At 46.2% G+C, this 286,961-nt stretch overlaps 2 protein-coding genes and 3 long non-coding RNA genes across 9 annotated transcripts; 4 read left to right on the top strand and 1 right to left on the bottom strand.

Moving 5' to 3' along the window:
• The first annotated feature begins 20,670 nt into the window (after positions 1–20,670).
• On the top strand, positions 20,671–29,522 carry LOC311586760 (uncharacterized protein). Its single transcript, XM_084762901.1, has 4 exons — positions 20,671–20,769; positions 26,738–26,933; positions 28,842–28,901; positions 29,315–29,522. The coding sequence occupies exons 1-4, from the start codon at positions 20,748–20,750 to the stop codon at positions 29,460–29,462; spliced, it is 426 nt and encodes a 141-aa protein (XP_084619027.1). The 5' UTR covers positions 20,671–20,747; the 3' UTR covers positions 29,463–29,522.
• Positions 29,523–29,664: 142 nt separating this feature from the next.
• Positions 29,665–34,028, top strand: LOC311585971. Its single transcript, XR_014775411.1, has 4 exons — positions 29,665–29,882; positions 30,334–30,706; positions 32,307–32,447; positions 33,609–34,028. It is a non-coding gene; the product is annotated as an uncharacterized lncRNA (long non-coding RNA).
• Positions 34,029–56,620: 22,592 nt separating this feature from the next.
• Positions 56,621–270,407, top strand: MED13L (mediator complex subunit 13L). 5 transcript variants are annotated; one of them, XM_084764816.1, is made up of 31 exons: positions 56,621–57,085; positions 91,655–91,892; positions 170,407–170,491; positions 180,520–180,603; positions 221,590–221,735; positions 224,027–224,221; positions 224,460–224,648; positions 227,703–227,868; positions 229,961–230,065; positions 233,422–234,150; positions 235,111–235,336; positions 236,229–236,334; positions 236,647–236,771; positions 239,104–239,203; positions 243,191–243,408; positions 243,720–243,925; positions 247,227–248,164; positions 250,281–250,460; positions 250,817–251,040; positions 252,841–253,033; positions 253,650–254,064; positions 254,677–254,896; positions 255,920–256,108; positions 256,580–256,803; positions 256,910–257,079; positions 259,509–259,667; positions 260,783–260,959; positions 262,286–262,443; positions 263,846–264,007; positions 266,253–266,365; positions 267,683–270,407. In XM_084764816.1, the coding sequence occupies exons 1-31, from the start codon at positions 57,014–57,016 to the stop codon at positions 267,813–267,815; spliced, it is 6,645 nt and encodes a 2,214-aa protein (XP_084620942.1). In that variant the 5' UTR covers positions 56,621–57,013; the 3' UTR covers positions 267,816–270,407. The 5 variants fall into 5 exon arrangements, with proteins under 5 accessions (XP_084620942.1, XP_084620941.1, XP_084620944.1 ...); XM_084764815.1 differs by having other exon boundaries at positions 56,622–57,085; positions 243,188–243,408; XM_084764818.1 differs by having other exon boundaries at positions 56,624–57,085; positions 256,937–257,079.
• LOC311587712 lies at positions 93,069–132,816 on the bottom strand. Its single transcript, XR_014775949.1, has 2 exons — positions 129,444–132,816; positions 93,069–97,013 (listed from the first exon to the last, which is right to left on the bottom strand). It is a non-coding gene; the product is annotated as an uncharacterized lncRNA (long non-coding RNA).
• On the top strand, positions 201,093–217,427 carry LOC311587710. The gene is made up of 2 exons (XR_014775947.1): positions 201,093–214,229; positions 217,336–217,427. It is a non-coding gene; the product is annotated as an uncharacterized lncRNA (long non-coding RNA).
• Positions 270,408–286,961: the final 16,554 nt, after the last annotated feature.

Raw genomic sequence — 286,961 nt, 5'->3', positions numbered from 1 at the left:
TTTGTGGACCAGGCTGGCCTCAAGCTCACATTGATCCACCTGCCTCCGCCTCCCGAGTGCTCGGGCTGCAGGTGTGCGCCACCATGCCCAGCCCCCATCAGACTCATATGTCTTACATAGGCAAGGCCAGAGATGCTTCATCTCCTTTGCAAGCCCCAGTTGCTGCCCGGGGACTGGCACAGGGACATTCCGCCATGTTGGTGAGTCGCGCATAGGAGCTAGGCTACCGAGAACACTGCAGTTGAATTCTTGGTAAACCCTGGTATAACAGACTATTTTAGTTCTGACTAATGAATCATAATCATTTGCTTAGTAGGTTCTTAGAAAGTAGAACTTCGCCGAGGGAAGGGTTGAAATCCACGGCATCGAGTGTAGTGGCTCCAAGGAGCAGAGGAGGAGCTGTGGCCTTTGGAGACGGGTTTGTGGCTTTCAGAAGGATGGCCTCAGGGCCCCTACCAACAACTGCTCCGTGGGGAGGCAGGAAGCATGGAGACTGGATTCAGGGTTGGGCCTAAGGGTTAGGTAGGTATGGAGCAGGGGCGTGCATTCCAAAATGGGTCTGGACTTTCCCACAGGGTAAATAATGAACACCCTTCAAGTGTTCAGCGCCATTGCGATTGAAAAGACTGAAAAAACTAAAAACAAAAAACCCCACATTCCTTTAAAAGAGTGGAGTAATCCAGGGTGGCTTTTTGTTGACAGGTACCTCTCTCAACCAAGAAATGTCCCATGGTGGAGAACCGGGCTTGGGGTTGAGAAAGGGAGATGAAAGGATGAGGATGGGAAACCTCCCTGCAACAGAGAGGAGGCTCGTGGTCAGAGCCTGTCACAGCTACGGAAGCCCCCGAGGGGCAAACCTAGCAGTGTTAGGAAAGGCCATCAGGGTTCTCCATAATCCTTGACTCCCTGAGGGAATTATGTCGTCAGTGTCAAGGCAAGCACAGAGGATTAGATCTGCACGTGCTAGCTATGTTCCTGGTGCAAGCCATCATGATAGATTTGTAATAGATTGGGTCTGGGATTTTCAAGGTCTTGCTAGATCAGCCGTTGGCTTCAAACTCTGCGCTCCTGCCTCTACTACCCAAGTTCTGGGATTAGGAACATATGCCTATACCTGGGTCTGTAGCATCTTTTTTAAAACTTTTTTTTTTTTTTAAGAGACAAGGTTTCTCTGTGTAGCCTTGACTGTCCTGGACTCTCTTTGTAGACCAGGCTGGCCTTGAACTCAGAGAGAAGCCCCATGTTCGCATTTTACCAGCTTGGTGATACTGTGGAGAAAGGAAAGTGTCTCTCTCTCTCTCTCTCTCTCTCTCTCTCTCTCTCTCTCTCTCTCTCTCTCCACACACACACACACACACACACACACACACACACACACACACACACACGCACACATTAGCTGTTGTTCACGTCTCCCCCCTCCCAGCCCCTTCCTGAGCCCCTCTGAACCAACCAGTCTGTCCCCAGCAGGTCCCAGTCACCCTGTCCCAGCCTTACCACACCACTGCACTTTAAAGGCAGACCCTGAGGTTACATAAACTTACCCAGGGTCATTAGGCTACCTAGCTGCAGAACTGGAGCTGCGTTTTTTTTCCAGGCTCATCAACATTTCGCTGTGCCACCCACTGTCACACTGGACACGCATAGATAAACCTACCACATCTCTGTGTGTGTATGTGTAAAAGCCCATGTACATGTGTGTGAAGGACCAGAGGTAGACATTATATGTCTTCCTCTAGTACGCTCCATCTTATTTATTTATTGTTTATTTTATTTTCTTATTTCTTGCTGAACATGGAGCCCACAGGGTCAGCTAGACTGGCTAGCCAGCAAGCCCCACGCCTATCCCTGCCCCCCATCTTTCTTCAGCCTCCCCTTTGTGAATGAGTGTCTGCCATGAAGATCAGCAGCTAGTTGGGGCTTTAGAACCAGCGGCAGAGGCTGAGACAGAGGAAGGATTCTCTGGGAGCTTGCAGGATTGATTGTTCTGGGGCCTAAGAAGAGAGGGGACATTGGCCCGAGAAAGCGTATACCCAGGACAACCTCAGCTGCAGGGACTCATGACACGAACCCTGGGATAAGTCCACAGGTGCTTGCCACCAGGTCTGTGCGGTCCCACTTTAGGGTCAAATGCCATTGGTGTAAAGTATGATCTGGTAAGAGAACCCTGGGAGGAGGGGGTCAAAGAAGGGCAGCAGAAGACTCGGCTAGGACTTCAAAGAAAACAAAGAGGCTGGGGGTGTGATTCAATTGCTAGAGTGCTTTCCTAGGAAGCACAGAGCCCTGGGCTCCATCCCACTGCACAGCGTAAAACCAGGGATGGAGATGTAAACCACTTATCTAAGCATTCCGGTGGTGGAGGCAGGAGGATCAGGGCTTCAAACTCATCCTTGTCTACATGTTGAGTTCAAGGCCAGCCTGGGCTATGTGAAACTCTAATGCTCTTTAGAGGATTTGCTTGTGGAAAGACAGAAGTGATGTGAGTGCCAGCATTCGGAGACTGATGACCCATCTCGTTGGTCTAGCCTCAGCCGTTTCTTTAGAACCTGCCTGCCTCCTGCCAGGATGACGTTGTAGAACTGAACTGAGAATTGTCCTAGTTGTGGTCAGCGTGCTGAGAGTAAGTGACTGTTGAGTAGCCAGCCCTAAGCAGGACATTGAGGTCACCTACTCCAAGGCTCAGAGAACACTGCAGACAACAGGGTGGAAAGAACATAAGAGGCAGAGGATGGGGAAGAGGGCTGCAGAACGCCCCCTTCTGGACAACACTGGCCATTACAGTCACAAGCACAGGGCATCTGTGGGTACCTGCGTAGGACCTGCCTCCATCTGCCCATCAGCCTTCCATCTCAGACCAGGAAGAGGACCAGGAGGCCCGCCTCTTTCTGAGGAGCAGTTGGCAATTAATGGTTGCCAGGGGACAGGAGCCAGTTTCTTCAGTGGCGTAGACCCTGGTAAGGTGCTCACACTGCAGGGAACAACACTCCCCCTCCGCCACCACCTGTTCATGCAAACAGCCCTCCTTAAACTCAACGTGGAAGAACTAGCTGGGATGCACAGGTTCAGCAGGTGTAGAGGGGACAAGAAAAGGTAACAGGGGTAAAAGGATCATAGCACATTGTGTGCATGTCATAAATACTAAGTGATCAAGATACAATGTATGTATGTATAAAATTGTCAAAGAATAAATAATGTCTTAAGTCCTTTTAATAAAAAAAAAAACAGAATGATGCTGGGTGTGGTGGCACACACCTTTAATCCTAGCACTAGGGAGGCTGAGGCAGGTAGATCTCTGAGTTCAGGGTAATCCTGTTCTACAGACCAAGTTCCAGGACAGCCAAGGCTATACAGAGAAACCCTGTCTTGAAAAACAAAGCAACAACAAACAAAAAGAAAAAAAACAAACAAACAAAAAACAGGCTATCTCAATCTGTTTGTTTAAAATGGGTCTCAGAACGGGCCATGGTGGCACACACCTTTAATCGCAGCACTTGGGAGGCAGAAGCAGGTGGATTGCTGTGAGTTCAAGGCCAGCCTGGTCTACAAATCGAGTCCAGGACAGTCAAGGCCACACAGAGAAACCCTGTTTCAAAAAACAAAAACAACAACAACAACAAAGTATTACTTTCTAAATGGGTTTGGAAGGGATGGAGATGCTGTCCACAGAAAGAGGGGGTAAGCTAGAGAGAGAATAGTCCTTTACAGTCCCATATAGTCATTTACCCAACCGCAAACATTCAGTGAGCAACTGTTATAGGCCAGGCCTGCCCCTGACACAGGGCCACCGTTTGGAACCCTCCCCCAGTGCTGCATGTAGCCAAGTGTAGCTAAGAAACATCCTGAGGGTTTTGTTGCGTTCCGCTAATAACTTGCTTGTGTGAATGTTATAAACAGCAGGTCATGTCCCAATTTCAAAAGGTTGGACACACCCTCTACAGGGTCTTCCTGGTTGGTTCCCATCCCAGCACTGGGCTCAGATCTTCTATTCTTGCTTCCCACTGTGTTAAATGTCTAGATCTACCCAGATTCTCCTCTTTGGAATCCAACTGACAGTATAGACCATCGACCTTGTCCAGTTGGTACCCAACTTGGTTCACAAAAACAACTGACCTGGCTTCCCAACGCAGGGCCATCACGGGGTCGGGGTGACGGTGAGGTGGGGCTCCATACAAAGACAGAAGTTGGGCTCCATGTTGACAGAGCCACTTGATGTCATGGGCCTTGGGAAATCAGTGTATCACTCACACCGTTGATGGAGTTCCCTGTTCCCAGATAATGAAGATGCTCTTCCACAGCATGGTCCCCAGTCCCTGCCCAGTCTCACAGGTAGGGAAAAACAGTTCAGAACCTCCAAATGCAGGTGATTATGATACAAATTATTGCTGAGAATTTTTGGTGGTGGCTTTTTTGCTTTGTTTCTTTTCTTTTCTTTCTTTCTTTTTTTTTCAAGACATAGTTTCTCTTTGTAGCCTTGGCTGTCCTGGACTCACTCTATCTACCAGGCTGTCCTCAAACTCACAGTGATCCACCTGCCTCTGCCTCCTGAGTGCTGGGATTACAGGCATGTGCCACCACCACCCAGCTTTTTTGTTTTTTTCAAGACAGGATTTCTCTGTGTGGCCTGTCGTGGACTCGCTCTGTAGACCAGGTTGGCCTTGAACTCTCAGAGATCCACCTGCCTCTGCCTCCTGAGTGCTGGCATTAAAGTTGTGCACCATGACCAGCCAGCATGGTCTTAGATTTTTGAGTCTAATGCAGCCTGATGCAACCCAGGCTGACTTTGAATTCATAACTTTTCCTTCTCTGGAGCTCAGTGCTGGGATTACAGGTGTGTGCCACCACATCTGATTTGAAGAATGTTTTTTAACCACTGCATTTGCATGAAGCCAACTGACTACTGAGCAGCTTATGGTTTGAAACAGTTCCCATCTCTGGGGTAAGGAGACAAGCCTAAGTGAAGACTAGTCATTTCTGAGGAGAGGCACGGAGCAGCAGAGAAAGTGGGGAGCTGGGAAGTCACCTCCGAGCCCACCTTTCAGAACTATTTGACAATAGGCATTGAACATTAAAACATCACAGCCCAGGCTGGTGAGACAGCTCTTTGGGTGATGGTGCCCGTAGCCAAGCGGAAGACCTTGGTCCTCAGGACCCATGTGGTGAAAGGAAAGTGCCGCATGTGCTACAGCAAGCTCAGATGCACATGTATGTGCATGCACACATACAAAGTTAATTACTTAATTAAAAAACCTCAGCAATTCCTTTGAACCAAAGATTCCAACAATTCATCTTAAGGCCATCACCAAAGATAGATGGAAAAAATGACCCTTCATTCAGGAGAAAAATCAGAAGCAACCTAAGGGTCTAACCACTGGGGATCAGCTGTAAACACGATGGCACATCCGTATGACTCACTGCTGTCCCCACTCCCAAATAACACACACACAGAAATGTTCTTTCAGGAGAACACAAGCATTTCAGAAAAACAAAACAAAACACAAAAAGGTATTCCAGGACAGGGGAAGTGGTGTGTTACTAGGTAGACTGTGGAACATGGAGATACATTTTTATTAGGCTAATTTTGGAATTTCAAAAAATATTTTTATTTGTTTCTTTGTTCAGTTGTGTGTGTGTGTGTGTGTGTGTGTGTGTGTGTGTGTGTGTGTGTGCACGCGCACATGTGCCAACACAAGGAATATGGAAGTGAGAAGGCAACTTTCAGGAGTCGGTTCTCACCTCTCTCCTCAGCACCCAGGGTTAGGCATCAGGTCATAGGGTTTGCTCAGCAAGCATTTTTTACCAGGTGAACCATCTCGAGGGCCCAAAATATTTTGTCTATGTAAATATATGTGTTGATGTGTACATGTGTGCTCATGTGCTCTGTGTGTGTGCGCGCGAGCTTGTGTAAGTGTGTACATGCTTACAGGGGCCTAAGGTTGATATCAGGAAGATTCTTGGTACCTTATACAGAAAGGCACAGACTCTTACTTAAACCTAGAGCTCAGCTGGGTGTGGTGGCGCATGCCTTTAATCCCAGCACTCGGGAGGCAGAGGCAGGCGGATCACTGTGAGTTCGAGGCCAGCCTGGTCTACAAAGTGAGTCTAGGACAGCCAAGGCAACACAGAGAAACTCTGTCTCAGAAAACTTAAAAAAACAAACAAACAAACCTAGAGCTCAAAGACAAGCCCAGTCTCCTCAGCCAGCTTGTCCTTTGGGCGGGGGATGGGGGGTGGTGGGGAGGGTGGGGGGTGGTGGTGAGAAATGGTCCCCTGTGTCTGTCTCTCGAGTGCCAGGATTACAGGTAACATTTACATGTGTCTGGGGAATGAACCTCATCCTCACTCTGTGAGCTCACGGCCACTGAGCCATCCTCCAGCCCCACTTTTGGAAATCTGTTAGTGAGAATCAGAAGAATGCTAGGCTGGGGGAGGGGGGGGGGAATGTGAGCTCAGAGTAGGGAGGAGGTGGTTCCGCCCTGAGAGTTCATCAACTAGGTCCCAGGTCTACCATGTGTAGTCTCCCCTCTGACATGCCTGGAGCCTGGACTGAGTCTTACATGCTCTGAACTAGGGTGGCAGGCAACTCGGGGGTGTGGGCGGAGGGTCTTCCTGAGTTAGGCAAGTATTGCTTTCCCTACTAGGAACAAACTCATTATCATAAAAATCAGAAAAGGCAGATGGGTTTAGGGAGCTACCCCGAGAGTGTTGCTCAACGTGAGAAGTGTCAGAGGACAGAGAGAGGGTGGCCACCAGAGTGCTAATTTGCTGTCTGTCTGTTTCGAATCACCCTGTGGCATTTTTGGTTCCTCTTTTTCTTAAGGACTAGTTCTAAGAAGTAAAAAAAAAAAGAATTGAAGAAACCATAAAGTTTCAGGCCACATGGGTGAGTACTACTTGCAGAAAATGATTCCCAAAGTGTCGTAGCTGACACATGCCATGGTTGAAACCTCAGCCATCTAAGCAAATAGCATGCTTGTGAGCCACCCACCCCCAGCCCTGTTAGTAGCCCTGCACTCCCTGGAAATTGCTTTGAGAGACAGAGTCAGGAATACTCATGGGGCAGCCCTGCCCTGTCTCTCTCTACAACTCAACTGCTATCAGAGGTTTCTTTGGAAAACTGTCTTCTTCTATGTAGAACCAAGTGAGGCTGTCCATGTCTAAGGGGACAGATGTGACCCAGCCTGGACTAATATGAGGGCTGCGATATTTTGGTCACCAGAATTGGCTCAGGATAGACATGTGGATGTGACCCATGCTGAGTTATCAGGACCCACAAAGCTTAGCTCTCAGACCAGTGTCAGGTGTCAGAACTATTGAGAAGTAAGTAGGCTGTCTTCAAAAGACAGACTCAAAAGCAAGATGGCTGAAAGCACCTCCGTGACACCATTTAGACTGCTTGAGAAGGGACCAAACTTGAAGGAAGAAAAGCTAAAGAAGTAAAAAATTCCTACTAATACCCCTTTTTAAAAAAGATTTAATATTTTTTACAATTAAGTAGGTTTTTTTGTTGTTGTTTTGTTTGTTTGTTTGTTGAGACAGGGTTTCTCTGTGTGTAGCCCTGGCTGTCTTGGTACTTGCTTTGTAAACCAGGTTGGCCTTGAACTCACATCGATCCGACTGCCTCTGCCTCCTGAGTGCTGGGATTAGCCCGGCAGTAGCAGAGTCATTCATCCTGCTGCGTGCTGGAGCATCAGCGTGTCTGCAGAATTTCACACGCTAAGAATTCATTGACCGTTTCTTCAGCAGGGCACATTCAAGAAGGGCTCTGGGGACCTCATAGAGTCCTCTTGTAATTAGCTCATGAGAGGGACCCGGGCAGAGTCGTTGTCAACCTGCTTGAAGATGGTCAGCCACTGTGGGTAAACCTCCCTCCCAGCTGTGCCACTCGGAGAGGTTGTTTGTTTGTTTGTTTGTTTGTTTTTGTTTTTTCAGTTAGGACAGATAAAACCTGGCATCTAGAGCTTTCCCTGTGATGTTTCACTTTGTATGTGTAAGCTTTCCATGCCAACAAAACACAATAGTAAAGACAAAACTTTGCCCAAGAAGTGTGACGTTAGAGACAGAGAGGGCCCACGTACTGTTATATTTCATGTATGATATTTGATCAGCCTATTCCACTCGTGTTTAGCAAGCCATACATCTCTCCTAGCACCTGGCTGGTTTATTTATTTATTTTTAGATAAATCTGTGAGAATGGCTGGGGATGTAGTTCGCTCAATAGAGTGCTTGTCTAGTTCCCATGAAGCCCTGGGTTGGATTTCTGACACCATATGCCAGGTGTGCTGAGACACACTTGTAATGTCGGCGCCTGGGTAGTGAGGGCTGGAGGGTTTTTTGTTGTTGTTGTTTTGTTTTTGTTTTTGTTGTTTTGAGACAGGGTTTCTCTGTGAAGCCCTGGCTGTCCCGGAACTCTCTCTGTAGACCAGGCTTGCCTCGAACTCACAGAGATCCGCCTGCTTCTGCCTCCTGAGTGCTGGGACTAAAGGCTTGCGCCACCACATCCAGCTAGAGGGCTGGAGGATTTAAGTAGAGGTTGAAGGTCATCCTCTGCTACAGGGCAAGTTCCAGGCCAGCCTGGGCCCCAAGAGAGACCCTGCCTCAAAACTACAATGACAAAACAAAGCCCCAACCCTCTAAGAGGTTTATCCACATTAGGACAACTCTTGACTGGATGTCCAGGCTACACACACAGAACAAGGTCTAAGAAGCCGGGAGGACCAGAGACCCTGATCCAAGCCTCTGGCTCTGGTTGTGGTGACAGGAATGTTGCTGGGCGCAGTGGCCTCACACTCCTGTATTTAAGTCGAGTCTGTCTACGTTCTTCCTCTTTCTAGCTAACCTTTGATCTCTGTGCCTCAGTTTCCTCATCTGTGAAGTAGAGGTGGTCATGATAGCACCTCCCTGATAGGCACACTGTGAGGCTTAAAGAAATCGCTGGAAGCCGGGTGTGGTGGTGCACGCCTTTCAGCTCAGCACTAGGGAAGCAGAGGCAGGCGGATCGTTGTGAGTTCGAAGCCAGCCTGGTCTACAAAGCGAGTCCAGGACAGCCAAGGCTAATACAGAGAAACACTGTATAAAAAACAAAAAAACAAAAAAACCCCCAAAAAAACAAAAACAAAAAACAAACAAGCAAAAAGACAAAAAAAAAAAGAAAAAGAAAAGAAAAAGAAATCAGCAGATGCATGCCACAGAACAATGTTACTGCTGCCTTCCTTGTTTTTAAAATGTTATTATTTTCTGTGTATCGGTATTACTCCTCCATGTGTATCTGTGTGCCATGTCTGTGCCTGGTGCCCTCAGAGGCCAGAAGAAGGTGTCAGATCCCCCTGGATTTGGACTTACAGATGGCTGTGAGCTGCCATATGAGTGCTGGGAATCGAACCTCGGCCCTCTGGAAGCGCAGCCAATACTCGTATCCACGGAGCCATCTCTCCAGACCTCAAATAATCTGTTTTGACAGTTCACTAATGCGCATTTTGGCAGCTTCTGTTTTGTAGTTTGGGAGAGAAATACAATTTAGAGTGTGTATATACATCCCGTAGTTCCGTATCCTTGCTGGATGGGATGGAGTAGCCAACATAGTTGGTCTTTTTTGGGCCAGGAAAATAGTTTAGAATAAAGGCTTATTATTCAATTAGACTTGTTTCCCACTAGTAAATTATAGGTACTAGTTACTGTGTGCGGGTTGTTCATATTTTCTATTGAAAAGCAATTCAACTTGGCAGCCGTGGCAGCTGTGGACTCATTGCCTAGCTGTGTAAGACAGGGCAAGTGACTTCACCTCTCTGAGGCTCAGAGTGTCCTTGGGAGGAGGCAGATGAGACAGTCAGGTCTTCAGGTGAAGCGAAAGTGGGCGTGGCTAACATGTTGGAGAAGCACCTGCCCTTCAGGTAGGGCATATAGGGTATTATTCAGAGAATCAAGCTCTGAGTTGAAGTACCGAGGAGGAGTCAGACCACAGGAGGGAATCTGCAGCTGCCTGGGTGATCTAACACCATCTCTGCAGTGGCTCTCCAGGAAGGAGAATTTGGCCCCACAGAGGGCGTTTGGCAATGCTAGGCTCACTTCTACTCGACAGCTAGGGTTAGGGTTGCTACTGGCGCCCAATGGGCAGAAACCCTATTACTATTTGCTGTCATCTTGATGTCAAATGTCACCCTCAAGGCTCCTGTGTTCAAAGGCTTTGTCCCCAGCTGGTGGATCCACTCCCTCCCTGAGAAGTGACTGGATCATGAGGGCTCTCTTTATCCATGGACAGCCCCTCAATTGAATAGGCTAATTTTAGGGGGAGGGGGTTGTGGGAACTGTGACAGGCAGGATCTGACAGGAGAAGTAGGCCACTGGGGGTGGGCCTTTTGAAGGTCTGTCTTGTCCCCAACTCTTCCCTGTATTAGTCACTCAGCCTCCAGGCCGCCATGATGTGAACGGCCTCTTCCCCCATCAATGCTTACCTCTTCAGGCCCAAAGCCACAGAGCCAGCTGTGTATGTCTGAAACTGTGATTAAAAGTTAACTGCCCCTACTTTCTTTCTCTCAGGGATTTTGTCACAGTGATTAACAGCTGACTGACACACCACGGGAGCATCCTCCAAACACACGGCGGGACCCATCAACAAAGCACCGCCCAGCCTGAAGTGCCAATCATGTGAGAGTTGGAAAGCTCTGCTCTAAAGTCACTGTGAAATCTGCAGGGACAAGTGATGCTGTCAGGTTGCATTCTGTTGTCACCCAGTTTAGGGATATAGCGTGTGTGAGAGCATCAGCGTGAGGTCTGTCAGGGAGCGAGCGGGCTGCTCATAAATGTCTGTGCGTTTGAAGTTAAGTCTTTCGGGATAAGGCCCACCATGTCTGCTTTGCTTTTGATGGTGGCAGAGGGGAGCCACCTGTTTCCTGTCTTTCTAAGTTGCCACTTTCCGTTTCGCCCTTTTTTGTCAGCAACAGATCTTCCAGGGGAGAGGCGGGGGCGGGGTGATGATGTTCTAAAGAGTCAACCCCAAATTCAGATGTGATACTGCCATTCATCAGCATCCACGCCTACCAACACAGTTTTATGGGACTGGGATGAGTCCTTGCCTAGTGTTCACAAAGCCCTAGGCTTGCTACCCAGACAGGCATACCTGTCATCCCAGCATCTGAGAGTTGTAGACAGGAGGGTCAGCTCAAGTAATCTTGTTCAAAATCAGGGCCAGTGAGCCAGGCAGTGGTGGTGCACGCCTTTAATCCCAGTACTCAGGACGCAGAGACAGGCAGAGCTCTGAGTTCAAGGCTAGCTTGATCTACACAGTGACAGCTGGGACTACAAAGAGAAACCCTGTCTAGAAAAAGCAAACCAACCAACCAGACAGGCAAACAAGTAAATATTAACTAATTACCAAATCAGAGTTCAGTGGGTGAAGGTGGCTTTCCTAAAAGCCTAGTGACTTGGAATTCACTTAAAGGCATGAGAGAAGCATGTGCACACACTCATGATAAACACATATAATGACAACAAATTAAAATGTATTTTTTTAAAAAGAAGGCTGTTGGAATGGCGCCAAGCCTGACAAGTGAATTCAAAGCCAGCAACCCACATAGAGGAAGGAAGAACAGACTCCCCCAGTGTGTCCTCTGACCTCCGCACATGCACTGTGACATGAGTTCCTAGATACACAGATCCAAACAATGAAAGAAGGGGAAATTTAAGGTCATCTTTAGTTACATATTGAGTTCAAGGCCTTCCTGAGACGCATGAGACCCTGTCAATGAATGAATGATAAAATTAATGACTTTTAATCTTAGGTACAAAAACCTTCCTTGTGGTCACATGATTTGATTTGATTTTAAAATGTTTACTATTTTATTTTCTGTGCAGGGGGTGGTTGCCTGCATGTATGTCTGTGTGCCACATGTGTGCCTGGTGGGTGTCCTCAGAGACCAGAGAGGATATAGGGTCCCCTGAAACTGGGCCTACAAAGGGTTGTGAGCTGCCATGTGTGTGCTGGGAATTGAACCCAGGCTCTCTGAAAAAGCGGCCCATGCTCTGACTCACTGAGCCTTCTCTTCAGCCCCAGATACACGGTTTTAAGTAAAGGGGTTCTCTCTGTGTGTCCTTTACACACACAGACTCCATTGTCCTGTAATGAGCTAGCTCTGCAGCCTGGGTTCAAGACTGCTGGCACTTATAACCTAGGAAATGCTCAAGGACCACAAAGGCCAGGAAGTTACTGCTCAGTGAAAGAGGCATTTCTGCTTCATTCCAGGCCCTAATGTCTCTCGTTGTTCTCCAACCGTTCCTGCGCCAACTGAAAGACTTGAATTCAAATAACTCTGAACTCCATTCAAATGTAAGCTGTTTCCTTAGCCATTATGTCCATTATTTCTGACGTAAAGACTAATACTATATGATCAAAGTCTTTGTGCGTGTTTTAATTTAAGACTTTTCTTTTGTGCGTGGCTGGTCCCTGACATTTCCTTGATCATTTTGTTTTGTTTTGTTTTGTTTTCCAAGACACAGTCTCTCTGTGTAGCCTTGGCCATCCTGGACTTGCTTTGTAGACCAGGCTGTCCTCGAACTCACAGCGATCTGCCTGCCTCTGCTTCCTGAGTGCTGGCCTTAAAGGCGTGCACCATCAGCCCCGGCCACTTCCTTGATCTATGTTACTTACTCAGCTGTGTCTTAAAGACCTTATTTATTTAGTTATTATTTATTTTTACTATTTTTGAATTTTCCATCCATTTAAATATTGTGGCCCACTAGCAGATTAAACAATGATGAATGAATATTCGGGCTGAAGTCTTATGAAAAGACCTTTTGATGCCAGGGGGTGGGGGTGGGGTAGGGATGTTATTTTTGGCAATATCTGTGTCACAGAAACAGACAATATTGGAAGGTCACCAATAGAAGGGACATAACATGTTCTGGTCATACTGACCTAGAGAGGAAGTTACACACAGAGAGACAAAAGAGAAGTAATACCCTAACGGTGTGTTTCTGTTCTTTGTCTGTCTCAAGTGTGTGTGTGTGTGTGTGTGTGTGTGTGTGTGTGTGTGTGTGTACATGTGTGTATATGTGTGTGTATGAGCCTATGTGTGCATGTGTGGTGTAGCACATGAGTGCACAGGTGCATACACCATGTGTGTGCACTTAGAGGCCAGAGCAGAACATTGACTGTACTCCTCTGTTGCTCGCTGTCCTAATGCTTTGAGACTGGGTCTCTCATTGAACCAGAAGTGTTCACTAACATGACTGGCCTTGGAGCTCTCCAGATCTGTCCCCAGTGCTGACATTACACTCAGGGAACAACATTCTTACCTAATGAGCCATCTGCTCAGCATCTCAGGAGCCTTCTGGACCTGGAGCACTGACTTGTTACATCTGTATGAATGGAAAGAGCCATTTCATCCAGATAGTGCAGAACATTCTGTCATGTTGTCTTTTTTCCTAGATGAGAAGTCTGTTCAAAGATCCAGGAGTGACCAATCCATGCTTAACCTAACCTGTCCCCACACACCCCTGCACAAAGCAGACATTACTAGTCGATGTTTCTTCTCTGTAGGTAGAGCATAGGCACAGCTTCACAATCTTCATTAAAAATCCTTCATGTATGCCTGTAATGTCAGCTTGTGGGAGGTACACGCAGGAAGATCAGGAGTTCAAGGTCATCCTTGGCCAAGCAAGTTCAAGGACAACATGACTTCCATGAGACCCTGTCTAAAAACACAAACCAATGCTGCATATAGCCACCACCAATTGATGTCACAGTGGTCATATAGAATAAAAATTACTTTCTATTTCTCATAGGCAGAGGATATACTTAAAAGGGCAGGTGTGTGTGTGTGTGTGTGTGTGTGTGTGTGTGTGTGTGTGTGATTGTCTGTATCTGTGTGCATCTGTGTAATCATGTGTGGTATGAAGCTTACACATGCCAGGGCTTTGTACATGCCAGGCAAATGTGTCTCACTGAGCTACAACCACAGCCCTTAAAACAGAACCAAGGAGCTGGGCGTGGTGGCACACATCTGTAATCCCAGCACTCAGAGGCAGAGGCAGGCAGATCGCTGTGAGTTCGAGGCCAGCCTGGTCTACAAAATGAGTCTAGGACAGACAGGGCTGCACAGAGAAACCTTGTCCCGAAAAACCAAACCAAACCAAACCAAAAAATAAACAAACAAACAAACAAAAAACTAGAACCAAGGGTTGGCAAATGGGCAAGGGTGACTGCTACCAAGCTTGATGATGTGGAGGTGGGGGGCCCATGCCCCCAGAACCCATATGATGAAAGAAGAGAATCCATTCCCATAAATTGACCTTTGACCCTTCCTCCCCACCCCCCACCCCCACATTTTTTTAAAAAACAGGTATCAAAAGTTCACTGTCGCCTTATTGTTTTCCAGAAAGCATTTCTGCCTTCTGATTCCTAGTGGGTCTTCCCAGCAAGTGAGGATCCATCTGTCCTTTTCTCAAAGGTTCTAGAAAAAAAAACAGAGCAACCAGCTCCTACCTGGCCATTTGCTTTGAAATCGTGTCCCTGGGTTGCCAAATGTGTGGAAACAAGAAATCAAGTGAGTTGAATTCACTGAGTGAAAATGAAGGCATGGGCTGCTCCAGGGTATGGTTGAGGAGGATTTTATTATATATCTGAGGGAGAGTTCATCCAGAGGCATCTGGAAGGGTCTAGACTGAACTGGACCATGAGAGGAGAGAGAGGTGGGGCGGGGAAGAGAGGAAGAGAGAGAGAGGAGAGAAGAGAGGGCAAGTGGACCAAGAGAGGAGCTGAGGACCAAGAGCCAAGAGAGTCCATGACTGAAGTGGATTAAATAGGCATAAGAACCTGGGGTGTAAGTGAAGCCGGAGAGGTCTAGGGAAAGAGGTGAGGTGGGAAGTGCTGGGAGGAGCCCCAGGTATTGAGTGAGTCTTGTCCTGGCTTTGCTTGTTTGTTTGTTCGTTCGTTTGTCTTTTGGTTTTTCCAGACAGGGTTTCTCTTAGTAGCCACTGCTGTCCTGGACTCTCTTTGTAGACCAGGCTGGCCTTGAACTCACAGAGATGTACTTGCTTCTGCCTCCCTGAATGGTGGGATTACAGGCTTGTCCCACCACGCCAAGCCTAGTCCAAACATTCCTTCCTTCCTTCCTTCCTTCCTTCCTTCCTTTCTTTTCTTTTCTTTTCTTTTTTTTCTTTTTCAAGACAGGGTTTCTCTGTGTAGCCCTGGCTGTCCTGGACTCACTTTGTAGACCAGGCTGGCCTTGAACTCACCAGAGATCCACCTGCCTCTGCCTCTGCCTCCTGAGTGCTGGGATTAAAGGCGTGCACCACCACCACCCAGCTTGGTCCTAACATTTCTTAAAAGTCCCACCCCACCTTGGGCTGGGGAGGATGAGGCAGAAGCTGGGAGAATCCGGAGATCAAGATCACCCTTTGCTACAGGAGAGCCCCACAGAACAGTCCCACCTCCCAGCGGTGAGGTACCACATGGTGGCAATTGAATTTCCATACTGGAGCCTCACTCCTCCCAACAGAACAAGTGGAGCAACAGCTCCCACAGCTGCTGTTTTGGGGTTTGGTTTTCTCCTTGAATTCCCAGTGTACTTGATTAATGGATTTGTTGTTGTGGTAGTGGTGGTGGTGGTGGTTGTGGTTGTCATTATTTTTCCAACTTAGGACTTGGTACTTTATCTGCAAGGCTGCCATCTGAGGCCAAGTTAAAAAAAAATCTAGAAATTTAATTTTGTTATTTTATGATTTTCCCAGTAAAATATGTGGGGGTATACACTCTCCAAATACTCTCTATGCTAAAAAGTGGTAGGGTTTTCTTTCTCTTTTCCTTCCCTGCAGCCCCCTCTCTTTTAAGCAAATGTAGTCCTTTGGATATTGTAAGATGTTTTAGTCACTGGAGACATTTAAGAAAAAGATCTCGAGTGAGAATCTCTCATTTTTTTTCTCCTGAAAAGGAATATTTGCTCTAGAAAATGCTGCATTTAGAAGAATGATGCCTTAGTAACAACCGGCCCACTGAGAGCTGCTGGGGTTTGTGGGGGAGTGAGGCGGAGTGAGGCAGGGGGATGGAGGCCATGTGGGGAGACTGGCAGCATCCTACTTACACACCAGCCAAACATAATGCTTATTTATTCATTCATTTGCTCACTCACTCTCTCATTCACTCAACCAACAAACATTCTGAGAATCTGGCATATATACAGGGCTGTACCAAGCAGGCAACAGCAGTGGCGTCAGCAGCAGTATGCCTTTAAAAACAAAATGAGGTCGCATGTAGCCCAGGCCAGCCCTTGACTCACTATGTAGCTAAGCCTGGCTTTGAACTCCTAGTCCTCTTGTCTCCATCTCCCAAGTGCTAGGATTATGCCATCCCCATATTTATGCAGGGCTAGGCATAAACCCCAGAGTTTCACGCATGCTTGACAAGTGCTCAACTCCCTGACTGCCATCCCTGGCCTGGCTCTATATGTCCATGGTTTCCTGAGTCCTTCTCAACCCTGTGCTGACAGAAAAGACATTCTAATGCTTTAGGGCAAGAAATGTTAACAGGGTCTGAGGTTGCACTCCAGGGGATTTGGACAGGGCGCGGAGACTTTTTGTGGGCATCACGTCTGAGAGATGGAGCTGCTTTAGCCACAGAGACACTGATGATAGCACCTGCACGGAACAGCCTGCCACCAGCTGAGCTGGTCAGCCCAAAGGTCTGAAGGCTTGATAGCCTCGCCCCAAGGTATCTGGGGGCACACGAAGAGCTCCCCACTGAAGCATATTTGGAGTCAGCATTGTCCCCAGGAAAGCTGAGAAAATAGTGGCTCAATTTTTTTCCCCCTTTTCTGCCCAGCTTTCTCCTTTGGTACAGTCCCGACTGAGAAAGGAGGCAGCCATTGCTACCCTGAGTAAGTGGCAGTCATTCTTGGCACCTACAGCACCTAGGAGGTTGTTACAGTCCCAGGCCCTGCTGCAGACCTGCTGAATCCGAACTTGAATTTGAACATGAGTCCCTGGGGATCCATGCACACATTACATGGTGTGAGAAAGTGCTGGTCTCATCTGACACGAAGCAGAAGTTTTAAGTGACAATTTTGATAAATGCTAACATGGAATCTAGTCCCAGGGGTCAGGGAAGGCTTCCATGAAAAATCATCCTGAAAACGGAGCTCTTGGTGAGTAATGGAAAGTAGCCAGAAGGTCCTTCCAGAGGGAACAGAATAAACAAAGCCTCAGAGGCAAACTTGGGGGTGGGGTGGGGGTCGGGGCACACAGCTCAAGAGGTAAACTGCTCGATGGGCAAGTATGAAGGACCAGAGTCCAATATCCAGCGATTGTGCACCCTTGTACTCACAGTATTCAGGCGGCACAATCAGGTAGAGTCCTGGGACGTGCTGGCTGCACAGTCTGGCTTTCTAGGTAAGTTCAAGACCACTGAGAGACCAGGTCTCAAAAAAAAAAAAAAAAAAAAAAAAAAAAAAAAAAAAAAGAAAAGAAAAGAAAAGAAAAGAAAAAACCATGATGGGTAGCCAGATAGTGGTAGCACACGCCTTTAATCCCAGCACTCAGAAGGCAGAGGCAGGTGGATCTCTCTGAGTTCGAGGCCAGCCCGGTCTACAGAGAGAGTCCAAGAAAAGCCAAGGCTACACAGAGAAAACCTGTCCCGAAAAAACAAACAAGCAAGCAAACAAACAGGATGGTGGCACCAGAGAAATGACAGGTGACGTGTGTGTGTACACAGAGACACACACAGATACACACAGAGATACATACACCGATACACACACACACACACACACACACACACACACACTTCACACTTAGGCTCAGGCTTAACTTCTGAGACAGGAGGGAACCTGCCCAACTGGAGAACCCATAAAAGAGGTTTTGCCCCATGAGTGAGAAATAACCGGAGGTGAAAATGACCAGAAGATCCCACACACACACTCGGGATGGGGCTCTGGTGCCAGCTGGAATGTTCCTGCTCTAGCCCACACCCCCCCTGCCACCACCCCTCCCCCTTCCCCCCGGAAAGAGAGGCCACTGGACAAGGCAAGTCAGCTTTCTTAGCAATTTAACCATGATCCAAGATCCATGATCAGCAAAACTGGTCTAACGGGGTCACAATCCCAGGACTGGTAATTGTCCCAAGAGGCCCTAGGGAGCCATGCTAGTGGGGACAGTTCATAACCCCCACCCCCACCCCCTTTAACTTCCAGCTATACAGAGCCATTTGTGTCAATATATTTTTCTACAAATTTTGTAGTTTATGACACATCCTGGCAGCGCTTTGGAATTACAGAGACTCAGAGAGTCGATTACAAGGAGCCAGAGTGGGACCTGTAAACGTACAGTTGGAAAAGCTGTTAGGTTCTGCCTGTTCCAACTTCACTGTTCCCGGCCTCAAGACACAGACAACAAAGATCTCTCTCTCTCTCTCTTTCTCTCTCTCTCTCTCTCTCTCTCTCTCTCTCTCTCTCTCTCTCTCTCTGTGTGTGTGTGTGTGTGTGTGTGTGTGTGTGTGTGTCTTTCTTCCTAACCAGCAACTTCTGGTTTTTTTTGTTGGCCTTTGGGCCAGAAGACTCCAGTCGGAATACCTTAAAAGCAAGAATTGACCCCACACTGATTACCGGGGGGTCTTTTGGGCTGTCTGGTTGGAGTGGCTCAAGCCATTGATGACTGGGCATTGAGTCACTTTGTTCTCATTGTCCCTTAGCTCACAGCTGGCCTGCAGGGCCAAGCAGGGACTCAGAAGTCCTTTTTTTTTTTTTTTTATCATACAGGCAATGACTGCTTGGCTGTCTGTGTCTCCGTCTCCCCCAACAGATTACGAATCTCACAAACCATCTATTATCCACTCGGCAACTGGCAACCGTGAACTTGGCCAACAGCGAGGCAGAGTGCTGAGATCCAAGTTAGAAGAAGTGAGAGAAAGAGAGAAAACGCCGAGATGAGCCAGACAGCTCCCCAACCTGTAAAAACATGTTGTATTTACCAGGTCTGGTACGGAAGCCAAACTCAGGGCTCGGTGTTTGTCTTGGGCCCTGGGCCTGGGTTATGTCTGGTGCTCTCAGAACAGTGCCCCCCACCTCCCCCTCCTCACTCACAGCTGATGATTGGCGTATTGTTTAGAGACCAAGAGGGACGATCCTGGGCTCCGGAGGAAGCTGGCAAGAAAGTTCAATTCTATAAAAAGAAGCGCGCGGTCAGGGTTCGGTTTCCTATTCTGACTGAAGGCAAAGAAGAGACTCAAAAATTCCAACCCAGAGGGTGAGGATGGGCTCCAGGGCCTGTTCCCTCAGCTCCTGCCTCCTCCCTGTTCCTGCGACTGGCCAGCTGGGATTACACAACGCACACTAATTTTATTCCACACGCGCGGCTGTTTCTCATTAGGAACCAAGAATTTTTTTTAACCTCCTGGTGCCATCTCTCTCTCTCTCTCTCTCTCTCTCTCTCTCTCTCTCTCTCTCTCTCTCTCTCACACACACACACACACACACACACACTCAGATCCAGGTGAGTAATTCCACTTCAGAACAGGAACATCCTATTTGCACTCCAGGCTGGAGACACGACTCGTTGTCCAAGCATAGACATCCATTTCTTTGTTCCTGGTGCCAAGATCCAGTTTTCTCCTCTGAGTTCCTAACATCACCAGTCCCATGGGTTCTATTCCACTAGGGAGGAGGGAAAAGAGAACATTCGAGTCAACCCTTACAATGTTTTTAGATACCCAGTACCTAACAACTGCTCCCAGAGGGTTCGTCATCTCTCCCTGATCCTGCTGGTTTTTTTTTTTTGGGGGGGGGGGCTTTTTTTATTTCTAAAGCTGAATTCACCAGATGTTCTGAATGTGTCTAAAACCTAGCTTTCCTGTCTTCCACACGCATTAAGTTGGATCCAAATCACGGGCCCGTGTCCTCAGTGGTCCTGGAGAACAGCGTGAGGATGGAGTGAGGCTTCTCTCTGGGCATCGGAAACCATCAGACCTCGGCGCTGGCACTCGGGGCCTTGGGATGTGTCTGGACCAAACCTACATTCATAAACAGTAATGCGCCCTCCTAGTGTTATCCTCGCCCGCTTCCTTGTATTTTCCTGGCCGTGTACCAGAAGCGGCAGAGCTCTAACTCCCCAAACTCTCTGGGAGGATGAAGTGCAGAAACGGCTTACACGTGACTTTGCTGAGGCTGAAGGGTTGGGGCCAGGGATGGTGTCGAGTGCTCACTTGGTTATGTGCAAAACCCTGGCTTTGATTCCCCAACACCACCAAAATAGAAAAACAAAGAAAGCATTCCAGCCACATCTGGAGAGAGCTGGGTAAGCAACTGCCCTCCTGTCTTTGGGAGCCCAGCCTAAGGGAGGGGAACTCCCCCATCCCTCCAAAGCTGCCTCTGCCTGGTGCTCTGCATAAAACAAGGCTGAGCACACCATGGCACCTTGCTAGTCTTCGCCAAAATCCAAGAACAGCGCAGAGTGCACGTTAACCAGATGGAATGCAACATGCATGTAAAGAAATAAGAGCCGTGCCAGGCAAATTGGCAGGGTTTCTGGAATGCTTTAAACAGTGTGTGTGTGGGTAGAAAGAGTGAGCCCCGAGTCGGCCAGGCGGCCTCCCTTCTAAGAGCTGTTTCCTTTACAGTCATAGCCTGTTTTACCAGTCAAAATAAATACGGTGTTAAATGCCCCCACCACCACCCCTTTTACTGGCTCCTGGTTCGGAGCAGTTTGGCGAGGCAGCTTGAAATATGACCAGGGCTCACTGAGGGAAAATGTCCTTTTAACTGAGTGGAATGGATGTGCCCCTTCTTGGAGGTAAGTAGGAGGGTCATCGTGCCAATGTTCTGAGCAAAGACTCACTAGAAGAAAGAACAGCTTGGGGGTGGGTGGGTGGGAGGGGGTACTTACTGCTGGTTTGAAAGTCACTGCTTCTAGATGGTTTCATGCAGGTCCAGTGCAATGCTTAGGAGCCTGGGGCTGACTTTTAAGGCTTCCTGTCCCCTCTGGCTTCTGGAGGAACAATAAGACCGATTCTCGGAGCAGTTGGTTGTTTCTAAGGGCACCAAGGTAGAGAGAGCCAGGCCTTTGCCTCACCTGTTTTTATCTGTGTGAGGTATGTACGTGTGTGTGTGTGTGTGTGTGTGTGTGTGTGTGTGTGTGTGTATGTGTATGTGTAACGCTATGTAGATATGCATGTAACACTATATAGTAATGGGGTAGCACAGGATCTCATTGTGTAGACCAGGCTGGCCTAGATCCACCTGCCTCTCTTTGCCTACTGAGTCTGGGGATCAAAGGTGCGCAGTGCCACATATCAGGACTGCTCCTCTCGATGAAGCTGTAACTCACTGAATACATTAGAGTGGAGGACCAGAAAGTGCCAAGGGGGGACCATTCTGTCCCTACCTTCCCAGTGCTAGGATTGCAGCATGCACTACCAACGCCCAGCTTTGGGGATTGAACTTGGGTCCACTGAGCCACCTAACCTCCGCCCCCTCTCACCCTCTCATCCCTCCCCACCCCCACCCCACCCCTACCCCAGGGGCCTTTGTTTTATCAAGAAAAGCCAAGTGCTAAAAAGACAGGGCCACAGTTCAATCCACACCGGCCGTTTAGGTTCTCAGATCCCCATAAACACCCCCTAACCATAGGCAGCAGCTTGCCACGGCCAGGCAGGAAGGGACTGGACAGACTCTTAAGCAACCCTGCGTACTGGGGATGGCAGATGTGGTCCCTGAAGCATCCTGCTATCTCCTGGGGGAGGTCTGGGAGGTCCGGGGCTGTCTTTGTTCTTCTACATGGAGAAGCTGAGGCTCACAGACGTTGAGTCATTTATCCTATCCAGACTCTCTCAGCTTCAGGAGTAGACGGCCTTAGTGGTGTGTGTCTAACCCAAACAGCCCCAAGGGCAAACAGCGAGGAACCAGCTCCATCCTCGGGGCACCTCTGGCTCAGTGCCAGGTTGTTATATTCCCCCACTGGGTAGGTCATGGGGTGAATTGGCCTCCTGGGCTTCGGGCAAACAAATCATGCGAGCAGAGCGCCTTACAACAACAGAAGGTGCCCTGCTACCATTTTGGAGGGCAGGAGATTGAAATCAAGGTGTCAGCAAGCGCACACTGCCGCCACTTGCAAGGAAATAGAGATAAAGCAAAGAGGAGCATGGCTGACTCGTTCGCTGATTCATTCATGCATCTCCCAAAGGCTTCAGGAACTCTTCCTTGTCTTCTTCCAATGGCTTCTGTCTGTCTTGACAGTGGCTGCAGGCTTCTAACCTTCTCTGTCTTCCTGTCTCCTCCTCTTGTGTGTCTCTTGTCCTTTGGGTCCCTACAAGGACACATGTGGTTGGATTAGAAAGCCACACTAATCAATAATCTCATCCCAAGATCTTTAACTTCTTATACCTGCAAAACCCCTCTTTCTGATGAAACGCTAATGTTTCCGGGCTGGGCTATGGCTCAGCAGATAGGTGCTTGCCGACACCTGGTGACCTGAGTTTGGTGCCTAGAACCCACATGGTGGGGGGAAAACTGACTGACACCCTCCCCGCTTCCCTCTCCCGCCCCCTCACCCCGCCAACACACAGGTTGACCTCTGACCTCCACATGTGCACCATGGCTTGTGCAAGCCCACTCACATACCCACATACACATGATATAAATAGCTGAAAATAAGATCACATCCCTGGATTCCAGGGGTTTGACCTTGTGTTTCTCGAAAGCCATTCTTCTGCCTGTGACAAGGAGAAGTCAGTGACAGAAGGATTTGTCCAGTGAGAGTCCTTCTGACTTACGAGGTCTACAAGTAGATAATTTTTTTTTCTGACTGTTTTCCCATCCCGTTTCCTTCCTTGATTTGTTTTGTTGTTGCTGTTCTTAGTTATGGGGGGGGGGGGGAAGGGGCACCACACCTGGAAAGCTGCCTCCTCTTTCAAAAAACCACAGTGGGCTTACCTGAGCCTGGAGCTGCACACCTGCGCTCCCAGCTTTTGAGAGGTAGAGTGCAGGGTCGCAAGTTTGATGGGGAAGGAGCAGGAGTGACAGATCCTAAGAAAAGCCATCGATATCTGCCCCAGCCCCAGCCCCAGCCCCAGCCCCAGCCCCAGGCCTGGGGCAGACCCCTTGCCTCTTTAATGGGAGCTCAAAGAGACAAGGCCCTGACCATTGGCTCTGGGGTTTGCTATTCAACTGAGAAAAAGAAATCCTCAAGTGAAGAAGACCTGCGCCTCTATGATACTGCTGGTAACTATTTCCAAAATCCAGGGGACTTAGGAAAACAAACCAAACCAATCAACCAAACAAACAAAAGCCAACAAACACTGTCCAGGCGGATTTTGCTTTCTAGACACATAGCAAAGCAATGTTTACAGGGACCTGGAAGGCCTGGCCTTGTCGTCTCTATCTGGGGCTAAGTGAGATGGCTTTCCTGTTCTGGATTCCCAGTGCTCTGGCTGGGGCAGAAGAGCTCCTCTTCCTTCTCTTCAGGGTGGCCATTTTCCAACTCTGCAAACCCCACGGGAACCTTCGTCGCCCCCGCCTTGTTCCTTTCCTTTTTTTGTTCCCCCAATCAGCCCCTGCAGGGGAACTGGTTCCAGCCGGCTTGGAGATCCTCATAATCACAGCCGTGCTTTCCACTTTCAGCCTTATGTGCTGACAATGTCACCTGAGGTATCTCACTGATCTGTCCCCCAGGACCACCCGTGTGGGCTCAACCTGCAGAATGAGCTCCATGCTGCCTCCCTGGGCCAGGCTCCCATCATCCTTCCCCTGCCTCACTGTGGTCCCTCCCTGCTGGGCAGCACATGCTTTCCCTGTCTGGGTCTATTTTCAACTCAGCAGACCGTGTGGTGCCTTTGATGTGAGAGTCAGGCGAGGGCACAAACCTCCACGGGTTTGCCCATATTGTTGAACGTCAAATCTGAATCCCATTTTATTTTTCCCACTCACATTGTGGTCCAGGTCCTTCCGGTACAGGCAACATTCCTGCCTCAGGCCTTTGCGTTCTCCACTCCTCCTCTCCCTAGCTGTGCAGTGATTTCTCCCTCCCTTCCTTCAAGAGTATTCAAATCCGCTTCCTGGATTCAAGCCTTCCTTTGGTCCCTTGTTACATCTTTATTTCCTTCAAAGACCCGTGTCATCCAGGAATGGAGGCTCCAGCCTGTAGTCCCAGCAACTGGGAGTCTCAGGCCAGCTGTACATTCTCAAAACAAAGCAAAATAAAAACAAAGACAAAAACAAAAATACCTTTTATCCCAGCACCCAGAAGGCAGAGGCAGGTGGATCTCTGTCGTTATTTGAAGCCAGCTGGTTTTCACCTCAAGTCCCAGGTCTTCCAAAGGTACAATAATGAGACCCTGTTCAAACAAAACAACAGAGCAAACAAGAACAACTCAGCAACTAACTATTCTTTTAATTATTTGTTGAGTTTATTGCTCATCTCACCTCAAAATGATAAGACTTCTGGTCTCAGGTCTGAAACAGAATGTAGCATGACACATGTAAATAGTGTTTATTAGTTGGGTAGATGGATGGATGGACTAATGAGTGGATGGATAGATAGATGGACTGATGGACTGATGAGTGGACGGATGGATGCGTGGACTGACTGACAAATGGGTGAACTTATAGATGAGTGGGCAGATGAATGGACTGACAGATCCATGGACATTCTATGAACTGTACCCTAAAATCAGTCCTGTATAATAGGAGAAAACTGAGTAGGGCTGGCTAGGTACCTTTTTCAAGGTAAATTAGTTTAGATAATGGCAAAGTTGAAACATCAACTCAGGTATCCCAGTCCCCAAACAATTTAACTACTAAATTTACTGATAATTAGTTAAGCCCATAGTAAAATATGCTAGTCCTCACAGTCTATGGCTCAGCCAAATCCCATCTCAGGAAGCAGCACCTGGTCTGCACTTGACCCATCAGGATTACTACTTATTGTGGTAGGATTAGTCAGAATGGGGAAACTCTCACGAGTGCAGAGATGGGGAGACCTCCATGAGAAATCGGCCTTAATCACTTAATTAATATGTTTCGAATACAGTTTCCCAAGTGCTCATGCCTTAAAAATATTTGAAATATTCTAAATGAGTGAATCTCGACAGATGATTTTTAAAGCACAGATAAGAAAGTTGCTTAGCAATTTCAACCTAAAAGTGAAAGGCCTCCACCTGAGGGGCCAAAGAGATGCATAGATGTGTTTTTTCCCCACTCACAGGAGAGCTGGAAGTCCAGCCTTCTGACACGTAAGAGAGCAAATCTTAGCTGAGTGTGGTGGCACATGCCTGCTATCCTAGCATTGGGGGAGGCTGAGGCAGGAGGATTTCAAGTTCAAGGACAGCCTGGGTTATATAAGGAGTGTGGGACTCTTTCTGTGCTATATGGTAAGACCCCATGTAGACGCAATTATCTACAAGTTGGCAGTTGATAAAGTGCTTGTCATGTATGCACAACGGCTTGAGTTCATCACTATAAAAAGCCAGGTATGATGGCATCTGTGATCCCAGCTTCTGGGAGGTGGAGACAACAGATCCCTCTGCCAGTCCCAGCCCCCCCCCCCCCCAGCTCACTGGCCAGCCAGCCTCGCCTATTGCTACATCAGGGCACTCTTTCCATTCCAGAGCTGACCAGTGAAGTGCGTCCTTTTTAGCTGGTAGCTTAGCACCCAGCCCCTTTGTGTCAGATCCCTATCCATCCACCAACATCTCAGCTTTGCAAGCCAGGCTCCGAGGACGAACTGTTCACATATTCTCCTGTACTCGTGGGAGTTTTTCTGTGGGAGATTCTGAGAAGTGAAATTGCTGGGTTCACATTCAAATGTTTTCTGTTCTGGGACATTTTCACAGCATATCACTATGGGACACAAGTGTATATTGTCTCTGGCCTTAGGACAAAGAGAGAGAGATGGAGAAAGGGAGGGAGAGAGAGAGAGAGGAAGAAGGAGAGAGAGAGAGAGAGAGAGAGAGAGAGAGAGAGAGAGAGAGAGAGAGAGAGAGAGAATTGAGATTTTTTGTGTTGGCCTTTTGTGTAGCTGTGCCCCCCACCCCACCCCAACCTGCATGGCTCCAACTATTTTCATTCGTTTTATAAGTTCGCTGTCGCCAGATCAACTCCAGCAGAGGGAAAAGACATCAGCCCCTTCTGTGTCATTCTTCAAACATTTAGGGGAAATTGATTTTCCACATGGGCTGTGGCCAAGCAAGAGATGCACTGGCCCAGAGTTCCCAAGACAGCCTGTTACCACAAGCACTTGCTGAGACCAGACTGAGCCTAACTCCAGCTATGTCATTAGTGGGTCTAATTCCTTGTCAGGCCAAATTGGTGACGGCCAGAAGTAGTAGTGATTCTAAAATAGGATTTCCTTCCTAACCTCTCTCTCTTTTTGGGGGTGGGGTAGTGGTTTTCTTGTTTTGTTTTTGTTTTTGTTTTGAGACAGGGTTTCTCTGTGTAGCCTTGGCTGTCTGGGACTCACTTTGTAGACCAGGCTGGCCTCGAACTCACAGAGATCCACCTGCCTCTGTCTCTTGAGTGCTTGGGATTAAAGGTGTGTGCCACCACCCAGCAATTTGTTTTGTTTTCTTTTGTTTTGTTTTATGACTTGTATGCTCTCTGGCCCATCAAAGTCACCATTTGGGACACCTTGCCTCCTTCCTAATCTTTTAAAAAGCAGAGAGCTTGTAGTGCCTTGAAGTGTCTGGAGAAGGGAAGGCTCTATTCTCCAAGGAAAAAGAGGCACAGCTGGCCCGAGCTCACTGCTAACAACTGTTCTTTTCTTCCAGTGGGGCTGGCGATTGAACCTCTGGGTCTGCCACCCTCTGCTCTAGCCTTGCCATCCATGCTTTCTCCTGCTATCACCTGGAACACTGATGAAGACAAACAGACCGAAATGAAGGTTCCAGACAGCTTCAACAATGGTCAATGGGCCCGCCGGGCATGGTGGCACATGCCTTTAAGCCCAGCACTCTGGAGGCAGAGGTAGGCGGATCGATGTGAGTCCAGGACATCCAAGGCTAACACAGAGAGACTCTGCCTTAAAAAAAACCTGAAACAAACAAACAAACAAACAACAACAACAAAACCCCAAACAACAACAACAACCAACCAACCAAAAAAACCCAAAACAATGGTCAATGCGAATGTTCCTTAAGTCCACATGCCTAGAGGCAAGTCGAGTTTAGGGCTGGTTGACTTGGCACTCAACAACGGCACTGAGTGGAGTGTCTGTCTGTCCCCACATGGTTGTATTAGTTTTAGAGCCACACACGTGGAGACTGAATCTCAAGCTCCCTCGGACTAGCTGAGTGACTTTGGACAGATTACTCCCCGTCTCTGTACCTCCGTGTTTTCATGTATGAAAAAGAGAGCAGAAATGATAGCCCGGAAGACACAAGCCTGGAGCCCAGCATAGGAGGCTGATGCTGGTGCTCCAGTCCAAGGCAGCCTGGGTAACTCGGTGAGACCATGTCTCAAAGTGAAAAGTGGAAGGAGGCACATAGCAGCCATGCATGAAGCCCTGAGCTCAACCTCCAGGATCAAACCTACAAGAACAAAAGCAGTGCAGCAAACTAAGGGAAGCTGGCTCAGTGAGGGGAGTCCAAGGAAGGGCGCGTGCCTGAGGACCTGAGGTCAGAGCCCAGCTCCTAGAATAACCTGGGCAGGGTGCGCGCATCTTTGATCCCATAGCTAGGAAAGAGGAGGCCAGGGACTTATTCCTGGGGCAGTCTAGCTTCAGGCTCACCGAGAGTCCAAACTCTATGAAAGAGAGAGAGAGAGAGAGAGAGAGAGAGAGAGAGAGAGAGAGAGAGAGAGAGAGAATGAGCAATCTTTCCAGATTAAGGGCTAGAGAGTAAATATTTTCAGTTTCTAAGTCATATATTCTCAAGGTGTGTGTGTGTGTGTGTGTGTGTGTGTGTGTGTGTGTGTGTGTGTGTTCCAGAGGACTCAAGTTAAATTCCCAGTACCCACATGTAGCCCACAACTGTTCATAACTTTAGTTTCAGAGGATCAGACACCCTCACACAGATGCAGCAACAATGCACAGAAGGGGAAAAAAAGAGAAATAAAACATGTTTTTTAAAGACTTATTTTTGCCAGGCCATGGTGGTGCACCCCTTCAATCCCAGCACTCAGGAAGCAGAGGCAGGCAGATCTCTGTGAGTTCGAGGCCAGCCTGGTCTACAGAGTTAGTCCAGGACAGTCAGAGCTACACGGGGAAACTCTGTCTTGAAAAGTTGGGAAGAGAGAGACAGAGACAGAGAGACAGAGAGGCAGAGACAGAGACACAGAATCTGGAACCCATTGAAAATAGTACTTAGTGAGTCCTTTCACTTGTTTGTGAAAAGCTCTCATGTAACCTAGGCTGACACTAGTGCTGAACCCTGGGATTACACACTTGTCCCAAGACACCTGGCTCTTATACAGTGCTGTTGAATCCATCTCATGGTTTTGAGTACACTTGCCAAGGACACAACTAGCTAAGCAGCATCCCCAGCTGGGCCGGGACACTCTAAGGCTGAGCGTGGCTGCTGTCGGTGCGATTAACTACACCCTGGCCTCTCTGTGCACTTGGTGGCCCACACTGGCTTCCCTTCTGTCAGTAAGATGGAGTGGCACCTGGAAATGCTCTGTGGCAGGCAGCAGGGCTTTTCCTAGCTCACCAGATGCCACCTGTCTCATTGGCTAAAATGGGTCACATGCTGCTAGTGAGGAGCTGGGATTGACCAATCAGAAACATTTCTGAGCTGTACCCAAACTAGGTGCGGTGCCTTGAATCACGCTGGAGGAGGAGGAAGGGACCACGAGGTAGGCATAGCCACTCTCTCATATCCTCGGGACCTTTTCTTGAGCTGCTCACTGATTCAGTTTATGTGTGTCACCTTGTAGGAAGAGCCAGCCTTGTGAAGATGGGGGGTCTGCTGACCTTCACTGTGCCCCTCATGAATGGTAAGAGTCCAACACAAAACAACTTTATAACACCTCGGGGGCCACTTTACACAATCCTGTCTCATCTCACCAGCCTTCCCAGGTCTCAGAAACGGGCAAGATGAGAAGCAGCTGGTCCAAGGACGGTAATTAAGCCCTGGATTTCCCCTCCTTCCTTCCCATTTTCCCCCAAAGAGGAGCCCATATATCTCAAACTGGCCTCGAATTTGCTTTATAAGGCAGGCTGGCCTTGAACTTCTGATCTTCCTGCCTCCACCTCCCAAGAGTAGGGATGACAGGTGTGTGCCCCCTTGCCTGGCTTGGGCCAAGCTGGGGATGGGACCCAGAACATCACGAATGCTAGGAAAATACTCAACCAAGTAACTGAGCTACATCCTTCAACCAAAGCCCACAATTTCTGATCTCCGTTCTAGGCCCTGTTCTCCCAGGCCTCCAGGCTACAATGAAGTGACAATGTCAGCAGAGTCATGGGAATTGTCAGTGGCTGAGAAGACACAGGCGACAAGGGAACCAAAGAGATTTTGCCGAGAGCGAACACAACCTAAGGGTGGCCACATCTGAGTGAAGTGTCTGGTTTTCATTAGGGTATCCACAATTTTCATATGCAGTTGTGTGCTTCAGACGATGCCAAGGGATAGATAGATGGTGGCACACCCTGCCCTGTCTAGCTGTGTCGCAGGTTTGTGAAGTCGCTCTGTGACATTCACTCCGTGACAGCATCAGCCTGCGACACATTCTCCAGAGCACCCCTCATCATGGGCGATGCTTGACTCTGCTGTGAACTCTCCATAAACGATGGAATAATAGGAATACTTATTGTAATGAGGCACAGGTGTGCCCTTTTGCGCTTAGGAGGAAAAGAGTCTCCCAGAATGCCTTTCTGCTGAAGCTTTAGGAGGGCAACTCTTTGCATTGCACTCTGGCTTCTGCCGTGCAAAGGAAGAAAAGGCTCACATGAGAAAGCAGGATCAAGTGAACTAAGTGAGTCTGGGTCCATTTCTTTTCTCATTTCGGTGACCTACCAAGAGCGACTTAAAGAAGGGGGAGTCTGGGGCCAGGCAGTGGTGGCGCACGCCTTTAATCCCAGCCCTTGGGAGGCAGAGGCAGGTGGATCGCTGTGAGTTCAAGGCTAGCCTGGTCTACAAAGCGAGTCCAGGACAGCCAATTCTACACAGAGAAACCCTGTCTTGAAAAACCAAAAAGAAGAAGAAAAAGAAGAGGAGGGAGGAGGGGGAGGAGGAGGAGGAGGAGGAGGAGGAGAAGGGGGCAGGGTCTGTTTTGTCTCACAGTTTGAGAGTCCACAGTCCATCATGGTGAAGAAATCACGGTTGCAGGAGTGTGAGGCAGCTGGTCACGTGGCACCCACAGTCAGGAAGCAGAGTGAAATGAATGCTGATGCCCAGCTCACTTTTCTTCTTTTGCTTCTGTCCAGGATCCCAGCCCATGGGAAGGTACTGCCACGTTCAGAGTGGATCTTCCTTGTTCTGGAAACATCCACACAGACACGCCCAGCGTTTCTACGGTGATGCTAAGTCCAAGAGAGCTGACAGTGAAGATGACCCTTCATGGTGCACAAGCAAAGACCTGGCTTCTATGCCTATGGGCAGTGCTGGATGCTTACATATGAGAACACATTTGATACAATGTTTGGGGGATACAAGGAAGATAATTATACATGAAAACCACTACAAAACTGTTTCAAGGACCACAGCGACACAGAGTAGCAGTAAAGAAGCCACAACGCTCACTAACCAAGCTGCCTCTAGGTAGCTGGGTCAACATGAGGCCTTCTCCGATGTCATTGTGTATGTATTTTTCCATACTTCCTACTCTTTCTATACAGCTTTTTGTTTTGCTTTGCTTTGCTTTTTGTTGTTGTCTTTTAAAGAGTAGTTTCTTATAGCCCAGGCTAACCTCGAACTCACTACACATACCCTGAGAATGATCCTGAACTTCTGAACCTCTTGCCCCTACTTCCAGAGTGCTGGGATTTCAAGTAGGCACCACCTACTTGATGCTGAGGATGGAGCTCAGGGCCTCCAGCATCCCAGGCAAGCACTCTACCAACCTAACCACATCCCCAAACCCAAGTACTGTTTGTTTTTTAATGTGTGTGGGGGGAGGGGAGAGCATAAAATGCAACGAAGGGAGGGCTGGCCATAGTGGCGCACGCCTTTAATCCCAGCACTAGGGAGGCAGAGGCAGGAGGGTCCCTGTGAGTTCAAGGCCAGCCTGGACTACACTTTGAGTTCCAGAAATCCCAGGATACACAGCAAGACTCGGTCTCAACAAAACAAAACGAGAATGCAGTGAGATGAGAGTTGGACCTTCTGGCAGGAGACAGTCTAGTGAAAGGGCGTCAGAAAGGCAGAGCAAGAGGTTTGCAAAGCAAAAAGAGGGAAATCACATTAGAATGTTCATTATTACGTGTGTGTGTGTGTGTGTGCGTGTGTGTGTGTGTGTGTGTGTGTGGCGCAAAAATGCTCATGAGTGCCTCAGAACAAGCATCTACAGAGATTTATGGCCTCCATTCTCTCTTTGTGCTGTGTGCATGCTGGGGACTGAATTCAGGTCAACAGTCCTTGTGGTAGGCACCTTTATCCACTGAGCCATCTATCAGGCAGCAAATCTGTGTGGAGAGGCTATTGTCAGTGGGTGGGGGGGGGGGGAAGGAGGGGTTGGAGAGGTAGCCCAGCTGACAGAGTGCTTGCCCAGCATGCATTGGTGCTGGAATCGACCTCACCACCACCTATAGTCAGTGTGGCAACCCACATCTGCAATTCCTAGCACTCAGAAGGTGGAGGCAGGAGGCTTGGGAGTTTAAAGCTAGCTGAGCTACATGAGACCCTGTCTGGACTCTACTCGACCACCACCAAAAAAGAAAGACTACAAGAACCATGTCCATCCATGGTCTTCCTTAGTAGTGGGCTCAGAAGGGAAATCTAATTACTTAATAAAGGAGTAGAAAAATGCAAAGTCCCTGGGGTAGATAAAAAGACAGTGAAGTGGGGGGCTTCTGTGCCCGAAACTCAGTGCTTAGGTGGAGATTACACCTGGGACTGGATGGGGGCGGCACGGGGAACGGGGTGTGGGCAGTTGGGGGAGCAAGCCTTGCAAGCCAGGGCCAGGAACTCTGATTTCATGCTAAATTCAGTGTGAAGCCACTTGCAGGGGGTGGGGGTGGGGGTCAGCTGTAAGACAGCATGATCTGATTTTGAGTTTTATGTCTTAAAAAGGCCACTCCGGCTGCTGGGCAGAGAATGGATGGCAGGCCTGTGAGAGCCGATCGATTCACAAAAGCATTTAGCACCAGGGCTGGCGCGAAGCAAGTGTCTTAATAAGTAGTAACTGTTTCTCATTATGACGCTGTCATCCTTATTATTGCCCGTCTGCCTTTGTCTACAGAGAGCCAGTTTGCGATCCATGGACGTCCGGCTCCACGTGGGTTTGACGGAGCAGTCTGACCGTCTGGGGGAAATCTTTCACATTGGTTTTCTCTGTACTTTCGCATCCTTGGAGGAGTGATGGGGTAAATGCCATGCACAGGTTGGTACCCACAGCCAGGCAAGCATCCTGCAGCAAGCACATTCCTAAAGCCAGCCAGCCCTGTTCCATCCTTCCCGTGAACTGTGGTTATTCTATAGCGCTGAGGAACGCCCCTGGGTCTTGATTAGAGGTTTCACTCTCCACTGAAATATTGGCTCGGCACAGGCACCGTGGTGAAATCCAATGTATTTGGACATATTTTTAAATCTCTAGCTGGGCCTTGTGGTACAGGCTCATAATCCCAGCTAACCTAAAGACAGGCAGGGGAAGATTGCTAGTCACACTGCCTGGGGTGGCGAACTCAAAGCTAGGCCAGACAACTTAGTGAGATTCCCGTCTCAAATAAAAGATTAAAAACAAAAACAAACAAACAAAGAGCTAAAGACGGAGGCTGGGGATCTGGAGCAATGGGTGAGTCCCCTTCAGTGGCCCCCTAGGACAGCAGAAACAAGTAAATCTTGAGCCGGGCGTGGTGGTGCACACCTTTAATCTCAGCACTTGGGAGGCAGAGGCGGGCAGATCGCTGTGAGTTCGAGGCCAGCTTGGTCTACAAAGTGAGTCCAGGACGGCCAAGGCTAACACAGAGAGACCCTGTCTCGAAAAACAAAACACAAACAAACAAAACAAAAACAAAAACAAAAAAAAGAAGTAAATCTCTTTCTTCTGGTAGCCATCCTTTCTTCCATCCTCAGGAATGACAAGTTTCCCTTGAAACCCTGGGGATGCAGTTCAGCAAGGCTCTGCTCTCTACTCTGGGCTCCTGAGGACAGCAGCCTGACTGGTGACCTCTTCCCTAGCAGATTCTGGCTTCTGTGAAACTTGACTGCCCAGGGCAGTGTCCCTTTGTGTGTGCCTATTTGAATCTGTTTGGTACTGAGTGTCTCTCAGTTGTCAGGATGCTCACACAGCATGCATGATGTCCTGGGTTGGATGCTTAGTGCCACAGAAGAGCAGGTGTGACAGTGTAAGCTGGAAGTCAAAGGTGCCAACTGTGTGGCTTGTTGGTTGTGTCTTTACTCTGCAAGTCTTCACAAATAGGCTACCAGTGGGCTCCATGTTGGCAGTGAGGGTTGGGACTGGGTGAGTCACCGCAGAACATTTTGAACATCCCTATAGAGATAGGCAGAATTCATGTTATTTTCATTATTTTTGGACTTGCAGTGCAGATGGGAGAAATGAGAAGCTCTGAGTTCGAATCCACTGCAAGTCTTACTTGATGGATGATATTGCTGAGCTGGCGGTCTGTGCTCATCTCACATAATCTGGCCAGAGGACATGTGAAGTTAGTGAACACTTATGATAGTTTTTAATCAGAACTGAATACATCATCAATCAACCCCTGGCAAAGGTTAGCCCTCTTCTGATCTCTGGGGGTGCCCACACACATGTGGCGCACACACACATATACACACACTATTAAAAATTCTGGATATGGGGGCTGGAGAGATGGCTCAGTGGTTGAGAGCACTGACTGCTCTTCCAGAGGACCTGGGTTCAATTCCCAGCACCCACATGGTGGCTCACATCTATCTCTAACTCCAAGATCTGGCACCTCACACAGACACAGACAGAACACCTATGCGCATAAAATAAATAAAATTTTAAAAACTGTCATCATAACACGGCCATTGCACCCATGAACATACATACAGTAGCTGTGGTTACCGCAAGGATGAGTCCATTGACATTACAGCAATGATGGGGGTGGGGGGTGGGGGGCTCAGAGGGGCCCCTCCTCCCTGGGATGGCTAGTGGCTTCTGGAAGAGAGGAAATCACTTTCTTCAGTGGTACAGCCACGGTAAGTTGCCCACACTCATGAAGCAACCTTACTTCAACACATGACTGGTGCGGTGGCTCACACTTTTAATGCCAGCACTGATGAGGCAGAGGCAGGCAGATTTCTGTGCCAGCTCTGCAGAGTAAGACACTGTCACCCGGCATGGTGGCACACACCTGTAATCCCAGCACTCAGGAGGCAGAGGCAGGTGGATCGCTGTTGAGTGAGTTCGAGGCTAGCCTGGTCTATAAAGTGAGTCTAGGACAGCCAAGGCTACACAGAGAAGCTCTGTCTTGAACCCTCCCCCCCCCCCAAAAAAAAAAAGAAAAGAAAAAGAAAAGACACTGTCTCAAACAGACACAAAAACTGACCTAAAAGAGACAGCAAAGTGTGAGTGTAGGGACGGGGCGGGGTGGGGGTGGGGAGAGGGACAGTCCAGTGGGAGTAAGAGGAGGAGAAAAAGTAGTGGGGGGTACAGATATATTGAGATACATCCCATATAACTGAGGCTCTCAAAAATTAAACCAAGAGCCTGTACTTGCTGAGCACTTACTTCGCACCAGGCATCAAGTCGAGTGTTAATATACTTAGTAACATTGTTACCAAGCCCGTTTCACTGAGGAGGAAACAGACTCAGAGCGGTAATTGGCCAAGGAAGGCTGCCATCTCAGGCTTGGTAATGATACCGATGTAGGCTTGCTGGTGATGGGAACCTGTTTCTAGAAGTGTCTTGACCCTCCCATTATGAGGTTGGGATGGACCCCTCCGCTGAGGACCACTGGGAAGGGCATTGTGCGCTCATGTGCACACACCTGCGAGAAGCAAACCCCCTTCTCAGCTTTCTTCTCTGTTCCCAGAAAGACTTTTGACCCGGGCTTCTTGCATTCTTTTCTTTCGCCATCCATACCAGGGTGGTGGCCCCTCTCGTGTGCCCACCCCTCCCCACCTCCCCACGCGCACTGCGGGGGCTATAGCCAGCCTGGAGACAAGGGCGCCTTTCTTCAAAGTGCTTAGCCCTCCTCTCATAAATTCTCAGGCTCGGCTAGATTGGCTGCGAGGAAAGAGGGGGGGTGGGCGGGGAGGGGCCCTGCCTGGCTCCCCTGATACAAAGTGAGTTTGTGTGCCTCCTGCCCACGTGAGCAATCACAGAGGCCTGAGCCCCTCAGGTCCCAAGGGACCAAATGCCAGAGAACCCTGTGTCCGAGGAATCTTCTACGGCAGGACAAGAGAAAGCAGATAGCCAGGAAGCCAGGGCAAGGGAAGCCTACCACCCCTGGCTTCTAACCTGGGGCCTATGGGACATTTAACACCTTGCCCCATAACCCTGAGCTTCCAGCCAAGTCAGGGCCCCCAGATCCCACCCCCCGCCCCCTGCCACCCCGACCCTGGCGCTTCTCTGAACCGCTTCAAGAACCCATATTTCCCCACCAGGCCTTATTCCCAGTGTTTCCAATTTTTCGGCACTAAAATTAGTCCAACTGTGCCTTCTAATTCTGTAGACACAACCCAGCTTGTGCAAATGTCCCCTCTTCCATTTCTGGGTGGATTTTTGCATATTACAGACTGCCAACTTTGGCGGGTGTTCTTGGCGGTGGGGGTGGGGGTTGGGGTGGGGAGAAGAGCTTGAAGACTCAACTCGCTGCTTACTGCGCAACAAATGCAATGGAGCCCAAAGTTCTGATGCAGGGACAGAGCTGTGCTCGCTGCCTAGGGGTGCTGGTGGTGAGGGTGGGGGCAGTCAGAAAAGGTTCCACAGATCCCTCAGGAGTATTGCAGGGGCCTGAACCTGACAGACCCAGCCCTTGTTGCAGCAGGAGTGTTTCCCTGGCTTTTCTCTGGGTGGAGGTTTTTTTTTTTTTTCTCCCTGCTGTACCACCCCTCCCCCACCTCCCCGGACAAAATGTTAATTTTCATTTTATAGATGGGGAAAGCTCCTGAGAAATTCAATAACCTGTCCAACAAGGCCACTAATGGGAGAGTGGGTTGACATTTGAACTCAGACCATTGAAGGCTAGAAAGCTGAGGCTCTATTTATTATCTTCGTGGACTACAAGGCAGTACTGCAAAGATGGGGAAGGGTTTGCAACCTGTACCTAACTGCAAAATGCTGGCGACGGGACTTAGACGTGGTCCTGATGCTGTCTTAGAAGAGAGATTGATAGTGAGTGAGTGGACCAGAAAGGGAAAATAGAAACTCCTCAGACAAGATGCTGTGTGTGTGTGTGTGTGTGTGTGTGTGTGTGTGTGTTTCAGCTCCCTGCTCTTCACCGGTGCTTGCTCGCTTTCCCGCTGTTCTTCATGGAGCGTGCATACCTGTTGCCATTAGGGAAGAAGTGTGGGACAGGGACTGGGGAATCTGTGGGCAGAATGCTGGCCCAGCATGTGCCTGGCTTCCAACCCCAGCACCACAGAAGCCAGGCAAAGAGAGATATGAGTTACACATGGTATGTGGCAGTATAGGCCTATAATTCCACCACAGGAGGCTGAGGCAGGAGGATTGCCAAGTTTGAAGCCAGCCTCATCTACTTAGACTCAGTTTCAAAACATAAAAACAAGTACATAAATGGAATGTATGTGTGTTGATTATTTTATTTACTGTGTGTGCACCGGGTGTCATTACTATGTTTTTGTGCAGCAGAAGTTGTACATGTGTAATGCATATTGAACGCCATGTGTGCTATGTCTTCTGTGTCATGTGTTTTGCATATGGCATGCATACTGTCACATGCACCATGTATATTGTTTTTTATATGTGGTGTGTTTTACATATATGTCATGTGTATCATGTATGCCACGTATGCTGTGGACTGTGTTATATATGTCATGTGTGTTTTGCACGTGTTTTGCATTTAGATTGTATGTACTGTGTCTCGTATGCTATGTGTGTTGTGTGTGCTGTGCATATGGCATGTATGTGCCACGTATTATGCTTCAGGGTGAGCATGTGTGCCTTAAAACACGAAAGAACAGAGAGTTTGGCAAACGAGGCCAAAGGAAGCTGGAATCTCAGTTATTTAAATCCTGACCATAACTGCAATTTGGGAACTTCAAAGCCAACCCAGGCCTTGCTGCATCCAAAGCCGGCAGCCATCTGTCCTCTTCACCAGCAAGTGACTAGAGTGATGGGGCTGAGTCCCTGTGAGCCTTGCCCTGGAGGGTGTAGCTTAGGTAGAAAACCTTGCTGGGGAAGGTAGACACCTCCAGGGAGCCAAGCCTCCTTCACTCAGCCTCCTTCCCCTGTGCACAGGGCTCCTATTCAGCAGCTTCAACTTTGTCAGAAACCTCTAAGCAATTGGGGAGATGGGTCGGAAAGCTTCCGTCCTCCACCCCCCCCATCCCCCAGACAAACCCCTATGTGCCTGGCAAGAGGCGGCCTCGCTGATTCCAGGCCTATATTTTTCATTTCTTGTTTTAACAGTCATAAACGCCTTCTGATGCCAAAGAAGAGCAAGCCTTAAATCCAGATAAAATAAAATTCCCAAACCCTGAAAACTAAATGGAGATTTACAGGCCAATTTAAAAAGAGAGAGTGCCTACATAGACTCCAAGAAGGGCACATTCCACATAGCCAGGCTTGGGCACAGCCCAAAGTGTAGCCTCCTAGGGAAGAGGTCTCTGGTCACGCCACTGGGGGCTTCAAAACCCTTGGCGGAGGGAGCTCAGGCAGAGGCTGGGTTCTCAGGGGTCTCTTGCTTCCCAGAGCTCTGATCTGTTCCAGCTCTGCCTCTCGCCTCCCCCTCCATCACCCCCCCACCCCACCCCCCAGCTGCTGCAGAAAACCACAGTCAACCTCTCCGTGCTCCCAGCAGCCAAGTCTCCTCTGAGTAAACACAGAATGGAGGAGGCCAGCTCCGTTCCATTGCCAGCACTGTGGGGTGGGTCGATGCTGGCCTGGAACCAAACCCAAGTACCAGAACTGGGGTGAACCCTGGGGTAGCTGGGGCTTGCTACTTAAGGAGGGTCTCACTGAGTGTGGAATGGTGAGCCACATGGTCTCAGGGATGACTTGTGTGTGTGTGGGAGGGGGCGGGGGACAGTCCTGTCTTGTGCGATTTAGCCAATCTGCATTGGCATGCATCTCTGCTTCTCTATCTCTTTAGCCCCCTAACCCCGCCCCCTTCCCCTAGCTCTGAGCCTTGGAGTTTCGCCCAAGTAGACAGTCAGGGTGCTCTTTATCCTCTGACCAAGGAAGGGCTAAACAAGGCCACACCTTCACCTCCTTAGTCTCCTTCTTGCTGAGTGGCTGTGAGATGCTCTGCCCCTTCTAAAAAGGACTCAGTTCCCATGGGGGAGGTGTGTAGAGCTCAGAGATGGTTGAGCTCACTTGCAGTAGGAGTCTGTTGCTCTTGAGCCCTGGAACCCACATGCTGGAAGGAGAGAGCACACCCTGAAAACTGTAGCGCTGGAGAGAAGGTTCAGTGGCTAAGAGGCCCCGCTGCTTTTGCAGAGGACCCTGGTTCAATCCCCAGCACCCACAGGGTACCTCACAATCACTTGTAACTCCACCTCCAGGGCATCCCAACACCCGTGTAGGTCCTCCTCTGGCCCCCAGGATGCATGTGGTGCACAAACATATATGTAAACAAAGCACCCATACACATATAATAAACCTCTGCTAGGTTTGGTGGCACACACCTTTAGTCCCAGCACTTGGAAGGCAGAGGCAGGCAGGTTTTGGAGAGTTTGTGACCAGCCTGGCCTACAAAGCAAGTTCCAGGACATCCAGGGCTGTAACACAGAGAAACCCTGTCTTGAAAAAACTGAACAACAACAATAGTAATAAATGATAAATCTTTACAACGAGTAAACGAAACTGACTTTTCCTCAGTTCCCACTGTGTGTTACATGGTATACCACACCTATGACGACTTTATTCCATAAATCCTTACAAACAGGCCACTGTAGGCAATTTGTACTTTGCCCATTTTCCACTATGGCCCAAAAAGAGGAATTTGTTTCTCACAACCAGAATGTTGGAAAGGGTCAGAGCTGGGGCCGGAGCTTCGGGTTGTCCAGTCCTTTTTGGTGTTTGTTTGTTTGTTTGTTTGTTTTGGTTTTTCAAGACAGGGTCTCTCTGTGTACCCTTGGCTGTTCTGGACTTGATTTTGTAGACCATGCTGGCCTCGAACTCACAGAGATCCTCCTGCCTCTGCCTTCTGAGTGACTATTGTTATTTTTAATCCTTTACAATCTGGGGACTGACCCTAGAGCCTCATGCTTCCAAGCCACGAGCCACGCGCCCAGTCCTGTTGATATTCTTTGTTCTGACAGAGTCTTATTAAGTTGCCCAGACTGGCCTCGTACCTGCTCTGTGAGCCGGCAAGGCCTTCAGTCTCTAATCCTTTTGCCTCAGACTTCCAAAAGGTGGGATAGCTGGCCTGTACCTCCAGGCTCGGCTCTGATCATTTCACACTTGACGACCAGACTTCACAGCAGCGACAAGGAGCCGAGGAAGCTAGAACTGGCCAAGAAGGAGACTGCCATGGTGGATTAGCAATGGATTTGTTCACAGATCCAGGACATGAGCTTGGAGGGTTTGGGCTGCAGCTGAGAGGTGAGATAGTTGCTTAGCAGGATGGTGGGCCAAACTGCTACGTTTGCTCATCCATCTTGAATGTGTACCTATCCACACACCTACCATTTTGTTATACGCGTGTTTACTTATCTGTTTATGTGACAAAGCCTCACTCCATAGCTCAGGATAGCTTTGAATGCACTACGTAGCCCAGGTTGGCCTAGGAGTTGAGGCAATGTGTCTGCCTCAATGCTGGTTCACACCCCCAATCTCTCCTAAAGTGGTCAGCCATCATCAGTCTGTTTATTCATATTCCCTTCCTCTTCCCCTGACCATCTTTAACTTGGCGGTTGGTGCCAATGATGCTGAGAGCTGTCTCTGACCTCCTGTGGCTAAAAGACACAGAGGACCTTAGTAGCCAGTGTGGCTATGGACTAAGAACTTTCCAGTCCTTAGCACGGTGGGAAGAAAGCAGAAAATTCTCAGCGCAGTCTGATACCTTCAAGTGGGAAGAAGTTGTTACCATCTTAGTGCTTGTTTCCATCTTCCTGCTCCGCTGCAGCCTCCTTCATTCCTAACAGTTGCTGGGAGGCGCCAGTCTGTGTCTGAACTAGAGAACGCCAGCTCAGCTGGACTGGTTGGCCAGCAAGCTCCCTTTTGTCTCCACAGCCTGACCCCCAGCCCTGCTGTATTCAGCTTTTTTTGGTTTTGTTTTGTTTTGTTGTTTTTTTTCGAGACAGGGTTTCTCTGTGTAACCGCCCTGGCTGTCCTGGACTCGATTTGTAGACCAGGCTGGCCTCGAACTCAGAGATCTGCCTGCCTCTGCCTCCCTGAGTGCTGGGATTTAAGGTGTGTGCCACTATGCCCAGCTTGTATTCAGCTTTTTACAATTGGAGAAGTCGAACTGAGTTCTCATGCTTGCACAGGAACTAGTTTAACTGTCTCCCTAGCGTCCCCAAAAGAATTCACCTTCCCTCTCTCCCTCACCCCCCCCCCCACCTTCCTTCTTTTTGTTTTTCTTTTCCCAATAGTGTCTCAGGCTGACCTCTGACCTCTAGCTCACTACCCAGCAGCTGAGGATGTCGCTGAACTCCTCACCGTTTCTCCTGCTTTCATTTCCCAGGTTCCGTTTGAACCTTTCTTTTTCTCAAGGACAGAGGAGAACTTGATAGTGAAAAGGCTTCTGGGAAGCAATGGTTCCCTTTCCATCAAGTCAGCATTGGAGGCCCTTCTGGCTCTGGCAGGGGTTGACTGGGGAAAGTAGGGAGCTAAGTGATTTAAGACACCGTCTTAGGCGCCTGCCATTTCCAGAGCAGCCTTCTAGCATGGCAGCTCTTTGGTCAACTTGTCTTCCTGGGTAATCCCGTGGTAAAGTGCAGTTTAGCCAGGTCGAATTAGAACAAATTCCATTATTAGCACAGTTCAGATTAATGAGATTTTCCTTTGCTTGACTTTCAAGAGGCTAAAAGCCATTTAGTAACTTGATACCTTGTGTGTCTTTCATTATTAGAGCCAAAAGGAAAAAAAAAAAAAACCAAACAGTTTGAGCTTTGGTTAGCATAGGAAATTGAAAAGGCCTAAGGCCTCTCTGTTCCAGGTTGGCTCCAAGTTTTATGTCAGGCAAGTCATTTAAGCTTTGATGATTTTTTAATTTAAAAAATCCCCTCACCAATACTTGAAAAAGAAAAGAAAAGAAAAAGAAAAGAAAAAGCTTCTGTTAGTACATGGTGAACACATGAAAGAGAAAATGACGGGCTGGGTCAAGGAAAGCCAAGGAACAGCCTCTTGTCTGAGTTCTATGCAAAGGAAGAGAGGAGGAGGAGGGAGGGAGGGAAAGGGAGGAGGGAGAAAGGCAGGAGGGAAGGAGGAAGTGGAGGGGGAGGAGGGGGAGGAGAGGGAGGAGGGAGAAAAGTAAATAAAACCTTTTAAACTTTATAATATTTCTCTCTGAACCACAGACTCAAAAGTTTTTCCTCGTCTTCTCTGTCTGTCTGGCAACCTTTTAAATTAAGTTGGATTCGTCCCAAGGACCAAACAGCAAAATTAATTCATGAACTAGGGGCCTTCCAGAAGGGGCTCTTCCCCCCTTTCATTTTGTTTAGTCATTTTTTATAGCCCTTTCCTTCTTCGGAGTAATTTGGATTTGATTGCTTTTTCGTGAAATTCTAATGTCAAGACTCCATCTAATTTCTGTTTTATGAAGAAAACTGGAAGCTATACAAAGGAATGAATTGAGACAAGGAGTCGAATAAAATCTGTAACGCGATAACTCCATCAACTCTGCCTGGAAAGATCCCGGATTTCAATTAGATCCCCAAGACATGTTCTTACATAAACTGACAGCCTCTGATTGACAGCTCTCATCCTCCTGGAAAACACAATCGAAGACGACAAGGTACTGAGCCAGGTTCCTCAAGGCTGCCAAGGTCTATGGGGGTGTGTGTGTGGTGCTTCTGGTCTCCCCTAGTTCATAATAGCCACCCAGTGTTTGTTCCTGGACAACACAAAAATGACAAACACTTTAAAAAAAAAGCCAACGGAAAATAAGTATTTCAGATTTAAAGTAATAATAATAACTTAGCATTTAAACAGTAACTTCCCATCTTCAAAGTACCCTATAAACATTGTTTCCAATTCTCCAGGCACACGGCGGTCTTTGATGTAGAGCAGTGCGCACAGTGGGAGAGATAATGCTGTATCCAGAAGAACTGGGCCCAATTAGCTAATTGTAACACTTTCATTTCTCTCTCCCCACTGCCAATTCGGCTTCTTCCCCCCCCCCCTTCCTATTACCTTTTGTTCTCATTTAGAGCCCTCCTAAGGGTCACCTACCCTGGCCCATTGCTGCTAAACGAGACTCCTATCCAAGCCAGTCCCCAAGGCCCAGGGCTGCATTCCACCCCCAACCCACAGTGAAATAATAATAATAATAATAAAAGTCCAAATGCATTATCACTGGATCTATTTTATTCTCACCATTTGCCATTCTAGTTGTCCAATGGAGTAAAAGGTCTAGCTAGTTATGTATGATACCTCTCCTGGGTTTTATTGGTTCTTATGCAAAGAATTTGACAATCCTTTGTGGGTCTCTGTGGTCCTCTCTGGAGATTGTATCTGCCCTCGAAGATCAAGGAAGCATTGGTTCACTCAACTTGAGAACCCTAACATCTTAGAGTTGACATTTATCCCCGTTGATGATGCCTGATGGCTAAGAATGTGGCTCAGTGGGTGGGGTCCTCACCTAGTATATCTGAAGTGCAGGGTTCTGTCCCCAGCATAACACAAAGTGACCATGGTGGCACATGCTTGTAGTCCCAGCAATCAGAAGCAATCAGGGGCATGAAAAGTAGTTAAAGGCCATCCTGGGCTACATAGTGAGCTCAAGGCCAACCTGGGCTGCATGAAATGCCATCTCATTTTTTTTTTTAAAGGAGACCATTGATAACTTCAGGCAAAGCCAGATGTCACCTAGATCCAGAATTTTCTCCTCTTTCTGGAAATATAAATCACTATCAGCTTTTGCAAAACTCTACCAAAGCTGCCATCTTTCATATTCTTTGGCCCAGCTAGATTACTGCCAGGTATTTTATTTATTTATTTTTATCTTTATCTTTTTCTTTCTTTTTTTTTTTTTCAAAACAGGGTTTCTCTGTTTAGCCTTGGCTATCCTTGATGCCTGCCTCTGACTCCCAAGAGCTCGGATTAAAGGCATGTGCCACCACCATCCAGCACTGCCAGACATGTAAAGAAAAAATTTAATTTCAGTTTTTTGGTTTTGAGTTTTGTGTGTGTGTGTGCGTGTCCGTGCGTGCGTGCGTGCATGTGAGTGCAGGTGCCCTCGGAGGCCAGCAGGTTGGGAACCAAAGTTAAGTTCTCTGAAAGTGCAGCAGCAAGTGTTCTTAACAAGTTAGCCATCTCTCTAGCCCTTGGGTAGCTGCTGTAAGGAAAAAGCCACAGTCAGTGTGCTGCCACATGTGGAGCAGCAGTTGGACTGAAAACCATCAAGGATGCTCAGGAAGAGAACAACGAAAAGAAACACGTGGGTTGGAGAGATGGCTCAGCGGTTAAGAACACTGGCTGTTCTTCCAGAGGTCTTGAGTTCAATTCCCAGCAACTACATGGTGGCTCACAACTAACTACAAGGGGATCTGGTACCCTTTTCTGTCATGCCGGCATACATACAAATAGAGCACTCACATACATAAGTTTTAAGAATCTTAGTTATGCCTAGTGGTGCATGCCTTTAATCCCAGCACTTGGGAGGCAGAGGCAGGTAGATCTCTGTGAGTTCGAGGCCAGCCTGGTCTACAAAGTGAGTCTAGGACAGCCAAGGCTACACAAAGAATCTCTATCTCGAAAAACCAAAAAAAAAAAAAAAAAAAAAAAAAAAATAGACAGCTGAGCACAGGGTGAAGCCTCTTCAAGCTTGATGGCACAGACATGTCCTTCCATGGGCTGGGCTCTGGGAAGCTTGTCCATCCACCACATGTCTCTTAGCACCCACGGTGTGCCAGGCACTGTACTGGACATAGAGGGCACACTGCAGAATTAACAAAATGTTTTCCTCACAGTCTACCATTCTAGCAGGAAAGAACTGCCCAAAGACACATTACTGTGTTATCTGTTCCTTAGTCTAAAAAGAGAGATGAGCAGTGAGGCACATGGCAAAGCCACTTTGGAATACAACTTAATGGTTTCCCATAAATATATCATAATTATATTTACCTGGCAATCTCATCCCATTACTTAATGACAACTTACAGCCACAATAAAACAAGTATCTGAATGTTTTCAGCACCATCACTTATAATTGCCTCCAAATATTCTTCATCTAGTGGACGGATAAACAAATTATGGTACGTCCATACAATGGAATACTATACAACAACAGAAAGGAATGGACCATTGATTCCCAGCGACAACATGGATGATCCTGACATGCATTATGGTAACTAAAAGAGTTGTATACCTTTATATGATATTCTGGAAAGAAAAGCTATAAGAACAGAAAATAGATTAGTCATGCCAGGAGGAAGAGGTGGAAAGGCTGGTAGCAAAAGGACAGGTAGAGACTTTTCACAGCAGGTTATATCGATAGAACTGAGCCAAACCTTGATCCTGATGCTAATTATTTAACTGATAGACCTCTACATCAAGGTGGTAGGTCTTACTGTGTATTAACTATATCTTTAAAAAAAGGAAAAATAAGCCGGGCGTGGTGGCGCACGCCTTTAATCCCAGCACTCGGGAGGCAGAGGTAGGCGGATCGCTGTGAGTTTGAGGCCAGCCTGGACTACAAAGTGAGTCCAGGATGGCCAAGGCTACACAGAGAGACCCTGTCTCGAAAAAAAAAAAAAAAAAACAAAAAAAAAAAGGAAAAATAAAGGAAGAAAGTATATAAAGTATGTCTTTACTTTTGATAATAATAAAAACAGCGCTAGCATATGCTTAGAAATATCTAGATAAAGATCTGGTGTGCCAAATTGCTGACAGAAGATATCTAGGTTGGGGAAAGGGAGGGAGGGGGCTTTGTTTTCTAAGTTATGTATTTCTTTGATGTTTGAATATCTTATAAGACATGTGCTGCCTTCGAAATCAGATGAGGAAATGTGATTATTATACAAAATTTAACTCCAGTGCTGGCCAGGTTGCTGTGGAGGGACACAAATTATGAGTGACACTTGGGCTCTGTGACTCTTCCTTCCATCTTCAAGTCCGTCCTTGTCCCTTCATTGTGGTCATGATACAGCGGGCCTCCAACGGAGACCGGTAGAGCTTGGCAGCCCCCCATCCAGCTATCAGCCCCTCTTGGCTGGTGCTAAGGGGACCCGACTGTCCAGGTCCGAGCGGACCAGTTTTTCTAGACTCGAGCAAGGTGAGGCTTCAGCCTCCAGGGGCCCTTGATTTCCTGCCAAGGGTAGACGCTGCCTGTCCTGTGGCCTGCAGCAATGAACACCTCTGCTGGCCGTGGCTTGTGTTTACTGACTCTTGCTTTGTGCCATTCTCTGGCTGGAGGCTTACTACGTCCTGTTATTTTGTGTTTCTTTCTCAATCAAAATGTCTGTTTAAATAGAAGTAATATTCTAAGCATGGAGGGGGACTCTGTGTGTATGTGTGTGTGTGTGTGTGTGTGTGTGTGTGTGTGAGAGAGAGAGAGAGAGAGAGAGAGAGAGAGAGAGAGAGAGAGAGAGAGAGAGAGAGAGAGAGAAATCAGCCCAGATCTTGCCTTCATGGCACTTATATGTGGCTATGGTAGCTGTCTCAGATGTTAGAAGCCACTAAATTGAGTGAGTAGCATGAAGGGCAGGGCGGACCCAGTGTTTTAGGTCCAGCACAGTCTTAAAGGCCTTCCTGATATGAAGACATGTCATGTGACCCTGAGAGTGAAAGAGCATCTAAGTTTGCTTCTGATGCTCTAATTAGAAAAAACAAAATAGTAAAACAGGATCAAAAGCAACTTGGGGAGGAAAGGGTTTATTTCGACTTAAAACTCTCAGGTCACAGTCCATCATGAGAAGAAGTCAGGACAGAAGGAACTCAAGGCAGGAACCTGGAGGCAGGAGCTGATGCAGAGGTCATGGAGGAGTGCTGCTTACTGGCTTGCTCCTTGTGGCTTGCTCAGCCTGCTTTCTTTTCTTTGGTTTTTCAAGACAGGGTTTCTCTGTGTAGCCTTGGCTATCCAGGACTTGCCCTCGGGAGGCAGAGTCAGGCAGATTGCTGTGAGTTTGAGGCTAGCCTGGTCTACAAAGCGAATCCAGGACAGCCAAGACTACACAGAGAAACTCTGTCCTGGGTTGGGGGGAGCGGGAGGGAGGAAGAGGGGAGCCAGGTATTGTGTTGCACTCTTGTAAAGCCTGCGTCAAAGCCTGGCTGATGCCTGGGATCTGCTGGCCAGCTAGCTTATGCTACATAGTGGGCCCCAGGCCAGTGAGAGTCCCTGTTTCAAGGGAAAGATGGACAACACCTTAGGAACAGCACCCAAGGTTGTCCCCCTGGCCCTCCGCCCATACACCTAGCGTACCCACACCGGCACATGCACACAACAGAACTCTGCTAAATGCATCTGAGATGTCCCATAGTTAACACGAAATAGAGTCTGCTTGCTGGAATATCATTTTAAGGGTCTACTTTTTTTTTTTTTTTAAGTAGGAGAGGGAGATGTTTACTGAGGGCTCTGTGCGTGTGGAATAAAGGAGGGGTTTGTCTGTGTGGTAACCATTGCGAAATGCTCACAGCCAATCCCCACAACGCAAGTTGCTAACATTTACAGAAGCAGTTGTGATTAAGTGGGAAGCAAGCGACTGAAAAAATCTACACACACACACACACACACACACACACACACACACACACACACACATACACACACGCGCACACAAAAGTCAGCCAAGTGAGATCAAGAGACCATAAAGTAAACAATCTATAGCGAACGAAACGTAATTTATTTCCTGGGGGAAGTCATCGAAGCCGACAGCAGCCACAGCGACTCTGTTCACAGACTCTATCCCTTCCCTGCCGTAGCCTAATGCAGTCAGCGCATTTGAGGATGGAGAGATCCGTGGGCTTGACTGACAGAAGCATCTGTTGACTGTAAGTGGCTGGTGGCCTCAGAGATGGGTGGCCCGTTTCAGGAAGGAAGAGCTAAGAGTTGAACAGGAAGAGATGTGTTCCTTGCTTCGCATTGGCTGAGACCTTCCGTCACCCAGGTGGCCTCTAAAACCCAAAGGACCTGTCATCCCGGCCAAGTGGATACGGTAGCATAGCTTGAGGTTCACACGTGCTGGATTTTATTGCTACCACGTTGTTGCCTTGGTAAAGCCCAGGCTCCGCCCAAGGGTTGCCTTTAAATGATCTGTCATAGAAAGTTAGAGTCGTCCTTTGGGGCAGCCCCTCCCCTGCTCCCCACCCCCACATTCCTCCTACCCCCCAGCCCCCACCCCCAATACCCGTGCCAGCAGGGAGATAGCTTACCTGTGCTCAGAGACCAGGAAACATTTTCTTTTCAGGCCTGGGCACCGAAAGTGCCAAATAGCTAGGAGGGACCTGATGGGGTCCCTGTGGGGGCGGGGGGGGGGGTAGCCTTCCTCTAACATGCTGAGACCTGGATGCCGGCCCCGCCCGAGGGCAGCATCGGCAGGTGTGGTGGTGGGAGATCAGTTTACCTGCCCACCTGTCTGGACCACTCCTGAAACCGCTAATTCAGGACAACAGAGAAAAGATGTCTGTCTTCTTTACAGATACTTCCAGGAGCCTGGCCGCTTTCGCTGGGGCCTGGCCCACAACACAGGGAGTGTAACAGGCAAGGTGTGCTGGCAGGGCTTCCTGGCCACTTGGCATCCTTCCTTCCCGAGTGCAGCCTGGCTCTGGGCCACCCGAGCTTCTTCATGAGCCTCGAGTTCATGCTTGTATAATCTGGACAGGAAAAGTTTTTTTTGAGTGGCTAGTGAATTCCCTCTGTCTCTCTCTGTCTCTGTCTCTCTTTTTCTTGCTGTTTGTCTCTGTTTCTGTCTGTCTCTCTTTCTTGCTGTTTGTTTGCATGTAGCTCAAGCTAGCCTAGAACCCACTAGGTAGTCAAAGATGAGCTTAAACTCCTGATGCTGTTGTCTCCACCTCCTGAGTGTTGAGCTTATAGCTTATACCATGCCCAATTAACACCTTAAAAAAGATTTAGTCAGTTAATGTGTGTGTGTGTGTGTGTGTGTGTGTGTGTGTTGCCTGAGTGTCTGTATATGTACTACCTGTTAAGTGAGAAGAAGGTGCTGGATCCCCAGAAGTGGAGTCACAGGCAGTTCTGAGTCACCATGCAGGTGCTGGGAAACTGACTGGAGGCTTCTGGAAGAGCAGCCAGTGCTCTTAACCTCTGAGCCATCTCTCCAGCATCTTTTTTCATTCATTCATTCATTCTTTCTTTCTTTCTCTCTTTTTCTATCTTTCCTTTCCTTTCCTTTCCTTTTCTTTCTTTCTTTCTTTTTTTCCCCCTTCGGGTTTTGGTTTTTTGAGACAGGGTTTCTCTGTGTAGCCTTGGCTCTCCTGGACTCACTTTGTAGACCAGGCTGGCCTCAAACTCACAGCGATCCACCTGCCTCTGCCTCCCGAGTGCTGGGATTAAAGGCACCATGCCCGGCTTTCTCTCCAGTGTCTTAACACATTTTTTGTTTTTATTTTTATTTATTTATTATTTGTTTTTTTTCTTTTTTTATTAATTTATTCTTGTTACATCTTAACATCCCATCCCTTGTATCCTCCCATTCTTCCCTCTCTCCCATTTTCCCCTTATTCCCCTCCCCTATGACTGTTCCTGAGGGGGATTACCTCCCCCTGTATATGCTCATAGGGTATCAAGTCTCTTCTTGGTAACCTGTTGTCCTTCCTCTGAGTGCCACCAAGTCCTCCCCTCCAGGGGACATGGTCAAATGTGAGGCACCAGAGTACGTGAGAAAGTCATATCCCACTCTTCACTCAACTGTGGAGAATGTTCTGACCATTGGCTAGATCTGGGTAGGGGTTTAAAGTTTACCACCTGTATTGTCCTTGGCTGGTGCCTTAGTTTGAGTGGGACCCCTGGGTATTCTTTATTATTATTTTTTTTTGAGACAGGGTTTCCATGTGTAGCCTTGGCTGTCCTGGACTTGCTCTGTAGACCAGCCTGGCCTTGAACTCACAGAGATCCGCCGACCTCTGCCTCCCGAATGCTGGGATTACAGGTGTGCACCACTATAGCCCAGTTTAGTCCCACAGTTTGGGCTCCATCGCTTGCAGGAGAGAGGTTGAAATAATTAGGAAATCTTTCCTGGTCATGAACAAAGCTCTTGCTGCCTAACGTAGACAAGTTGAGTGCTATAATACAGTAGTTCTCAACCTGTGGGTTGCCACCCCTTTGAGGGCCGACCGGCCCTTTCACAGAGGTCACATATGGTGCATTTCAGATATTTACATTATGTTTCATAATAGTCGCAACATTTCAGCTATGAAGTAGCAATGGGAGAATTTTATGGTTGGGGGTCACCACAACCTGAAGAACTGTATTGGAGGGTCACAGCGTCCGGAAGGTTGAGGACCACTGCTATAAAGCCGTTCTCTGAGGGGCATCTCAAGCCATCAGTCTGAAAATTGCCTTGTGGAAGTGAAGCAACGAAAACTGCCCCATGCAGGGGGCTCAGAGACTCTTTATGGATGTCAACAGACTGCCTTGTCTGTGTCAGACTTCTGTGCCCAAGGAAAGCCACAGCCATTGTGGAGACCTCCCTGGAGCCTCTGCTGCTCTGAGCTGCTGTCCCCAACAGCCGACAAGTCCCGAGAAACTGTGAGTAGCCATGATGGCCGAGAGAGGTTGAGAGCGAAGAGCAGCCTCACTTGATTTCTGAGAGAACACAGATCAAACAACGATGCCATTTTTCATCAGGTTGGCAAAAAAGGAGACTGTTTGGCACCACACAAAGGCTGGCAGGACTCCGAGGAGCTGTAGGTTTTTCCCAGCAGAGCTGCAGGCAGCATGGACTGCTACAAGCTCCAGGGGAAAGTCTTCTGGCCTTGTTTATCATCCATGGATACAGTTGTTGAGGCAGGGTGTCATGTAGCCTAAGCTGGCCTCGAACTCATGATCTAACTGAGGATGGCCTTGAATCTACTGCTTCCTGCCTCTGTTGCCTGAGGAGTATTGAGATAACAGGCGTGCACCACCATTACTAGGTTATGCAGCGCTGGGAACTAAACCCAGGGCTTCATGCATGCTAGACAACAAGCTCTCTACCAACTGCATTTATTTATTCTTTTTAAAAATATTTTATTTAATTTTAATCTATGTGCATTGGTGTGAGAGTGTCAGATCTTGGAGTTACAGACAGTTGCGAGCTGCCATGTGGGTGCTGGGAATTGAACCTGGATCCTTTGGAAAAGCAGGCAGTGCTCTTAACCACTGAGCCATCTCTCCAGCCCCGCATTTATTTATTCTTACATTGCATTTTATTTATTTAATATTATCCTCCCTCTCCCGTATGTGTGTGTGTGTGTGTGTGTGTGTGTGTGTGTGTGTGTGTGTGTCTATGTATGTGTGGTCTGTCTGTTTGTGTCTCTCTTTGTGTGTTGTACATCAGAAGTCACATTTAATGTCAGCCTAGTGCTACATGCATGTTGCCAGCTGAGACATCTTTCTTTCTTTTCTTTTTCTTTCTTTCTTTCTTTTTTTTCTCTTTTTGCAATGCTGGGGATTGAACCCAGGACCTTTCATGTTCTAAACAAGTCTCTGCTTCAGAGCCACACACACCCTGGCTCCTGGCTGTATTTATGAACAATAAAAACATACATTTATTAACAATACAAAAGCAATCCTATTTGGGGAACTTGATTCTGAAGAAATAAAAGTGTCAGTATGTAAGGATATATAGATGAGGATATTTACGGTGCCCTTATTTAGAGTGGGAGGAAAAAACCCTGGAAACCTCACTGAATGTTCAGGAACGGGGGAATAATTAGGTAAATTACAGCCCAGGTATTCTACGAGACATCACATAAGTAGCAAAATCATGAGTTAGGTGCAGATATATAGGCCTAGAGGTGTATTTGTAATAAATGACTAAGGGAGGGGAAAGCAGATTGCCAAGTCACCTGTGTGCCATGGTCCCATTTTCACAAAAAGGAAAGACAAAAGAAAAAAACCCAAACCTTAGCAAAAAGAAGAAGAAGAAAAAAAAAGTATCTTTAAGTTGGTTTGGTTAGTCTGGCTATGAAAGAAACAGGCCAGATTCCTAGCAGGGTATGAGCCTCGGGTATCTGAGTGGGGCACAAATGTTGGCAGTCCCTTTCTGGGGGTAGTGAGTTTGTTTATTTGTTTATTGGCTTTTTGAAACAGCGTTTCTCTTGTGTAACAGTCCTGGCTGTCCTAGACTGGCTTTGCAGGCCAGGCTGGCCTTGAACTCACAGAAATCCACCTGCCTCTGTCTCCCTCCCAAGGGCTGGGATTAAAGGCGTCCACCACCACCACGCCTGGCTGTTTTAGAGGTTGTTTGTTTGTTTTTGTTTTTGTTAGTTTTTATTTTTGAGGTAGAGTCTCTCACTGAACCTAAACCTCCCTAATGGGCTAAATTGGGTGGCCAGCATGCTCTGGGGACACACTCTGCCATGTCCCTACCCCTTAGCATATGGGCTACAGGTGGGTACCACCACGCCTGGCCTTTCTGTGGCTCCTGATTTAGGTATGTGTGTTTACACAGCATGCACTTTAAACACTGAGCCATCTCCCTAGCCTGGTGGACATTTGTACAGCTATGCTCACCAGAGTCGGCATTCGGCTCCCCTGTTATTTGCTAAGTAATCTAACAAAGGCACTGCGAAGGGAGCAGAACAACACAAAACAAAAGCAAACCAATAATCTTCACACGAAGTGACTGCGAGACACGTTGTCCAAGAATGGACAAGTGGCTGGTGATTGTAAGTTATTGATTATTGCCTCTGGGGCACCGCGTACCGGGAGTTTTCACTCTGGGACTTGGAGCGCTTGGGAAGAAAGGCAGGTCACAGGGTTAAGTGACTGGCTCAGCGGTGCACAGCAGAGCTGGGACCTGGGGTCCCGGTGCCTGGGGCTCACAGGTGGCATCCTTTCCCAACCCTGAAGTGGCAGCAGCTTCCTTCCCCTTTGTCTTTGAAAGGGACGCTTCCTCCTTTGGTCCTGTTTTTGCTTCCGTTTTCTCTGCCACTGTGTTTGGTAGCAGTGAAAGGGAACTGATCTGGCCTTCTCAGAGGGCCAAGCTCCCTGTATATGGAGTGGTGAGACCCAAGGTCTATGCACACAGTGGGGCTATTATTTCCTGTTGGTGCAGCAAGACTTTTGAGCGGGGAAACTAAGTCACTGGGTGCAGATAAGCTTCCTGCACCTAGGAAAGTGACTCCAAGTCCCAACCTCGCTCCCTTCTCCTTTCCCAGGAGCTTGTCTCTGACTTTTGTTTTGCTTTGGGTTTTTCTTATCTCCAGGGCTTCGCTACCAACTCCCCAGGCTTTCTCTATTGAGTAAGAATTCTGAGGATCCTTATCAGTAATCTCAGCTGTGCAGAGAGGTCAAGGAGTTCCCAGGTAGGACTGACCTGAAGGTTAGCCCGGCTGCCTGCTGTGGCCAAATGGGAGGAAACTTGAGGTTTAAGAGATGTTTAGTGGCTGGTCCAAAATACCAGGCTGCTTCACAGTGCAGGCCAGGCGAGACCAGCACCACCAAGTTCCTGGGGGCTCTTGTTCTGAACACCTGTTGCCAGGATGATCGCTGGCAGAACTTCTAGTGTTTTCCCTTTTCCACTCTTGGGCCCCAGAGTTGACGGACAAGAAAATCTCCCTGAGTGTTGCCTGCTAGTTTTTGGTTTTGTTTTTCTTTGCCTCCTTCCTCCCACTCTTTTCTTCTCTCTCCCTTTTTTTTCTCTCCTCCTCCCCCTCTTTCCCACCGTCATAGTTTTGAGATGGAAGTCTTCACAGTGTAGCCCAGGCTGGCCCCAAACTCAGGAACCTTTCAACCTCAGCTCCCTCCCGTCAGGGGGGTGTTCTACGGTGCTCAGCTTTATTTTGCTTTTTAACTTACTCTTACGGTGTCTTTGATTGTGCTGTTTTCAGTTTTATTTATAGACTGACTTCTGTTTATTACTAATGGGATGGATAGGTGATATATACATTTTGTATTTTAAAAGAAGGAAAAGGAAAAAAAAACCCGATAAAGTGAGAAGTAATTCCTCTCTTCCCCCTCCCATCCTCCAGCCCCCCAGGTCCCCTCCCTAGGGGAGGGGGTTGACGGTAGTCCTAGCCTAGCATCATGGTCACCTTCCAGGGCTATCTCAGTTAACCCACACTTTGGGCTCTCCCTGAGAACACATAGCACCAACTCATTATTTTTAATGGCTGCCTGGAATTAAATTATTTCATTGGCTAGCCCCTCATGGATACACATATACTTGCTTCCAGTTTCTACCCTACAGACAACACAGCAACTCACACTACTTTCATTTCAGGCCCTTATACACCTGTATACATGTCTGAACTGCCAAAAGAGGGTTGCTGGGCCAAAGAGGGTACACATTGTAAATGTCCATAATCTTTATATTATTAAAAAGTCTATTAAATTTATTTTCTGTGTTCTGCCCCCCCCACCGTGTGTGTGTGTGTGTGTGTGTGTGTGTGTGTGTGTGTGTGTGTGCCTGTGCAGAAGAGGGGACTGGATTCCCTGGAACTGGGGTTTCAGATCCTTATAGGTGCTGGGAAATGGGAAAAGGGAGCAAGTGCTCTTAGCCACTGAGCCATCTCTCCAGCCCCATGTGGATAATTCTTGCCTGGACGTCCAAAGCCATGATGGTACTTTGTATTCCTGCTCTTAGTATTGGAGGGCTCTGCTTCCTCCTCCAAGTGTAAAAACCATATTGCTATTACCTATTATTTTTTAAAGATTTATTTATTTATTGCATATGAGTGCTTTATCTGCAGAAGAGGGCATCAGATCACATTATAGACGATTGTGAGCTACCATGTGGTTGATGGGAATTGAACTCAGGACCTCTGGAAGAGCAGGCGACGCTCTTAACCACTGAGCCATCTCTTCAGCCCCCTAATAAAGACTTTTTTTAAAAAAATGTTTTTTCAAGATCAGTTTTCTCTGTGCAACAGCTCTGGCTGTCCTGGAACTTTCTCTGTAGTCCAGGCTAGCCTCGAACTCACGGAGATCCACCTGCCTCTGCCTCCCAAGTGCTGGGATTAAAGGCATGTGCCACCACCTCCCAACCCATTATTTTAATTTCTGATTTTCTTCTGGTATACCTGAATCCGAGCTGTTCATGCTAACAAGATTTTTGTAGACTGAACAATTTAAAGAACAGAAATTTGCCAGGCATGGTGATATATGCCTTTAATCCTAGCAGATAGGCAGGTGGATCTCTGTGAGTTCAAGGCCAGCCTGTTCTACAAAGTGAGTTTAGGACATCCAAGGCTACACAGAGAAAACCTGTCTCGGAAGGAAAAAAGAAGAAAGAAAGAAAAAGAACAGAAATTTATTTATACAGTTTTGGAAGCTGGGAAGACCAAGACCAATGTGTTGATCAATTTCAATCCAGTTACTGACCCTTTCCTGGTAATATCTTCCTATGGCAGAGGGGAGACTCAAGTTCGCCCATGTTTCTTCTGAGGGCACTGATCTCAAGACAAGGGCTCCATCTACATGCTAATTACCGCGTGCATCCCAAACTGTCCTTGTAGGTTTTAACATTAATCGTGAGAGGGACAGAAATTTTCAGACCTAGCAACACATAGTGATGGTTTGTTTTATTTTATTTATGCTAGCATTCCTAATTTGTAACTGATCATCTGATTTCTGTTCATTTTTCTGTCTGGTTTTGCTCCTGTGCTGCATTCCTTCACCTCGCCCCCTTCTCTTCCTTTCCCCTTAACTTGCTAAGCTGCCCCCCCCCCCTTGTAAAACTTCCCTCAAAAGCATCTTAACAGAAATTCATGACGTTGGCTCGAGGTCAGCAGGTCAGCAATTAGGATTTGCTTTGGACAGATTAGGAAACGAGGCAGAGTTAATTTTTGTTGGGCAGGGTCACGGCTAGGTGTAGCAAAGCCAGCTCCTGTCATCTTTTCCAGTGCCTTCTGAATGCAGACAGTTCTGCAGTTGAGCCACTCAAAAACTGGGACCTTGCGGGGATGCCACGGCACCCCTCTGAGCTAGCTCACTAGGGCACTTCTGAGGACTCTGTTAAGTGATATACATGTGTGAATTACCTTCCTTCCAGGTTTTAAGGGTTGTGGTAGCTTCAAAGCTCTTTTCTTACGTCAGATTTGTCCCCACAAGCCCCCATCATTATCACACTCCTTTCTCTCTGGTGTTTTAACCCTTCCTTTATTTGAGACAGTGTGTAGCCCAGGCTGGCCTGGAATTCGCGGAGATATGCCTGACTCTGCCTCCCAGTGCTGTGATTATAGGCGTGTACCACTACACCCCGCTAATTCTACCTCTTTTTAAGACAACTTTCTCCTTTTCTATATTCCGGGGCTGAAAACTCCTGCTGGGTTGGAAGGCACTTCTCCCAGCCCTACTACTCTGAAGAAGGAATGCTGGTTACTGAACGCTTGGAGCTGGAGGAAGGGCCCGCTCCCTACACACAGCATAGTGTGTGTGAATGTGGCGCGCAGCAAGAACGCTGAGAACATTTATGCGAGGAATGCCGGCGTGCTCGCACAGAGTGGGCGCAAAGGGCTCCAGAGGCGTGTGTGCTTTAGGAGCTCAGCGCTCGGTAGGCAGCGAGCCCCGACTTCCCCGGTCCCCGGTGTTCGAACCCCGAGAGCTCGGGCAAGCGCCTCGCTGCCTTTGTGTCTCCGAGTCGCACTCCTCCGCCCGGTGCGCAGCGGCACCGGCGGGCGAGAGGTTCCGAGAGGAGACACTCCTCAACGCGGTCCGACAGGCCAGCCCGGCCCACGGCGCGCCCCAGGGCCCGAGCAGCCGCCAGGGCTCGGAGGCCGCCGCGCAGGGGAGCTGCGGCCTCCTCGGCCCGCGACCGACGCGCACCCGCGCCCAGGGCGGGGCGTCCACGCAGCCCCGCCGTCCCACGGCCGCTCGCACCACCGCTCTCTCTCTCTCTCCCTCCCTAGCTCGGTCCCCGCTCCGAGAGGGCCGCGCTCGGCTCAGCAGCGCCTCCCGCGAGCCGCCACGGCCGCCGCCGCCGCCGCCGCCGCCGCGGCCCCTCCCCCGCCCCCCGCGCGGCCGGCGCCCGTCACGTGACGCGCCGCAGCCAATGGCGGGCCGAGCCGCGGTCGGCGGCCGCCATTGCTGTCAGAGCGAGCGAGCCCGGGGAGGGAGGAGAAACGCGGCCGACTGGGGAGGAGGGGGGGGTGGGGAGGAAGAGGAAGGAGGGGACGGCGCTCGGCTGCCGGGGTCGCCCGCTGGCTTCGTCCGCACCCCCCCCTTCGCGGGCTCGCGCGGCGGCGGCGGCGGCGGCGGCTCGGGGCGGCTGCGGGGCTCGCGTGCCTCACGCGCCGGCGCGGCCGAGGGCGAGTCGCCCGCCGGCTGGAGATAAACAAGGCGGCCGACGAGGCGGCGAGGCTGAGGCGGAGGCGGCGGCCCTGCGCGACAGAGGCGGGCGGCGTTGCCGCGCCGCGCCCCCCGCCGCCGCCGCCGCCGCCGCCGCTGCTGCTGCTAGCGCCGCCGCCGCCCTCGGGCCTCCCGCGCGGGCCTCGCGCCCCGGTGCCCGCGAGCCGCCGCCCGGCCCGGCCCGCTCCGACATGCCCCGCTCTGGCGGCCGGGCTCGCGGAGGACCATGACCGCCGCGGCGAACTGGGTGGCGAACGGGGCGAGCCTGGAGGATTGTCACTCCAACCTCTTCTCGCTGGTGAGTGGCGGGGCGGGGGCCCGGGTGGGGGGCGCGACCTCCCCGCCGCGCAACTTTCTCCTCCCGGAGCCCTGGCGGCGTCGGCGAGCGCGGCGCCCGGCGTGGACGTGCGTGTGGAAGTCGGGGCGCTGCGGACGCCGGGGCGCGCTCGGAGCGCCCACCTCCGTGGCAATCACACCCCCCTTCCCCTCCCCTTCCCCCTCTTTTTTTTTTTTTCCTTCCTCCTCCTTCCCGAAATGTGGAAGGCTTTTCTGCCTAGTGCAGCCGCCGGCGCCGGCGATCTGCAGGCTCGTCCTCTCTCCCGATCGGATCGGCCGCTCTCCTCCCGCGTCTGCCTTCTGAATTTTCCTAAAAAAAAAAAAAAAAAAAAAAATCCACAATGACACCTGCGATTTCGCTCGAAAACAGTTGATGGAAGGCGATTGTGTCAGGGAGAGGACTCCGGCAGCCAGAGCTCGCGCGGTTGTAAACACGGACAGCCAGCCGTCCGCCCGCCCGCCTGCCTGCCTCTCGGGGCTTAATACGCCGGAGAGCGGGAGAGCCTTTGCTCGGAGCCCGCGGAAGGTGGAGGAAGCTGCTGCTCCTCGCTCTCCTCCGCTGCCTTTAAAAACTGTTTTCTGTGCCCTAACAAGGAACGAACACACACACACACACACACACACACACACACACACACACACACACACACGAGCAACAAGCTGGGCGGTTTGATAACATCGCTTTTATCTGCCTTCGCCTCTCCTCTCTCCCGCTCTCGCCTCTGATAATTGACAACTTTTGCTTTGGAAGTGCGTCGCTTGCCTTAATCTCGAATCATTTAGGGTGTCAATTGTTCTCCGGGAAGCCTGGCACCCGACAACGGCGCCTCGATTCATCGAAATTAAAAATGTATAGGGCTCCAGCAACTCTTTCCTGGCGGTGGCAGTGACATTTGGTGGTAAATGCCATCTTTGCTTTTTATTGGGTCGTATTACCTAGCTCTGAAAACATTCGCGTTGTTAAACCTGGCGCTTAGATTGATAATGGGAGTGCGTGGTCTTTAAATACGCGCTTTGTGCCTGAGTTACTGTATGTGGAGCTATGTGCCCGGGAGAGTATGAATTTGTTTAAATATTGAGCAAAGATTTGTAAACAGATGTAAGGCAATTATGTTTCAAGCGTAGAATATAATTGGAAAATTGGTTGAACGGCTTATTTAATTTAGCCTTAAAAACTCAACTTATTTTAAGTTGTGTGCCGAATTTTTTTTAGGGGGGAGTGTTTGGGGGCGCTGCCTTTTGGAGAGCGTGCATTTATTGTAAATTATTTTCTGGAACCCCTGCTGTAGATAGAAGCTTTATTTCCTCTCAGTCCTTCCTTGTTTACACTGGATAAATAATTTAGTGTTCAAATTGTAATTAGTTACATTTAATTATGGGTGGCATAGCTGTTTTTTTCTCCCCTTGGAGACTAGTGGAGAAATACGAATTCTTGCCAACTTGGGAAGTGTCATTTTATTTTCATGCCGATAGAGAAATGAAGCGTGATTTTGGCCTACAGAGTCCATGTGACAGTACCCTTGCTTCCACCCGTGTAACAGCAGGCTGAAGTGAGTCCTTTTTCACCCGGAATTTTATCCAGACTCTGCATCTTGAGATTCAGTTAGAAGTTGGGGTTTTTACCATTGTGGTAATTTACCCTACTTGGACTCTTTTGTAGGGATGAAACTACTTTTGCCTTATTCCCCTACCCCCCACCCCCCCAACTTACCCTGTCTGTCATTTAGTATTAGGGTCAGGGACCTTCATAGATCAGCAAACATATTGACTAGGGGGTATTTAAAATGCTTTTGTATGGCGCCTGGGTGACCACATTGACACTTTTACAGGTAATTAAAACAACCAGGTTAACCCATAGTAGTTGAGGAGAGCTCCCAAATTACCATTCATCATCCTGAGTAGTTATGCTTGTGTGCATGTGGCTAATGCATATATGGTGAGTTGTGTGGACAAATGAAAGCCTGCTGGGTACCCAGCCCAACCTCAGGGCCCTTCCTCATCGCTCTCAGCTTCAGGGGGTCTTTGTTGATGAGTCCAGCCTTTGATTTTGACTGGCCTAAGGACTGCATTCTGGGTGTTTCTACCCTAACGGTTTTAAACCAAAGAGTTAACTTTTGAAGATTATTTAAAGTACAGTTGACTTTTTTGGCAACCCCTTTGACATGCAGAAATGATTAGATTGATTTTAAAAGGTAGAATGCATATATTTCTTGGTACCTGAAGGTGAATAAATGCTGTTAAATTTTTTAAATGGTTTTTTTATTTTATGTGTATTGATGGGTGTTTTGCCTGTATATATGTCTGTGAGGGTGTTGGGATTTTTAGAATTGGAATTACAGACCATTGTAAGCTGCCATGTGGGTAATGTGACTTGAACTCAGGTCCTCTGGAAGAACAGCCAGTGTTCTTAACCCCCTAAGCCCTCTCTAAAATTTCTTTGAAAAAACAAAACCAAACTGCCAACAGTCTTTTTTTTTTTTTTTTTAAATGATTCTGAATTGAGAATGTTTTTTGTGGAGAGCATATACAAACAACAACCTGTCATACTAAGCACATTACCCAAAGATCTTCTTGTAGAATGGTTGGGTCCAAAGGAGAGACAGTTATCATCTTTTCAAAATCGTGTTTTGTGTTGGAAGAACTCTAGGCGCCTAGCATTTTGTGCTTTTTAACATTTTGGCCTGTAGCTTTGTTTCTGAGCAGCAGAGAATCCTCTCTTCTAGAAAATGTGCCCAACATGAAGGTTAGCGTGGAGTGAGGCGAAAGCTGGAGTAGGGCTGTGTGGGAAACGGGACCCCCGCTGCTTCCTGCTGTCCTGAGGCCAGTGCCAGCTTAGCGGAAGCTGGCAGCTGAGCAGCCAGGCTCCTTAAGAATTTTGTTCCTAGCCTTTTACTGAGTTTGCTTTGTGATATGGCCTGGAGTCCTCTTTCGTATACTGTCCTATCCTAATCTGTGACAGGCCATCGGATGTCTATGATGTGGGTCATTGTGCTGTTTCTTACTCTCACTACTGTCAGATTTGTAGCCACTGCAGGAAATTCAGGCCTGGCTGGGCCTTTGTGATACATAACTTTTCCATACTGTCCATCAAGTTTTGGGGTTTATTCACTCACTTAAAATTTAGCTGAGTGTATTCAGTCTTCCTTTTTGGAAAATATAACAGTGTACCCTGTGGCCGTGAACTCACCCTTGAGGGAAGGCACATTATGATTTCCAGATGCCCAGTATCTTTTTGTTTTTCTTTTGAGATAATGTGGAGAAAGTGACTTTGTGCCCTTTAGGCTAGACTTAAGAATGCTGGGTACTAGGACTTGAGGAAGCCATCTGTAATTCTTAGGTGTTTGTGCCATATCCATACTTGATTCGCTTAAAATCTCCCTGACTATAGCTAATTGATTAATGGTGTCAAATTCTCACTGGATTAAAACACATGTACACTGAGGACCATTCATTTTGTATTTGAAGCTTTTAGGGGAATTTGTTGTAGGCATAATTTCCTTTTGTCTTAAGAGAATTATCCTGCCCCCGCCCCCAAGAAAAGGAAGGTGGCTGTAAATGTTGAAAACTTGAGATGCTGAGAACTTAGAAGAGCTTGGGGAGGGCTGGCACATGGCAATGAGGAAAGGATGATTTGCTAAGGCTTCAGAGTACCCAAATACTGCACCATTTTCTCCCCCACCCTAGTTTGTAGTTTTAAGATTTAAAATAAGCGTACATTTGAAGCATCTTTTTCATGATGATTCATTTTTTTTTAAAGAAAATATTTGTAATATGCCAATGTGTTTTCTGTTTAGCATTTGTTGTTAGTGGCACATGGTGTTATAGTATTTATATTTTTTAATGGCAATAATTGCTACCCAGTAATGGTTGCCATATTAACCTCCAATTGCTAGTAAATATTTTTAAGTACATAATAGACAGCAATTTAAGGCATAGTGTAGCAGTTTACTGGACCATTTTAAAGAGACATTTGTACGTGTGATGAGTTCATAATTTAAAGAGAAATAATGTACCTGATATCCGTGTGTGCCAAAGGCTTGACACGCTTGTTGGGAAGCAGCTGGGCCCATTCCTTTTTCTTTGTGAAGAGAGTGGGCAGGAGTGTGTTCAAGACAGGAAGTGTTTGTTGAGTGTATGCAGGCACTTTTGTACCTTGCCATTTCTTTGGCCTGCTCTGGTCGTTTTGTCATGAATATGTTAGATGATTTATATTGAGAAAAAAGTCTCTCAAGGCATTTCTTTAAATATCATTAACTTATAGTTGTGGCTTATATTAATTAGTATGGAAAATTGACCTTTTTTTGTTCACTAGATAATTTAGCCTAGTTAATTGTGAGCTAATTGTATCCATCAAACACTTTGAGCATCTATACTCTGAGACGAACAAAGACAGAATTGCCGTGGAGCTCTGTTTCAGTGTGCACAGGGAAGCTAGAGATTATCTGAATGGTTTTAATGAATAGTTAATTCAGCTATCCAAGCTCGATTCAGAAGTAAACCAGGTATTTTTGAAGCCTTTGACTTATTTTTCAAGATAAGATAATACTGTTGTTATTTAAGCTAGTTAAGGTACTGATTTGCATTCCTGTGAGTGAGGATGATGTGTTTACTTCACAGGAGCTAGCCAGTGAGAGAGATTAGATAAAGCTTATGAAAATTAGAATGTGGTGGCATGGTGGGTGTGACTGGTGAACTGTGCTTTATAACCAGTTATTAGAAGCACAGAGCAGACTCTCCAACATTGCTGCTCGTGTCCCTTAAGAGGCACTGTGCGCAAACATGTTTGATAGACTGTGCGTGGTGCTGTTTACCAGAATCTCTGTTTGGTCATTTTAGAAATAATTTTGTCTTTGCAAAGAAATAACATTCGGTGCATTGCAAAGGGAGTTAATTAGTGTAAATTAGATAGCCTGTGGGAGTAGCTTCTCCTTCCAAACAAAACAAAAAATATAAAACAAGTCCACATGCATTTGCCTCTTAGGATTTGCACAGAGTTAGAATTAGAGACTCGATATCTGTAAGTGTCTCTGCAGTGTCTGAATTTCCCCTCCTGAGTGCTGGGTCGCATGCCTCCCGCTGACCCCCTCAGATCGTTCCCTTTCATGCTATATGCTTTCATTGTTTATTTGAAAGACTTGAAGGTGTTAGCTTTGTTCTGTTGAGAGAACTCACTTCATTACATAGGGAGGTGATATTCCATTAATCTTGGTAAATATTAACATAAATGAGGAATTGTAAATTCAGACTCATTTGCATGAATGAAATACGTGTGCTTGCCCAATATTTTTAGTATAGGCACTTAAGTACATCAGCAGAGTCTTGTGAAGTGTTCTTAAGCTGAGGTCTGTTGCTTTGGGGGAGGGTGTTTTCCTTTGCTCCATTGTAGTAACAGTATTTAAGGTAGCAGTGAGGAGACCATCTTTTTCTAGCTGCTGTGGTGGCCACCAATAGGAACCCTGCTTCTGTGTGTGTGTGTGTGTGTGTGTGTGTGTTGGTGATGTTTGCTGGACGAGTTTCCTTGAAGCCAGTAAAGTGTCTTTTAGAATTTAGTCTAAAAACCATAAGATGACTGCATTCTTTCCAGAGGAAAGTTGGGAGAAATGAGTTCTCTCAAGGAATATGGTCCTTCCCTGCTGTGTCTGTGCTTGGGTTTACTGTGTGTTTCTGAACATTTAGTTTCTCATTCTGGGGAACTTGTGCAAGGGTGTTTTTTGTTTTGTTTGTTGAGAAAGGGCTTCTCTGTGTAGCCCTGGCTGTCTTGGACTTGTTTTGTAGATCAGGCTGGCCTTGAACTCACAGCGATCGCCTGCCCCTGCCTCTCGAGTGCTGGGATTAAAGGTGTACTAGGGTGTTCTTAAAGCTGTATTGGCATTACTTCCCATAAAGCATACAGCTTTCTGAATTTTGTTCCTTTTCCATTACTGTTAAAAGAGCTTCCTGGTTGATTATATACAAGTTCACCTTAGCATTATCTCGGATAGCTTAAATTGTAGCTTTAGCTTGTGGATGAGGAAGTTGTAGATCACTCAATTCATACATATGCTCTCTCCTTGTCCTCCAGCCACTCTCCTCCCTCATGTCTCTCTCTCTTTGTTATTTTCGTGCCAGGGTTTCATTTTGTAGCCCAAGCTGGCCAAGACCTCACTAGAGAACCCAGGCTGGCCTCAAACTCAAGGTAATGTGGCTGCTTTGGCCCCTTGAATGCTGAGATTACAGAATCTTCATTAGCGGCCCTGGCAAAGGTACTTGATCCAAGTTTTACACCCAGAACCCACACAGTAAAAGGAGAAAACCAACTCCTGTAAGTTGTCCTCTGAAACCTAGACATATAGACATGTGTGAACACACTTCCCCCAACCATACCCCCCCCACACACACGCATGCACCTCTGATCACACAAATGTAGAACATTTTTCAAGATTATTTTGGCTATAATTTGTTCTTAATTTGTATCAAATCACTGCGTTAATTGGACATTTGACATTTGATCTTAAAATTAAAATTGAGAAAAACATTTGTTTCAAGTAAGATAGATAATTGTGAGCAAGATTTTTGTAATACCAGTGGACATTTTGAAAATGACACGAACAGCTTATTAAATCTTAGGAAGATGGTTATTTGAGACAGGGCTCCACTGTATAGCTGGAGCTTGCCTGGGACTCTGGGTAGGCTTTCTGCCTCTGCCCAGGAGTGCTGGGGTTACAGTTGCCCCACACCAGGCTTACTCATTTAAAAACCTGTTCCAATGTTCCAGTGTCAGGCTTTCCCTGATCCCCACAGGCAGAGCTAGGTGCTCAGATTCCTGTTATACCTCTGTGGAGGAGATGGGGTTTTGTACGACAGTGATCTTGTCACAGGGCCTTGGTGTTCTCAGCTGCACTTCAGCATTCATCCCCTGCTGGTAAGCACTCCCTTCCTTCCCGGAGGTGTCCTGCTTGTTTGTGCTGGGCTGATGGCACACGCTGTGAATCCTACCACCCAGGATGGGGCCAGGGGTCTATGAGCTTGGGGCCAGCCTGCTCTATAGAGAGTTCTAGGATGGCTGCGGCTACATAGAGATACTCCCATCACAAAACAAAAACAGAAACAAACAAAAACAACCCCCCAAACAAAAACAAGACCCAAAAATCATATAGCAACTTAGACATCTGGCTCTGTTTTCTGAATTTCCTTAGGAGGCTGAGCACACTGTGGTTTGTGCATGCCCTGGGCTGTCTAACCTTGCGGAATTGTAGCTTTGTAATCATTTGGAATTAAGTCTGGGTCTTGACACAAAGTCCTCGACTTTGATTTTTCAGGTTGTGCAGGGGGCTTTTGCTCAGCATTTAGTTACAAGGTCACTTTTCATGATTCTAGTGAAGAGCCCAGTAAAATGGGCAGCGACCTGGAATAGGGAAGCTTGAGCTGAGTTTAAAGTTTTTTCTAGTAGTTAGGCAAACTGTGTTGAACACAACCTGTGAACTTAGTGGAGATACAGAGGTCAGGCTATGTGAAAAGATCCTTTTGAGTATATTTTATTTGTTCTAGACAAGGCAGTCCTGGTGGTCTAGAACTGATTATGAGACTCAGAGGGCTTCTCAGGTGAATGCTGGGATTTCAGGCGCACCCTAGATCTCAGGCAAATAACCGAGCAGCCACCTGGGAGTCTGTGGGAAGCCTCAGCTTGACCTTTTTTGCTCATTACAAGTGAGCTGTGACTGAGAGGAGAGACTTATCTTTGCACTCGGCTTTTCCTTTCATGTGTGACTTCCCTGTGTATATCTGTAAAGTGCTGGAAGATTGCGTACCTGCTCTGAGCTGTAACTGTAGAGACTAGAAATTGAACCCTGGCTCTTACTTGGTAATTGGTGGGTTACTTCCTTGGCAGCTCTAGAGTTCCCTTTGACCTTTAAATTTTTATTTTTATTTTTTAATTTTTTTGGTTTTTTGACACAGGGTTTCTCTGTGTAGCCTTGGCTGTCCTGGACTCATTTAGTAGACCAGGCTGGCCTCGAACTCACAGAGATCCGCCTGCCTCTGCCTCCCGATCGCTGGAATTAAAGGCCTGTGCCACCATGCCTGGCTTACCTTTGACCTTTTAATAACAAGTCTGTTAACATTTTGAGATTGGTTTTAGGGAATGTCAGAAGTAGTACCTGATAAATGTATTGTTCTTTTAACACTGAATAACAATTTAGCCTGCCTTGCTGATTCCCGTATTGCTATTTTGAAAAGGCATAGTCAGGCTAGTTTTTGGTTGCCGTTTAACAATGTAGCAGTACCTCAGAGCATTCTGTGGTTGTTGAAGGGTTGAAGGATGGACCTCACAGACTGTAGACTTTCTGTTAGGCATGCTGCCTGTGAATAGTGCCATAAGTTTACCAAGGAACTAGAAATTACCATGCAGGCGCGCTCATATTCTAAAATACTAGAAAAGGTTCATTGGAAAGTTTGTCTTTAAAAAAAAAAAAAAAAAAAAAAAAAAAAAGAGCTCTCCCTAGCGGGGGTTGCCCTGGTGATGGTGTCGGCTGCCCTCTGCCTCGTGCTGTACTTAATGTCTTTCCTAGCATTCTCTAGGGGCTGATCCCACAAGATCAGTCACTTTCCCTTAGCCCGTTGTCTGGGCCCTCAGGGAGGCAGCCTTGACCTCCTGTGCCCTGGCAGTAGGAGTGTGTGTCCACAGTGGGGGGCTGCCCTCCCCCAGGCCCCAGAGAGGGTTGTTGGCTGGAGGATGCCTGATGGGTGAGGAGAGGCCCGGTGCTGCATGCATCGTGCACAGCAGTTTCGCTGGGTGGGAGTAGGCGCCTTCCCCTCTCTGGTGCCCAACTCCCTGCTGGCACCCTCTCATTAACATGTTGAGAACGTTGGCAGGCTCTGTGATGTTATCAGGAGAAAGATTTTGTTTCTTTACCTTTTAGCTCTTCTGTCCTTAGACCATCTGAGAGACAGGCTTTTTTGACTTGCTGTTTTATGTGGTAAATGAGGACTTTTGAGACCCAAGGAGATGAAAGGGATTTGGGGGTGAGATTGGATGGAGTAGCCAATAAACTAATATTTAGAAATGTTAATTTTTTTGTATGCTGTGTTTGAGAAATTTAGGGCATGTATAATTCATTTAGGAGTAATGTACATCAGAAATGATTAAAATCTAGCTTGCTCTTACCAAAGGGCTAAGGATTTGACACGTGGGGAAAAGACCTACACGTACGATTTAATTTCTGAGAAGCTGTATGTCAGGCCCAGAGGGAGCTGCACAGATTGTGATGCCTCGAGGCTGGGAAGACCAGAGGGGAGCTCTGTCCTGGCACGGGGGCGGGGCGGAGGGTAGGCTGGGCCTTGCTGGGGTGTGAGAAGGGCGCTCTGTGGGCTCTTGGGAACTGTTTGGGAGACTTTGCTGAGGTGGCTGTACAACACTAGTTCATGGCCCTGCTTCTTGGCTTCCTTTCAAACACAGCACCGAAACCTACTGAGGTGGAGTTTTCAGTAGGTGGAAAATTTGAAGTGTGGGCAGGCCAGTTTGGATTAAGAAATGGTGATGTTAAAATACTCTTGAGCTTTCTAAAATAATCCAGTTCTGAACTTTAAGGAAATAGAGCTGCATTGTGCAGAGTGCTAATGACTGAAGCGACAAATATTTCAGAAACTGGACAGACGTGAAATCTTAAATGAGCAGATGGGACATGAAGTGAGAATGGGAGATAATCCAAGATGATACAGAAACTATTAAGAGAAAGGAACTGAGGAACAGTGAGTGTGTTACGGTGACTGTGTGCAGGAGCCGCGCTAGGATTGCTCCCTTCCACACGCAGGTCAGAGCTCTTGAGCCTTGTGAGCCTCCTCAGACTGCACATTTTACATGATAGTTTTGGGGTCATAATGACTGGTCGTGGAGTGGCCCTGCTGCTGCGGGTGGATTACGTTGTGTGTGTGCTTGTGTGCTTTAGGTGGACATGAAAGTAAGCAAAGGGCGTAATCATAGTTTTTAAGGCAGTCATGGACCTCGAGTGGCAGGTGAGGCTTGCTGTCAGCCACTTAGTGGCTAGTGACAGTGCGGGTGGAATCTGTCCTGGAGAGCTGAAGGATGACGGCCGCGGGCCAGCCTGGCTGTCATGAGGGAGCGGGAAGAGCAAGCTCCCGAACGAATGGCAGGTGTGCTTCTGTAGATTAGAAGCATCAGAGAGACAAGAAAGCAGAGACATGATCCCACCTGGCACGGCAGGTGAGGGGCTTCGGAGAGAGAAAAGATGGGGAGTGTAAGAAAGGGCTAAGTGCAGAGGATGCAAGGCAGTCTCATTGTAGCTTGACTCTGCCCTGAGTTCAAGTAGCATACTGTTTTTTACTTCGAACAAAAAATCTTAATTTTTTCCTGTCTTTTAAAATTATATTTATGTGGGCGTGGAGCGGGGAGGGTTGCCATAGGTGTGTGGGAAACAAAACACAGTTGTGAACATCAGTTCTCTCCTACCTTTGAGTCTTGGAGATTAAACTTAGGTCTCCTAGGCTTGGCAGCAAGCACCGTTACCACTGAGCCGTCTCACTGAACCTCAAATCATTTATTAAATTGTAACTAAAACTTTTAAATTTCTGTGTTACGGTGGTTCACTGTTAACAGCCTCTTCCTTCTCCTCCTCCTCCTCCTCCTCCTCCTTCTTCATCATCATCATTTGAGAAAGGGTTTCACTATGTAGCTATGACTGTCCTGGAACTCACTCTGTAGACCAAGCTGGCCTCCAACTCACAGAGATCTGTCTGCCCCTGCCTCCCAAGTGCTGGGATTAAAGTCCTGTACTACCTCCCCCAATTTAACAAGCAGGTTTTTTTTTTTTTTTTTTTTTGAGGCAAGGTTTCTCAGTGTAGCCTTGGCTGTCCTGTCCTAGACTCGCTTTGTAGACCAGGCTGGCCTCAAACTCGCAGCAAATCGCCTGCCTCTGCCTCTGCCTCTGAGTGCTGGGATTAAAGGCATGCGCCACTACACTGGGCAACAAACTTTTCCTTTTGTAAGTGTCTTGGCCTTGAGCACATCCCCAGGAGCTTGGCTTTGGCATTGGCCTGCAGCTGTAGGCTTTAGGAGTGCGGAATCCCCGCCCTGGGCTGTTGAGGTGGATGGAAGAAGAGGGTGGGATCTCATGTGTTGCCTTTATGTCTCCACATGTGTATGGGGCATGCTTGTGTGTGTGTGCAAGTGCAAGGTGTGTTTGTATATATACACACAATGAGTGAATTCTTGCCCTGTTGGACTCTTTGCTTTTTCAAGCCCTGATTTAGTGGTGCAGCACCCTTTGTTTTCAGTGAGGTGGGTGGTGGTTGGCCTGTATACTGAGTGCATTTGGAGGACTGACAGGGATCATAAAATATTTCAAGAAATAAAGGATATGTTGTACATAGTGGTGCATGGTTTTAATCTTACCACTGGGAGGCAGATGCACAGTGGATTTCTGTGAGTTCCAGGTTTGCCAGGGTGACATGGTGAGACCCTGTTAAAAACAAAACAAAATAGCCCCCATTACTCCAACTTAAACATTTTCTCAGTTTTAGGTGATATAGATGGTTGTATGTGTAGTTTTATTTTGAAAGTGCTTCCATATTAAATCATGGAATTGACTTGAATGTGATTTAAGCCAGGTGGTGGTGGCGGCGGCGGCGGCGGCGGCGCACACCTATAATCCTAGCACTTGAGAGGCAAAGGCAAGCGGTTAGCTGTGAGTTTGAGGCCAGCCTGGTCTACAAAGTGAGTCCAGGATAGTTAAGGCTACACAGAGAAACCCTGTCTCAAAAAACCAAACCAAACCAAAACAAAAGATTTAATCCTAGAATAATAGATAATTTAAGGAAATTTAGTTATATAACAATTACTCTAAACAAGGGTGTAGGTATTTTTTAAAAAAATCTATCCATTTTGTGTGTATCCCCGCATGTGTGAGTGTGTGAAAATAGGAAGAACTGGGAGTCAGTTCTTTCCTTCCATGCTTCTGGGGATTCAGGTGTGCCAGCAAGTGCCTTTACCCAAGGAGCCGGCTTGCTAAACTGATCAGTTGATCATTTAGAATTTATGCCAGAGTACAGAGCTAAACAATGTATTTATCCTACTGCCTGTAACTGTAGGTTCTTAAGGTTAAGACACTCAGGGCAGTTTCAGAGTTGGTTTCTCTACAGTAGAGTCATCTATACAGATTGGGTAATATCAGGTCCCCAGGACTCAATTTCTGGCCTGTGGAATGGCTCAGTGCTCGGGGTGGGGTGGGGGTAGGGGTGGGGGGGGAGGGAGGGACAGAGACAGAAACTCACTTCAGTATAGTGTATAAATTACCTGAGATAAAGTCCAAGTGTTTCCGAGTACTTGGAGACCTTTTTGATGATGTTACAAAGATAAATGGTACTTAGGTGGTGAGCTCCAGTTCCAGGCCTCACGGACACACTAAGATCGGTGTTTGTGCTTTAACTGAATTATGCTGCAAACACAAGGTAGGTGTTCTGCACTGTTAAGATCCAAAAGAGCTGACATGCCAGCTTCCAGAAAGTTGTGAGAAACTGACCGATAAATGTTAAGGTCCATTTTAAAAATGGTCTTAGGTTGTAATATTGGCACCGAGCATAGAGGCATTTGAGGCAGCCTAGTTGAGGGTTGGTGTTCTGGGATGTAGCTGTTGGTAACAGTTTGAGCTTGATGATAACAGTGGTTTTGATGAGTGGATTCATCAGCTACATGCATGTATAAATTGTGTACCTATGAAACAGCATCTCTGGGCCTCAGTTATTTAATATCTGCTTTTGATCTGATGGCAGACAGGACTAAGAGACGAGGATTGGATCACAGGGAGGAGCTGAAATATAAGTTCTGTTTTAGGAGGAGGTCTGAAGGGTTTTAGAGACCCAGCAACACGGGCAGACTTGTGTATTAAAGAGAAAGCTCCTACAGGTTGTAATAAAGGAGAAATAAAAGATGGGGGAAGGAGATCTTTTTGGGGGGGGTGGTTGTGGTGCTGGTGCTGGTTGGAGGCGTTAAGCCCAGGACTCAGCCATGCTTCATGAGCATTCTCTTGGAGAACCATATCCCCAGCCTAGGCGTGGCTCTTAAGAAGATTCTAAGTGGGAGAGAATACAGAGCCAGTAGGATGGATTTAAGTAATATTTTTGGAGGTAGAAGTGACTGGATGAGGTGAGTAAATTTTAGGGGTCAAGTGATAAACAGTTTTGGTTTTATGCCATTTGTGCTCTTGTTTATGCGAAGTGAGGACTAGTGGCTGACAGCATCCTCAAGCTTCTGTAGACTGATGCTTTGGGCACAGGTGTAGGAAGCATTTACTTACCCTGCCAAGCCTCACAGAACTGAAGCAATCCTTGAGCAGGGACAGCAAGTGTGTAATGTCAGTGTTTATGAGCTACCTTGTCCCAGAAACAGTAAGATTTATGAGGCAAGGGGAAAGTCAGAAGGGAAGGCAGGAGCAAAGGGGAGTGCTACACGGATGAAGTGGGTGAGCAGGGCCTTGGGCAGGGAAGGTGGCAGTGGTTGTGTGTGGAGGTGTGAGTCAGACTGTCTTGGCAGAGGAAGAACTCAGAAAATTCAGTTATCAGAAATGAGCACAGAGTATCCCTGACAGGAAGAAAGGAAGTAGGTAGGTAAGCTTACAGCAGTGATCCTCACTGAGCTGGGGCCTCCGGTCCTCTGCTGTGACTGGGGCCAGCTGGGGAAAGCAGGTCCATCTTTCTACTGCGAAGCTGCTAGGGGCTGTCTTTTTTCAAGACGGAGTTTCTCTGTAGCTCTGGCTGTCCTGGAGCTCATGCCACACACCAGGCTGTCCTCAAGCTCACAAAGATCTGCCTGCCTGGGATTAAAGGCGTGTGCCTGTTTCTTACTAACGTTGTCTATACTAGCTTCCTGTTTACTGTAGGACGGTGGTAGTTTCGGTAGGAGGATGACATAGACCGTCCTGCGTCTCTTATGCCTTTGTAGGCCCCTTGAACGTTGAGGCCCCAGTAGGTGGAGGAGAAGGGCATGTTGGTGAAGACTGGTTCCTAGTTCTGACTCCTTTACATCATCACTCTGAGCATCCTGGCCTTTATTTCTTAGCTTAGCACGTACCTTTCTGATTGTACAAGGTTTGTACATTATTTGGAGTGTCATTTTGTATGTCAGTTTCGCCTCACATGTTTGGGAACTTGTCTTTCTCTGCTCCCTCCTTGCTTGCCAGCCCTGCCTTCTTCCCTTTTCAGCACATCTTGGCCTCCGTGTGTTCGGAAGCTTTCTGTGTACTGCTGTGCTGGGGCTTGGCAGCACTAAAGGTACATATGCACGTCAGAAGCTTTTGATGGAACCTTGTGGCGTGGTGGGGCCTCTCCAGGTGCTTGGAGTGCACTTACTGGCTCAGCGTGTGCTCCACATTGTCGATTGCCTGTGCATTTGTTCAGCCTTCCCAGGTGGGCAGATTTTTCCCATGGCTACCCGGAAGCTAAAGTTGGTTCTCCTGCAGTTGTCATGTTCTTTAATTTCTCTCCAAGTGAGGTGGTACTAATGAAATACAGAATATTTTTACGACTTAAAACTTCCAGAAAACTGAAACTCTAAAAATGGTGTGCATGTGAGTCACTCCATTAGCTGAGGCTTCCCCAGCACTGTGTTCTTGTCAAGTGTGTCTCTGCTACACTGCAGCCACAGTGCACATAGCAATCTTTATCCAGCTGCATTCACCAATATTTTCCATGTGCTTACAATTTTCATAATTATAATTTTAATGCAAAAGTAATTTATTTTATAAATTCAATAAAATATCACTTAATTACTCTCATATTCAAGTACATAAGCAATAAAGGCCCTTCTCTCCCTGAGGAAGACACCCACCAGGAGTTTAATTTGTATTATTCTAGGTTTCCCCCTACTTCTTAACATAAGTCTCTGTATGCTGCACAGGCAGTCAGATTGTCTGACTGGGCTTCTAAAATAGGATGCCTAAGTTACACATGAGCTAGGACATGCATCCAGCAGGCCATTTTCAGCAAAAGCACCTCAGCTCCGCCCTGCCCCTCTCTTCCTGTTCCCCTTAGAGTGGCTCTGACGCCTAGAGTTAGGCACATTCCACACCTTGTTTGTAGGTAGAGTCACACCATGTTCTCTGACAACTTACCCGCCTAGCTTTATATTCTGCTGCACAGAGATGCAGCTGTGGTTCTGCCTGTGCCAGTGTCTGTGCACTTTAAAAACTAGAGTTGGGGGGGTGGGATAGTGAGCATCTCCTGTAACATGTCTTTCTGCTCTGTGTGTGTGTGTGTGTGTGTGTGTGTGTGTGTGTGTGTGAGAGAGAGAGAGAGGGGGGGGGGGAGAGAGATTTAGACATACCTTTCCTTTTCTGTTATTTTTGTTAACAATAATGTCCTTTCTCCTGAGATGATGTACCTGTTACTTGTTTAACCACCAATTATAAGCAACATTAAGATGCTTTCATTTTTTTCTCCCTGCAATAATAGTTAAACACTAGATTTTGATAGCTACAACCATGAGCTCTTAAAGAACATGGCAGTTTATGTTCCTACAGACAACGCATACTTCTTACTTTTCTATTCTTACCTATCCTGGAAATTGCTCAATTTATGTTTTCTTCTTTGAGCAAACATATCTCAGTATTTCAAGTTTTGAGTTTTTGATTTCCAGTGAGATTATGAACATTTTGTAAATATTTATGTAAGTATAAAGATTTTTCTTTTAAAAGTATTTAATGTTTACAAATGCCCTTTTCTTCCCAGAGTTTCTGGCCTGCATAGGTAGAGAGCTGCATCCCAAGGCTGTCTTCCCGTACCTGCAGTCTCTCCAGCTTGCGCTCTTCTGAGCAGAAGCTGCATGGCCTGCTGCTGCAGCTGCTTGCCAGGGTGCACAGGTCCCCTCACCCCATTGTTTTCTCAGGAGAAAACCTAGGCAAGAACCTCAAGCTCACAACTGTCTGTAATGCCAACACCTGAACCCTCACACAGATACACACACAGACAAACCTCCAGTGCACACAGGATAAAAATAAATAAACCAACCAAACAAAAAAAAACCCAAAACCAAAACAAACAAACAAACAAACAAACAGAACCCTCAAGTGTGGGAAGTCAGAGGGCAGGCCTGAGCCTTGTGAAGCCTGTGCCTGCTGGGTCCTGCTCTGCCAGGACTTCAGGGATGCATCTCCTAGCTAGTCCAGCGTAGTTCACACAATTCAGTGCAAGCATGCCAGTAGGAGTCATTGGGGCATTAGATTTGCCTGAGATTAATGGGGTGATAATACAGTTTACGTTTTAAAAAAGTTTCATCAGAGATTAATGCAGTAATAATGCAGTTTGAGATTGCTTCATACAGACGGGCAATAGTTTTTTCTCTTAGACTTTTATCATCTAGAAAGGGGAAACATAGGATAGCTAATTGTTTTGGTGAGGAAGGTAAAAACCTGTGTGACTGTATCGTCTGGAAAGAGCTCACAGACTGGTTTAGTTTTTACAATAAAGAGCCCATAACTCATGTCCTCCTATCAGAAATGATTTACTTCAGCAGCCCACACATGTGCTTATTTAAAGGTACATGAATAGCCTAAAATGACCAGAACTAATTTCTTTTTTATAACAAGACCCTGGAGGCAGACATTGGAACTGCTTTCTGTTTTACCACTGTATTGTCCTTTGATTGTCATTAGTTGTATAAGGTCCAAGATGGCGTCTCAGACTCTGTTCTTCATGGTGGATCTGTGTCAGGGATAGTTCCTGTAGAAAACTTACACACAAGGCTCCTTAAATGTGCATTGTCATTCTGAGCTGTGTAGACAGAAGCCCGTGGAGGGAAGGGCAGTTCATGTGTGTGAACCATGCCTCTTCTCTAGGAAGTTTAGCGCTGTACTCAGGACATTGCTGCTGTTGAGTGAATCGTCACTGAGGAGCCACAGTGTCACAAGAATTCTCCCTGAGCAAAGTTTACTACTAACAGGTTGTTGTTAGATGGGAGACCCTGTCTCAAGGAAAAAATGAAAACACTAGTGCTGAATTTAAAAAACAAAAACAAAAAAAATATATAGGACTTTACTGTATAGCCCCGGCTGGCCCCAACCTCATGGTCCTCCTGTCTTCTTCCCAAGTGCTGACGCTACAAAGGGAAACCAGTGGACAGACCTGGAAAATATGACAATGCTCACAGTCTCTTGGAGGCGTGTGCAGTCTTTGAGATTGTCTACTGGGATTACTGTACCAACACATAAACTTGAATGTGTTTATTGAGAGAGAACTTTTTTTTAAACTGGAAGTGCACCCAATTTTAAGTGTGTACTCTCACGGGTTTTGACATGTGTACATCACAGAACAGCACAGTTTCTTGTACTTGCAGGAGTGCAGTCTGTAGGAGGTGAGAGGGGCCTCTTTGCTGCAGAAAGGCTTCTGAGTGCCCTTGTAGTCAGATCCTCCTCATGCCAGCTTCTCTCACCCTCAGACCACACATCTGCTGTCACAGGACAGTAATTTTGCCTTTTCTGGATTTGTTTTGAAACTGGAATACTATGGCGCCTTTGTCTTCATACTATTGTCCAAGCACACCATTCCTTGTTTTGGAATCGTTCTTGGAATGGATGTACCACAGTTTGTAATGCACATTCATTTATTGAGGGCTGTGAAAATTAATGTACTAATTTTAGTGTTTTTGTTTCTTAAAGTAAAGGTTTCAGTGAGTAATGGACTGCCAAACTTAAAAGATGTTAATTATTTATTGGATATCTCACCAGTTGTGCATGCCCTGTACTTGTCTGCATTTTTGCATCATAGAGTTCAATGTCTTGGGGACAAGGCAGGTGATGACCTGAGTTCCATTCCTGGAATCCACATAAAGGTGGAAGGGCGTATCCTACTCCACAACATTGTCCTGTATACACACGTGTGTCACCCTCCTGTCTCCTTCCCTCTGTCCCTCCTTCCCTCTCTCACACACATACAGTAATAATCGTAAAAAATTAGCCTCTTTAGAGGATGGTAGTACTAACTGATTTTAATTTGCAATTCACTAATAATTAATGAAGTATAATGTCTTTTTGTCTGCATATTATGTCATTTACATATCTTGTGATTTGCTTATTGGCACCCCCTCTCCCCAGGTTAAAACTGAAGTTGTTTCCTTCAGCTGTACAGATTTCTGAGCTGTATCCTGTCTACATCCATCGTGAGCCTTGCACATATTCCCTCCCAACACTGATTTGCCTTTTTCTTTTTTAATATATTTTATTAATTTATTCATATTACATCTCAATTGTTATCCCATCCCTTGTATCCTCCCATTCCTCCCTCCCTCCCATTTTCCCCTTACTCCCCTCCCCTAAGACTGTGACTGAGGGGGACCTCCTCCCCCTGTCCCATTCTGTCTGTGTACCAAAGACAACTGGCTGATTCCATTTCCTTGCTGCAGAGAAGAAATAAAGTTGTTTTGGCTCTTCTGTGGAGTTTGCCTTTCAGTATAGGTTGATTTTTTAAAAATACACATATTTATTTTAATGTATATGAATAATCTGTCTTCACACGCACCCAGAAGAGGGCATCAGATCCCATTACAGATCTCCCTCCCTCCTGTCTCTGTGTCGCTGGGGATCCCACTCAGGTGGGGGTTAGGCAAGTATTCTGCCAGAGCTATGCTACCAGCTTTCCTTTTAATAGCCTCTCCACCTCCAGTTGGTGCATGTTTTACAGTATGGTCTCCTGAGAAGCCCAGGGTAGCCGGGTTCTTGCAGGGCTCTTTTTGCCTCTGCCACCATTGCTGGGATTATGCAGGGCTATGGGTGGGCGCTACCGTGTCTGGCTTCACAGCTTTAGAGATCTTTAGATCTGAAACAAGTACTTAAATTTGTCCTTAAATTGTGTATGTTTTCCAATGCTATTTTAAAAGAAATATTTAAAATGTTTCTACTTGTTTACTGCTCATATTTAGAAATGTATTTACTGTTGTGTATACTGACTTTGCTAAACTCTGTAATGTGTTGTAACTATTTTGTAGAGGGCTTCCTAAGTGCGTATTATAGTGTTGTCTATAGATAAGTCATTTCAAATCTCCTTTTTCAAGCAGTCTTTTCTTTCTTATTCTTGCTGTGTTTCACTGGTTGGGACCTACAACGCAGTTTTGAATAAAAGAGTTCAGGGTGTAGACCTTCATTTTACTCTTGATTTTAGGCAGAGTCCTCTGTTACCATGATGTCCACTCTAGACTTTTTGTTTGTTTTTCAAGACAGGGTTTCTCTGTGTAGCCTTGACTGTCCTGGACTCACTTTGTTGACCAGGCTACCTGCCTCTGCCTCCAGAGTGCTGGGATTAAAGGTGTGCACCACCACCGCCCAGCCACTCTAGACTTTTTAATATTTCCCCAATTAAATTAGCTTTCCCCCCCTTAAGACATTTTACTTTTATTTATTTATTTTTGTGTTGTTTTGAGACATGATCTCTTATGTGAGCTTTGTTGTCCTGGAACCCTGTAGACCAGACTGTCCTTGAACTCTCTGAGATCTGCCTGCCTCTGCCTCGAGTGCTGGGATTAAAAGCGTGTGTCACCACGCCCGGCCTCTTTATTTTTGAGACAGAGTCTCACTATATTGTTGTCCTGGCTGGCCTGGAACTCTCGGAGATCCACCTGCCTCTGCTTCCTGAGTGCTGGAATTAAAGGCGCGAGTCGCCACGCCTGGCTTTAACTGGCTGTCTTTATTGACCTAAAGCTGTCTGTAGCCAGTCTGCCTTCTCAGTGTTGAGGTATGCAGAGATGCCTCTTCACTTCTGTACAGGAAGTTGTCTTTTTTACGCCCAAAACTTTGGCTAGAGAACATTTGTCAGGTTTATGGATGTTTTTTATGAACCAGCTTTTGGCTTTGCTGGTTTGTGGTTGTTAGTCTGTTTACATTTCTTACCTTGTGACATTGTTTCCTTCTGTTTACTCTGCTCAGCTTCCCTCTGGAAGTTCTAGTTGTAGAAACGCAGAGGCAGAACTCTGGCTGTACTTTCTGGTGTAAGCATCAAAGCTAGAGGTCTCGCTGAACACAAATTACGACTTAAACATTTTGACATTAGAATCAGTCATCAACTCAAAGTACTTTGTTCTTTGCCTATGTGTTTTTAGGAATTTAAATTCTGGGTTTTATAGGGGTAAAGTCAGTACAGATTTTGTTGTTAATTTCTAATTTAATATTTTGTTCAGGGTTTTTAAATCTTAACAGCACACTGTGCGTTTGGCACAGCATATGGCTCTTCTAGGGGAGTGTTCCATGTCATTTGAAAACTAGTGTGTTCTGCTGCTGCTCTTGAGATGAGATGTTTATATGGGTCCGTGCTGCTTTGTTGGGTAGCAGCGCTGCCCATGCCTGCGCCTCTTTCTCAGCCTTCTGCTTCGTATCTTGAAGCTCTGTTAGTGCTGACTCACTTGAGGTTTATGTTTCTTGGAATAATTTTGTTGTTTAGAGACAAGGAATTTCTAGGTAGGCCAGGCTTGGCTTGGTCTCACCGTGTGGCCCAGGGTGGCTTTGGAAGTGGCTTTCTCCTGCCTTTTCCCCTAGTGTTGGGCTTATAGGCATGTGCCACTGCGGGTGGCAGAAGCTAATATTTTTTTTAAAAAAAGATTTATTTTTTATTATGTATACAGTGCTCTGCCTGCGTGTACACCCCCAAGACAGAAGAGGGCATTAGATCACATTACAGATGTTTGTGAGCCACCGTGTGGTTGCTGGGAATTGAACTTATGACCTTTGGAAGAGCAGCCAGTGCTCTTAATCTCTGAGCCATCTCACCAGCCCCAAGCTGACAGTTTTATTATTGCAAAATTCCTTTTCTACTGTAGTAGTGGTAATGCTCTCGGAGTCAGGTTTAATGTTATTTAAGCAACTAAAGCTCTCTTACAATCAATTTTTCTATCATTTTATTTTTTAAACTTATGTGTTTATATATCTTTCTCTGGCATTGAATGTTTTTATCTGGTATCTTTTTTCCCCCTTCACTTGAAGACCTTTGAAAAAACATGTTTATTCTTGTGTAGGCACATTGAATTTTGTTCATTCAAAAATTACTCTGTATTTTACCTCTATTAAGATGTTGCATTTTACATTTTAATTATGTGTATGTGTGCGTACATGTTTGTGAGTACTGGTGTCCAAGGAGACCAGAGAGGGCATCAGATAGATCCCTTGCGGCTGTAGTTACTGGATACCTTGCACTGCCCTGATGCGTGTGCTGGGAACTGAGTGTGGGTCGCTGGTAGGAGCAGTATGTGCTTTTAACTACTGAGGCATTTCTCCAGCCCACTTACCTTTACTTTGTGTGTTTGGAACTAGGTCTCACGTTATAGTGCTGACTGGAGATGTTTGCCTCTGCCTCACAGATGCTGAGATTAAAGGCATGTGCCACTACACCTGGCTCCATTTGCCTTCATTTAGGGGGAAATACATATATCTTCCCCCTTAATCTACAATTATAGACCTGCAGGTTTTGGTGATCTGTTTTTCTCTTTTAATGTGTTTTTCTAATGTTTTCTGGTTTTCATTTCTCCCCACCCCTTTCTGCTGGGGATGAAATCCAGGGCCTCACCTAGTCCAAATGCTCTCATAGCTGAGCCATATCCTAGCACCCAGCATGCATGTCTTCTGATCAGTCTGCACTTAATATTATTTCGGTTTTCTCCTATGTAATATCTTTCTTGGACAACTTTAAAAAAAAGATTTATTTATTTATTACATACACTATTTTGCCCGCATGTGTACACCTGTAGGCCAGAAGAAGGTACCAGATCTCACTATAGATGGATGTGAGCCACCATGTGGTTGCTGGGAATTGAACTCAGGACCTCTAGAAGAGCAGACAGTGCTCTTAACCACTGAGCCATCTCTCCCGCCCCATTCTTGGACAACTTTTAAGAATTTTCATATATCATTGTTTTCAACATTTTCATTTTGATGTGGTTTCCTGTGTTTATGTTGTTTATGGTTCACCGACCTCCTTGTTTTTATGAAATCTCTAGATGATTTGCTTCATGTTTGTTTTCGTTAAATTTGTAGCTAGTTTAGCTGTTGTTCATCAATCTTTTGTGCAGTGCCTACTACACCCCATACGCTGGGACCTTAATCCTGGGGTGTGTTAGATTGTTGGCTGCCATTCTTCAGCTTTGCTCATTAGCCTTAGAGTTTTGTAGATTTTTTTGGCTTAGGTAGTAGTGTCACATGCTTCATGTCTGTCTGTGCCTACTGCAGTTTTACAGGGTTTGAGCTGAGGCCCTCCTGCATCGAGACAGGTGTCCCACACTGAGCTACATTCATGTGTTCGGCCCTTTCCCCCAAGATGTATTCTGTGAATTTCTCATTTCAGACTTTGTGTATTTGACCTTTAGACATTGAGTTTTCTGTTGTATGTTTGTATTTTTCTTGAAGTTTTGGATTATATTTTTAGCAGCTGTTTAAAAAGTGCTGTCTACTAATAACATTATTATTTTCATCTTTGTCTTTGTTCATTGGTTTTTATCCTAGTAATGGGTGGGTCCGTCTGTCTGTGTTCGCTCTCCCTCCCTCTGACTGCTACACACTGACTGTTGGGCTGTTGTCAGTCTGTGCTGTCCCTTTTGATTCCACGTGTGTTGGGGGTGGCTGTTGCTGGCAGGTAAGCTGGCTTGCTGTCTTCTGAGGCTTGCCTCCTAGGTCGCGTTACTGTAGTCATATGCTGGGGCTGGATTCTTGCTTATGGACACTGCCCTTCCGGGTCTCCAGACAGAGTGCAGCATGGTTAGTCTTCGGCCTTATTGACTCTGTTTAGTGCTCAGCTCCGTGCTTAGGACGTTTCCGGAGAACCCATGTAGCATGGATTTCCTGCATAGTTGTTTTCTTTCTGGTTATCTACGACAGATTCCAGGCCCTCAACTTTTAGAAAGCCTTCCTCTTCGTTTGCCCTCTCTTAGGAAGCCTAGCTTTGTACTGCGTATTGGCTGAAGTCTGATGGAAATTTTATCTTTTTTTACCCCGCTTTCTGTTTATTTATGGTAAGGGAACAATTTGGGTGAACCTTACTTTAAATTTAATTAATTAGTTAATTCTTTGAACAAAAATGGCATCCATGAAGAAGCTCAAGCATTAATTAACTAATTAGTAAATAATATGTGTATGGGTGTTTTGCCTGCATACATGCCTGTACACCATGTGTGTTCAGTACCCTTGGAGGCTTGTATCTATCTAGATGTTGTATCTATCTAGAACTGCTGTTACAGTTATGCTCTGCCATATTGATGCTGGCAACTGAGCCGAGGTCCTCTGAAACAGTAGCTAGTGCTCTTAGCTGCTAAGCCATCCGCAGCCTCATCTGTATTTTAAATGTTTCATTCCTTTGTGGATGCCATCCTACTTCAAAGGTTAGCATAGAGTCATTATTTTAGGTTGTAGTCCATTTGGTCTAAGTTACAGCGCTGGCTGTAGTGTGGAAGTGCCCACCAGCGATATGGAAGCATGTGAGCACAGTTGTGTGCTAACTTTATTTAAAAAAATAGCAGTCAGCTGTACAGCCCCAGTTCACCGACTGTGGTGGGGAGTTCTAGTTCACCTTTCACATCAGTCTTTGGACCCTCAGGGTCATCTCAGCTACTCGGCAGGCTCACTCAAGTCTTTCTTACATTATGATTTACTCTTTACTATGTCTTTGCTGCTGTCTTAATCTGCTTGAGAGGATTGCACACGAAGCCAGGTAGCCTCTAGCAATAGAGTGTGTTTATATTTCCTTCCTTACTTAGTCTTTTGCCTGTCAACTTAACTTCTTTTTTGCTGCATGTTTTTCCAAAGTGTGGCACTAGGAATTAGAAGCAAAACAGTAGTGTCTGGTAAATTAGAACTGTTGTGTAGAACCTAGCTATTACATTTTATTAACTTGATTTAAAATGCTAGACTAGGTGGCACACGCTTTTAATCCTAGTATTCAGGAGGGAGAGGCAGGCAGATCTCTGAGTTGGAAGGCAGCCTAGTTTACACAGGCAATTCCAGGACACTCAGGGCTACACAGTGAGAGCCTGGACCCAAAAATAATTACTTTTAAAACATTTTTTTTAAAAAAAGCTTTCAGTTAATAACAATCCATGTCTGCTAGAGCGGTGGCTCCATGTTTAAGAACACACAGTGCTTTCCCACAAACCTGAGTGTCGTCTGAACATCTTCCTTGAGTAGCTCCTGACTGCTTGTCACTCCAGTTCCGTAGAGCTGATGCCTCTTCCGGCCTCTGTGAGAATTGCACTCTGCATAGATACACATACATAACTAGAAATGAAATCATATAATTTAATTGTGCTGAAATGGTAAATAAAACTTCAGAACTCACTTCACTCATTTATGCGTCTGTGAATCCGTGGCCAGCTTTGATTCATAGTTCAGTTGGTAAAAGGTTTGCTTTGCAAGCAGGAGAAACCTTAGTTTGATCCTAATAACTCACATAAAAAGTCTGGGCATGATGCAGTTTGGTAATCCCAGAGCTGATAGGCGGACCAACCTAGTCTAACTGGTAGTATGTCAGGTTCCAGGGGGAAAATGGTGGGTGACACTGAGCCTGGTCTCTGGCAAACAGATGTATACATGCCCACACATACCTGCAAACATGTTTGCACTTGGCACACATACATAAACTAAACCAGATAAACAAAGTAGCCTTTTGGCCTTTAAATGCAATTTATGGGACACTTAATGGTTCTTAAGCTTGTGAACTTGTCTATAATGTTTATAAATCATTTTTATCTGAAATCTTAATGTTTTAATTTATTTGCATGTGCATATATGTGCATACATACTCACTCATATGCCTTTGTTCAAGCATGTGTACTGGTCAGGGGGCAAGTTGTTGGAGTCAGTTTTCTCCTTCCAAGTGTTGATTCTGGGGGTCAACCTTGCGTTATCAGGCTTGGTGACAAACACCTTTACCTGCTTGGCCACCTTGTCAGTCCTTGTTTTTCATTTTGAATTAGTACTAGGGATTAAAGGAAAATTTTAATGAAGAGAAAAGTTTTAAATTGGTAAATGTATATGTTAGAAATCACCTTTTCAAGCTGAAGAGATGATTCAGTGGTTAAAGGGACTTTCTTGGTTCCCAGCACCCACATGGTGATTCTCTACCTCCAGTTTTAGGGGATGCAGTGCCTTCTTCTAGCCCCACAGGCACCAAGCATGCACATGTACACGCAGGCAAAAACACTCAAAGATAAAATAAAGTTTAAAAAAGTCACAATTTTATACTGACCTCCCCATTGTATGGAGCATTACATTGTATTTCTCAGGACATGGACATAACCAGTCTGATAGGAGCTAGCTGTGTCATCACCAGACGTTCTCAAGAGCCTCCTTGGCCAGCAGCAGTTAGAGCGGAGCACATGGGATGGAGCATGTAGCTAGAAGTGTCTGTTTGTTTAGCTGGTTTTCAGTAGGATAAAATGGAGAAGAAAACAGGCAACAGTAACATATAATGAATAAACAACATGTGGAGCCAGGAGTGGTGGCTCATGCCTTTAACTGGGCATTTCAGAACTCAGGCAGGGAGACTGCAGAGATTGGAGGTTTTCCTTAGCTGTGTACTGCAGTCAGCCTGGGCTACAGAAGGGGATCTTGTCTCAAAAATAATGAGGGCTGGAGAGGTGGTTCACAGTTAAGAGCATTTGTAGCTCTGGCAAAGGACTTGGATTTGCTCAGGTCCCAGCACTTACACGGCTCACATTACTTACAACTGTATGTATGTATCTCCAGTTCCAGGGATCTGATGTCTTATGGCCTCTGAAGGCACTAGGATGCAAGTGGTGCACAGACATACATGTGGGCAGAATACCCATACAAGTTAATGAACCTTAAAATATTCGTAATAAATCAGTATATTTTTGGCTTTTGCATTACAATTTATGGGACACCAAATTCTGAAGCTTAGGAAGTTGTGTAGGATAACTTTGTAAAATATTTATGAACTAACATTATTAGTAACTTTGTATTAGTTATATTTTATTATTACATTTGAATATTTTTGTTTAAATTTTATTTTTCTTGTTTTCAAGCAGAGAGTTAAGTTTTCACATGAAACTCAGACTGTGTGTGGAGGTGCCAGAGACTGAGGGAGGAGGATTGAAAATTCTAGGCTTCTGTGAACTGTAGAATGGCTCAAGGCCAGCCCCAGCAGCTTAGTAAAGGCCTGCCTCCAGCTGCAAAGTAAATAGTGGCTGAGATATGGCTGTGTGCTGGAGTCTTGGTCAGTAAGATAGTTGTACAAAGTTTAAGACTTTCCTCTCAGGCTGAAGAGATGGCTCATTGGTTAAGAGCACTGTCTGCTCTTCCAGAGATCCAGAGTTCAATTCCCAGCAATCACATGGTGGCTCATAACCATTTATAATGTGATCTGATGCCCTCTTGTGGCATGCACTCGTACATCCAGATAGAGTACTTATATACATAAAATAAATAAATCTTAAAAAAAAAAAAAGACTTGCATCACAGTTCCTGGCCCTTTCTTACCTTCTTAGGCAAGTGCTTTTTTCTCAATTCCATACTATTTCTAAATACTAAGTAATCTTTCATGATTTAGCTCATTCTTCCTATGTTTTACCACTTTCATGTCTGTTTTACATAGTTATATAGTAATTTGGCTTAGCTTAGATTCAGGGTTAACATTTTGTTCATGTTAGTAGATGTCTGAACTATTTGCTATGTTCTGATTACTTTCTCCTTTTCTTTGTCACTTGGAGACAGTAATTTTCTTTCTTCCTTCCCTCCCCTCACCCCCACTCCTCTTTTCTTTCTAGACAGGGCCTCACTTTGTAGCTCTGCCTGTCCTGGAACTCAGTCTCAGGCTGGCCTCGAATCCAGAGATCTCCCTGCCTCTGCCTCCCAAGTGTGCCACTATACCTGACCGACTTCCTCCCTCCCTCCCTCCCTCCTTCCCTCCCTCCCTCCCTCCCTTCCTCCCTCCCTCCCTCTGTGTAGCCTTCGCTGTCCTGGATTCCTTTGTAGATCAGGCTGGCCTCAAACTCACGGAGATCTGCCTGCCTCTGCCTCCTAAGTGCTGGCATTAAAGGCGTGTGCCACCACTGCCTGATCCTTTTATTTTCTTTTTAAAGTGCATTTCTATGTATCTTAACCCAAAGTTTCTTAAACTTGTTCTCCTCCTAATTGTATATTGCTAGAGAAACTTCTGTGTGATCCTGGACACATAGATATGTAAGATAGGTGTATAAGCCAAACATTTACTGATAACTGTAAGAAACCCTAAGAACCCAAACCGAACTGAACCAAACCAAACCAAACCAAACAAAAACCCCAAACCATATATTTACTTTGAAATAATTTTTTGGTATGCTTATAAATTTACTATTTATTAAAGATGAAAGTAAGTTTCCATACCCGTGAGGTAGGTGTACTTATTTTTTTCTTTTTTACACAAATAATTAAATCTTAGCTGAATCATTTGATAGTGCAGGAGGTAGAGTTGATAGATACATTTTTATTTTATAGTTGTCAATGCTGAGAATGCCACTTTGTATGTATGTATGTATGTATGTATGTATGTATGTATGTATGTATATATATATATGTGGTACAAAATGGCAGAAGTATATTTAGGACCATCTCATAAATTGTTGGTAATTCCAGCCTTAATCCCAAGCCAAAATTTGACTGAAGAATTCTTTATGAAACTGACATTCGCAGGGCCAGACAGACAGATGGCACAGCTGTGAGGAGTGAGTGCTGCTCTTGCGGAGGGCTGGAGTTCCATTCCTACACCCACACCAGGCAGTTCACAGTGACCCCTAACTCCAGATCAGGCGCCCAGGGTTCTGATTCACCCGGCCACTGGGGGCACCTGCAGTCACATGCTCATTCCACACAGACACATAGTTAGAAGTACAAACAAAACAAAGACAAAAGCAAAAGAAACTCAGGGACTCAAGCAGCAAGTTTAAAGTCAAACGTTGTAATTGAGTACGATAGGGAGAATCAGGGTTTCTGTTGACCACTGCAACTCTTATGAAGGGATACGTTTCACTGGGGCTGTTTTAGAGGTTCAGAGGTTTTGTCCATTATCATCGTCATAGTGGGGATCATGGCAGCGTTCCGGCAGGCATGGTGCTGGAGGAGTTGAGAGTTCTGCATCTAGTTCAGTCAGCAGAGAAGAGATAGAGACATTGGGCTTGGCTTGAACATCTGAAACCTCAAAGCCCATCCCCAGTGACTGCTGTCCTCCAGGCCACACTTCCTAATAGTGCCATTCCCTAGTGACCAAGCATTCAAATCCATGTGTCTATGGGGCCTTCCTATACCAACCACCAATGGGAGAGAGGCTGATTTGATGCCTACTGATGTTTCTGAAAGTATTTGTTTCCACCATCATGTGCCTATGAGAGAAAGCGCTTTGTCTGCACAGTAGGAGCTGAGCTGAGGTGTTGTAGGCAGTGTTGGTTAACGCTGTGTGGTGTGATGGTGTGTGCAGTACCATGTATGAAGGCCATGCTGTATTCAGAACTGAGGCTATGGTGAAGCCACCAGGTGAGGGGGAAGCATACGGTGAGGGTGCCTGGAAGACCCTGGCTCACATACTGTTGATTTAAAGTGGGGTTTTGAACATTGCTTTCTCAGAGACCTTTTACCTTTACCTGACACTTTTTCTCTAGCCTACAGAAAGAAACCATCTTAACTGACCGTCCCTCACCTTTCCCCCTCATGTCCTGGCCACATTTTCTCCTTTCTGAGCAGCAGCTTCATAGGTTTTGAAACACAGATGCTCTTTCTTGTTCTCCCTACTGTTGTGAATTCACCGTGGGAAGGAGAGAAAAGCCCAAAGAAACCAACTTCTTCACTGACACTTTAGTGTGGTTTAAAGACAGCAGAAGCAGATGTGTGTGTGTTTTCTCTGCCCTTCTTACTGGGAGCCGATTAGTTATGCTGTGACAAAAGCTTTCCATTGTGTGCTACATTTGCTCTTCTTTGCTGGCTTTGATCTGTGAGGTGATTTAATCTGTCTACTGTATTTCCGTAATCTGCTAGAGTGGTAGTTCTGTCACAGCAAGGGGAGAGAGGGTGAGGGCACACTTGAGATTTTCTAGGGCATTCATGTTGGCAGTAAGAGATGAGTGCTACCCCTTCCCACGGCTGTGCGCATGCTAGGCAAATGCTGGACCACAGAGCTACGTACTCCATTTCAGCCCAGTAGGTCTCTTAAATCTCAGTACCTTCTGGAAATGTTGTCACTCCTGTCTCTGAGATGTCTGGGAAGGGTTTGTGTCATTTGCATGTTGCCTTTGCCAGTGAGATGGAGTTAGTTTGGGGCAGGAGATGGGCTTATTTATAGTATGTAGGTCAGCCGAGGAGGCACTTTCTAGTCCTAAAGCCGAGGCCCCTGATGTCCTGGAAGCACAGCATGGAGAAAGCAGGCCCACAACCTGCATTTCTTGTCTGCTGCAGTATTCGCTTCAAGGTGTTAAACCTTGGTTCATTCTTAGAAACACACATGTAGGTTTTATTCTGTGTTAGGATCACTGAATCTAGTCTTAACTCTGGGGCCATGTTGCAGCTATATGATGCTGACCGTGAACCATCCTGTGTGAAAGCCTTGTACCAAGGACTAAGACAAAGAATCAGCATAAAATCTCATTAAGTTGGGTATATGGTGTTGGGAAGAGCATTTGTCTTGATTCTGTTTATTCCACCTGTTGTGTAGCATTGCCGTGATCTGACTCTAGTGGCCTTCTTTCTTTTCATGCGGTTCATACCAGTTCAGTTCATCTTTCAGAAAACCTTCCACTGCCTGTGTAACAGATGCCAGACAGTGTTGAACACACTTTTCTCCATCCCCTCTTTCTTGTAGGTAGGTTCGTTCTTTCCTTCCTTTCTTTCTTTCTTTCTTTCTTTCTTTCTTTCTTTCTTTCTTTCTTATGTATTTATTTTTGTTTTTTCGAGACAGAGTTTCTCTGAGTAGCCCTGGCTGTCCTGGACTCACTTTGTAGACCAGGCTGGCCTCGAACTTACAGTGATCCCCCTGCCTCTGCCTCCTAAGTGCTGGGGCCACGCCTGGCCTGTAGGTAGTTTCTTAACAAAACAAAACAAAACAAAACAAAACAAAACAAAACACACAAGCAAACATATCCTCCAAGAAGGACTGTATATACTCTCTTCCAGTGATGACAGGTGGATGCCTGTGGCAGGATCTATCTGAGACTCTTGATTCTTAGGATGGTGTGGCCACTCTTACAAGCTGTTTTTATTGCCCCAGGAAGACTATGGAAAGAACCGTGGCCTTTCTTAAATTAGAGGGCATGGCCATGAGCTCTAGTCATTGCTAAATTGAGCCCACGATGGTTTCTTTGTGTGATTTTCTAATCCTCCAGGGCTAATTTTTAACATTAGCCCTATGAAGGAGATGGCAGAACGGGAAGAATTTATGTTTCCGATTCAGTTGTGATTTAAATCCACCTATGTTTGGGACCTGCCATTTGCCAGGTTTATGGTTGTGAGTGAATTATTTAATGTTAGGAGTTTTAACTTGTTTAGCTGTGTGGTTGGAAGGCCAGAGCCCCATAGGGAGAACTCACATTCTCAGTGTTACTCAGATACCCAGTGTGCCACGATGCTGGTGGTTGTTCAGATGGAAATTCTCCGTTTGTCTGTTGAATATTAAAATCTATCTTTTTTGTTTTGTATTTTTAGAATTTATATGTAATTATGCATTTGTTTATTTTTAACATAAATGTATATCTAGGATAATTTGAGTATAGACGTACTTAAAGGTTTGCTTCAAAAAATTCTTTTGGGAGAGTGAGGGATTGAACCTGTGGCTACACATGCTAAGTGAGCATTCTCCTTTGCACTTTTCCAAGGCCTCTGTCCCGCAGGTCTTGGCCTTGCAGGCTTCCCGTCTCTGCAGAGATAGACCTGAGCATTAGGCTCAGTGCTCATCCAAGACTTTGGAGTCAATAGATGGGAAAATTTGAGTATTAGAGTTAGATATTTGTCAGAAATGGGGAAAACAGGGTCAGTGAGATGCCTCAGCAGATAAAAGACTTGCTGTTGAGCCCGAGAACCTAGGACCCATGTGGCGGAGGAAGAGAGACTTCCATAGACTGTTCTTTGACTCCCAGAAGTCAAAATTCTATACATTAGATAAATACTAAATGAAAGATGAGAAAAATAAATAAATAAGTAAATAAGTAAGTAAATAAATAAATAGAGGGCTGGTGAGTTATCTCAACAGTTAGGAGCATGTGTTGACTTTGTTTAGTTTCACCTCTGAAGTTTCTTCCAAAGCCATTTTGCTCCATATCTGGGGCTGAGAGGATGTGGAGCACTGCCAGGGCTTACTGAGCAGAACTGGACACCCATGCTTCCTGGGAAGCGACAAAGAGTCTATGATGGGACGAAGCATTTGGGTAACTTCAACTTTGCTCTTATGAGACACTGATTCAAGATTTAAAACAAGCCTCTGAGTGTTAGCTTTATCTTAATCATCTGTTAGGTGTTAAGACTTTTCAAGGAAGATTGCTATAATACTTAATTTTAGCTTTAAAGCAAAGGAACTGAATGTTTTGAAATAACTGGAAGTTTCCCAGTTCCTCTGGTTGAACTAGTTACAGAGTCTGTGGCACTTTCAGCACACTGTTGTGTGGGCAGCTTTGTAAAGAGCACAGCAGGTGACAGTGGCTTCCCTCTGCCACTGAGAGCAGAGGCAAAGGAAGTTAGTGCAAGTGCCAGGGCTAGAGCACCAGGGTTAGAAAACAGTTTAGAATCAGCCAGATATTTATTTGCCTGTTGAACCATGAGGGTGTCATAGGTGAAAGTGCTCTAGTGAGTGAGTCACCATGCGTGGATTTCCTGGGGACAGACTTAGCCAAGTGTGCAAGTCTCTAATGTGCCCTAATTTTCTAGCACTTGAACCAAGGTCACTGCCATCCTAGGGATTCACACTGTGTGTGGTGCTCCCTGTCTCTCCCCCTCCCCTGCTCAGGGCTCTCAGGCATAAGAGCATGTTCTTGGCTTACGTGGTGAATGTTCTCCATATCTTCTCCGACTTGAACTATTCTGTCTTTATTTCATCTCCTTCCTTCACATTTAGAAATTAATGTTAGGCTTTCTGATTAAAGTACAGCAACATTCCTTTTATTAAAAGAAACTACAGGACTTGAACAGAAAACTACACAAGCATTGAGAAGGTGGGAGCAGCCATGGGATAAGAGTTACCTCTGCGGGTGATGAGGGCTCATCGGCTGTCCTGGTGTCAGGGATGGCTTGTTTGTCCAGGCCTTACATAAATGCAGTGTTTGCGTGTACCTAAGATGGGCTTTCTCCTAACAGTCAGCTCATCTCCAGAGTCCATCTGATGTACTGTAAATATTAGTGATGCCAGGCCTGGTGTCCACACCTTTACTCCTAGTACTTAGACAAGTGGGTCTTTGTGAGATAAAGGTCAGCCTGGCATACATAGTGAGTTCAAGGCCAGCCAGGGCTACATAGTGAGACCCTGTTTCTCCTCCCCCCCTCTCCCTCCCCCAGTCTTTTTTTTTTTTTTAAATCTCTAAAAGCCCATTTTGTCAGCTATAGACTAATAGGTGGGTTTCTGAGCTCCAGACAGTATTAGTGTGGTTATTGTTTTTATAGCTTTTCTTTTGAAGTTAAACTGCTCTTTGGGATAAAGAAATATGCTTATTTTCCCCTTGACTATGACCACTGTGCCAGTTGGCTGTTTTATCACCTGGTTAGTCTCAGTTGTGTTGCAGATGGTTACTTTCCTGCCCTGTGCTCTATACAATGGCTGGCTTTGTTGGGGAGGGGCTGGAGGGCTGGGGATCCATGGGCTGTGTGAGAAGGACTGTGGTGAGCCAGCTGTGCTCTGAACAGTGCACGGTCCCAGTCTACAGCTACCTGAGTAAGGAGCTCTGCTCTCCTTTGTATTTGATGTTCAGTTCATCAGGCAGAAGCTTCAGCAAACCTGAAAGTAGAAATTTGTGGAACGCACAGCGGGCCACACAGCCTCTGCTTGTGTGTTTTAAGTTCCAGGTTTTACAATGTGTTTGAAAGACAAAAGGCCCGCCGGGCGTGGTGGCTCACGCCTTTAATCCCAGCTCTCCAGAGGCAGAGGCAGAGGCAGAGGCAGACGCTGTGAGTGTGAGGCCAGCCTGGTCTACAAATCGAGTTCAGGACAGCCAAGGCTACACAGAGAAACCTTGTCTCAAAAAACCAACTAACCAACCAACCAACCAACCAACCAAAAGGCTCAACCGCAGCAGAGGCTTGCTAAGGAGTCAGGGATCTTATGCTGCACGCTAAGTAACACGCCTTAGCTGCTGCTGAGTGCTTTGTCAGGTCTCTTAGCAGCTGCTTTCAGAGGAGCCTTTCAGCTGCTGTATTGCCCTGGTGTAAACTCCATGTCCTGAGCTAGCTGCTGAAGTGGGGAACGAGGTGGGGAGTGAGAAATTTCTTGGAAGAAAGAGTGTCTTCCCCTGGGGAAGAACCCCTTATTCCAAGTTCTTGGGACCAGATGTGTCAGGGTGTAGATTTCACATTTTGGGCTGCTGATGTACACTTCACTGCCTTGCTGTCACTAATGGGAGTATGTGAATCTCAAACACTTCCAAAGTGTGGATTTAGGAATATTTCCAGTGCCAGATTTTTTGTGTTAGGAACTGTCAATTTGTACTTTTGTCATCAACATTGTCATTGTGACATTGAGACAATCCCTGTATATCTTGTGGCCCAAGTTGGCCGCAAACTCATGGAGTTCCACCTCTCTTTGCCTCCTGAGTGCTGAGATTAAAGGCTTGCACCACCATGTTTCAACACTTATTTTTAAAATCTTGTTTTATTTATTTACATTAAAATATTTAGAAGGGTTTTGTTTTGTTTTGAGATAGGGTTTCACTGTGTAGCCCTGGGTGCCCTGAAACTCACTCTGTATACCAGGCTGGCTGGGAACTCACAGAAATCTGCCTGCCTCTGTCTGCTGAAAGCTGGGACTAAAGGCGTGCGCTACCATGCCAAAGCTTTTACCTGGTTAAAAGCTTTAAAAAATTATATATGAGAGCTTTGCCATGCATGTCTGTATGTTCACTGGGTGTCACCTGTGCCCGTATATACGAAGAAGAGGGCACTGGCTCTCCTGGGATTAGAGTTAAGGGGAGCTACGATCCACCAAGTGGATGCTGGGATTCCAACTTCTGTCCTCTGAGCGCTGCCAGTGCTCTTAGCTGCTGAGTCATCTCTATCCCCCCCCCCCATTTGCTTGTAAAGTAAGTATAGTTTGTAAACTGAATAGGGAGTAATAATTGAAAATAGTTTTGAAAAATATGGGTATTTTACAGTAACTGGCCAGGCAAATGAAAAACATTTCAGCAGCACATACTGATTACTGGCTTGTTTTATCTTGTACTCACCACGATGAGCTTGGCGAAGTCTTGATAGAAATTCTCCCCACATCCCTGTCCCACAGCTCAGAGGGCCTGATGTCTGCTCTTGAGTGATGTGCAGTTGAGGATGAATGCTTATTTTATCAGCTTGCTTTGAGTGCTTTATAAGTAAAGAAAAACCAAAACTATTGCAAATCTCTTGTTTTTCAGGCTGAACTCACAGGAATCAAATGGCGTAGGTACAATTTTGGAGGGCATGGGGACTGTGGACCCATAATTTCAGCCCCAGCCCAAGATGATCCAATCCTGTTAAGTTTCATCCGCTGTCTGCAAGCCAACCTGCTGTGTGTATGGCGTCGTGACGTCAAGCCAGATTGCAAAGAGCTGTGGATATTCTGGTGGGGAGACGAACCCAACCTAGTGGGTGTGATACATCATGAGCTGCAGGGTAAGGGTTTGGTTTTTCCTTCAAAATTATTTATATCAAAGTTTTCTGAAAAATGATAAATTTTGGACATGTTAAGAGTTGCTTAAAACAGAGATCCCACGCATTCGGTCAACAGTATGTTTGTCACTTTCCCTTCTCCCTTCTCCTCTTCCTACATTTCCTTTCCCTTAAAGTCCCTTGTCCTTCCCAAGGCGTGCTGAAAATTAGAATCTTATAAAATCATTTAAATTACTGTGTTATTATTTACAGACAGGGAGTTGCCATGTAGCTTACACTTGAAGTGCTCCTTCTGGCCTAGCCTCTTGCATGCTGGGATGCAGCGCTCACCATCTCTGAAATTGGTACTGTTAGAGGAAAGGATTGCATACCTGCTGTGCTGTGTTTGGGTGGAGACAGGCTCTGGCCCACTGTCTTTAAGTTACTAGTGAATTGTGAGTAATTAGTAAGACAGCTTTTTGAACAAGAACTTTCCCCATTCCACTTGGACTTTGCCAGCTGAGCTCTTGGCAAATTGAAAACATAGAAATTTAATGCAGCCTTTACTACACAAAGCTCGAATTGGCCTTGGATAGTGTTTTTGAGAAAGATAACTTTCTGTGAAGTATCTCAGCATATTTCCCTTACTGATTCCAGAAATACTAATTTTTAATTAACTAATTTTTGACTTTAATTTGCATCTGACACCTAGAAACTTTGAATGGAAGATATTTGTCAGTCTAAACTACTACTTATATTTACTATACACTTACAAATGCAGAAAATGTTATCAGTAGTTTTTAGTTCTGGCAGACATCTTCACTCCTCTATCCAACGATTTTTAGTTCATATCCTACAGAATTTTCTAAGTCAAGACAAATTCCAGTGTTGATGTTTTTGAGCCAGGCCTTTGCGTGCTGCTGGCGCTGCCCCCAGGCTCACGGAGTGCTGTTACAGGCTGCGCACCACACTTGGCTAGCCTACTCTCAGTGGGGAGGACTGCAGGCCCTTCTCACCTGGGCGGTGGACCCTAAGCTACACTCTAGTTAATTTGTGGTTGGAGTATTGCACGCGTTGCTGAGATATTTTGTTAGTTTATGTTCTTATTCTTTATTGCAGGAAGACAGAAAACAAATTCCAGTGTATTCTTGTGGGTCTCTTTTAAAGGTTCTAAATTTGCCTAAAGGATTTCCTGCCAAATTCTTCAAAACTTGTTGGCAGCCCTGTTTTTTTTTGTTGTTTTTTTTTTCTTTTTTGGTTGGTGGATCTCCTGCCACAGCAGCTAGGGGGCAGTACAGCACAGTGGACTAGAGCTAATCCTGGGCTTGCAAGCCTCTCTCCTGATACTTTGGTGTTTGTTCTGTAAATGGACATTCTCTTTAGGTGAGATTGCTTAATAGTGGGCTGTCCTGGAACTCTGTAGACCAGGCTGGCCTTGAACTCACAAAGATCCGCCTGTGTCTGCCTCCTGAGTGCTGGGATTAAAGGCGAATGTCACCACTGCCCAGCTCTTCTTTAGTTTTTAATCTTAAAAAAAATATTTTAACTAACACTGATTGATTGATTGAGTGATTGATCTATTAATCTAAACTAATATTGATTGATTGAGCGGTTGGTCGATTGATCTGCTGTGGGAGGGCATGCGTACCGTGGCATAGCTGTGGAGTTCTCTCTCTCTTTCTATCATGTGTGTCCTACGGCTTAGACTCAGCTAGCTTGGCTTTACCGGCTAGGCCATCTCCCAGCCCTTGTCCTCTATTTTTGGTGACTATTCTGGGTTTTCATTTTCTGTTTCTCCTTCCTAATCCCTTAATTCATTTTGTAACAATTGAGAAGCCATGCCTCCCACCTAATTATGAGCTTGTTTGCTCCTGACAGTAGAGTAGGTGCTTTTCTTGGAGACCAGCTTGTCACCGAGCTAAAACTCTGGCTGCTATTTTTTCCCTAGTGGTTTATGTCACACCCGAAGTTCATTAACTTGAGTATACTTTGGTAGAGAATTAAGCAAAGATTGACTTATTTTTAAATTTAAGAAAAAAATATTTTATGTCTGAGTGCTTTGCCTGCATGTACACCTGCAGGCCAGAAGAGGGCGTCAGATCCCAGTGTAGATGGTTGTGAGCTACCATGTGGTTGCTGGGAATTGAACTCAGGACCTCTGGACGAGCAGACAGTGCTTTTAACTGCTGAGCCATCTCTCCAGCCCTAAACTTTTTTTTTTTTTGAACCATAGAAATACTACTTTTTTTTTTTTAAAATCAAGGCCTCACTTAGTAGCTCTGGCTGACCTGGAACTCACTCTGTAGACCAAGGTGGCCTCGAACTCTCAGAAATCTGGCTGCCTCTGCCTCCTCAGCGTTGGGGTTAAAGGCGTGCGTCAGTGCCTATGAATGCACTACGTTTTAGTTAGACAGGACAGCAGAATGGCTGTGTGGAAGAGGGCAGACAGAGCAGCTGGCGTACTCGCTGTTTGCCTAGGTGCATGAAGCCGATGTGCTGTTTCACCAAGGCTGTCCTTCTCTTGCTGATGGACTGTAGTTTCTAAAGGAATGGCATCTGGTTTGCACGCTCTGTCCTTTTGAGAACTGTGAAGTATGTGCTCTTTCTGAGCAGCCGTGGCAGCCTTGAGTGTCGTCGTCTTTAAGTGTGCTGAGTGTTGGGAATGTTGTTAGAGCCAGCGACACAAATTGTCCTCTTTTGCATGTAAAAGTGGCTAAAAGAGTAAATTATATGGCTCAAATATTAGGAGATATGTGAAATTTAATTAGAAAAGTGAGTGGCATAATGGCGGTGAAGGTGACATGAAGAATATTCAGGAATGATCAAAGGGACAGTTCCTATTGGTTCCCTTAGAATTGAGAGTATTAAACACTTCCTTTTCCAGTCTACTTAAGAGGTATTTTATTTTAGGTAAAATAAGCTTTAGCAGAGTCCTGCTAGCAGATGTTAGGCACAGGGCAGTGCTATTGCAATGCTAACAGGGACACTGAAGTACTGTGCTGCTAGTGCTTTTGGTTATGTTTTGTACCTTGACATGGTGTTAGTAAATACCACTGCTGCCTCAGCACACATGAGTATACTTTGGTAAAGTAGCCTTATGGAGTGGGAGCACTCCTCCAGATGCAAGGGGTTGATTTATAACATTGTACTTGGAATGCTTGAAGGCTCTGGAGCGGTGTGAGGGGAGATACTGCTGTGTTCAGAGCCTGCTCTGTGGGGGCATTGTGTGGCTCCTGATTGCTTGGTCTCCAGTGCCGCATAGTCACTTAACAGCTGGGAGTCTTTGGTCAGTTTGTTTAACTGATCGTCGTCTTAGTTTCCTCCCTGTAAATTGGATTATGATGCTGAAGTTAATAAAGTCCCAAGCTCGCACACACAGCACTTACTCTGTAACCGTAGCTGTCGGCTGTTGCACTGCACTGACAACCACGAGCTCAGAGATGAGGATTGACTCTGTTCTGTGGAGCATTTAGTGCTTGCTGCTGCCAAAGTCTGCTTTCAAGCTGAAATAATTACATTTTCTAGTGTTAATGTTTGGGTGGGGCAATGAGGGAACAACAAAAATGTCTCGGTAGCAAAGATAACATACATAGGAAATGTATCTGGGTTTTCCACTTTTTTTTTTTTTTTTTTTTTTTTTGTATATGGGTGTGCATGTTGCGGGACATGCATGTGCCGCTGGTGACATGTTGTAGAGATTGGAGGACAGCTTCTGAGAGTCCTCTCCTCCCACTGTGGGCTCTGGGTCTTGGCTGCAGGTCTTGCATAGTAAGTACTTTTATCTGTTGAGTCATCCGACTGGCCCCTTCTCCAAACGGTTGTGTGAAGAGGACAGCCCGTTTTTGACTTGCTGTGCGCTCTAAGTAGAGTGGTGACTGCTGCCATATGTCAGAGCAGGGCACCCAGTGAGTGTGTGTGGTCATTTTTTGGCTGTGTGAGTGCTCTGTCTTTGAGTTTAGTTTGAGGAACTTAGTCTACAAGGGGTGTAAAAGAGGCACACACACTGGGCTATGCTCAGAACACTATTAAGAATATATGAGAAGGGTAGACCAAGATGGCCTTAACCTCATAGGGATCCCAAGTGCTGGGATTAAAGAAGTGTGCACCGCCCCTGGCCTAAAACATACTTTATTTTTCTATTTTCTGTTTTAAAAAAAAATTTTATACAAAAATATATTTATATAAAGTCTTTATTTTATGTATATGAGTGCTCTGCTTTCATGCACACCAGAAGAGGGAATCCGATTCCATTATAGATGGTTGTGAGCCATCATGTGGTTGCTGGGAGTTGAATTTAGGATCTCTGGAAGAGCAGTTAGTGCTCTTAACCTCTGAGCCATCTCTCCAGCCGTTTTTGGTTTTTTGGAGCAGGGTTTCTCTGTGTAGCCCCCCTGGCTGTCCTGGAACTCTCTTTGTAGACTAGACTGGCCTCAAACTCACAGACATCCACCTGCTTCTGCTTCCAGACTGTTGGGATTACAGGTGTGCGCCACCATCGCACAGCTCTAAAGCATTTTTATTACAATTTTCTTTTCCTATATTTTGTTCTGAGTTAGTTTTCCGGCATTAAAGTGGTTAGTTTTCACTGTCTGTGTGGACATGTATGCTCACTTACATAGCTGACTTAAGTTATACATCCTTAGCAGAAGTGACATTTATTAATCAGTAACAAACCACTGTTGTGAAATTATGGAAAGATACTGACTCAAATGCTTTCATATGAAGAATAGAAAAAGATTCAATGAACTAGAATTATTAGGCTAAACATGCTTGAAATTGAGAGAGCAAGCTGAAGTCTAACTTTCTATTGTAAATAACATCAGTGTGATACTGCAGGCAACTTACTGAACCATGTAATTAGTTTTTTTAAAAAGAAAAATGAGACATTTATACCAAGATTGTAGTGAGATAGAATGTGAAGGGAAGGGTCATGTTCCACTGATATGAAAATTAAGCAATTGGCAAAGTTATGAAATTATTGCTTTAGGGAAAAGTCAAATAAAGTTTTGATTTGGGGCTTATTATTGGTAACTGGGGCATCATGGTCTAATTTCTTTCCACTGACATGAAAACCCTATTTATATACAGTGAACCCAACTAAGAATGTCTTATTGTATATGTATGTTTGCATCCTTGTGTGGATCTCTGCACCCGAGTGCAGTTGCCTGAGGAGTTCAGAGCCTGTGGATCTCTCTCAAAGATGGATGTGTGTGTCTGTGAGTCACCTGGTGGGCGCTGGGACCTCTGTCAGAGCAGCAGGCACCCTTTGCTGCCAAGCCACCTTCCAGCCTTGAAAGCATTTGTAATGAAGTGTGAGTTGTCATTAAACAGATGGAGTGTTGGTTGACAGGAGGTAAATTACATTTCGTGCATGAGTGGGAGTAATTTTGGTGAGGTGTGTGTTGTGTGTGCTGTGGTCTTTGCCTGGCATTTTTGAGTATCTCCTTGTTTGGCCATTTCCCCTGCCCACTGGTTTCTACTTTTTCTGTCAATGGCTTAGTCTGTCCATAGCACACTTTTTTTTTGTTTTTGTTTCTGTTTTTTCTTTTTCAGACAGGGTTTCTCTGTGTAGCCTTGGCTGTCCTAGACTCCCTTTGTAGACCAGGCTGGCTTTGAACTCACTCCGATCTGCTTGCCTCTGCTGTGCTTAAAGGCATTCGCCATCACGCCTGGCCCGTAGCACACTTTTAAGATTTAGTTGGGCTTATTATGCATTACAAAGATATAAAAATTTCTTTGCCCAATAAAATTGTTTGTAGCACTTATTTAGGGAGGCCAATTTAAGTGTATAAATGTGGAAAATCAGAAGACTTCATACATGTCACTAGAGCTAAAGGCCAAATTCAAGAAAGAGCTGCATATCTGAACATTGGATTTGAAAGGCATTAGAGACATAGGTATGTGTAGAGAGCAGGTCTTGGCTTTCTTGGCACTTTTGTTTTTTCCCCTGGCAAATGACATCGTGTCTCATGTTCCTTTATATAGGAAAGGCCATATATGTCCTTGACATAAGCTGGGGTTTATGGAAAGAGCTTAGATTTTATGGGTGAGCAAGGTCCTCACATAAGATCCCTCTGTATTTGTCATTGTCCATCGTATATTAAATGTAGCTGCCCCAGTTGGAAACTAAAGTGTGGAAGACATTTCTGGTTTTCATGTCACTAATAGCACTAGAGCTGAAGCCTGTAACACCCAGTAAGTCTGAGTAATCCCTGGAACCGAGCAGATTCCATGTTGATAACAGGAACGGAAGAGAAAAGAACCGTAACACTTTTGGTCCATAAGAACTTGATACAAATGCTCAATAGGTGTTAGCATCTACTGTCTAAAGTATCTTGCTGAAGTGTTAGGGCCCTGCCTGTGGCATTTCAGGGCTGCCTCTTCATCTCCACTCATAAACCAAGAGACCTGTGGCAAAACTTTGGGCGAAGCGGCAGGCTGCTTTGTGTTGTTCTGCAGTACAGGAGATGACTGTGGCGTGTGAATCTCCACCTGAGCTTGTCGAGTTGTAAGTCCACTCTTGGTGTGCTCTCCTGTGCTTTTATAGTTGGAAATGAGGACTCATGTCCTCAGCTACCAGTATCATTAGCAGCTAGGGCTTTTATAACTGGCCTCACCTACAGGAGCCATAGGACACAGACAGGCTCCTCTGAAGAATCCTTGGCACTCACTGTAGACTCAGCGTGTGACTTCTGCTCTGTTGGCATTTCTGGATGCCCTGCTGCCCTAATGCTGCCTAGAGAATCCCTCAACCCTTTATGGCTAGTAGGTACTTAGGGATTTTCTGTAGAATTCATCTGGGTAAATATTTTTGAATAATTTCCCACAAGTCCCGGGCCACATAACCTATGACAAACTCAGTGTTGGTGTATGTGCTGCCTGTGTGATTGGGTCCTGCTTTGATCCTGGCTCTTTCATACTGTGATTTGGCAATGAGTTCAGCACGTGAGATTACCCTCTTGAGTCAAGCCCATCTAGGCTGAAGTGAAGGCCTTCTGCTTTGCCCATTCAAAGGGGCATTGGTCTATGCTGCTATGGTAGAGGAACTGAGTGTGAACTGGCTGCCAGAGGCGTGTGGTGGCACAGCACTTTGCAGTCTACATTTAGTCAAAGCAGAACCGGCTTGACTGAAGAAGGAGGTAGAAGAAACAAAGACAAGTATTTTTGTTTTGGAGCAGATTGTGTGTGTACCGCGGGGAAGCGGAGGTTAGGGCTCCAATAGCCTGTCGTTAGCCTCTTTCCTTATGTGCACAATACCTGCATTTTTAAGAAGTTACCTTTATTTCTGAATTTTCTGGGTACAGGGGCCCCAGGGTGGCAAGATGCTTTTCTGAACTAAATATGAATGGCTTGTGTTTGGCTGGCTTCCTTCCTGATGCAGAAGTGTCCTGGAAAGGCTTGAACCTCGTAAAAATGTCTCTCCCCTAAGATGACTTCTTTTTCACAGTTGATCTTGAACTTGTTTAAGTGTGAGCTATTTTGGTGTTTGCTATTCATAAAGAAGTATGTTATTCACACAGAGATATATTTAGCTTAAAGGAGACAAATTCAGATTCTCTGTTGAGTTTCAGGTACTGTATTTTTAGCTTATTTTAAAAGTAGCTGGAAGATATTTATAATGAAAAGTATGCCTGCAGTGGCATTCTTGGACAAATTATTTACACATTTGATTGTTGAGTGAGGAAACAGCATTTGCTAACAATGACCCATTTTGTGGAAATGTTTGTTGTAGTGTTTGCCATTTTTATGAAGAGCAAAGGAGGGTTGAGGCACTTGCCCGTTGCCTCAGGAAACACTTCATGACCTCAGCTCAGCTAGAGCCGCAAAAAGGTCGGGACGCATCAGTGCCTAGTCCCCTAAGTGTAACACATTTTCTTAGACGAAAAAGTTAAATGATTTAAATATCCGGTGCCAGTGATTCGAATAGATTGTATGGAATTCTGTTTGGTTCTTGTTGTGGGGTGACCCTGGCTGGGGTGTCGTGGTGTAAATGTGATTATGGTTAGCCATGGCACACTTAGTGCTGAGTGATGACTCCCGGCCTGTGAACAGGTGCTGTGAGAGCATCCTCTTGATGATTTCAGTCACCATGCATACTCATTCGTAGATGGCTCTTAGGCACATGCAGAATATAGAAATGAATGTGGGACATTTGTCTCTCAGAAGTGGAAAAGTAGGATTTGTTAAATGCAGAAAGCAGCCTTCCAAGAGGACCTTACATGTAGAAGGAGGTAGAGCTGCGACGAAGAGGGAGCCAGCTGCCAGCTGGGCCTTAAAGAATAGAGAGGCTCATGTGGAAAAGCCCATGGATGATCACACGAGAGGTGCAGGGGCGGAAGAGTCAAACCTGAGCAATGGATTGTGAAGGCATGCTGCCTGGCAGGGACAGAGGGACACAAGTCTGCAGGTAAGATGTTGGACTTGGTATAAGCACCTCATAGGTTTCCTCACAGTGAGCAGGAAGGTTCTACCCCTGCCTTTCGTCCCATTGTGACTACGACCAGCATGTGCCTGACACACACTAGGAGATCAGCAAGCACATTAGAAGTTGTGTGAAGACGATTCCTCTAGCACTGGGGGCTGTCTTGGGCCATGCAGGAGGGTAGGAGACATGGTTTAAGGGAAAAGCATGACTACATTGAAAATCCATCTCCCCTTTCCCCACCTTGGCCCACTTCCTCCTTCCTGCCTCTCCCCTTGTGTGTAATGTGTACATTGGTGCACATGCTCATGTGTGCTTCTGCATGTGGAGGCCTGGGGTTGGTATTACATGTTTTCCTTAATTGCTTTCACCTGATTTTTGACAGTCTCTCACTGAGCCTGTCTATTCATCTGAGCTAGCTGGCCAGTGAGCCCCAGGGATCTGCTTGGCTCCACCTCCCCAGAGCAGGAGCCCAGGGCTGCGCCTCACCCAGCTCTGTGTGTGGGAGCTGGGGAGCGGGGAGCTGAGCCTGAGCTGAGTGTGTGCTTGTGCACCACTTTATAGGCGAGTGGCTCCCAAGCCTCAGGGTGTTCATCCTGTATTGAAAAGACAGTTTCAGAATTCTCCTGTTTTCCTGAGAGAGTCATCCTTCAAACTGTTAAAAGCAGTTTGAAGCTGATATTGCTGGGACTCCTGGGAAGTGACTTGCTCCTTGTCCTCTGTGCTATAATTTCTTCAGGCTTTAGGCAATCTGCGTTATCTGTGAATCTCCACCATTTCCGGGTAGGAGCCCAGCCTTTTCCAATTTTTTTTTAAGTGTGTAGCTGTACTTTATTTAGATATTAAAATAGAAACTTACAGTTTTATTTGAAGTTAATTGAATAGGTTTTCATAAGTCATTTTTTGATGTTATAGATAACTGTCACTTGGCCAAAAGGATGTCTGTATGAGAAAGGAAAGGTATTTAATGGTGCTTATGTGTCAGAAGCCAACTGGGGTGAATGACCTTGTCACACAGTAACAGATGTTCATACAGTACTTACCGCAGGTGACCTAGTAACAAGGAAGTGACTATCTAAGGCTCAGGTCCCCACTCACCTGTTAAACTGTTGTTTTCTGGTGCTTACTCATCCCTCATCACTGCTGACAAACCGTGAGCTCGCCCCTCCGCTCCACCTTCAGGAGCTGAGATTGCAGATGTGGGCCACCATTCTTGGTTACTGTATGCATCACGCAGGGTTTCATTGTTGAGAAAGCTGTCTCCCAGCATTTCTGGCCCGCGCTGTGTGAGGAAGCTGGAGCCTGTCCTGAGCAGGAGCCGGCCGAGCTTCTTCCGAGCATGGTGCTGCAGAGCTAATAAGACTGCTTGCTTTGCAAGGATTATGACTCCACATTCATGCTGTGTGCCATAATGAATGTTTCTTTTTCATGTATTTTATTTGTAGAATAATTTTTATTTGTGCTTATTGTGCCTAATTTTACGGCAGCAATAAACTAGGAATATATAATGGCCTGAAACCAGACAATAATCAGATATTTATAGTTAATGTCTTGGGTGCCAAGTATTTTGATCAATCTTTCAGTAGAAAGTAGTTTTGCCTTTATTTTTTTTCTGTGTCTTACTTTGAATGACTTACAGGGAAGTATTCAAGATTCTGCTGGTTTGCCTTTACCTCCTGGTGTTAATTAAATAATATGTGGCATAGAAAAGCAATTAGTGAAGATCATAGGAATTGCTGGTGCCCAGATTGGAGGAAATGTTGGTACTATAGATATTTTGTTTCCCCCTGAGACAGGGTTTTTCTGTGTAGCCATGACTATCCTAATCTCGCTTTGTAGACCAGGCTGGCCTCAAACTCACAGTGATCACCTGCCTCTGCCTCCCAGGTGCTGGGATTAAAGGCGTGCGCCACCACACCTGGCTATATATTTCATTTAACTTAAAGGTTATATAAATATGGCAGTGAGTTTATTGGGTTTGCTTTATGTTTTAAAACATTTTCTGTGGCTTCCCCTTTGAACTAGACATTATGAAGGCTTAATTCTTGTTTGGTCTTTCACAGTCTGGAGGAAGAGAGGAGACTTGTTGATAAGTGTTTAGTTTTACAAACTAGCTATTGAGTCTAATCCTTGATTTTACTGATGAGAAGATCAGTCACATGGCCCCAGGTGGGGAGGAAACCCACAGTCCTTTGCTTTGTTGGAGATCAGTAAGAACTGAAGACAAAACTACAAAGTCCAAGAGGCCTTGCACATTGGGAAGCAATATGCGACACTTCAGTTGTCAATGGCTTTTCTCCCAGCAACAGGTTCATTTTAGATGTTGATGTTGGAACTATAATTGACAATAGCAGTTGACTTTCTTCTTTTTAGAGTAAAGGTCTCTGCTTGCTCTAGCAGCTCCCTGAGGACAGCCGTGGGTCTGATGCAGTGTCGGGGTCACCTGCCTGCTGGGTTGTGCTGGGTTAGACGCTGGCAGTGTGTGGGCAGTCTCTCTCTGTGGCCTGCCTTCAGCAGGCTTGTTCATAAGAATAATGTGCATTGATGAATGCCATGAGAAAACCAGGAGGTGTTAGGCCTACTATCCTGTATGATTTGATTATTAGGACTGAGCATACTTAATTTTGTTTCCCAAATAATAAGCTAAAGGTTTTTTTGGGGGGTGGGTGGGGTGGGAGAAGGGGCTATATACTATACAGATTAACTTTAACACAGATTGGAAAGTAATTACTTTAGCTAACTCCATATGTACTATATTTGTGGAAAAATTTTAACTCTAATTGTTTGGGCTTAAAAATATATCCTTCTATAGAAAGGGCCAGTTTACAAGTATTGTCAGTGTACTCAGGTGAACAGACTGGCAGATTCTGATGCACAGAAACTTGATTTTTTTCCCTCTTAGTTACTTTTACTCAAATAAAGTAGTAGTCCCAATCATTTCTAGAAAGTAGCTTATTTGCCATTATTGAATAATTGTCCCCCCTCACCCTGGGTTTCTGAAGAGATAACTCCGTGCACACTGAGTTCTAATGATGGACATAGCATCACAGCATTGGTACCATGTGCCTTGGCTCTGTAGCATCTTTAATTGCGTCTTACACCACATATCTCAGACTCTTGCAGTGCAGTCACACTATCCTGGGAATGCGTCCCACCACAGCTAGCTAGAAACATTTTTTAAAAAAACTTTTTAAATTCATATATGTCTTTTGCCTGCATGTATATCTGTTTGCCACATGTGTGCCTGGTGCCGGAGGCTAGAAAAGGGCATCCGGTCTCTTAGAACTGGAGTTACAGATGGTTGTGAGCTGCCATGTAGATCCTGAGAATTGAACTCTGGTCATCAAGTGCTCTTAACTGCTGAGCCATCTCTTTAACACCCAGAAACAAATTTTAAACTGAATATAATAAAAGATTAAAATGTAAAGTAGGCAGTCATTGAGAATGAAATAGTGGAACAGAACTCACTTGGTACTTGGGACAAGTGGCTGCCTTTATTAAGTTAAGCAAAGCTTGGAAAGTTTTAGATTCATTTTTCTGAGCTACTCTTTATCATATATTAATCCTAATTCCTAAGTTGGCTGCTTTTAAGTATAAATGAAGCTATGGTGGCCCATGCTGTAGCTTAGACGCTGGAGGGGCCGGCACTGGTGGTGACCTTCAAGAAAGGCTCTTTGTACTAGCCCTAGTCTCAGACTCTTGCTGCCCTAAGTGAGCAGTCGCCATTTGCCTCAACGGAAAGTGGCTTTGTCAGCAAGGCTATCTGCAGCACGGTACTGTCCACGGCATTCTGACTCGCTAGGCTGTTCCATATGGCAGCCATATGCCACACACAGCTATTGAAGTTGATCTTCGTTATAATTGAGTATATAGTTAGGACCCTGGTAAAGTTCAGATCCTCAGGCAGGACACATTTCAGTTACTCAGAGGCCACATTTGGCTGGTGACATCCAGCTGGACAGTGTAAATAAACCCTTTCTATTGCTGTGACAGTTCTATTGGCAGCACTGGTCTGATTGGGCTCCGTCCTATGGAAGAGGCGTTAGAGGTATCTTCTGAGCAGAAGGTCCTAGCAAGGCATGCCAGGAAGGTGACCTCTGGCCAGGGATTGTTCATTGTAAGTGTCAGAGGTTTCTCCTTTTCTGAGATGGTAGTACATTGACCTATGATGGCAGAGAACTACTTTGTTAGTGGGTTTCTAAGGCATGTCTCATTGGCAGCTCACATGGTGAGCCACCTCGAAGGCCTGTCATTTCCAAATGCTGCCACTGCTGTTGGCTGCGCTGGGAAACTTTTTTATTTCTCATGAAACCACTTTATTGTGTACATTTTTCTTAAACCCAGTGGCTTATTTTTGTACAGTTAGGCTTATATGCCAAAGAACCTGCAGCAGATGAACGGGGCCAGTTTTGGTTTTTTTTTTTTTTTCAAGACAGGGTTTCTTTGTGTAGCCCTGGCTGTCCTGGACTCACTTTGTAGACCAGGCTGGCCTCGAACTCACAGTGATCCACCTGCCTCTGCCTCCCGAGTGCTGGGATTAAAGGCGTGCGCCACCACGCCCGGCTGAATGGGGTCAGTTTTAGATCTCAGTGTCCGTGGTAGACATGATGGTTCATTGTAACTCTCAGCATGACAGATCTCAGTGGTTTTCTGTGGCAGATGGTTAAAGTAACTGAGGCAGGAAGACTGCCAGCTTGGGCGCCAGCATTCCTTGCTGGAGGGAGCCTGGGTTGTGTAAGTGGAGAAAGCAGGCAGAGCTCTAGCTCTCTGCCCGCAGCTGTGGCTGTTACATGACTTAACCACAAGTTCCTGCTACCTTGTCTGCCCCACAGTGTTAGCCTTGTCCTGGAATTGGGAGCCAGTGAACCCCCTTTTCCCCAAGTTGCTTTTGCTGGGGGTATTTCCTCACAATTACAGGAAAAGGGGCCAAGACAGCTGGTCTGTGTGGTGTGCCTGCGCGGCCATGAGCATACCCACATACACTATGAGCAGTTTTCCTGAGCATCACCTGGGCTACGTCTGAATTTTCCTTGGAGTTTTAGATTTGGGTAGTGTTTTTAAAGAAAAATTTAGGAACAATGGTGTATAATGCATGAAACAAGGTGATTTTCTCAATGTTAGTGCTCTCAGAGGGTCGGGGAGGTGTGAGAGTTCATGTCATTCCCTCAGCAGTGTTCTGCAGGGATGTGCTGATGTGGTGACCGGACTCACCTTCAGGTGCCCACTTTGAAATGCTCCCAGTGGGATTGTTTCCACTTTAATTGGCTTAGTAGAGTGTGGCAATTGATTACTCAAAACATTAGAAAAAATCAGGAGGAAATGATTAACGTATTAGGAATATTTTATTTCAAGAGAGAACCTCATTTTGACTAAACAGTGGTTAAATCATGTTAGAATTAAAACCTTCACTCAGAGGAGGTTAACTTGGGAATCTGGGCTCACTGTGTTTGAACTGTTATCTAAGATCCTACCATTGTGTGCCATCTGAGAAGGGTCATCTCCAGGCTGTCTTGGCCTTGGGGCTCTGTGAGCAAGTCTAGGCCCTAATGGCAATGTGACCTCTCACTCAGAGGTTGGCAGAGAGCAGTGAGGCAGAGCGAGAGAAATACTTAGAAAGGAAAGGTTAGTATAGCTGAGGGCACTGATTGTGTGAACAATGCTGCTTTGGTCAGAGCTCAGCACAGTGTAGGATGGTACTGGTGAGCTGGACAGGCCATGGAAAGAGCCAGGAATGGTGGCACATCTTTAAAACTAAACAAACAAAAAACCAAAGCCAAAATCAAAGTTACATAGTGATAACCTTCAGTTCTTTTCTTTTTTTTTCTTCTTTTAAAAAAAATTATATTTATTTATTTAGTTTTTCGAGACAGAATTTCTCTGTGTGGCCTTGACTGTCCTGGACTCACTTTGTAGACCAGGCTGGCCTTGAACTCACAGTGATCCGCCTGCCTCTGCCTCCCGAGTGCTGGGATTAAAGGCATGCGCCACCACACCCAGCTTTTTCTTCATATAATACAAAAAATTGAAAAAGTTTCTTAAAGTGACTATAAGCATCTCATTTCATTCAAAGTAGAATTTCTTAAAGGAAGTTGGACATGAGGCATATTATATGAGTTTATGGCCTCAGAGCAAACCAACCTCTTGTATGTGCGCAGATAATGGGTGCCCACCACGCTGGCAATTTAAAAACCATTTAGGCCCAGAACAGTTCTCAGAGTTATTAAATATTCATCTGCAGGTCCATTTTAATTGACCGAGACGTACACTTGCACTCATTACCATGGATGTCCCTCTAGTCAGTCCTCAGGGTGCAGTGTATATGGCGGCTCTTGTTGTGGAGCTGTAGCCTGTGCAGCCTTTACTGTGTGCTCAGCCAGGCACACTTGCAGGGTTTCTGAAGCTTTTCCTTCAGCTACAATAGTGGAGTTACCTGTAATTACAGCAACCAAACCTTGTTTTCAAAAATGACAGGTGTCACATGAGTACCATTGGAAGAAAACTTTGTACAGAGCCATGTCTGCCAGCCCTGCAGAGCCAGGATACAGCCACCCCTCCAGATGACTGGCTTTCACACTTGAATATTGTCCTGAGTTTGTGGAGCCAAGCAAGGCCATGTGTGTGGCAGTTGCTACTTCCTTGATACCAGAGTCATTGAAAATGACCCTCTTTTTCTCTGCTAGAGGAGGATTTGGTTCTGCCAACATGGCTCCTTAGTAGTTGGTGCCATGCTTGATGAGCCCTTTGGGGTGATGGAATCTTTTAACTTTTTATGTTCCGGATGTAGAATCTGTCATTTTGCCAGGGAATTTGGAAGCCTCTGGTTGGGGATTTGGGACCATGGTCTGAGTGTGAGGTGCAGTCAGGTAAGAGTTCAGTGACCAGATCTAGATAGGATGTTTTGGATGAAGTGCAGCTCTGGTGCTGTGGTGCAGTGGCAGACACTTGGTTAGCTGTCCCCAAGGCACACTGCACTTCGTGGCTCAGGACCACAAGCTCCGACTTCCATAGCATTGTTCTTAGGCTTGTATCTCTAGTCATGCCAGAGAACCGGGCCTCCTCGGTTTCTCGCTTGCTTTAATCCCACAAGGTGCAGTTGTTGTGTGCACAGAGAATGGATGGATGGGCAAATCAGGAACAGACAGTGAGCAGACAGAGCTCTGCACTGATCGTAAAACGGTAGCACCTTCAGTTCTGTTTCCATGCCACAGGGGAGGAAGCCAGACAAAAAGGCGTGAAAAGTGGCTCGGAGACTCCCCCTCCCCTTTGGGTTTTGATACAGGGTTTCTCTGTGTAGCCCTGGCTATCCTGGAGCTCACTGTGTAGACCAGGCTGGCCTCAAACTCACAGAGGTCAGCCTGCCTCTGTGTCCTGAGTGCTGGGATTTCAGGTTTGCGTCACCACCATCTGGTTGGAAGAGTTTTCTTTTTCTTTAAGAATGTGTTTAAACTTCCAGTTTCCTTTAGATCTCTTATGTCATATGTATGAAGGTTTTACCTGCATGTATGTCTGCACACTCCGGAGAAGGACATCAGACCCCCTAGAACTAGAGTTACAGGCTTGGGTCCAAATCCGGGTCCTCTGCACGCGCAGCCAGTGGCTTTAACCTCTGAGTTAGCTCTCCAGCTCCATGAAGGCTGAGTGTCGTGCCACGGCCGGTTAATCATAGTACTCAGGAAGCAGACATACGGGATGGAGGTCTCTGTTAGTTAAAGGCCAGCCTAGGATACGTTGTGAGACTCTATCTTTAAAAAAAAAAAAAATAAAGAAAGAAAGAAAGAAAAGAAGTTTCCTGAATCCATTGCATTCTGGGAATACTGTTTTTTTTTTTTTTTGTGGGGGCGGAGGGGGGCTGAGTCACAGCTCTACAATGAATGGCTGAAGGTGAACTCTGACTTCTTTTCCCTGATGGCATATGCGTGCTGTTTTCATTACTGATTTCAAAGTTTTCATTAGTCTGGCAACAATGGGAAGATAAACCTGTGTGCTGCAAAAGGCAGGCCGCTTGAGTACTGGATATAGAAGGCCACGGAGTCAGAAGGAAACAATGTGTTGCATATGCCTGCACTCACTGGTCGGTGCCCTGAGTAGGCCGAGGGGAGGTGGTGAAGGCGCTGTGCTCACCCCTGATGACACCGCTGCGTTCTCTTTTGTGACATTACCGTACTGTTCTTTCATGTGCCTTTGCCAGGCCTGCAGGCTGGTTAGCTCATGAGGGAGACACACCGAGCAGGAGTTGACAGACAGGCAAGAAAGAATACAGAAGGTAGACGAAAGGAAGACCTTGTAGAAGGTCAGTGAACAGTGGCACTAAAGGAGCTTGTAGTAGGGACCGAGGCAGTGAGCCATATTGAAAGCAAGGTCAGCAGTTAAGGCTCAAAACACCTGCTAGAAGCAAGGGACTTTAGATGCTGTGACTTAGGAATCAGAACATCCACACGCTGGGAGAGACTGTCCAGAGACCAGGCTCCAGCTTTTTACCACGTGCTGTGGGGCTTCAGTCTCCTTGTGCTTAGCCCTGGCATTTAGAGCCAATAACTTCTCGGTGACAACAGTTGGAGTTTGGCATCTTCTCCCTACCTGGTCTAGCCAGTCTCATGGTCAGCTGGAAATTACTGGTGCTTTGGCAAATTAGGTTCTGTGAGGTTCTCTTCTCTCTCAAAGCATGCGGGTTTAGTCTTAATCTGTGCACAGAAACTTGGAGTGAGATTGACGTTTGGAAGCAGACCACAAGACATGATACTGTCCGCCGCTGACACGTGAAAACATGCGTCTTGAAGCCTTCCAAGCCCCACTTTGCAAACACTATTGCCATATGTTATTTTCCTTCATAAAATCACATTTTTGCTCAGGGTATCTTAATTACCAAAAATACTTGTACTGCTTTGGGGGCGCTGAGGATGGAACCCAGGCCTGTGCAAGCTAGGCAAGCCCCCCAGTCTCATTTGCAAGGATGTCAGAAACAAAACTCATGACACTGGGTGAGACCCCATCATGGAGGAAACCTGAGTACATAGAGGGCAGTGAACCCCTTGCAGCTCCTGCTTGATGACAGGATGCCGATGGTTGGCCTGAGGCAAAGCACATGCAGTCTGTAGGAGAGAGAGCGCACTGTACACCCCAGTCCCCCATGTTAGAGAAAGCACTGTCTACCCCAGTCCCCCATATTAGAGAGAGAGAGAGAGAGAGAGAGAGAGAGAGAGAGAGAGAGAGAGAGAGAGAGAGAGAGAGCGCGAGCGAGAGCGAGAGCGAGCACTGTCCACCCCAGTCCTCCATGTTAGCGAGAGAGAGCACTGTCCACCCCAGTCCCCCATGGTTTGCAGGTGAGGAAATGTAAGAGGTTTTATAAAGAGTGGCACGGAACAGACAGAGACGTGTTATGGCAGCATGGCTTGCAGCTGCGCTTTGTAGACGCTCAGCACTGGGCCTTCACCAGAGTAGAGAGCACTGTGGGCAAGTTTCACACTTAACTTTTGTTTTCTTGCTGCTAAATTTCTCCACAGTTTGGTGAAGTTTTTAACTTGGCATTTACTTCTAACCCTTTCGATAGAAGAGAGTTTGGATTCTCCGGAAGCATTAATATTGTCTTACTGAAGAGGCTGTGAGCATCATGAGGGAGCTGAGGTGTTCTGGAGTGGCTCTTGATGGCCTGTGCCTAATGCAGAGTCAGGATGCTCCTGTGTTCTCCAGCTCAGTGGCTCAAGATTGCCTTTTAGTGCTGCCCACAGCACTGTCACACTCCATTGTCTCCCCCAGAATTCAAGACCTTAGGTCCAGTGAATCGGTGACTTTCTTATATTTTAGATCCTCTTGAGCTGCAAGGGGCTCTGCTGGGAGTGAAGGGTACTTACAGCTGCCAAAGTCATTACTGAGCCTTTCTAGTAACTCATTTTCTTGAAATTGAAATGAAACTTTCTGAGCACAGCCTTACTGAATATGGATTTCAGAGCCATAATAATGCTTCTGCCTCTGCAGGTTTTGAATTGATCAGCGCTTGGCAGTGAGTTATGGATGTGTTATTTCAGGAATGTTGCACATGCCCTGTGTTAAACCACTGATTATTTCTGTAGAGTGCTGTTGTGTGCGCTGTTGGCTCACTCAGTTGATGCTGAACCCATCAGATGGCTGCATTGTCCTCCAAGGCTGCGACCAGAATTGATGAGATGGCTCAGGCAGCAGCATCTGCTGAGTGTCTCAAATTCAGGGTTTTTAGAATTCATGTCTTAAAAATAGGGTAAGATACACTATTTTGATGCCATAATTTTTTTCATGTAGTTTGATAATAGTCCATGAAGCCTTTCTTTTTCTTTCTTTCTTTCTTTCTTTCTTTCTTTCTTTCTTTCTTAAGCCTTTTTCTTTACATAAGTACTTTTGTTATTCATTTTCTTATCACATTGTTTATTTCTCAAGAAAAGGACGTTAGGAATAGCGTGGATAATGCCTCAGACTTTTTAGGCCATTCATCCATTTCAGATGCAGAAAACACTGGATGCTCCCCAGAAAATAGACTTGTGGGGCTTCTTAGGCTGCTTTGTGTGCCAATAACTGCACCCCAGGGCTCTTGACTCTGCTGACATTGCCTTTCTTTCCACACAGTGTTAACATTCACAGACCATTTGGATCACTGGTCAATTTCTTCTGTTGTTGATCCGTAGACGGTGCATTTTAGTTTTCCTGTATAACTATCTATTTTAAATATTTTCCCATCATCATTAATTTTTTTTCAATCAAGGGAATATATCCATCATAGGGAGTCCTTGGCTTATTGCCAGTTTTTTATTAGACACATCTGATCACTAAACTTTGTGTAATAATTTTTATTGTGTTGTAGTCAGTTTATATAGGCTCTCTTGAGTCTGTACAGATCTTTCCTCTATGCTTTTTCACTGTAATATTATCAAAGGCTGCTTTTATTTTGGGAAACAATACTTGAAAGGAAGTAGAGATTGTAATAGGGCTGTGCTCTCCCATGGTGAGCTGGAGGCTTCTTCACAGCAGTGGGGGTGGGGTAACGTTCACATGTTCAGTGTATCCTAGCTCTCTGAGCCGGCTTGCCAGCTCTTTTAGGTCTTGGAGGCTTGTCTATGGCTTAAGGCTCACCTTGGTGTTTGTCTAAATAAGCCTGAGATGGCTCTTCTGCACAGGCTCTCCAGAGCTGCTCTGTATAGAGTCACAGCCGTTTGCCTCTCTGTACCCTAATGATGCCTCAGGCTGGATCCATTCTGTCTTCCTAACCTTTTCCTTTAAAATAACAAGTAACATGCTGACTCACCTATTAGATCTAGGGATTCTGTGATGCTTAAAACAACTCAAGCTTCTTGGTTGAAGAGGCTGGGGATGGGGTGGTGAGTGTTGCTTTCTTTGAGGTGTGATTCATGCAGACTCACTTGTGTCCTGTTGACTGCACTTGTTACTGTGTTCCCTTCTCTCGTTGGGCTTCCGCTCACTGAAGAGGCCTGCAGCCTTCCTCTGCCTTTGGCCTGGTTCTGTGAGGCTGCTCCAGGGTGCTGCACCAGCTTGCACAAGCTAAACAACTGACACTAGGCTGAAGTCTCAGGAGCTTCAGTGTCTACGTAATAGGGGACATTTTCCCAACCCGTTTTTGGATGTTTTCATTTATTTTGAACACAAATGTTATATTATAATGAATATTTTGATATATTATTTATATAATATGAGAAGGTGGTTACAATATACTAAGCAAAAGGTTTTGTTTTGTTTTTCAAGACAGGGCTTCTCGGTATAGCCTTGACTGTCCTGACTTGCTTTGTAGACCAGGCTGGCCTTGAACTTACAGTGATCTGCTTGCCTCTGCCTCCTCAGTACCCGTGTGAGCTACCTTGCCTGGCTCTGATGAAAAGTTTTAGTTCCATCCATCTAGCCATACCCACCCATTCATCCGTTCACAGAGTCCAGAGGACAATTTGCAGAGTCACTTTTTCCCCTCTACCATGTGGTTCCCAGGGATTGAAATCAAGTGTCAGGCTTGGTCTGATGGCAGTCATCTTTCTGGCTGAGTCATTTTGTGGATCCCTTCATGGAGTCCAGGTTAGTCGGGAACTTACTCTGTTGCAGAGACTGGCCTTGAACTCTTGATCTTCCCCGGCTCCATCTCTCAAGCATTGGGGTTACTCAAAAGTTACTGAAGTTGAATTCAACCTCTAAATTGTTTATCATTGTAAAAAGTACAAAGGTGCTGTGGAAATACTGACAGTCAGCCAATATGGGTATTTTCCTGATCTAAGAAGGAAATGAGGGGCTGGAGAGATAGCTCACGGGCTAAGAGCACTGGCTGCTCTTCCAGAGGTCCTGAGTTCAATTCCCAGAAACCACATAGTGGCTCACAACCATCTATATTGAGATCTGGTGCCCTCTTCTGGCCTGCAAGTGTACATGCAGGCAGAACACTGTATGCATAATAACTAAATCTTTAAAAAAAGAAAAAGAAGCATGGTGGCACACGCCTTTAATCCCAGCACTTGGGAGGCAGGTGGATCGCTGTGAGTTCGAGGCCAGCCTGGACTACAAAGCGAGTCTAGGACAGCCAAGGCTACACAGAGAAACCATGTCTCGAAAAACCAAAAAAAATTTTTTTAGTCATATATTTTTATGTGTATAAGTATTTGCCTGAGTGTATTTCTGTGCACCATTTCCATGCCTGGTGCCCAGTGAGGTCAGAAGAGGGTATTGGATTCCTGGAGCTGGAATTATAAATGGCTGTGACCTATGAAGTGGGTGCTGGGAGCTGAACCTGGGTCTTCTGTGAGAGCATGAAGTACTTTTAATCACTGGACCATTCATTTTTCCAGATCCAATAGTGTGTTTTCTTTAAAATAGGCTACTTAAAATATGTTTTTTCCTCCATTATTTCAACCATGACAGAATATTTTGGTGCTTCCTGCAGGTGAGCCTATTGACACAGAGAGAAAAGTAAGCCTGACACTGTGTCATTCTGCTGATTTTCTGAAGCGGAACTATCTGAGACTAGGTTTGTTCTATTAAAATCAAAAAATGTGTTTACTGCACAGAGAAACACATTTCTCTAGCTAGTACTGTGTAACAAGGGCCAGTGTACTGCTGCAAACACTGATGCGGGAAAAGGGGTGGACACATACGACTCACCTGGTGGCCAGGGGATCCTTCTATCAGGGCAGGAGTCACCCAGTAGCCCCTGGACCCTTCAGCAGAGAGAAGGAGCACAGATGAGAACAATCTCTCTCTCTCTCTCTCTCTCTCTCTCTCTCTCTCTCTCTCTCTCTGAATGGACTGGACAGTAGACTGGAACCTTAGCCCCTCATCAGTGTAGACGATGCTTTGTAGTGTCTGGGCGTGGCAGGATGGGTGGCTGTGGATGTAGAGCTTAGAGCTGAAGCTATAGCTCTCAGAGCTGTTACTCTCCCTCCCTCACGGAGACTGCTCTGCGTCCTCAGGTTCCTTCCTGCCTCCACCCTCACCCAGAGCTGCGCTGTGACTCACTTCCTGAGCTAGCCCTCCACTTCAGCACTCACCAGCTTTCCACGTGTGCTGTGTGTAGGACAAGAAGTAAGAGCCATGGCGGTCCTGTCCCTTAAAGATGTGGGAGAGGTGCTGGACAGGATAATAGAACCAAGAAATACCCGTGAAGCCACGAAGTATGTCAACGCCCACCATTCTGGAATGTGCTAATTGAAACACTCTCCTCTACCTTAGGAGTATTCTCAGTGTGCACTGATAGGCCAGAGGAGAGGATCAGCGCATCCTGTGCGACTGACGGGCCGAGAGGGCAGATGAACTGCACCTCCAAAGATAAACTGGGTTCAGAGAGGCAGGCAGGAAAGAGCCCTGAGTAGCTGTCACAACTCAAGCAAGGCATGGGTGTGCTGTAAATCAAGTGGCATGCAGGGGGTTTTATGTGAAGTTGAGTTCAGGTTATGTCGATGCTACAGTTCAGACCTGAATAGAGAAGAAAAGGCAAAATCCTTATTGGTTTTTATGTTTACATTGTAGCAACCCCCCCCCCCCCCAGTTAAAAAAAAGTTTGATTCCTGGGGGAAAAAAGTGACAGGGTCATGTTTCAGTCTTCTGCTGGGTGATAGGCATAGCACTAGGCTGTTCTTGCTATTTGTGACTTGTGCTTTCAGGGCATTTGTGAGTATTCTGTATATATAACCAAGTGTAACCAAAGGGATTGCTTTTATGTGAGTATGTTAATGTTTTTTAGGGTTTCTGTAAAAGAGGGTGGATTTCTGGGTGGTACATGCCAGTTTAAAGTGTTAGACTCCTTAGATTAAAAACTCCTAAGGGTTGATCTCTAACTCCATGGTTCCAGCCAGCAGCTGCTGAGAGCTGCTTTTGAGGCAGTTAAAACTCCTGTTTTTGTCCCAGAAGAGCATCCCACAGATGGCAGTGGAGTAGTGCCTGTGCTGAGGGCTGAAGAATGGAGGGAGGGGGGGGAGGGAGGGGGAGAGAGAGACAGAGACAGACAGAGAGAGAGACAGAGAGAGAGAGAGCGAGTCCTTATGGCAGGGAGCCAGGGCTGCTGGCGGTTACAGATAGCTGAGGGAGTCACGTGGTATTCCCTGTACTGTCAGAGAGGCCACAGAATTAACTCTGTGTGCACAGGCCATGTGCTGCTGCTTCTGCTCACTGCAGCCCAGCAAACGGAGGGCTGTGAACACCGCTGCCCGGAGACCAAACGGTGCATCTGTACCGTTTGCTCTGACAGGGCTCTGAGCTGACATTCTGTCCTGAGTCTCAGACGCTGTAGTGCTGCTTGGATTATCATCCAATCCCAACACTTTCTTTTATCCACACAGAGGGTTATGTATTAAGTACACCTGCAGACAGACAGCTTAAACTGTAGTATTTTAGGACTGTAAACATCTAGTTTCAAGTACCTTTGAGACATTCCCATGTCTTGGTTGTCAGCTAGCTGTCGTCCTTAGATCTTTATGGGAAGGAAGGCTCCCATAGTGCTCCTATTTACTCTCTTCTGGGTACTTGAGGTTTTCAAATCTTTAGAAGGCTGGGAAGGTGGTTGGTGCTTAGAAATGAGAAGGAGCTGACTGCTGTCTGCTTGTGGTGCCTCCAAGTGATGTCTGTCCTCAGCTGTGAGTGGCTTGTCCTGCCTGTCTGCTGTGGGTGGTAGGCAGCTCATGGCTCCCCCTCAGCATCAGCCACTGCTGGGATTTCCCGGGGCTTCCCCAGAGCTTGGCTGGAACTCACCCCAAGGAAGAGACTTACGTTGGGAGACTGTGAGGAGCTCGGTTTTTCTGAACAACTTCTATAAGCAATTCCTACTTAAAAAAAAAAAGACTTATTTATTTTTGTGTATATTGATGTTTTGCCTGTATGCATCTGTGCTTGAGGGTGTCAGATCTGGAACTGGAGTTACAGACAATTGGGAGCTGCCATGTGGGTGCTGGGAATTGAACCCGGTTCCTGGAAGAGCAGCCAGGGCTCTTAACTGCTGAGCCACCTCTTCAGCCCCTCTACTTTGATTTGACCAGGCATTTAGGTAACGTTCTTGAGAAGATTTTAGTAGAAATATAGAAAAATAATTAGGCATCTCATTTTAAGTGATTTTTTTTTTTAAACTACAAAATACTGTGAAGACCTGTGTTGTTTATGTTTAAAGCCAAGATTCTCAGGCTGAGAAGTGGATTATTTTAAATGAATAAGTAAGCGTACCCTCTTAGCTCTGAATATAAAAATAAATTGCTTCTCAGTTTCTTAGGTTTTTCTTGTCATGGCCCTGGAGATGAAGGGTCTAGTACTTTGTAGCTTCCCAAGCCAGGTGTGACCTTTGAAGAACTCCATCCCAGGTGATTCGAAACAGTAGCCTTGCGTTCCTAGATTAGGTCCCCTAGGGTCAGAGATGGGACCTTTGCATGAAAAAAGTGGCCTGTTCTGTTTCCTCTTTTGAAATGTGCTTAATAAGATTAACTTCTGAGTTTCATTTCTGCTATTTCTATTTTTGTACATAGAGTTGATCTCAAGCTTTCTTTTGGTTGTTTTAAAAGTTGACCAGGTAGATGTTAAACTTGCTACATTTGTCTTTAAAACACAGCTGACACAATTACAGGAGAGGTGAAGTTTCTTAGCTGTGTCAGTGCTTTGCAGTCTTTGGCACAGTAGGCTAAGAACCCTTTAATTTTGTTCTGCCTGCCTGGCATTGCTTCTGAGGTGGAGTTGTTTGCACAGGAGCAGCCACCTTCCTCTAATATTTCTGTGAGTGGACTGTAGTCTGCCTGCCTTTCTTCCTAAGACTTTGATTTATTTTTTAACTTATGGGTATGCAAGTCTGCCTATGTGAATTTGTGTCATTTCCTGTGTGCAGTACCTGTGGAGGCCAGACAGGCGTGTTGAAGCCATTGGAGGTGGAGTGACAGGTGCTTTTGACTAGTGTCATGTATGCGCTGGGAATTGAACCCTGGTCTTCTGCAAGAGCAGTTAGTTCCCTTAACTACAGAGATATTTCTCCAGCCCCAATTTTGTTAGTAAGCATTAAACCTTTGAAAAAGTAACCATTTAACTGGGTCTCCTAGTGTTTTGAATATAACTATTTTGGCATGCCCATTTAAGCTATCTTTTCTATTTGTTGTCCCTACTAAGAAAATGAATATGATTTTAGACAAGATAATAACTATTAATAGTTTGGGTACATTTTATCTCCTTTGTTTTCTCTGTGGTAATCCCTAGGTGGTTTGAAATAATTTGTCTTTTTGCTTTTGATGCTATAATGCTTTTTAATTAAACTTAGATTTTTGTGCCCTTAGTTTGAAACTGACACGTTTAAATTGAATGCTTAATTAATGTTATACCATTGACTTCAAAGAAAGGTGTGTACTCTCTAGTGTATGTATGCTTGAGTCAGATTGTTGCTTTTGCCTGTGCCTGGGGAGGATGGAGGCTGGCTGGCTATATCTCCCTTTATGGCTTTCTACGTACAGTATTTTTTGAGACAGAGCTCGCTCATTGAGTGCCGGCTGGCCAAGAGTCTTCAGGCTCTGCCTGTCGCTGCCCTTCCCTAGCCTGGGCTACAGGCCTGCACGGGCACGTTGAGCTGTTTGTGGTTGCAGCGTCTAGGGTCAGGTCTTTCATGCTTGTGCAACAAGCGCTTTACCCACGGAGCCATTTCCCAAGACCCACTCCTGACTTTTGAGAGCACCAATACACAATGAGTTGTAGAGAGTAGGATATTTGCACATGTCATTGATTGACAGGATAGAACTTTGTTGCCTGGAGCAAGGTGTGGTTTTCAGGGTGGAGGCAACAAAGACATCTCAGAACAGGACAGTCTCCTATATTGTTGTTGACAAGGTCAAGTTGTATTGTTACCATATGCTCAAAACAGTTTGATCCCTCATAATGTATGCTGTAATTAGAGCAAAGGGACTTTAAGGATCTTGGAATGCAAAAGAGAAGCTGGCTTTGCAGAAAGTATCAGATTGTCTCACAAACTGCCTGGCTGGGTTCCTGAAGAACTGGAACTGGGATTGTTGGTGCCAGGCGGCTGGGCTCTGGAGGGAAGCTTGGCCTGTAGAGTTGCATTGGGGCCCGTTTTTCTGTACTCACGTTTTGTGTGTACTGTAAATGACCAGGCTGATGGCTGCAGGGTCTAGAGCTCAGCAGGGATCTGTGCTGTCCTCATTCCTAACAGTGCAGGAGGCCTTGAGCTTAGCAAGGTCAGAGGTCAAGAAGCTATTCCAGCCTGTAGGTAATGTGATAATTCAGATGGAAACCTCTCAAGTTTTTTTTTTTAAACACTCACAAACCCTCTTAGAATAACTGAGTTCAGCAACACTAACAAGTATAGATATATACACAGAAGTCTATGAAGATGAGGTGTGTTGGTGCATGCCTGCAATCCCAGCTCGCTGGAGGTAGAGGCAGGAAGATGGCTCCTTATCCCCAACAGTGACATGACCTTCCCTCTAAAGCCTGTGCCTCGGTGCGCAGCAACAGAATACAGCTATCACCAGCGAGTCTCAAGGCCTTTAGCAGGCCAAAAGCAATCCCAAGTATGTGTCCTTACTGTCGGGTGTGAGGGTTTAAAGCCGAGGAATAAGGTCTCCATACACACAGTAGGTTGAATAAATTATCTCCAGGGGTTTAGGAGAAATGAAAAGTGCATTTCAGAGGTTTCACACTGTATGATTCATTTATGGAGCACTCCTTAAATGACCCAATGCAGTCACAGGGAAGAGGCCATTGTAGTCAGGGTTTAAGAGGAAGTGGCCGTGGGAAGGAAGTTGGTATGGTGTAAAAGGGGTTCTTTTTGTGGTGCTGGATGCTCCATCAGAGCCACTGCCCTGGCTGTGATGTTGGCCCTAGTTTTGCAAGCAGCTGTAGAGGAACTGGATCTGTCACTTTTGTGCACTTGCACGTGAATCAATGATTTTTTTTTATAGTCAAAGATAATTAAAATTAATTAAAGTGAATGGCTTTTACTAGGTTGAGGATCATTTTCTATTCTATTTCTTGGATCAATAGTGCTTTGTTTTGTTTTTGTATAAACTTGGAACTCAGGTCAGTATCTGTTTCCCTGACTAGTTGTTAAAATTTGAGGCTCTTACAACAGTGTAGCTTTAATTTCTAGCATAGCAACACCACCACCATTTCCCCTCTTCCTCTTAGCTTTTACATGATTTTGCTGTGTAGACCAGGATGGCCCTGAGTTGATTCTGTCCTGGCTCAGCCACCTGAATGCTGGGATTACAGGGGTCTGTCACCAGGCCTGCCCTCTCACTGCTGTTTTTATGTGAGCCCTGAGCTGCCCTCGCACCACTCGGAAACAAGTGAGCAACAGCAGCCTCCTGTAGTTTTCGAGATCCCAACACAATGCTTCCCTTGGTGTTCAGCTTCTTTCTATGCCTAATAATAGCATCTGTGACATGACAATGGTTTTGTAATTTGTTAAATGTTGCATAACGTGGAGCACTGGAGAGGCCAGTGAGTTGCCCAGGTTATTATAGTCCTGGAAAGACAGGAACAAATGCAGTGAATGAGAAGAGAACTGACACCATTGTTGGCTCGCTGGAATTCCACAGGAACTTACATTGTAGCTAAAACCAGCCCTGTATTCTGGCTGTGTTCAAGAGGCTTTTCAGTGCTTTCTGTTGAGAGGAAAGGCCTTTTTTAACTTAAAAAGGAAAAAGAAAAAAGGGCAGTGCTCGCCAGGCCCTGTGGATTATTAAGATCTTTGAGCAGCGAGTTGCCCTTTTTCTGGGAAATTGGCTGTTAAAGTCAGAGGGAACTCCTAAGAGCGTGCGTGGTGTTTGATTAAATGGCGCAGTTGGATTAGCACAGAACCCAGATTTAATGGGGCACATGACCACCTCTCTAGATGTATCATGATTAGCATAAGCATTTTTCTGTATAATAGAAATATAATTTTAGGATGCTTGAATGCATTATAAAATGAAAGAGCACACCAGAGAAAGTCTGAACTGAGTAGTTTTTAGAAGAACTTAAAAGCATCTGAATTGAATATAATTTAGAAATAATCTGTTTTTAACGTTGTGAGTAGTTTATTCTGAGCTCAGTTGACTATAACACCAGAAGAAATGACAGTGACAGCCACTATCTTTGGAATGATTCATGTGCTGTATATTAGCTAACATGTTTTTATCATCACTGGGGCGGGGACTGTGCCATGATTTCCTGCAGAAGAACGGCCATGTAAGTCACTTTCAGAGCAAAAGATTCCTGAGAGTGACAGGTGCATTCTAGGCTCCAATGGCGGAGGCCTTAGCAATGGCTATGTTGACCTGTACACACACAGTCAGATCACACAGGGTGGAGTGAGACCCAGCTGCCCCAGCCAGCGTGTGTGCATTAGGGTCAGTAAGTCAGTGCTGGAGGGAGCACAACATGCGACCAAGTGTTGGGAAGGTGGCTGCTGCTGAGCACAGCTATGGCTGTTAAGAAACAGGTGCCAGATGATAAAGACAAACCAGCGAGGAGCTTTGTTAAAGTTGATTTGATTTTACTTGCTGTTGTAGAGTCTCCATAGCATGGAACAAGTGTGCTGGTGAGTCAAGTGGGGAGATTGGCTTTCTCTAGAGGGAGAGCGGCTGGGGAAAGCAAAAACAAGAGCAGAAGTTGACTGGTTATGGGATAAAATAGAGGAGTTCTATTAGTGTGCCTGTACAGGTGATCTGGGGCCCTGTTGCTGGTTGCTGTGGCTATCTTGGGTTTAAAAGCTTGTCCTCCTTCAGGGTTCAGTGGCACTTGTAGCATGAGTGGCTGTGGTCCTCTCAGTTCTCCTGTGCTAATGCCCGGCACAGTCCAAAACAGCCTCTGTAGATTGTACCAACACACTGTGCCCGTTGCCCAGTGCTGTGTAGCTGCTGGGATCTGAAAGCTCGATTGGGTCAGCAATAGACAAGCTAGGTGAGAAAATCTGGAATTGAAAGTGTGCACCTGGAGATGACATGTTTAGAGGGATGACAAAGATCTGGCATGTTCAAGCCCCCCTCCCCCACCCCCTTTCCCCCAGCTCCAGCATCCCCTGAACTCAAAGGCACTGTCAAAGTTTTCATTTATATCTTGGCTCCTTGCCTGCCCCTACCTAAGTTTTTTATTGTAGGTTTTGATGTTCTAACACTGAGGGTCCTGAGAGGGCAATGTAGAGAACAAGAGCAAACCCCAGACCATCTCAGGCCTTGGCCTGAGGCGCAGCCCTTCTGCTTCCTGATGTTGGTTCTTGGCTAGAGTAGACTTGCTGTAACAGACCTAACTCTCGGTTTGTATGCCAAGTAACTATACTTTAAGGCCTTTAATACATTCGACATAATAATACAAATAGTATCTGAAAAGTTTGAAGTAAACAGATTTACTGCGTGTTAAAGCCCCTGAATAGGATTGGATTCCTTCCTCTCTCTCCTCCTGTAGGGTTAATTTCTAGTCTGTCTTGGCTTCAGGGTTTATGGGCCATTGATTGTTTTGATTCAGGAGGCACCAGCCATCACAGGGCTCAGTCAAGCAGGGATGAGAGAAAGCTTTAAAACATGTAATGAAAGAAAATGTTTCATAGAAAGTTATACTTTATATAAAATAATTATAGCCACTTAGTGGGAAAGTGAGAATGCTTTGTTGAGGGGGACAGCGCTTAAAAATGATGAGCTTAAAAAAACAGTGATGAGGTGCTAGAGACTCTGAGTGCTGCCTCAGGAGAGGAGTAGAACGGATAATTGCATGGAGAAGGAAAAGAGGATGGGAAAAAAAATTGATGTTGTTTTTGTAATAAATGTACCTGGGCAGAAGTAATAGAAAGTAGATGAATAAAACAGGATGAGGCCAGATCACTCAGGGCTTTGACTGGTGTGCTGAAATAATTTGGATTTTGTGTACTGGTTTTTGCTCACTTGACACAAACTAGAGTCTCTAGGAAGAGGGACCTCCAATTGAGGAAGTGCATCTGTCAGCCTGGCCTATGGGCATGTCTGTTGGGCATTTTCCTAATTGCTGACTGGTGCAGTACGGTCCTGCCTGCTGTGGGCAGTGCCATCCCTAGGCAGGATGCATTCCTGGACTATATAAGAAAGCCGGGGTCAGGCCTGTTGGCATATACCTTTAGTCCCCAGCACTTGGGAGATAGAGGTCAGCCTGGTGTACATAGTGAGTTCCAGGACAACCAGGGTTATGTAGAGAGATCCTGTCTCAAACAAACAAACAAACAAACAAACAAACAAAAAACAAACAAACAAACAAACGTGGGGGAAAAGGAAGGAAGAAAGGAAAGCTAACTGGGCACAAGGCATCTTTATAGATTCTTGCCTTTACTTCTGCTTGAATTCTGTTCTGACTTCCCTCAGTGATGGACTGTGACCCTACATGTAAGCCCAAATTTTTTTCTCCTCAAGTTGTTTTGGCCATGGTGTTTATTATCATAGCAACTGAGAAGTTACTAAATGCCGACATGAACAATCTTGTTGTCCTTCATGAAGTATTACCTGATAGCAATTACAGTGTACAGTGGGCTCTGTAACAACTGTAAAATTTGTATGGGAGGTACACATGATTGCAAACTCGGCACAACTCATTTCAATGCAAGGAGTAAAGTGCACTGTAGAGGCTAGGAGAGTGTGCACTGGCCATGCTCTTGAAGAACAGAGGTGCTGCTGGTTTTGTTCCTTTGGTTACCCTGTGGCATTGCTTGTCAGGAAGTCAGAATGGTACATTTTTCCATATTTAGACTGTAGTAATTCCTAATTGTCATTAGTTGGGAATTTTTGTTGATGAGTTACTTCAAGAATAAAGGTGGTTTATATGTTAAAGTTTCCTAGTGTGCCTTTGCTTTTTAGCTGGGCATGTGTGCACCCCTGGCTAGCAGGCAGTCCTCAGGGGTTTAGGAGTTAGGCAGTGTCTGGAGACAAATGCTTGATATGTCCTTTTTGATTGACTGATGCAGGAGACACAAAAGGCATGCTTGAGTGCCTCCCTCTTAACTTCAACACTGCATCCTTGGGAGTGTCCTGCAGCACACAAACTTTGACAGACGTGGGTCATAAATATGTGGTAATGATTGTCATGTAAGCCTCACACAGCCTCCAGACTTCTAATAAGAGTGGGAAGCTGAGATGCCAGTTCAGGTGATAAATAGCTAATGGTTTTTAGATATATGATTTAAATCAAAATAATAGCTTTCATTGGTTTTGTGTGTGTGTGTGTGTGTGTGTGTGTGTGTATTTGACATTAGAAAATAGTCTAAACCTGCAGTTTATGTAGAGTTGAAAATGTTCAGATTCTAGGTTGCATAAATGGTATATTGGTACTTCACTGAGTATTTGCCGTAGAATTTTTTTTCTTAAGCTATGTTTCTTTGAAGATAAAATTATACTATTGTTTCCTGGGAAGCTGCATTTCAGTGACAGATTGATTCAAAGTGAGACATTGGCTGACTGCTACACTGGCAGAAAATTCCCCTCTCCATTGTTAGGAAACCCCTACGATTCTTACAAGTGTGGAGTTGTTCTGCGCTCTGTACTTCTGCAAACTGTTCCTCAGGTTCATGCTCTGCAGCGTCACTTCTTCTCTAGGCTTCCCTACCCTTCTTGGTGATGTTCCTGCAGACTGTCATCTGCTGTGCTTACTGAGGATTTACTGTGATTATCCTAAAGGTTTAATTAAGGCTTGACCATAGACTGGCGCAGTCTTCCTGAGGGGGCTGTCTCTCGGAACACTGACTAGCCTTACTCAGTGTTCTCTCCTTGGCTAATGAAGAGGGCGTTTGTTGAGACCTGTGTTTGTTTAATCAGTTCCCTGGGCTCAACACTGAGGCAGCGGCAGAGTGAAGTTAGACCGTAGGAAGTACTCCTCCTTAAGTGAGGCTTACGTGAAGCTGCCATGTGCTGCATAAGTTACAGTTGGCGCTTCAGTGGCTTCCACTTAGTGCAGCGTATGATTGTTAGACTTTCTGCCCAAGGTACGACAGATAGAGGGCTGTTTGCCAAAGAGTCCACGGTACAGCCCTTTTCATGCTTTGCCATTATTGCCAACTCAGCACACTGATGTGTGCTTTTCTAGCCACCTGAGCACTGATAGTGCTTTTCATTGAGTGTAGATGTTAGCGAGCTTCAGAAGTTAGGGTCTTGCTGTGGAAAGGCGACGTCTCCCTTGATGGGTGTTCTGCTTGTGTTAGAGTGGGTGAGAGCTTCCATCTCCAGAGCAGTGTCAGCGAACAGAACAGGCTGCTCACAGAACAGTGCTTCTGCATCTAAACCCGTGCTAGAGTTCATGACTGCCTGTGATGTGGGGTGCTAGTGTGACCTGCAGAGTGGCTTTAGTCATGTGGGCATCCTTCTCAGGCGCTCTTGTCAAGCGTTATCAGTTTTACACTAATGTCTTCAAGTCTTTGTGAGTTTCCTGAAAAATAAAAAGTCTTCTAACTGGCCTTTACCAATAAGAGTATGGGCATCAACTCCAGGCAGTAAAGCTAAAAGTATGTTTTTTGTTTTTTCCTTTCTTCCTTTTGCTGAACATTCCGTATGCTGGACTTGCTTGCTGTGAGGCAGGGTGTTGCTGACACTTATTTTCAGCCTCCAGGAGATGAGCATGCGCACCTGGTGTGCTGCATGGAGAGCAGCATACAATGAGTGGTCTCAGGGTGCTGGAACTGGGGCTGCGGGAGGGGGTAGAGATGGCTTTGAATAGTGACCTGAATATTTGGAGGAGTAATTCTTTACATCTGTTGAGGTCCCTTGGTTTCCAGATTGTGGCTGTGGCCTTGTAGTTTCACCCCTCCTTGTTTCTGTTGAGAACTGTGCTACAAAGAATGACAGGTAGGCATTGCCAGAGACTGAGGAGAACTTAGGAGCATTGCTCTTCAATAAGCCCTAGAGAATGCATGGAGGAAGTGAGGCTGCCCTGCAACAGGACAGGGGTAGGTGTGGAGAGAAACAGAAAGCAGGGCCACCAGTAGTGAGCAGAGAGAAAGGAAGAGGGCCCTGAGAGGTTTGTGTGAGATCTAGAAGCTCAAGGGACTTGCCCGAGCCGTGTGAGGAGTGACAGTGCTTAGGTAGAGGCCTGCTTGTTAGGCTTGTGTATCAGGTCAAGATCCACTCCTACCTGGGGTTAGCCATGGACGGACAGGTGTATGGAGCATGGATGAAGAGAGAGTTAGCCACAGGTCAGTAGGTAAGATAGACAGATTGGTAGAGACGGGTTAGTACCTTCTTTTTCGAGACAGGGTTTCTCTGTGTAGCCCTGGCTGTCCTGGGCTCACTCTGTAGAGCAGGCTGGCCTCGAACTCACAACTATCAGCCTGCCTCTGCCTCCTGAGTGCTGGGACTAAAGGCATGCCCCCCCCCTTTTTTTTAATATGAGGATTGTTAGTGATGTGTATGGCTAAGGCTGGAAGGGGGATGCTTGCTGTTTCAGAACATTCTCAGGTTCCTTAGGAAACCCTTCCATAGCTAAACAGCGTAATTATGTAGTAAGAACTGCTGCTGTTTTGCTCAGTATTCTAGATAGACTACAATACACGTTATACAAAATAAAAAAACAGTCTAAAACTGTTTCGTGAATGCGTGCTTATTACACTGATGTCTAGCAGGGTGAGACGTTCAGTCTGCACTAGTACAGGTGAGAGGGTGAACTGGAGCCTACAGGAGAAAGGCCCAGCTTCTTAAATCTTGGCAGTGACCATCTGAGATCTTTGGTACTTTGTAAAGCATGTGTCTTTCAGTTTGGTTTTCATAGACCATTATTTTGTTTGCTAATATAGTTTTAAATTGTGGATTCTGTGAAGAAATTGATGGTACATTATTATTAAACATGGGAATGGATGGACAACATGAATTCATGGCACTGGAGTTGGTTCTGATGGGACTGATTGCTAATGGGTAAATCAGATCGATTCAGAGCCAACTTACCCGAGAGATGAGTCTGTTTCTCCACGGCCTTGTGCAGACAGAATATCCTCAAGGCGAAGGTCCCATTTCATCCAGCAGACTTGGAGTTCTTAGTGTGTGCTGGGTGTTCTAAGTTTTCTACAGCTTGTCTTTTGTCACAGGCCATTGGAAGGAGAGTAACGCAGCATTTTTACTCTAAGACAGGGCATGTGGGTGTGAACGGGCCCGCAGGCATAGTACTTTGCTTTCTGTAAGGACTTGCTCGTGCCCTCCCCGCCGGGCCTTTGCACCATTAGCACCAAGGCTGCCCCGTCTTTCCCAGATGGCTGCGTGCCTTTTTGTAGTTACAGAGCTAAGCTTAGAGAAGTTTGACTGTACACTTCAGAATGATCTAGAACATGGTTTTGTAGTTCACTCTCAGAGAACAATTTGCTTTGCAAATTCTTTGTTTTTAGTTTATTCTATCCATGCAAAAATTGGAGTAATTTGTCAAACTGTGTAAACAGAGTTTGGCAAGATTTTCAGTACAAAATGTACTGTTCTCATCTTCAGATGAAGTTTATACCTGGAAGCTGTGGCTTGTGTTGAGAAGTGTATCTTGAGAACCCCAGAGCAGAAACAGACTTGCTGTTAGAAGCTTGTTCCCTCACAGTGACCCAAAGAAGGAGTCTTTGCGATGTATTTCTTTGCTCAGAGGAAAATTTTATGTTTTGTTTTTATTAGTAAAATTAATTATGCTGAGAGACAATTGATGATAAAGAAGGATGCTAAAACATTAATATACAAATATTGCACTTAGGGACTAAGTAAATAATACCCAAATAAACTACAATTTGAAAATGATAATAAATATAATTACTACTTTAGAAACAACTGTATGACATTATTGGGGATTGAGGTAGTGGTGTTGGTCTGTTGACAGCGTAAAAAGCAGCAGCACACAAACCAGGTAGATGTTTGTCCTGACCTGAGAGTTCATCTGTACAAGACTGTCACTAAGTGCCTGCAGTGATCAGGAGATTTGAGAATTGCTTTCTTAAGCTGGGTGTGATGGCTCACACTTTTAATCCCCGCACTTGGGAGGCAGTAGGTTGATCACTGTGAGTTTGAGGCCAGCCTGGTCTACAAAGTGAGTCCAGGACAGCCGAGACAACACAGAAACCCTGTCTCAAAACAAACAAACAAACAAACAAACAAACAAAAAACAAAAAAGAAAAGAGAATTTCTTTTTTCCCAGATGACAATGAGGCTTCTCTTTATGACAGTTTCGATAAAATTTACCTTAATTTATAAAAATTTAGTAGCGGAATTTTTTTAAAAAAATAATTTCTGTTAGCTCTTTTGAGAATTTGATCCAGTGTATTGTGATCATATTTCCCCCCAACTCCTTCCTCACCCCTCTACTGATTGATTGCATGGTGTTAAGGGTTTGAATAGCAGGGATGTGTGGAGGGTGGCTCTCCTTAGGCTGCACACATGGAACCCTCTGTTCTGTTTTCTCAGAACCACTGAGAAGAAGGGTGCCCTCTCTTCCCTACCCACATACCCTTGCTGTTGAAAGAGATCCCTCACCCCTTGTTTTTCTTTTGAGACAGGGTTTCTCTGTGTAGAGCAGGCTGGCCTGGAACTCAACAGCGATTCACCTGACTGCCTCCCAAGTACTGGGATTAAAGGCCTGCAGCACCACACCCGGCTGAGATGGAACCATTTTAAATGTTATGTGTCCCATACTTTTCTCTCCTTTGTTATGTCATTCTCTTTCCTATTTCCCATTTTCCTTGTCTAGAATTAGCCTTTTAGTCTTTCTCTTTTTTCCCTTAATCCAAACCATTTTTCATCTTTAACCAAATTGTTTTCTGTGACTCTAACTAAACTTTAAGGTTGTTTAATGCTGTCATTTCATTTCAGAATCCTCCAAAGACAACTGTTCTTGTTTTCCCTCCTAGCTAACTCATCATATCCTTTCCTTTCTCCCTCCCTCCCTTCCTCCCTCCCTCCCTTCCTCCCTCCCTCCCTCCCTCCTGACTGCACTCAGTGTGGAGGTACAGAGGCCCTGTACCAAGCACTTATCACACTCAACCTGTGCTCCCTTTTCCCCTCAACACTGCCCCCAAGTTCCTCAGAATTCCTTTTCCTTCTTTTATTTTATTTTTGGCAGAGACTCAAGTACCTCAGGCTAGCCTCAAACTTGCTAGCTGAGGATGGCCTTGAACTCTTGATCTTGTTTCTCCTAAGTGCTAGGTAAATGCATGCACTACCATACCCAGCAAACAGAATTCTCTCGACATATTCTGATATGTCAGACACTTAATTAGTTTTGTTTAATAGCTCTGTTTAAATTTGTTTTTCTAGTCAAAATTAATTTCTTTTATATCTCACTATTTTGTGTGCATTTCTCTCATGGAATGTTTATGCATTTGGAAAGATTATGAAGAGTTTATTAGAATAATTAAAAAATGGGATTTAAATATGAGCCAAGCCTTGTGTATGCACACTTTGTATGTGTGTTGATAAATGTACTAACTTTGACATACTGGTTGTCTGTGTTTGAGATGTGGTCTTGCTGCGTGGCCGGGGCTGGCCTGGTACATATCATGCATTTAGGCTAGCCTCACACTCGACATTTTCCTGTTTTAGCTGTCTGAGAGCTGGGCTTGCAGCAGTCTGCTAACATGCCAAGTGTGTTTTGTTTCTGAGAGAAGCAACAGCTAACAGGGCTCTCCCTGAAGATTTTTGTATATTTCATATGTATAAGTCTTCATTTGGTTCTGTAGTAGGTGAAATTAACTTGGAAAGCTCAGGAGGCTCTGTCTAGAGTCTCCTGAGAGCCACACCGGACCCACATGCATATGGATTACCTGTTAGCAAAACTGAACACTCAGCTGCTTTTGACATTAGGTCACTTTGAGTCAAAACTTTAAAAAAAAAATATTTTCTTAAGACTTTATGTATGAATGTTCCATCTGCATGTACACCTGCATGACAGAAGAGGACCTCAGATTCCAGTATAGATGATTGTGAGCCACTATGTGATTGCTGGGACTTGAACTCAGGACCTCTGGAAGTATAGACAGTGCTCTTATCTGCTGAGCCATCTCTCCAGCCCTGCCCTCCCTTTTTAAAAGGCATAGTCTCACTATGTAGTCCTGGCTGGACTGGGACTCATTGTGTAGATCCGACTGGCTGTGGAAACATGCAAAGATATAAGCTTACCCAGATCTAAGGCTCACCATCACTGTGCTCTGAGGTGGGAAAGGCAGGACTGACTGCAGGCACTTTTGGCTTCAGGACTTTTCAGTGTGCTGTGCTACCTGAAGATGGATGCTTTCAGCGGTCCAGATGAGAGTCCTAACATCTACGAGATAAACATTCTCATTTTCTGTTTGCTGCTTAACAAAAGCAGGGCACTGGTCATTTCTAAAGAGTGATCCTGGGGAAGGCTGTGGGTGTAGATGCATCTGATCATCTGGGATGCGTGCAGGGCTCCAAATATCTGTCACCATGTCACCACAGGCTAACTGGAAGAATGCAACCACAGTTTGCTAGGGCTTGGGATATAGCCTGCTTCACATCTGCGCAGTTTTACTGTTAATGGCTGTGAGGAAAATCAGGGGCCGATGCTGCCACCTGACTGAACTTTTCGTGGACATTGAATTGTGCCCTGTAAGGTTGAAAAGGAGCTGCTGAGGACGTTTCCAGAACCACCTGCCAGAGTTAAATACCCAGGAGACAGCTGCTGTGAAGCTGAAGCTCTGGCAAAGGGTTCTGGGCCACGTGGGTTTGGTTTTGTTTTGATTTCAGACAGGGTCGTCTGTATACCAACCTGGCTTTGGCTTTGAACTCCTGAACCTCCTGCCTCCATGTCCCGAGTACTGGGATTGTAGGTGTGCACAGCCATGCCTAGGCTAGAGGGAGTGGGGTTTGAAGATAGGCTAGCACTCTCCCACTGTGCTGTAGCCCGAGCCCTCTCACTGGGCTTGTGACTTGTTTGAATCAGAAAGGAAGGCCAGCACTTGATGCCTGAGAAACAATGGATGACTGACGAGAAAGAAAATGTGCTTAAAAAAATCTCAGTATAGTTGATTAAAAAATAAGGCGTCAAAGATTATCTGTGGATCTGACTGAGTGGGTGCGGATGATGAAGTCCTGCATGTGATTTAAAAATAGATTGGCCCATCGTGCACAAGGAAAGGGGCCTGAGCTCTGGGAGTGAAAAGAGGCGGTGATTTGGTTGCTGTTAACAGTGTAGACTCCCCTCTAGCCATGCAGAGCACTGTGATTTACTCACTCAGGGTAATTAGCATGCTCACTGCTCCCTGCCTCCACAGACAGCTGCAGTCATGTGCTCAGTTTACAGTGCTCAAGAGCGCTCAAGTGGGCAGAGTGGGCTAGCCCTGGGACCATATCATACGGCTAGTGGTTTCAGGAATTGGAATATTTAGCTGGGGGGAGGGAGGGAGGGAGAGAGGGAGAGAAAGAGAGATTAGACTTTTTTTTTTTTTTTGAGACTTATAAAGTGATAAAGGCAAATGTTGATTTTATGCTATTCCACAAGAAGTAAATGTAAATTCAGTGTGGAGTGGTTTAGAGAAGTCTCATTACATTTTCCCCCCACCTTAAACAAGTGTCATCTTTTCTGTTTGCCCCAAGTAGGAAGAAACCTCTTCCTAGCTAAGAACAGTCACCATGATTGGATTTGCCTGTCCATGGCAGGGCACTGTCAGCAGTTTCAGAGTGTGGTCTCTTGCTGCCATGATCGGGCTAGCGATGGGTCCTGTAGACCCTCAGGGAGTCTTACAGTCAGGGCTGTTCTGTGATATTGAGGCAGTGTGTCCTGTAGACCCTCAGGGAGTCTTACAGTCAGGGCTGTTCTGTGATATTGAGGCAGTGGGTCCTGTAGACCCTCAGGGAATCTTACAGTCAGGGCTGTTCTGTGATATTGAGGCAGTAGTGCTGCCTCCTAGTTGGCTGCTCATACTACAGCTACAGTTGTGTTTTCAGAAAATGAAACCTAGATGTTACTTCAAAGTATGTTTGATGAAGGGGCTTACTTTAACCCCCTGTAATTTTATGTGTACAACTGTTTTCCCTGCGTGTCTGTCTGCCTGTGCTCGATGTGTGTGTAGGGCCTGTGGAAGCCAGACACTACTGGATTCCCTGAGACTAAAGTAATAGCCACAGTGAGCCACCATGTGGGTGCTGGGTTCTGAACCCAGGTCCTAGGAAAGAGCAGCCAATGTTCTTAACTGCTGAGCCATCTCTCCAGGTCAGAGGCTTAACTTTCAAGTTCATAAAAGCTTGTGCTTCCAGCAAATGTCTTTTTAGTGTTTGGAGAGAAAATGCCCACTAAGGCCCTCTGCCAGGGTGTGGTTATCTACAGGAAAGTGTTGCACAGCCTCCACAGTGACTTGTTTAACCGGCTGCGGTCCTGTGGGAAAGTGTTTGAAGCTGAGCGTGAGTGGTGACTTAGTGTGTGGTGGATACTCTGTGCAGCACAAGCACAGGGACCCTGGCCAGGAAGGCTCCTGGTGCATGTGCTTGAGTAGAGCCTGTAGTTGGGGAACTAGATAACTAGACGTTGTCACTGATTGACGGCTTATCACTTGACATGTTGTGTGAGTTGTGTAGCTGAGTGATGGACGGCTTCCAAAGCATGTGTGAAGGCCACTGTTTTCCTGTTGATCAGTGATGCTATGATTAAATGTGGTTTTAAAACTTAGAATTAGGCCGGGCGGTGGAGGCATACGCCTTTAATCCCAGCACTGGGGAGGCAGAGGCAGGTGGATCATCGTGAGTTCGAGGCCAGCCTGGTCTACAAAGTGAGTCCAGGACAGCCAAGGCTACACTGAGAAACTCTGTCTCGAAAAACCAAAAACCAACCAAACAAACAAAATGCAAACAAACAAAACCCCCTTGAATAATAAGCTGGGCATGGTGGTATATACCTGTACTTGAGGAAGCCAAAGCAGGTGGATTTCTATGAGTTTGAGGCCAAAATAAGTCTAGAACAGCTAGGGCTACATAAAGAAACACTGTCTCGAAAGACTGACCAAACAAACAAGTTACAATAAAAACCACGCTGCCATGTGACCTCTAGGATACATACCTCTAATAGCTGTCTCTGTGTATGATGTTGGGCATTTTAATGACTTGGACAAACTTTTAAAAAGTGTGCACTGGCAGCCTTTCCTCTTAGGATCCCTCAGTGTCTCACAGTTGTCCAGCCTGTATGTTCTAGCACATTTTCCTGTGTGCACTGGAAGTCTTAATTCTGTTATACTTTGAAGACTCCTTTAGTCTTTCTTCGGTTGTGTGCCTTCTTCATGACTCTTTTCTCAGAGGGCATTTGCTTGTCTTCTCTGAGGAGCTTCTGCGTTGGACCATACCCTATGAACACATACTCAGGTACTGTGTTGTGTGCCTTCCACTAGTTTCTAGGAGCTGTGCTGTGTCTGTACTGTTCTTATTTATTCTCGCCCTTAACTCTGTCTTTGGCATGTAGGGCCTACATACACACATTTCTGTATTTTGAGCCTGAAGTGCAGCGGCCTCATCCTGCTTTATGTCACACTTCTGACAGTGCATAGAAGTAGACTGATTGATGAAACAGCGCTCATAGAGTCAGTACATACAGCTTAGACATTATCTCAGTTAAGTTGCTTATGAAAATTAGATGCAGAGTATTGTGGTAAATTGTTAAAATTATCTTTATAAGCTGCATTTTCAAAAAACTGTTACTATTTCAAGTATGATGAAGTGCCATTTCTTTGGAGAGATATTACTAAATAAGCTTGTCGGCTCATGGACTTTCTTCTACAACATAGGTCATCAGTTGCAGTCATGAAGGGAACACTACAGCTGTTAGCTTGCTCAGTGCATGGCAGAGGAAACAGTGTTGAGGAACGGAGAAGAGGAAAGTGCTACAAACTGTGTGCTGGCGGACTTGTGCCCTGCACTCTTGTTCATCTACGCAGCCTTGCCTCTGGGGGCACAGGGTACACAAGACCCGATTCCTGCACAAAATAAGTCCTCATAAGTGATGGCGCATACATAAAGAACACTTTCATTGTTGTTGTTTTGTTTTTATGAGACAGGTTTCTCTTGTAGTCTTGGCTGTCCTCTACTCATTTTGTAGACTAGGTGAACTCACAGCGATCCACCTGCCTCTGCCTCTCAAGCGCTGAGATTACAAGAGTACGCCACCGCACCTAGCTTCCTCCCTCCCTCCCTCCCTCCCTCCCTCCCTCCCTCCCTTCCTTCCTTCCTTTTTGAAAAAAAATATTTATTATTTATACAGTATCTGTCTACATGTGTATCTGCACACTAGAAGAAGGCACCAGATCACATTATAGATGATTGTGAGCCACCATGTGGTTGCTGGGAATTGAACTCAGGACCTCTGGAAGAGCAGCCAGTGCTCTTAACCTCTGAGCCATCTCTCCAGACCCCAAGAACATAGTTTTTAAAGTAAAACTATTATGGGAAAAAACCTGAGCTTTCACATCTGTAAGTCGAAAAAGAGAGTCCTGCCTTGTTGATGAGGGTTGTCTATTTTAAAGAAAGTGTTGTAGACCCTCAACAGGTGACATTTAGTGTCCAGTGATTGCTTCCTGATGTATTTGAGGACCCTTCCGGTGTATAAACCATGACTTGAGTTTTCCCTGCCACGGCCCTACTCCGGCAGCTTTCCGTTCGCACAGCAAGCACAAGCGCCCCCCTGTCCAGCCACCACCCCTTCCTTTCAGGAAGTCTCTTGACTGTCCAGGTTTTCTTGCTGAGCCACTTGTTTACTTTTGTAAAGTGACCTTTAATCTTTTGTGTGCTTAGAAAATAGTCTAGTTTTAAAGATTGAATTCTAGAATATGGTATTATTTCTCTGACATAAATCCAGTGGGTCCATGTACAAAGAATTTTATTTTCATTCCTAAAGTCATAGAACGTAAACTTTGATCCTTTCAGAGTTCCTCTCAGAGGCTTCCAGGTCATTGGCAGGAAGAGTGACTTTCTTAGGGTTGCCCCGAGTGAGCTGTTCTGGGAGGCTTTGCACTGCCGAGGCATGTTAGTGGAGCAGGCCCTTGCTCACTCTTCATCTAGTGTGTGAAGCCACCACTCACCACACCACACGGGGGCATAGCCATGTCTAGAGACAAGCTGCTTTGTTCCCTCTGAGTTTAGGTTAGTGATGAAAGGGAGAAACAGACATTAGCAACCTCATTCACAAGTTGCAGCGACTGCAGCTGGGAGGCCGTGTGGGCTGAGCTTGGGAAGCAGCTGTCAGAAGTGGCTTGTCTGAGGAAGTGCTGCTCTGAACTGAGAGTGATTTATTTAATAGTTTAGTTTTGTTGTTGTTTGGGAGATAACATGAGGCCCTTACACAGGCCTCTGCATTCTGCTCTCCATCTGCTGTAACTAGCACTGCTTGTCCGAAGGTGCCTAATGGCTGACAGGTTAGTGCCTCCTCACCGGCGGTCTTGTGCTGTGTGTAGCTATGTCTGTCAGTGTGTTCCTGCTGAAGCCACAGCCGGAAAGGGCTAGCTTTTTTAACAAATGTGACTGGTTGTAAGAGAGAATGCCTGGAGTTTGTGTTCAGTGTAGGGCTCATGTCACAGCAGCCAGAAGAAACCCCTGCACGCTGCAGGCACCTTTGTTTGCTTCAGCAACTAAGCCAAGTGTGTCTTCTTCACATGGCATTGCTCTATATTCCTAATGTCTTTGTTATTGGCTTTGATTTTTCCTACATGCAGGATTTCAGTCAAGGAAAATGAACTGTTTACTGGCAAATGGGAGTCAGCCCAGGACTTAATGGTTACACTTTCATACCTATCTGTGCCATAGTAAGAGTGAAGCTATGAGAGGCCGCTTTTGTCTTTGGAAGTCTACTCCCAGGTATGTTAGTGTCAGGGGGAGAAGAGTGGAGCCAGAGTGTGGAGGCTGTTTGCTACAGGAGCAGCCACTAGGTACCAGGGTCAGTGTGCACAGATCCTGGACCATGTGGATCAGGAGGCCTGTGCTCCACCTGCTCCTCTGTAAACACACACCCTAATGGTGTCACCTACTTGCTGCTGCACTGAAGCTGTGCTCTGTTCTTGGAGGAATGCTTCCCATGCCTTTCGTGATATGACATCGCTAGTGGATAATTAAATCATTACTTCAGATATGACAACATTTGCAGTTTTATTATTTTCTAATGGTGATGTGGATCTCCAAGCTTTACCCTTGCAAAGCAAAGGCAGGGGGCTCACTGCAAGTTTGAGGCCTACCTAGATTGCTCAGAGAATTGCTAGTCAGGGCTCAATTATGAGTCCTTGTCTCAAAACAAAAACAGAAGAAACACCCATCAACTAGGAAAGAAAGGAAGGAATAAATAAATAAAATAATGTTGCTATTACCCGACCTTTGCTATGTGAAGACAAATAAGGACAAGCGTATCTGACCTTACTTCTTCATTAATAAAGATATTATAAGTAGCATCTTGCTTTTGCCACCTGGTTTCTTGCCTCCCTCTGCAAACTTGCCTCCCACGGCAAACTGCTTGCGTGAGTATGTGAGGTACTTTGCTCGCGCTTCACCCCCAAGTGAGGGTAACTGGGAGACGGAACAGTTTTGCTGTGGTCCCAAGTCACACAGACATGCTGAAATGTTGTGCTTGCGCTAAAATGGTTCCAGCGTCTTAATAGCCTGTTGAACTTGACTTTTCATGCATTACAACTAAGTTAATGGGTACAGTTGAAGAAGAAAAAAAGCAGAAAAAATTGTCCAAAAGTATAGCCAACAGGGAATTATATGCACAAAGTTAATCATGTAAAGGCTGGTGTAGCCCTGTGGCAGAGGTGGCTCAGCCTGCACAAGGTCTGTTCCTCAGCATCGCTGTGAAAATGAGCAGTTACTCTGTTTTCTCTGATGAAGTTCCCTGGACTTACGGCAGACTTCAGAACCTCCTGATGGTCACTGTAGACTGACTGACTTCAAACTAGTGATTGACTCATTCCTCAGGCGAGGCGAGGACGCGGACAGAATTAAATCACTTAGTGCAGCTTTGGGGCATAAGAGGTTGCAGCGCATCAGAAGACCTTCTTTCCGTACTTCGCTGCTCCTAGACACGTAGCTCTCCTTGTAACCATCCACAGTCACTTCCACTCCCTCTTGCCTTGAAAGGTGGAGTTAAAACAAATTTATTTATACAGCTAATTGGCTTTTTTCATGATTCATGAATTGGGTCAGCCTCCATTCTGTGGTCCAGAATGGGAGCTCCTGTGGGTGGTGGAATAGTGGCTTTGTAAACAGGGAACGCGAGCCCAGTAATGAGAAAGCTCTGACCGGTAGCCGGAGTGTCTTCATTTTGTTCTATATCCAGAAAGTTAGCTTTCTTTTTTGAATGGGACACTCACTTGTCCACTGTTATTTACACCAATATAGTATAGTATAGAACAGTAGTAGTCTGTGGATTATGGGTCTCCCCTTGGTGTGGTAAGGATGAGAAGACATATAATAAATACTAAATGACTGGGGGGGGGGGTGGCTAGAAAAGACGGATTTGCTCATGTTAAGACACTGATGTGTGTTTGTGTTGCTGTAACTTTTAGGGGACAGGCTTTACTGGCTGCCTGTCTGTCTTTTACATTTTAGTTTTAGTTATGTTCATATGAGTGTGGGTGCTTCTCAGAGGCTAGAGGCAGTTGTGAGCCTGTGGAAGTGGATGTTGGGAATCAAACTTGGGCCCTCTGATAGAGCTTTGTGCTCTAACCACAGAACCTCTCTTTGTTTAACAGCTATTTTGACAGCACTTGTGATTGGCTAACCCACCCTAACTTTTGCTTGTTTGCTTGAAGTTGTCTCCCCTTGTAGCTTGGAGGTTCTTCTTGAGGGATGAAGTTTGTCTTGATTATCAGTAATGCTCAAGTTTAATAAATACCCCTTGAAACGTTTGTTGGCTCTAGTTGCTTTATGAGTCTGCGAGATAGCTTAGTCAGAAAAGTGCTTGGTGCTGCATGGTGGAACGTGAGAACTGAGTCTCATACATCATCCCCACATCCACAAAAGAAAAGAAAAAAAGAGTCTGGGCCCTTGATACTGTGAGTTTTCCAAGAAGTACAGTGTATGCTTTCAAACTGTGCTGCCCCAAATCACATGTGTCCCAGCACTATGCTAGGAGCTGCTTGTGAGGGGAGAGTGTTCAGGCCCACCATCACCTGTTTTAGATGGAGGTGGTGCTGTAGTTGGGCTTCTCCTGCCAGAGTCAGAGGCTAGAGGTGCTGAGGGCCTTGCCCAACTTCACAACACCAGCAGAACACAGGGAAGGAGCAGGTGGGCATGGCTGGGGGTGACCATTGTCCTCTCAGCCTGAGGACGCATCACAGCAGTCAGCTGAATCACTGTTGGGATGCCTCTTGGCTCACAAAACCGTTTCCTGTTGACTAAGATTGCCACATTCAGTCGTGTGGAAATGGATGCTGAAACAAGTCCTAAGTTACACAACCTACTGCTTGAATATTCGTTACTACTCTTAAGTTAATAAACCACCTAATTGGTCCTTCTAAAGTCTTTCCAAAGAGTTTGTCATTTGCTATGGGGTTTGATTTGAAATATGTTGATAATTTGGACATAGGATTATTAGAGAACTCAGCTATAAGTATAATATAAGTTCTTTCTTCGTTTGCTTTCTTTTTGGAAGGGGAGAAAGGGTCTCAAATGTAGCCACAACGAATTGTCGAGCTCTATGTTGGCTCTGGCTTGTGAGTATTGGGATTAAGGAGTACATGACCACAACTGTCATGAACCATTTCCTTTTTTATGTGTAGGTAGATGTGTTTGGTTTTGTGCAAGTGATGAAGTAAGGTTCCTGGAGAAGGAAAAAAACAGTGTGAGCAACTGATCCTATATGCCCCGAGTGTGCACTGAGCCCTGCAGTGGGGCATGGCACCTTCTCAGTGCAGTGTTCTGTGAGTGCAGGACGACACCAGCTCCATTATTTCACACCACTGCTCTGAAATAAAGAGCAGGACGGTGCACTTGAGAGTCCATCCTCGGGAGGCACAGGGAGTGGAGGCTGAAGGGCTGACTTAGGAGCAGGAAAAGCTGTGGTGTGCAGGTAGTTAATACATGATGGAGAAGGAAAGCTCTTCACAGGAGGAGTGCTCCCTTCTAACTGTCAGACCTCCAGAGCACAGCCTGCAGTACTAAGTCCTTTCCCAGATGTCACCTTGTACATCCCAGTTCTGGAGTTCAGTGCATTTTCTGAAAGTACCCAGAGTTCAATTAAAATGTAACCTCCAAGTACACAGGATTGTGGCTTCAAGGTAAAGCAATAAATGAATTATGAAGTTTTATTTTTTTAAGAGTATCTGGTCACCTCCATTAATTTAATTTTGTGTAAAAGTAATGAGAGAAAATTGTGTTGTGTTTTTTAAACCATAGTAGATTTAAAATTGAGTTCAAATCCATTCTACTTCCTTTTCTGTCCCTTTGGTTAAAATATATTTTGGCATTCTCTGGGCATCCAGCCAGTTCTAAAATAACTGCCTTTATTGAAACAGTTTTTGTGATGTCTACATAAGCTGTGAGATTGGAACCTTCATATGTTGAACATAATAATCTTAGGATTTCTAAGTGCTATAGGGTTTGATGACACAGGAGAGCTAACTTCCCTCCCTCCTCCTCTCTTCCTTTCTCCCTCCCTCCCTCATTCCCTTTCTTTTTTGTCAGCTCCAAATAAACTAGGCTGTTTTTTTTTTTTTTTTTTGAAATGTAGGAAAAGCTCTTTGTGGAAAATCTTTTCACAGAGATTGATAGAGATGATTGTTTAAAAAAAATATTATGCAGCTGGGTGGTAGTGGTGCACACCTTTAATCCCAGCCCTTGGGAGACAGAGGCAGGAGGATCTCTATATGTTTGAAGCCATCCTGGTCTATAGGGGGAGTTCCAGGACAGCTAAAACTGTTACATAGAGAAACCCTGTCTCGAAAAAAACCACACACACACACACACACACACACACACACACACACACACCAAAATTATGCAATATATTATTCTTGTTGAAGGAAGGTAGTGTTCATTGCTCCGTTCTAGGAACAAGATGCTAAGATACTGGTTGATAGTTGATGAAATTTTGGATTTTGTTTCCTGACTTTGTTACAGAGAAGAAATCTGTTTAGAAACAGAGGAATTTGCCAGCTGCTCCCTCTTTGGCTTACTGCATCTCAGTGCTTTGATCTGAAAAGGGGAGTTCTTAGTGTCTGTCGTGGAGGGTCACAGCAATTACCAGCAATTGCCAAATAAGGTGACTAAAGTGACTGTAGTTAAAGCTCAGGACTTGTTAATTTTTATTATGAGCACTTTCAAAATGCATGTGCTTGAGCGCTGGCTCTGGCCCTTCTCCTTCTCTCTTGCACCCTGCTGGCTGTTGGTTAGTTTAGGTGCTCCTGTTCCTTGGTGGAGGCCACTGCTGCTGGCTCCCGGAGTACATCCTGCACTGCCCATCTCTCTTCTTTCAGATTCACAAGTCATATGCAACTGTGCTCATTGCTTCTGCAGACGTAACCATGTGACCCTGAGGCTGTCACCACCAATGAGCAGGACTGTGTGGAAATGGGCTCTATGCTTAAATGCTGAAGTTCTTTTTTCAAGTAGAATGCTTTGTTTGTGTACTTTCTGTACTGAAATATAATCTTCAGGTAAAATTCTTAGAATTAGTTCATTCCCGCTGTATGGAAATACTCTTCTGTTGTTTCCTGCACCTCCCCACACTCCTTTGTTTGATGTGTAAATCAGCCCAGAACTTGAGATGAGCTTTTGCTTTGGGTCATTATAGTGTATAGGATGTAGATGGCGTTGGGGCGTTTTCAGGATTTTGTCTTTGCTTTTGCAGCTCTGGCTCATGTAGTGTGTGCTGCTTGGGTTTAGCACCCAGAAGCTCCTCATTTCTGCACTCTGTAGCAGGCAGCTCTGAAAGCCATTCCAGCCTGCCACTTTGACTGTAGCCCCATGGCTCACACCAAGCTGCTGTTTTGCTTCTACCCTCATCACCAAAGGATCTGTGTCACATGGACTGCATCTTGGGCACTGAGGGCTCTGCATTCATGCTGCGTCTTTCTGAACAGTGTTTCTTACAGGTTGATGTAGTAAGATGTGGGATCTGAAGAGGATCAGGCATGTGAAGGCCAGGCATCACCGAAACCATGACTTTACCTTGTTGAGAGCGTGTGCTTGGATGCTCACTGTCACATATATACAGAGATGTTCACACCCTTGTGCTTCAGGAGTTTATTTACATTGCAGAAAGAAGACTCCTACCCTCTGCTGAGCTAGTTTTGGAGATGGAACACAGATCTTTTAGGAGTTGAGAAAGAAGCAGGTTAGCAGGGCTGGAGTGCTGGCAGGGCCTTCTCACTGGCCTCTCTTTGCTTATATATCCAGTGCCCTCCTGGCAGGGCTGGGCTATCCATGATAGATGTGCATCCCTATGGCATTAGTCTAGCCAGTACTTTTGAATGTGGAAGACAGGTGAAAGTAAGTGTGTCCACTTGACTCACGTTGGGGTGAGCGTTGAGGCTGGGCAGCATGGGTTCTTAGGCCACAGCTCATGTCTTCAATACAAGCCTTGAGCTGATGGAGCTTTTTTTCTGACTCAGCCTGAGCAGGTTCCTTGGTGTCCCCAGCTTTGGATCCATACCACATGTCCTCATCTCAGCCACTGGGCGAGGGACAAGGGCTGCTGCTTTTCACACTGCTGTTCAGTAGAGACATCTGAAAACTAAGAGACACTTGCCGGTCATTTATATTGCAGCCTCAGGAGAACATTTGCGATAAGATGTGCTAATTATATTTGCAAAAGGTTTAACTGTTCCTGTAAAATCGGTGCAGGCCTCTTCCTGTGTGCTGCAGCTCACTGTAGAGTGCTGCCTAGCACGTGTGATGGGACCACCAGCCAGCTCTCTAACCAACCCATGCAGCTATCCATAGACACTTGCTGAGCACAAGGGATGACTACATTTAAGATTCTGTATTCTGAAGGAGAACACACAAACAGTGCAGCAGGTCCATGAGTCAGTGCTGAAAGAGCATACCACATAGAAAGTTTCATATTTGGGTGGTTTTTGTTTTTCTCTTTTCTTTCCTTTTTTTTTTTTTTTTTTTAGACAGGGTTTCTCTGTCCTGGACTTGCTTTGTACACCAGGTTGGCCTCAAATTTACAGAGATCCACCTGCCTCTGCCACCTGAGTACTGGGCATATTTGGGTTTTAAAAACACTTTTTAATTATTATTTTTAAGAGAGTGGAGTCTTGCTATGTTGAAGCTTAGAGTCTCAGTTCTCTTGTCTCATCCTTTCAAGTGCTGGGCTTACAAGGGTGACCTCCTATGCCCAGCTTAAGTGTGTTGTTTTAAACTTTCCTTAGTTGTCCCCTTGATTCTATGCTACTTAAAACTCTGGACGGTCCATAAGCTTGACCCTAACCCTTGACTTTGGAACAAGCACCACTCCCTCTTAGGTGGGCTGGATTTTTTTTTTTTAATAAGGAATCTGAGAGTCTGTGTTTATTCCTGTACTGCCCTCCATATTCTTTCATTAGTTGCATTGGAGTTAAAATGATTCTTCGTTGGGTGTGCTCACACCTTGTTTCTTCAGTGAAGAACTACACGTCATAGTTTGTTCTTGCTGGAGACAGTCATCAGATGGGTGGGCAATATTTAGTCTCATTGTATACACTTACGAAAGTTGTTAACTGCACTGGAGCATGTTGCTAATAGCAGTACAAAGTTAAAGAATGTCACATTTTTTGGAGAATAAAATCATGACATTTGTAATAGAATGAGGAAACATTTTATGAAAAAGAAAAGTTTAAGAAATTTTATGTCGAAGCAGTGAAGTAAGCGCAGAAGGTTCTCATCTATTGAGTTGTTTGACAACTAGCTGGAGTGTGAATGCACTGTGTGGTGTGGAAGTGGTACTTGTTTCCAACTGCACACCGCGTGTGAGTCTTTAACTATGTAGCACTCCTTCCAATAATTACACATCTCCACTTGTCGTGCTGTATGAGAGAGCGGCTACATGGAGGCTAGAATCACTTGGTTCTCCGTTTTCTTTTTTTTTTTTTTTTTTTGGGGGGGGGTGGCTCTCCTTCCCTAGATTCAGTCAAATATGGGGGAAACATTGTTAAGAATACAGCATCTATATGGAACATGTACAGTCCTTCTAACAGTATGATGGCTGCTTGCATGGTGATTCCCGTGTATTAGGTATATAAATAATCTAAAGATACTTTAAAGTATAGAATACACAGCTTTATTCAGTTTAAAAACACTGTGTGGATCTATATAAAGGCCTTTGGTATCCATGCTAAAGGACACGTATATTTATGTTTTTGTGTCTGGAAGGAGAAATAAACTTACATGAATAATGTATACAAAGAATGCCTCTCATCAGGATTGTCTAGAGAGAACAAAGAGACCTTTGGGAGAAGGGGCAAGAAAAGCAAGGGCTGGGGAGAGGCGGTGTGGCTGTGCTCAAAGCCCACAATAACATGATAACACCTGTATGAAGTGCTTTTATATTCTACCGTGTCGAGTGCAATTGGTTTGGACCAATGGCAGTAGATAGAGCAGAGGGAACTTTGTGTCCCACCCCTTACACCCTTGTCCTTCTTTCCTCAGAGTTAAGTGTGAGCCAGACACTTGTGGGTGATATTGTGTGGCAAATATTTTGCATGGTCTTTTTTTCCCCCCTACCATCCTCCCACGCACCCACCAACCAACCAGGCTATTTCTAGTTGGGCCAGGGATGAACCCCTAACTGGTTGTTGAACACCAGTTGATCAGCCTTGGAATTATATACAGCTATATATGAAATTGATAGAAGTTAACACTAAGTAGACAAAGCTGGTTCTATTTATCTACTTATATGTGTATGTGTGTGTGTCCGTCCGCGCGCACACACACACCCCCCATAACAATAATGATCACAGAAAAAGAGGCCCTGGATTTGAGAGGGAGCAAAGGAGAGCAAGGGAATCTATTCTAAGGGAGGTGCTAGAGGTTGGAAAGGGACAGGAAATGATGTAATTATCCCCTAATGTTAAGAAATAAAAGAGTAAAATTTCCTTAAAAACTAGCAATAACTTTAATGTTGCATATCTGGTAGTGGGCCATAGGATCTGGTTATCTGAACTGATCTTGGAAATGACAACATCGAGGTCCCAAGCATATTGCAGGTATGAGAATCCATTGATGAGAGGATCATTCAGTAATTACCATCATGGGCTTTGGGTCCAGACTATGCTTATAGTACTGTGCTCTGAGTACTTGGCTGTAGCCACTACTCTTTTCATTTTGAGGTGGGAAATCAGACTCCCAGTATTGCACTGACTGTGAGGATTACTTGAGTTCACACATGGAAGTCACTCGGCACAACATTTTGCTCACAGACCCTTCCATGTGTCTAAGCTGCTGTTAATGTTCTGCCTTTGCTAAAAGAACAGCCATGGCCTTTGTTGTTAGCCCCTGTACAGGTGCCCCACCCCCACCCCCACCACTGATGTCAGCAGTCTCTGACAGTATTAGGGCCTTCTTTATTTTCTATTTGTTTTTAAAATATTTGCTAATTCTTTGTGAGTTTTACATCATGTTCCCCAGTCCTACCCATCTCTCCATCTCGTCATTTCTGCCCTCTGCTCTCACAACCTTCCCCCAAAAGAAAATTAAAACACATCTATACAGACACACACACAAACCCCAAACAAAACAAAGCATAGAAACCATCTCATTATGGAGGCTGTAGTGTGCCACAGCGTGTCCCACAGCTTTAATAAAAGAATTACTTGTGCCCTGTTATCTGAATGTTGTCAGTTTGAGATGAGAAGAAACTCTTAATGCTCTGGTGTAAGTAAACCATTACTATGTTGTGGGGAAACACATTAGATCAACCAGATGTACTTTTTGCACGTTCAGGTTGGGAGGGCTTTCTGCCTCTTGCAGTAAGGCAGTGCTTTAAGCTTGAAGCAGATGTGTGCACTGTCATCTGGGTCCTGTGGGAAGTGCGCTTGAGTACTAGCCATCCCTTCTAGAAAGATGAGGCCTTTTCCTGGCAGCAGCTCTCGTTTGGCATACTAGGTATGAGAATTTTTAGCTGGGGTTGGCGTAGTGATGCTGATGGCCGGGATTGATGTGTGTCAGTGTGTGCTGCACAGGCTCTCAATGAAGTGGCACTCTGCTGGGCTCACGCTGGCGTAGAAAGGCCAGGGTTCTGCCGATGCAGTCAGGCAGCTTGCTTGCTTTTGACTATGGACAGGAGACGTCGGGTGCTTCCATCCACTTCCTTCATCTTTAGCAGACTGTTACTAGCTAGTATCTATTGCTATTACTCTGTGATGTCACATTAAATACCAATGTCATTAGATGGTGGAACCTGTACTATCGTCAGATACAGATTTTATGATAAAATTTATTAAAAATAATTTGCAAAACTAACCAACCAAAAACCAAAGAGCAAGGCTTCTTACCTGTGTTTACAGTGTTGGTTCAATGTTCTTTAAAACTTCCTTTATAAAAGATGTCAGTTACCTGGAAAGCGCTACACCATGCATAGTTCAGCAGTAACAGTCCATGTTTTACTGCACTTTCTTTCTCTGCTTTTGTTCTTGAAAGTTTTAGTTTTAGTTTTCTTGAAACTGAAGACTATAAACTGCAATTTCAGTATTCATCTTTAAAAATAGAAGGGTGGCTAGTGGGGTAGCCCAGAGGTTCCCCTACAGAGAACTAGGACCCATGTCAGGTGATTTACAGCCACTTGGTAGCTCCACCTCCAGGGATCTGATGTCAGCTTGAGCACAGAGACACGCACCATATCTTTAAAAAAAAAAAAAAAAGCGACTTTGATTACACCCTACTTCAGTGTATACCTTTGACAACAGGACATTTCTCAGTATGATGCTCACACTTTCATTTAGTAACTTCTTTTGAAGTTCTTTTGAGCTCTTTATTCCCTCCTCCCCACCCTGTTTTCTCATTTCAATTGTCTTTTAATTAAAAATGTGTGTGGGGGGGGTGGGAGGGAGAGGGAGGAGAGAGGGAGAAGGCCAGCTTTGGTTGTCATTCCTTAAGATGGTGTTGACACTCACTGTGCAGGTGAGGATGACCTTGAATTTCTAATCCTCTCTTGCACATACAGTCCAAGTTCTGGGGTTACAGGTATGCCCAGTATGCTTGGTTTAGGGTGGAGCTTGGCAAGGCCCAGGTCCTCTGATTTAGTCTTTCCCATTAAGCTCTGTGCCCCAAGCAGCCAGTATGGGAAGGAAGGCAGCAGAGGGCAGGGAAGCAGGAGCTACCCATGTGCTCTCCTCACTGCTCAGAGGTGCAGTCTACCCTGTAGGAGACAACCTGCAGGCAGAATTTGACATTCTACCTGTCTCCAAGCAAAACAAAATCCAGGAATAATATCTTTTTGTTCTGTCTTGTTAGCAGGCTGTGAGACTTCCCTGCTACTGAAGTTTGTTTAGAAATGGAAACAATAGTATAATTGGACTATACCATAATTATGTTAAAATAATTCCAAACTGTGCTAACATTATATATCCTTTCAGTTGATAGGTGTTTAGTGAGTATTCTCTCTCTACAGACGTGTTTTGAGGGTTTATATGGCAGTCTGTCTGCAGGGAATTTTAAATTCAGTATGTAGGGAGAGTAAGAGAGCGCGGGAAGGGCACAGGGAGAGGAAGGGGCAGAGCGATTAGAGAGAGCTAGTATGCACTTACACAGGGTGTGGAAGCAGCCAGCCCTCCAGGCTATAGGCTGTGCAGATCTGTAGGCCTGGGAAGGAGAGGGACAGTGCTGACCGGATGGATGCATGGGGTGGCTACAGGAGGCAGCATCTGAGTGTCCAGATGAGTGAAATTCGGCACACTAGAGTGGGAAGCCAAGAAAGGGACAAGTGTGGAAGTGCTAAACACCTGAGCCCAGGAGCTGGACTGCCACAGTGCTGGTCACCCACACTTCCTCTCTTTTAGTCACATTCACTTCGGAATGTTACTGCTAAGGCTCATGTTGTTTCCCATGATTCCTATAGACAATACAGCTGCTGAAAATAATGTTCCTCCTGGCTTTTTAAACTCTGCTGTAGATTTATTCCTGCAGTTAGGTTGGTTGTAACGTGCTTCCTGTGGCTCAGTGTCAGTGGGATTCATCGTGTCTTTTTCTGGAGACCATGCATAAAAGAGTTGACAGAGGAGTGTCATTCCAGTCAGTGAGACAGAGGCCTCCCAGTCCACATGCCCGTTATTAGATCTGTTCTGTCCACTCTGACTTTTGCTCAGGGAACTTGCATGACACTTTTGGGGGGTTGTTATGTCATTCTGGCTGTGTAGTTTACGCTTGCCTCTGCCTCTCAGGCATTGGGATTAAAGGTGTGGGCCACCGTGCCAGGGTTCGGAATACCTGTCCATTGAGGAAGCAATGGAACGATAGGTCATGAAATATTTGTATCTAGAGCATTTAACAGATCTGACATTTTTTCGCTAAGGCATCTTTGATATGAACCAGTTATCTTTGCACATGGACTTCTTGAGGCCATTCCTTTTCAGTAGTTTGTAGTTCCCTTCACTGACTTGGGTTGTTGCCATCCTGATCAAGATGAAGTTTAAGCAGAGGCCCGCTAGAGATTCTTCGTCACTCCAGTTTTCCCTTAACAGTAAGGTGATGGGATAGCCTGAGGGGAGTGAGACAGAGGGACCAGGTGCTGAGAATAGCTGTCCTGTCCTGAGTTTCCGATATGAGAGACATCTGTGCACTCACTCTGACCCTGAGATGAGACCCAGCAGGTCACTTTGGAAAGAAGGGACAGCACATCACAGGGCGGAGGCAGCCTGAGGCCATGCAGCTAGGAAATAGGAGGCCTTTATTTGCAGTCTAGACTCAGTCAGTTCAGGATTTGTCTTTCTCCATTCTCAGAGCTTCCAGCAGTAAGGATGGGATCCCGTGGAGACTGCAAGTAGTGTCACAAGCAGAAGTCAGCACAGGTCAGGAAAGGAGTGCCCAGGCTTGGAAATGTTTACCTGAGTTGTGTGGAGGTCTTGGCCAGTTGCCACAGGATCCTGGTGGAACAGCAGGCAGCATTGAGCTGTTAGCAGGGGGCACCTGAGGAAGCTCAGTTCTGCTTGTGGGAAATTGGGAATGCCAGTTGGGAGGATTTAAGGCTTCTTTACCCATCGCTTTCTAAAAATGTGGCTTTCCAAAATGATGACAAGATGTAGATGTTAACTGGAAGGAAGGGTAGAAATAGTCTATTTTCTGCTGCCTTGGATTTGCTTTCCAAGTTCTGTTGTAATTAAATGTGAGTATGTTGATATGCTGGCCTACTGTGAGTGAAGGTAAGTTCTGGCCTTAGGCAGACAGAAGAGGAGTAGACACTGGGCGGCTTGTTGCATGATGTGTGAAGTTAATGTCCAGTGACACAGGCTGCATGGTCAGCCAGAAAAGAGATTTGGCTTGGGGCCATCTTGGTATCTCAGAGATCTTCATGTCTGCTTGAATTCCAATTAGGTCTTTGCAGAGTTTCTTGCAGTTAGAGCAGCCCCTTTGACATGTGTGCCTTTCTGGAGCAAATGCACTTGGGACTTTTCCTACGTACAGCCTAATGTAAGGGAAAGGAAGCCATCATTTCTGTCACTTCGACTGTCAATACATTTTTGGGGTAACTTTTAAATTATTACCTTTGTGGGTGTGTGCACACATGCCACACTGTGCATGTGGAGATGAGAGAACAGTGTGTGGAAGCTGGCTCTTTCCTCTTCAGACTGCACCCCTGCTCCCAGCCCCCTTACTTTCGAGATTGTTAGATGCATTTGCTGGCCACCTAGCTCTGGACCCTTTGGGGCCATGGGAAAGGAAATGGAGTATTTCTACTGTTCTGAAGCCACTCTTAGTGTCTGTCATGATTTTCTTGGTGCCTGTGTTAGTGTTGTTTGTTTTCTTTAAGTTACCTCTGTCCTTCAGCATTCCGTAATTACCCTTTGCTGTTACTAACCCTTAGGGACTCCTCATGGGCTGTGTTCCTGCTGGAGGACTGGGTGGTGAGCTGCTAAACTTGTCACAGACACCGACTGACACCTTTCTTTCTGTTACTTGCCTAGGCCCAGTCCTCATTGTACATGAGAATTAGAAGGTAAAAGTAAACAAGCTCCCGAAGATGTGTGAGGTACAGTTAATCACACATTTATTGACTACTTAAAGCAACAAATTCTAGAGCTCTTTGGACAAACAAACGTGAGCCAGGCTATGAGGGGAATTCTGGTTCTGGAATACATGGTAGAGGGGACAGCTGATGGGAGCAGGGCGGCGCTTTATACAGACTGCACAGTTCACCAGCAGAGTTAGAATACAGGGTGAGGGTGCGTCAGAGGTGGGAGCAAAGAGAGAAGACATGCATTCAGAAAGCACTGCACACACACCTAGGGCACAGTGCAAGCGTGGAAATTCCTCTCTCACCTTTCTTCTTTCAGAGGAAGTTACCTCTCTGAAGATTTAACAAGTTAACAAGGTTTCAATAGATACCACCAACTTTTGCACACTTCTCCTGTGATTTTGTTCATGGGTGGTTACAACTTATACCACTATATAAGTTGTGTCATTCCAAACTGTTCTCCCATTTTTGAGCCAACTGTTTGGTTCATTTTATAGCAGTACTAAAATTCACATTTATGAAGAAGACCACCAGCATCAGTTATGTAACTGGTTTCAATACGTGATTTTGTGCACTTCCACAATGATGTATAATATACAGTCCTAGTGATAGTGTTTGAGAATTGTTGGCACACGAGAAATTCGAGAGTGACTGGATTTCATTAAAGTTTTGGTCTTCTGAACTTTGTGTGAATGAATGAATATGTGCATACATTGTGGTGTTTATGAATGAGTGGAAATGAGGGGCTAACATCCAAACCATTGTTAGCTGCTTGGCATAAAGCCCAGCTTTTAACAGTATGTTTAATAATTCATCTATCGCAAACTACTACTAATAATTAGGTAGTTTGTTCCACCAAGGAATGAACTTTTTATTTTTTGATGACTACAAAGTCAGCACATGCTCACTATATAAAACCCTTGGGCACTGTAGGATCCACATAAGAAATGCAAGTTCTTCATTGTTGTTGTAAAGGGGCAGCCATGTGGTTTGGTGGTTTACAGGCGCACTTTACTAGAGAAAGGAAAATCGAAATCTGTGGCTGCTGCTGTCCTGGAGTCGCCAGGCATGCTGTGGCAGAATTGTCCACCCCAGCTGCCTTGTTGGTACCCTGAGAGCCATGGTTAGGACACATACTTTAAAAATGGTTGTTTTTTGGCAAGGTTAATAGAACACCAAAACAGTTATTGTTGCTGATAAGTTTCGCTGTGAAGACCATGATAACATGGGACTATTTGTTAATTCTCTGTTTCAGACTAAATATTATATTTATTTGGCACAGAACAGAAGATTCTTAGTTTGGATATACTCCTGCTGAGCATGTTGCCAAGTTAGGAAGCCAAGTAATATCTTTTAGTATTAAGAGGAATGCTATCAGTGCTTTACTCTGGCTTTTTCTCTTGGAACAGAAAAGCAAAGCCTTTGATGCTTCTCGAGTTGACCAGTTTCCGAGCTTTCATCCTCTTCTAACTGGCTCATACACTGGACTCAGCACTTTTTGGCTGTCAGCTAAATGAGTGCATAGTCATCCCGTGGTATTGCAGGTGCCTAGGATGTCCACGTGGGCACCTAAACCCAAGAATGCTCAAGACTCTGGTCTGAAATGGCCCAGCATTTACATCCAGCCTGTTGTTCAGTGTTACTTTAGATTCTAATGAAGAGCAGATGGCGTGTGGTTGGTTGTACTGCATGCTCAGTACAGACACAGCCCCACCCCAGGGCTTTGAGTCTGCAGTCAGTTGGTTGCTTATGTGGGCAGGCACGTGTGTCTTATCTGCCTTGGCGCTGTGTTGTTTATTCTCCCATCTCTAGTACCTCCTCACACCTAGTCATCCTACGTAGCATTTGAAAGGTACTTGTTTCCTTTCTTGTCTACATTTAGACTTCGAGTCAAGACTATTTAGAGCGTTTAATCAAGATTTTCAAAATTTTCTTTGCCAGCCACTTTTAAAGTTTTCTTTTCAGAAGTAGAAAATAATTTGGGCTTTCTTCTATTATTTAGCAATAGCTAAGTGTGTGTGGAACATGCTGCTAAAGCATTGACTTTATGTGGAGTATGTGTTATTTTGTAACCTCAGTCAGCTTAGACTAACACAACATCACGGAAGTGCTGTATGCCATGACCTGCAGCAGCCATGGAGCAGACATAGAGCATGGCTCTCTGGCCTGGAAGGGACATTTACTCCTGGGCCAGACCAAGCACCAACCTCTCTTGGGCTCAGTTTTAAGACATCTGTTATAAGTTGTCTCCCAGCCTGTGATGAAGAAGTCTCTGTATGAATACTTTGGAGTCCCTTTCTTTTTTCTTTTTTCTTTTTCCTGAGACAGGGTCTCTCTGTGTAGCCCTGGCTGTCCTGGATTCACTTTGGAGAACAGGCTGGCCTTTAACTCACAGTGATCTGCCTGCCTCTGCCTCCCGAGTGCTGGGATTAAAGGCGGGTGCCACCATGCCCAGCTTGGAGTCCCTTTCTTAAGAGTATACTATGATGCACATGGAAATTAAAATCACAACTATGTGTCCAAGGTCTCCACGTGCCATGTAACTGCCTTGAGTCTGGTTGACACTGCCAGTGAGTGTGTGTTAAACACCAAGCATAGATGAGCTGAGCCTTCTGTCTCCTCTAGGTGGCAGTGTATCTCTTAGAAGTGTGGACATCACGCCCATGTTAAACTATTCAGCTTAAGAAAGATGCTGAGAAACGTGGCTGGGGAAAAGGAGCTTGCGTTAGGAAGTGATGTGCTGCTGACAGGGTCATATGCTTTGTAGTGCAGTTACCTTGGGAAGTGGGGTGAAGGAAGTGAAGCAGTCGCGAGACAGGAAGGCTGCAGCAGTGCCTGAGTGCAGCTGGAAGCCACAGGGTGAAGGTGCCGATGGTCTGGTGTGGTGAGTTATTACACCTTCACTGTATTAACATGCACAGAGAGATGGCTATAGGCTCAATGCACAAGACTATTTAGTTTAGGAAAAGCAAAGCCCATAGACTTTTATGGGGTGTTTACTTCTGCCAGAGACACTGTTTTGAAGCTCCTCTGCTCACCACCTTTGTTAGTCCTTGAAACTCTTCCAGGAAGCAGTTTGACCTTCAGAGACTGTACTGGTGTCCTCTCTTTACTGCATGTTCCTGTCTTTGCACCTTTGGCCAACTGCTAAACTACACATTATCCCGAGTCCTGATGCGATCTCGTGTTGCCAAGGCTGGGTCACCGTCTGCCTGGTGTTTTCATATAGTATGCACTACCAGCTCACTAGTCACCTTTAGTGGCATTGAAATGCTTATGTTCAGCTGACTCAGTTCCATTTAGTAAAAGTCCTTAAAGGTGCTCTTGTGAGTCTGTTTTATTATGAGGAGAGCAGCCCTAATCTGGTAAATCCTAGAGCTTTTCAGCATGTAAAATCTATGTATATGTTCCTAAAATCCTGGAATTAGACACTCATGTTTCTAAGCATTGCTGATAAAGGATAGGCAACCTGCTTAGTTCTTGTGTGTGATGTGTACCTAGTTGACATTTATACACACACACACACACACACACACACACACACACACACACACACACGGACATACATCCACAAAACAATAATATATTGCGTTTGTGAAGCTTACACCGTAAACACGTTTTAGATTGCTTTTTATCCTCTTCAAATAAGGGGACTACTGCGTTGTTGATTCTTGGTCATAAATGTCCTTGTGTAGTGGTTAGCTAAATTGATACTAGCAGAGGATTTATACTGAAGATGCTTTGGACAAAACTTCCATGTTTTGGGATAGGTGCTTTCATTTATGGGAAACCTATAGAGAGAAAACCTATGAGAAAGTTGATTGGGGACAAAGATAATTCCAGAATTTTAGGAAAGGCAGCTGAAGTCACTGCCAGGGTTTTTGTAACAGTGAGGAACAGCAGAGGGAGATATGGAACATTGGCCCACTGTGTCCACACTCTCAGCAGATAAGACTGTGACAGTCCTTGGTGTTGTCATTCTAGTTTAGGCATCAGGAGGACTAGTGCCAGGCATTCTTGTAGAGGAGCCCTGGGGTGTGGGTGAGCACATCTGAGTGGAGCATGGAGTCCTTGTGGCAATGGGCCGCCAAGCGCATTTCCAGGGCATCTTTAAGTACTGTGGGTGGAACCCACAGCAAAGGCAGAGTGGGCAAAGAGAACCTTGTGCTGTGCATGCTCCGCCACCCTGTGCAGCCACCTGGCTTCAGTTACCTTCTGCAGCAGTGGCTAGGTAGTTGAAGTTGAAAGTAGGGGAATGTGTGTGGTCTCTGTGAGCCGATCAATAACCTGTTTCTCGTAAAGGCACAAGGTACCCTGGTTTGTTTTTTTTTTTCCTGGTTTGGAAATAGTATTTGTGTAGGCACACATGTAATATTTTCAACTTTAACAAATGGTTTGTGGCTAGCCCTTAAGAGAGACAAAAGAACAGAGAGTGTGCTGGCCTCTTCTTGCCTTGCCTGCCTTGTAGTTTGTGTGCACCCTCCCCCCCAACCATCTACCCCCACCCCGCCATTCTCTCTGTTTATAATGATGTTTATAAATCTAATACAAGCCACAAAGATCACTTAATGCACAGTTTGGTTGGAATATTTTAGAAGAAGCTTGTCCCAGGGAATCATGTACATGAAGCTTTCCCAAGGGGGGAGTGTAAATCTGTTAACATCATCAGCCCTTAGGACACACCGAACACCTAGACAGGTTGACTTAAAGCTTGCTTCTGAGGCAAAGCAGTTTCCAGTTTCCAGCTGGTGACTGCAAATGAGACATTGGAGTGTGACCCATCCAGAGTCATCCTCAGAGATGCCCAGGAAAGCAGCATGCCCGATTCCTCTGCTTTGCAGGCCATTTCCCTTTACTTACCTTGTGATGCAGAATCAGTTCTGGATTGTATTTGTGTGTTATGTGCATGAAGTGGTGAGGCATGCTGGTTTCACTTTTAGTGTACATTGATGTGGCAAAGCAATAGTTGGCCTTACTTGTTTTGACACTGAGGGAGGAAGAAAAATAACATTCATTAAACCTGTCTTCAGTCTTTCGTCAAACCCAAACCAAACCCAAGAATGAACTTTGTCTGGGCTTGAAACTGTAGCTCAGTTTCAAGTAGAGCTCAGGTAGAGTGCTTGCCTGGCATGCACAGTTCCTGGGTTCTATACTTAGCTTCACAGACCCAAGCATGGTGGTGTGTCTACAGTCAACCCCAGCACTCTGAAGGTAGAGGCAGGATCAGGAGTTAGGGGATATATATATAACTCCCTATACAGTCTTCGGTTGTATAGGACATTCAAGACCATCCTGAGCTACATGAGGACCCCCTTCCCCCAATCAAATAAGCAAGCAAGCAAACTTTTTTCCAGGCAGTGTTATAAGAGTCTCTTTGAAGCATGTTCTAGTGCACTATGTGAGAAAGCAGACGCTTGAGTGTGTGGCCCCAAGCCAGTTGTCTCCTCCATGCACTCACTAGATGCTCTTTCTTAGTCACACCCTAGGAACCGAGTGGTAATCATACCCCAGTGGGACTGTAGGCATTTGCAGAGACACCATATGCTCAAAATGTCAACACTTATCTCTTGTCAAGTGCTTACTCTACTTAATGTAGACAGTATAGATAATAGACTGGATTTGGGCATGTGGTAACCAGTGGTTGGCTATTGGCAGCTAATGTCCAGGTTTTAGCAGTCAGCACTGCTCTTAGAGTCACTTGGCTATGAACAAACCTGTTCATTCTAAAGTAATAGGGACTGAGCCCTCAAAACCTGCCGCCAGATGATGATAAAACGTCAGCAGGCAGATATACACCCATTTGTGTGAGTGTAAAGGAGAACCAGTTTGGATGTTTGTACTTCCAGTAAAGACACTGACAGAACATTCCAGCATACGATGAAAATGCTAACAGGCTTGGTTCAAATGAACATTTCTTTGAAAGTACCATTTTGTTTTTATATATACACATGTATGAATTGTGCATGCTTGAACTTTAAAAAAAAAGCAACAAATTAATAATAATTGAAACTTTTAGTTGCTTTCCCTTTGAAGTAGGGTCTTGCTCTGAAACGCAGGCCACTCTTGAACTCCTAGAGCCACATGTCTGACCAGCCTGCAGCAGCTACAAACCTATTTGTGTATGTACTTGTTTGATAAGAGGAAACATTGGCTCAGAAATATTTGAGTGCCACTGTTCACGTGGAACTGTATAAAGAAAGCTCTGGGGATAAAGCCTAAATGGAAGTCTGAAGCTGGTTTGTGGCCTTTGAACTCTATAGGGAGGTAATGAGCAAGGCAGCCTGGCCCATAGGGCACGGCCTGTGCTGGTGATGTGGAGAGTAGTGATTGCTGCACTGAGCCTTCCAAGAGTCAGAGTCACTTGCAAGGTGGACACATAACACTCAGAGGGCTTCAGGAAGAGAAGTCTAACAGCCCCAGAGGCTGTGGGAGGACGAATGGCCTTACATAGCGACTAGTGTGTCCAACTCAGCTCAGAAGAGAAAGGCTGGCCTGGGTGTCAGGAACCAGGTCAGTGAGAGGCTGAGCTGGATGTGACGGAAGGGCTCTGAGTAGAGGAATGCAGATACCCTCTGTCTACCATATTGAGATGGACCTGGCTGGTACCAAAGAGGCAGAGAAGGAAGATGATGCCAGTAAGGGACATGTGGCCTCCAGAAGGGTGCACATGGCAAGGATGGTAGGAAGCGGATGTGTTCTTCCATCTTGAAGATGGAGCTGGCTGCTTGGATGTAGAGTGAGAGAGGAAGGCTGATGCAAAATTTTTTGCCAAAAAACACTTACTGGTACTGTTCAGACACTTTTTTCTATTTCTTTTTATAGAAACAATACTTTGGGAAACCTGGTTTCTCAGGGTTAATTTTATGTATATATTTTGCTATCATGTCATACAATTTCCATTGTTTCACATGTAAAGCTATTTGTGTGTTCTGTTTTTATAGTTAGATTTCTACAAATGAAAAAGAGAGGACTATAATGCAGTGTGCTACCGCCACCTAATGTTTGCTGTCTTTAAGTGTGTGATCACAGCTGGCCATCCAGCCACGATGGCAGTTTGAATACAGAATGTTAGCAAATTAAGTGAGGTTTATTTAATTGCCTTCATATTAGGCTCCTGTATGGATACTTAACATGTTAATTGAATTGTATAGAAATAAGGTTGTGAGTTGAAGATTAATTTTATTGACATCTTGATCTCTATTAAATTCAATTCAATGGATATGTATTTGTTTTGATCAGCCCTATTGTCTCTCTGTTCTCATGGTTATTATGTTCTGATGGGTAGAGGACATACTTAAAACAGCACATGGTAACAAACAAGAAAACAATTAGCAGAGGAGGGAAGCAAACCGAGCAGCAGACATTGCTGTTCTGTAAACTGAGACTGTGGTTGAAGAAAGCAGAACAGAGTGTGGAGATGATCAGTTTGTACTGTGGTGACTGCATAGCAGCTGCTGCTCCTGCTGGGCAGGAGGGCTTCCCGTGGAACCCAGGAGTGTCTCACTGCCCCAGTGCTCTGGAGGGCTTTATTCTAGACTGCTTCCTATGGTTTCCGTTTTCTTTGTCCTTTTACCAATAGGATAGAATTAAATGGGTTAATTGGCTATCCATGTCAAAAACGCTCTTTCCCAGGAAGCTGCTCTAATACTCCCTTAAAGGTGCATTTCAGAGGGACAAATGAGTTTTTGTTCTCATTCCTAGCAGTGATACCACCACTCTCTAGGTAGAATTTTAAAGTCACTTGTATAACAAGCAAGAATGCCAGCCCCAAACCAGTAGAAGGCTCAGTACATGCTTTCAGTAATGTTCTGGTCGTTGTACATTCAGCTTTGAAGTCTTCAGTCAACTAGATGGTGAGCAGTGATGAGGGCCAGCCTGTGTGGAGTGCTCCAGGACAGATCAAGGAGGGTAATAAGAGGATAGCATGCTGGGAAAAGGCAGCTTTGCTCACGCTGTGCAGATTTTCCTATCATGCATACTTTGTTTCTAGTAGAATTATAAAGTATATTTATGCCAGGCATGGTGATACATGATCCCAGGACTCTGAAGCCAAAGGCAGGAAGAAGTTTGAGGCCAAACTAGCTTGGTTTACATAGTGAGCTCCAGGATAGCTAACACTACATAGAGAGAGCTGGTAAAATCCCAAAACCAGCAAGAAAACACCACTGGGGAAAAAATGTATGTAAAGTAGCCATAGATATGCTATACTCTCTACCAGGGACAGCTGTTGAAGTTTAAGGTCTGTCTGTTTGGCAGGTAGTCAGAACATACCCACCAAGCTTAATACTCTTTCCTGGTGCTATATAAAATAAAATAAATGAAAGACAAGTTTCCTATTCTTAAGGAGTTAATATCAGTTGGGAAAATGCTTTTCAAAATAACATTTTGTGATAATGGTACACGAATTATTTAATCTTTAAACATTTTATTATTTTTATTCTACATGTATGAATGTTTTGCTTGCATATACATATGTGCACTGCATGTGTTCCTGGTGCCTGTAGAGGCCAGGGGAGGGCTCTGGGGCCCCTGGAATTGGGTTTAAGGATAGTAGTAAGCTGCCATATGTTTGGGAAAGAACAGCAAGTGCCTTTAACTGCCAAGGCATGTCTCCAGCCCCATCCCCTCATCCTTCTTCTCAATAAGAAGGTTTAATGGCACATGCCTTTACTCTCACTCTCCCAGAGGTGGAGCAGGTAGGTCTCTGTGAGTTTGAGGTTAGCCTGCTTACATGGAATGTCCCAGGCCAATCAGGGCCACCCAGAGAGGCCACATCTCTAACAATAGCAGCTGCAAAAGAGGTAAGTCTAACAGTTTTAGCTCTGATGTTAGGTGATGAATTGGATGAGCTGGCCTGGCTGTGTCACAGAACCAACCTTTGAAGGGCAGTGTTTTCTCTATTTGCAAAAATGGAGGCTCTGCATTAGATAGTTGCTAAATACCGTGTGACTCTAGATCTTCACCGTCGGCCCTTGGTAGTCCCTGCCTGTAACAGGGCAGTGGAAGACACTGCTCATGTTTTATTCTTTCCAAGCCTTGGAAATTCTGGCATAGTTAAAGTTAGAGAGACATGCACCAGTGATGATGTTCTTGATACAGGATTTTCCTGATGAAGACTCCATGTTTCACCTGAAGCTGTGACTTCCTGTCCTTGGGATTAAGGTAGGGGTCACTGTGGCTACACCTCTACTTGAGTAATGCTTCTGGTGCCACCATTAACCTGATGTGTTAAGGGTTTGGAATTTCTACAGTTACTGGCAGAAGAGATATTCAAAGATAATCTTATTTTAAAACAGCCCCTCCCCCATTTAAGCACATAAATAAATAAATGTCCCAAGTCAGAGATTTAATTTATGGTAAAGTTCCTCCTTCTGTGGTTCAGAATTATTGTTTGAGTAAAACAGAACAGAACACATACTGCTTCACACTGTTCACTGCTGTCCAGTCCTTCTCTTGAAAGTCTCCCCGTAGGTTGCAGTATGGCAGATGATTTCTGAGAAATTAGGGCATACCAAGTCATACTTAGGCTAATTGAGCTTCCCCAGAGCTGACCTGATGGCCACAGACAGTGTGTAGGAAGTCGGCAGCTCCACGCACCACCTACTGCACTGAGTCGTACAACTCCAGAGCTGGATGGAACCACTTAAAAGACCAGCAGCTTTCTGTCTCTGCTTCTCCTGGACCAGAGCTTGGAGTGGGGATCCCAGGGACCACCCAGGAGACCGTGGGCCTTCCTGCTTCCAGCACCACCCACGCCCTCCTGTGTGGCTGTGCATAGAGAAGTAGTGTTTCAGAACATTTATTTGTGAATCAGACCATTCTGTCTTTTAACAGTACACAATTTAAATAATGGTTTGTTTTTATTTGCTCCACCTTCATAGTTTTGCACCCAGCATTTTTCAAGCTCTCGCTATTTAAAGGTCATTTTATTTGGACAAGGAAGCCTATGTGAGTTGTTCACAGTTGGAGAAGTCCCCTGACCTCAGTTAAGGCAGAGTTAGCGTACTGGGTGCAGTCTTGTCATTTTGTCTCCAGTGCGCGCAGCAGTGTGATTGGGGGTTACTAACAGATTCTAGACTCGTTCTTGAGATTTTACTGTGATTTGGAGTTCCTGACAGATTTTCCTGGCTTTTGTAGACACTGAGGTTCTGATTGGCCTATAAGTATATTAACATCATGGTCCTCAAGTAGATTAGTTTTTAATTCTAGATCATTTCTTAACCTTATGGTCTTCACGACTACACAACTTAAAAAATATTTTAATTTATTCATATTACATCTAAATTGTTATCCCCTCCCTTGTATCCTCCCATTCCTCCCTCCCTCCCATTTTCCCCTTACTCCCCTCCCCTATGACTGTGACTGAGGGGGACCTCCTCCCCCTGTATATGCTCATAGGGTATCAAGTCTGGTCTTGGTAGCCTGCTATCCTCCCTTTGAGTGCCACCAGGCCTCCCCATTCAGGGGACGTACGACCACACAATTTATTGCCTTAATTTCTTGTAAGATTCTGTGTCTACCTCCTAAGAGAATGGTTTTGTTGCTGGATACAAGTGATCACTTGCTTAGTCTCCTGGCCCTACTGCACCACCACTGCCACCAGATTCCACACTCTCCCGGCTCTTGCACAAGAGTGTCGACAACAGCTGGAGGTGGAGGCTCTCAAAGGAGTTTGGGCTTAATGGCTTGATGTCCTCCAAGGAAACAGTACCGGAGTTAGCCTCCGCAGGGAGATGACGTAGAAGGAGAGCACACTTCTTTCCAGGCAGCCCTCTGTTGTGTTACTCTGCTCACCTTCTGACTTCACGTGATTCTCACCCTCACCTGCCTCATCAGAACTTCGCTCGGGAAGTAAAATGTTCATGAGCGTGTGCACCTGCTATGCTCTGTGGTGATGTAAGGCCGCTAAGCTACATTCACTATTGCTTAAAAACATCCTACTATGCTTGGACTTTAGAGACGTAACCACCACTGATTTGGTTATAAAACACTGTTTTACAGGGCAGACACAGTCTAAACTATTTGACATAGAGACAATATAGTAAATGCAGTGTACTTCGTGCATCACTTTTATTTTCATGTGCATATGCATACTTAAATGCTCCTAGGAACATTTGGTGCAGATCTGCTTCACTTTGTCCTGGCTGTTACACTGTGCTAGTGGGATGACTTGATACCATTTCCTCCTGTTTGAACTGTGGCAAGTGCTTAACACAGAGTTGTGTGCGTCAAGTAGCTCCGAGCTGATACGATTATGCCTCTGTTTCTTTCCCTCCTTCCCACACACAGACGTGAACACATAAGGGCACCATGCACATGCTTGAGTGGGAACTGCAGTGGTTAGCACTCTCATTGGTCAGTTTGGACACTGAAGCTCGTGGTGACATTCAGGTGTGAGAAAGTCATTCTGAAGAGCTCACTTTGTAGCAATACAAAATGCAGGTGCATGCGCCTACAAGACTCAGCACACTTAGTGCTCCAGCCTTCCAGCCTCATTTACTGTCAAGGGACTGCAGCAGCCATACATCGTTGAAGAGCTGACCTAAGCACAGCCATAGCTTCCCGTGCAGTGAAAATAGTTTCTACATAGCCCACACGGCTTCTGAATCTGTAGCTGCTAGTGTGTGTGTCAGTAAGTCAGACCTCAGTGGTCTTTTTTTTTTTTTTTTTTTTTGCCTTGGACCTCGCTCTTGATGTGCTCCCCTCTGGGGGGCCTTTCCCACGCATTCTCTCTGACCTGGCTCTTTGGCAGCATTGGGTCTCAGAAGCAGAGCTCCATCCTCATGGTGATCTTCCACTGCTCAACAGCTGCTTCCAACTCACTGGTACAAGTCACAGCCAGTTGACACCGTCCATAGGTCTCTTAGATCACAGATGTGGAAAGGGATTGGTAGACATTCTTGTCTCTGCAGCAGGGTGTCTGAGGCCCTGGCTGGACAAACAAGGGCTGTTTTAGCCTGATGCTAAAACTACCCAGAGATGCCTTTAGTTACTGGCTTACTCGTGAGTTCTGGAATGAGCTAGCTGTGGTGGGTATTCTACAAATGGCTTCTTCCTGTGCCTGGACTTCATCCCTAAATAGTGGCCCCAGAGTAACATGCCCCAGGATGGCTTTGTGACCCAGCCTAGTTGACATGGAGTCACTTTTACCCTACTCCTTGGTTGAAGTGTCTGTGAATCTGGTTTCCAGTGGAAAGAGACAGAGACCCTTTGGTCAGGAGGAGGGGAGTCCAGGAATTTTGGGTTTTCAGCACTGTTACCATTTGCTGTCCTAGCATCTAATATGGGTCAGGTGTTTTCATGTAGGAAAAGTGTCACATTGTTACTATTGTAATTAAACACAAAACTAAGATGAAGTTTGTTTTACATAAAGATATTTCTTGTTCTGTGCCAGTGGTTAATAGAGATGTGTGAATTAAGACCCACAGCCAGTTGTATCAGAGCTGGTACAGCTGGGTTCAGTATTCTGTCCATTGAGATGTTTCTCAGGAAAATGTTTGTGTCATATTGTATACTATAATTGAGCACTTATTTTGCTGAGCACCTGTGCCATTGTTTATGTATGCTCAGTAATGGCACTGTGTATCTTTAAAAATGTGCAACTACGCAACTGCCATATGCTACTTCTTTCTTAGTGATCTGTCACCACAGATAAACCTGTGGATAGATGAATACCATCTGATGTGGACACTAGTAGCATGTGCAGTGACTCTGCTATGCACATAACCCCTCTGTATAGCATAGCAGCATCTTGGACTATCTCCACTCTACTGCAGACTCCGTGGCTAGGTCTGGCCTCCTTGGAAGGTGTCCTCACCTTCACAGTTAGTGGTGGGGAAACTGTTGCCTGGGGTGTCAGCTGAGCCAGCTCGGGGAAATCAGCACCTGCTGCTTCTCCACACGGCTGTGTTTCAAGACTGAACCTCCAGACAGGTTTTAGACTCTAGACTTCCAGACTACTACTGTCAGATCTGTTATAGTTACATGGGGCCACCTAGACTTAGGAGCAGGAGCAAACACTGTTAGCATTTGATAGAGTGGCAATGCCGTATTAAAAGAAACAGCACACAGAGTGAGTTGTTTTGTGAGTTTGGAAAATACTCATGTCAGATTAGATAAACTGTGTCTGGACTGCCTAGGGATGGGATCCAGGGAGCCCAGGGCCCCACAGGTGCTATGGACTAGCTTAGTCTACAGTCACACATGTGTGCACAGGTAATCCTGACTGTTAGGGTCAGGTCTCCACAGTGATCAAGGCTGACCTAGAGATTCGAGGGCAGGGATGCTCAGCCTTGACAACAAGGTAGTGCTCTGTTTATGGATGCACCATGGACATTTGAAAATACCCACCAGAAATTGGTTATGGTTTTGGACTGCTTGCTGCCTCTCAGTTGTGAGGATGTATGCTGCTTTCTCAATGCTGTCTGAGATTTGCAGGGATTCGCTCTTTATGCGTGGATGGTCAGTGGAAATCAGACTTGAAGCATCTCTAGCTGATGTTTTCTCCTAACAGGATAATTGCACCTTTGCCCATCTGTGCCCATCTGTCCCTTCCAGCCAGGTTATGCGCCCTTTCTTTCCTGGCAGGCAGCGCAGCCCAGACGAAACTGGCTGTAAGAAACACATTTCTCTGTGCAAATAGCATGTTTAGTTTGACTATAGGGCATCTCAAAATGATACTGCAGTGTGGTATTCTAAAGGAGCATTTTTCCAGATATTTTGTATGGGGGACTATGATAGTAGCATAACACTAGGCATACTGCAAAATGACAGACAAGCGTCTCCAGTGCCATGGATGAATTTGAGAGGTTCCAGAGACAAGTGAATAGAAGAACACGGCCAGCTAAGAGAACATGGTGAACACCTGTTTTGGTGCTGATCTTTCTAAAATGCGACATTGGGGCTGTACACAAACTCATGCATCTGTACTTATCTGTACACGTAGAAAAGTGAAGGTCTTAAACCCTAGCCCTACAGTTTCAGAGTGTTTGTTAAAGTTAGTAATTACATAAAGCAGTGCCCAGCTCAGGGCAGTCTGTCTGATGAGGATCTTGTGGACGTGCGATCAGCCGGGTTGTACCCAGTGCAGTGGCAGAGCCCTGTGTTTTCCTCTGTGGCAGAGGGAAGCTTATTTCCTTCCACTAATGGTGATCGCCTTTCTAGTTCCCTGTGCAGCCTGCAGGTGTGTCCACACGGTTTTCGAGATAGCATATCTCTTTTAATATTCTCTTATCTATACATGCATATAGATTATGCTTATATACTTCATAATAATTCCTCTGTTTCCTCCAAAATTAGCAGTAGGATTGAGTGAGTGCAACTTGAGCCTCTTTCCAGTGCCTCTTGGGCTGGAGGAGTTTGTGCCTCAGGGATAGTTGGTGTTGCCTGGAGACAACTGGAGAGTGGATGCTTTTGTCATCTAATGCAGAGTCAGATGCTGTACAACTGTAGGGTGCACAAGGAAGCTGCACATTCCCCATTGCCTGGGTTGTAAGGCCCAGAAACAACCTACACTGGATGCTTTTGATAACATATTTTTCAATGTTTAAGTATCAGACACATTTACTCTTTCCTGTTTATTTTTCTGGCGTTTCTTACCTTGTCCTGTTTGTATGTTTTTTTGTGAAAATGGCTGAGCTATGTAGAGCACTTACCTTGTACAGTAATCCTCATATATTCAGCATTTTCAGACTGTTGACCGCTACATGCAGCAACACTGAATGCCTCTATTGCTTGCACTGTCTGCTGTAGGACTTCAAACTCATTACTGATCAGTATCATGTGTCTTTCCCCCTACCCCCCCCCCCCACCAGCCCACTAGGGCAAACCAGGAACTTGACAGCTAGAGCTTCCATGGGCACCACACTCAGCCAGTGCTCTGGCTTAGAGGGGAAGGCTACAGCCTGGAGCTCCTTGAATGAGAACTAGGCTTCCAATATGTCACCAGTCTTTTCAGAAATACCTTTCTGGCCTTTTGACAGTCTTGCTTTTTAAGATGGCCTTTTAGTTTTAATGACCTTACCTGCTCATTGATAATTTCAGAAAAAGTAGATATGTTATCAAAGGCACTTAATTTCCTGGAGAATGAGGTTTCGGAGTATCAATACATCCCGCTACCAGGAAAGTTTTGGTCATGTTGTTGTAGAAAATGAGCAGTGGAACATCAAAACTACACAACCTGGAGAATTTTATTTTAAAAATATACTTTTTTTTTTTTTTTTTTTTTTTGGGTTTTTCGAGACAAGGTTTCTCTGTGTAGCCTTGGCTGTCCTGGACTCATTTAGTAGACCAGGCTGGCCTCGAACTCACATAGATCCGCCTGCCTCTGCCTCCCGAGTGCTGGGATTAAGGCATGCGCCACCACTCCCGGCTTTAAAAATATTCTTAACCTGAAGGAAAACAAAGCAGCACAAACATTATGTTGTTCCAGTGTGGCCAAGATGATTTTTGTTCTTTTGTTTTTTCTAAATTCCTATAAATATGGTCACTTTCAAAGAATAAAAAAGGTTTTTAGAGCCTTTTTGTGAACTAAGAAAGAAACAAGGAAAAATAGCACTGCCCATGGTACCAGGGTCTGCTCGAGATCTTGTGGAGAAAGCACTGCTGTGTTGTATAGTGGGGTTGGAGCTTTGGGTAAAGGTCTGTGCACCAAGGGATTCAGCTCTGCTGCGTGTAGTCCAAGCATCCTCATGTTGGTTTTGGTTCTCAGTATGGAAGGTATGCCGGGCCCAGTGGGCACTGGCTTAGGGATCACTGCCCTCCCATCAGCCGTTCTCATGGCCTCAGCTCTTGGAAGAGAGGCATCCTGAAGGAGCAAGGCTCTGATCAGACTGCTGTGTTTTCTCACTCTCTTTGTGTCTCCTTGACACAATGAAGTCAGGAAGACTTTCTGCCCTGTCATCTCCTTATCCCTGCTCCCCCCCCCCAAAAAAAAACAACAAACAAACAAGGAAAGTTAAAAGACCCTGAGCTTTTGTAGGTGTGTCCTGAGGAATTGGGTTTGTTACCTCCCAGGAATTACAGGCATACCTGTGTCTTTACTGATCTGGGGTCATTGCAGTGTGGAACATGGATGCACATCTCCTTAGCCAACTCCACTGATGTGACTTTATTTTTTCTGACCATGATTGATGAGACCTTGTGAATTGATAGTGACAAAGTGTTCTCATTGATAGTAATGGTAGCCCATGGAGTTGGTAGATGCAGTAATGCATAGGGAGACGTGAACAGTTAATTACAGTACTTATACGCCTGTCTTCTTGGGACAGGGGTGTTTTTAACATAGTAAACTTCAGGAGATGCACTTTGTCGGTGTAACCCTGTGGTTCAGCATGTGCTGAAGTCTACATGGTGCAGCACATGACCTGGGCAGCCTTGTGCATGCAGGCTGCGTAACACAGCATCCATCTTCTTGCTTTTTGTTCCACATCTGCCTCAGAAACTATGAGCTAAGGAAACACATTAAGTATTCAGTTCCCAAGGTATTTTGTTCTGAGACCAGAAAATAGAGTAACTCAATGGGAGAGTTACGATACTCTACCCTTTGAAGGCGAGCAGTAATAATTCGATTCTGCTAAGAGTCTTGACTGTAACCAGGCTGAACATGGAAGCCAAATAGCCAGTTTTCAGGTTGCTAGCATACATTTAAGCTGAAAGTTTTTAAAGCATTGTGTGTGTGCATGCATGCGTGTGTGCCTGTGTGTGCCGGTGTATGCACGGGCATGTGAATATTCACTGTGGCATCATTTTTTATTACTGATCATTAATTTTATTTTATTTTTTTTTTTAAAAAAGGAAGCCTATGAAAATAATGTTTTTGGAGGAGGTGTTGTTCATGATTGTACACGGTACAAAGAGACAGAATAAAAGAGGAGTCTGGGCCGTGTAGAGAATAGAAGCTGTGCTGTCCTATCTGGTTCTGGAGACTGATAGCCTTAGTGACTCAGCTTTGACTCTTGAGTCATTGAGTAGCACATTAAAGGTAGATGCAGGTGTTGTACTTTTGACCTGGTGGGTATCACGTCCAAAACAATGTAACAGCATGAAATTGCTCATGACTTTTGGTGGACTGTAAAAACAGGTGTGCTTGGTTCTCCCCCTCGTGTGCAACCTCCCCCCCCCACCCCCCCACCCCGCTTCAGTGTGATTGAACCAGGGCCTCATGCTGCTAGAATTGTAAGTACTGCATTACAGTTTTTTTAAAAAAAGAGGTTTTAAACATTTATTATTACTACTACTACTAATTATTTGCCCTAGATATATTTATGTGCATGAATATGTGCCACCTGAGTGTCAGGGAGCTAGCTGTGCTTCTGGGAGCCCGGCATGGGTCCTCTGCTAGAACAGCGCGGGCGCTGACCCATGGAGCTCACTCTCTAGCTCCTAAAGTTGCTTCATGTTTTGAAGTTTCTATTTGCTTTCTTTCTCTTAATTTTCTAGGAGCTGTTTTGTTACAGCACTCTTTACATGTATGAATTCTTTTTGCTTTATAGCACATTTTTAATGTAAAGTATAGTAATATTATAGAAAGCTTTAAAAAGAGGTTGGTTTTTGTTTGTTTGTTTGGTTTGGTTTTATTTTTTGTTTTTGTTTTTTGTTTTTGTTTTTGTTTTCCAAGACAAGGTTTCTCTGTGTAGTCTTGGCTGTCCTGGATTCGCTTTGTAGACCAGGCTTGCCTCAAATTCACAGCAATCCACCTGCCTCTGCCTCCTGAGTGCTAGGACTAAAGGTGTGTGCTGGTTTTTTTTTTTTAATGTTAATTATATACAATGTTAATCTTCATAATATACTTTCCACCCAGTAAAAGCTTTTGTTGTTGCTAATTACCAATCTCTGCGCCATGCCCCCCCCCCCCCCACAGGGTGCAGCCAGACACCTGGGAGTGCTGTAGCAGAGTGGCCTGCTCTTGCTGGTGGGGCCTCTGTTTTCACAGCTGGAGCCCATGCTAGTGAGGCATGCTAGGCTAAGTGATGAGCTGATGTAATTATTCTGCACTTTTGCTTTTCTTCAAAGGAGTATTTTTTAAAACTACATTAAAGTAAAAAGGTTGGCACAGTGTTTATATAAATGAAAATGAACTATTTGTAGTAAAACTAGGTGAGAGAAAGTGCAGCAAAAGTCTACTAAAGGGAAGATAAATGAATACTTCTGTCAGTGTCACAGACTTTTGGTGAGGTAGGAGAAAAAGAAAGGCCAGTAGTACTTAGCTAAAAAATGACCAGAATTTCCACTGTTTCCAAGAAATAAACATGGGGGTGTGTTTACTTCATGAGGTTCTCAGCCTTTGCTGTGGACTGCTACAGTGCCATCCGTCCCTCAGGTGGAGACAGGATATGCAGAGAGGACCAAGGTCTCAGAGAGTGTTCTCTATGGTGTTCACGCTGTCTCTTTCTCTTCCCTTCTCCTCTTTCTTTCCTTTCCTCCTTTCCCTCCCCCATGTTATTTTTGCTGCATTTGCTGTTTTAACCTGTCAGTTACAAACTAATTAGTATGTCACCATGGCTGGCGGCTCATCTAGGAAAAGTCTGCTGTCTCTTAATCAAAGGTGATTACAGTTCGCCCTGTCTGTAAACGTGCTTGTTGAGTAACGAGAATGCATTAGTCTCTGGCTCATGTGCGAAATGAAAGGCAACAAGAAAGCAGCGCCATTGCTGTCACTCCAGGCGTGTCTAATGAATTGTGTTTCCTTGTTCTGGTGGTCACGCCAGAGAGTGCCCTCTGCCAGGCTAAGCCTCCAGTAAAATGCTCCGAAAGATTATTCCAGCAAGAACAGAAATGCTGGCTAAGTGGGGGTCGGGGAGAATGCCAAGGAGACAGCTGCTTTTCAGACTGCGCAGTCACAGCACCAGCAGACAACTGTTTGAGGTGCAGTGTAGAAGGCGATCCAGGGCCCATCCTGTCAGAATATCAGTAGCAAGCTTGAGGGTGTGTTATGTTTCAAAGCAGGTCGCTTCCAAAAAGTATAAGGAAATAAATAGTTTTAAATTTTCCTATTTATTTGAGAACAGCATTGAAACCCAGAGGTTGAGTCTTCGTGACTAAGATAACCATCTTAGAGGAAGGCTATCCAAGCCATTGATGGCTTTAAATGAAAAGTGTGTGTGTGTGTGTGTGTGTGTGTGTGATGTACATGTGTGCTATATAATATGTCTGTCATATGTGTGCATCCTACATATCATAATGGTTTTCATTAATATTGACCATCTCTTGGTGCCTAGAACATAGTTCACACCTGTAATTCTACAATTCTGGAAGCTGAAGCAGGTAGATTCTCATGAGTTTAAGGCCAGCCTGCGCTGCACTGTGAGACTCTGCTCAAAACCAAAACAACCCCCTCAGTTTAATCATATCTCATGATGATCCTTTTTATTTCTGAACATGTAGCCACTTAATAAACACCAGCTTTACTTACGACGTTTAAATAATCTGTGCTTACCAAGAGAGCCTTGAGTTAAAGCGAGGTGCAGACTGCCCTCCAAGGAGCTAGAGGTCACTGCCAAGTGGGACTGCCCTTCCAGGCTCTTGCCTATTTATGCTTTTTTTTTTTTTTGAGTACATTAAGAACATAGTATAAAACGATACTAATCATTGTAAAATGCTTGAAAAGGGTGGTGAATAGGGTGAGCTTGGGTTTGGAAGTCACTGTGATACTTGATGATTTCTCGTTTAGTGAGTGATCCTGGCAACATGGGGCTATTTTCTGCGCAGCTGTCCTTTGAAGATCTCTTTCAGTGTATCCAGAAATCTAATTCTTTGACCTCCTTTAGTTGAAAATTTACTGGCTTTACACGTGCCCTGCGATGCATTGAAATGCTAACGTGGGTCATGTCTCAGCTGCTATAGCACTGAGCAGAAACCTTCATTAAAATTCTGGTTATCCTGCAACTGGCAGAGGACCCATGCTGATAGAGGTTCCTGAGGAAGGCGGCAGCCTGGTGACACTGCACAGCCACTCTGTCTGCTGAGCACTACCAGGGCTGTTTATCTAACGTTGCAGATAGGTGTGAACTAGCAGCGTTTCCACTTGTCTTCCATCCCTAGTATTATTTTATCCTGTGGTCCTTATTTGGCTGATGAATTGACAATGGGAAAGCTACATGCATTTCTGATATACATTGGTTAAGTGATGCCAAATGTTCTACATCTACTAGCAGTTCAAGAGAGCAGTGCCGTGCGTGAATTGGATTTGACAGAAATAAGTCCATTTAGTTATTAATGACTTCAAATAGATTTTACAAGGCAATCAATAACAGCAAAATGATGATCAGTCAATGATACTGTGTGGAATTGGATTTTTTTATGGGTATGATGCTATATTTCAGAATTAATGTGACATTATGCTACTTTGTTACTTAATTTTTTGTTAAGTCAATTTTTTTAAAGAAATCAGATGTTGAAAATTCTCTATCTTTAAGTATTATTTGACATAGTCCATAAGTGAAAGTGATAAATATTGTCTTGTTGCAAGGTCTGCTCACTTTATATTTCTCAGGAAGTAGATGTATGTATTGAAAAGTTTAGTTTTTAACTGCAGTTTAATGCATTGAACAGCATAGTTGAAAACAAAGACAAGGAGCAGATTCTCAGGCTCCATTTGGATTCCTGTTCCCTGGGCCATGTGTCACAGCAAATCTAACAAGGATGGCCTTCTCCTGTGCCTTGCTTTTTAAAAGTCTATTTGTGGTTGTAGGGTCTAAGCAAAATGTGTTTTTCAGTAGTTCGGGGCTGATTGAGGAATTCTGTTTCCCTCTATACCCCCCACCCCTCACTCCCTTTGCTGTGGTCAGTAGGCTTGCTGAGCTCCCTGTTCTGGTCAATAGGTTTCCGTGGTTCTGATGCCTGGGGTTACAGTGCGGTGGGGACGTAAGGAGGGTTTCTGTTGCTGTGGACGTTCATGTCAGCTCTTGCTGCATTAAGGGAAGTATGCATCACAGCTCAGAGGGACCCTGTGTTTGAAAGCAGTTCTACTTGAGACTGCACAGAATGAGGGTGGATGCAGGAGCTGTGTGCTGCGGTCCTTCCCCACCCTCCTGGACGGCTTCTCCTCATCACTTTTCCTTATTTGGCAGAGTGGTGTCCTCTGGGAAACTCCAAGCCACCGAGTGTTTGCTACCCTGTTATTTTGCCACATTGACACCGTAGCACTTGGAACCTTTTATATGATGCTTCGCTTAAAGAAGCATATTAATTCTGCAAGATGCAATGTTCTTAAAGTTGGCAAAAGTTAAAAATTATAATGATTTTGAGTATTTGAACACTAAGCAGTAATTATTGCTATTTGGAATTTCCTTTATAAAACAGTCTCTTCTAAAAAGTGTTTAGTACTTTTACAGTTTATCTGAATGAGTGTGATATTTAAAAAGCTAAGCGACAGCACTTTAAACAGATTCTGAGTATAGCTTTACAAGCACAGCGAGGTAACCGTGTGCCAAGAGCCTGTGTCTGCACACAGCAGCTGTGGCAGCGCTCACGTTTATTTGTCGTTCTTAATTTGGCTGTAACAGTTACAATAGCTGGAGGGGAGTGTTTGCATTTAGGAATTCTTTGTTTTGATTGGCACTTCCCACTCATTTACTATACAGAGCTATTTGATTTTTTTTTGTGCCTTTTTTTTCTGATACCAAAAGAATTTAAATTGATAAATACAGCCTATAAAACAGTTTTCTTACTACTCTTTTTTATTCATACAGAATTAATATTTAACTGGGAAGCTTGGAATCGAGATTTAAAATGTTGCATTTATCACTGAATGATTTGTGGGGTTCATGAAGAGAACACCCAGTTCCTGTAGCTGTTCCCACACACGTTGTGACCATTGCCTTTGTCTTCCGGGTGTAGGTTCCCCTGCCACTCACGAGAACCTAAAGCTATTCAGTAGTCTAGCTGCCTCACCACCCTCAAACCTCCCCAAACCTTAGTGTCAAGTAGGATGAGATCCCACCTGCCTCCGTCTCCCAAGTGTCCATCCTGTCTTGTATCAAACTAATTTAACTTAAGAGGAAATTATCTCTTTTTGCATCACTTCCAACTATATAATTACAAAAAGAAAGTGTTAGGACTGCATGGGAATTGAACTGTTGGAGTTACTTCTCCATCCATGACATAACTCACTTCAAAGCAAATGTGCTAGTTTTCTCAAATGTTAGCATTTATAAAATTATAAGCCCAGGAGACAATTGAATATTGTAGTGAGAATTAATTTTTAAGCAAATGTCTAAGTCTTTAAATCCCATCTAGATAGACTTTCAGGTAAACAACTGTGTACAATGGTCTCCTCAGTCTAGGTTTGCTCTCTGACACCTTTGTGTCTCCAGTAGAAATCTTCTCAGAGTTGGCTTTGAGACTATCAGAAATGACTTGAATTTGAGGGCTGGAGAGACTGGTGGGAGTGGCATGGCCCATGAGCACCCTGGAAAGGCTGAACCCCGATCTCTCTTCCTACATCCCCATCTTGGGCTGAGGACAGTAGTTCTCTTTCTGTTCCCTGTAAGATTGAGAGGAAATCTTTTGAATTAGCTCATTAACTTTGCATTAGAAAATATGTCAACGTTTCTTTTTATTTGGATGTCCTTTTTACTGGTTCTTTTTTTTTTCTTTTTTCTTGTTTCTTTTCAGTTGTGGAAGAAGGACTCTGGGAAAATGGCCTTTCCTATGAATGTAGGACGCTGCTCTTCAAAGCCATCCACAATCTGTTAGAAAGGTAAGAAGGGGGCACTGCCCACAGTCTACTGGGCTTCAGAGACAGGGGGTCATTTGCAGTGTGAGTTATGTTTTTATATCTCCTTGTGTTTTACATTGATAGAAAAGCTTAGGGGCAGTGTATAGAACTTCTGTATCCCCCTCCCAAGTCCACACATGTTTCTTGTTCAGTTTTTAGTTTATTTCTGGAATCATTCACTAACTTACCATTGATGCTCTGCTTACTCTTTGAATATTAGGTGTACATTTCCTAAGATCAAGCTTGCCCTCTCATGGAAGCAGAGGATCACGAAAGCAATGACGCCATCTCCTCTAACCCTAACTGAGATGCTGCCAGGCTTTGCAGTTATGTTTCTTGCAACAAGTTCAAGCTCTAATCCATGAGAACACAGGGTTTAGTTTTCATGCTCTTCAAATGTAGGAAAGTTCTCTCTTAATGTTCTTGCTGATACTTCCATTTTTGATGAGTGAGGCCTTAGCTTGGCTCCTCAGTTTGAGGCAGTTTCTGGTGATTTGATTAGGCTTATGCTTGTTAGTGGGAATGCATGGAAGTGAGGCTGTAGCTACCCGAATGTCCGAACATCTGGAGCATCTGACACGTGTGATGCTAGTTAGGCTCTGCAGTCACTTGGTTGGAGTGATGTTCTCTGTCAGGCTTCTTCATTCTAAATTAGAATTTTGCCCACTGTGATCCTGGACAGCTCATTGCTGTTGTAAGTTGTGGTGGACACAGTGGGATTGTGAGATTCCCCCTCTTCTCAATCCACTCACTTGCTCTAGCACCCGCTGACGGTCCTTGCTGGAGTCCTTGCTCCATTATGATATACTGTTGATTTGAAATGTCACCACGTCTTCTCTTACTAGTTGTCAATCTGTTATGAGAAGAGATTTTCACCATAGTCAGTCTCTACCTCTTCTCTCCCCTCCTCCCCCATCCTTCTTGCTCCCCTGCCCCACAGGCATTCTCACATACATAACCGCATTTGGGTTCTTTGCGCTGGCCTGGTGGCCCACACCTGTAATTATGTGACTTCAGTGGTAGAAGCCAGAGGATCTGGAGCTCAAGGCCTGGGATCCTTAGGGGTTTTAGAGAGCTGTTCTTAAAACAGACATTCATATTCATGGAGTCATGTTTTATTCATGCATTCAATGCCATCATTTAGGTTGATGCCCACATTCTTGAGAGCTGACTGAAAAGCGTTGACTCGAGTTGTTGTCTGACACTGTCATTGCTGGAGTGCCCTTCCCTTCTGGTGTGGGCTTCCTTCCAGGCTCTCAGTGCTGGTTTGAGGGGAGATCCAGATGACTACGAATGGCTTGACTAAGAACCTCAATGGGAATCAGTGCTCCCCTCTCTGGAGTCTGTAGGTGATGCTCTGAGGTCACCAAAGCTGGAAGGACATTGCAGGGCTGTTAAACTCAGGCTCCAGCTGCTAGCTACAGGTGATGGCTGGAGGGCTCCAAAATGCCAGGCATCATCTGAGCCAGCAAAGAGCCTCTTCTGTCCATTTTGGCTTCCTTCATATGGTGGGTCCTAACAGTACTTTGCTCTGCAGTTTTCTGCAAAGATGCCACATGTCTGAAGAAACATTGACTTGAAGATCCGGGGGTAATCATCAGTGAAGTGTTTGAGAATTCCCCCCCCCCCCACCACCACCAAATAAACAAGATCAAAAGTACACCCAAAATCCATTCAGGAAAGTAGGAAAAATTTACCTTTTGCACAATCCTATAAAGGGCTCATCAGGAATGTGCCTTTGAATAGGGTTCCAGGGTATATATAAAAAAGCACAATTTAATTTGTAACTTACTGTGTTTTTAGATCATGATCAGTTCCTTCCAGAAAGACATAACTTTTCTCAGTTCTGTGTTTTAGCATTTTTCTTTGTTGGGTGAAAATTAGAAGAACAGAAAAACTGAGTGGAAGGACATCATATAAATTCCTTATTCAAGGTTTATGAATGTAGAATTTATGATGGGAACTAAGGCCTGGGTCAAGTTCAGCTGTTATTTTTAAGACCATCGATTGTGACATACAATAAAATTGGGTCTCAGTTTAGCCGAGAGTGTCAGCACTCAGCCGTAAATGAGCAGCCTGTATTGGGGGTGGGGAGGGGAGCTGGCACCTTCAGTTTATGTTAACACATGTAGTGTATTTCACATACTCTTGTCAATAAGTATTACTTTCCTATAAGTTTCATTATTTTGTTATATTAAAGTTGTCACAGGATAGCCTATCTGAACCTCCTCTGGGAGTCGATTCTGAGACAGGGAGTTGGACAGGTTTTATCTGAGAAAACGTAATGACCAGATTTCCTCACTCAGGTAATCCAAGCTCTTTTGAATAATCTGTGGCCCCGGTCCTGTAAAATTGTCTCTCACTGCCCTTCAGACTTGAAGTGGCTACATTCTACGAGTGAACGTTACCTACTTGTGAGGCAGGAAAGCACTGTGATTCCTTCTTCACTGCCAGCAGAATCTGGATGGCGAACCCATACTTCACCTTTGCGTTTTTCTATTGCTTACATCACTGGCTTTAACTTTCTCTCAGTCTGCGGTGGAGTTTGGTGTTTCCTTCTGCCGTTTCTGTTGTGCTTTTCTGCCCGTCCTCGGGGAGCGTCAGCCTGGCTTTCCAGTGTGAATTCTGAGTTCCTGGCATGAAAACTGACGAGTGCCTGGCTAACCAGCTTTCTAGATGACTTTTTGTTTAGCTTATCTAGTAACAAAGCCTGCACGGGGATTTATTCTGGGTTTTCTTTGTAAGTACAAAGATGCTTAATTAAAATGAAATTCCATTTGCTACCTTGAGAAGGACTGAGAAGGAGCTGTGTGAGCTGATCTCTGTGGAAGGCTGGCAGAATGATGTCACTGCCATGACTCATCAAGGACAGTTTCACTACAGGACTTAAGTAATCCTGCCATTTTTCACATTCTGGACTACTCTGACGGGTACTGAAGCACACTCTGTTGATACTCTGTAGGCAGTTTTAAATTATAAGCAGTGTGACTTCAGATACTCTTCAGTTTCTCTTGTCATTATTCAATGTATTATGCACTTCCGGCTGGAGTCATTTGTCCATCTAGAAACCAACCAACCAACCAGCATGCTACTCCCGCGAACATTCATATAAGGGTGTCACACCCAAGAGGGCATTTGTGGTTATAGTTTTCTAGTTTTTCCTCTTTCCAGACACCCATTTCTAGAAATCCTTTTCTTTGTGTGTGTTTTTTTTTAAAGATTTGTTTGTTTATTATGTATACAACACCTGCCTGCATGTATGCCCGCACACCAGAAGAGGGCACCAGATCTCATTATAGATGGTTGTGAGCCACCATGTGGTTGCTGGGAATTGAACTCAGGACCTCTGAAAAAGCAGCCAGTGCTCTTAACCTCCGAGCCATCTCTTCAGCCCCCCAAATCCTCTTTTTATTGCCTGCAGAGACAGGAGGTGTTTTGGGTCTCTCAGCTCCATCACCTAACCTACAGTGATGTGAGCTGTGACCCAGCACACCACCTTTATCATTCTGAGAGCAGCTCTGTGTTTGACTGATAGCCTTTACAACTAGGAGGACAGTAATGATGGGCTGTTTTTAGAAAGAGTGGAGACAACAATTGATAGTTCCCAAGTCACTCCCAGAATTCTGGTCTGTAACATCCTTCTTCTGTGGTCCCCCTTTCTTGAGGGTTTCTCTAATCTGAGCAGGCTCTGAAGGAGGTTGCATCATCCTCAGAGAGTACTTAGTGCTAAAACGTGATTTGGACCGAGAAGAGTGGAAATCTCCTCTCCTGTTACTTTCATGGCTTTATTTTAAAAGCTATCCTCTGGGGCCGTATCAGTCATCTTTTAAAAAATATTATAGTGGAGATTAAAATCCTTCTGTTTTAGATTTACTTATCTATTTTATTTGTAGGAGTGTTCCACCTGTATGTATGTCTGTGCACCAAGTGCGTGCTTGCTGCCTTCAGCATCCAGAAAAGGGCAGTGGATCCCCTTGAACCAGGGTTACAGATGGTTACTGTGAGCTGCTGTGAGTGCTAGGAGCTGAGCCAGAACCTCTGGAAGTACAAGGGCTGTTAACCTCCCAGCCATCTCTTTAGCCTCACTTCCCTGTGCTTCTCATCCCCCTGCTCATAGTTCTTATAAAATTGAACTCTCTTCCTCTTTCCTGCCTTCCACCCATCTCTCTCTCCTTTTAGCCACATTCTTTCATTTTGGTGGATACTGGCCTACTTTAAATGTATTGCCTCTTTCACCAGTCAAGTTAGGCTCAAAGGATGCTACATTATCAGAAGTAAAAGCATCCTTCTCCTTCAGAGCAGAGGCTGATTGTCTGCTTGGAGTACTGTTGGCCTTGCTGCCCCAGGCCCCTGGTACTGAGCAGACAGCCTTTACCTTTCCTTGCTGGCTTCCTGATAGAGAGCAGAGAGAGCTGGTAACTCAGGAGCTGGAAGCCTGTGCTACATCTGCCCTGAAATAATGCATACATACCACGTCTGCTCATATATCATCAGCGAAGACACTGGCCACAAGGCTTAAATGAATGACAAAGTAGAGCCTACAAGGCAGAGATAATCCAAATCACAGGACCCTGCTTGATGTCAGTGGGCTGTAAGTCTGTCTTCCTGTTAGCTGCTGGTTGTAGCATGGGAGCACAAAGGTTTGTGGAGAGAGGAGGGAGGAAGAGGAAGGCATTTGGAGCTCTCTTGGCTTGTTTAGCAAAGAGACTTCTTAGTCAGAACTTGAGAAATGGAGCATGCCAGAATTTACTGTTTTATAGCACGTCATTAAGCTTATTTTTCATGTCTTTTGAGAAAGTGGTGTGCATCTTTTTTTTTTTTTTTTTTTTTTTGAGGCCAATTATCTTTTTGGCTAAATGCCCAGGATGATAAAATACCATTAATTTGGTTTTTATTTATCTAGAATTAGAATCCCTTTGAGCTTAGCCCCCACCACCTCCTTTAGTGTTTCCTCCCCCACCATGTAAGGGCATATGAGTGTAGATGGGTCTTCTCTCTCCATCCTGCTTTGTGTTATGCAGAGCCTACTTCCTCCTCCTTATGGAAAACAAATGTGTGTGGCCACTCTTCAGGGGCTTGTTCTGTGATAACTTGACTGTTCCTACTGTAGTTTGTATGAGTTTTCATGATGTGTCGAATTCTATTATCTATGCATATAAAATAAAAGTTTTTTTGGGGGGGGGTGTGAGGAACAAAACAGCAAACGTGTCATTCAAAAACTTAAGTGTGTGTTTTGTACTGGAGCAACTTACCTTTGTGACAATGTAGAAAACCCAAAACATTTGGCACACTGCCAGATTGGCATTAGATTTGTTACTCTGATTTTAATTTGTAACTGCCTGGAGGCTTTGGAATAAAATATCCTTGTTGATTTTCATGGGGCTTCTTGCTGTCCCCAGGTGTCAGGTCACAACTGCTTTACACACAGTGGAAGATAATTGGAGCTTTTTGAAGTTGTGTGCTTGGTCATTGGCAGCATGGCCTTTGGCATCTGGGGATTCTGGTGCTCTACCTGGAAGTATACTGGTGCTGCTAGACTCATAGCTACCAGGTTTCTCTGTGCCGTTTATAGTGGCTGCAGATGTAGGGGCCCACACCACACCATGCCCACATTCTGGGCTCCAGTGTCTTACAGCGGGTTGGAGATGCAGCATAGCTCAGGCCATCGCTGGAGCGCAGTGACAGGCGCAGTTGCAGTTGAAGAAATAGTTACATGATATGGAGACATCTGGGGCCCCTGGGAATCACATTGTAAGAGTCACTTCTCATTTTGTGGAAATGCCACACGGGAGATGAGGGTGCCATACTCTGTAATGGGAAGACTTAAGTCTGAAAACCTAGAAACCAGTGGTTAAGTGGATGTATTAGTTGTAAATGCCTCGAAAGAAATCTGCATCTTCTAAGATGCATAAATCAAATTGTTTATTTTTTTAAAATTAGCATAGAAAAAGAGTGAAGATATTGATAACCTTTTTATTATTTATTAATTTATTTATTAACTTTATAGCCCGGTCATGGCCCCCTCCCTGCTTTTCCCCCTAGTTCACCCTTCCCTTCCTTCTCCCCTCCCTTGTTCTTTGGAAAAGGGGAGCCCTCCTACCCACCCACTCCAACATCCTTTTCAACCTTTTGTTTGTTTGTTTGTAATTAAAGAAGGACAGGAGACACTGAGTAGACCAAGAAGAGGGGTGCAGGTCTTGGGAATCGCATTAGGTAGATAGAATGGACATTTTCGATGAGGCTTGTCCTGTAAAGAACCTAATGTCATAGTCATTGTAGAGAGGACATGATGTAGAGGGGCCTTGCACAGCTACAGCCTGCTGCCAGAGTCAGCACCAGGGTACAGGAAAAGCTAGCCCACTGGGTGTGAGGGTGTGGGGTTGCCTGGGAAGGGTCCCTCATCACCACCACTGTACATATTGCAGTATTCTTGACAGAAACTGGTTTCCTGCGTTTGATGAAGGCTGAGAAGGTGATGGTAGCACTAAGGGGACCTGGCATGCAGGTGGGTAGAATGTAGTCTGAGGAGCTGTGAAGACAGGGTGAAAGCAAGGTGCCACTGGGTTGCAGCTGTAGAGTGGGAGCACTGTGCTTGGGCTTGAGTCTGTCAGAGGTGCTGGCCAGGTGACCTTCCAGCTGTCCTGTCTGGGAAGTAACTGCTGCCCAAGCACTGGTTACCCTGCATCAGGTCTGCCCTGGCTTTGGGAATAGAAAGGAGACCATGCACATTGTGGTTAATTACTCAGAGCCAAGTGGCACAACACAGGAACTTCAAATGCATGAACACACAGAACTTGCCTTCGTTTTTCAGCACCATTGCATTCCTCTTGAAATAGTGATCTTGAAGGCTGGAGAGATGGCTCAGAGGTTAAGAGCACTGACTGCTCTTCCAGAGGTCCTGAGTTCAGTTCCCAGCAACCGCGTGGTGGCTCACATCCATCTTTAATGAGATCTGATGCCCTCTTCTGGTGTGCAGGTGTACAGGCAGGCAGAACACTGTATACATAATAAAAAGAAAAGGAAGAAATGGTGACCTTGAAGGCACTGAGTGTTAAAGAGGTAGACTTCTCAGCTGTTGCCTCATACAGTTGCCTTTCAAAGTGGCATCAACCTGCCTTACAGAAGGATGCCATCTGCATAGGAAACTGCGTTTAAAAATGCTGGTGATGTGTAGCATCACACATCTGGGGTGAGTGGGCTGCTGTTCTGAGACCGTTCTCGGTAGGTGGCCTTGTCTGCAAGGTTGATGTAAAGTTAAATACAAACTTTGACCCTCCTCCCCCAAAAGAGAAAAGAGTGAGAGAGTGTATACTGTAATTATTATTATTATTATTTTACATTTTAAAACTACTTTTTTCTAAACCATTTCCCTAATTATGGTCTTTGAATGTAGCTAATGTGCTTTGTAGTGGTGCTGGTTTTCCTGGGCGTGTCTTAGCAGCTGTGCAACCCTGTTAGTGCTGGGTGCTATGACCTTGGGCTGCGTTGGGGAGTGGCAGGCTATGCCAAGGTGAAGTCACTGAGTACCTTGCATTATGGACAGGCAAGTTGTCTTTAATGTGTATCACACTCATGTCAGCTATTCATGAGCACTAAGCAGTGTAGAGCAGGACTCAGAATGTGCAGCATCACAGGCATTAAACACCTGTGGAATAGTCATGTCACAGTCAGTTGCTCTAAGAAGCTTTATACACATGAGTCATCACAACTGGGTCGTGAAACCCTGGTCATAAATACAGGGGAAACCACAGCCTTCCTCAGAGACAGGAGCAGTATTGGGGTCTAAATAGGAGATGAGGGGCCATAGAACAGAGAAGGGATTCTTGGCTCAGTGGCTGTGGGGCTGTTTAATGTGGGAACCGGGGCTGGGCTCTGTGGCAGAGAGCGGACAGACATACCTGGAGCTGCCTGGCTGCTGCCCTCTGCTGTGCCAGTCACGTCCCTGCAGGTGTTAGAGGAGCTCTTGCTAAGCTTCCTCTTGGTCTCTTTTCAGACTGCACATCTGCTCCATTGAAGTGTGCTGCTGAATCAGCTCACCCCAAGCGCTAGTCTAGCCAAAGAACTGTCTCGTAGCATAGTCCCATCCCTTTCATTTCCTCCCAAGGCTTAAAGTTCACTTTCTTTCTGTCAGAAAAGTTGTGTATGGATCTCCACCCCAAGCCAAGCACAACTCTATCCAGCGCAGTTCTCTACAAGGCAGAGTCGGCTGGTGGGTGTGACCCCATGCCTGTTACCACTGCTCTTGTTCTGTGCAGCGTGGATTTCAGTAACAGCGTTCACCAAGTGAAGACATGTGTGCGTGTTAGTTCAGTTCTAAGATGGACTTAAGAAAAGAAGAAGGAGCCCGTGGTTCCAGCACTCAGGAAGCAGAGGCAGGTGGATCTCTGAGTTACAGTCTACAGAGTGAGTTCCAGGACAACCAAGCTCTGTCAGAAAAACCAACAAATAAAGTAAAATGAGGAGGAGGAGGAGGCGCTAAGGGAGTGTTGTGGAGCAGTCACTTAGGTCCTGGCTGTGTGCACAGATGTCTGGGCTAATAGCTCCCTCCACTCTGGTGACCTGTGTGTGACCTTGCTAGGAGACATTCATTCCCTCTCTGCCACTCATCCCCACTCACACTGGTGGTGACCGCAGTCGCGATACTAGTAGCTATTGGCTGTTTCTGACTGCAGTCTTGTGGCTGAGTCTGCTCAGGAGGGATAGGGTCTGGCGCGGGGAAGCAGCAGCCGATGCTTTACCGATTAACTTCTTGTGACTTTTTCCTTAGGTGGCAGCTTCATATTTTTCATTCAAAATTTCATGCGTTCATAGTCTCTATCACTTCGAAACATGTAGTCAGATTGAGTCACTTTGGAATGCTTTTCTTTACTGTGAACAAGGGAGATCCTTCACTTTAAAACCAGATTCAGTGATATCTGATGTAACCTTGTTCCACATTGACTCTCCAAAGGGAAGCTATACTGTGACCAGAAACTCTTGCGCCTGCCGCTTACTAACTCATTTACCCTGTAAGGAAATGGGTGGGGGCTTAAATTGTCTCCATAGTCCTTGATGTGTAGGAAGAGGGAGACAAAACCCAGGTTCAGAGCTGCCTAATTGTTGAGATAAGAACCGCTGTCTGGCTCATGCAGGTACTTGCACACAGCATGCCACGCAGCCTTCTGGCAGCTTTTCTTCAGAATGTGGATTGTTTCATCAGCTGGAACTGAGAGGTCTCTGTATTCACCGAGATCAGAATGTCCACTTGATTTTGTATTTGTATTTTTAAAAATCAAGGGTACTTCTTACCATCTGGCCCCTCGTCCGTTATGTAAATGGTGGTTATGACAGAGCTGTCATTTGCCTGCACATGATGAACTTCGTCCTTCATAACTGTATTGTCACTTCAGTCTGCACTATTGGTATTAATATGTGGTGCACTCAATTACTATTAACATGTCCTGAAAAAATACCTGTGACTCAAACAGCAAAACACACAAACACAAATTGTATGGAGACAGAACCCAGGCACAGCCAGGATTTGAGTGAAGCAGACACTCTTTACTTGGAAGACTAATGTTAAGTCTTCATTCTCCTGTACGATGGCCTTGAGCTCCCAGATGGAAAGTCGCAAGGCTCATGATGAGTTGTGCTAAAGTTTTGTCATTGGTATTCTGGCCTAAGGATCGATCACTTGTCACAAGCAAACCCCAAGCCCATCTCGCAGCAGTTGCTGTGGCTTGAAACTGTCCTTAAGTTCTCTGCAGTTTGGCAATACAGGAATACGTTATGCATACTTTTTATTTGAAATTCCAGAGCTTTGGAAACACTATTTTTCTTGCTTGTTCTCCTCACCCCTGCCATGGGCATTAAAAATACATGCCCAAAGCAGTGAGTGTTTTCAGTGTACAAAAACACTTGAGACTGGCGGTCTTTGTGTTTCCATTGGTGCCTCTCGTCTGTGTTGTTGACAGTGTTGGGCTAACTTATTACTGAGTCTGTGAAGGTAATTCCTGATGTGCTTATTGTAGGTGCCTAATGGATAAGAACTTCGTGAGAATCGGGAAGTGGTTTGTGCGGCCCTATGACAAGGATGAAAAGCCAGTCAACAAAAGGTCAGTCTTCAGGATGCTCTTGGAGTTTGCCTCATCTTTTTTGACCATACCTGCTTGGTTTTGGACTTCGGTCAAAGGGGTTGGCTGGTATATTTATCTCTTTGTGTTGCTCTTTGCAACTGTGCTGTCATGTACTGCATGCTGGTGGCTGTGTATTAAGAGGAGATAGCCACGTGATCATCAGTGAGGTCCTGCCTAAGCTACTCCTTATTACATGGTCTGGAGTTGAGACACTGTAGCATGTTTGTGGTTGTTGTTATTCTTTCTTAAACTGTTATTTGACATAACTTAAGAATAGTTAAAGTGAATGAAACAGTGAAAAGTTTACAGTGCTGCCCAGGTGCTCTTTACCATAGACAAACACAGGCTGTCAAAAGCAGGATTATGGATTAAGTCCCCAGTAATTCTGAGCTGTTATCCATAGCTAGAATTTGCAGTGGGTGTGGATTGCTGCTAAACAGGCATGGGATTTTAGATCAATGAGAACAGAACAAAATGACTCAATTTTAATATTCCTTACCTCTGGACATAGTCTGGTTATATAATAGGTTGATAAGACCATTTAATTTTCACAAAAAAGGGCATACAGCACATCCTACCCCCCAAATTATCCTTTTTCTTTTTGTACCCTAGGGCTGAAGCACAGGGTCTTCCCCATTGAGCTCCACACCTGGGATACACCACCTCAGTTCTTTTGTACTGTCTAGGTTCCGTAGGGTAGGGACTTAGCTGCTGGCTGCAGGTTTGAGTCTATCTTAGAGTGAAGCTGGTATCCATGGTCACACTGGCAGGCCTTTGATCTTGACGTTAGCGGTTCCATCAGGTAGCTTCCTCAGCACATCGTAATTTAGTAAGTTGTTGTTGGAAGGTCCCGGATTGGGAGTCAGAGGGACACTGATGGCTGGCTGGAGTGTAGAGTTCCTTCAGAGTTATTAAGGGGGTGAGTAGCAGCATGGCAGGGACCATGGCATCAAACAGACAGCATGGTGGGGTCTGTGAAGAGATGAGTTGGAACCCATGTGGCAGACTCAAGAGACTCTTGATAGAGGAGGCTCCCGGTGGATACACAACATAAACCTGCAGCCAGGGCCCCTGGCGGGAGGGGTGGGAGCAGGAGTGTAGCAGCCAACTACTGTGATGTAAGCTCATGTCCCCATCCAGCCCCCCAGGGCATCTGTTGGCTAGAGAAGCAGGTAAATGTCCCACAGCTTGTCTGTTTGTCCCCATGAGAGGGGAAGGAAAGACTGCTGCTGCTTGTTCTGTGGTATGTGTGTGTGGTAAATGTGCATAAGTGTATACACATGCACAAAACAAGGACTGTGTCTGCTCCTTCCTACCCAGACCAGGTAGGGATGTAAACATGCTTCCGGAGACCGTATCTGCAGGTAGGGCCAAGAGTGACATCAACATTGCTGCTGGTCATCCTATTAGGAAGGAAAACTTTAGGGACCCAGTGGGGGTTAGGGGGCTGCAGTCACCACACAGCTGATGCTCATTGTGCTTTGATGACTGCTGCCTAGCAGTGAGTCCAGTCCCTCGGGGAAAGGTCTCCTGAAAGCTTGGGTTTTAAGAAGGACCATTGACCATGCATGGTACCTCCTTGCCTGTTGGTTAGTGCAACGGGTCAGTGTGCAGTTTAGTTGCATTGAAAGAGGAATGACTGTGTGTCTCTCACCTTTTAGATCTAGCCTAATACAGTGGCTTTTGCTGAAGTATGTGAGTGCTTAGAAAAATTCAAAGATATATTTGCCTTTTAGGCCATTTTCACTCACCACTTCTCAAAGCCTCCATATATGAGGGCTTCTTGCAGGTTCAACATTGGCATGTCTAAGGAAATGGTTTCTTATATTTTAGACATTATTTTATCATTTATACATGTATTTAATGAACACTTTTTACAAAATGATAGCTCAGAGTCTATCTGTCAAAAGATAAGGAACATTTTTTTAAATTTTAAGTTGAAAATTAGGTATATATCAATTAATTTTCTAGCATTGCTAAAAAGTAAGAATCAAGGTTTATTATAATTTTTAGTTATAGGTTACCATGTGTTTCTACAACCCAGATTATTAATTCTAAATGGAATAATTTCATTATGACACATTCAAAGTAAATCAATTTCTAGACTTATCTAACACTCTTACTTAGAAAGAATTAAGCTTACATTTAATTTTTATTTGTATAATTATAGTAAAAATTTAAGATGATTGAACACTGGCCTACAAGAAATGCTTAGTGCATCCAGGCATGGTGACACGCGCCTTTAATCGCAGCACTTGGGAGGCAGAGGTAGGCAGATCTCTGTGAGTTCGAGGCCAGCCTGGTATACAAATCAAGTTTAGGATAGCCAAGGCTACACAGAGAAACCCTATTTTGAAAAACAAAACTAAACAAAACAAACAGACAAAAAGCTTAGTGCAAAAGAACTGAGGTTTTAAAAATTGGTGTGTGTGTATGTATACACACATTCGCAAAACCATTTTAATTCCTCCTATCCCCATTTACCCATTGTGAGCACACTTCCCTTTCCGTCCTTAAGCATTGTTAGAAAGTATTGTTTAGTGCTGGTTAGGAAGTAAACCTACCCACCAGCTCCACTGGCAGCCTAGGCATGTTTGGCATTGGCACTGTAGGACATCGTGGGTGAGTGAGTGTTGTCCAGTGCTGTGGGATGATTAGCTGCACTTCTGCCTTCTCCTGACATGGCACAAGTATCCACCTCTTTCACCAGCCACACAGCCTTAGATGTCTCTGGCACTCTCAGTCTCCTGGGAGGCAGATGCCCTGACTGAGAAGGGACAGTTGGCCCATGCACACAGGCTGAGCGGTGTTTTTGCTTCCTTCTTCCCAGGGTTTCCCTTCTTCTCTCATCAGATTGGCTCTTTTTGATCTCCACTGTCTTTTCAAGCTACTTGAAAAGAGCAGCAAACCTCCAGGGGTTTCTGTTGTTGGCTGCCTGATGTCTGTTGTTCAGCCCGCCCTCACCCTGTGTGCTGCTTAAGGAGTGGGAGGGGTCAGGACCCAGATGGGGCACATGGCTCTCACCCTTCTTCCAGAAGCTTCCTTTTGTGCTGGGCAGATGATGTCTTTCCAGATCTTCAATGGTGGAGGGACAGGGTACTCTGCAAGTCTCCCCTTGTCCTTGCTGAGAGTAGACACAGCACACTGCAGTTGTTCTCTTGTGGCTTACACTCCACTCAGAGGCTGGCCTCAGGGGGAGCCACCCTGGGAGGAGGAACAGTTTATCTGGTTAAAGAAGTGACATTTATTTTCTAAGTAATTGGGGCATTTGAGTGATGATGTGGTTTTCCCAGCTGCCTGTGCCTTCTCTTTTTTGAAAGTGTCAGTTTGTAGTCAGGGAAGCACTTTGTGTTGGCTTCCTCTTAGATCTTGCTGCAAGAATTTCTAACATTCCTTCTAGTCTTCTAGAGTGTGAAAGGACGAGAGAACAGAGAGAGGGCCATGGTGGTGATGAACTGACAGGTAGTTAGGAGGGTGTGGAGGATGGTGCCCAGGTGGCCTATTTGGTCTGAAGAGTTGTTCCTAATGGAGTCCCTTTTTAAAAATTAATTAATTATTAATTTAGAAAGATGTGACCAGGCTCCAATCAGGGTTTTCTCAGAGGCATTTGTGTGGCAAGGTGGCAGCTAGGAAAGCATGAAAGTGTTGGGTGTCAGGACAGCTCTAGAATGTTTACTCCTGAAAAGACTAAAGCACAGTTGGAAATAGGTGATTTTTATAACTTCCTCCCCAATATTTTCCCTTCCCAGTTGAACAGAACATAATTAAAATGTTAAGGAAAAGGTTATATAACTAAATAACTTACAGTTATTGAGATTGGTTTGCCTTTTTGTGTGAAAAAGGACTTACTTTATGGTTAAGATAGCGAGGTGTATGAACCAGGATTGAGGTGGCCGTGAGGCTCAGTAGTGCCTGGTGTGGGCACTGGGAAAGCAAGTAGGAGTAAAATAAAGTTTAAAAAAATGTTTTATTTTGATACTTTCTAACAACGCAGACAGATTGCTGTTCAAATATTTGAACTTCTTAGTGTAGTGTATTGTATTAGTGACTCATTTATTTCTACTATGAATCTTATTTGCTTTTGTTTTGAGGGAAGGCCTCACCATGTAGCCCTGTGGCTAGCCTAGAACTTGCTGTGTAGAACAGGCTAGCCTCACACTCAGAAATCTGCCTACCTCTCTGTCTCCCAGGTGCTGGGACTAAAGACACTACTTTCCATCTGCAAAGAACTCTTCCTCACTAAGGATTTGAAATCACCTAGTCTCTTCTGTATGAATTTGAAGTGTATTATAGTACTGTAATTCTCTTGCCAGCATTTATGAGCTCAGAAGGTTTTGAGAGGACGTTGGGCATTCTAATAATCTTGCTTACTGGCTTGGCATAGTTATGGTACTAAGGAAGACCATGAGAATAAAACCCCTAAGTGTGGTCTTGGTCATTAGACATAGCTCTGAGCACCTGTCAGCCCTGAATTCCAGTTGCTTTGTCGTCACATGACCACAGAGTTGGAATGTCTGTGCTTCAAGAGTGTCCTGGAGTTGGGTCTTTGATGTGGCTCAGTGGGTAAAGCTGCTTGCTATTGAGTTTGATGCAATACAGTTGGCTGCTGATTTCCATACTTCTATTCACACATCATGTACATGTGTGGAAATAGTAATGCATGTCGAGAGTACTGAGGCTGTGGCTTACCTGCTCCCGTACTGTGACACCTGGCACCCGGCCTTGTATGTGCTTCCATTAGACGGGTCAGTCACTCGTTGACATGGTGCATTTATGCTCTGCATGTTGCCTGGCCTCTCTCAGGCCACCCCTCGCAGTTGCTGGCACAGCTCCAGGCGCGTTCTGTCACACACCATCTTCCCTTTAACTCCAGCTAAAGTTGAGTTCTTTTTTGAACTCTTTTTTTGAGGTAACTTTTCAAGTTGTTTCATTAGATATTTTACCTCTCAGTTCCCCTTAGCATGATATCACTGCTGTGTCTATATTTACTTTTTAATTTGCACTACAGAAGTCAAGAATTTGGGGATCTGTGTGCTCTCCCCATTCTTATATATATTTTAAGATTTATTTATTCTTTATGTATACAGTATTCTGCCTTCATGCTAGAAGAGGGCACCAGATGTCATTATAGATGGTTGTGAGCCACCATGTGGTTGCTGGGAATTGAACTCAGGACCTCTTGAAGAGCAGCCAGCAGAAGTGCTCTTAATCTCTGAGCCATCTCTCCAGCCCTCTGACATTATTTTTAAATAGAGTACTTGGAATAGAATCTTATCTGTGGGTCTTCAGTGTGCACCATCATTTTTCTTTTTATTTAACACAGAGTCCAAATCCTCTGACGGTTGATTTGAATGAGTGGAATATACTTACACTTCCTTTGTAAATCTAGGCTAAGACCTGTAAATAAGTTTGTAGAGTCACCTAGCATAAAACAAAAATGTGGAGCTATGTGAGTAAACAGAGACACAGGCTCTTTGCTCTTATCATTTTGATGTTAAAAGAGAAATTTTGACATACTTACTTTTTTTTTTATATAAGTGCATGAAAGCCCTTTGAATCTTGTAACAGTTTGGATTTTCCCATTGTCTGTCTATGTTAGGATGTGTTACCGAGTAGGTGTTGAAGTCTGAGCAGCCGCGCTCTTAGTGGGGTACTTGGTTCAGGCATACTGCATATCAGAACATACTGCAGGATCTTAACATCTCCAAGCACAAAGAAGGAAGCTTTGTGAAGAGGGTCCGATGCTGGGCAGTGGTTGAAGGGTTAGGCAGGAGTGAAACTGGGTAGTGCTGCTCCCATCAACCCTTGGATGTGTAGATGCAAGAAAGTGGATGTTCCTTACTATTTATACAATGCACCAAATATTTCTCTTAGCTGAGATTTTAAATACTAGTATGTATGGGAGACAGGCTTTTCTAAAAGAGAAAAGTGGCTTTACTAAAGAACTTGGAGGTTTGTCTCAGTTGTCCTAGTCTTAGCATTAGTGTTTTGAGTAAACCGTGGCATTTCCTTACCTTTGTTTTTATATTAAAAAACACAAAATCTATGCGGGGGCTGAAGACATGGCTCAGAGGTTAAGAGCACTGGCTGTTCTTCCAAAGGTTCCGAGTTCAGTTCCCAACAACCACATGAAATTTGGTGTCCTCTTCTGGCCCGCTGGCTCAGATGCAGGCAGAATACTGTAAAAGCAGTAAATAAATCTTTTTTTTAAAAAATCGCAAAATCTAGACTGATGCTCTGTCTTCAAGAGCAGTTCACCTGTCAAGTGCTTCACTTTCCTACGGATGCTTTGGGTCCCTCATTTCCCCCAGGTGAGTCAGTGTCTCACTGCAGAGCTCTCCACAAGTGCAGCCCTCCAGCCAGGTGCTTGCACCTGCCTGCTTCCTGCTGACCGTGAGCTGACAGGACCAACTCAGCCAGGCTGTGCAGGACTGTTTGAGGGTAGTTCTTGAGCATTTCAGGCATGTTTATTAACACAGAATGGTGTGTTACTAAGAAGCCCTTCATACGGCTACAGTGCTTCTTAGCAGGTGTGCAATGAGAGCTCCAGATGTGAAAAGGTTTAGAGAAAAAGTGTGCTGTTCAGGTGCGTCACTAATATTGTGGTGATTCATTAGCTTTTTCTAGGTGCCCTCAACCCCTTCCTTCAGCAGATTTTTAAACATGGCCTATGTCTTAGGATTTCTATTGCTGTGACAAAACACCATGACCAGGGCAACCAGGAAAAACAATTCAATTGGGCTTAGGTTTCTGAGGGTTGGAGTCCATGATGGCAGAACACAGGCACGGGGTGGGGGTGGGGGGGGGGAGGCAGGAATAACTGAGCAGGGGGCAGAGAATGGTCTTTTGAAACCTCAGAGTGTGCCCCAGTGTCACCCTTCCTTCTAGTCCTTCCCAGATAGTCCCCCCAGCTGAGGAGCAATCATCTGGATATATAAGCTGTGTGCTCTATTGTGATTCTAACCCCCACAGCCTGTTTTCAGTGGGTGCCTTTTGTAAATCATGGTTTGTCTGCTATCGAGGCATTAGCCTTGACAGTCTTTAGTTTGCTGTGTCACTTGTTAATCTTTTGAGGTTAAGGCATATCTCAGGCACTTGAGCAACACTCAATTAAACTCTCTTACAGACAGCAGCTAGGTGTAAGGTGCTTTGTGGGCAGCTGCTCCAACAGAAAGAGCGCAATCCTGGAGCCCACAGCTGGGGTTGCTTGAGTGCTGCGTGGCAAACATAGGGCAGGCCATACAACTCTAGCACCGCCTTGCCTTGGGCATAGACAACTGGCGCTTACCACTAGCATCTCTTGAGGTGCTTTCTGACACACACACAAAGTTATTTCCCATCCTTACTGTACTCCTGGACCTGTGCCATATGGTCTAGTTTGACTGCTGAGGAAATAGAGAATGGAATTGTTATACAATCTGCATTTAGAGGGGCAGGACCTCTGTCCAGTTTAGTTTGCTGTACTGAGTGTCTCTTTGCCAGGTAGCTGTGGTGTGATAGGTTCCTAGTCTTGTTAGAGGAATCGAGCTAAGGCGGGTGAATAGCATCCTAGAGCACGCCGCCAGGAAGAGGCAGCCAGAGCATTATGTGACAAGGGCCCTAATCTTACCAAACAAATCATAAGTACTGTGTCTCCCTTCTAGAAGTGTGTGATGATTTGAAGCGTGGCTGCTCATCTTTGCCTCTGGGTTAGAAAGTGGAACTGCAGACGGTGGAAAGGCTGGGGAACCCAGACAGGAGAGCCTTGTGCACAGAGCAGCCTTACAGGAGAGTCCCAGCCATGCCTCTCCTTACATGCTTTGCAATGCTGCTCCAAGCTGAGTGTTTAAATGCGCACTTAGAGGAAGAAAGAGGCTCCTGTCCTTCCATAGTCTCTCAGCTAATGGGCAGTGGGCTCCCAGTTGCCCTGAGGAGTGATGGATGCTCCTCTGTTGGGGCTCCCACGGTGGTCACATGGCCCGAGTCTTTTTCCAGAGCAGTTGAAGTGGAGCTCTTTCCTGTAGTCCTGAGTTTCTCTGCCAGTTTGAATCTCCTGCTGAAAGGAACAGAGAAAGGGTGGGGGTGGGGTCGGAGGTGGAGAGGCCAGGCTGGGTGCAAGCTTGCCTGTACATACTAGGCTGGGGGAAAGGACAAATTAAAATACACGAATGGTTTTAGAGGACAGGTTAAGTTCATCATTTACCCAGACAATTAAGGAGCAAATATTTTTCCTCTTTATTAATTTTCCCCATTACACATGAGGTGTAAGAAAGACTGTTCTCTTAAAACTCAGTCATGGGTATATTTTCAATTCTAAAGAGGACTTTAAGTTTTAATATTTAATAATATGATTTATTTAAAAGCTGTGAATTGAGAAGAAAACTACATATTAATAATGAATCATGAAAAAAACCCAACTGCTTTGATAGCTACCTGACCCTGTTATCAGCCAGAGATCTGGGGAGGAAAGCCACTCTGCAGCCTTACCTCTTTCTGCCCTCAGGTGAGCCTTGTTAAGCCGAGCAGAACAGCAGCAGGGGAACAAACAAAAAGTGTTGTCTGACACTTTAGAAAGAAGATAACACTGTCCCCCACTTCAGGGTATTTTTCGTGTGACTTGGGAGACTTTGGGTTTGGTTACTGGCGAGGATGGAAGTGCTGTGATGAGCAGGCCAGGTCTAAGCCCGAGCACTGGATCACTTGCTTCCCTCAGAACTAGGTTCTGGAGTTTCAGCAGTGTTGTCTTTTAGCCCATCTGTAGTTTTTTTTTTTTCCCCATGATTATCTGCTTGTTAATTCTTGAATGTGGAAATAATTAGCATTTTCTTTTTCATTGGTGGTGTTAGCATTGTTGGTCTGTGTTTGGTGATGCACTGAAGGACCGCAGTAACCAACACCACCTACTGCAAGCTCAGTTCTGGGAAGCCTCGTTCTCACTTTCTTCAGAACCCTCCCTGGCCAGGGCAGTTGGGAGGATGCTGAGGTCAGGGTCAGCCTGGCCTTTGTAGCAAGACAAAGAAATCAAACAAGGACACAAGAAAGAAAGCTAGTATTGGAGTTCATGCTCAAGAGGACAGTGCAGGGTCAAAGAGGGAAGCAGGGGAGGTTAGAATGAGACTGCCCCTCCCCTCCCCCTCCCCCTTCCCCACCCCCACCCCCATAGGCCTGTGTGTTTGAGTGCTTGGTCTCCAGTCATGAGGTTGTGTCCTTGTTGGAGAAAGTGTGTCACTAGGAGAAGATTTTAAGGTTTCAAAAGACCTTTTAAGTTAGCTCTCGCTGCTTCCTGCTTTCGAATCAGGACATGAGCACTCAGCTGCTCCTGCCTCCATGCCTTTGCTCTGCCATCATGGACCCTAACACCCTGAAACCATCAACCCAAATAAATGCCCTTTTTCATAAGTTACCTTGGTCATAGTGTTTATTACAGCAATAGAAAGTAACGAATGGGGGGGGGGGTACACATCAAGGCCAGGAGATCTGGAGCCACGGAGGCCTGCACAGATGGATGCGCCAGCTAAGGACAGTGTATACAGAGGACCTAGACCCTCTGTGCAGATGTGGCCACTGGAGGCTGGGGCTCCTGCCTCTGACATGAGCTCTGGTGCCTGAGATTTGATCACTTCCTTTTGGTGCAGAGGGGTGGCCCTGCAGGCACACAGAGGCCTGATGAGACCTGATAGGCTCTGGTCAGACTGTGGGGGAGGAGGCCCCCCCCCCATCAGAGGTCTAGGGGAGGGGAATAGGGGGGAAGAGGGAGGGAGGGAATAGGAAGATACGAGTGATGGGATAACAATTGGGATACAATGTGAATAAATTATAATAAGTAAAGTATTTTTTAAAAGCCAAAGAAAAGAATGAATGGGAACTCATCCAGCCAGGAAATTGTCTCTGCCTTCAGTCCACTGTCTTGCTTAATGTAAAATGCTACTTTCCACAATCTAAATGCTTGTACATTTTAAACAGTGTAAAGGTAATACCCTCCAAGGAGAAGGCAGTGAGGTGAGGTACTGGGCCTATCCCCCACTTTTTACCTCTGTTCCCCTTCCCCCAGTCATATAGGATGGCACGTGTATTCTTTAGAGCACTCTAGTGTGCCTGTTTTGTAGACCTTGGACTTGGACTCTACAGTAAAGCGTAAATGCAAATTTCAGATTACTAGGGTGACCTTTGAACTGCCCAGTGCTGGGTTAGATTGTGTGCTTTAAACAAATGGCTCTGATGTCCTTCCTGCCAGTGGGATTAGAAGACCTTTGTGATGAGACAGCCTCTCCACTTATGTACTATGAGCCTGAGGGCACTCCGTAATGCTCCATAGTATTTAATTCTTCCCAGAGACTCCAGTATGTAGCTTTTCCCCTCCTTCCCAGAAATCTTTACTGCTTCTCAGCTCATGTTGTAGGCTTACATGTAAAGAGCATGTTATCACGGGTCAGTGGGCTGTCTTCATATGTATACTAAAGGGTGGCCTGCAGAATCTCCCGCAGGAATCGGCACCTAGCACAAAGCAGAAACTTCAGCATTTGGGCTGAAATAATTTCAGTTAATAATTAAATTAAGTCTGCTTTCTCAGAACAAGAGAGTTGGATCAGATCCTTTGTAATGACTTTTCCTTAATGAATGCCCATCAGCAGAAAAGTTGACCAGCGCTCTCTGTGCTCACTAGCAGCCCACTCTCTGTTAATGGAAAGTGCCAGGCTCCTTGTTAACTCTCCCCCCAATCTCTCAATTAAAGCAAAGTTTATAAATGTGCCAAGTTGCCCTGTAGTGCCAGGGCTGGCTATGGGCCAGCCAGTGCCAATAAAAACAGAACTCACACCAGTGCAGAGCCTGTGCTTTGTGCAGTACAGGGAGGTAAAGCATAGTGCTGAACGCGTGTGATTGTAGGACACAAGGCACTGGCATAGAGAGAGCGGGTGGGCTGTGCAGTGGTGGCAGCAGACCTGACCCAAATATGACGTAGCATACCAGCCAGCTGCATGTGCACAGACACAGTGGTGGTGTTCATGGAGAATCCAAGTTTGGAAAATGCATCTAGCGAGCCTGGTGTGGTGGCGCACGCCTTTCATGCCTGCTCTGGGGAGCAGGGGCAGGGGAGCTCTCTGAGTTGAGGCTCAGGTTATATGAAGACGTTTGTTGAGGTTTAACATTGTGATTGCAAAAAGGACACTTTCAATGAGTGTCTGCAGAGTAGCTAGCCTGCCGATTCTTCACAAAGCAAATCAAGAGACTTGCCTAAACACTCCCTGAGTGTAGGCTAGAAACCAGCGTGGCTTGTTAGGAACATTAGGCAGGCAGATGTGGAGCCTGAGAACTGCCTGAGCTGTCAGTTGTCCTTTTCTCAAGCTGAACTGCCTTAACGAGAGAGCAGTTGCTATGCATTGGCCAAATGCGCAGAGTCCACACAGAGTGAACAGAGGCCACTTTGTGGAAGATTTCGCTAAGTGTATTGTTCCTGGTTTCAAGCAAGAGATAGAGATCAGGTGCATGTGTTATGTGCATTAGGGTGAAATAAAGTAATGGTAAGTTATTTGAGATTTGAAGATAGAATCCTGGGAAAAGATCTCAACAGTGCCAGTGCCAACATTAAAGGAATGGGGGGGGGGGAGGAAGAGGCTGCCCTGTCCTGCCCTGTCACTGGCCTATGGTGAGCATGAACTTTGACATTGGTCTTTGGGGAGGAATCCGTGTTTACAGAGTCCTTTAGTTGCCTTTATCTAATGAGTAATCAGTCATTTAGATAGTATTGGTTTTTCTTGAAAGTTCATTGTGTTTTACAGTTACTTTTAAACTTGACATGCTTGGCTGCATGTGCACCTCCTTGCACCTGGGAGCTGCTTCTCTCGGCTGTGTGGGTTCTGCCACTGAACTGTTTTAGCAGCAGCCTTTTGTGCCCATGGGGTTACCTCCCCAGCCCAGCTTTATGGAGTCTGCCTTCTCCTTCTGTGTGTTGGCCTGTCTTTTTGGTTTCCGAGACAGGGTTTCTCTGTGTAGCCTTGGCTGTTGTGGACTCATTTTGTAAACCAGGCTGGCCAGATCCACCTTCTTCTGCTTCTGGAGTGCTGGGATTATAGGCATGTGCCATTGCGCCTGGCATATTGGCCTGTCTTTATCTGGTGGTTGAAGGCCTTTGGCGGTTTAATTGTGGGACACTGATTTAGAAAAACAAACGTTATCACGTTGTTTGTGTCTGTTTCTGTACCTAGAACCAGGCTAAGCTTGGGGATGCTTATTGAGGTAGGAGTTACCTCGGCATCAACTGCTTATCTATTTCTAAACATATCAGTGCCAGTCACTGAAAGTTGTTTAAATTATTTTAAAGCCCATCTGTTGTGACAGATTGCGTTTAATTACTGAAGCATAAAAGTGGAGAAAATACTTCTTAAAGACATTTTCCTTGGAGTTACTGTGTGTCAGCTACTTGAAGAGTGTTTCTTTGTTGAGTGTCCTTTTTTTTGTTGGAACTTTGTTAAGGGCTCTGTGGAGTTCAGGCTGGTGTGAGGTGTGAGTTCTGCATCAATGTGGGAATAACAGGTAAGCTTAGAACTTGGAACATCTTGCCAGTAGTTACTTTGGTTTGTAAAATTTCATTTGTTTTCAGAATTAAAAGAAACTGTCATTATTAAATGCCTCAAAATACATTGAAAGTAAAGATAGGCTCAAACTCCTGTTGTTTTACTCTCTGTATATTTCAGTTTGATTACAAACATGGATTTATTAATTTTCTAAATGATTAGAGAGGTGATAAATAAGCTCTAAGTCTTCCTGTGACTTTTTGTATTAAAGCACAGTTGGGGTTGGTGATGTTTAATAGCAGGAGTGTGGAGACCAGACTACCCATTCAGATCCAGAGGACTTGCTGCTCTCACCATAGTCCTCATGGACCACACGCTACTCACAACCATCCAGCACCAGTCTCGAGGGAGCCAACCCCTCTTCTAACCTCTTTGGGCATCAGGCATGGGTGTGTAGTTCACAGTCAGAGGTGCAGACAACGTGTGTAAGATACGTGACTTAGTGAATGAAGGAACAATAGTCGCTCTTCCTGCTCACAGATCTAGGTGAGGATGAGGTGAATAGTCCCCAGAGGCATAGAGAGGCATGTCCATCTACTATTCTGTGCTGCTAATTAAATAACATCTCATTTAAGCCTTGTAAGCCCCTCATAGATAGGTGATTGCATTCCCATTTTACAGGTGCTAAGAGCAAACTAATTTACTTATGGTCCTATAGCTAGTTATGTGGATCTGGAGTTGAAATTTTGGATCATTAGACGGGAATTGATACTGTAATTGTCTGCCTCCTGATGGCTTTTGCACTTCCTTCCATGTGTGCTGGCAGTCAGTCACTTCACCTGTTCCTCAGGGGAGACTGCTAGGCTTTATTGAAGAAGACATAATTACAGTCAAGTGCTGGGGTACAAAAGTCAGACACCATTCTAAGTGTGTTTCAGATGCATTTCTTTCTGTGTATGCATGTCTGTGTGTGCATGCTTGCCACCTGTTACAGGATTTTATATGGAAACTATTCAATTAAAAGAAAATGTTTTTACATTATAACGTCTGTACAGGATTCTTCATGTTCTTTAAAATGTGGCATTATAGGAGAGTGTAGAAGGTGCACAGTGACCCTGGATGAGCTGCTGCTCTTCAGACAGAACAGCTCACTGATGACACTCATCACAGAGGTGAAGGTGACTGCTGTGAAAACACAGTGTACCCTTGCCTCCTACTTGTGCCAGGTGTGAAATGCCTTTTCCTTGCACAGCGAGTCCCTTCTTAGATCACAGGCCATTGAAAGAAATGTCCTTTTGCTCTAGTTAATGTGCCACGGAGTGGCATGTAAGCTGTTTTTACTCTTGTTGACTCTGTTGCTCTCTGAGGTAGAGGAGAATGAAAGTGGTACTGTAGTGACTGAGCCCGCTTGAGGTGGCTGTTGCAGACGTGCCTGCGCACCACCTCTCTCCTGCTTGTGTATTTGTTAGCAGAGCCTGCGGAGGCCTGTGCTCGGACAGCACCTGCTCAGGCATGAGAGAGCTCTGCTGCTGCTGCTGCACCATTTCTGCCCCACATGTGTGTTCTGCAGGACAGAACAACTGCCATTGTTTGTGCACAGTTCCATCTCCCCCATAACTGCCAGAGGCACTGTGGCACTTTGCAGCCGTACCTTACCACTTGAAGGTTTTATGTAGATAACATGTTCTGAGTGCTCAGTGGCCTGACATGGTGATCTTGAGAGAAGTATCAAAGTCAAAGCCACCTTTGACTCTTCCCCTTGGCAGCATTGGGCCTGGTGAGATGTGCGCCCTGATTGCTGCCAGGATGTGGGAGCACATTCTGCTGCATTGTACTCTTCCTTCCATTGGATTCTGACGGACTCTCTAAGCAAATCTCAGATCTGGTCAGAAGGAATATTAAATGTTCTGTATGTAATCTTGCTTGATAGGGAATTTATTAATACGATATCTCAGCCTGACGTAATCTTTGAACTTTATCTTGTGCCATATTATAAAAATCAATATGACATTGTGAGAATGTGAGTGCAGCAGCAGATGTGTGGTTTCTACCACCCACTAAGCCTGCAGTTCAAGAGCCTACCACATAGTAGATATGTGTAGGAGGCTTTTATTCATGCATTTATGAGTGTGTCTAGGTCATTTTGAAAAGTCTTTTGTATTGCATGTGTGCTTGATGCTGGGCTGTAACTGTGGGCGCTAGTGTGACTGTTCTGTGCTGTGTCGGCTTGGTGGATGGCTCTGAGGAGGGAAGCTGCTCTGTTGGCAGCCTGACCCTGTAGGAGGCCCATGTGCTTTGCTCTGTGTCAAACCTTGCTTATGTGCCTGAGCAGTCTGTGAGAGATGAGCTTAGTAATGCATGACCCTTGGCGCCCTTCTCCATCTAAGGCACCGTCAAGTGTTTCCAGAGCCTCTTCTTTCCCCAGGACACCAGAGTTCTAAACTGTGATAATCTCTTACCTTAAAGAAACTCCTACCGTGTGACTTCTATGTTGTCTTAGCTGTACGTTGGGTAGAGGCTTTTAGTAGTTGTTTTTGTGAGAGAGGTGGTGTTTAAACAAGACTTTCACTTGATCAGTTCAGGCCCCCTGATGGCCACATGCTCAAGCCAGTGAGAGTTTTCTAAGCAAGTGGAATACGCGTTTATACATAAAGGACCAGTGCTTAGTTGAAATGGTCACCTTCCTTTCCTTCTTACCCGTGGCCTTTACTCTGTACTGCAGTGTAGGAGTTGGTTTGCTGGGCTCCTTTCAGGGCTGATCAGAAACTAGCATAGATGATGCTTTGGGGGTTGGGACTTGTTGGGAAGGACAGATACCTTAAGCATTGTGACACCAGACAGCATGGTGCAGGCTTGCCATGTCCAGGGTCGCCTACAGTTCATATAGGCGTGTGGACACTGTGGCTGGATCCTGTAGAGCCAGAAACAATCTAGAACACATTTCCAGAACAAAGCGGCGGCGGCTGTTAATTTGGAAGAAGGCAGCAAAAGGCACAGGTGTCCACTTTGCACAAGAGTTCTTGTACATGCATTTGATTGGCTGAGACAAGGCAGCCGTTAGAACTGAGAGTGCTAAACTCTGTGGTGTTAAGGTTTTTAAAAAATAGCCTTCATCATAATCTGGGCTACTGTGGGATTCCCATCTTTAAAAATATATTGAGAAACTGTGTATAGTTTCCCAGGAAAAGGAGGACAGGATGGCTGAAAGCCTTGGCTAGACTGTCCATGGGGCACACTTGTTTGTAGAAGCTTTAGGATTACCAGCACACCTCTTACCTCTGGAGGACAGGGAAGTCACACACAACAGAGAACATGTGACTGTGAGTGCCACACTAGAGATTACAAAGGAGAAGTCACACACAACAGAGAGCATGTGACTGTGAGTGCCACACTCACTAGAGATTACAAAGGAAAAGTCACACACAACAGAGAGCATGTGACTGTGAGTGCCACACTCACTAGAGATTACAAAGGAAAAGTCACACACAACAGAGAGCATGTGACTGTGAGTGCCACACTCACTAGAGATTACAAAGGAAAAGTCACACACAACAGAGAACATGTGACTGTGAGTGCCACACTAGAGATTACAAAGAAGTTACACACAACAGAGAGCATGTGACTGTGAGTGCCACACTAGAGATTACAAAGGAGAAGTCACACACAACAGAGAGCATGTGACTGTGAGTGCTACACTAGAGATTACAAAGGAGAAGTCACACACAACAGAGAGCATGTGACTGTGAGTGCCACACTAGAGATTACAGAGGAGAAGTCACACACAACAGAGAGCATGTGACTGTGAGTGCCACACTAGAGATTACAGAGGAGAAGTCACACACAACAGAGAGCATGTGACTATGAGTGCCACACTAGAGATTACAGAGAAGTCACACACAACAGAGAGCATGTGACTGTGAGTGCCACACTAGAGATTACAAAGAAATCTTGTCGCTAGTTCAAGCTCCAGCACATGCTTCTTTGATACTTGCAATAATCTTGAGTTTCTTTATTCATATTTAGATGTATCTGTATAATAAGCTTATAACTACAGTAATTTTACATCTTTATGTCCAAGTTTATCTTGGGGGGAAGTAACAGTCAGAATGCTAGAACTTTAACATAGTCTAGGGTTATAGAAACAAAAGATATACTCATGTTGTTCACTATATGAAATAATCACACCCACTGAAGGCTGTGTGCCACAAGTGGAATGTCAATATTCATTTAATTCTAAGATCAAAGCTAGGACTTTGCATATGATGGGCAGTGCTCTAACACTGAGGCAATCCTCTACTTCTGGACTGACAGATCAAGGCATCTTTGCTTTGAGTCCCAAATGCTCAGGCTTCTTAGCTGAGATTCAGTCCCTTCATGGCAAGTATACTTTACTGTCTTGGTGGCTAGAGTGGACTCTTTCTAGTAATTCAAACTGTTTCTGGGGCTGGAGAGGCAGCTCAAAGTTAAGAGCTGCTCTTCTTGAGGACCTAGATTTAGTTCACAGCATCTACATGGCAGCTCACCACTTAATGTATTCCAGTTCTGGGGAGGGGTCTGATGCCCTCTTCTGGCCTTCTCAGGTACTGCATACATGCAGTGCAGAGACATACATTCAGACAAAACAACTATACAAATCAATCAATCAAGTCAGTCAATATTAAAGTAAAGCAGTTTCTTTTAGGTATTTTGACAGGAACTCCAAGAAAAACAAGAATCCTACCTACAAGTATGCTAGTTAGCCCAGTAATTTACAATAAGACCAGTGATTTTCATAGCTATAGCACGAAAAGGGGAAAATTCTATGCACCATATGCTACCTTTAGGTTTTTTGAGAATGCAGCCATGGTCCTGACCTCTGAAGTTCAACTTCGGTAGTTGAGGGAAATGGAGTATTTCCCAGTGAACAAAAAGACTTGGAGATTAGCTCTTTCTGTGTGCAGATTGCGTTTGCTGACTTGTGGACAGCTGAGGGTTATGGCTTCTTCTAAAACATTAGGTGTTCTCTCCTCTCACAGGCCTTGGCAGGAAGTTGTCTTTGGAGCATGAATGCTGATGGTGAGCATTAGGACATCAGCAGCAGTCCATCCGCGCCACTCACTCACTCAGCTCTCCCTGGGTGATGTGGTCTAGAGCTCAGAGGGTGACAGCTCCACTCAGTTCTGCCCACCATTGGTTCTTTTGTGCTGTCACGTGGAATGTCCCTGCCCTCTGAAGATTACTAGCTTTCATCTTCGGGGCACTCTCCTGCCTTTGAAGCTTTATTTCATGGTGTGTGTGTGGGGGGGGGGCGGTTGTTGGGCAACTTCATCTTCTGCTAGATGATTCCGTTATCTTCCCTTACAGTTCTGTTTCTGGTCACTTTTTTTTTTCTTTTTGGGCTTACACCATATTACACAGTTACAGATTTTAAATTTAGGAACAAAAAAAGACAGTGTTGAATGTTTCACCACAACTGCTTTGGTTCTTTGTGTCATTCTGGAGGGAATACATTAACTAGGAATTCATTGTGTGTCAAGCCCATTGAGTTAAAAAGACACATTAACATAGTTGAGTGGAGAGTGGGGTCTGATTTTCACACGAATTCTGGTGCCCCATATTTGACCACGTCCCCTGGATGGGGAGGCCTGGTGGCACTAAGAGGAAGGATAGCAGGGTACCAAGAAGAGACTTGATACCCTATGAGCATATACAGGGGGAGGAGGTCCCCCTCAGTCACAGACATAGGGGAGGGGAGTAAGGGGAAAATGGGAAGGAGGGAGGAATGGGAGGATGTAAGGGATGAGATGTAATGTGAATAAATTAATAAACTATATTTAAAAAGACACATTAAAGAAGTGTGCTAAATTTTAAGGAAAGAAATTAAAGTTCACAAACTAAAGTAAAAATTTACGTTTTCTCTCTTGCAGTTTATTAGTGTAGGGACATTAGAACAATTTTTGAATAGTGCTCAGAATGGTAACTTGTTTTCTAAATGTAAAGTCTGTTAAGATAAAACACTTCCCTGCTGAGTTTAAAGCTGAGCACTAGGGTTCTTAGCCGGCACCCACCGGCTGTGGGGCTCAGCTCGGGAGAAGCAAGGACTTGAACTAGCAGCTCCCACCTGTCTGATGGTGATCCTTGTCCCATCTCACTGCTACTCAACAGAACCTAGACTGGATTCACCACTGCAGTGGTGCAGGTGAAGACAGGTGCCATGAGTAAATCTGACCCGTGTTACAGCCGCTCTGTCAGCAGCTGTTATCTTCACAGGCCCTTGTGCTTGGCACCAAGTACTGCATGGGTTTAAACACAGCGGCCATTTTCACTTGAAGCCCAGGTCCACTCTATTGTGTTAAGGGTGCAGCACCAAAAACAAACAAACAAACCAACAAAAAACAGTGCAGCAGCAGACACTAGCCAGGAGATTTGTAAAAGGGAATGCATTCACACAGTGTTGTCCACAGGCCTCAGGTTTGGGTATTATTCCAACACCCATCCTTCAAAACGTTGGCTCTGGGGTCAGGGTCTGGCCTTAACAAACTTGCTGCTGGCAGCACCTCACTAAACTACAATAGAATCTTGGTGTTTAGAGCCAGTAGTGAGTTGGCTCCGAAGGTAAAGGTCCTTGTCACCAAGACCGATGACCTGAGTGAAGCGCACTGGTGTGATGGGTCACAACAGCGCCCATGCCTGCCTGCTGCTTGTACAGAGCTCATGATTGGCCTCAGGGACCTGCAGAACTTCTTGACCAGTTGGTGGCTTACCTCATTCTAGAATGGCCCCGGCAGTTTCCAACACCCCCTCCCCGCCAACCCCCCCCCCCCAGCTATAAAGTTCATTAGCTCATGGTTCTGACTGGAAGGCCATCTGGGAACAGGATTCAGACTGTATGACCAAAAGGAGTGCTTTTGTGTGACAAGCCTACCTCTGTGAGGCTGACTCCACCCCTGACTACATGTTAGTGCACTTGCTTTCCAGAGCAGCCTGCTTGAAGTGAGTGTTCTGAAATCACTTACTGGAATTAGTTTTCAGTCCTGTTATTCAAGTGTTATAACAGGAACACATCCTCATGTTCCCTTGTGCCTCCTCCTGGCCACTGCTGTCTGGTAACACTGTAGACAAGGCAGGGTGAGAGCTTTACTGAGGCAGAATCACACAGCTCATCCAGCGCTCTGTCTGCTCTTTGCCTGTGAGCGTGTGTATGAGACTGCATCCATGCTCTGTGCAGTTTGTCCCTTGCTTGTGTGTATGGTAGGTGGGGCTTATGGTCAGAAGTAGACTGGCAGGCATTATACGTGTGGCCGTGTAGTAGACACTATTGAGCAGCTTTGCAAACCAGTGCACCCTTGTGGACTCGTGGCAGCACTGTGTGTGATGGCTTTCTTGTGCTTCACCCTTGCCAGCTCTTGTAATAACTGGCCTTGGCCATTCTGGTGCTCAGTGTTTTCCTGACACGGGTTTAGTTTAAAAGGTTTCAGCGTGACTGTTGAATCAGTATAAAGTATCTAAGTTATTAATGTTTACCTTCAAAAGACCCTGATGATGCTTGAGAGTGACATTTGAGAGATTGAGAGCCATGGAAACAAGCACAGCGCTTAACTGACATTGTCCCCAGCATCCTGGGGTAGGGTTTTGTGAGTGCTCCCCAAAGTGATAGAGGCTGGTCAGCAGCCTGAGCTGCCACTGCACAGAGAGGAGCCCATGAGAGGTGGTGTGGAATGGGAGGAAGCTAGGCTGGTTGGAGGCATTCTTTTTTTTAAAATATGTTTTATTAATTTACTCATATTACATCTCAATTGTTATCCCATCCCTTGCATCCTCTCATTCCTTTCTTCCTCCTATTTTCCCCTTCCTCCCATTTTCCCCTTACTCCCTTCCCTTATGACTGTGACTGAGGGTGACCTCTTCCCCCTGTATATGCTCATAGGGTATCAGGTCTCTTCTTGGTAGCCTGCTATCCTTCCTCTGAGTGCTGCCAGACGTCCCCATCCAGGAGACGTGGTCAAATATGGGGCACCAGAGTTCATGTGAAAGTCAGACCCCACTCTCCACTCAACTGTGAAGAATGTCCTGTCCATTGGCTAGATCTGGGTAGGGGTTCAAAGTTTACTGCATGTATTGTCCTTGGCTGGTGCCATAGTTTGAGCAGGACCCCTGGGGGAGGCATTCTTTTTAAGAAGATGCTGGAACCCTGTACCATTCCCTTTCTGCCTTCCATGATGTGACTGCACCTCTACCACCATGCGTGCATTCATTCTGCCTTCCACGGTATCACTGTGGTGGCCAGTCTTGACAATCAGCTTGACGGCACCTGGAATCAGTTGAAAGCCCAGCAGCTGGACGTGCCTGTGTGGGACTTCCTTGATTGGATCATGGGAGGTGGGAAGGCACCTCCAGGTGGCAGCCCACATATAAGGACTTGGAAGGAGGAGGCATTTGCTCTCTGCTTGCCCTCACCCTTGCTGCGAAGTTCATCCCTCCTGCTAAGGCACTCCCTCATAGTGTTAGAGCCCGCCTCTTCAGGGTTCCCACTGGGGACAGAGGACCAGCAGCTCCGTGAGTCCTCCCGGACTCCATCACCAGATCCAGACTGAGGAGACATCCAGTCTCCTGAACTGAACAACTTCCGGATCCTTGACGTTCTGTTGGGAGAGACAGCCTTAGGCCACACAGCCTATAAGCCTCTCTGATAAATCTGCTCTGTATATATTTTATTCTATCAGTTCTGTTCCTTTTAGAGAACCCTGTCCAGTACAACCACCACGGCCCCAAAGCGCCGTAGCCACGCAACTGCCTAGAGCCACAGAAACACAGGAACCCACAGCCCCTTTCTCCTAGGCTGCGATTTCAGATTTGTGAGACAGTGACAGGGAGATGGCTCTCAGGGCAAGCAAATGGAGTGGTCGCGGGAGAGGAGCTGTCATAGTGTGGTACTTCCATGGCTGTCTTGCAGGCACGTTCTGTTTGGATGTGCCTTGTTTTCTTGCACATAGTGAAGGAAGGGACGTGTGGGACTCCAGGCACACAGTAGCAGATGACGGGAAGAGAGATAGGCAACCAGACTGAGTTTGTTCCTGAGGCTGTGGGCAATGTGCTCGGGGGTCTCAGCAGCAAAGCTTGTGCTGTTTGCTTTAGCGTCCCCAAATGCAGTGTGCAGTGGTGGTCAGCGTGCTCTGGGATGATGTGGATGGGCAGGTGAGGATGGGAGCTTCCTGTGGTGGGCTGGGCTGTCGACACATTCGAGCATTGTTCTGATGTGAAGACAGAGCAGGCTGTGAGGTGGTGCCTCCCCCTTGCTGCTGAAGCTGGGATGGATTCCTGTTCTTACCTTGCTCTGTGACCTGGGCAGTTGAGTTTCCATAGCCAGGTGAAAAAAGCTTGACTGAGCTTGGTAGAGAGGAAATACTCACATCTGTAAGTTATAAAGCGAGAACCTCTAGCCTGTGGAGTGAGATTTTACTAGGGCACTGAGGCGGGCTGTGCAGCTCAGTGCTCTGGGACAGCGAGGTCTGGGACAGATCTGGGTTTGGCTCCTCACAGGCTGTGTGAGAGTAAGCAAGCTTCTTGTTTTCTCTCTCTATCCTGACCCTCACCCCATTTCTGTCCCTGTATCTCCCCTTGCTTTATTATACACAGTAGTAAAACACCCCCTTATGGTACAATGAACATGTGAGCACAGCGTATTTCAGGCATTCAACCTAGGGCAGGCAGAGAGATCACCAGGTGAACATCAGCTAGGCAGCTGCTGCCTCCTAGGCACATGCCCCTGCCTCCACTTTTTGCTTCATAGTTGGACTTCTAAAAATCTCCCAGGCCCAGTTTGCTCCCAGCTCCTCCAGAAAGTCAGATCCTCACACTCACTAGAAATCTCTGCTTGCTTCTGCCGTGATCTGTATCTTAGGTGCTTATCTCTAGCCATATTTTATATGTTCCCTAGACTATAAAGTCCTTGAAGATAGGGTTATGTTTAACTCACGTTTCTAAGAATTTAGAAGTCACCCAGTAAAACAGAAAATTTCCTTTTTGGTTACAAACTGTCATCTGTATCCAGCTGCCTTGATGCCAAAGCAGTGCAGGACACACAGCTGCCCTGGTGTTCGCACTGTGCACGGCACACGGCTGTCCTCACACAGTGTCGCCACACACAGCTGCCCTGGTGTTCACACTGTGCACGGCACACGGCTGTCCTCACACAGTGTGGCCACACACAGCTGCCCTGGTGTTCACACTGTGCACGGCACACGGCTGTCCTCACACAGTGTCGCCACACACAGCTGCCCTGGTGTTCACACTGCGCACGGCACACGGCTGTCCTCACACAGTGTCGCCACACACAGCTGCCCTGGTGTTCACACTGTGCACGGCACACGCCTGTCCTCACACAGTGTCGCCACGCACAGCTGTCCTGGTGTTCACACTGCGCATGGCACACGGCTGTCCTCACACAGTGTCGCCACGCACAGCTGCCCTGGTGTTCACACTGCGCATGGCACACGGCTGTCCTCACACAGTGTGGCCACACACAGCTGCCCTGGTGTTCACACTGCGCATGGCACAGGCCTGTCCTCACACAGTGTCTCCACACACAGCTGCCCTGGTGTTCACACTGCGCATGGCCTATCCTCACACAGAGTACACAGCCACACAGAAAAAAACCAGTTTTGTGACTCTTCAGGGAGCTGGTCACATAATAAGCGGATAATGGATATATCATATTCCTAGAGGCTGTTCAGCTTCAGGGTTTGCCCTGAACTGCATTCTATACTGCCCCTTGCTGTTGAAGCACAGTTCATCTTGTTCCCCCAGAAGAACACATTAAATGTTGAATTCTCTGTGTCTGGATTATTCTTGAGCACTCTTCCCACTTCGTTTTTCCATATGTGGTTAGCTTATCCCAGCGCCTCTTGGTGCATTTCAGAGACTGAGCACAGCGGGCTGGGATGGTGATGCAAAACCCAGCAGGTACCTTAAAGATCTTGTTCTTCACCAGCTGACCTGGGTGGCTAGTGATTATTCCCAGCCTTTTTCCTCAAAGATCACAGTGGATTAAAATCCATGTAAAATGACAACCACATGTTTCTTTCTGGATTTGAAAGATAAGGCTTTCAGGCCTAGAGTTCACAGGACCAGATCTCTAAAGGCAGGCTTGAACTTTTGGCCTAGAGCAGTGGTTCTCAAGCTATGGGTCACAGCCCTTTGACAGGGATGGCCCATTACCATTGGAAAACACAGATTATTTATATTATGACAGATATTTACATAACAACAGTAGCAGAATTACTTATGAAGTAGCAATGAAAATAACATTATGGTTGTGGTCACCACAGTATGAGGAGCTGTACTAAAGGGTCTCAGCACTAGGAAGGCTGAGAACCACTGCTCTATCAGAACTTGGCCGCACAGCACCATCACAGTTAGATTCTGACTTTGTTTATTGTGTGTCCCATAACCCGTCATTTCTGTGCTAACAAATGTGGGGTGCTCTTGGTTTTGAATGCCTTCATCTGTAATACTTTCTCCACATCATACAAACGCTTCAACCCTATGAAACGGTCCCAGTGTCTGCTTGCGACAGCTAAGCACACAATAAACAGAAATGGCCGGGGGACCGCCGCTGGGGTTGAGAAAGAGGTGGACTGGCACTGTGGGCTTCCCTGCACTCACTGGGGGCTTGGGTTGCAGCCTATCCCTTGCCTGCACTTGGCATTCTCCAGGTGGCTCTGTTCATGTACTTGGCTCCATATGTCACTGTCTTTGCAGGCTTCTGTAGCTGACTTTTCCTCCTCAGAATTGGCACCATGTTGATTAGAAACAAGTTTCCAGCTTGAGTGCCCATCCACTTCCTCCCCAGTACAAAAATACTGAGGCCACACTCCAGTCTTAGAAAGGTTGAAATGCTAATTAACTGAAGTGTTGTGCCTGTGTGTACACCTGTAGGCCAGAAGAGGGCATCAGATCACGTTATAGATGGTTATGAGTCACCATGTGGTTGCTGGGAATTGAACTCAGGACCTCTGGAAGAGCAGTCAATGCTCTTAATCTCTGAGCCATCTCTCCAGCCCCTGCAATGTAGCTTTTTAAAGTACACTAGTGAAGGTCTGAGAAGGAAGCACTCCTCTGTCTTTTGAAGGGTCAAGAACTGTTAAGTGGGTCTAAGAGACTCTTGGTATTTAAAGATGGAGCCTGTATGCTGTCAACTTAACACAAATCACTGCCCCCTCTCAAGGGCCTCCCCAAGATGTCCCCACTGCTTTTGTGGCACCTGAGCTTGGCTTGCTGCCCCTGCTTATTAGAGTGTCTCCTGTGTGCATCTTATTTCATGTGTAGTAGACACTTAGAGTTCACGTGTCTACATGGAGAAAGAGTATTGTGCCTAGACATGCCTAATTCTAGTTCAGTGAACTAAGCTGTGTATACTCTGCGCTTGCTGCAGTTCGCCACTGCCAAGCTGTGCTCTACTTTGGACATGAAGGACCTCATTTTTCTCTCAGCGCCCCAGTTTCAGCATCCATGGACTGTACCCTGGAGAATCTAGTTATGAATTGCGGTCTGGGCTTTAACCAATCATTTGAAAAGGCCAGTGTAATAAAAATTCTCAGTTCTTTACATTGAGGCTTACCACAATATTTATCTGTCAAAGAACTTAAGTAATTTTCTAACTACACTTAATTTTCAAAAGAATGGATCTTATACCCATGTATCTATTTTGTATATTTCTCTGTTAAAATAAATCTGATTTTGTGTGTGTGTGTGTGTGTGTGTGTGTGTGTGTGTGTGTGTGTGTATTTCATTCTTGACATTCAAAAGACCCTTCTTGGCTTAGCTCTGTCTTTTCATGGTCTAAATTCGGTGTTCTTTACTGTGTGAGACTCACTCAAGTCAGCTGATCAACCTTTCTAATTGTTTTTAGAATCTTGGGGAAATGATATGTGCACGCATGCTGTGCTTTTTAGGCCTGTCTTCTTCTCAACTGACGAGACAGCATGGCCTGAATGGGTATAAATATTTGACAAGACACTGTTCTTTCTTTTCTTCCATTCATTCTTTCCTTTTTGAGACAGGGTTTCACTGTGTAGATTTGGCTGTCCTTGATCTCCCTTCTTAGACCAGGCTGGCCTTGAACTAACAGAGATCCACCTGTCTCTGCCTCTAGAGTGCTGTGATTAAAGGTGTGGGGGGACACCTCACCATCTGGCAAGAAGCATTTCTTAGGAAGTGTGAGCTAGAGGTTTGGCCAGTGATGGGGGAAGCACCCTCACACCTCATGTAATTTTCCCCTAGTCTTCTAATGGATTCATATTAGTACTATTTCTATCTTATGCCAAAATTTTAAATACTCTCTCTTCAAAAAGCTGGCCAGAGGATTGAGCTGATTTGTATGGACATTATGTGGTATATTCAAGATTAATTCTGTTGTTGTTGTTAAGAAAAAAATTAGAAAAAATTTTAAAAATTTGTAGTCATCTAAAATTCAAGCCATTTGGCCATGGGAAATCTGTTGCCACTGTACAGAGTGAAGAAGTGCTTTCAGTCCTGCCCTCCTTTGAGTGGCCACTTTTGTGCTGGAAGCATATTGATAACAGCACCTTCCAGTCACCTGTGCTGCTCCTAAGTGCTGACCCTGGGTGAAACCCTGAGGCTTGTTCTTGGTGTCACAGTGAAGGACACACTGGTCATTTCCACCCTGCTGAAGCGCAGCTGTCACTGGGGCATGCTTACTTTGTGGTCAGTAATCAGGCAGGGCTTGACACTAGGACTTTTGCCTTGGGAACAACACAGGAACGCTAAAATACCTATCAGTTCTTCTTAATTTTAAAATAGCATAAAAACACAGATTTAAAAAACAAGAATCATAATGGCAACAGCTATTTGTGACTTGGGCACTTCCTCACCTTGCAGCCAGTTGGTGTGAGAAAGGATTCCAAAATGTGGAAATTTTGCCCCATTTTTGCCTTTCTTTAAAGAAAAGACTTTATGGATATTCAAAAAGCTGCTTTCTGGTGCAGACATTAATATCTGCCTCCTGAGGAGCACACCTGCATATGCTGTCATGGGCTGTACTTCCTGGGTCAGGCATTTGTAAAACGCAGGGTTTTCCCTCACTTTCACAATTATGTGGTTTTAATTTTTTTTGCAAAGCTTTACTTTATGTGTATGTGTGTTTCGCCTGAATATATGTATGTGTGCCACTAGTGTTCAGGGGCTGCGGAGGTGTTAAGAGATCCCCTAGCACTGGAGCTTTAGACAGTTGTAAGCAGCCATGTAGGTACTGCCAGGACCCGAGTTCTGTTCCTGCACCAACTCTTAGCTCCAGGCCACCTCTCCAGCTGTAGTAGTGTTCTGTGGAAGGGTTCTGCCACTTCCCTCTGAGCTTCTGGGGTGGCCCCAGTGCTTAGCCTCCCTGCTGTCCGCCCTGTGTGTTGTCCTTCCGCTAGGTTATCATCAGCAGCACTCAGGGCTACAGGCTCTCCTTCCCACAGCCTCAGTCCCACTGAGCATCTGCAGATAAGGTATCCAGTTGGGTGCAGCCTGGGCCATGTCTCCTCCCCACCTGGAGTAACTTCAAACAGAGCCACCATGTAGACCATTTTGTGTCTAGTAATGGTTTTGCATTTCTCTATTTTTGTCCAGATTTTAGTTCCACACGTTTTAGAGAAGAAGCCTGTATCCTTACAGGTACAGCTCTTACTTGAGGCTTTTCACAAGGCCAGATAAAAGCGTGCTTGTTATGCTCCAGTCAGGCTCCCTCCTGTTCCGGCTTCCTGCTCCCTTCCTGGTGTTCCAGCCACCCTTGAAGCCTGGGACTTTCCGCTGCCCCTGTGCCTCAGGTGCGGGGCTGAGGTTGGATGGTGGTAGAGTAAAGGCAGGAATTCCAGGGTCAGCTGGAAGAGTTGCCACAGTAACCTAGTAGAGGGGGGATCGAGGGAGGGCAGGGGTGGAAGGAACTGTTCCTGAGATGCCCTAGGCCTGTTTGAAGACCCTGCAGAGTTGGGGGTGGTGGGTCAGGATTATCAGCATGTATTTTTATTTCCTCATCCTGATCTATTTTCTTTAACTTGGGGGTTTTAGTCACTGTGACATAATTTTGTTGAATCTGAAGAATTTTAAGTTGCTAGTACTGTTTCAACAGCAGGCACGTTGGGTAAGGAGAACCCAGGCGTAAACCCACATTGCAGTCACCTCCTCTCACAACGTTGTCATATAGTCTGCAAAACAGCTGCCTTGACATTTATGATTTTAAATTTATGTCCCCTTAAATAGTTCCCTTCTGTGGGTGGCCTATGTGGGTACTGGATAAAAGGAGGCATTTCCCGCCTCTCATTTACAAACTTCCAGATGACTAAAGCGTGTGTGGAAGCAAAAGAGAAACACTACTGGGATTGGACCTCAGCAGTAGGATACACCCCTTCTAAATCAGAACAAACTGCTACAGGGTTCCACATGCAAGGCTCATGGAGGGTGTTTGGGGAGTGTGAAAGTAGTCCCATCACCAGAGACAGTAATTGAAAGAAAGATAAAGGTGGTAAATACCCACCCAGAGCATGTTGGAGTGGCCACTCCTCCTAAGTGTCAGTTTGTGCGGTTAACAACCCACTTGGCGTTGGTTCCCAGCAATGACCTTGTCTTACTTAAGTTTTGTACCATGACTGGATGGACTGGATCCCACTAGCTTTTGTGATGACATACACCCCAAAGCCTTTGTGCTTGCTTTACTTTTTCATATATTTTTATTTTTATTATTGTATGTTTGTCGGTGTTTGCCTGCATCTATGCCTTGCAGTACCTGTATGCATAACCCTCAGAGGCCAGAAGTGGGCATCATATCACCCAGGGATGGTGTTACAGACAACTGTGAGCCACCATGTGGGTGCTGGGAATCAAACCTCTGAGCCAGCTTTCCCCACACTATCTTTTCATACTTAATTTTTAAAAAAGCAATAATTGTCACTTTCTTTCTCTGAGTAAAGATACAGCAGTGTACCAGTTTTACTTGCCTCTTCTGGTACAACAGCCGCTGGGGTAGGATTCTGTTTTGTGAAGGCTTACACTCTCGTTCTGTTTCATTTTTGTTTTTATTTGTAAATTCGGTACCTTGATAGTTATCAAGCTATATTAATAGTATTTCCTCTCACAAGTAATGGCATACAAAAGGTCCCCTGGACAGTTAAAAACATCGCTCATTCATTCACTCATTCATTCATTCATTTATTCGCTCATTCGTTGTGTTTTAGTGTGTACACCTGCTCACATGCCGCAGCTTATATGTGGAGGTCAGAGGACAGTTTGCGAGATTTTCTTCTCTTCTCCCACCACATGGGTGCCAGGGTAGGTAGGTTGGCAGCAAGGGCCTTTACCCCTGAGCTATCTGACTGACCCACCTTGGGTGTGTTGTGTCAGGGACACATACACTAAGTGTGTCCTTCTGCTGAACTGCATGGCCTGCCATGGCAGTGTTGGCCTCTGGTCTCTGAGTGTACCTCACACTCACTGAACTCAGAGCAGTAGCCTCTCCCTCTTGGGATTCCTGTCTGAGAGAGCCCCAGTGTATCCGCTCCTTATGTGTAAAGGAACCCATACAGACTTTTGTTGACTTATCAACTGCTTTGTATTTCACTCCTTATAGATTTACACATACGTTATATAGTGATTTGTAGGGACTCTTCCATGCTTGGTCCCTCTAAATCTTGCATAACATTTGACAGATTCTTCTAACAGGAAAACCAGACCGGGGAGAGTAAACCCTGTTAGCCACGTACTTAGCCCAGTCACCAGGAAACCACACAACCCATTTTGCAGCTGGTAGCGCGTTTGCTGTGATGACTTCATATCTAGGGTGAGGTCATGATTCCCATCATGGTATTTGCTTCACTTGTTTCATCTTTGTTTGTAGGGTTGGTTTTATTGAGATTAGAAGCAGACATTTATTTCTTTGATGCGATTGTGAAGAGTAACTCAGGCGTTTCTAGCTCTGGTTGCTGAGCAGCCCTCACATCATCATAGTTCACACACCAGAGGGGCAGACTTCCAGTGACAGCTCGCTCATGCTGTCAGTCTGTGGATGCACTGAGCCTTCACAGCTCCTCTGCCCTGCGCTCCCTCTTCCTGCTGCCCAGAGCTGTTGGCACTGGGGTTCCTCTTCCCCGTGCAGTAGTGTCCTCACATACAGGCTACATCAAAGGTTACTTACTTAAGCTAAAGAGCAAAAGAGCAGCACTCATGGACCATTAAACAATACTTAGGTTAGTTTTGAAAATTCTGACCCTAAATTAGGCTCTGGTAACCCAAGATAGACCCAATGGGACACAAAGTCATCTGCCCTTGTGCTGGTGAAGGTCGGGCATGAAATAGAAAGCCGTCTCCTTTTGTAGCTGGTCACATGGCCGATATGGCGTGTATGAGAGCATTGTCGTTATGAACTCAGTGCAATCGTTGCTAAGTTCATCAGGCAAAGTAGTCTTAACTGTTGCATCTGTTCTGCACGCAGTAGTAAGGCTCCTCAGACTACCCATGAATATCATGTGGAATTAACCCTAGTAATTAGACCTTGGAGCTGTGCAAGTAAAAGGGCACAGGCTTATGGCAGGGAGCCAGACACATGCCACTTTGAATAAAATGTACGCCTTTCTGCTGTTCCTTCTCTCCCACTGTGTGCGTCAAGTCATTCTGCTGTAGGTTAGAATGGGAGGGACAAGTCTGCAAGTAGAGAATCAAGTGAGGGCAGTAGTTTTTTTTTTTCCTGGCTATATATTTTACACAAAACATACTCCTTGAGAAGGCAGTTGAAGGATGTGCTCTTGGCCCCATGTTGAGTTGGCATGGTGTAATTAAGGCAACGATGACACAGACACTGTATGCTAACATGGCTTAGTGCATACTCTAGTTTTTGTGAGACTTCTGATAATGCATCTTTTTCTATTACCAAATGTGATTAATGTGCCACATAGCGTTAACTTTGCTCTCTTTCCAAAGACATCAAATGAGAGGCAGCTTGTAGAAGCTAAATTATTCGGAGAGGATCAGTGATTGATTTCAACATAAAAGGATTAATTGGTCCCTGAACCAGACTATTAAACTGTACTGTGATCTTGACTGAAAGTGGAAGAATTACAAATGCACCGCATAGAATAAATTAATATATTTTCATGGCCTTAACCCTTTCCTTCTGTGTTGCTTTTTGTGGCTTTAGGTACCACACTCCATTGCATGCTTGTCTGGTGCAGTGGGGACTTGGTGTGGGTACTGATGGAACAGTTGTGGGGCAGGGCACCCCTGAGTCCAAGGAGCTGGAAGAACCCACAGACTGGGGTTTCTAGGAACTCTCAGCTGCTCTGATTTAGCATAGAAGTCGATTGTTACTGAGTAGGCATCTGAAGTTCTCAATCTGTGGGACATTGTTAAGGAGGAACAGCGAGCAAATGCAGCCCTTTGTCCTGTCCTTAACTACACTGAAGGCTCAGCTCCTGAGGATAAATGGCTAAGGACACCATAGCCAGAGAAGAAATTGTTTTCCATTATTTCTAAGCAAACAGTGTTGCTGTTTCTGATTGTTGTTCACAGCTGGACACCTGAGGCAGGCACATGCTGCTTTCTGAGGCATTGTGCTCATTCCTCCTTTGTAGGGAGAGGAAGCATGCCCACTGGCTTGTTTATGTTGAGGATTCCTGTATGTCCTGCTGTTACATGGTCAGCTGGGTGACAACAAGTGGTTGGTTCTGGGGTGTTTGTGACCCATGTCTTGTGTGTGTTTAACAATAAGGTCTCTCCCAAGTTTTGCAATGGAGTCTTAAGACACCATTTGCCCTGCCTCTCCACATTGTCCCCTTATCATATGCTAGGCTTGAGCTGTCAGCATGCTCGTTTCTCTACCATTAGTCTTTAAGGGCTGTGTGTTAAATCTAGCTCAGCATATGTGAGTATCCCAGGGGAGAGAGAGCTGGATTAAAGGGGTCCTCTCCCTTCGCAGCGTGCCTTCACAGGTGGTAAGCTAGTCTTGGCCGTGTGGTTTCTGTAGTGTCTGTACCCTCAGTACTCAGCTGGTGTACCTGAGGTGTCCCCTGAGGTATTGAGCAGTAGCGCCATGGAGTATGTAAAATCATGGGCAGCATGGATCATATTCCAATGACAATAGCTGTACTGTTAGGTTCACAGCATGTTGTACACGAGTGTGGGTCACATAGTGAGTGGTATTTTAAAAAATCATTTTCCTTAGATGTCTCATCTCTTGGTTAAATACATATACTTCTTTCAGTTGTCACATTGGTTGATTTTAAGTTCTTTTGGTCAGTTTTTTAAAAGTCATCTTCCAGATTACTCCATATGCCTCTGACAGTGGCATGTAGAACCAAACTGCACATTCCAAGGTAGAGGTGGAGCAGACAGACTGCCTAATGGAGGGCTCTAATCCTTTCTGCCCAGCCTGTCTGATATATGGGACATATGTGCTTCAGTAACTCTATATACTGTTGGGGGCTAAGGCCCCCAAGAGCACCTCTCCAGCTGTCATGGTCCCCTGGGTGTCCTTTATGGGAGTTGTGGTCTCACACAAGGTGTGGTGTGTGGTTGAGGCTTACCTCGCTACCTGCATCTTCCTGTGCTAATAGTTTTCCTCCAGCTACATGTTACTTCACTTAAGCAGTCACCAAAGCCTCAGTTTTACATTAGAGAGTCCTGTGGGAATCAGGACATGGCCCAGTTGGTAGAATGTCTGCTCGGAAGCATGAAGACCTGAGTTCAGGCCCCAGAGCGCGTTGGATATACCCATGGAATAACCAGGTAGAGTACTGTGTGTGCAACCCCAGTACGTAGAGTGTGGAGACAGCTGAGCCCGTGAAGCTCACTGGCCAGTCAGCGAGAGACCATGTCAAAAAAGTGAGGAGTGAGCAGTTGAAGAAGACACCAATGTCAAATTCTGGCCTCCATATGGACCTGTATGCACATATGCCACACACATGTACACATATGACACACTCAGGAACACATGCACATACTCATGCCCACACTCACATGCTCACAAAGGTGTAGGTGATCATTTGCTTCAGGTGTTTTCAGACATTGTGTTTTTAAAATTCCAGCTAACGTCGTCTTCGTCTGTCTTCGACTATGACATCATTACCATCAGTTCTGGTTTTAAGTGGATGTCATGTGGCTAGTTGGTGAGGTCACCCATTGATCCACTTTTATTCTGCTTTGAACTGTTTTTTGAGTTGTAGAAAGGTCTCTCTCCTTTTCTGAGAGTTCCTTTGCTGAGATTTTGGTGCTGCTAGTTGCTCTGTAGAAAGCTAGAGAGCCTGTGTCATCTCATCTTTAGGAAGTATCCAGGTTGTCCCACAGACTCCACAACTGTTCTTGGCACTGTGACTGGAGAAGGTGGTCAAGAGGGACCGTCTGAGCTTAGTTAAAGTGGATGCCAAGGTTCTCCCATTTATTGCTGCTACTAATAAAGTTGGTATGTTGATTGCTAATAAGAAAAGTGATGCTTATTCCGATGGTTTGATTTCAGCAGCATTTTATAATTTCATTGTTTTCCTTAGTAATGTAATCTTTAAACACAGATATCTGGATGGATCAGTCTGATCCGCCTAAGTTTAGTAAATTTCAAATGGAGTTGTATGCGCAGATGGAGAAATGGTCTGCTGCGGTAACAGAAAGAATTAGAGGAGACCCCTCCCTTCTTTCTTCTCCCTGTCCACTTTTGGGGGAGTGCTAGGGCCCAGACCACATGCTGCCCAGCCGTGCCCAGCTCCCGAGAAGAGCCCAAGGGTGAGATGCCGCCTGAGCTGTGGCTTCTCTTTGCTCCTGCACCTCAGGGCCCCCTGCTTCTCACCTGGCTGCCAGTGTGGCTCGAAGCGACACTTCTTAATGCTCGGGCCTTGCCCTGACCTCACACCTCGTTTCCTTATCCATGTGTCTAACTTTGACGTGATATTACAGCTGCCACCTCTATCACCTGGACTCTGTTTGCCGCTGCTGCTACCTAGCAGTGCCCTTCTCTCCCTTGGCATGCCATCTCGCCCTCTGGCTGCTCTGCCTGTTTCTTGTCTTGCCCTGCACAGTGCTATTGAAAGGGACAAGCTTTCTAGAGGATGGGTGAGACCATAGCAGTCCTCAGCTCTGTGCAGCGTATTGAGAATGAAAGTCAGCCCCAGTTTACAGCCTAGGTTATCTACTCTCACCCAGCTGTCTCACCCCCATTGTGTACCCTCTCCTGCCAGGGTAGGAGACTGAATACACCAGGCGTGGGATGGTGGCACCTAGAGGTGGAGACAGGTAGATCTCTTAAGTTCAAGGCCGGTGTGGTCTACAAAGTGAGTCCAGGACAGCCAGAGCTTTTTGTTACACAGAGAAGCTTGTCTTGAAAAACAAGCGAGGTGGGGCTGGAGAGTGAATACACTAGGTATTCTGTTCCCAAACATTCAACACGGCTCTGTATTTAGGCCTCTGGCCTGGCCTGCCTGCCTCTCCCTCTTTCTTAATGCTCTCCTGCTGCTGCTCCATTCTCCCTCAGAACTGCTAAGCATGTCATCCTGTTTTATTTACTTCATAACCCCCTCTCACTCTCAACTGCACCTGTGCACTGACTCTTCCTACTTAGACAGCAACTTCTGTGAGCCAGGACTGCTGCCTTTTGGCAGTGTGTAGGCCCTGGGCAATGCTTGAACACTGGCACTGAGGCAGCACACTGATACTCAAAGCCACACACTGGCGCACAGGTCTGCACCCTGGTGCTCAGGGACACACACTGGCCACACACTGACATTCAGGCTACACACTGGCACCAGGGCCATACACTGAGACTCAGGCCCACACAGTGGTGCCCAGGGTCACACACTAGCGCTGAGGGCCACACACTCATGCTCAGGGCCACACATGGGTGCTCAGGGCCGCACACTGATACTCAGGGCTGCACACTGGCACTCAGGGCCACACACTGGCACTCAGGGCCACACACTGACACTCAGGGCTGCACACTGGCACTCAGGGCTGCACACTGGCACTCAGGGCCACACACTGACACTCAGGGCCACACATTGACACTCAGGGCCACACATTGACACTCAGGGCCACACACTAACATTCAGGGCACACACTGGCACTCAGGGCCACACATTGACACTCAGGGCTACACACTAACACTCAGGGCCACACACTGGCACTCAGGGCTTCACACTGGCACTCAGGCCTCACACTGGTGGGATGAACTAGAAGTTGCCTGAGCTACAGGAAATCCTTGGCTATAGTCTATTTTTTTCTGAAAACACTTTGCAGGATAGTAATCTAAAAATTTAAATGTCCATAATATTAAGCAGTCTCCCTTTTTGTAGCAACTATATACTGATTATGTGTGTATAAATAAATACTGCCATTTATTTGCGTAAACATTCACTTTCTAGGTATGGTGTGCCCAAGGGACTTCATGTTTCCTGTCACCGATTTGGTGTTGACATGTTGCAGTTCGTAGCCCCTTTTGTCCTCCTGGCCCTGTTACTCTACTGAAGAAAAGCACCTTATTTTAACCACTGCATCTGTGTTTGGTCGGAGAGGAAATCATGGGCAGTACTTCCCACATAATGCAGAGGCAGCTGTTCTCCTGTGCAGCCCTCTGGCACTGGAAGAGTGTGGGGGATAAGTGCTTGCTGCTTATACCATGTTACTAAATGAGTGTCTGCTCCTATTTTATTTTCTTTTTGCTGGGAAACTGGCCTTCTTTGAGTCCTGGTGAGAAAGATTGTGTGGCAGTGCCGAGTCCGAGGTCCCTTTCTCTGCCAGGCAAATGCTGGATTCTGGAACACTGTTAGAGGACTTGCCACACCACACTGAGAACACTGAGAGTCAGCTGCTCACTCTGAGATCTCAGAAGGCAGAATGTGCATCGTAGCATTTTTACTTTCTTTCTCAGTTTTGTAAGTGCATTTAAAAACATAACTAGGGTCATTGTTTTGAATAGGGACAGAAAGGAATCTCATGATATTGTATTGATTTGTGTACATATTAGCGTCCATTCAGTAAACAGTATAATGTAATCGTAATCAAATGGGGCACTCTGGATTCTTCCCGCATCACCTCATGTTTCCTGTTACTCTCAGAGTGCCTCAAATAGCCAGTGCATAATCTGAGGCTGAAGAAATGGATGCAGTCACAGGAGCAGAGGGGACAATGCGGCTGATGGGAAAGCAAGGGAGAAATGCCCAGCTAGGGAGGGAAAGGTTCCACGTAACCGCCTCTTGTTAGGGTTTCTCTTGTGCAGTGCTTGGCTGTGGTATGGCTTCCTACTTGCTGCTGTTCACCTGAGCGATGGCAGCATATTGCAGCTCCCATCTGCTGTGGCTTTCTTGGCAGGTCACTTCTGCTGCTTGCTGTGTGTACGAATCTAGGCAGATGTCAGAGGTCTGAATTACACTTCTTTCAGACGGGCAGGAGCTCCACCGTGACTGTCACTTAGATCCCCCACGGGTGTCAGAGTCTGTCATAATAGTTGGGTGATCTTGAAAAACATAAGCCAACATCTTATGATTTTAATATATACACTAACTGAGGAGCACAGCAATACAGTTTAACAGTGGGACGCGTGGCAGCCAGGCCTGCAGTCTTATCCGTTGCTCCTTAATAATGCATAAGGCATTGACGTTGAATGAGGAATAGTGATGGGAAGTTTTACTTGGGTCTTTGTGATGCTCTCTCTCCTGCCCTTTCTCTCTTTTTCAGAGTAACTCAGAAACTTCTAAGAGTCCCTGCTTTGTACTTCTTTGGGGTGGGGTAGAATTTAAACTTATGTGTTTGTTTGTTTTTAGACAAGTTGTTACTTTGAAGCTCTGACTGATCTGGAACTCCCTGTCTAGATCAGACCGACCTTAAGTCTTAAAATCCACCTGCCACTCCCTCCTGGGTTCTGGAATTAAAAGTGTGGGCCACCAGGCCTCTAAGTGCATCTTAGAGTGAGTCACCCTCGACAGTTGTCACTTTAATCTCTATGATCTCCCATTGAGTGTTAAATGAGCTGCCTAGACAGTGTGGCAGTAATCTGGCCTAGCTGTAACCTCAGGAGACATTTGAATACAGGACTTAGAGAAGACTTTTTGGATTCTGTGTTCTGAGGTCTGTTGCTTAGCACATAGCATAGAAGAGAGCAGACTTTGTAGCCATTTTGCTGTCTTAAAAATAGTCTTATAGCCGGGCGTGGTGGCGCACACCTTTAATCCCAGCACTTGGGAGGCAGAGGCAGGCAATTCGCTGTGAGTTCGAGGCCAGCCTGGACTACAAAGTGAGTCCAGGGCAGTCAAGGCTACACAGAGAAACCCTGTCTCGAAAAACAAACAAACAAACAAACAAACAAAAGTCTTATATTGTTTTGCCCATCAAGGTTAACCAAAAAAGCTTGCAGCCTTTGGATCAAAGATAACTGAGTTATAGCTCCTGTTAAGTGAAGTCCCAGGAGGAACGTTAGTCCCTTAGGTCACTATAACACTGCTCTTGTGATGCAGGTGTGCGCTGCTATAGTGCCAGTCCAGGAGCCCTGCAGACTCAGAGTTATGTGCCACCAAAGGTGCTTTTTCATTGCCAGGGAACAGCTGAGTGCCAAGATAGGATGGTAGGGGGAAAAACAATTTTGCATGAGAGAGAGGGGAGGAGGGAGAACACAATGTCCAGTAAGACCTTACTACATTAAATCAATGTGCTTGATAACTTTTGTAGTGGAGTGATTCTTCCTGGGACTCTGATGGTAATTCGGTAGTTCAGTCCTGTGCCATTTCTCATGACACACACATCTGCAGTTAGGGCCTCTGAGGTGGCTCAGTAGCTCTTGGTGTGGTGCCTGAGGATCTGAGTTGGAGGCCAGGACCCTCATGGAGAGAGAGCTGTCTGCTGCTTGTTGTCCTCCCGTATGCACTGTGGTGTCCTTGTGGGCACACACACAAGTACAGTTAAATTTAAAATGTGAGAAAAATAAATATGCATAATGATATTTTCATTGCCTTGTAATGATATTTAATTTATTAAAGGAAGAGATAGGGATTACTGAGACTCTCTCAGACTTCTGTAGAATAATGTGCCCAGGTGCTGCCCCCTGTAAAAGCAGAGGCCTGACCAGCAAGAGACACTAGGAGCAACCAAGCCACATAGATCAGGGCTCCCAAGGAAGCCATGTTTCTCAGGAGGGGAGACCAAATATCAGCGAGGACCTGTAGACTGAGGCAGAAGGCGTCTGGCAAGAGGGTTTGTTAATGACAACTCAGAAAATTCCAGGATGATAAGTAGATTACACAGAAAGCATGTAGGTAAAATTATCTGCATGTATTCTTCATTGTGAATCTGTTACCAAAGCACTTTATACCTTGCAAAGAATAGCAGTTTGGTAATATTTATAATGCATCTTGAAAGCACATGTAATAGCTGCATTCTGAAAACTCTGCACAAGATGTAAAAATACTCTTTAAAAACGCTGCAAGAATGATCATGAGGACAGCTCTCTCCACCTTCGCACTTACTGCCCCAGCTGCACGGCAGGCCAGACAACTTCAAAGGTGCCTTTTTGGTAAAAACCATCTACTTTACTAGGAAACCTTTTTAAAAAAAATCTTTCAGGACAGAGTGTGCTGTCTTATACCACCCTGCACTCAAGCAGCCTGCTCTGCAGTAGTATTGTGTTGTGTCTCAACTAAGCACTCGAGGCTGCGCTGAAACTCATGCAAAGCTCAAGCTGACCTCAGCCTCCTTCTCCTCTCCACCCTATTCCCCCACCTCCAGCGTAAACTTTACATTTCCTTAGTTTACTTGTTGTGTGGATGTGTGTACAACTCTGGAAATGAAAGGACAGCTTACAGGAGTCGGTTCCCTCCTTCTACCATGTGGGTTGTAGAGCTCCAACTCAAGGCATCAGGTTTGGTGGTAGCTTTCTTTCCTCTTACCCTCCTCCAGTGTCACTCACACATTCTGCTTTTGAGCAGCCTTTTCCGTAAGGAGAGACATGAATTCAGGGAAGACCTAATCCTCAGGCACCAGGGAAGGGCTAGCCAGATGTTTCTTCTTGTCATTTGCAAAATGTTATGTAGTCTATCCGAGAATTAAAATCAGATCTGAACACTAAAAGTATAACTGGGTGTGATGGCACAAGCCTGTAACCCCAACTGTCCTGGAAGCTACAGCAGGAGGATTGCAGCTTGCAAAGCACTGGGATAGTCACAGAAAGAAGGCCCTAATGTACCACAGCACAGGCTCCCCCCTGGCACGGCACAACCCAGTTGTACTCAAAGAAGGGGCTTGGTTTCACCCTATCTGTAGAGCCCCATCTCTTCAGTCAGTCCACACACCCAGTGCTTCCACCCTCAAGCTCACTTCCTTTCTAGGATGCGTTGAGTTTGCACCGGTTTGGTCTCCACCCTGTCACCCTGGAAGCTCCTTGCATGGAAGAGCCATGCTTCATGCCCTCACCACGCAGATGTGCACTGTCCACAGCACGGACCAAACTTGGGCTAGAGGGCCACATGGCTTCAGTCCTGCAGGAGAACGGCTGATGCCGCAGTGGAGAGCCAGTTACCAGAGGAGGGGTGTGCAGTTGATCACCAGTTACGAAAAACCTGATTTCCTGTTCATGTATTTTTACCAAAATTTTGCATATATTATCAACCCCAGAATTGTAGATATTTCTTAGTATTTTAGAAAAATGGCAGAAAGTTTTAGAAGGAAGGCAAAAAATTAAAAGTATGACATTCAGTATCATACTCAGTTTGTGCCCCATCTCTGTGCAGCCCATGACGAGTGTGCTCTCTGGTCAAAACTCTCTCAGACAGTGCGACTTCTCAACATGGAGGCCCTCTGGCTGGGGCACAGAGAAGTACCTGGGCCATAGTTGGACTTACTATCACTGTAAATGGAAAAGATGAGGCATGGAAGGACAGAAGTTTATTCTACCAGAAGAGCAGGTATAATGCATGGGGAACCAGCAGTGTGTGCTCAGCCCAGGAGTGTTGAGTGGACCAGCGGAGAGGAGGTTAAATGGTGACATGCCAGGAAGGAGGGACCTGCTGCGCTAGTGAGCACTTGAGTAGGTGGGCTTTCCTGACACCACTCCCTTTATATATTTACGCACCTGTACACCGGGCCTTCTGAGACACATGGCGTGTTACTTAAAACACTAATACCAGGGATACACCACAGTATGATGAGGAGGTGAGGGCCTTCCACAGACCACCCTGCCTGAACTCGTACTTTAGATGTATGATTATCAACAAGACTCCCAAGTTTTTGGGAAAAAAAATCTCCTTAGATAAGCCACACCTTTACTGTGTTGTGCTGAACATCTACTTCCAATACCAAATGCATCCTACTGACAAAACTGCATATTCTTAGTAAAGCACAGGACGGCAGAGCGTGTGTGCATGCACATCAGACAGACAGGAACATGAATGCTTCCCTTTGTGGTAGTGGCGCACTTCTGTAAAGTCATTTTCCTGTAAAGCCTGTCTCCTGAGGAGTGCTTTGCATATGCCCTGTAATATTTTGGAGCCCTTGTGAGCAGGAGCTGCTCCCCAGAGGTCACTGTGTTAGTGCTGTGATTTTGGCTCATGCAGATCTTCTTGGGAAAGCTTTGAGGTATGAGGGTATATTACTGCTGTCTCAGGGCCAAATTTAACAACTTTGAAAGAATATGGCACTGTAGTAGATTTTTTTCTCCATGACTCATTTTTTAAAGTCTTTTTTTTTTTCCTTTTTTTCTTTTGGCTCATTTTGTGTGAAATGAAAAGGTGGATTGCTTGAGCAGTGTTCCATGGCCTGAAGTAAATTATAAGCGAGACATAGTGCTGTATACCTGTGGTCCCAGCTACTTGGGAGGCTGAGGCAGGAGGATTTTAAGTTCAAGGCTAGCCTGAGCAGCGTAGCAGGACCTCATCTCAGTAAATAATAGAGTGTACGTTGCAAAAACAGATGGTAAGATAGATAAATCCTTACATGGCATGGAGACTCATCAGCATGTTTGCTGTTGTGAAGTAGGATCTCCTCGTAGTCCAAACTGACCTCAGGCTCCCATGTGCTCAGGCGACAGGCATGTGCCAGCCTACTCCCCCTTTGAAGCCAATAATGGTAACTCTCTAAAGTGCTTCAAACTGTAGATGTAATATTTTTGTTACACTGTACCCCAAATAAACAAAACCATTTTGTTGTGGGGTAGAATCTCTCCTCTATTGCTTTTGATCTTGTTCGGAATCTACTTTTCAAAGTAACTTTTAAAAATTCTGTTTCCTCCTTGGCTGAGCTGACGGGGCTTGAGTGTTCGCTGTACAGGCCCTGTGTGGGCTCTCCTGTCTCTAGCTTACAAAGGCGCTTCATGTGCGCATAGAGACATTCTGCAGAGCACATGGGGTAGGAGCTAACGCCTGCTTTGTATTGCAGCACCAGCCACTGCAGGCTGCTGTTCTTCCCAGAAGAAGAGGGCAGCGAGGTGTTGCCCAGCACTGCTCCTGCCAGGCTGACACCAGGTTTCCTGTTCTTTTGCTTTCAGTGAGCATTTGTCCTGTGCTTTCACATTCTTCCTTCATGGAGAAAGTAACGTGTGCACGAGTGTGGAGATTGCTCAGCACCAGCCAATCTATTTGATCAGTGAGGAGCATTTGCACATGGCGCAGTCTTCACCCGCACCATTTCAAGGTCAGTCAGAGCTTCCTCTTTACCTGTACCAGCACTGCCATGTGGGTGAGCTGCCTCACTCAGTGGGGTGTTATGGGTTGGGGTGGGGTGTTGGTTTAAACAGGTGCTTTAAAGATAAGTCTATCAGTTAATGGCTTGTCTCAGGTAAGCACATGTATAACATGGGCTTAGTAAAGCTGTGTAATTTCCTCCAAAACAAAATAAGATTGACAAGTATTAAAGGCCATATTTCCGGGCCATTGACCCACCAGTGAAAGGGCTGTAGTTGTGTTTGCTAACACGGTTCTGCAATGAGGTGTCTGACCAAGGTGGCCCCTTTCCAATGATACCTAAATCTCCCGAGGCTGTACTAGTTTACAGTTTCCTCAGTGATGCTAATGTCAGCATTATTTCCTTTTAATCACACACTGTGGGTAAGTATCTGGTTATAAGTTGACTTTACACAGTTAGCTTTTTGTCATGTATTCCAAAATAGCTATGTCTTTTGATTCCACTAAGCGTTCTACATACATATCTTAATCTACAGAATTTAAAAATAACCCAGTTCTTAAAACACACTAAGATGCTTCACAGCATGTGCTAGTATGAACTGCCAGATTTGTTTAAACACTGCTTTGTTTTGGTTTTTGGGTTTGAAAATGTGGAGGAACACCTGACCTCATCTTCAGTATTATCACATGAAAACATTTATGATGATATCAAGGTCACAAGAGAAAATAAGTAATTTTCTAACCTTAAAAGTTGGGAAAGATGGTGTTAGGAGTATGGGTCCCTAGAGACCAGTAAGTCAGCTATCTGTCTCTCCCTTCCTGCAGGACATTAGCCAGTTGCTTTAAAAAGTGGTTGGGGTGAATATGGCACACAGGAAAGAAATTGTCTTCATAAAATTTAGTAATTTGGAAAATGAATAAACACCAATAGAGAATTTCTTTACTTTTTAAAAAGCTGCCCAAACCAAAAAAGAAAAGAAAAGAAAAGAAAAGAAAAGAAAAGAAAGACAGCCCAAGCCAGGTCTGGTAGCATATGCCAACAGTCCCAGCTTATGGAGGCAGGTCAGGCTCAGCTGCATACTGAACTAAGGCTACCTTTGGCTATGTGAGATTTGTCCCAGAAAACCAAAAGTGAGCCTGGGGAGATGGCTCAAGAAGTAAAGTGCTTGCTACACAGGCATCAGGGCCTGAGCCTGCATCCTAGCATCAGGTAAGAGCTGGATGTGGTTTACCTTTATCCCCAGTGTGGGAGAACGGAGACTGACAGCTTCCTGGTGCTCTTTGGCCAGCAGCCAGTCTAGCCATTTCTCTTGCCTTCATATTGGCCTTGTCTCTACAATTATGATAGAGATCCAGTAAGATGGCTCAGCAGGTAAGGCACCTGCTTGTGAGCACCTTGAATTTAACCCCTGGGACCCAAGCAGTAGAAGGAGAGAACGGACTCCCACAGAATGTCCTCTGACCTCCACAGTTGAACACAGAAATTAACTTAAAAGACAGATGTAGAAAGGAAGACCTGGCATTGATCTCTGCTCCCTAGGCTTGTGGGCACGCACATGTGTACACATAAGGCTGTACACGTACATGCAGTGCATATGCAGAGCCAAAGGAAAGGAGGCGAGCTTCCCATTTAGTCACCTGGAAGGATTATCCAGAAGACTTATTTACAGGGCCGCAGCATGACTACCATGCTAACTGGAGTTTGTTTTGAACCCCACCAAAATGATACCTAGTTCAAAGACTGAATGCAAGCAGACCTGTTGTCAGCACCGTACTGGAGTTGAACATGGTATGAGAATGTTCATCACAGGCGCCTTAAACAGTCACACCGAACTCTCAAGTAGACAGTGTGCTTCAAGCTCTATGCATTAAGATAAGCTATTAGGGATTTTATTGTTGTTGTTGTTATTATATATTCTCTATATTTCCTATGATTCTTTGATCATGGCATGTGTAAGAGGTCTCAGGATACAAGTGCTAGGCAGACCTGGGTGTCCATGCCAAATGTGGTGTTCATGTTGGGCAGCCATTATTGAGTAGATTAGTGTACGTATTTTAATATGCCGATAGTTTATATAGTATATATTGATAGAATTGAAAGCATAATGCTATCCCTACGTGGTTTCCTTTAAAAATTGATGTAATTAAAAGACACATAAATAATTCTAAAGTAAACCTAAAAAACATATTGAGAAAGACTTCCCAGATGGGAAGCAAAGCAGGCAGAAGTGCTCTGTTTTAGCCTAACATGACCAAATATATATGATTGATTACATGTGATACTTTCTCTCCTTTACATAGTACTGGTGAGTCCTTATGGCTTAAATGGCACGCTGACAGGGCATGCATACAAGATGTCCGACCCGGCTGCCCGCAAGCTCATTGAGGAATGGCAGTGTTTCTACCCGATGGTGCTGAGGAAGAAGGAGGAGCCTCGAGAGGAGGCTGAGCTGGGCTATGACGATGACGTCCCTGTGGCTGTTGAAGTCATTGTCGGTGAGAAAGCATTTTCATGGAGAACTTTATTCTAGGTCCATTGTCAATTCAAAGAGAAGACACTCAGATTCTTTATACCTCAACCCTGTGCTCCAGTGCTGTTGTCGGGACTCTAGGACACATGGTCAAGCAGGCATGCTGTGGCAGGGCTTCATTTCCTGTTACCTGCTCGCTGTGTCAGTGGACATGGGTGTGCAGACATTTTCTCAGGCTTGCTCCTTGCTGTCTTTCCCCACAGGTGGTGTCCGAATGGTCTACCCTTCCGCTTTTGTGTTGATCTCTCAGAATGACATCCCTGTCCCTCAGAGTGGTGCCAGTGCTGGAGGCCATGTCACAGTTGCACAGCAGGGGCTGGGCAGTGTGAAAGACCCCAGTAGCTGTGGAATGCCTCTCACGCCTCCTACCTCTCCAGAGCAGGTGGCTGTAGGTAAGTGCAATCCAGCATGTTCCTGGAGCAGCATGGCAGAATTCGTGGTGGAGGTGGTAGGGCTGGGAAGGGAGGTAGACTAGTGAGAAAGAGTGGATGCATCTCAGAATTGTACCTGCGAGCTCTGAGTCTTTACTCTAAGGGCATTGTTAGCCCAGTCCTTAGTTCTGCACACACACTCAACTCAGCACACTTCGGTCCACATTTCTGCACACAGACAGGAAACTTTATGTGGGTTGCCTGTTCCTGTTCTTTTTATAAACTAATGGCAAAAGCTGTATCAACTTTATTTGCGTCACAGTGGCCAAACACCTGGGAGAAGGCCTTAGGGAGAGAGGATTTGTGTGACTCACAGGTCCACAGAGTGTTATGGTGGTGGGGGGACATGGAGGCAGTTCTTTACTTCTTGTTGGATAAACAGTGGAAAGAACAAAGCACGTGCTGAGGCAAGATCACAGCCCCAAGGACGAGTCCCCAGTGTTCTGCTTCTTCCAGCCCGGTCCTCCCTGCTATTTTCACCACCACTCTGTGAACTTGGAGGGATGAATCTCGGCTTTAGTCAGAGCTCTTTCTGGAAGGGCCTCACAGACAGGCCCCAGAGGGCGCTGCCTAGTCCAGTCAGGTTGACAGTCAGACTAACCGACATGAGGACTGAATGAGGGGTGCTTGGGACCCTTGCCCAGCTGACAGTTCCTACCCAGGACAACCCTGCAGTGGTTCCTTTTCCAGAAGACAAGGCTAGAGCTGTATGAGAAGCTCTGAGTGGGCCCAAGTCCTGTGCTTGCCCTCTGATGCAAACGTTGGACAATTCACACACAAACTCATTCATGGAAAATGGTGAGGGCTTGAGTTAGAACCGTTTGTTGACTTTTGTTGAATGAGAGTCTCTGTATCAACACTCTTGGCTATAGTCAGCTTGTTTTAATTGGAACTCTGCTAGCATTTGTGTTTGTTACATGTAATTCAGAGGTGGCTTACAACATGCAGGAAGATGTGCATGTATTAAATGCAAACATTCTGTGTGTGGCACTGGTTGATCAGCATGTCCCTCCCCTCACAGCCTTGAGTGAGGCTACACACAGGACTCAGAGAGCAGAGCATTGGGGTAGCCCTTCCTGAAAGGCTTAGCCATTGACCAATTCTTATTATAATGAATTGAAAAGAAAATGCTTTATTATCCTTTGTAGTGCTCCTCATCTATATTAGTATAGCAAAACTATATTGTTATAAAGACTTTATAAGTATTTTGAATAGTTTAAATTTTACCTAAAATTTTGTAACTCTCTTTGTAGACCAGGTTGACCTCCAACTCACAGAGATTCACCTGCCTCTGCCTCTGTCTCCTGAGTGCTGGGATCACAGGTGTGCGCCACCATGACTGGATAAATTTTGTATTCTTGACAATTGGCCTGCTTTAAATTTTTTGACAGTCTTACTTTATCTGGTTATTAGCTTTTTCTACCAGATCCTTAGTGAGAGTTGTTTTAATTTTAAAATCCAATAAATGCCTTCTACATATGTGGCACTTTGACCTCCAGTCACTTCAGAATGCTGAAGCTTGCACTTCAAAAGCAAAACCTGTCTGTGATTAGTCTTCCTGTGACCTTCTCAGTCCTTCCCCTTAGCTCTCTGTATTGTACCACACTAGTCCTTGGGGAAAGACTCTCCCACTATTCCTCATTCTCTAAAACAGTCTGAAGGTTCTAGTATCTTTGTAGTCTCATGAACTAGTCCAAATGTCCCGCCGTGCAATGCTGAACTGTGGTGTAGGGTCCCCAGAAAGAGTCCTCACTGTCTTGTCACTGCACCATCCCCTGGGCTGTGCCCCTAGAGCAAGGGCTGCCTTGCTCCTGACTGCCAAGAACTCTCTTCAGACAGGTCAGCTGGGCTGCCTGGCTACTGCTGCTGAAGCCACCCTGTCCTCTCAGTGGCTGTCTCTTTTGGATGCCTAGAGACCAGAGATAGCAGCTTTCACTCCCATGAAGAGCTCTCACCCTGCCACTCACAGCATTGCCATGGGTATTGGAGTCCTGTCACCTCTTTTGATGATTTCATTGTCTAGTTTTTAGGACAGGCACTTGAGAAACAGTTGGAAAATGAAATGAATTATTTTGCATAGTGACCAAGTATGCTTTTTTTTTTTTGAAAGATAGTAAAGTAGAAGTTTGTTGCCTTTGTTTTGTTGTTTTAATGGGGATAGACCTAACTATTCCACAAAGTAGTGGCATTGATGCAGTCCTCATGGAGAGTAATCTAGTATTATAAAGGAAACTTGAAATCTCTTCAAGATAGCAATACAAATTTTCCAAAGTCTCTATTGACTTTTTTAGCCAGGGTGTTTTGTCGTTTTGTTTTGTTGAGAACAGAACCCACAGTATATCAAGTCAAATAAGAAAGAGCTGTAGAGTTGACTGGACACTGCCTTCAGACTGGCTGTGTCTGAACCGGGAATGGTAAGAGCTTCTGTCAGCACTGCCCCCTGAGGGGGTGCGGCCAGTAGGAATGGGCCGCCCATCAGTGGGTGGAGAGTAACTGCATGCCTTGAGAGATGCCAGTGCCTCTCCCTCTGCTGAGCTTGGGCACCTCATGTTGGGAGTAATGCAAGCAGTTCCACACAGCAGTGTGCTAATGAACTCTTCTCTAACATGGGTGCTGTGTGCTGAGTGAGAGCAGAATGCCTTTGCTGTACTGTCTGACCCAAATGCACTGATGGTACCTAGTCTCCAGATTGTGGACAAGTGGTGTGTGTTTGCATCTTCATACTACAGTTAGGAACTCTTCCTTAGAACATATAGGCTGAGGCGGTTCTGTGTGTGTCTTCCCAGGTGGCGTGTCCATGTTTGCCAGGTGTGCTTTAGGGAGACCACAACAAATCACATAGGCCTGGGCAAGCGGTATTGGCTGGTTAGTGGTGTGTGTTGGGGGTGGATTTCCTCATCCCTACAGATAGTGTTATTGCCAGGGTTAGGAGACAAAGCCCATTAAACTGTCCAAAGGTCTGTGTGCCACACACACAGGTGGCAAATCCTGATGTTGTAATTGCTTGCTTTCCAGGTGAAGGTGGAGGTGTGCAGAGTGCTGCCAGTCACCTCGGCTCCCAAGACGCAGGGACGATAACTATGCACAGTCCAAAGAGGTCGAGGAAAGTCCCTCCGAAACTCCACAGTCACATGGTCCATCGGGTCTGGAAGGAATGCATCCTCAACAGAGCCCAGTCCAAGTATGTGTGCTCACTGTAGTCAGTCACATGTGCAACTGTGGGACCAAACCTGAAGGTCTTCAAATTGTTATTTTTATGATTTAAGCCCAGTAGGATATAATATAAAAGAAAGATGATAGAAGGCAAAACATTTGGATTTTTGTTAGGTTCTTTCTTGATCATCTGAAGATTGGCATGGTGTTGATATAACATTTGCCAGCAGGGACAACTCAGAGGTTTACACTGATTGTCAGCATGGCAGTCAGGGTACAGCCTTCTGTTGTATGCAGATTCCCAAATGGCTCCCAGTTACAAAGGGAACAAACTCATGGGTCACCTTGTGCTTTCACCATGAGTGCACATTTGCAGATGTTGTGTTCCCTGGGCTGCTTTGAGGAGACTGTGTTCCTTCTGCCATCTCTTCTTCCTTTTCCATTGCTTTCTACCTGCTTTATTTAACAGTGTCGCACACATGCGTGCATGTGCCATGTATGTATGTATGTATGTATGTATGTATGTATGTATGTGGTGTTTTTGTTTACATGTGTGTCTGTGCACCACTTGCATGTCTGGTACCCACAGAGGTCAGAAGAAGATATTAGCTCTCTTGGAATTGGAGTTGTGGGTGGGTGTGGACTACCATATCAGTGCTGGGAACAAAACCCTGAGTCCCCTGTAAGAGCAGCCAGTGTTTTCAACCCATTTACCAACCATCACTTTAGTCCCTGATATTATTATTTTAAGGAGCAGCGCAAGTGGAGGCCAGAGGTGCTGGGTCCCCAGGACATGGAGTCATAAGCACTTATGTGCTGCCGGACATAGGTGCTGGCAGCCAATAAGGTTCTCTGGGACTGAGCCACGTCTCCAGCCTGTCTTATGTGCACCCCTGTTGATACTTACTTAGGCACTCAGAAATCATTTAAGTGCTTTTAAAGAGAGCACTGTTCAGAGTTCTGTGTATGGATTTAATATCTGAATTTTGTACCAAGATTTTATAGCAAATTGGTGTTAAAATTTTACTTTCAGAAAAATTGGTTTAGAATAGGCCACTGAAGATGTGCTAGACAGCTGTAAACTAATTGTATAGAGCATCATAGTTTGGACCTTGAAGATGGTCCCTAGTCACTTAGAAAAGCTCTTCTCCTTCAGAACAGCTTATCTCTATCTTCATGCCTAGATATTTTTCCAGTTAGCATTTCTTTCTTACCACCTTCCATTTTTACTTAGAAGTGCCCTCACACCTCTGCTGTTTCTGGCAGATCACGTCCCTTTTTTACTAGCACATAGTAGAGAGCTGAGATGCCCAGGAAGGTAGAAAAGGCTATGGCTGAAAGATTTCCATAGGGCCACCTGGTGAGTGCAGCAGTAGCTGCTGGGAAAGGAGCCTGCCCATAGCTGCCTCTCTTATTGTTCCTGTTGGCTTCTTACTAATAACATGTGGGAGATAGTTTTGATTGCTACTTTTTAGTTCACATTGAAAGTGCTAGAATATTGCCTTAAAATAATAGTGAATAATGTAGGAGTTTTAAGAGTGATTTGACAACAACAGAAAATATATAATTTGTAGATGTTTTCAAACAGTAATTTTAAAAAATACTTATAATGTTAGGTGACTTTGTATCTCTCTGTGTCTCTCTGTCTCTCTCTCTGTCTCTGTCTGTCTGTCTGTCTGTCTGTCTGTCTGTCTGTCTCTCTCTCTCTCTCTCTCTCTCTCTCTCTCTGTGTGTGTGTGTGTGTGTGTGTGTGTGTGTGTGTGTGTGTGTATGTGTGTGTGTAAAAGTGTTCATGTAACTGTGTGGTACTAAACCCAAGCCTTGTTCATGCAGACAGAGTGACGTTGTAACAGGAAGCAGCAGTGAATGGTGCTGGGTGTTGTTCTGTTGCCGTATATACTGTCCGTGCTGCATGGAAGATGGTCTTAGGCGGCAGCAGTTTTGAACTCTGCTTCTGCGCATATGGCAGACAGGTTATTTGCCTCTTTGTTGCTCTGGACTGATTTATCAACAGGGTCCATGATTACATAAAAAGTGTTCACACCTTTAAAAAATGACTTTCTCTGTAGAGGAATTTGTTATCTCATGTTTGCACACAGTCACATTTTCAACTTTTTTAGGAGGAACCAGATGTCAACTCCCACGCGGGAAGAAGAGCCTGCTCACAGTCCTGCTACCTGGGACTTTGTAGACCCAACCCAAAGAGTCGGCTGTTCCTGCTCCAGGTGAGTGTGGAGAGGCAGGGGCTGTGGCAGAGAGAGCATGGGCCACACAGGGTACTTCATCTCAGTCTGTACTTGAAACTTCCTTCTGGAAGGAAGGAAATAATCCATCTAGCCTGATACGCAGGTGCTAATTTTATTGTCAGGGTTAGAAGTTTATTATTGAAAACTGGTTGGCTGAAGTCAACAGAACTTTGAGGAAGCAACTCTTGAGATCCTTTCTGCTGGGGATCTTTGTTACTGTTAGAGGCGGTGCTCGCTAACACCCCCTGAGAACCGAGGCCACTGCAGTAGTGGTGTCTCAGTTGCTTGTCTCTTGAGTGTTTGCATGGCCCTAAACACTTCCCCCTTCTGCCCCTTGACTCACCGACCACTAGCTGGTAGTCTAGGATCTCAATGCCATGGGTTTTTAGTATGGCTTTTATATCTCCCATTCAGCTGATGGTTAGAGCAGCCCTGCTCCTCCACTCATGGGTCTGGTGCTTCTAAAGCACAGGCTTCTCATGTGGCTCTCGTGGGCCTTCTCGGAAGGAGGATGGTCTGTTAGAAGGCAGCCATTCACCTCTCAGCTCAGGGGTTACCGCGGTGCAAAGCCTGTCCATCAACTCAGGTAGAGTGAAGTTGGCTCTGACCTACCTCCCTGGCCTGTGCTCTTGCCAGGCGTTATCTTAGTGGGCAGCCCCCGTTCTCACAGCCAGTCACACTCATGCTTAGCTTGCTGTTGAGGAGCTTTGTGAAGGAGGTGTTTGCTCACTAGGTATTCTCTCTGAGCACACATGCCTCCTCCTCCCTCCTGTCCTGTGGCATCTGTGGTTTGCAGTAGCTGAATATGTGCACATTTTACTCTTGGGTATTGGGAGTGGGGGCCACCTTTAGCAAGTATGTGGGGTATAAACTATGGTGAGCTTAACTTATGCCTCTTCTTTTTCCTGATCTTTTATATAATCTATATTTTTACTCATTAGTGTCACATAAAAAAGTCAGCTACTATGCATTATTCTTGGTACATGAAGTGTGAATCAATAATGTTTTACTTTCTGTGCTCTGGGATTGCTGCTCTAGTTCTTAGCTGAATTCTTACTCCCAAGGCTGCACTGCCTCTCACATGCTGCCTGGCGTCCTCAGACCCCGTGCTTTAGTCTTTATTCTTGGGAGGGGAGAGGGTCTTAGTCAGGGTTTCATTGCTGTGAAGAGACACCATGACCATGGCAACTCTTAGAAACACTTGACTGGGGCTGGCTGACAGTTCTGAGGTTTAGTTTAGTCCATTGTCATCCTGGCAGGAAGCCAGGAGAAGCCAAGAGGTCTTCATCCGGATCTGCAGGCAGCAGCAGGAGAGAGATGGTGATCCACCCCACAGTGGCCCACTTCCTCCAACAAAGCCACACCTACCCTAACAATGCCACACCTCCTAATAGTACCACCCCCTATGGCCAAGAATTCAAACACATGAGTGTCTACAAGAGCCATACCTATCCAAACCACCACAGGGGCCTTTGAGAACTGTCCTAGTGTTGGGTACTTCTGTAACTTTCTTTTATACTCAAGGCCCTGGGTCCAAGCCTTAACCAGTACTGTGTCCACGCAGACCCGCCCACTACTATGGTGTTTTCCCTGATCACCTGTTGGCTTTTCTTGTATTGTGGATCTGGTCCATCATGGTTACTTCCTCTGAGGTGTCTTTCTTTGGAGCCACCAGTGTTCTGTTTTGTGTGGCTTTGCTTTAGGCTTTGTCCTCCCACCATTTAATACCCCACCCCCCAGGCTGCTCTCCCTCACCAGTATGGCCATACCCTTTGCTAATGGGGTGGGGGTGGGGGGGCTAGCACAGGCTCTCTTAGTGCAGGGTGTCTTCTTGCTCTTATATATTGTGCAGTTGAGTCCTTGATGGGCCTGGAGGAACCAACTACACAAGCTCACACACATTACAACAGATGCTTTCTTTGAAGACTCTGCACAAGAATCCTGCCAGTAAGCCGGGCGTGGTGGCGCGCGCCTTTAATCCCAGCACTCGGGAGGCAGAGGCAGGCGGATCGCTGTGAGTTCAAGGCCAGCCTGGTCTACAAAGTGAGTCCAGGATGGCCAAGGCTACATAGAGAAACCCTGTCTCGAAAAACCAAAAAAAAAAAAAAAAAAAAAAGAATCCTGCCAGTGCAGCTAACTGTCCTGGGGAGCATCCAGTCTCTGCATGGAAGGGCTAGGAAGACAGTGAGGTCTTTGCTGAGGTGCTCACTGCTCGCTGTCCCTTGGTGCACAGAGTACACCTCTGCCTGTACTTTTCTTGAGAGCCTTATTCAAAGTCGGGTTTTTTTGTTTGTTTGTTTTTTTTTAAGATTTAGTTGTTTTTGGTTTTTTTTTTAAGAGTAGCAAAGAGTTTGGCCAGAGTGTTTACAGATTATGTGTTGTAGGATTGCCAAATGCTATGGAATGCGCTACTCACGATTTAACGGCTGAATGGAACAGGGCAGCCATTCTGCTGTCCCACTAAACCATCCCATTATGCCACACAAATCCATTTTACTGCCCACGAGGGCATCATTTAGCTCAGTGCGGCAGTAATTTAATACCACCCAGGTGGCCTCAGAGAGTCACCGCTGCACCACAGAGAACTTGCAGTCTTCCCTTGGAGTGATTTACAGATGGAGAAGCTGGCTGACCTGCACAGAGTAAGCTGGACATCGTTTAGTGGCCCTGCCCGAGCCATTCCTCATGCCTGCAGTTGCCGACAAGTGTGGGCAGATGAATGTCCTCCCTGAGATGGGATGGGGCTTAGGTGCGTTTGAGTATGTGGTCTGGTTCCCAGCCTTTAACCTCCATCCCATCTTCACACGTATGTGTCTAAACTTGATACTTCACTTGTTTCACATTTCTTCCCCAGATAGAGTCAGAGGCAAGGCTTATTACTGTACGCATCCTCGTAACTGATCTTGTTTATCTTAGTTTCCCACTAAGATGGGGGACAGAGCACAGTGATGGTAGTCTCGGCTGACAACATTACAAGTCATGTAAGCCATTGTCCTTTTTTCGGTCTTTTTCTGGTCACTTAATCTTGTAGATTAAGATTCAGTGTGAATATGTTATCTGAAGCTCTGTCTAATTAGAAAGATTGAGATTAGCAGGATATTAATTCATATTTCTCATTAAGTTCACTTTTTATCTGCTTGACCTTATATGTGACTGGTTCTTGGTTTCCTATCAGGGAAGTGTGAGCATAGCTGGGTGTGGAGCCTTTCAGATGTGTCAGTGATCCAGAGTGTGCCTGGGGCGGCAGACCCTGACAGAGACTTCTCTGTGATATCGCAGCCATGCCGTTTCCGGTACCTGGGTATATGCTGACTTCAGTGTAACTCTCGTTGTAGGCATAAAGCTCTAAAGCGGTGTACAGTAGGCCCCAGCAGACCCCCTGCCGCATCTCAGCCAGGCTTCGGTGCAGGGCCGCCTCCCTCATCCTTACCACCTCCTGCTCCTTCTAAGCACAAAACAACAGAGAGACAAGAAAAAGGAGACAAGCTGCAGAAGAGGCCTTTGGTGCCCTTTCACCACAGGCCTTCTGTGGCTGAAGAGTTATGCATGGAGCAGGACGCGCCTGGACAGAAGCTCGGGCTGCCAGGGATAGACGCCTCCCTAGAGGTGCCGAGCAGTCGGAAGTATGATAAGCAAATGGCCGTGCCTTCCAGAAACACAAGCAAGCAAATGAATCTGAATCCTATGGATTCACCTCACTCCCCCATTTCCCCTCTGCCACCCACACTCAGCCCTCAGCCACGGGGTCAGGAAGCAGAGAGTTTGGACCCACCTTCTGTCCCTGTGAACACTGCACTCTATGGAAGCGGGGCAGAGCTTCAGCAGCTGTCCACTCCAGATGACAGAACTGTCCTCGTAGGCCAAAGACTGCCTCTGATGGCGGAGGTCAGTGAGACAGCCTTATATAGTGGGATTCGGCCCTCCTACACCGAGGCATCAGATAAGTGGTGGAAGAGTTTTCGTCTCCCACTCAGTGAAGATGCTGAGTTTCGGCCTCCAGAGCTCCAAGGGGACAGATTTGACACCAAACTGGATGTGAACCCAGAGAGCACTGCACTGCAAAGGTGAGTTGACCCTTGGGTGGGGCCCTGGGCATCCACACTCTCTTCTCTCTTTGCTAAATCTTCACTGACAAAATGAAAGCAGACCTTTCTTTTTCTTGTAGACGGTACATAGGGTTAGTCACAACCCCTGTTCTTTATCACCTAGCCATGTGGTGGTGTTTAAATACATAGCAGGAAAGATTTTGTTTATGATATTTTAGGGCACACAGTATGGACTTATGTAGGTCAAGAGTGTAACTTGGAGAGGCCAGCTGTCTGAAGGAGTGCTCCTGAGCCACCCGCCATTCTGAACCATGGCACAGGGTGCAGGTGACCTCCCGGAACCCACCCTGCAGCCTCAGCTCTGTGCTGATTTGCTGACTGAGGGGCCAGAGCTGTGTGCTGGGACTCTGCCGCAGAGGTGTGTGCTAATGACCTCTGGTTTCTGAAGCATCTGGCCGTGGACTGATAGTGCTGCCTCAGTTCTGCCTAGTCATGCTGAAGATCTTGAAAATCAAAATATTGGAGATTTCCTAGGGTTTTGATTTTTTTTTGTTTTTTGTTTTTGTTTGTTTTGTTTTTTGTTGTTCGGTTTCAATTCTCTTTTAAATCCTAACTGGTGAGCTGGCTCAGCAGGCAAGCACACGTAGAACTGGGACTGGAGACTGAGGCTCTCTCTGCCTATGGGGTGTTTTATGGTCACCTTCAGAGAGAGAGCTCTGCTGAGTCCACATCAGCACTGCCCAAGCCTGGCCACGACTTTAATCCCCAGAATAGAGAGCCAACTCTGACCTTCACAGGGTGCATGTATACACATACACATACACACACACACACACACACACACACACACACACACACACACACACACACACACACAGAGAGAGAGAGAGAGAAAATGTAAAAATTGTGAATACTGCTTTGGAAAAACACACAATTTTACCTTGTCTTATTTAAATTGTCACGTATTTTACCTTTTAGACTCTTAGCACAACCTAACAAGCGGCTCAAAATCTGGCAGGAAGAGCAGCCTCAGGGGCAGCCGCTCCCCTTCCTCGACCCGTCACCTCTGTCACAGCAACCTGGAGACACGTTAGGAGAAGTCAATGACCCTTATACCTTTGAGGATGGTGACATAAAATACATCTTCACAGCAAATAAGAAATGCAAGCAGGGAACAGAGAAGGATTCCCTAAAAAAGAACAAGGTACCATCTACTGCAAGGGAGCGGAGCCGGCTGTGGGTTGGCGTTGTTCAGTGTGTGTGGGAGACTCCTGAGGCAGACTGTCTGAGGTAGTCCTGCCTGCTTGCTCTGTCCTCATACTCATGCTCTTGGTGCTATTGGATGGAACAGCGTTTTGTTCCTTTTTGCCATGGCTCACCTTTGTTCCAGTCAGCCGAGCATACAGGAAGCTGTGTATCTTCCAGGCTCCAGCTTGTCCCTTCATGCCTTCTCTCATACGCTGATTACTGTTGGCCTATGCTCCCTGCTTATTTCTTTTAAAATATTTTCCTAGTATCTAAAATGTAAAGCAAAAAGTATTGAGTGCAGTGACTCTTTTTATGGAGTGTTTATGTCCACTGTGCTGAGAGCTGTGCCTGTTTGTTCTGACTCCATGTCAGCACTGCCCATAGACTGTAGTGTGAACTGGTCCACTTCCATTGCCATGATAGTGAGTCCTGGGTGTGCCTGCCGGCTTTAACCATTTAATGAGCTGTTCTGGAGAGAGCAGGAAAGTATGGCAGTTAAAGGCCGGTGGAGTCCAGGTTGTAGATAGATCCAGAGACTTGGCCTGTCATTTAACATTGGTCCCATGACCTAAGACAGCATTTGATACCAGGACAGGTCTGTAATCAAATGCTACCAGCACATGAGTCTCTGAGAACACCTAGAGGGTCGGAGAGAGATGGGAGAAGTTCTTGATTGCGAGTATTGCAGAGCAAGGACATGCCTTTGACCCCTTTGGTTGCATAGACCATGGTTTCTCACACTGCTCATAACAGGTTCCATTCGACGCGCTAATTCTTTGTGTTCTCCCTCATTCCCCACACTCTGGGTTGCTGTTCATGTGTTTTGTTTGGCTGAATTTATTACACAGTCAGAGGATGGATTTGGTACCAAGGATGTCACTACACCAGGTCATTCCACGCCGGTGCCTGATGGGAAAAATGCCATGTCTATTTTCAGTTCTGCTACCAAAACAGGTGTGTACATTGTTACTCACTCATTTGGATTGTTGCTAAAGTAAAATGCAAAGGAAATTCTTCTCAATTTAAAATTATATCCTTATTGCTATAGCAGTAATTTGAGCCCAACGTTAATGTTTTTCGTGGATTGTTTTTTGGTTTGTTTCAAAGCTGATAAGGCTACTTGGAAATAATTGTGTCTAAATTTAAGTAGGACATAGGGAGGAAATTCCCAGCAGACCTTGTTCACTGAGGTTCAGTCCGTGTCCTAACCCCTCCCTGTCAGCTGGGGAGCCTGCTCACTCTGTGTTCCTGCCTCCTTTCCTGCAGATGTCCGGCAGGACAACGCTGCTGGCCGAGCTGGCTCCGGGAGCCTTACACAGGTGACAGATCTGGCACCTTCCCTGCATGACTTAGACAACATCTTTGATAACTCTGATGACGATGAGCTTGGGGTGAGTTCACACTGGCTGCACATGTGAGGTCTGCCACGTGGGGGCTGCACCAGCATTTCAGGGTTGCTTTGTAGTTTTCAGTCCTGGACTCAGGACTCTTGTTTTAGGAGCTAAATGAGTTTAAAAGGCTCCTATATTTTGAACCCTTTGAACACTGTTTACTGGTGCTTTTTGTTTGTTGTATATCATCATTCTTTCTAGTTGTAAATACTAAGATCTTCACATTTATTTTAGTAAGTCCTCCTGAATAGTACGGGACTATAGAAACATAGTGTGCATGTGTTTTCCATATAATGCACACACCTTTTCTTCATGTAATAACCGAGCAGTTAGTGTGCAGTGTCAGTGCTGTGGTGGGGAGTAAGATGGGGACGCATGGCTCCAGTGAGGGGAAAGAGCGAGTGCCTTTGGGAGTGGCTGACTGAGACTCAGGAAGTGTGTGACCGCCCGCCCGCCCGTCCCCTTCATCCTCGCCCCTTGGGCTAACACCAGCACCTGCTATTGCTGGGGATGCTAGAGCTAAATAAAACACTCTTTCTTCAAAGAACTTAGTTTATTTATTTTTTTCATTCATTTACTTAATCTTCCTCCTATCTATTTTATATAAGCTTTTAAAATAATTGGATGATCAACACCTTTGTGACAGGTAACTGCACTTACATATTTGGTTAAATTATGCTGGAAACATAAACTTCAGGTAAAACAGCCTGTAAATATATTTACTGCTATGAGTTCAGCAGCAGACCAGGATCTAAGGGTGCTGACCTCTAAAGTGCAGTGGGGGCAGGGCAGCAGTGTTTAAATTAAGGCTCGAGGATAAGTAGGGATCAGATTTCTAGCTTTAAACTCAAAGGTAGCTAATTAACAGATCTTATTCGCCTTCGGCATTGCACATGCCAGCATGAGGATGAGGTCATGATGGCTTTGAGAAATGGCTTTGACCTGAGAAGGGAAAGGCTGGGGTCGTGAGGGGCGGGGCCTTGGGTGAGTGGAATGGCCCCATAGGACAGCAGAGAGACGCAGCCAGTCACTGAGGGCTGGCTAGCAGCCTCCTCATCTGCTCCTGGTGGCTCTCTGAGAGGGATGGCCTCAGGAGGATCTTGTCAACCTTCTAGGACTCCAGGACTCTGCTGAATGTACAGATGGGGAGGCATGTGCACTATTTGGGGTTGTTTGTTTTTTAGTCAGTCTGAATTGCAGAATACAATCCTATTTGTTGTTTTTTTGCATCGGAACACAGGAGCCTTAATTCAAATAGTTGCTACCTGAAAGAAAAGATCATGGCAGTGGAACAATGGCTAGGAGGGTGGACTTACATTTTCTTGCTGTTGATCTGGGCCTTGGAAAAGTTACCCATTTATTTTGACTCTCAGGAAGATGGCACAAGTTGGGGTGGGGTGGAGGGGATGGAGGACCACGTTAGCGTCTGGTGGTGAGTGTGATGCTTGGGAAGACAGTGAGTCCCACCCACCCCACTGAGGAGAAGGAAGGGCGGGTGCTGTCTCCTGGGCCTGTGACTTCATTCCCCAAACAAGTTATAAATCACTGTTGGGCTTTAAAAAGTGGCTCCCTGGGGAATATATTTTAAGCAATATTAAGCACAAAGGAGATTGAGCGTTTTTCAATTGAATTCTTATTTCTTTGAAATAAGGGATTCTAATTTGATTTCTCCTCTAGCATTCGTAAGAACCAGTTTACCTAGTGAGTGGAAGTGGGAGGCTGGTGGCTGAACAATCAGATGTGTTTGTATTTAATTGTACCTATCAACTGTATATTATGTAGGTGTAAATAAAAGCCATTATATCTGTAAGATCCATTATTAAAATATTCCCAACTATACTTGCTTTCGTGACCAGCCCATTTGAGTTCTTAAAGGCACTCTTTCCTAGTAAGGACGTTGCCTTGTTTGAATAACTGGTCAGTTGTCTGCATTCTCCGGTTCTTAGACGGTGCTACCTTTGTGAAGATAGACGACAACAATTAAGTGAGAGTGCTAGAACATAAGCCTTAGCTTTGGGGAGCACAGGACCAAGAAAGAAGAGGCAGCCTCACAGCCAGCCACTGCTGGACTGTGGCCAGCCAGCTCCCGTGCTGTCAGGACTGCACTGGTGCTGACCTGGAGGCAGCATGGCTGCGGGTCTCAGCAGTTTGCCCACCAGGCCCCTGAAAATGGCTCACTTCTCTCTCCTACTGAAGCAGTTCTTGGCGTGTCCCTGGGGTCACCCACTGCCTGCCAGTGGTTCTGGGCGTCACAGAAGGGCAAGCTGCTGTATTTTTAAGGTTCAGTGGGCGTGCGCTCCCAAGTGTTCTAACAGTACCACTTTCTTCTCAGGCCGTGTCTCCTGCCCTGCGCTCATCCAAGATGCCTACTGTTGGGACTGAGGAGCGGCCCCCTGGGAAGGACGGAAGAGCTGCTGGCCCTTACCCTCCAAGTAGGTACAGGAGCCTGAACTGACATGGCTGCCACTGAGGATTCAAACAGAAGAAGCTAGTGCTTCTGAGAAGGCAGGAAGCTGTCCAGAGACAGAGCTATTCTCGGTTGACGTCAGACAGTGTTTTGTTCTCAAACTGAGAGTGGAGCTCCAGTGTAGAGGGCGGGAGTGCCTGGTGGGGCTGCTTCTCTAGTAGGGCACAAGCTGCACACTAACTTCAGACATGGCCACTGTGCGGAACTGCAGAAAGCGTTGCTACCTTCAAAATTTTGGTTGACTTCTGGGTAATGAGTGTTTGGGGTCACTGTCCAGGTTTCTGTTTCTCCTTTGAGAGAGAGGTCAAGGAGTAGGACAAGGAGTAGTATAGTCTTTACCTGAGGGAAGCTCGGGGCCCACAGAGAAAGGAGAGGCAGTGTGCTTCTTCAGACATTGAGGCTGACACATCCCATTACAAATCACCCTCAAATTCCTGCTCATTCACTTCAGCTGGTAATGAGAACAAATTGAGGGGAAACCACTATGTCACAAGATGAGTCAAAAAGTTTTATGAACCTATAAATGTAGTGCTGATTTACTCAGATGTAGAGGTGGATGTGTATAGAGATTGGGCTTTGACAGTTTAAGTAGACCCATAGCTTTTTAAAATAACAACGCTTTCTCAGGCATGGCATGGGTAGAAATGAATAACGACAGCCAGCCAGTCGCTGTAGTTTGCCTGTTGTTTTTTTAAAACCTTTTTTCTTTTTTTAATTACTCAACATTGTAGACTTTCACCAACATGAGATTTCATATGAAAGAAACATGCACAGGTGAGGACTTTGATGTGTGCTAACCCAGTTAGTCCCTTCCATTTCTTTGTGTGAGGGCACACAGCAGGAGCACTGCAGTGTCTGAGGATGTAGCCAAGGCTGTCCACTCACTGGAGCCACCTACGACAGCACCATTGGACTGTGTGCTAGTGTTTTGTTTTTACCTCAAGGGTGATTGTTTTTGAGAGCATGGACTCAGAATCTGATGCAAAGGTACAGGCTATAAAAATAAGTTAAAAACAAAGCACTGAAGAAAAGACCCAGAAAGATTCAGTACGAGACCAATTTGACTCTGTACTGGGGAAGGGGCAGAGCGGTGGGATGGATGGACAGAGGCAGACATGGTGCCTAGACACAGAGTTACCTCCTAGCCGTAGCCGTGCAAGCAGCTTGGCCTGTTTTCAGCTTCCCAGACTGCTGGGGAGCTATGAAATATAATAGCCACAAGGGCACCAGCAGAGTACAGAGAAGCTACAAACCGGGGCCCATGGAAGTAATTTGTTAATGAATTCTGCTGAGCTGGATATATCAGATGGCAGTTTTAGTGTAACTGAAGATGGAAAGTCATTGAGCACTTCCTGGGTGTCTCTGGAATTGTGTGCTTTACGTGTACAGCTTGTCTCAGTTTGCTCCAACTCCGGTGTGTCCTGAACACCCAGTAGCCACTTGTGGCTAGTGCATACAGGGGAAAGAAAAAGATCCCTTATTGCCAGTTTGTGTATGTAACAATGAAGGATCAGTAGATTGAGTAGACCAATTGCCTCTGAATTTCTTTGAAATCATTTTTTTTTTTTTAAAGAATGAGTCTTAGAGAAAACAAAAAACAAAACAAAGCAAAAACGAAAGATTTGGACCATGCAGTTAGTTTAATTCTGTGCATGGGATTCTGCTCTGTGCCCCAAGGCAGAAGGATCCTGAGAAAGAAGCCAGTGGTTTGGGATAGGGTGAAGGGTGCCAGAGGCTTTGAAAACATGGGGCTCTGATTTTATTAGATGGCATTAGTAAGGCGGATGGCTATAGCAGAAATACACTTACCATGTTTCTTACAGGAAATTTCAATCAAAGCTATTTATTTATGTATTTTAACTTTTAATAAGATTTCTTTGGTTGGTTAGGTTGTTTTGTTTTTTTGGGGTTTTTTGTTTGTTTTTTGGTTTGTTGGTTGTTGGTTGGTTTTTTTCCAAGACAGGGTTTCTCTGTGTAGCCCTGGCTGTCCTGGACTCACTTTGTAGACAAGGCTAGTCTTGAACTCACAGAGATCCATCTGCTTCTACCTCCCGATTGCTGGGATTACAGGCATGCACCACCACACCCAGCAAGGTATTTATTATTTTTAATAGAGTGTGGGGTGGGAGTGCATGCTCACACATGTGTACATGCCCCCTTGAGGTCAGAGATATTGGATCCCCTGCAACTAGAGGTACAGACAGTGTGAGCTGCTGTGTGGGTGCTGGGAACTGAACCTGGGTCCTCTACAAGAGCAGCAGTGCTCTTAACTGCTGAGCCGTCTTTCTACCCTCTGTAATTTTTGTTTGTTTGTTTGAAAGGGTCTCACCCTGTACCCCTGGCTGCCCTGGGACTAGCTGTCTGTGTAGACCAGGATGGTCTTGAACTCAGAGATTAGCCAGCCTGTCTCCTGAGGCCTCAGCAGTACTGGATTCATGGTGGCTTTGGCATATAGGGGAATGGGCTCCATTGTGGAAACACACACGTGCTGTTGTGCTGTTCCCTTTGAGCTTGCCCTCCCGGCCCTTCCAGCCCATCCACCCTCTCCTCACTGGCTCTGACTCCTCCAGAGTCTAGGTAAAACCTTCGCCGTAGTCAGATGTTATCGTGTTATCGTGACACTAGGAGAATTATGCTTTAGCTTCCTGTGAGAATCTTAGAGTTGTTGTTCTTTAGTGTAGGGAAATGTTAGGGGTGTGGCGTTCATTGCTCAAGTCAGCCCTTACCCTTTGTTGGAAATAAAGTGTTGATTTGATTAGAGACCTTTCTCCTGCCTTAGAGTTAATAACTTGTACGTAGGGTCTCCCATAATTGGCTTGGCTGGCCTCCCTACTCATAGGCATGCGTAAGTCGTAAATCCTACTACACAGACAGCAAGTAGAGATAAAGGCTCTGAAGGGCCGCTCAAGCTGCCTGTGATTCCCTCTTCAGGGTGTCCATTTACTCCCTCCGTGTAGTGAAGCTGTTGGATGCTCCCTTGTCCCAAGGGTGAGCAACCAAGCCTGTTGAAAGTTGCATATCTCAGGGTGACATGCTACTAGTTGGCCAGTGAGACCCTGAGGGCGGATGTGTCCCAGCCACAGCTGAGCTCTGCCTGGAGGGCAGACCCTGATGAATGTGCAGCTAAAGGCATAGTCAAGTTCATTATTCCATATGAATTCCTGCTTAAGGGCTAGATGCCACATACCAGCTTAGCTAAATGTTGGGGCATCAAGAAAGCCCATAGCTGAGGAAGTAGAGACAGCAAACAACAAATCACATAAACTCCCAGTTCCACACACAGTGCACCACCTAGCGGCCACGCCTTATAACCACAGCTTGCTGAGCCAGTTAGTAAACTGATGGATATACCAATACTGTGAAGATGATGGGAAGTGGGTACTAAGGATGTCCCTCCTTCCTGCTGGAGACAGAGCCCAGGAATGGACATAGGCTTTGTAAAATGCCTTCTGGCCACTGAATGCTTCTTAAATAGTGTGCCCTGCCCTGTTGACAGAACCTGTAGAGTCTGGGTAGTATTAGTCACAACTCCAAAACTTTGATAGAAGTCCAGAAAGACAGTGTGGACCTGTTTCCCACAGAGAGCTGGATGGTGTGATGCAGTTAAACCAACCCTCCATCCTGGCTCTAAATAATTTTTATTTTCTGTGATATTTCAAAAATACTGGGAAAGGAAGATAGACTTTTTTTTTTCACAGTGTAGTGGATTGCTTCCACTTTCTGCTTAACTTGTCTCCTTCAGTTTTTTCATAGAGTCAATTATTGGAAGAAAACTGGCCACTCTAGGTCATTACATCAGCATTATGTCATAGAGCACTAGGAAGAGCGTGGATGCCTGAGGGTGGCCTGCATCCTGACATTCCATAGCCTTGTGGGGACACTGCTGTGCATGGCTGTCACAGATTTCAAGAGGCTTGCTGTTAAGATGCACTTTTAATTTTGTTTCTAGCAGTTGCAGACTTGCAAAGGATGTTCCCCACCCCTCCATCATTGGAACAGCATCCTGCGTTTTCTCCTGTGATGAATTATAAAGATGGAGTGAGTTCAGAGACAGCAACTGCATTGGGCATGATGGAGAGTCCTGTGGTCAGTATTGTCCCCACACACCTCACGGAGTTCAGGATGGAAGTGGAAGATGGCTTAGGAAGTCCCAAGCCAGAGGAGATAAAGGTAATTCTCAATGTAGGGCCTTCCTTCCCCAAGGCTGGGCTGCTTCCCTGTGGGCCCCATGACCTTCAGTGAGTGCTGTGTGCCACACACAAGCACATGAGGACCGTTGAGACTGGGGCACGCCGCTGGCACACTCACACCGTGGCCCTTGCTTCATTAATAATGTTGGCGTTTGATTTTTTTTTTTAATTTACCATTGTAGAGAACTATTGAATTACAGTAGATTTTGTGCCTATGTTTTATGAGGCACCAAGGAACTGTAGGTGGTTCCAGTTTGCCAGCATTAAACTAGCCCCATTTCGTTGTCACAGGACTTTTCATACGTGCACAAGGTGCCGCAATTCCAGCCTTTCGTGGGGTCCTCCATGTTTGCTCCGCTGAAGACGCTGCCGAGCCATTGCCTGCTGCCCCTGAAGACACCTGATGCCTGTCTGTTCCGGCCCTCATGGGCAGTTCCTCCTAAAATGGAACAGCTGCCCATGCCCCCTGCAGCCACTTCCATTAGAGACGGTTACAAGTACGTGCGGGTCTCTGCCAGTTCCCATACATGATGCCACCTTACCATTTCTAAGTACTTGTCACAGGGCCATAGTAGCTCATCCCCTGAGACTGGTTTTTTGACCATGTTGTCTTATGTGGGAAATATGTGTTTATTTTTAAATAAGGTTCCTAAATATAGACAAATTAAGAATATTTTAGAGTGCTACATGCAAGTCTAAGCTGGTGGTTGCCATAGAGTCTATGCTTGGCTGGAGTTGCTGATATTTGTGGGTAGTGGTAGGAGCTTTGATCTGTGCGCAGTAGTGATCTCTGTGGGACTTTTAAAGACACTTTAAAATTAGGCCAAACAGCAATAGATCTCGGTGTGATTTGGGCAAGGTGAAGGGAGACGTGGTGATGTTGATATCTCCTGTTGCCCAGAGAAATTGAGTTTGTATCAGCAGTGCAGGCTTGACTTTCTCTGAAATAAATAACTTCTTAATCAGACAAACACAAATGCACATGTGTGTCCCAGCCACATGTGTGTGTGGATGTCTAAGCACGTAAAGTGCAAGTTGCTGCTGCTTTACCAGGTCCCACTGCAGGGACTGTAGAGATGGGCCGGCTCCAGCTCGTACCTCTTCTCGGGGACAGTTGCCAGGCAGGGAGACTGATATATGTTGTCTTGTTTTAAAATGTTAGCAGCTAATTCAAAGATGAGCCTTAGGAGCCAGTGAAATAAATTTGTGGTTCAGGAGTCATCTGTAGTCCACATGTCTGTGACTTATAACCAGCTATAATTCAGTGACAGACCCCAGCGGTTCACATTGTCAGTGTGAAAGTGAGGGAGTGGGGTAGCAATGTGGCAGAAGGACCCTGGGCCTGGAGCTAGGCTGCTGTGCCATGCGACAGCCCTGCCTTCTGAGAAGGCTGTGTTTGCGCGTAAAGGCCGGGGACATGGACCTTCTGCTCTTTACAGTGGGACTCTTCTGTCCTGACTGCCCAGAACCTTGGGAAAGCTCCAGCAGCCAATGGCTGCGACCCTCAATGGAGACAACTGGGTAACGCTGCCCTGCAAGTCTGGCCTGGGCTGCTGCCAAGCACACTTGGGCTCTAGCCGCTGAGCAAGGTCCTGCAGCATCAGCCCCAGACTCCCAGGACAGGTTCTGGGTCATCATCGCTCCTGCCCATTGCATGTGTCCTCTGCAACCAGAGATGAGACTGGCAGTGCCACAGAGCCCTGGGATACGAGGAAGGTGCTTTGTGTCCTCACCATCTAATGTGGCCATGGGCCAGCACTGGCCACTTACCTGGTACCTCGCAGGTTGTTAGCTATGCTTCATTTAAATCTAGCACTGGGCTCCAGGAACTGCCTCACTCAGCAGCCCAGCTCCACACTGTCAGCGTCCCACTGTGCTCTCCAGTGTCCACTGCCCTGGGCCCAGGTTCCGTGCTCAGAACACTTGGAGATGCCTGCTTCAGGCCTACTGTGTATCATGGCAGCTTTTCTATCTCTGCCGACTGTCCCACTTTTCACACAGTGTTGGTTTTCAGTCCATTCTTCATAACAGAGACAATGAAGCTGCTAAGTAAGATGAAGTCTGTTTCTACCCAGGGAACAGTTAGATTACTTAGATTTTCAGTAAGCAGTCATGGTTCCTTTCTGATCCAAACTGCAGAGTCATTTTAGAATTGTGTTGACCAGGAAAAGGTAAAAGGTGCCTGATGAGCTTGCAGATAGTTATTTATTACACTGTTCAGTTTCTGTCAGCTTTGTCTGGACCCAAGAAACCCCTGTATGTCAGGGTTTATATACTGCCTAACGTAGATTCCTGGGCCAGCAGTATAGGTTCTAAAGGATTACAGGGCAACGACTTGTGTAAGCGAATGGATCTGTAGCTTACAGAGGAGTGGCGGGGTAAGCACAGGACTCATGTGTCGGGAGAGCCATTAGGACTGAAACACTTGGTGTTGCTGATGCCTTGTGAGTGCAGAGTGGGCTTGTGTGCTGTCTCCAGGTCTGTGGGAGTGTGCTAAGGATGTGTTTTATAGTGGTAGAACATCCAAATGCTGCAGACATGGTCTCTTTTTCTGCCTGGCTGCTCTCCCCAGGACACTACTTACGAGATAAAACAACCTTGTCTGTCTCCAGAATGAGTGATTGTATGTAGTGCATACATTGAAAGATGAAGGGGACTGGCAGGGGAACCCACAGAAATCTCTTGGTGCCTATTAACCCCAGTCTGTGCATCCTTCCTGGTGACTGCTGAATGGCACCAAACCCTACCCAGAACAGGCAGATGGCTGGGTGCAATAGTCACATAGTCCTGGGAACAGGCAAACCTGGCTATGGCTGCCTTCTCCGAATTAGGAAAGTGCCACATTGGAATGTGTATTATTTGGTTGCAGCTACTTACCGTTACAGTTATAGCCTCAAAGAAAAGTGCACAGGCAGGCTCTCAGATTCAGAAAGGCAGAGCTGTCCCTAACACTGCCCTGCAGCATTGAGGCTGGTCTAGTCTGCATCCCATGCACTGTCAGCAGAGTGCTTCCCACAGCTTCCTTCATGCCCACTCTCACGCTTGCTATAAAAAGCATGGAAGCTCCCCGCAGGGTGAGGTAAGGACCACGAAGTGTGGATTATGTGCTAAGGAAGTGTCATGTGTGAGTATGTGTAGTAGCATTTTTAAGAATTCTGGAATTTTGGTTTCTTTAAAAGAACACAGGAATATTATTATAAGAATGTGCTTTTGTTTTAATCCCAAGTGTAGGGATGTGGGCTGCTTCGGGTTGTCTGCAGCTGCTGACTGTGATTTGTCTCGTGCTCTAGCAGAAACATGGCTTTGCCATCTGTAGATAATTTTCGCAGTTGTGTGACATTTGGAATTCTTGGAACTTTTCAGAGGGTACATAAATGCAAGGGCACAAGAGGCAATGCCGGTGGTTGGTGGTAGTTTAGGGAGGTTGGTTGCAGTTTGTTAGTAGCCATTCTCAAAGAAGAAACAAAAGGAAAGAAAGAAATTAGATTCAGGGATCTCCCTGCCCGCCCCCTCTCTTTCCCCCTTTTTCTTGTTTCTCTCTTATCTAATGTTAGGGGATCAAAGTGGGTAGGATAAAGGGTGGAAAAAGAAGACCCCACAAAATAGCAAAGGTCAGCTACAGGTGTGAGTATGTGTGTGCACACTTGCACATCTGGGAGAGGAAGAGGGAGGGGGAGAGAGAGGCGATGGAGGGGGATCGAGAGATCCCAGATGCTCAGTGCAGGGCTGTGGTGTGAGGTGTGCAGGGTGCTTCTGTGTCTGCTGCCCATCCTCATCGCTACTTTGTGTGTGTTGCAGCAATGTGCCTAGTGTTGGGAGCCTCGCAGATGCAGACTATCTGAATACACCACAGATGAACACACCTGTGACGCTGAACAGCACCGCCCCTGCCAGCAACAGTGGAGCTGGAGTCCTTCCATCTCCAGCTACGCCTCGATTCTCTGTCCCCACTCCACGAACCCCCAGGACTCCAAGAACTCCCAGAGGTGGGGGTACTGCTAGTGGCCAAGGATCTGTGAAATACGACAGCACCGATCAGGGGTCACCAGCCTCCACCCCATCTACCACAAGGCCCCTTAACTCTGTGGAGCCTGCCACCATGCAGCCAATTCCTGAGGCCCACAGTCTCTATGTCACCTTGATTCTGTCAGATTCCGTGATGAATGTCTTCAAGGACAGGAACTTTGACAGCTGTTGCATCTGTGCCTGCAACATGAACATCAAAGGGGCAGATGTCGGCCTGTACATCCCCGACTCCTCCAAAGAGGACCAGTACCGCTGCACCTGTGGGTTTAGTGCCATCATGAACCGTAAACTAGGTTACAACTCGGGGCTCTTCCTTGAAGATGAGCTGGATATTTTTGGGAAGAATTCTGATATTGGCCAGGCTGCAGAGAGACGCTTAATGATGTGTCAGTCCACCTTTCTTCCTCAGATGGAGGGGGCCCGGAAAGCCCCAGAGCCCCCCGTAAGCCTCCTCCTGCTCCTCCAGAACCAGCACACGCAGCCCTTCGCCTCTCTCAGCTTCCTGGATTACATCTCCTCCAACAGTCGCCACGCGCTGCCCTCTGTGAGCTGGACTTATGACCGGGTGCAGGCAGATAACAATGATTACTGGACAGAGTGCTTCAACGCACTGGAGCAGGGGAGGCAGTACGTAGATAATCCCACAGGAGGGAAAGTGGACGAGGCTCTGGTGAGAAGTGCCACTGTGCACTGTTGGCCTCACAGCAACGGTAGGTGTCCCAGAGTGCAGATGGACATCAGAAGCTATCTTGCTGCCGATGACAACTTAAAGCTTTCTTTACCTCTTCACAAAAGTCTAAGATTTAACTGGAAGTGAGGGTGGGCTGTGCTGTTTCCCCTACAATATGGGGGTAGGTATGTCTTCTGGTGATGCTTGTGGAGAAAAGTAATTGCCTCTTGAAAATGTGCAGTTACATTAAATCGCAAACAAACAGGCAGCTCCTGGTAGCAGCTCCTGGCCAAGTATATAAAACTGATGGTACCCAGGCATCCTTCTGGCCACGCATCATGAAACTGGCCACACATGTCCAGAGTACTTTCTCCTCCTGGTTTTCTCAGTGTGCTACATCTCTGGGCTCAGTGACCACATGTGACTCTGCTGTGGTTAGTGGGGCACATCCCAGGGGCTCAGGGGCTCGTGCTATTTAAAATAGCCAACTAGCCTACAGCCTAGCTTAGTGGCAGGGCCTGTGTTTTGCATGTGAAAAGCCCTCAGTTCAGACCCTAGCACTGAGGGGAGAAGGGGAAACTTACCTCCAGGTGACAAACATTTTTGGAATTGGGCTGTACAGATGCTGAGCAGGCAGCTCCCCCTCTACTCTGTGACATGTCCAGGCATAAAATGGTGACCAAGGAGGGAGGTATCTGCCTTTCTAGACTTTGTAATCTGTTTGGGAGAGTGACTATTGCATATTAAATAAATGCACAGGAAGCACATTGAAGCAAATTATCAGTGATGGAAACATGGGCCAGAGGACCCGCCCCATGGTGTGGGCATGAGGGGACCCACCCCATGTCAGGAGGTCAGGCCTTCCCCTTGAACAGGCAGCAGCAAGTGCACCACTCTTGTTTCACAGAGAACTGAAAGAGGTGAGAAGTAAGGGCCATAGCAGTAGAGCCTTCATCCAAAAAGCAAGAAAGATAATCATTCCTGGAAGGTATTTTTTAAAGATACATCAGGTTTGTATAGGTAAATGAGAAAACAACGAAAGTCTACATTCTGACCATAATGTAGGATGAGGATGAGAATACGGAAGACAGATCTGGGGAAACTGAAAACCAAAACGCAACCAGCAGGTTGGAACTAGAGAGGTAGCTGAGTGGCTAGGAGCTTGTACTCATGCTTGTGGGAGTAAAGATGGGGATCTTTGTGAATTTTAGGCCACCCTGGTCCGCAAAGCAAGCCTCAGGCTAGCCAGGGCTATATAGTGAAAACCTGCCTCAGGACCCCCCCCCCCAAAAAAAAAGATAGAATTCCCATGTAAAGGACTTGAGTTCAGTTCCCAGTACACTCTTGTACTGGTACCCACATCCAGGCACACGTGCATACACGTAATAAAATGTTTTCATTTAGATTTGTACAGACGAATGTTTCATCTGTGTGTATGTGTGCCCACCATGTGTATACAGGCCTGGGGCCCACAGAGGTCAGAAGAGGGCACTGGCTCCCCTGCAGCTGTAATTAGAGATGGTTGTGAGCCACCATGTCAGTGCTGGGACCTGAGCCCCAGTCCCTGCAAGAACAAGTGTGCTTAACAGCTGAGCCGTCTCGTAAGCCCCAATGTTAAGATATTTTAATAAAAGAAACAGTTACAGAATAAGAAGAAAATAAATAGCTTATTTTAGGGTGGGAAGAGATAGGCGTATTTCAGAGCTATCTAGGGAGTGGTACAGGCCCTTTCTCTAGAAAGCATTCAGCCTGTTGGTGTTGCTGTGAGGATATTTGACAAGTTTTCCTCAGTCTCTTCCTTTTTGTTCCCTTATCCTCAAAATGTTGATGTGTGTAAATGAAAGGAATATGGTAAGTAAAGAGCTTTTGTGCCTCTGTGTCTTCTGAAAAATGTTAGAAACAGGTTTACATGATTGGAAAACTGAGACTTTTTTACTTACTCCTTTTACACAATTTTTTCGGTTGAATACTTCCAAGTAGTGCTCCTTACTTCCCTCTTTACTCTTGTTAACAAGTTTCTAGTTATTGACTATAACTTGGAAGACCCTCTCCTTGATTCCCAGGTTGCCAATCTCCTAGGACTGGAGACCAGGATGGTGTCTAGAGGGAGAGTACTGCCCTTAGTCCATGTCCTGTGCTCTTCTCTCCTCCCACAGTGCTGGACACGAGTATGCTCTCCTCCCAAGACGTGGTGCGCATGCTGCTGTCGCTGCAGCCCTTCCTGCAGGATGCTATCCAGAAGAAGCGCACAGGCAGGACCTGGGAGAACATCCAGCATGTGCAGGGACCACTCACCTGGCAGCAGTTCCATAAGATGGCAGGGCGTGGGACCTATGGTGAGCCTTATGCTTCCATGGCTAGGCAAGACGTAGCCTCCCCAGTCACACTTAGATGCCCTAAAGGAGCTCTGCCTCAGCCCATGGTGTCTGCCCATCTGGATTTCTGTCTTTGCTCAGTATCCTGCTCCATGGCCAGGCTCCCTGCTGTGCTGAAGCACACTGAAGCCATGTACCTAGGACGTAAGCCTGGCTGCCGCCTTCTGCCCTGTGAGGCTCTTCATTGGGGCCCATTCTGTGAGCTGATGGCAGGAGCACTCTTAGAGCGTGCAGTAGGCTCCTGAGGCCCAGACCCCGAGGCAGAGCATCAGGGACTGCCACTGTCCAGTCACTTCCTAACAGCAGCCTCATTCCAGGTTCAGAGGAGTCTCCTGAGCCACTGCCCATCCCCACTCTGCTGGTGGGCTACGACAAGGAGTTCTTGACCATCTCACCCTTCTCCTTGCCCTTCTGGGAGAGGCTGCTCTTGGAGCCCTATGGGGGCCACCGTGATGTTGCTTACATTGTGGTGTGTCCAGAAAACGAGGCCTTGCTCGAAGGAGCCAAAACTTTCTTCAGGGACTTGAGTGCTGTATATGAGGTGAGCATTCTGTGGGGCTTCCTCCCTGACATGGGGCCTGTGTCTGGCTGTAACTGAAAGAACAAACCTGGAGATAGATCTTAAGGAGAGTTTGTAAATAGAGATGGATTGTAGAGTTAAACTGTTGTTTTGTGTCTTTGGTTTTGTTTGTTTATTTCTAGAAAAGCATTGCTTCCCCAGGTTCTCTATTAGGTTGAGAAGAGCAGACTCACCACACACCCAATGCCACCCACGGTCTTCCCACTTACCAGCTCAGACTCTCTGAGCATGTGCCAATGCATGGGGGAGGGGGTCTTTAAACAGGAGTCACGGAAAACATTTCCCTTGAAAAATACCTGAAGGCGCCAGGCGGTGGTAGCGCACGCCTTTAATCCCAGCACTCGGGAGGCAGAGGCAGGCGGATCGCTGTGAGTTCGAGGCCAGCCTGGTCTACAAAGTGAGTCCAGGACAGCCAAGGCTACACAGAGAAACCCTGTCTCGAAAAACAAAAAAAAAAAAACAAAAAAAAAAAACAAAAAAAGAAAAGAAAAGAAAAAAGAAAAATACCTGAAGGATAAATTTAATGGATTGTGCTTCTGTTGTGTTTTAACACTACATTCATCTTAATACTAAAACTTTGGTGTAGATTAAAAATATGTTAACCATATTGATATGAAAACCAGGAAGATGGTTTTGCATCATTAGTATGTATAGCAGTTCCTTTAGTTGTGAAGTCTGAACGTGTGTCTTCAAAGCACAAAGGCCTTGTACTTGTCACCCCAGTACCTGCGTGTTGGCAATGTGGAATGAAACCAGTACTTGCTAAAGTGCCTAGAGTGCTGGCGAGCACCTCGAGCACTGCAGAAGCTTTGCAGATAAGGCAGCCAGCTGGACTCCAGATACATTCTAGAGCAGGATTCACTATCTGTGAGTGTCTGGGTGAATATGGTCTTGTGGCTAGCTGAGGAGATGCTAACTGACAATGTATTGGCATCTGTAAACCTTGGACACTGTCACTTCTGTCTGTGCCTACAAAGCACGGTTAAGTCACAATTAAGCCATCACAGACAGCTCATCTGCCTTCTCTGGAATGACCCTCCAGCCTGATGCAAAGCGTCATGGCTCACTGGGTCTGTTTAGGGTGCCACTCCCACCCCCAGGAGCCGGTCATGGAGGTACACTCAGGGAGTGTAGGGTTGCTTAGCTCTCCTGGCCTGTTTTCTGTTGCTGTGATAAAACACTGACCCAAATCAGCTCGGGGAGGAAAGGGTTTAGTTCATCTTCCATGTGCGGAAGTCAGGGCAGGAAGCTGGAGGCAGGAGCTGAAGCAGAGGCCATGGAGGATGCTGCTTGCTGATTCACGCTCTCTGCTTGCTCAGCTGCCTTTGTTATGTAGTTCCCACTGTGGGCTGGGCACCCCCACATCCATCACTAGTCAGGGAAGTGCCCCATGGGCCAGCGTACTGCAGGCAGTTTCTTCATTGAGCCTCCCACTTCCTAAGCATGTCTAGTTTGTGTCATGTTGACCACAACTAACCAGCACAGGAGCCTTCATCTCATTAGCTGCTGTAAGAGATACTGGGCCCCCTTCCCAGCCAAGCTAAAGTTCCCTCTCACAGTCGATTCTGTGAGCGCTCTGCGCAGCTCCCTGTGAGTACCTGTTAGCCTGTGACCCTCAGCAGTGCTCAGCACAGGCACTGCTAGAGCAGCTCTGCCTCCTCAGAGCCTCTCACCCAGAGCGGTTTCAGGAAGACAGGCTACTAGTGCCAGTGTGCTAGCATGGGTCTGTGAGGCTGTAGTGACCATCTCGTGTGCTGTCAGATGTGTCGGCTGGGACAGCACAAGCCCATCTGCAAAGTGCTCCGTGACGGGATCATGCGTGTGGGGAAGACCGTGGCACAGAAGCTGACCGAGGAGCTTGTGAGTGAATGGTTTAACCAGCCCTGGAGCAGTGAGGAGAGTGACAATCATTCCAGACTCAAACTTTACGCTCAAGTTTGCCGCCATCACCTAGGTAAATGGGAGACTTGGTGACATAAAGTAGGCATGTCTTTATGTTTGGGTAGTAAAGCTGTGTGGGGGAGGGAGGGTTTATCTATGTAGCCCTCTGCCTTCTGAGTATTGGCACTAGGGTGCGTGCCACCATGCCTGACTAAATCCTGATTTATATCCTAATTCGGGATGTATATCCTTTAAAGTTGCTTCCTGGGGTTATATGTGCTTACAGCCATTTTGAAAATAGCAGCAGTACTTGGTCTTGTGTGGAGGTGTATATCCATGATGCACCGCGTGACTGTGGAGGTGTATATCATGATGCACTGCGTGGCTGTGGAGGTGTATATCCATGATGCACTGCGTGGCTGTGGAGGCGTATATCTATGGTATACTCTAGGGCTATGGGCACATGCACAGCTAAGGGGTCTAGTTCTCAGTGACATCAGAAAGGAAACTTGTTATGAGCTAGTTCTTCTCTGTCTCTTCCAGTAAGCCAATTGTAGAATTGACGGGTTGCTTCATGTACATTCAGCCATTTACACGCATAGGAGTTTATATTCAAATGTGCTAGCAGTGTTCAAGGTGTCCAGTGTGCCAAGCTGAGAGTCACTGAGATCATTTTTGTCTTCTTTCAGCACCTTATTTAGCCACTCTGCAGCTGGACAGTGGCCTACTGATGCCACCTAAGCACCAGAGCCCACCAGCAGAAGCACAGGGACAAGCCACACCTGGGAATGCTGGGTCTTTACCTTCAAATTCAGGCTCAGTAGCACCCTCAGCTGGCAGCGCATTCAACCCCATCTCCAGCTCTGCAAACCCTGCAGCAAGTAGTTCATCTGCCTCCTCTGGGCCGCCAGGCTCCTCGGCTGCCTCTGCTCCAGGCATCACTCAGATGAACACTACCTCTTCTTCAGGATTCAGTGGTGGTGTTGGAGGGCAGACCTCCAGTGCTGGGGGTAGCTCCACAGATCGAACCCCAGGGAGTGTGGCTTGTGGAGACACCGAGCCTGGACAGAGCTCTGCCCAGCCCTCACAGGATGGACAAGACAGGTGTGTTCGTTTCTCACCAACCTAGAATGGGGCTTCAGCTTGGACAGTCCTCCCTTCGTTCCCACCCCTCACACACACACTCCAAGACTCGCAAAACCTATTAGAGTGCTCTTTTATCCTCGCAAATAAAAAGTGACCAGTGTTGCTCGGTGGGTACATTAAGAGATGGAACTTTAATTAACTTGCACATTATTGAGTTTATTAGCTGGTCTTGTTATAAAACCTCTCTGTGCAGTATTAACACAGAAAATAAGGGAGTCAAAGAAAACTCCCATTTTAAAGTAACCGGGCTGAGTGGCCTGTTGTAAATCGCTCAGAACCAGGAGTGTTTGACGAGTCTTGCATTTGGGGATCTTGGCATGGCTCTACCTGTCAGCATCTCCCATCTAGAAACCTGAAGCCCACAACCCAGAAGTCGTGGGCATCACAGCAGCCTTGGCTTTGTACCGCTGTCTGTTTCCATCTCATCTCGGAGATGCTGTGCCTGATGTGTGACGCTTACTGTCACATTGGATCTGAGATTGCGCCTGGGGACTCAGTGTGCCCTGTAATTGATTTGCTCACTAGAGTTTATCTTTGCTGTGAGAGCCTCACACCTGACTCTCTCTCCAGTGTTACAGAGAGGGAAAGAATAGGAATCCCCACAGAGCCTGACTCTGCAGACAGCCATGCCTACCCTCCAGCCGTCGTCATTTACATGGTGGACCCTTTCACCTACACTGCGGAGGAGGACTCCAGCTCCGGGAACTTCTGGCTGTTGAGCTTGATGCGCTGCTACACTGAGATGCTGGATCACCTGCCTGAGCATATGAGAAGCTCGTTCATTCTCCAGGTCGCTGTCCAAGGCTGATTCTTTAAGCTGCTGTTTGTGTGAGACGGAGTTCCGAGTCTTTGAGTTTCAGGTCCTTTAGTCTGCGGGGAGAGCAGTGCTCTGCCCTCTAGGTTCAACTAGCATTTCCATCCCAGTGTGTTGCTGCCCCTTGTCTCGTCTTGTTATCACACAGTCAGGCTTCTGTTTTCCCAGTTAACACACGAACACCTTTCCTGTGCCGCTCGTCAAAAAACATTTTCTTGTCTTGGGTGGGGCTTCCCTGTGGCGCCGAGGCTGGCCTCCAGCTTCCGATGCCCCAGCCTCGCCAGTGCTGAGACTGGGCCCGCACCAGATAGCTCACCATTTGTTGCATGTTTGGTTATTCTCACATGGTCAGCATTTGATGTGTGCTTGCTTTTTCCACTAGTGTAAGCGGAGCCTAGTAAATATGCTGCTGCATTGTTTGCCAGTCTAGGTCATTTTTAAGAGTAGATTCTTAAATGTAGACACTGGTAAAATGTCACCTTCTAAAGAGCTTGGTCTTGTGAGTGAACATGCCTGTTTCCCTGCATTTTTGCTAGCTTTAGAATGAAGTGACTTTTAAATGTTTCGTACAGTGAAATGGCGTATCATCATTGTATGGAAAGCTGTCCTGTAGAGTACGAGGATTGAAGTGAGCAGAAGAGACTGTTGGCAGTCCTTCATTGCCTGAGTCCCACGTGATTAGATAACATTGCAGCATGCTGTGTCAGATAGTCTACATGCACTAAGATGCAAGTTTTAAAATAGGAGGGCCATGGGACAGGAGGTTGGGACAGGACAGTCCTCAATAAGTCTGACACTGACACTACCCTTCTCAGGCGTCTGGGGGGGGGTCTGTGAGGTGCAGCTTTATTTGACTGGGAGGAACTAGGGTGCAACTATATTTGCCATCATATGCTGTGGAGCTGGGCTCCTCCTCTCCCCTGGAGCCATAGCCCATGCCATCACTTTCCAGCAGTCTGCTCTGGGGAGTTTGAACTGACTATTGCTTGCATCTTGTAGATTGTGCCTTGCCAGTACATGCTGCAGACAATGAAGGATGAACATGTTTTCTATATTCAATACTTGAAGTCTATGGCGTTTTCAGTGTACTGCCAGTGCAGGCGGCCCCTGCCTACACAGATCCACATTAAATCCCTCACGGGCTTTGGGCCAGCAGCCAGCATTGAGATGACCCTCAAGAACCCAGAGGTGAGTTTTGGAGGCAGAAATCTGTAAAGACAGCCTGTTGAAGTGCAAACCAGAGTGCCTCTCCTGCCTCCCCGCCTAGAGCAATGCCTCTGTACCTTGCCAATTCCCTAGGTTTTCTGCCTTCGGTTCCAGACCCTCCTGGGGCTGTCCATAATCGTTGTGGCTTCAGTTTCTACTTTCCTTGTCCATTAAAATTGGATTAGCTTACTTTCTAATAGTGTAGTGTCTTTTCATCAAACATCAGTGGCTTCTAGCATTTACTAGACAGGCATTTTAAACAGCTAAGCCACAGGGCCACATAGTTCATGTAGTTAAATAATACTTTGGCACCCTGAGTTGTCATTGCTGGCTGTCTCTAACCCTGGAGAGAGTTGTCATTCCTCCGTTTCCCCCCACAGTGTTGCTCTGGCTTTATTGTAGAGACTGTCTTGGTTCGCCTTGTGCTGACACTGACCTTGGTTCTTGTTTCAGAGGCCCAGTCCAATCCAGCTTTACTCCCCTCCCTTTATACTGGCCCCAGTCAAAGACAAGCAGACAGAGCCGGGAGAGACGTTTGGTGAGGCAAGCCAGAAATACAATGTGCTCTTTGTGGGCTATTGTCTGTCTCATGACCAGCGATGGCTCTTGGCATCCTGCACTGACCTCCATGGGGAATTACTGGAGACCTGTGTTGTCAACATTGCTTTGCCAAGCAGGTAAGAGGCCTTGCTGTTCGGGTCAGCTTCTGCTAACTCTGTGGGGATGGCATGGATGTCTGCTTTAGAAGAGGATGCCCTGCCAAGTTGTAACTGATTCGTGTAGGACCCTTCCTGTTTCTCTCTCTGTCAGGTCACGGAAGAGCAAAGTGTCTGCGCGTAAGATTGGGCTGCAGAAGTTGTGGGAATGGTGCCTGGGGATTGTCCAGATGACATCTCTGCCCTGGAGAGTCGTCATTGGCCGCCTGGGGCGACTGGGCCATGGGGAACTTAAAGGTGAGCAGTCCCCGAAGCAGGTGCAGGAACGGGGGAGACTGAACTGATGACAGGAGCTGACAAACCAGAGGCCTTAAAGTTGCCCCAAAGGCCAAAACTGACAACAGTGACTGTTTTATTTCCCAGGGATAAAACAGGAGTTTAAAAACTTCTCTGTGCCCCATCCCCATCACTCACACAGACAATATTTTAAATGTAAAATGGGAAGCGTGTTCATTAGTCTAAAGTGATAGTTAAATTGTATAACATTGCTTACAACACATTAAGACAACTTCTTTCAGAGCTTGTAGGTGATTGTTGAAGTTATGTATAAGAACAGCTTTCAGGGCTGGAGTGATGGCCCAGTGTGTACGACGTTTACTGAGTAAGGGTGAGGGTCCGAATTGGACCTACAGCAGGTTCCCTGAGATCTTAAATAAACATAGCATATGGGCGTAACTTCAGACCTCGCCAGGAGGCATCCCAGTAAACTCCAGATCGTCTGGCTCATAAGTCTTCCCACTCCCTCTTCCACAACGTTCCCTGAGCCATAGGTGCAGGAGTCGCTCTGTAAATGAAAGTCTCCTCAGTAGGAGTGCCTGTCTGAGTATGAGCTGAACAAAGACAGCAGCAGTAGACATGCTGACGTCAGCAGGGGAAACACCAGGAGGCCTCACCATCCACAGAAAACTACAGGCAACTAAGGAATGATGAGGCTCCTCTAGGGAAGAGCACAGCAGTTGACTGTCCACTGCCAAACGGTCAGCCCAGAAGACACATCTGAGTAGTAATGTTATACAGACTGAGCAAATTCTATTTAGGAGTATATATGTGTATCAACAACTAATGAAAAAAGAGGGTTTTGAGGGAGCAGAGTGAAGGAGAAATAATAAAGTTATTATAATCTCAGAAAATAAAATAATTAATTAAAGAGGGAGAAGACATCCATCACAACACTGCCTGTGGTTACAGTGTGGAGTGAACGGGGACCTTGCCAGAGCCTGAGAGGACGGTTTCATTTTGCAAAGCAATTGATCCTTTTGCAGCTCCTCAGTTCTACCAGTGTGAAGTCAGAGCAGCTGGAAGACAATCACTACAGGAATGGAGGGGTCTGTGTGAACAAAGCTCTAGTTACAGAACCAGGCGCCTGGCCCTTGTGTTGCGTGTGTGCACTGTTTGGCTACAGGCAATGCAAAACCTTGAGAGAGACAGCACTCGTGTGTGAGCTGCTGCCTGGATGCACATCTGTACTCAAAGTCTCAGACTCAGAGCCAACTGTGCACACACACTGTAGTGTGTGCCAGATGAGAGGGCATTTCCTCTAGTCACACATGATGTTATGGACTGGGAAACAAATGAGGCTTTTTCATTTGCAAACTGCGCTGTACTCATAATGAGTCTTATATCAATATCCTGGAGGCTAAGACACCAGGGGATTCCTCCCATCATGCCTATCAGATGACCTCTCTGCCTCCCTAGTCTGCTGCTTAGCCAGCTATTCCTAACCCTTGGGAAGGTGGGGAATAATAGAAAAGAAGCAGGAGGGTGAGCATGTTACCTGTTGCTTGGTATTTTAGGAAACGATAAGGCCCCTCCTTGTAAGATTGTGGGAAGGGGTGTACTTTCCCTTCCTTGCCGCTAAGGGGAGAAAGAGCCTTAGTGTGGCTGGAGGAGCCATCCAGACAGCGGGAGCACATATTCACCTCCTGCCTTACCTGGGGCTCCTCCTCTAGGTGCCCTGGTCTTGAGTGAGGTCCTGTAGAAGCCCCCAGCTTCTGGGTAGCCCTGGTATCTGCTGGCTAGCTGGCAGTGCTTCTCAGGAAGATCACGGCCGCCTTTCTGTGTTGTGGGCTCCGACCTGCCTGACTTCTGCCATTTGAAGACATTTTCTGCATGCTTTCAGTCACTTTTCTTTCTCCCACTTCAGTGTGAATTTCATTTGAAATATAAAGCACACTGCTGTCTGCTTGACCATGGAGGAAGCACTGGGTGACTAGAGAAGCCAGCATCTTAACACCACATGACAGCAGAGGCTATGCAGAAAGAGTGTGTACCAGAACGTAGCAGTGCTTAGACTCAGTGCTGCTGTCACAGATCCCCATCAGCAGTGCTTAGACACAGTACTTCTGCTTAGGGGCAGTGAGCAGTGTCAGAGGGAAGGCTGATGGGGTAGTGAAAAATCAGACCCTGGAAGAATGGCTAGCCTAGCCCACAGGGACTTCGGCACTGGAAGCATTTTAGAGCCTGAATCCACCAGGGTCTGTTGCAGGTCTTTGTTTCCATGTTAATTCAGTGAGATAGAAGCTATGTAACAAAGGAGGGGTCTAAACACTGAAGACCCTGCTCCCTTTAGGACTGGGCCACAACAGTCATATTTTCAAGCAAAACTGACAAACATCTGAAATGCCATGTAGCCCTCTAAAGACTGTGTTTGTGATGTCTGGCTTCAGATTGGAGTATCCTCCTTGGAGAATGTTCACTGCAGACAATCAGCAAACAGCTCAAGGATGTGTGCCGCATGTGTGGGATCTCTGCTGCAGACTCTCCTTCTATCCTGAGTGCCTGCCTGGTTGCCATGGAGCCCCAGGGCTCCTTTGTGGTGATGCCAGGTAACTTGTCTCTTGTCCTTTACATTAATTAGATATTTTATCAGCCTAGTCCATCCCAACTTAAATCCACAGATAAATGTAAAACATAAGTATTGTGTTTTTAAGAAAAGCTTTTGTGTTGACCTAGAAAATGGGACCATCTGATATCTTCCTAGGGGAGGACTTAATTATCTTTGTTGACCACAGCTTGGGAGGAAGATGAAGTTGTGGGTATGAGTGACAGCTGGTAAAGCCATGGCTAGTGAGTGTTGCCTATCCCTAGTTTCTTGCTGTCATAGGATTGCCCCCTCCAGAAAGGCTCTGGGTGCTGGTGTGGCACCCCAAGAAGGGTTTTAGAGTCTCTGCTGTTGCTAAGGCTGAGAAGTGAAAAAAAAGAGAAGAGCATTTAACTCAGGGCCAGACAGAGGCGAACTCTGACTGACAGGCAGGAAGCTGTAGAAGCTTATGAATGCACTGGCTGGTGGAGAGCAGGCGCGAGGCCAGATTCTGAGCCTGCCACTAAGCAGCACCACACTGTTAGGATCTGTTTTACAACTCAGATGTAGTGTAGTTTTGAACCCTATCCACTCCCTCCCTGGAGGAAGTCAAAAGTGTGTCTGAAGACAGGCTTCAGAGAAAGACCATAGCTGGCACTGTCTGCTCTGTAGTCCTCAGGTCCCCTTGGTTGCCAGGAGCAGCTGTGGCAGTTACATGCCTTTAGATGCTTCTGTCCTCATTCATGACACTTGCTGCTACCTCAGGGTGGGTGTGCTGAGCCCGAGAGGCGGAGCTTAGTGCAGGCTTAGAGCATTAGCTGCTGATCAAAAATGGTGCTTTTATACTCTGAGGCCATGGCGAAGAGTGCTGAGAGGTCAATTTTCGGGTTTTAGTTCACTACTTGGGCAGGTAGTTTACAGAGTATGTATTTGGTAGACTCTGTCCAGGCTTATCTTCACATTTCCAATGTGAGGTGAGGACTAGGCAGTTGTCACTGGTGTTCTCAGTGGGTCTTTAAAGACCTGAGCAGCTGAGCCCAGCCTGAAGTGTCTGCCCCTTGAGGTGTTTGCATCAGGTAACACCCCATTCTGGGTTTGTGAGTCTGCAGAAGCACCCTGACTCTGCTGTGATTCTTAAAGATGCCGTCACAATGGGCTCTGTGTTTGGCCGAAGCACCGCGCTGAACATGCAGTCGTCTCAGCTGAACACACCCCAGGATGCTTCTTGCACCCACATCTTGGTATTCCCGACATCGTCAACCATCCAAGTGGCTCCAGCCAACTACCCCAATGAAGATGGGTTTAGCCCCAACAATGGTGAGTGGAAGGCACTGTGGCAGGCAGAGTGCGAGGATCAGGTGGTGACCACTGCGGACGGTGTATGCAGTGGTAGTGTCACAGGAACCGTGGATTAGAGGCAGTCTAAGAACCCCCTGTGTGAGCTGCTCTACAGTGCCCCCTTGTGACTGCCTGGGTGCCACGCATAGTCCCTGAGGAAAGGTTCGCATCCTGGCTTCAGTGTACAGCAAAGAAGCTAGCAGTGCCCAGCAGCCCCCGTGACTTCAGGGAGCAGGGACCCCGAGCTGCTCATCCTCACCAGCTGGCACTGCCTGCCTGCAGGGTAGACCTTCCCCAGTACGTGCTTAATAATGCTCACTGGAAACACACCAGCCTGCTGCACTCTAGCCGTTGCTCACTAACTCAGCCAAGCTGGCAGGCAGTCAGTCAACCACCAAGACTGGAGACCTTGGGTAATCCACTTAAGCCACTTCCTGTTAAAGACAGAATAGTACCAGTCTGTTCTTGTCTCCACCCATCAGGCTGTCCCTCCAGTGCACAGCTGTTCTGATCTGAGTGTGGAGGGCGTGGCCCTATGAAGATGCCACCTTCCTAGCTTACCCTGGGATGCAGTTTGCTGGAATTCTGTTTAAATACTTTTATAGGATTTCAAAAATAATCATAAACTATAAAATGCTCAGTCTTGTGCATGTTTGTGCTGTTGTTAAATTCTTAACATCTATCAGTATTTATTCATGCTAACTGGGAGGGGAAAGCATACCAAGTATGCCTATGGCTCTGCCTCACGGTAGCCCCAGTCATGCACGATGGAAGGCTCATACAGGTGCCCCTGCTAGCAGGGCTTTGGTAATGGTGTGAACATTCACATTTTTCTTTCCACCCTGCTTTTGCAGTATGAGGGGTGGGTGGGGGGCATCCCTTAATGAGCAGTGCTTTGATCTGCTTTGGAAGAGACTCCTTCCCTGTCAGGGCAGGCTCCTACCTGTTCCGCTCACATCAGTCTTCTAGCCCTGTAGGTACTGACAACGTACCTGGCTGTGGCTGGCTTGCTGCTGGATGGTGCCAGCTCTGACCTTGCAACACTGAGCCGCCTTTCACCATTTTATTGGTCTTTGGAGGCTGTAAGGAATCAGGGGCTTTCTTCCATAGCTGTGATTTCTCCACTGTGTTTTTACTTGGTTAGGAGGTCAGTGGAGAGAACATACAGTGACAGCTTGTACCACTCACATACGTAGATGCCTGTTAGGCACCCACAACGTGCCTCTAGCAGTTGAAGATAAGCAAAGCGTGGGAGAGTAAAGTGGAGTGTGGGGCGCTTTTAACTTTGCTGTGTTTCCCCTCTAGATGATATGTTTGTAGACCTTCCATTCCCAGACGATATGGACAATGACATCGGCATCTTAATGACTGGGAACCTCCACTCTTCTCCCAACTCCTCTCCGGTTCCCTCCCCAGGCTCTCCCTCTGGAATTGGTGTGGGCTCTCATTTCCAGCACAGCCGGGTAAGGAGGCTTCTGAGAACAACCACAGCCCTCAGGAAAATGACCCTCACCACCAGCCATGTTTTGACTGCACATGCCTCTCTCCCTAAAGGTCCAGGGCTCTGTGGGGCAGGGATTTGAAAACAAACATTCAGGTATTCCTAGTGCACCCCGTGTTGCACAGCCTTCCCGTGCGCAAGCTCTTGTGGTTCTCTTGCCTCTGCTTGGTGTGGAGTCTGGGAAGCTGCAGGTGCACGCTCTCCACTCTGGCCTCCCCCACAGGGTTGGAATGATTTTTTTTTCCCGGAGAAAAAAATACTAAGATTTTTTTTAAGGCATCTTACATTTTCCCCAGATAATGCCTTTTAAAGAGGCAGGTGGGCAGAGCTGTGGCTCAGCATGTCTGGTATCTTGAGCTGAGGAACTCCCTGCAGCATGTGACTTTTTGTGAAGAGCTGGTGTGTGGTCTGTGTCCACTCGCTTTCTCTTGTGGCCCGCGGCAGCACTGCTTCCTTCCGTAGGCGGTGCGTGCCTTTTCTGCCTTTCTTGGAGCCTGAATGTTGCAGTTTAAATAGCTGTGTTCTGAAACCAGTCAGTGGCCTTTTGCTCCAGTTCTGAGCCCCTCGGCCTGGTGACTCCATGCAGCTTTTAGCATTTCTTTTTTTAAAATGGTTTATTCCTAGTCAAGTCATTATGTAGGCCGGTGTGTTCAAGGCGGTGGCAAAGGCTTTTGTTTGTTTTACAGCAGGCCTCAAGTAGGCTGGCCTTGGAGTCTGATTCTCCTACCTCCTGAGTTTGTTGGTTGTGTGCACATCGATGTGTGCACATGTACCACTGTGACCTGGCTTTGCTTTCTTTGGCCAGAATCATTTTGTCTTTAGTCTGTCCATAATCAGAATCGATAGGATTTGATGTAGTAATTCAGGATCATCTTTTTTCTCTAAATAAAAGGCATTCAAAAGCAAAGTGATCATTTACTGTTACTTGCAGTAGAGGCACCTTCTAAATCCTTGATATCTACTGAAAGGTGGAAAGTGCCTGGTTCAGAAAGGCACAGCACACTCACCCAGCACCAGCAGAGTGGCAGGAGCACTGCTGCCCTGCAGACACTGGTGCCCTCTCGGTGCTGAGGTCTAATCCCAGGTAGGTGAAGCTGGAGAGCACGTGTACTCCGGGATCCTGGTGCTGTGGCAGGAATCCGCTGAGCAGGCACCTGTGCTGCCAGGACCTTTGGCTGGTTCGTGGTTTCCATCAGATGCCTGAGTTCGCCTCAGACTTGAGTGTTTATTGGTACATTTCTCAGCCTCCAGGGGCTTTAGTGGGAGGTGCTGCAGGTAGGGGTCTCGGCACTACTATGCAATAGAGACGAAAACCATGGTTAGCTCCTGGTGATGCTCACTGTGCTTTGGGCCTTGTTTTTCAGAGTCAGGGTGAGCGGCTCCTGTCTCGGGAGGCCCCGGAGGAGCTCAAGCAGCAGCCGCTGGCCCTTGGGTATTTCGTGTCAACTGCCAAAGCTGAGAATCTCCCTCAGTGGTTTTGGTCGTCGTGCCCCCAGGCCCGGAACCAGTGCCCTCTCTTCCTAAAGGTTGGTTTGATACTTTCTGAAGTTTAAGAGAAATCATTCTCTTGATAATGATTTTGTTGTTGTTGTTGTTGTTGTTGTTTGGTCTGAGCTAGAAGCTGCCTATTAGCTGCCACAGTCTCTCTCTCTATTCATTTAACACACATCCCTTATGCTCTGAGGAGATTTGGGAGAGGACCCAAATGTGCTGTTAAGAAGTGAGTCCCCATTAACCTGGGGAGGCAACTGGGGCCCTGATTTAAGTGTGGGAGCTACATGTGGCTCAGCCTGAGAGAGCTACATGAGAGACTCAGCCAGTCTCTCCCAGGCAGTACTGACAACAGCCAGTACGTCGCAGCACAGTCCTGCCCAGCTGCACACCAGCGCCATCCTCCAGCCTTTCACATTTATGCTTGTTCTTCCTCGTGTGGCTTTTGGAACCAATTGATCCAGATCTTAAGGCTTTAAAACAAGACCCCAAACTTGCAGAGTGTAGAATATAGAACAGAATACATCTCTCACCTGCAGTGTGCCGAAGACACAGGTTTGAGAGTGTACCCTGCTGGCGGAGCCATGGGAGGAGGACTGGCAAGGAAGGGTACTGAGTGATAACAGCCCTGCACCCTGTGCCACAGAAACCCACCTCAGCCATCTTATGTTGGCAGAAGTGAAAAATGACATAGTACTTGGTACATGCCCATGCCTGGCTAAGAGGTGGGCTGAGGTGGGAGGGTCACGTGAGTTGTGAGTTGAAAGGAGCCTGAAAAGTACAGCAACACTGTCTCAAAACAAGCAAACAGAATGACATGTGTAAAAGACAGGAAAAGCTAAGTGCCCATCAGTACGGGCTAACTGAGCCACCTCTACAGCCATACCACACAGTGCAGCATCGAGCACATGTCACACAGTGAGGGCGAGCGATATGTCATTCTTCTGCGGAGTGTAGATGCCCATGGAGTAACCTGTGAACTGTGATCTCTCCACAAGGCAAGGGGATGCAAGCACTGTTGAGCTAAAGCACTGTTCCTGATGACTCAGGGTGAGATCCCCTGATCTTCAGAAGTTAAACACTTCGTATCTTAGCCTCGTCCTCCTCCTGTAAAGCATGGCTGCAGTGGTTGTGGTTTCTAATTATTGCTTATTGCTCAGAACTTCTGAGCTTCCATTGAAGAACTCACTGATTCCAGACCCAAAGCTAGAAGCATTTGTCACCCACCAAAGCAAGGAAATGTCGCAAGACCATTAAGGTTGTATCCAAACCAGAGGTGCCAAGCACAGTGTGATCTACGGGAGACAGCGTGTCGCTCTGTGTTGAGAAGTGCCAGGCAGGAGCCGTGCTGGAAGACTGTGCTGGAGTGCTTGCTCATCTGAAGACTGAGCATGAAGGAGTGGCTGTCCCCTCTGCAGAAGTTCACTCTCTCACACAGCAGACCGGCAGGGCCTTTGTAATCTGACGAGTTCAGCCCTTGTGTGGAGTACTCCTGCTTGCCCACCCTGGAGGTGCACCCTTAATCAAACAATGGGTTATGAGGAATCTGCAAGGTAGAAGGTGTTTAAAAGAGCCACAGTGTGAAATGGTACAGTATTTGGTTTTGCTTTAAAATATTCCAAAGGTTAAAATACTCAAAACAGAGTGACAGACAGTGGCCACTGTTACGGCTTTGGTGGCAGGCACACGGCATTATGTAGGAGTAACTGTGTCATGTGCTTGAATGTTATGCTAAAGAAGCATGATGTGGCGGACGTGGTGGCGCACACCTTTAGTCCCAGCACTCGGGAGGCAGAGGGAGGCGGATCGCTGTGAGTTCGAGGCCAGCCTGGTCTACAAAGCGAGTCCAGAATAGTCAAGGCTACACAGCGAAACCCTAACTCAAAAGAACAAAAAACAAAAACAAAAAGGAGGAGGAGCAGCAGCAGCATGATGTGTAGTGAAATGGCTCCATAGGTCAAGGGCCTTGCTCCCGAGTCCTCGCACCCACGTGATGAAGGGGAGAACGACTGAGGTTGCCTTCTGAACCCCACATGTGTGTACACAGCAAGTGAATCTTTTTTTCAATAAGAAAACTAAGGGCTAAACCAGGAAGAGAGGCCCTGAAACTGTCTCTGAGCTTAGCTCTCTGCCATGGTGCTGTGTCACAGCAGACAACCTAACAGCCAGAGCTCGGACACACAGCAGGCTGGCTCTGCAGGGCTGCAGCCCACCTGGCAGGCAGCCTCACTCTCTGTGCTGTCCTGGACCTGGAAATGAGGGCTCTTTGTTTTCCCACAGGCTTCACTCCACCACCACATCTCTGTAGCACAGACAGAAGAGCTCCTTCCTGCCAGGAACTCTCAGCGGGCTCCGCACCCCCTGGACTCCAAGACCACATCTGATGTTTTAAGGTAGTTTCCCACAGAGACAGCACTGCTGAATGATGCCCTTCCTCCTTTCCTCCTTCAGTGTGCTAGCACAGGGTGGTGCTATTCGAGCAGAGCAGCGGGTGCCCAGCCATCCCTGAGAGCTGTCATTCCCACTTGTGCAGGGACAGGCACTTCATTTTATGTTCCAAGGAGGTGATGAAAGTGTCACACCTGGGTGGAAGGACAATTAGAACACTGCCTGGGAACTGCTTTGCATTGAACACGTTTTTAACCTTCCCCACCATAGACAGACAAGTGCAGTTAACTTAAACAGAAGGTCTGTGTTGTGAAACACATCCCAGAAGCATGCATGCTCTTCCACTGTTTTTAGCAGGGCGTAAGGTTTTGTCCTATGGGTCTGGAATATGGTGCATGCCTGTAATCACAGAACTTGAAAGAGAAGGCAAAAGAACCAGGAGTGCAGAGTCACCCTCAGCTACAGACTGAGCTCAAGCCCAGAGGCCAGCCTGGGTTACCTGAGATGCTATCTGTGGATGTGCATGTGTACACACGTGGGTGCACATGCCAGAGGTCAACCACTTTCCACTTTACTCTTTGACACAGGCTCTCTCACTGAGCCTGGCGCTCAGCAGCTGGATGGACCAGCAAGTTCCTGGGACACACCTGTGATCACCTCTCCTCACCTTCCCCCACCCCACTGTTGTCATAGATGTATACTGTTGGACCCTGCTTTACACAGTTCTGGGTCATACCCTCAATTCTTCGTGTCGCTAACTGAGCCATCTCTACAGACCCAAGACCAGATCTTAAAAACAAAACAAAATGACAAGCAAACAAATTATCCAATGCCTTGAGAAATAAGCTCTTCCTAGTGAACTCTTACTTACTGGGATTTGTAAGTGGGCGTATACCAACACCTCATCAGCAAGACCTTGGCTTCTGGGGTCTCTGATGGAACACAGAAGAATAAGGGCCTTGTAATTGGCTAACAATAAACACAGTGCTGCACACCCAGGACCCCGTGCCCAGGCAACTCAGGCCAGCCTGGAGTAGATAGCGAGGCCCTGCCCACCCCCTTTTTTCCCCCGTGACCACAACAGAATTACATTAAGAAACTGTTGAGGTCAAGTGTAGGTAAAATATTTGGTACATTCTCTTCAATTCAGTATGGTCATTTTGGCATTTAGCCAACCTAAAACAGTCTTCAGTGGCTTTATGACCCTGGTGGCCCTCTGAGGTGGACATGCTGGTGTGAAGGAGTGGGAGGTGGCATGCATGGGCCTCCCGCACCCCAGGTCTTAATGGCCCAGAAGCTGACCTCTGTGTTCTCCTGGACAGGTTTGTGCTGGAGCAGTACAACGCCCTATCCTGGCTCACGTGCAATCCGGCCACCCAGGACCGCACTTCCTGCCTTCCCGTCCACTTTGTGGTGCTCACGCAGTTGTACAATGCCATCATGAAAATGATCTAACTGGGAAGTGCTTGTCCATCAGCCAAGGACACTGCTGCACTCTGCAATGCCCAGCCTTTTCTAGAGCACTCCTACAGCCTGCACTGTGATGCCTTCTGAGCGGGCACATGCTCACTCTGCAGTGTTCGGTGCCACAGTGACTCCATGACGTGTCTCACGAGGACCTGCAAGTTCCCATCAGCAGTGACTTGAGCCAGTGTGTGATGTGTGCAGCCCGCAGTCCCCAGGAAGTGGCGCCTGTTGGTTGTTATTAAGAGGGAAAAGAGAAGAAACATTGTCCTTTTGCACAAGAGCCTGCTCTCAGCCTCTGTTTAGTACTAGGCTGTCCAGCCCTCTGGATGCAATCCTCTAGCCAATGGTGGATGCCCGTGGGTCACCCGGACTTCGTAACCTGGGACATGTCACACCTAAGAACCAGCTCCAGTACAGGATTTAGTATGGGGTCTCCACCTCCCCAGCCTGTCCGGAGGGCTTTGGTTGATGGCATACCTGTGTAGACACAGGAGGTCTGGAGACAGCTGCGTTTTGTTTATTTATTTTTAATTTTGTTGTAAGTTTTTTTGCAACTTTCTTTTTTCTAATCTTGAGGACCAGGTACAGTCATTGAAACCCACTGAGACCCACCCTAGGATTCTCTGAGTACATACCTCTGTCCTGGAAGCCAGAAAAGGAGTGAGAACAAACCGGGAGATGACGCCTGAAGGGTGCTGCAGTAGTAGCCACCCAGCACTAGTCTGTTAAAGCAGTCTGGGTTCGAGGCGCTCTGCCATGCTGCGGGCTGCAGCTTGTGTGGATCACACTTGTAGACAAAGGCAGTCAGGCCCAGCCCGAGCTGGATGCAAGGACCTTAATCACTTCTCCATACAGTCACAAGGAAATAACGTTTTTTTAGAGAATTCTTACAGAAAGCCAGGTCTCTCCTATCATTAGATCAAAAGGGACTCGTGTGCATATCACCCAAAGTGTTTGCTCACAAAACCAGTTACAAATACGGTGAATTTTTTCTGGACCGTAGGAATATTGTTTCAAAGAAATAGTACAACTCAACTGCTAAACCAGTACTTGAAGCCGCCCCTCTATGTGGGACTTTAAGAAAATGCCTTTTTAAGCATTAACAGCTGACTGAAGTATTTTTGACTCCCTCTCCCAGATCTTAGGGTTGACTTTGAAACCCTGTTTCTAGCCCTTATGTTGTATGCTTCTATCTGCGGGTGGTGGGTGTGGACCGGCTTCCCAGAGCCTCCTGCCAGGCCCGGCAACGAGCCAGCTTTCGTGGGAGAGTCATGCAAACTAAGTTCTTCCAAGAGACTTTCATGTCCTGGTTACTAACAGAGAAAGGAAAAATGTAATAATTGATATGATTTTGTAAAAGTATTTTTCTTGAGATAATCTAACGTTTAAAACATTATATTAAATAACATGTGGTGGGAATGTGAAAGCAGAGAAACAACTTGTAAATGGGTGATTGTTCTCTGACCCACCAGCTGGGGGGGGGGGTTGCCTTTCCAATGTATAGCTTAAAAAATCTGATATATCAAACCATTTGTATCTAACGTGTACAGTGTAAAAATTGACTGAAAATATCGCAGTGCTATTTTTTCTTATCAGAGAGGAACTCCTCAAGGCCTTTTGAAGAACGTAAGATGACGGAGATGTAAAGTTGTATAAAGTCGCCTCGGCGGGGACAGGCTGTAAAATAGATATTTGTAATCTTTTACCACTTGGGATTGTTTTTTCTCAGCACTCATCAGAACTTTGAATCTCTCTCTCGCTCTCTCTTTTTTTAAACGGGCTGTTTTTACTGCAGGGGCTTTTCTTCCCTAGAATCCCAACTCTACACAGAAAAAGTAAAAAAGGAAAAAAAAACACAAAAACAGAAAAAAGCTATAAAAAGTTTTAAAAGAAGGCAGCAAAGGGTAGTTTTCATCTGGTGTCTCTTATTTAAGTTTTTTAAGTTAAGAAAAGCTGGTGACATATTTATACATTTTTGTGCAAAAATAAATGAATGGCAATAGATTTAAAAAATCTTATTATGTACTTCTGTGTGAAAAGTCTGTATACTACTTCCCTTAAATAGGCATTATTTTACTTGTGGGTTTTTTACAGAATTAATCTGAAATGTACAAGCCCTGGATTTGCTACAGAGTGAGAAGTTATTTTATTTTTTTTTATTTTTAATTTTGAAAATTCTGCAGAAATCAGAACTCCTACCATGGTTTGAAAAGGGGAGGTGGGAGGGGTGCGGGAGGGCTTGTCTGGCATGCCTGTATGTATATTTCAGAGCCTTTTTTAAATGTAAGAGCTGTACATTTCTGGGAAGTTCTGATTTTTTGTTTGTTTGTTTCCTCTTTCCTTCAAGCATTTTGCAGTGAGCTTCTTTTTTATATAGCAGACAATTGGAAAGAATACAAAACTATGTGACGTTCATTTAAGAACTACAGCACAGCGCTGGTTCAATACACTAAAGACTTTGATAACAAAGAAACAATGATAAAGGCCTCCATTTTAAATGTCATTCATATATACCTTGTGGATGAGAGCTATATACTTTTACACACTTTTTTAGAGGAATAAATTATTGAATTACTGAAACTTTGAGTGGCTTTTTTCCCCTCCCATCCTATCATCTCTCTCTGGAGTTCACACTGCTCTGGTGTGTGTAGTGTGTGTATCACAGACTGACAAGCGCTGGCCTGTAAATGCACGTGGGGCTGTATTACCCACTACCCAAGTGGGTGTTGCAAACCCCTATTGCACCACCTTGCCCCGGTCAGGTTTCAGAGGCCACCACAACAGAGGCCTCGTGTTCAGGTCCTTGGCTGTCCTGATGGGGGACTTGTGGACAGCCCTAGGACAAGTTACAGATATATCTGCATTCTCCTGACTCAAAGGCCAATGACAGTAGCTTGCCATCTGTCATGCCACATGCAAACAAGCCCTGCTAAGCACATACCATACGCTGTGATTAACTTTTTTCCCCCAGTAGAAAAACCCACTCACTCTAGAAGAGTCTTGGATTCACTGCCCTGTCCCATTTGAAATTATACTCAAAATGGACTTGACAATTCTTACAGTAAAAATTAGAATAATTTGTGGTTTTCCTTGTCCTCCTTCAACTTGAAACTCTACTTTAGTATAACCATCTCTGAATCTAGAGAACAGCTTGCTAGGATGACGCCACAGACTCCCCACACCCCCTGCCACTCATCTGTCGTGAAGGGGGGCCTGTGAGAAGTGCTGTGCAAACGAGAAAGCTGTGCCCCCTGAGAGGGAGAGGAAGTCAGGGCCAGAGTTCCGGTTAGAGCTGGGGCCCCCACATATGTCTTTCAGTTTGCAGTACTAGCCCACACAAACGCTCTCCCCTGATCTCCATAATCCAGCATCAGCAAGCCAGTCAGAACTGGGTGGGTTGTCTCATGCACTGTGTGTCCCTTGCTCAGCCCAGCTGTGATTCACCCAACCCAGTCACTGCTGACCTCTGGGAAGCGGGACTTCATCCGTCTTGTGGCTCAGTCTAAGGTGGCAGAAGGGTTTGTTGAACGCATTGAGGCATCTTGGCAAGAGATCAATCCAGCCTTTTCCAGACGTCTAGGTACGCACTGCCAACCAGCGCTTCACATTTGTGACCTCACGGTTTTATGCTCCTGCCCTGGGGACATCATGAGGCAAGGGATTTCTTACCGAGTGGTATCAAAGAGTAAGAGCCTTTTAGAAACTTCATCAATAAAAGGATTGGAAGGTAGGTGAGGTGGAAGACCAGACTGAGCTCTGTCTGCTGTGCATGGCACTGGGCAGTGGGAGAATAGTTGGATTCTCCAAGGTGCAATTCCTAACGTGTCACCACATGTTCTAGGTGTTACATCTACTGTACGGAGGTCACTAAGAGTTAACTATTTCGAGTTACTAATGACACACGTTAAGGAAAGCCTGTGGTCCCAGGAGCTACCAAGTCTCTGAAGTCACCAAGGGCTCTCTCAGCTGATTGGCCACCACCCTGCTCTTATAACCTCATGGTCCTGCCATTGATCAGGCTTGTTTCAGTCTAGCGGCTCCAGGAAGCCAGCTGACACTCAGGGACAGTGGCCACCCTAGGCTAAGACTAGAAGCATAGAGGGCGAGCTCTCTGGCCACCTGGGAAAGCCATGGCAACAATTTGACATGTGAAATAGCAAGATGGTTTCCTTACTCACCTGCCTCGCTTTTTATTAGTGTCCTGTCTGGCCCTCTCAGGTGCAAAACCTGACTATGGATGTAGTGTCTGCATGGTTGAGGCAGGCAGCACAAAAGTGGTGGTGTCCCGCATGCTTGAGACAGGCATGCTCTATCTGGCCTTAGTAGGATCCCTGCCAAGCTAAGAAAGTCCTGTCTCAGGTGCAGAGTCAAGGTCTTTGCTTGCCTGCAGCATCCATTTGTAACTGCCCAGCCATTGGTGACAGAGGCGAGGGTGCCCTTTCCTTGGACCAGAACTACATACTAAGCTGGGACTGGACGTCCTGTAATAGTTGAACATTGGGAACAAGCATAGACCACCATGCACCTCAAAACTTAGCAATGATCTCCTAGATAATCCATCGTCTCCTGGCACTTCTGGAGGAGGCGGCTGAGAAAAGGAGAGAGGCTTAATTTATTTTTGTTGGTTTTACTTAAGAGTTTAAGGGGTGTGGGCTTGTCCAGTGTCTTTCTATGCAGTCGTGTGGTACCCTCAGTTTTGAGCCTGTGCTTTGGGGTGGAGTGCACATTTGCGCACACCTAATATCACATGCACATTTTTCTTCTGTCATTAGCAGTGTTTCCACATAGCTGTATGCTAAGGTGCATGGCTTCTCTCTGCACTGGCTCAGCACCTGTCCCTGCTTTCCTCCCAGGCTTCATCCTTAAGAGCTTTGTCTCATGTCCCTTGAATCTTAATTGCCTGCTTGATTTATTGTCACATTTGATATTCTGACACCTGTAGCCCAAGGCTTTGGGGGAGGGGCATCCCTTTTCAGACTACATTCAGTACTCCGAGTTTTCCACAAAGCCCCTCCTATCACCTTCTCTGAGTCAGATTCCCAGAGCTGTTGAAAGTAAAAGGTGAGGGCTGGAGAGATGGCTCAGAGGTGAAGAGCACTGGCTACACTTCCAGGGCTCCTGAGTTCAATTCCCAGCAACCACATGGTGGTTCACAGCCACCTGTAATGAGATCTGGTGTCCAGAAACACATGCATGCAGAACACTGTATACATAATAAATAAATCTTAAAAAAGAATAAAGAAAAAAGAAAGTAAAAGGTAAAAACTAGACCTGTGGTTAAGTTAACCTCAGCTCTTCTGTATCCCTTGTTAAGGAAAGTTGTCTTTGGGTTTGAAGCCTTAAGCCTGTCACACTAGAACATTCTCTCTTCGCTCTGTGGATTTTTATAGGCATCCTCCCAAAGGCTCATTGTGTACTAATTTGGGGACAGTTGTGTCAATAGAGATGTGATAGATGTCACATATGACACCACAGTTTCTAATAGCCACCTTTAAGAAGTAAAGAGAAATAGGTGAAATTCATTTAACTTTGATTTTAGCCCCACGGAGCTCTTAGGTTTGGGTGCAGATGTGAGGCTGTGGGGTTGGGGTGAACGGGATGACACCTGCTCTACTGCTTCCCTTTGATTTAAATTGTAACTAAGCGCTCCTCTACTGAGTGCCCATTTCAAAAGGCACAGTGTCCACAGGGCCACAGGGCAGCTGATGGTGAGAGGGCATCCCACGCTGTGGCCCTGCATCTCTTTGCGCTTGCTTACTGATGCATGCAGGTTTAATGATGTGTCCGTTATAACTACACAAGGGCACTTTGTTCTGCAGAATGCCTTGGGAGCTGTCAGCCCTCTCCGATGTGGCTTAGGACCCAGTTTTCTGCTGTGACCATCTTGTGCATCTACCTCCGGGTTCCGTGTCAAGTGTGCTGCGTCATGTAGGCTGCCGCATTTTACTTTGTAATGCTCCTATTGAGCAGGATCACTTTGACCGTGTGCGTGTGGTTCTGTCTAGCAGTTTTTATCAGTATGGGTGCATGCTGGCTTCCCTTCCTGTGCAGTCACTCTGACAACACTACTGTTCCTCCGCCTGTCCCGGCTCTGTTCTCCAACCCTGGGAGTTAATGGGTGGGATTCAAACACTCCTAGGGATGTGCTAGTGAGGGCCAGGCTCTGTTGCTACCCTTTTCATTGGACATAGACTTGTCACTGGGCTGCAGGCCACCCCCCCCCCCAACGAAGGCAGAGTGTCACATGGAGACTTCATTCCATCGGCAGCTGTCTGTTCTCACCCGGGTCATATAAGTAAGAGTAATGTTCCTCAAGGTGCCAGCTCTTACTCTGACCCCACCTCAAGGCATCACCATGGGCAGCAGTCAGCAGTCTAACAGGGTCAGGTACCAATGTGGCTATACCCACTTGCCTCTGCCAGGGGGACATGTCCCACGCTAGCGCTTTCCAGCTTTCGCCTCATCTATCTCTCATTCTTCACCGCCCCTAGCAAAGGATCTGTCCTTGATCTCCTGGGGCTGACCGCAGAGGCCACAGGGACCCCCAGATGTATATCCAGGTAGTGGGTGTGGCCTGCAGATCTGCAGTAAATGCCTCCTCCCCGAGCTCCCTACCCCTGTGATCACACCTTGGGAAACTTGGGCGGGCAGGCAGGCAGGCACACAGTACAAGGACCTGGCCACCTGCAATCTCCATGGGTTGTCTGCTAAACACTGGGGCTGCAGAACTGCACCCTCCCATGCACTCCCTGGTCTGCAGCTGCAGTCTCTAGTACCACTGCACAGAGCCCTGCGTCCAGTACAGACACAGCCCCTGAGCCCACCTTCCTTCCAAACCTTATCCACACTCCACAAATCTGGTCTGGAAAACTTAGCCTGTGCTAACTTATCTCCAGATCCTGCCCGTCCACTGGTTGTACATTCTCAAAGTCATCGGGTCTCTGGTCAGGCGCTGGGATGTCACAAGAAGGACCACATCTTACCCCCAAAGCCTGATGCAGCTTCAGTCTTGGGAGGTTGGGAGGTAAGGAAATCATGCAAGCCCAGTCTAGCCTTAGCACTGCCATAACAGCAAGTGTGGGCGGTGCCCACATGGAAAAGCCATCTGTTGAAGTGAGGCAGCAAGGTTTTCACATCCACAGAAGCCACAGGAAGCGGTTGTCAGAAGTGAGGCGCACCATCCATTCCAGGTCAGGAGCTTAGGAGCATAGCATGTAGAGGCCGGCGGCGGGGGTGGGGGGGGGGTGGGGGGGCAGGGATTTACCATTTTCCAGGTCAGATTGCCAATCAGGCAGGATGGAGCTGACGGATGAAGCAGATTATGTAGTCAAGGGCCAGCCTTCCGAATTATGTGGCTCCGGGAGACACGCATTCAGAGGAAGCAGCCATAGAAGTCCTGCCTCAGTATAGGCAGGAGCCTGAAGGCCACTGTGATGGTGCTAATAACAGCATGGAGATGGGCTCGGCAGGTGTCAGATGTAGGAGCTTCTCCGTGTCCTCCTGGGGCAGGTGTCCCTGCGGTGGCCGACAGGTGGAGATGGGCTGAGCAGGTGTCAGGGATGTGGGAGCTTCTCCGTGTCCTCCTGGGGCAGGTGTCCCTGCGGTGGCCAACAGGTGGAGATGGGCTGAGCAGGTGTCAGGGATGTAGGAGCTTCTCCGTGTCCTCCTGGGGCCAGACAGGTGGAAATCCTGTGCTGGCTGACCATGGCTTCAGAGGACAAGGCAGGCACAGGCTACTCTCCAAAGTGGGATGGACCACAGGTAGCAGGTAGCCAGAGAGGGGCATGAGACACTGGGTGGGCTGGCTCTTTGGTGTGGTTAGGATCTTGAGACGATCAGGTTAGGGAGTGGGAGATTATGAGGAAGGAAAGACTCACGGAGAAGAGGGCCAGAGCTTTGGCCGATGGCTCCTCTGTTGTGTGGCTGAAGAAGCCAAAGAGTACTCAGAGCACAGGACGGCAACACCCTTGGTGCAGACGGCGTGAGAACCCAGGATGGTGAATGGCCCATGGCAGTTTCCGGTGGCACCAATCTGCACCACAAGGAGACTGGGGGGTGAAAGGTGGGAGGTGGGGAGACCCTATTAGGTCCTCTGCTCCACCCCAGCGTGAGGATGCACCTGCAGATCCCACAGCCCCAATAACCTGTCACATCCTCAGCTTTGCTCCCAAGAGAAACTTCTGGACAGTTAGGTTCCTGTCCCCAGGGATGATGAGGGGCTCCAGGAAGTTGGAAGCAGGTGACAGGCACAACCAGTGACATTACTGCTTCTAGTCTGGGCTCCTCTGAACATGGGCATGCCTGTGTCCTGGTGTAGGTAGACCCAGGTCCTCCTGGCTTTGCATGGTCCAGGGCCCAGGATTCCAGTGTGGCCGTGCAGCCCCTGGAGGAACTCACAATTTCATTTCGGTAGCCTGAAGTTCATCGAGGTAATTCTCACTGGCAAGCATTTCTGTGGGACTGGCAGGTTTGGGTGAGAAGACGCTGGCTTGATCTTTCATACTGACTTGATCTTTCATATTATTGATAAGCCTGCAATGGGACCCTGGAGGAGGGCATGTGCACAACTCTCAAGACTTCAGTGCCGAGCCCGGTGGCTGCCATCGCCTGACCTCTTGCCTAGCTATCGTGATAGCCCCAGCTTCTAACAAACCTGCCTCAGCAAGGCCCTCTGAACCTCAAGAGAGCGGGTCTCCTGGATGGAAAGACGGCTCCTCCAGACATCAGGAGACCCTCCTGGAGCTCACTCCTGTTCTCCAAATTGTGCAGTGGCTTCACATTTCCTGTGGCCCCTTGAGCCAAGCCCACGGAGTCAGGGTCCCTTGGCTCTGGGCTCCTGACTGAGGAGCCTTGGGAGTCAGTTGTCTTCTGGGTGTTGTTAACTTCCGCTTTTGTCTGGCTTCCTTGGGCCTGCAACCCACACAAAGTGTTCCAGATGCCTCTGCCACAGCCATGGACAGTAGCTGTCACATTCCTGACCAGATGGAAGGGAGACAGTCCACCGAGGCCCTCGGATCGGTCCCTTTTGTTAGGATTCTGCTTCAGTCTGCCTACCTGTGATGTCATTGCCTACCTGCCATGGGGGCGTGGCCCTGCCCAGTATATAAAAGGGCGGATCTGCCTCACCCCTCCCTCTCTACTCTCTCCCCTCCACTCTCCCTCTTACCTCTCTCTCTCTACCTCTACCTCTTCCCTCTTCCTCTCTCTTCCTCTGTCTCTGTCTCTATGTCCCCTCTCTCTCTGGGGTACCCCTCCCCCCTTTCTCTCTCCCCCCCATGCTCATTTAATATTCTAATATCTGGCATCTGGTACCTTATTATCTTATTGCCTTATATCTTTTATTTTAATAAAATCGGTGACCTGTACCCAAAAAAAAAAAAAAAAAAAAAAAAAGATATTTTAATCATAAAATTGGTGGCCCTGTACAGAAAAAGGCTCTTCCAAAATTAAGTCTGGAGTCCTTTATACCAAACTCACCCTAACACGCTTCTCACAAAAATTTCAGTCTAAATCTCCATTCATTCCCGTCTGAACCTATCACCGCCCTGCCTTCAGATCTAGATCCTACGCTAAGGTAAATTTCCGCTGCCTTTCTCTCTCTCTCCTGGGACCCAAGGCAGAATGCAGGTAATTCACTCTTCTGCGTGGATGGGCACCTCCCCCACAACGGCTCGGTTCACGGCAAACCCCAGTGTGGACTGCCGTATTATTGACAAGCAAATGCTCGTTTTAGGTCCTTCTGATTAGAGCGGCTTTGAAGTGGCCGCCTTCTGCCAGCCAGTGTACAGGTACCCTCTCTGCCGCTATCACTAAGCCCCCCACTGGCGCATTTCAGGTAATCCTTCCGGTTTGGGTTATTCCTGCTGCACTGGAGCTGGGACGGGAACACTGCACTCAGCCACCCTGAGCCACTACAGCCTCATAGCATCGTAATCTACCCCCCATTATAGTCGCCATGTTGGTTCAGGATGGAGGCGGTGGAGAGTTCGAGTCAACCACATGCCTAGCCGCCATCTTTGTTAGGGGCAATCAAGTGGCTAGCTGCCATCTTTAAGGGCAACCACAAGACCGCTGCCTGCTTCCCACTGCTGCCCTGGCCCCTCCCCGTTTCCCACTTCAGGTTTGCAGGTGATTCACTAGAGAGTTACTTGCTCAGTCTCTACTCCCTAGGTTCCTCCTGCCCACAGGCAGGCCAGGGGCGGAGTCAACCCCCTGCACGCAGTGACTGGCTCCAGGCCAACTCTTTTTGTTGTTGTTTATTTGCTTATTGTTTTGTTTTTTCGAGACAGGGTTTCTCTGTATAACAGCTCTGGCTGTCCTGGAGCTCCCCCTGCAGTCCAGACTGGCCTCGAACTCATGGAGATCCACTTGCCTCTGCCTCCCAAGTGCTGGGATTAAAGACGTGTGCCACCACCGCCTGGCTCCAGTCCAACTCTTAAAAAAATAAAAATTGTCTCTGATTTCTTTTTCTACTCTCAAAAAAAAATTGTACAATTGTTTTTTCGGTATATGATTGTTTATTGGGTGTGATGTTTGGACCATATTTAAAACTTAACCTTTGTTTATCTCCTTTTAGATAAAAAATACCAACAAGTTTCATTTTATTGTATCCTGATCCAAGATGTTTTTGTTTCTAATTATGTCTTTACTAATTCCTAGACAATTAAATAAATGATGTTCCTCCTGTCACCATCAGCTCTGTGGATTCAACTACAGGCTTCCTGGCTAATTAGTTTGATATGGTTTTTAAATTATTCTATAATGTTCTACTGTATTAACATACAATGTTAAAATTTAAATCATTGCCTTAATACTTGTTTAGCCTATAATTCTAAATGTCATGTTATTGATCATACAAAACTGTTCTGCTCATTTTGTACTGTACTCATGTTTTTAACATTCCACTTAACAGAGATAAAACCTAAAGTCTTAGTCTTTAAGTATTAAGATAAACTATAAGCAAAGTTGTCTATTTAAATATTCTTTAGACAAAACTATAGTCTGTCTGCCATCTTAAATAAAAGGCTGAGAATGTTTTCTGAACCCCCACATATGAACTGGTAAAATCTTTAAAATCCGAGAAGAGCCTTCCTGACAGGCTCAGTTACAACAAAACTGTACTCCAGGCCTTAAGCCACCACCCCTGAGGGAAAAAAAACAGAGGTCTGCAGTGCCCCTTTCTGCTGCGATCCAGCCTGAGTCAACTCTGCCAGGGACCTGTTTCAGATGCAGCCAAAAGGAGACACCGGTCACACAGCTGCTGCAGTCAGAATGGGACAGCGGTCCCACAGGCTAGCCTGTAGGCAAATGGCCTGTGGATGTAAGATGCTCCCATGCAGGCTTGTTCTCTGTGCCCAGGCATGGAGCTTCAACCAGCACAAGAGCTTTAGACACTTACAGCCTTCAAGTTCCTTGACCTGGTAGAGTACAGATGGCTCCTAGATTCAGCAGCCTCGCCAAACCCAGGGTAATGCTACAGGTCATACTTGGGCTACATAGTCACATGGCCAACTTCTCTCATGGGAGGCTTCAGGTACCTTCCTAGCCCTCTTTATATGCAGGAGACCAAACTTTAACTGTCAGGTCTAGATACGGTCCACCTTGTTACCATTCTTTTAGCTAAAGGGCAGTGGCGGCTTACAGCAATTTCACCTATCAAAAGTTTAAATTAAAAGAGAGAGCTTCTAAGAAAGTATTGGAGGGCCCCAGAAGGTGTTTTAAGGTTGATACATGCAAGGTAAAAATGTTAGAAGGCTAGCTGGGCTTGGTGGCGCACACCTGTAATCCCAGCCTTCGGAGGCAGAGGCAGGTGGATCGCTGTGAGTTCAAGGCCAGCCTGGTCTACAAAGCAAGCCAAGGACAACAGAGAAACCTTGCCTCAAAAAAAAAAGTTAGAAGGCATTTTATGAATGCTAGAGGGTCTAGGAAAGTTTCAGGTTGGTAAATGCAAGTTATAAATGTTAGACGGGGGCTGGAGAGATGGCTCAGTGGTTAAGAGCGCCACCTGCTCTTCCAGAGGTCCTGAGTTCAATTCCCAGCAACCACATGGTGGCTCACAACCATCTATAATGTAATCTGATACCCTCTTCTGCAGATAAAGTACTCATATGCAATAAATAAAATAAATAAATCTTTAAAAAAAAATAAATGTTAGACGGTCTAAGAATGTGTTTTAAGTTGGCAAATGTGAGTTATGATGGTCTGGCCTAAAAGGATGCTTTCTTTCTTCCTGTTGCTATGACATTGTTGTACTAACTGTTCAAAGTATTGACACTGGTCATTGGAGCTCTAGTTTATTAATCTAACTATGGAAACCATTCCACTACATGATCCTATCACTGTTCCAAGCTCGAGATTTTAAATTCCCTTTGGTTTGTCTTAAAATGTCTCTCATAGTGCTTAAACGATCCAGTCTTCAACCAGAGGGAAGAAGGCCATCTCTTTCATGATGTGAGCTGATGCGAAAGGGAGCTTTTGCCTTCCGCTCTACAGGAGGTTTCTGTCCTCCCGTGTTACCATTTTACAGGTGCCAAAAAAGTTGCATAAGGCTTCTGCCTTCCCTAAGCGCACCTCAAAGAGTATTTGTGCTTTTAACACAGAGTTCTTTCCCTGAGCCTCTACTATGCTGTACATCTGCTGCCTTTTCCTACGATGTGCACATGTCCACCAATGTGTGTTTTACTGCAGATTTCAAACAGCGACGATGCAAAATTTATCTCCCTTTATGAACTTAAAAGCATTCTTGTAAGCTACAGAAAAATCCATCTCTCGGGTCAAATGGAATCCGGATAAGTAGTGCCAATCCAAAGCCCAAGTTTCTCCCCGATCGCCTATCTCTGAGGCTGGGATTCCTTCTCCTTTTCACTGGCTCTGGGACTCCCTTCATCTAACTACCTGGATGCCACCTTTTTGCACCCAACACCAGCTGAGTTCACTCTTCCTAGTCCTGTAAATGTTTTCCGTCGACAATGCTCTGGCTCCCTGGGAGCGGAGGTACCCAACCCTGGTCTGCGTGACAGTGGCTGGTGCTTCTCGCTGACCTACAACTAGGACAGTTCCCACTGGGTGAGAACTGACGTAGTCGCTCCCACCAATACTTGGTCTCTGAAAAAACAAAAAAAACAAAAAACTAAAACTGCCTAGTGCTCTAGGTAGGTGTGGCTGTGTCCCTGGGCCAGCGCAGCCATAGAGCTGTGCTCTTTGGTTGCTGTCCAGTACTGACGAGTCTCTAGAACAGTCCGTGAACCACCTGTTTAGTGAGTCATTAACCATTCCCGGGACGTCCTAATGGATTACTGACTTCACCTCCCCATTGGAAACATCTAGATGCCTGTTCCTCCTAGCACGCCTTTGGGATACCTTCTGGAGAATTTTAAATCCTCCTATGCCCACATTAAGGGCTTCTATGCGTACACGCCTCTGTAACCAAGCTTGGACAGATCCGAAACTAAAGCCTTTTAATTATTTTATTTCCAGCAATCTGGTAAACAGGAAGGGAGCTCCCTAGATCCAACCCTTCTCTTTGCTCTCCCATGTTCAAGCCTTTTCTAGGGTAAAACGGAAGGAAGTTTCCCATGTTCAAACCTTTTTCTTTGCTCTCCCAAAATTTTTAAGCATTGTCAACATTGTCTCTTTCCTTGTTTTCAAGCCTTTTCTCTTTGCTCTCCCAAGAGTTTCAAATGTACACCTAAACAAAATTTTCTCCCTAACCTACTAACTTTATCTCCTGCCCACATATACGTTCCAGTACCCTGCCAGACTGCCTACATCTGGGACATCATCAAAGCAGCTGCCCACAAGTGCTCCTGTCCAACCTCACAGATTGTGCCAGCCAGACCTGCCTTGATCTTCCTAGCTGGACCCGCATTGCCCTTCCCAGCTGCAGATGTTCTCAGGCCCTAGACGGCAAATGCAACAGCCTGTTCTTCCGGAACCTGGCCATCATTTTAGCCTTTTGACCCCCTATCACCGCCCTACTGTCAGCAGGAAGCAGTTAAGATGATTGCTTTGCCCATTATCCGTTTGCAAACGGCTGAAATGGTGTGCTCCAGGCCCCGGACAGGCGGCTCCAGGTTCTCCCGGCACTTCCCGGTCCCTACCTGTTGCAGGACATGGCTGACATAGCCTACACTCAACCTTGAGCTTTCCGGGCAGAGCTTTCCGGGCAGAGCTTTCCTTTCCTCTTCACCATGTAATATGGGCATTCCGTTGCTATTGCTTTTTTTTTCTCTCTCTCTTTTCTCCCTTACCTACATTTATATACTTTAACTTACCTTACATAAAAACAATCCAACATTCCTCATTTTTTCTTTTAAATTATAGGAAAAGGTAGGGATGTTAGGATTCTGCTTCAGTCTGCCTACCTGTGATGTCATTGCCTATCTGTCATGGGGGCGTGGCCTTGCCCAGTGTATAAAAGGGCAGACCTGCCTCACCCCTCCCTCTCTACTCTCTCTCTTACCTCTCTCTCTACCTCTTGCTCTTCCTCTCTCTTCCTCTGTCTCTGTCTTTGTCTGTCTGTCTCTGTCTGTCTCTTCCTCTCTCTCTGGGGTACCCCTCCCCCTCCCCATCTCCCCCCCCCTTGCTCATTTAATAAACCTCTATAACATAATATCGTATTACCTTATTCTCATATTATAAAACCTCTTGTGTCTAGTGACCACCCAGTTCCATCTTACAGTTGGCTTACATCTAGAAAGTTCTTCCTGCTTGAGGGTCTTGGACTAGGCCAAACCTGGGCCTTCCAAGGCCCTGAAGAGCACCCTTTGGGTGGCACTCTCCTGTCTGATCCTCTAGGAGTGACCGCTGCCCCTCCCTGGCACTGACCACTAGAGTTACGGGCCCTCATGTCTGAGAAGAGGAGGAGATAGCGCCATCAGTGCACGGAGCAGGAGGAAGCAACGCCTTTCCCAAGCTGTCAGTCCAGGTCCCGTTGTGCTTGTTACCTACAGACTCCAAGTTTTTAAAGCAATATATGTTTCTTATTTTTGATTACATTTATATGTGAGCCCAGGTGGCTGGGAAGGCCAGAGGCATCGGATCCCCCTGGAGCTGGAGTTGCAACTGCCCCACCTGGCGGCTGGGAACTGAACTCCTGTCCTCCATAAGAATAGCGTGGGCTCCTAACCACTGAGCCATCTCCAGCCCCAGACGCACATTCTTGTCTCTCTCCTTGACTCTGAGTGCATCCTCGTCTCTGCTGTGGGGCTGCGACTCTCCAGCCTCCCGACTCCCCGCCCTCCCTCACTCCACACCATAGCCCCATCACTCAGTGCACACACAGCTGCTTGGTCTGTGTCCTCACCTAAAACACAGACCCACAGGGCAGGGACTGTGCCCCCAGCATTGACGACGGTGGAAGACGTCTCACAAATAAATATTTTTAAAGCTTATTTCTTTTGAAATAATTCTAGATTTACAGAAAAGCCGCAGAACGTGTTTTCACCCTACCCCAGTGTTAATTGTGGGCATGAGCTGTGGGCAGCAACAGCCTATCTTTCCTTCCCCGCTCAGGACGCCCTGTGACCCACACTCTGTCTGCTCTGCTCAGCACCATTTCTCAGTCTTACCTTTGTCCTGTGACCTCCAGTCCCAGCCAATCAATGATTGTGACTGGTTCCCTCCACCTGTACTGGCCGCCTGACATTTTTCTTGTGATTAAATTGCATTTTCAGTCAAAACTAGGTCAAAAGCGGAGTGACTGTTCTCACGGTGTCACGTGGCGGGAGTGAGGTGATATGGTGCGTGGTGGTCACCTTGGCCTGTTGGTTAAGATGCCATTTTCTGGTTTTTTTCCCTCCCCAGGTACTTTTGAATTGAATTAGCATCTACCAGGGGAAGGCAGGCACTGTCCCGCACTGGCCACCAGATGGCAGCCTTCGCCACCGAATCTTTATGGACAAAGTCTGGGTCTTAGTAGCTCCTGAAGAGTGGAGAGACACTGTGGGAGTGGTTAGAGGCCACTGGAGGAGCCCTGGCTTGGATGGACAGACTAAGGGGACAAACTCCTCAACGGTGGATGTTAGAGCTACGTGGCTTGGTAAATCTATAGTCTGCAGGAGACTTAGGGAAGAAGCTGGCACCTGTGGGGGTAGTGTGTGTGTGTGTGTGTGTGTGTGTGTGTGTGTGTGTGTGTGTTGGGGGCAATGGGAGGGTTCTACTGCTGTTTCGATATCTGGCAGTCTGCTCAGAATTTAGGAAGCAGAAACAGAAATCCTTCCTTTAGTGACTTGCCACCTACTGCCAACCTGTGTTGGGGTGGGAAGGGAGCCCAAGTGTGAAACAACCCTTGGTGGTCATAGGGAGTATAGGCTTGGGCCAAACCAGTTAGGGAGGACAGCCTTTGTGTCTGACTGAAGTGTAATTCAGAGACTGCTAAAACTGTGTACCCTGCAAGTGGCCATCAAGGGATGCAAAGACAATGCTCCTGTTTGGTTGGTACCGGGTTGTGTTTGTCAAAACGTAAGAAGCTCTATGTTTAAAATGAGCACACTTGCCGGGTGTGGCAGTGCACGCTTTTAATCCCAGCACTGGGGAGGCAGAGGCAGGCGGATCTCTGTGAGTTCGAGGCCAGCCTGGTCTACAAAGCGAGTCCAGGACAGCCAAGGCCACACAGAGATATCCCTGTCTCAGGGGGGGAAAATGAGCACATTTTAACAATTCAATTATATGTGTGAATATGTGGGTACACATGGGTCAAGGGTCAACCTCAGGTGTCATCCTAGGGGGCCATTCAGCTTGTAGTAGGAGACACGGCCTCTCATTTTGGCCTGGAGCTCACCAAATTAAGTTAGGCTAGCTGGCTGGTAAACCTCAGAATTCTGCTTGTCTTTGCTCCCCGGGTTCTGGGATTATGTGGGTGCAACCATTTACATACTAACACACTGGGGTCCCCGTGCTGGCATGGTAGGCACCTTACCGACCAAGCCTTGTCCCCGGTTCCCTAAAACTCACTTTCGCTTCTGGTAAGAGCATATGCCGTTTACCATCCTAATGATTTTTTGAAACATATTTAGTGTGCGCCTGTGTGTGAGTGCAGGTGTGTGCTGGTGGACACACGCTCCTCCCTTTTTTCCATCCCTTCCTTTTTCTCCTTCTCTCTCCCCAACTCCCTCGATCCATCTCCTGCCCTTGGTTTGCTCGCTTTCACATAGTCCTTCCTAACCGCCCCTTTATGAGGTCAGCGACAGAGGGGTGGACCTTCATTCAAGTTTCCAAGATCAGACATGTCAGGACCACACACAAGGACCCACCTTTCTGTCCCATCCCCTCAGCAAGCCACGGGTCCGGGCTGTTGTCTGCCTCTCTGTCTCCTCACACTTTCCTGTCAGTTGCCTTAGAAACATCTCCCTTAGGTTGCCGGAAACAAACACACAGAATGTCCTGGGAATCTGAATCTTGTGTAATAAGTGGTTTTGTGACCTGCCTCACTTTAGATACGCTTACGTTAAAAAGTACAGTCTAACTAAGACCGAAGCCTAGTTCAGCCTTTCATGTTAGAGTCGGTACTCTGCTGGTACTATTTATTATTCATGCATTTATTAATCTTGTCATGTGAACACCTCCCGCGTGTGTGGCACTTCCTCGCTGGGGATGCATAGCTAGCTCAGCTTCTGCCTACAAAGAAAGCCCTCTCCATACTGCCTCAGAAGTCAGTCATAGCCTGTGGGTGTGCAGCCCCGAGAGCTGAGCAGTGCCTCGGACACAGAAAGCATATGTGGTCTCGGAATGTGGGTGCTCTTGGGGAGATTAGCTGGTCACAGTAGCACTGTTCACTGCCCCGTGTCTCTGCAGCCAACAGCCCAGGTTCCCCATTTGAAAGGGGGGACATTTTTAGTCTACTGTGAGGGTAAAGACCGTTTGCAAACAATAAAAGTTTTTGCATATTGATCCTAGAACCTCCTGGGCTCACAGCCATAATGGCCCACTCCTAGGCTGGCGAGATGGCTGAGTGGATAAAACTCTTGCTGCCAAGTCTAAAGCCCCGAGTTGCATCGCTGGGAGCCACATGGCGGAAGGAGAGAAGCAACTCCTGCAAGTTGTCCTCGGCCTTCCACGAGTGCGCTGTGGCATGCAGCTACCCACCCAAGAGAAATAAATAAAGGTGTAGCAAGTTGCCTCCCTCCCTGTTAAGATGTGAGCTCTGCTTAAAAAGTATGTAAACGGCCATTGCTCAGCGCCAGACTGGCCCGGGCCGGCCCCTGAGCTTTCCCTCCTTACCTCAGCCATGGAGAAAATGGACCGCAGTCCCTTCAGTTCCTTTCAGTGGCCGTTGGTCGCCAGTCCAGTTGTCTGCACCCTTGGTCGGCTCTCTGCCTTCAACAGCTCGTGTGACACAGGCGAGAAGCTGACAACGTCACTGCTCTGGTCAAGGTCTCCGGGTTGCTTCTGCAGATGGCCTTGTACGGTGAGAGACGGGGTGCAGGTAAGAGATGCGCTGGCTGTTGTCATAGACCCACTCTCCAGATACCAGGCCGTGGATGTATCGGTTACGTGAGTGGACCGATCCTTTCATAAGGACAGAGCCCTGGGCACTCACTTTAAGGTCCCGCCTGGGCCCCTGAGCATTCTGCTCCAGGGACGGGCCTGCCTCACGGCCGTGAGGGGATAAAGAAGAGACACACACAGAAAAGCTAGGATCTGATGGGCTGAGTTCTCCGATGGAGAAAAAGCAGCAATGAGCAGCGCAGTGAGCTTATATAGCGTTGAATGGGGAGGCGGAGTTATTACAGCTGATCAAGGAGGCGGGGCTATTACATACAGCTGAACAAGGAGGCGGGGCTATTGCATACAGCTGAACAAGGAGCTGGGCTTGGCTAATCTAGGTAGGGGCAGTCCTCCTAGGAGATGAGTCTTCAGTCTATAAACGTGGGAGAGAAAGCACCGGTGGACACTTTCCGAGCACACTGTCAACATACACATGGACCAGAAGAAGGCTCTGCCATCCCCCTGAGTTTCACCCTGGGGGAGAACTGACATTTTCCCATGGGTACGAGGTGATGGTGTCCTTGGCACACCTCAACGGCATACACTCACTCAGGACTTCCTCCTGTCCGCCCCACATCTCCATCTTTTTTATGTCTTAGATGTCCGGGATGGATCCAGGTGTAGTTTGCTGTAGTGCCCAACACTGGA

Source organism: Acomys minous (genome assembly GCF_964271855.1).
Source record: "Acomys minous genome assembly, chromosome: 16".
In the NCBI taxonomy this organism is placed as follows: Eukaryota; Metazoa; Chordata; class Mammalia; order Rodentia; family Muridae; genus Acomys; species Acomys minous.
Note: the sequence above shows the minus strand (reverse complement) of the source record. Positions and strands in the feature narration are given on the sequence as shown.

Excerpts from the sequence above, each read along its gene's own strand:
- LOC311586760 (XM_084762901.1), top strand. The coding sequence starts at position 20,748 with ATGGATGTGCCCCTTCTTGGAG. Across the intron at positions 26,934-28,841 it reads CCAGCACTCTGGAGGCAGAG|GAAGAGCCAGCCTTGTGAAG; the intron begins GTAGGCGGATCG and ends GTCACCTTGTAG. Across the intron at positions 28,902-29,314 it reads CACTGTGCCCCTCATGAATG|GCCCTGTTCTCCCAGGCCTC; the intron begins GTAAGAGTCCAA and ends TCTCCGTTCTAG.
- MED13L (XM_084764815.1), top strand. The coding sequence starts at position 57,014 with ATGACCGCCGCGGCGAACTGGGTGGCGAACGGGGCGAGCCTGGAGGAT. Across the intron at positions 235,337-236,228 it reads ATTCCCTAAAAAAGAACAAG|TCAGAGGATGGATTTGGTAC; the intron begins GTACCATCTACT and ends TTTATTACACAG. Across the intron at positions 236,335-236,646 it reads CAGTTCTGCTACCAAAACAG|ATGTCCGGCAGGACAACGCT; the intron begins GTGTGTACATTG and ends CCTTTCCTGCAG.